Below are 251,998 nucleotides of genomic sequence, written 5' to 3'. Positions count from 1 at the left end.
GGGTCGGTGGAAGAAAGGGCCCACTATATTGCACCACCGCACAATAAACCGATAGTCAAAAAAATTGTGGGTTTGCTCCTCCAGGGGCCTCGCTTGGAGGGGTGGCGTGGTGAGGGAGGGGTTTGACAAAGGGGATCGCATCTCTCCTGCCTTCAAAAGTGTGTGTGTGTGTCGTTTTAACAAGGCACTTTTTAAAAATGCTGATTTTTTTTTAAAAAAATCTTGTTTAAGGGGGGGGGGTGGAGGAAGGAGACAACAGCCTCAGTAAACCGTGCAATTGGAAAGCATGCATCAAAACAGATTCTGAGCATGCTTCATCAAATGTAGACACACTGATTCCTCCCCCCCACTCAGAATTGAGCCCCACTGATTTCACTGGGGTTCACTACCAAATGCAATAGTTACCCAGTTATAATAAATAAGTACCTCTGCATAGGATTGTGCCTGAGCTCGTAAATGTGCTTGCCAGGATATGAGCCCAAGGAATTCACAAGGCCACCCCTTTATTTCTTTTTTTCTACATAAAAATGTAAGATGGAAGAAATGCTAACTATAGTTTGGGAGATATTGGATAAGGATATGCTTGTTTTGCTTTTTGTTTGGTAAATTTGTTTATTTAAAAAGCAAGGCACATAAGCAAACTTTTGGGATCCAGCCCTTAAGAAACTGAGCCACTGCAATCCTAACTATATCTATTCAGAAGTAAGGCCTATTGAATTCAGCTGGGCTTACTCCCAAGTAAGTGGAGTTAGGGTTGCAGTCTTAGACTCTGGATAATATCAACATGGAAAGTGTAATGTAAACTGTGAAGAACCCAATCCTATCCCAGCAATAAATCATATTCAGCACTAGCCTTATGCTGTATTAAGAAAACATTGCAGCCATTGCTGTAGATGCTGGTGTTGAATTTAGGGACTTAGAGATGCAAATCTTGTGCTCTATTACTGAGCTGCTCAATAACAACTAACTTTAGTTTATTCATGTGTGTGTGTGTGTGTGTGTTCTGCTCTTCATCTATGAACAATCCCAGAGCATGCACAATTTATGGTAGTGATGCTCAGTGCAGCTCCGTTGTAAATTTATTATTATTACTCATCAATAAACCACCCCTTTCTGACACATGCATCCTATTCATCCCATTCAATGAAACACAGGTGCTGTAATCTAGCCCTACAGTTAGTCACGGCATCATTCATTTTATGCATATTTTCATGGTAGATATATTTCAAATGGTAAAAAAAAATATGAAAAGTAATTAGGCATCAGCTTAGACTGTTACAGTGATTTCTTCTTTAAGCCAGAGGCGTGTGACAAGATGGCTTGGCACACTCTCCTGTTTGCTCTGAAGCAAAACATATACTGTTCTAGTTGAAGGTATATACAGACTACAGTGTCCTCATTACTTTCATTTGAGCTACAACACTTAAGCCCAGCAGTGAATACTCAGGCTAGGCAAGGACCTATGTCAAAAGTGGGCAGCGCTAGAAATCATTTCACCCCAAATTTGAAGGGGCCTTTAATGAGTCTTCAAATGAGATCTGTGTGGTTATGGAGGTAAGAGCAGGAATTTGCATACACGTCAATCTTGCTCCTTCCTTCTAATTCCAGAGTTTTCATATTGACAATACAGTACATGACTGAATGTGCTCGCTGGCCACAAGTTGAATGTTTCACTTCCAACTTGGGGGGGCCTCAGTTCTGCACTCCCTGCAATGGGCAGCATCCCCAGCAACTCGCCACCAGGGGCAGTAGGGCCAAACAGAGTTGTAGTATTTGCTGGAGATAATAGGGAGAACCAGTGGGAATCGATAGAGTCAGATTGCCTGAAGGCACCCTGAGTTTTGAACAGGGGCATTATTGCTCAGCTCTTTCCAATCTAAATCTAAGCTTGAGCATGTGTGTGACTGCCATTGCATATATCCATCCTTTATTACTCTGGTCTTTTCTTTTCCTCCCACCCTTTCATCCGTTACCTCCTGTTCTGTCAACATTTGGATTGTAGGCTTTTAGGGAAAGTAATGTTTTGTTGCTTATATTATCCCCCATAAAGCAGCATGTACACTGATGGTACATCAATGCCCATCTCCCTGTTCCCTTCTTTGTGTTAGCTTGTGTCCTGAAGGGCAGAGAATTGTCCTCTTATACCAGAGGTGCTATGTACATGATTACAGTAATAAATGGTAACAGTGCTGTGGAAATGGTAAACGACAAGCTAAAACTGCATCAAAAAGTGGATGTAAACAATGGGTTGTTATTTATTTGTTGTTATTGTTGTGAAGGCATTTCTGCTTCAGAACCCAGTAGCTTGGCTTGTTTTCCATGCAAGATACGTCTTGTAAGCTAAAACAATGTCCATGAATCAAGCAAAGAGTTTGCAGAATTATTTGTTTCAGACAGGAAAATCTGTCAACACAGGTAAAATAGAATTATCTGGCTCAAACCTGGAGATGGAGAAAAGGGCCTTCTGAATGCACTTTCAAGGATAATTAAGTGGCAGCGCTGGATGTTGTTATCCTTTCCAGCACACTGGAGCTCCGAACTTTATGTGGCGTCTGCCATGCATCACTGAAAGACAAAGCATGGCTTCCAGTTAATGGTTGCTTATTTCCCAAGAGGCTGTCAGAACATGTAAAGTGCCAGGAGGAGATATCATTTTAATATGAGAAACCTCATTTTTAAGTGGTACTTTTATACATTAAAAAGGCATGCTTCGGAACTGTTCTTTTCGCATGAGTAGCCTAAGGCATGGAACGAATATTCAGGGCTCGCAACTGCTAAGGGCCCACATTCCAGCAGGCAGAGGGGCCACTGACAAGAGCCCCCTGGACCTGCTCTTATTCTTCACCATTGTAGCCTGCTTTTGCTTGATCACCCATGTGGAGAGTTGTGGAGAGAAGGTGATGCCAGCCTGCTTGCTGGCTTTCTGCCTGGCAAGCAAATAGGTGGTAGCAGTGATGGGAAAGAGGAAGAGCAATTGGTGGTAGAATCATGGAGTTGGAAGGAACCACAAGGGTCACCCAGTCCGACCCCCTGCAATGCAAGAATCTTTAGTCCGACATGGGACTCAAACCCATAACCCTGAGATTAAGAGTCTCATGCTTTACTGAGTGAGCTACAGAAATGGAGGTAGACTCACTGAGAGAAGTGTCTTGCCCAAAAGCTTTTCCGAAGCAAGAGCTCATGCAGCAAGGCCTCTTTAAAATATGGCCCCATCTGCACTGTACATATAAAGCAGTATCGTATCACTTTAAATATGGATGGCTTAACCCAAAAGATCCTGGAAACCGTACTTGGTTAAATATGCTGAGTGTTGTTAGAAAACACAGATCCTCCTTAGAAAACTACACTTTCCAGAGTTCCCTGGGGAGAGGGGCTGATTGTTTAACCACTCTGGAAATTGTGGCTCTGTGAAGGGGCCTCCTAATAACTCCCTACATCCTTAAACTAATTCCAAGGATTCTTTGCCCTGTCTGCTCTAAAAGGATAGTGCAGACATGGCCTCTGTATATTTGTGGATGAACACTCCTTGGAATCTCTCACTTTGTTCTGAGCTAAGCAAGATCACCCATAAAGCAGGTCTGCCAAGGATTTGGCATCGCGAACTGTCCTCACACCACAAGCAGATGTAAAGTATCAAAACGTTCAATGAGGGACTCCTTCGTTCCATTGAGGAAAGACACTGTTTTGTCTGTGCTGAGGAGTTTGGAATCCTGCAAGCCTTTTATTCCATTGAAATGTCTCCTCTGCCCCACCCCAGTCGCTGCTTGAGTCCCAGGAGAGGTTAACGTGCCCAGCGGCCATTGCTTGCAAGGAGTGGGAAAACGCCATGTGCAGCCGCAGCTTCTTTTCAATGCACTCGAGGCTTTTTAAACACTCTGTAAATGTCAGGGTTCCTCTAAGAATGCTGGCACCTCCCTCTTGAGAAGGGATGGTACCTCTCTGGCTACATAAGCAACTGAATAAGAATAAGAAATAAAGGGAAAGATAATACACAGGCTCAGATTCAGCTAAAGTTCAGTTGCACATGCGCAATGGCTTTAAAGCACATGGCTTCTCCCAAAGCATCCTAAGAACTGTGGTTTGCTAAGAGTGCTGGGAATTGTAGCTCTGCGAGGGGTAAACTACAATTCTATCGATTCTTTGAGGAAAGAATACGGTGCGTGCCTTAATTTACAGTGGAAACCTAAGAATGTTTGTGCTGAGCAACCCTAAGCATTCGGACAGTAACTTCAGATGAGAAAGAAAATGTCAGTATCATGTGTCTCAATAAGGCATTTTCAGCATTACATTTCAGCACCTGTATTAGACAATGCCTATATTGTTTTAATTAATATGCAATTTACCTATTACTATTTTATTTATAGTGTCTGTTCTGAAACTGTTGGGTCTGTTATGCCTAATAAAGGTTATTGAAATTTGAAATTAGACAATGCCTTCCTACAAATGCGTTGTATTTTTTTGTAATTTTTTTCCCTGAATCAGTCTCAGGTTTAATCTAATTTTCTTTGTAGCTTGCTGCCACTGAATAAGTTGGTCCTTTTCTATATAAGAAGTTCCATAGCTCTTCCAATATACATTTTTTTATCCCACATAATCTGAAAGCAAGTTTCCACACACACACACACACACACACACACACACACACACACACACCACCGCCTCTCGCCTCTCTGCTTTCAGCATTGCAAAGACTTGCTTTTATTCAAATGGAGATGATGAAGGCATCTGAGCAGTCAAAGAAAGGAAGGGAAAGTGGGGGGCTATGCTGGGGAATCTGTTAATTAATTATTGTGGAGATGGGCAACAGAAATGTGTCAGCATAAACAACATATGTGTTCCGTGTCCCTATTCCTCCCAGGAACATTTTGAGTTTCCCCTCTTCCTGTCACTAGGCTTCCATAAGCTTCCAAAATATCATCTGAAATTTAAAAAAAAGTTTCCCACACACACAAATACACCTTAAAGTTTTGCCATTGCTCCATGTAAAGTTGATAGCAGCGGCAGCAACTCAGTTTGCCTGTTCCTTGCAACAAGCTAAAGGCAGTCAGCAAAGCTATGCTTTGGGAATTGGTTACACGGGACCTAAAATGCATATCATAAGGACAAAAGGCTAGGAGGGGTTGTCAAGAACAGGGACCTGCAGTGTATGAGCTGAGATGACACATGATATCATGAGTAGCTCTTTACAAGTCTGCTGAGTAAGAAATGCCTGCCCCTTTTCAGACCCTCTGCACTTAACAAAAGATTTGCAGGGGTAGGCATATGGGGTAACAAAAAATTGTGCAGGCCAGAAATTTTTGTGGGCTTCTTTGAATGCTCTGATCACATATGTCCAAAGGTGTAACTAGAGATGGGCAAGCTTCAATGAGTTCAGTTTCGGAATGGGCTCGCCCAAAATGAGCTTGATATGGAACCAGTCTGAATGGAAAATGGAAAGAAGAGATACACATGAAGGAAATTTGGCAGAACAAATTAATAGAATAGAATTAGTAAACATGACCGCAAAACTAAGGAAAAGCATGAGTTAAAGATAAGAGGAGAGTGGAGGTGTTTTGGAGATTATTTTAGAGGGTACAATATGCAATTTAACCTACAAAGGAGGGACACGGGATGAGCTGTGGTCTATACCACTGAGCCTCTTGGGCTTGCTGATCGGAAGATCGGCAGTTCGAATCCCCACAATGGGGTGAGCTCCTGTTGCTCTGTCCCAGCTCCTGCCAACCTAGCAGTTCAAAAGCATGCAAGTAGATAAATAGGTACCACTGTGGCGGGAAGGTAAATGGCGTTTCTGCGCGCTCTAGCACTCGTCACAGTCATCCGTGCGCCAGTAGCGGTTTAGTTATGCTGGCCACATGACCCAGAAAACTGTCTATGGACAAACGCCGGCTCCCTCGGCCTGAAAGCGAGATGAACAACTCCATAGTCTCCTTTGACTGGACTTAACCGTCCAGGGGTTCTTTACCTTTACCTAACATATGAGCAGCAGATAACATCAAAAAAGGAAGACTTGAAATGATAATGGGTGAAATATCAGGATATGCAGCAGATCAAGATTTCCCTAGAATGCCACAGAGAGCTGGATTGGGAAGTTTTAGGAAAATAGATGAGTGGTGGATACTGTACGATGTGTGTATAAAAGCTGTTAAAATTTCACAAATAAAGGTTTTTTTTAAAAAAATAAAAAAATTCCTTCAGTAGCACCTTTTTTTTTGAATTTTTTGAATTTTCTTATTTTACTTCGACCCAGACCAACACGGCTACCTACCTGTAACCAAAAAAAAAATAATTAGCTTGGTTTCAGCTGAGGCCCATTCTGAGCTCTATGTCTCATGGGGCATCTGATGATATAATCAGGAACATGGCAATGCCGCAAACCCTTCAGTGTCCCTATTTTCCAGGGCCAGTCCTGGATTTACAGAAGCCATCCCAGCTTCTGAGCTGATCCTGGAACGTCCCACTTTTCCTTAAGACATCCCTATTTTCAATGGAGAAATATTGGAGGTTATGATGCCTTGTTATGAACCAAGAAGCCCTGGGAGGATACAGGGCACTGATTCAGGTTTAAGTTGCCACCAGCTGGGGAGGTGGTCCATGCTGCCAGCCCTGAGCATGATGCAGGTGATCAGCGGAATGTTAAACTGGAGACTGGCAGACAAGGGCCATCTGACCCGAATCTCACAGCCCCAGGGCCTCCTAGGGTCCTTCCTCTCACACTGGAGAGCCAGTGTGGTGTAGTGGTTAAGAGTGGTAGACTCGTAATCTGGGGAACCGGGTTCGCTTCCCCGCTGCTCCACATGCAACTGCTGGGTGACCTTGGGCTAGTCACACTTCTTTGAAGTCTCTCAGCCCCACTCACCTCACAGAGTGTTTGTTGTGGGGGAGGAAGGGAAAGGAGAATGTTAGCCGCTTTGAGACTCCTTCAGGTAGTGATAAAGCGGGATATCAAATCCAAACTCTTCTTCTTCTTCTTCTTCTTCTTCTTCTTCTTCTTCTTCTTCTTCTTCTTCTTCTTCTTCTTCTTCTTCTTCTTCTTCTTCTTCTTCTTCTTTCGCCCCAAGGAATTGAATACCTTTCATACCTCCTTCACCGTCCAATGGTAGAGGAAGCACATGAAGCAGGAGTCAATGGAAATCAGGAGAGAAAGCTGTCCAGACTCCAGTTGTTCAAAAGGATGGATGGGAGGCAGAGGCTGATAAGTTTACCTCCAGCCTTTGAGCAGTTATGCTCACTAGGAGGTATCCTTAATCGTGTGACAAGAGGACCTGCCTTCCTTCTTTTCTCTGTGAAAACAAAACATTTGGTGGCGTACAGTGTGGTGCAGTGGTTAGAGTGTTACATGAGGACCTGGGAGAGCGAGCGGAGATTCAAATCCCCACTCAGGCACAAAGGTCACTGGGTGACCTTGGGCCAGTCACTAACCCTTGGCCTAACTTACCTCACAGAGTTATTTCGAGGTTAAAATGTGTGGGAGAAGAACCATATGCCACCGCCTTCAGCTTTGTGGAGGAAAGGTGAGGTGCAATATACATGGAAATAACAGCAACATAAATAAATAGCATAATATGTTGACCAGGTTTTTCAGTTCATCTTTTTTTTTATCACCACTGTGTCACATTAAGCCCAGTCTTGGTGAGCTTTGCGCAGTGCACTAATTATCTTACTCTCAAAATCTCCTGACCTGCTAGCTATGAGCCAGAAATAGAGAGGCAATCAGCATAACTGCGGCAGTCATTCAAGTTGCCAGCATTTTCTGGCTTCCTATTATGACAGGGTGTGTATCTAGGGGTATAGAGACATATACTTTGGCCTTCAAAGAGGTCACATAAAAGCCTCATTTCAGCCCACAGGGAAGGTGAAAATGTAGCATGCATACAAAGGGGGAATGTGTTTCAGCTGCCAGGACCGGAACTAATGACAGTCAAACAAAAGTTCATAGCTCAGTTCAATCAACGAGCTTGACAGGCAATGGCTCCTCTCAGTTCATTTGCGTTGGCAAAGTGCAGGCAGTTCCTTAGAAATATTGTCTTCGACGGGCTTCAATGAGCAGCTAAACGTTGTGTCTTGTGATTCTCCACCTCCCATTTTATCCTCACAACAACCCTGCGAGGTAGAGAGAAAGTGACTGCGCAAGGTCACCCTCACCCAGTGAGCTTTTTGGCAGACTGGAGCTTTGAACGTAGGTCTCCCCATTCCTAGTGTGGCATCTTAACAATTACACCCTGCAGGATTATGCAGGACTGGAATACAGTTTTTGGACTGAGCAGGGAATGTTCAGTTGTTCAGTTCAGTTGGGTAGGGTGGAGGGCAAGGAGACCGACAGTAGGTGGCGCCAGAGCCAAAGACAGGCAGAGCTAACCAGCTATGTACACACTCCTGCATCCACTGTCTTCCTGCTGCTGGTTCAAGAAGCTGTATACTATACTCATGGCATTAGCCACAATGCATATCTATCTGTATCTATGCTGATGTTTCTTATGAAATGCTGCAATTTGGTGATGGACTCCCCTTCATTGGAGGTTTTGAAACAGAGGCTGGATGGCCACCTGTCAAGGACTCTTTAGCTGTGATCCCTGTATTGCAAGGGGTTGGACTAGATGACCCTTGGTATCCCCAAAATTCTGTGATTCTGTGATGTATTTTCTCCAAAACCACCTTCAATCCAAATTCAGAAAAAGAACAACCTAGCTTTGTTTTAAGCCAGTAACGTGCACACAGCCTAATTCCAGTTTTGTCCCCCCCATCCTCCTTCCTGCTGAGTTCCACATGGACAAAACTGAGGCTAAAGAGGAGGGAACCAACCAGCTGGTGACTGGCAAGGTTGTGCCCCCCCCCCCCGCATCCCATACATTACTGCTTCCACACTACAGATGTGCTTGAGCAAAAATGCAAACAAAACCCGGTTTGCCAACCATGTGCAGTTTTGCATTTTAAACTCACTGCATTTTAGCTACAGCAATAAAATGGCAGTTCACTCCTGCTATCCTGACGCTGAATATATTTCCTTGGGCACATAAGCACCATTTTGCTGTAGGAAATGGATAATACATTTGTAATGTGCAAATAATAAAATGGGCATCAGTAACCATGTTCATGCCCAGTCAGCCACACGATGACTATAAAACCAGGCATCCCCAAACCTGGCCCTCCAAAACGTTTTGGGACTACAACTCCCATCATCCCTAGCTAACAGGACCAGTGGTCAGGGATGGTGGGAAGCGTAGTCCCAAAACAGCTGGAGGGCCAAGTTTGGGGGTGCCTGCTATAAAACATTTTAAAAAAATAAGAAAGGAAGGATGCTGTGGTGACTTGACTCAGCACTGGTGGGCTCATGCTGGCCAAGGTGCTGATACAGAGCCTGTTAGTTCTTTCCACTGTCATCTATTGCAGGAGGCAGACATTATATACTAGAATCTTATAATTCTAGTAGACTTGTAGAGTTGAAAGGGGCCACGAGGGTCATCTAGACCAACCTCTTGCTATGAAGGAATCTTTTGCCCCATGTAGGGCTCAAACCCACGACCCTGAGATCAAGAGTCTCATGCTCTACCAACTGAGCTATACCAGGCCCTTTAAGCAGTAGTACAGAAATTGTAAGAGAAAGTTGCCCCAGACTTTCCTTGCTTTTTAGGCCATGGTGGCAGAAGGTACCCTGCAAAGATTTCCCATATTTTTTTTGTTGAGATCCTATACAAAGGATTGCTCGAAGCAATTAAAATAAAATAAAGATGTGAACATTTGAGTATCACAGGCACATGCAACATGTCTCTGAATTCTAGTTGCTGGGAAAAAGAGGCAAGAGTTGTGGGTTTCTCATGCTGCACTAGATATGTCTTTGGCCTGATCCAGCAGGCCTCTTCTTAACGCACATTTTTAACTAATGCAACGTCAGCATGTAATCTTGGAAGCAAAAGTCTACACCTCTGCAAGGAAACATGATATGAATGTGTTCAGGAGTCACCAATTCCAGAACGGTAGCAGTCAGATTTCTAAAAGCTGGTCAGGAGAGGGATAAAGGTGGTTGAAATGGGAGCTGCGTATTTCAACCGGCTATAATCTACTGCAATTGCTTTTATTCTGCTGCCACCTGGTGGAAATAACATTAGTTTTGCTTTGAGCAATAGCACATGCAACAGATACCTGGAATCCAGGCATTCTGGGTCACATAGGTCACAACTGTTGTCCTGAAACTGATCTTAGGTCTTAAGGCTGGTCTCTCCCATATAGCAGTTTATAACCATTGCACTTCACGATGATGATGATTTATTAAATTTGTATACCGCCCTACATCCATAGATCTCAGCGTGGTTGACAACATAAAATTGTAATATAAAAAACATAAAATACGTAATAAAAATAAGAACAAAACAAAAATCCTTCCTCCCACAATACATTTAAAAGGGCATCAGATGTCAATCAGCCAAAGGCCTGGTTGGAGTGGAACGTTTTCGCCTAGTGCCTAAAGGTGCTGTTAAAGGTGGCCCAAGGGCTCCTAGATTTTCATAGTGGGTCCTGATCTCCTCCCCACCCTTTCTTAACCCCCCCCCCATCAAAAACACTTTGCTTATATGGATGAGGATCCAGTGGCCCCCTAGATGTTGTTGGGCTCCGACTCCCAAAATCCCTGACCATTAGCCAGGCTGGCTGAGGCTGAAGGTGTTGTTGTAGTTCAACAACATCTGGAGGGCCACAGATTCCCCACTACTGGCTTACAAGGTACGTAGTTGGATTCACTGCAAAGTGCACTGCTAGTAGAACTCAACAGCAAGTAGGAGAGAGGAGAAACTAGAATTGGTGGGCTCTGCCTGCTATTGTCTGTGGCGCCATCTACAGTTGGGCTCCCCACTTTCCACCCTACCGGTCCCTATACGCACCAGCTGCCACTGCTTTTAAGTACCTAGCAGCACCTTAGTTGAGAAAAGGCCTCTTATTGGCCACAGCAGGCCTGGCCATCTTTGCTTCTGGTTACCTCGCAAATGACTTCTCTATAATCCATCTGCAATGGTGAAATATACTCAGAGTCGAGTGTGAATTTCATGCTCTTTATTCAGCTCGTAGTAGCAATGAATGAAACTTCCCCCAAAACGTCTGTTGTTGTTGTTTAGTCGTTTAGTCGTGTCTGACTCTTCGTGACCCCATGGACCATAGCACACCAGGCACTCCTGTCTTGCACTGCCTCCCGCAGTTTGGTCAAACTCATGTTCGTAGCTTCGAGAACACTGTCCAGCCATCTTGTCCTCTGACGTCCCCTTCTCCTAGTGCCCTCCATCTTTCCCAACATCAAGGTCTTTTCCAAGGATTCTTCTCTTCTCATGAGGTGGCCAAAGTATTGGAGCCTCAGCTTCACGATCTGTCCTTCCAGGGAGCACTCAGGGCTGATTTCCTTAAGAATGGATAGGTTTGATCTTCTAATATATACATTATTTACACAATGGGCCCCACGTGATTGGCTAATTCCAGGCTGCTCTTGTAGGCCAATCAGGTTGCTGATTCACTTCATCCAGGAGCCTGGTTGGCTGCTCCTGCAGGCCAATCAGGTCACTAATTCACTTCCACCAGGAGCTGGATTGGGTGGCTCCTGCGGACCAATCAGACTGCTGCATTCTGGATCCTACTGTTCTAGGATTCAGCTCAGTACATAACAGATGGGCTGGTTGGATGCAGAAGAATGGTGGGAGGAACCAGTTGAGGAACCACCAGGGGAAGAAGGTGCAGAGCCTGGGGAGTGGTGGTGGGGCAATGATGAGTGGTCACAGGGAGAAGGCGGGGAAGAGGAGGTGTCAGAAACTGAAGAGGTAGCAGGGCTTAGTGAGCTGGGAGAGTGTGTGGCAGAAAGAAGTCCAGAATCAGAGGCAGAAGCTGAAACAAGAGGGAGGCCAAGAGGCAGAGATGTCAGGCTGGTGAAGAGTCCTGGGCATCTCCCCCTCCTGCTATGACAAGCTCCCCACTCCACTGACTGCCAGAACCAGAAGAGGTATGAAACAGGAGGAGCAAAGAGAGGTACACAGGTACAGTCTCTGAATGATTGGGGAAAGCCCTCAAGAGGAGGATACATAGATGGCTTGGGGGGTACCTTTAGTCTTGGCAACTGATTTCATGGAGTAAGACCTACCAGGGATGAGCTGCTTTGCTCCACTAGGCCCGCACCCACTCAAGTATGTGAAGATCATCTTTTTGCTACTAAAAAGTTAACTCCAACTTTTAACTGTGTGATTTACTGGCCAGTTTGCTCTCTGACACCCTAGGTCAGTGTTTTTCAACCTTTTTTGGGCAAAGGCACCCTTCATTCATGAAACAAATAACGAGGCACACCACCATTAGAAAATGTTAAAAAATTTAACTCTGTGCCTATATTGACTATATATAAAGTAATTCTCCCACGGCACACCAGGCAACATCTCGTGGCACACTAGTGTGCCGCGGAACAGTGGTTGAAAAACACTGCCCTAGGTCAGGGATCCCCAAACTAAGGCCCAGGGGCCGGATGTGGCCCAATCGCCTTCTCAATCCGGCCCGTGGACGGTCCAGGAATCAGCGTGTTTTTACATAAGTAAAATGTGTCCTTTTATTTAAAATGCATCTCTGGGTTATTTGTGGGGCATAGGAATTCATTCATATTTTTTTCCAAAATATAGTCCGGCCCCCCACAAGGTCTGAGGGACAGTGGACTGGCCCCCTGCGGAAAAAGTTTGCTGACCCCTGCCCTAGGTGGTGGTGGTGGAGAGAATTACTTAATCTCACATCATTTTATAATAGTTTGATAGTGTTCAGGTCTTGGTCCATTTAAAATTGTTGTGTAAATAAAAATGGGTGGTGGTGGGGACTTGCATGCTATCCTGTACTCCTCCTAGAAACGGGTGGGACAGCAATGTGCTTACTGTAGTAATGGCACTGAAAAGTATGATGTGTCATTGGGGATATACAACATTGGGTGTTGCAGTCTTCAAGCAACGGCTGAGACTGTGCGAACAGGGCCTTTTTCTCTACAGCCTTTTAGGTGGAAGGAAAGTAACGGGGCCTCTAAGAGTAATTACCAGACTCCCTCGAGGTCTCATGCAATGCCGTCGGTGGTCCCCTGCATTGTCCGAGCGCCACTTGTCTCACTGATACGGCTTCCCTTAATGTTCCTCCTCAGCGAAGGCTTCTGCACTGTTGCTTCGGATAGAGCTGCCTTTTGTTTGCAATTTCACCAGCTGAGAGAGTCTTTTAGGAACAAAGGGAGCGAGCAAGCTGCAGAGGCCGCTGGAAAGATCTAATCTGTGGCTAAGACCACCCCTTGACTGACAGCGTACACCACCATCAGCTCAGCTGTATGCCCCATGAACGCTTTCTCATTTCAGTCAGCTGTCTTTGCCTTCTCCCTCATTAGCGCTGATGAAAAGCGACAGGCTGCAGCAGACGCAGAGCATTCCTCAGCATACCATCTGCAGCTCCGGCCGAAGGCTTCCAATGGGCTTTCTCATAATTTATTAGTTCTGTCAGTCTCTGCCTCTCACACACCCATACAAAGATGGCTGCCATCATGACATAAACCAACTCCTGCAAGGAGTTTCGAAGCAGTGCCCTGACGCTGAAGTTTCCCATAAATTGCTGTGCTCAACTATACTTTAGCTTTCTCATTCTTAATTCCAAATGAAATTACCGGTATTTTCCCTTTGCTGCAATCCAGGGAGGGGAGCTGTAGGAAATGTTACAGGCTCCCAGAAGCAATGTTTATGGTACCGAATATGAAATGGAGGCCAACAACCTATATCAATTTCACAAGAAACATTCCATGCTTCTATTGAAAGGTTGACATTTCAGGTTTTCCTCCTCTCAAATCCACTTTCTCACATAACAAAACAAACAAACCACATTCTCACTACCCACCAACAATATGAAAACTTTTGAAAATCGAAGGGATGACTGCTTCCCTGAAGGATGGGAGGGTGCATATCCCAATTTTCCCCATCCTGGAACTCCTCCTTCGTGCCCTTGCCCCTTCCTACACTCCCCACCTGCATCCACCCTAGATTTGGTCTGCCTCATTTCTTTTTCTGTGTTGCTCATATCCGTTGCCAAGAAGAGAGCTCTTGAAGCACTTTACGGGCTGTTACTGTTTCCCTTCATGTGTTGGCGTGTTGCTAGTTTCTGCTGCTTGTTTCGCCTAGCTCTGTAACTCTGCAGATCTGTTATTATGATTTTATTTTTTAGCGTAGACGTGAACAACTGTAAATATAGGTGCTGGGTTCCAGCATACCATGGTGTTCCACAGCCTCTTTTTCCCAGCTGCTGATATGGCTGCCAGACATAGGAGCCAACTCTTAGGGGCTGTGGGGGCTTCAGCGCCCACAATAAAAATATTTGATGGGACCGGGCCCCTACAAAGTTGATGGGCATTCCCATTCAAATGGTGTCTCTGCACTGCATCATGTGATCAATTATGCGGGACAGGGCTTACCTGGGCCCCCACAGTATTTTATTTAAGTTGGCACCCCTACTGCCATAGAAACCTTTTTACTACCTGTGCCAGGGGCAGGCAACCTAAGGCCCGTGGGTCGGATGCGGCCCAATCGCCTTCTCAATCCGGTCCATGGATGGTCCGGGAATCGACGTGTTTTTACATGAGTAGAATGTGTGCTTTTATTTAAAATGCATCTCTGGGTTATTTGTGGGGCATAGGAATTCGTTCATTCCCCCCCCCCCCCAAAAAATATAGTCTGATAGTCCAACCCACCACATGGTCTGAGGGATGGTGGACCGGCCCACGGCTGAAAAAGGTTGCTGACCCCTGACCTATGCCATGCAATAACTACCAGCCCTTGCTGGTGAGGTGAGGGGAGAGACTCCATCAGGCAAGGCCTCTTTCCACCTGCCTTGCCTTGCCCCCTCCAGTCTCTATTTTTCAATTTGCATTGTATTGTTTTATGCACTGTGGCTTGCTGTTGTTTTATTGATTATTGTTTGATATTATTTATTGTAAATGTTAAGAGTGGGTTTCTGTTTAATTTTCATATGCTGATATTATTCTATACTATTGTAATGATTGTTGAATGTTACATTATTTGATTGCTTATTTTAAAGCTATGTTTTATTATCACATTTTGTACTGCATTAGATTGTTATAAGGTTGTTTTTGTATTTCATTAGATTCTGTTTCTTCAGCTTGTAAACCGCCTTGAGTATTGTATGATAGAAAGGCGGTATACAAATTAAAAGTGATGATGATGATGATGCCACAATAACCCCTCCCTTCCTCCCAGTGCCTGTAAGGAAAGGAAAAAAGCCTGTGCAGAACCAAAATGCATTCTGGTTTTCTGGAAATGCAGCACTGGAGTATTGTTGAAGGAAGGATTGAAGGTGCTTGCTCTGTCTTCCTCTCTTCCACTAATGCACATGCGCCGGAAAATATGCAAGGGAGGGTAGATTCAGGGGCCGTCTATGGGCAGACAATGGGAGGGCTAAGCAAAATGCGGCACGTGAAACAAAATGCACTATATAAAACAAAGGAAGTGTGAACCCGTTTAATTGATAAACACTGAGATATGTGAATCATTAATAAATCAGATGGGCATAGGAGTACAGAGGTTTGGGGAATGGATTTTCCATTGCGGTGTGGGTGAGCCATAGAATGCTCTCCGTAAGTCTGTGAGATATGCAGAACGCTTCAGTCTTCTTCACTGAAGTCTATTAGTAGCGTTCAGTAGAGAAAGTAAAACACTAGGTATAAGAAAATAGAGACGGGTTCTCAAAGTGCCCAGTGAAAGTTTACTGTGGTTAATTGCACAGTGCATTTGTGACTCCTCTTGCAAGATGCCACAAGGCATATAAGTAAGGTATACATTTCCTTAATATACACAAAACAGTTTGGGACTATTTGTACATAACACCCTAATAAGCAATGCACTAGCAGAAGCTAGCGCAATGAGCCCTGCTAGCGCAACCAACTCCCTACCCTCTCCCACCCTGTGCCCTCCCTCAATCTGTTTGGGTGAGTCAGGAAAAGCCCAGGACAACACAGAGAGGGGAGATTTTGTGCTGTCTGGAAGCAGAAATCCTGGCACAATCTCCTTAGCGTGACATTGAATTTCACCCCTAGAGTCTAATATGTTCTGATGCACATATTAAGGGGCGTATTTCCACTAAGCTTTCCTCAGAGTCAGCCCATTGAAATTAATGGACCTAACTTGTGTTCATTAATTTCAGTGGGTCTCCTATGACTAATGCTTCATTGAATACCACCCATAATCTGGGAAATGCATGTCGGGTTGCAGAAATCTAATTCCACAAACATCCCTAGTGAGACCTTAAAAAAAAAAAATCCACACAGGAGCAAGCATGTCTTGGGGAAGAAGCAAGTCTCATGGGAATGAAAGGGTGGGTGTGTCCCCCCCCATCCTGGTGACGGATAAAGAATGTTTGGCTTTGTCTTGATCATAGCACAGGAAAGGGAAATGTCTGATTTCTAGCCTTTCTGAAAGCTGTTCTGGACCCCTGGTTGACACAGGATAACAGGAAAGAAGCCACATTGACCCCCCCGGTTGCTGCAGGACCCTGTGGGTTGCAAAACAGGAACACAGATACAAGAAAAACAAACAAATTATTCTTAACGTGAGTTACTAGGTTTTCGTTCTCTGCGTGCTTGAGTTCTTCTCTTTCCTTCTTTGTAGTGCAACTCAGGAACTACTAGGAATCACAGTCATACAAATTTTCCAATCTCTCAAATGTTAATGGATCTATGCAGCTCCCCTGGCCCTCATCGCGCTAACCTCCTATCCTGCTTTCTCTCCACTTGTGGCATGGTGGGAAAGCATCATCAGAGGCAACATGGTGCTCCTTTCAGTGCATTTGCACCTTGCTGACCTCCACGCGCCCCTCCCAGTAAACAACAGCCACCTACCTGCTAGGATGCCAGCATAGCAGTTCTGCCTTACCTGGGAAGCCACTTTTGTTCATGTCCAAAGGCAAACATTTTGACAAAGCTACTAAGTGACACGAAAAAAGATAGAACATCCGGCTTCGTCTCTGCTCCTGCTGCTCTGTGTTCCAATGACCAGCCTCTGCACCAGGGTAACATTCCCACTAATAGCAGGCTCAGGTTGTATAGGCTGAGAAGAATGGAACCCCAACAGGACCACTGAAAAACAAGAGGGAGGAATCAGCATGTTCAGGGAAGTTGTCCCCCCCCCCGAAAAACCCTTTTCGAATAAACTTAAGAGAACAACCCTAGAATAAAAATAAAAGCATAGTCCCTTAAAGAATGAGCATGCTCAGTAGCCACAGAATGTCAAGTGTCAATCAAGGAGGAGAATGGAGAACCAGAAAGGGGTGCAAAAATAGAATGGGCAGCTAAAGAAGGGCATGATGGCTGGTTACTTTAAGATGAGGACTCCTGCTAGGAGGAGAGACTATACTGCACCATATTGTTGTAGGTCCCTCTTGGAATCTTGGATCTGCATTGGAATTGTTATGAACACCAGTTTGTATCCCAGGATCCCAGAAGCTGCACCAGAACAAGCAGTGACTTCTGCCAGCTGGCACACATGTGTACCTCCATACAGTAGGTAATGAATCCTTCTTGAGTGGATCCAGCTGCCCATGAATCACATACAGTCCACAAAAGTCAAAGTGCATGGATAGACCTGTTGAAATAAAGGTCAAAAGAAAACAATGGCCCACAAGATGACTTGGCTGTATAGGCTTTCAGTATATACACAGTCAGCTGTAATGTATACATTGTAAACCCTGGAGAAACGATTGACTTCCCCTGCACATAATAGATCTGATGACTGTGCAGGAAATCTCTCTGCCCTGTCCTTTCCTATGTTATAATTTTTAGAATTTTAATCTTTTTTTCTTTCTCTTTTTAGCAGAACATTCTCAAAAAGAACAATACATGGACACAGTGACAGGTTGGAGGTTTATTTGTTTGGTGCTTGTGATTAATGTTTTCCAGTGAGATAAAAGTCTATTCAGAGAGGCTGTGATTGAACTAATCTAGTAGTGGCATGGGAAGATTTAAATGGAATAGCACTGGTCAGTCTTGTACACAGACGAAATCTTCTGGGCTCTATGCAAAGGAAACAAGAAGAATTTGCACATGGGATGCATGGGAAAGAAAATATTCTAGTTTAACCACATGCAATTTAAGAAGATTCATTTCCTGGTAACTAATTAGGAACATGCACAGCTGCATCACATCAGTTCAGACTATTTCTCTGTCTAGAATAATACTGATATCCTCCAGGCCTCTTCCTGGTCCTCAGAACTCTTCCCAGGCCACATCCAGTATGCCCAGGTCATACCTCATCCCCTGGCCCTGCTACACACACGCGCACACACACGCACACGTTTTTGCCTGGCTGGAACGTGTCCTTGATTGTCTACTACATGGAGGTTAGAAAGGGTCATGAAAGTATGTGTAGAAACTAGCCTACTGTACCCCTCCCATCCGTCAGTATTCCATGCAAACTGAGCATGTTCAGAATACATTGTGCTGGGTTTTTAGGAGGAGGAACCTCTTCTTAGGATTTCTTTCTATATATATATATATATATATATATATATGGAAAGATCTGATCCCTCCCTCTTGTTTCCCTCTGAATCTAGATTATAAGATGTAATACACAGACGTGGCCAGTAGAGGGAACCTGATCAGTAGCGGATGCTTCCCTACATTCCACGAGGAAACGTGAGTATAAACTGAAATTAGCAAACCTGAAAGAGGGCCAATATCTCAGGGCATACCGGAAACAGCTGGTTCAGTCCATATCTGGCCTTTGGCAGTATTCCTGATTAGAGCACCTCTGGTTTTGCCCTGGAAAAGTCAGCAGTACAGTAGGCCTGCAACTTATTGTGGGGGTTACGTTCCAGGGAATCACGCCTAAAGCCAATATCTAGTCAAGACTATACGTATGTGATTTTAAAACTATATGTGATTTTAAATGGTGGGTGAGATTATAAAAGTCATTTCCCCCAGAACCTCGACCCTTTCCCACCCGCTTCTAATTTTTTGTTTGAAATTTCCACGTGTGTAAAGCTAAATGTGCAGAAGTTGTGGACTTGCTGTATCTCATCACCACTACCATTTGGGTTTCTCAAAACTCTTGCAAAGCCAGCTTACACAAAATTAATTAATTACATGCAACTATCCATAATAAAGAAATAGTGCAAATGTGTCATTCCAAAAAGCTCAAGAAGAAACCCGCTAAGCTTTCCCATAAATAAGCCATTCAGCATTTTGTCTCCCTCTGATTCATTAAAAAAAAAGTTATTATGGTTATAACAGCAATGTGCCATATCTTAAAATACTATTCTGAAACTGGGACTTGGCATTGTAAGATGTCATTGGAATTCTTTTTTTTATAGAAATCTTCCTTTGATACTACTGACATCAATGGGGGGGAGGATACTCCTTCGGATCCAAGCCCATTCCTCTTTTAGGACAGATTGACCAATTTAATTTCCCAATTTATCTAGAAAATGAAAGTTTTCTTCTGGGTTTGTTCAGCCAAGGCAACAGAGCACTTCCATACACTTTAATTGTGCAAACTTATATGCCTGGTATGCAAATGAATCCCTCCTGCAAAATACAGTCAGTCTGGAGGCAGCCTCAAATGTTTGTTTGCACTGTGGGGCATGCAGGTAACTAGGACTGCTTTACAAAAACACGTGTCGCCCATCCTAGCCTTCTTAAAACAATCGATAAGTTGCTACAGTTAACTGGAAACTTAGAGGTGCTATTTTGCCCACCTCTGAGAAGCCTTTTATTGAGCTCTGTTACACTCACATCTTTGCAATAAAATAAAACCAAGTTCTGTCTCACTTCATTTAAGACAGGTTAGCGGATGACACATTGACTCAGAGCTTTATCTTCTGTCACCAGTGCTCAGTGTCCTTGGAAATCTGCTGTCAACAACTCCAGAAATTGGGGAGGGGGCCCGGGGAGGAGAATTTGCACCGTAAAGTCTGGCAGGATGCCAGTTAGGAAGTGTTAAACGAGTTTGCTGTGAGCACTTTCTGCAACCGCATGCATTTGGGTCGCCTTTGCTATCTAAGGTCAGGTTTCACATGCTCTCCATTCATTCCCTGCTTTGGGAGAAGGTAAAAAGGATATATTTTGAATGGCACTTACTTTTGTCTAATAATGTGGATGAACTGAGCACAGCAGAATTTTGTAAAATTGTGTTGCTACGACATCAGCATTTACGAGCAACTATTTTTCATCATGGCGAAACACTTGGCATTTTTATTTCTCATATTGTCTTTAATTGCAAATACCATCACTTTAATGAAAACAGCTGAACAGGTAAGAAGTGTGCTTTGGTTTTAGATGACGATACCAGAGATTTGCATAAGGATCCATACTGAATGCCTATAGAGAAGGGAGGAGTAGTTATGGATAAACCTATTGGCTGGTACAGTATTCAGCTAACTTTTACTCACAGTAGGCTCTCTGAAATGAATGAACATGATGAAGTTAGGTCCATTAATTTCAATAGGTTTTCTCTGCTTACTTGACTATCTCCCATAAACACACCTACAGGTGAGAAACTAAGTTTGAACACAGCAGAGTAAAACAGCAGAGCCTGATATTTAAGATAGATTTTAGAGCTAATCTTGGAATCTCTTAGCTATCAAGCTCTGAAATGTTGGTGTATCCGTTGTTCTCTCCATGAAAGAGATTTGGGTAACTAAGGCTACACACTTCTTTTGAAGTAAGTGCTGTTGTACATAATGGGGCTAGGATTTACTGAGAAGTAGTGCTTTTTTTCTGGAGGGACACAGGGGATGCATACCCCTAAACATTTTGTGAATCTAAGTTTGGCCTCATTGAGGGGCAGTATTTTAAAAAAAAACACTGCTGAGAAGTAACGTGTTCAAGGAACTGGGGTGGAAGGCTCTATGTCAATTTGGGTTCTCTCATCTTCTTCTTTTTCCTGTCTTAAGTCCAGCTCTCCACATCTCTGCAGCAATTTGCCATTTTTAAAAGAATTAATCATCATGAAAATTCCTTAGCAGATTCCTCCTAACGAACAAATTTTTGCATGCAGTTTTGAATAAAGTATACATTTTGCAAGTTTTACGGTCTGCCCATGAGCATCTGGCTGGCCACCGTGAGGAAAAGATGCTGGACTCAGTGGACCTGTGGCCTCATCCAGCACAGGGCTCTTTCTCAGGTTCTTAGTTTTAATTCTGGAGCCAGTGGCTTCATGGGCACACTTTATTATTTTTTATTTGGTCAGGAAAGCAGCACAGAAAGATTGTTAAAAACCTCTCCTCCCCTGCACCACATTCCCAGTCCGAGGTCTATTCTTTAGCCAATGCTATTCTTTTTGTGAAAAAATCAAAAGGCACATGCATTTATCATGCCGCTTAGTTTGGCTCTCAGAGGCCTTTGGGCACAATGGGCAGGTAAAATGCTGCTGTTCTATTAAGCTCAGCATTTAAGGCATTGTTATTATTCTACCTCCTCCACTGACTCTAAACTTCTATGACTTCATACATATTATTTGACTCTCTCCACTAACTCTGAGCCTCTACTAAATGATTGCCTGGAATAGGCCAGAACCACTGTTAAGGTCAACACACCCAACTGCTGCTAAAAAGCTCCATTATGACAATAGGTGCGAATGTGGGCAGCTCTAATTGCCTTAATTCTGTTTCCCCCCACTTCGCTCTCAGGCAAAGAACAAATGTGACGAGAAGGCACTTGTTACCACAAAAACCAAATGCAGGTCTTGTTCCCTCAACTATGAAATCAATTGTCCTGAAGGTTATACCAAAATCACCAATAACTCTGGGATACGTGACTGCAGGTAATTCTTTTGTTAACTACCTATTGATATTGCCAATCAGTGTAAGCCCCATTCGCACAGTAGATCTATGGATACTATATGAGATGTAAAAGGCACTGTATTCTAAAGCACAGCCTCTTGGGCTTGCCAATCAGAAGGTCGGCAGTTCGAATCTCCACAACGGAGTGAACTCTGTCCCAGCTTCTGCCTATCTAGCAGTTTGAAAGCACATCAGTGCAAGTAGAAAGTAAACAGTGTTTCCATGCACTCTGGTTTCCGTCACTGTGTTCCGTTGTGCCAGAAGTGGTTTAGTCATGCTGGCCACATGACCCAGAAAGCTGTCTGTGGACAAACGCTGGCTCCCTTGGCTTGAAAGCGAGATGAGCGCCGCAGCCCCATAGTCGCCTTTCACTGGACTTAGCAGTCCAGGGGTTCTTTACCTTTTACCTTTACTATATGGGATGGCACCTGCTTGCCCTGCTCCTCAGCTTCAAATCCGGAGAGACCCTAAAGCTGTTTCTCTTCAGGTGTCTTCTGCATATACAACAAACATGTGTCACAGACTGGGGCACCACAGTGGCAGGATCTGCATGTGTTTGTTGCACAGATTGAAAGATCCTCGTGCATACAACTTCATGCACAGACCAGGTCTCCAATATGCAATAGGGAACATTAGTATGTGCTTTTCAAGGCTCTGGAAGGTGTAGAGAAGAGGCCCCACTACACAGGTGCAGCTGAGTGCAGGATGTTTGTGTGTGTGTGCGTGCATTTAAATATCATAATGGAAAAACCTATGTTGATAGCTGAGCCAGTCACGCTGCCCCCCTGCTTGGTTGTTGCATACAGTGGTACCTCATGTTGCGAACGGGATCCGTTCCGGTGGCCTGTTCGCAACATGAAAAGGCCGCAACATGAAGCGCTGCATCTGCGCACGCGTATGACGCAGTGCGGCGCTTCTGCACATGCGCAAAGCACGATTTAGCGCTTCTGCGCATGCGCGCGGGTCATAGATGCGCCGAACCCGGAGGTAACCTGTTCTGGGACTTCCTGGTTCGGTGTGTCCGTAACCTGAAAAGATGCAACATGAAGCAGACGTATCATGAGGTATGACTGTAAATGCAAAACATTAAAAGAGCCCCTGAAAATGTAGTTAGCTAAAGTATGGAATGTCTGAAGGATGACTAAGCTATTAAGAGATGTTAAGGAAAAGGTAAACGGCGTTTCCATGTGCTGCTCTGGTTCGCCAGAAGTGGCTTTGTCATGCTGGCCACATGACCTGGAAGCTATACGCCGGCTCCCACGGCCAATAATGCGAGATGAGCGCGCAACCCCAGAGTCGGTCACGACTGGACCTAATGGTCAGGGGCCCCTTTACCTTTACCTTAAGGAAAAGACAGAATGTTTCTATGAGAACTGCAGGCCCTTTATTAAATTATTGGGAGCAGGGTCTGCCTGTGTGGCATTGTGAGGCAGTCACCTCAGGGTGGCAGGCTCTGAACAGGACCGCTGCCCACCCACTGTGTTTCCACCGCCCACCCCTGCCGCCTGGTCCCGTTCATGCCTGGGATATTTTTCTTGGCCATTAGAGCTTTGAGGGGGAGGACCGCAAGTTCCAGGGGTGCAGTTTCTCCCATCAAGGTGATGGGAAAAATTGCACCTGCCAAATGTTGCACTCTGTCATGGTCACAGATTTTAAATGGCCAAAAGGCCTGGCATCTTACACAACAGCAATGGCCGCCTTGTATAGGAGTGAGAACCTTGGTAAGAATCTAGCGAGAGAGAAGAGCTGAAAGGAGGTTAAGACAAGACTTAAGACAAGCCCTAAATGGCCTTGGCCCAGTATTGTATACCTGAAGGAGCATCTCCAGGCTCATTCAGCCTGGACACTGAGGTCCAGCTCCGAGGGCCTTCTGGCGCTTCCCTCACTGCAAGGTTACAAGGAACCAGGCAGAGGGCCTTCTCGGTAGTGGCACCTGCCCTGTGGAACACCCTTCCACCAGATGTCAAGGAAATAAACAACTATCTGATTTTTAGAAGATGTCTGAAGGCAGCCCTGTTTAGGGAAGTTTTTAATGTTTGATGTTTTATTGTGCTTTTAATTCCATTGGGAGCCGTCCAGAGTGGCTGGGGAAACCCAGCTAGATGGGCGGCGTATAAATAATAAGTTGTTGTTGTTGTTGTTGTTGTTGTTTTCAAGAAGGAAAACATTTCAATGACCATTTTCAAGGCTGGTCTAATAAATAAACATGTTAAATGTTTTAAAAACAAAAAACAAAACCCAAGCCAGATGGGGTATAAGTAATAAATTATTATTATTATTATTATTATTATTATTATTATTATTATTATTATTAGACCACTTTGAAAATAAGGGCAGAGAGTTTGTGTAAAGAGGCCAGTGAAGGGATTTGAGTGGCAGCTTAATAGTCACATGTAGGCAACTAACTTTTACCCAGAGTAGGTGTTTGAAAGAAGGCAGGGGTGATTCCTGCCAAACCTCTACAGGCAGGGAGTTCCACAGGGCAGGGCTGCCATGCTAAAGGCTCGGTCTCTAGTAAAGGCCAACAAAACCTCAGGAATGTGGGAAACCAGCAGAAGCGGCCTATGAGAGGCACTTTTAAAAGGCGGAAGCCTTTTTAGGGATTCAGCTGTTAACTGTGTAACTTTAACAAAACCCCAAATCCTTTTCTTCCAGGTACTACCTTGAAATCAGGAGTTTTACTCTCTCTCTCCCTGGATGCCGGCACTTATGCATGAGGGAATTCCAGCAGTCTCAATGTTGCCAAGGATATTGGGGGCCCGAATGCCTAGGTAAAAACATCTTATCGGCATACATCTGCCTTCTCCAACCTGTAGCCCTCCAGATGTTCTTCGGCTGCAGTTCCCATCAGCCCCAGTCAGACTGGCTACTGGTCAGGTCCACATTCCTGTTGTTAGTGGTAGAGGATATTGCACTTTAATGAAATGTAAATAAAAAGAGGAAGCCCTTTTCTTGCCAAGGTTCAGCTGTAGAAAAATAATGATAATAATGGTAGTTCTGTGAACTGATACAGAGGACTGGCTAGCACTCTGCTGTAGCTTCAAAACAAGAGAGGCAGCCAGGAAATGGAATAAAGTTGTCAGCAGTTTTCAGGTGACTGCTTTACGTGCGCACACACTTCCTTCATTGAGAGCAGTCCAGTGCATGAACCTAAGCACTTTTCTGGATCTTGCTCTCAGAGTCTGGATGCCATTTGGTTAGTAGCCTATTGCTTCAGGCCAACCTGAAATATTTTGCTGTCTTAGGCAGATCGTTGCCTGCTACCGGTATCTGATCCTTTTTAACTACAGACGCCAAGAATTGAATAGGGTGCATTCTCCTTACAGAGTTCTTGGACTAATGTCAATGGTCTTCTGTAGCCCATTCTGCAATATGGCACTCCATATTGCCTCTCCAGCAGTGAAAGGTTATTTATTACTATTGCATAGGATTGCTTCCCATGTGTCACCCCAAACCAGTGTACAATGACATATATAAAACAGTGACAAACATAAAAGTAATTTAAAAAAACATTTTAAAAACAGCAGCAGCACATACTCAAAATCTGCTCAAAATCAGAGAGAGATACCAAGTGGAATAAAGATTTTAGAGATAGGCAGTGAGTAGGTGCCACCACACTAAAGGCCCAATTCCAACAGTGTGTGGAGTAGACCTCCCAAGGGGATGATCTCCCAAGAGGCCATCTTTTGGGTGTCCTGGTCCCAAGTGGTGTACCAAAACCAGCCCCTTGAACTTTGCCCGTTGGCTAATTGGCAGGCAGTGCAATTCTTGCAGCAGCAGGGGTAATATGATGGCAGTATGCCACCCCAGTGAGCAGTCAAGCCGCTGCATTTTGCATTAGCTTCATATTCCAGGTCAGCCTCAAGGGCAGCACTACATGGAGCGCATCATAGCAGTCCAATCTTCAGGTTCTTAGCGTAGGTTATGAACTATTGTCCTTTTCCACCTTTTTCTGACTTCCTTTCCATTTCCACATCTGGTGGTCCTCCAGATGTTGCCTGACTGCAGCTGCTATGATTCCTGACCATTGGCTGCTATGCTGGATGGGAGTTGGAGCTGAACAACACCTGGAGGGACACAGGTTCTCCACCCCTTATCTAGGGTGTGCAGTGGTGGCGATGGGGGTGGAGAATTAACCTTAACACTTGCTCTCCCTTTTTGGCAACTGGGAAAAAAACCTGTCTGGTGTTTTATATGGTCAGCTGGCAAGCACAACTCCCGTACTGACCCAAAATGCCTATCTGAACAGATTTTAACAAGCTCTCTGCTCTATTGTAAAACTCGTCACCATTAAACTTTTGTTGATGGCTTGTTTTCAGAATGTCCTGGTGGAGCGACATTGCCCTGTAATAACAAGGGGCATTGTTTTCAAGGTGTTATCGGAAACGGGACCTGCACCTGCAAGGTATGTGCTTTTTGTTATTACAGCTGAGAAATGGCACAGAATTAATGACTACAGTGTGGCTTCTTAATTTTTAGGAAAAACCTGAGTTCTGAATTCTGAAGTCTCTGTTTAAATCTCACTTCTGCCATATGCTTAGTAGGGGACCTGCCCAATTACACTATGGTCACATTTACACATCACAATAAATCACACAGCTGGGAGGTGGGTTAGGAAACAGCTGCTTTTGATTATTCACAGCTTGCTATATCAGCTTGGAAAAGCAAAGAAGAAAGAAAGAAAGAAAGAAAGAAAGAAAGAAAAAGAAAGAAAGAAAGAAAGAAAGAAAGAAAGGAAAGAAAGAAAGAAAGAAAGAAAGAAAGAAAGAAAGAAGGCTCTTAAGTAAACACACACACACACACACATATGAGAATGGAAGCAAATAAATGAGATGGTTCACTTTACCAGTTTACCTGTGATTAATCTTAGCTGTGGTTTGTTTAAACAAGCCAGCTTCATTAGTTATAGAAGTTGGCTCGTTTGGTGCTAATCATAGTTAACGTTCTCCACACTTTGTTGGACTGGATGGCATGACAAACTATGGTTAAGTAAAAGCCAAAGCACAAGGTTGGAGGAGGAGGAGGAGGAGGAGGAGAAAGGGGGGGAGCACACAAAGCTGGAGACTTGCTGTGCCTTGTTCCTGCATGTTTACATCACACTAAACCATAGTTTAGCATGGCTTGCAAACGCAGTCATAATGTAGTTATGTTATGAGTTTGCAGCCTGAGTCTTGTATCAGCTGTTATACTTTTGTAACCACCCTTATTTTTAAATGCTGCTTCTTGCAGAAAGGCTTTGGTGGAACTGCCTGCGAAAAATGTGCAGAAGACAATCTCTATGGACCTAATTGTACCTCAGGTATGTCTAGTTTGGGTAAGGTGTTAGGCTCCTTTAAAAATAGAATGTACTAACTCATAAATGAAAGTTCCATTACCGCACAATAGTTTGCAGAGATAATGTCCTATTTTGGCATTAGGAAAACATAATCCTTCACTCAAAGCAAATGTTTTGTTCCTATCAAAGTATGCTTCTTAAATGCCACTTATGAGGAGCATCAATAATCTGGGAAATCCTCTGTGCTATCCAAAGGGTTTATCTTGGTATGTAAGGCAAGCCACCATGCTGTTCATGGGTTGTTGTTTTTTGCCAGAAGATATACCTGAGAAATATATCTATGCATCCAGATTATCCCCCAAATTCATGTTCATCTGCAGCTACATGTGTGAAATTGCAGTCATGTAGCCATGTTATTCTCCATGTTCCCAGGTTTTTTATTCATGTCACTTAGCAGTTGCTATGCTTAAAGCAGTTGTGTATGATTATAGATTCTCTATGCACAATTAGATTGTTCAAATTACTATTTTGTGCAGCAAAATTGTTATCAGCTAGGATCCTCCTTGTAGAGTGATGATGAAGAGGTTGTTATTTGATTAATGATGTAACCAGCCCTGGGACCCTTCTTAAGAATAAGAATGAGAAATAATTCTCAGGCACTAAGCACTCTATGCAGAAACGATACATTGCAGGTGTGTGCACCCTGTCACCCCACCTAACTCCACTGCCAATGCCCCCTAAGCCTTTGTGCAACTCTGTGGAAGCTCAAACTTCATCTGTGAGAGATTGCAACACTTCAATAATTAGCATCCAGGGAGTTTTTACTGAACTTTGAGTTGGGGATTTTAAGCTGGTTCTCCTCAATTCCAGCCCAGTGCTTTATCCCCTATTGCATTGCACACTGGCTCTCTGCCAGCTACCTGGAAAGACCAAGGAGTGTACCTGAGACTTTCTGCATGCAAAGCATGTGCTCGACCACTGAGATGCAGCCCCATCTAACCACATGAGAAGGTTTTGCAGGAATTGAGCTACTGCTGTCTTGCACACTAGCATTTTCTCAGACAGGAATGTTTCCTGTAGATAGCTTCTGTTGTAAGTATAGAGGGAAACTGCAGCAATCAGGATATAGGTTAGTAGGTGCTGACATGCTGAGAATGTATTGAAGACATTTCCTATGGATATTTCCTATGCAGCACAGCTGAGTTGTTCTGCAAGGCACTTCTAACTAGAAAACAAGTACATGGAACACACTGAAGGTCAGGGGACAAAATGAAATGGGGGGAAAAATCCACTTCTGCCCAGAGGTCTTGGACAAACAACTATCTCTTAATTCTTCCATGCCTTCACCTGTATAAAAGTAACCTACCTCCCAGAGTTCGTCTGAGGATAAATTATATAAGCATTCTGGGAAAGTAATGATGTCAAAATTATTCATAACAATGATCTAGGAGTGTTGCTGACACCGCTGAAAAGTATATAATGAACAGTAGAACATTCAGGATATGCCTTTATGCTCCTTTCTGGCAGCCTCTGCTTCCTGCCATTGGGCTTGAAGGTTTCTAGGGACATTGCCAAATAATTTTAACAATGGGCAAGCAGTTGCGTATTTAACCACTACTGTATCTGGACAATGGCGGGCCTTCACACAACCTGTGTACCATGAGCAAATCACAGTGAGGCTGAGGTGGGAAGTAGCGAGCCGTATTCTGTGGTCATGCAAATTGGGTCCTCCACACAGAGCCCCATGATCCTATTACCTTTTGCATTGAAATATCTGTAGTCCTAAATGTGTAGCTGAAATATTGTCGACTGCTCTAAAGACTTCATTCCTACTCCTAGTATGCAGCTGCATTCACGGAATATGCAACAGTGGGATAACTGGAGATGGAAAATGCACATGTTTGTCTGGATACAAAGGTCCTAGCTGTGACCAACGTAAGTGACACACTTCTGTTCCTGAGCATACAAGTTGAGCATACGTAGATGGGAGTCTAATCACGGCAGCTGGGGTGGCCCAAGTTAATGAACTGTTCGACTTGTATAGTGTCAGGCTTCAGGGAATCTGATCCCTTCCCCCGTGGGCAACCAAGAATTACATGTAGATAACAAGAAGAGTTCTTACCAAGTCCTTTAATCAATATTCACAGAGAGAAGCTTTGAAAAGTGTCTCTCCATTTCAATAATGGCGTTGCTCTGAGTAAAGTCCCACCCCTCCATCTCTCCTATCATACGTCATCCCTGTGCCGGCTGATCTGCCCTTTCTGCCTCTGAGCCTTCTGTTCTCCTACTCTCAATGCTCACCGGGACCTAGGAGGGAGGGGGGGTCTGGTATGCTTTCCAAAGACACTGAGTCTGTCAGCTGTCTCTCCCCTGGTGCTTCTTCTTCCTCCTGCTCCTCCCCCAGTATTTCCCAGCTTCCATCCTCTGCAGCCTCTGAACTGTTACTTTCTGCAAACTGTTCTAAATCCATACTGTCTCCCTGTTCTCTGGGAAGTGTAGGAGGAAGGTGGCAGCCCCCACCATTCCTCTTCAGTCTAGCCCCTGACATATAGTGGCAACGAATGGTAAACCATTCAAAGGATCAGATTACAGCAAGCGCATCGTGAGCTTTTGTGGCAGGTGGGCTGTGCTTCTCAAAGGTCTGCACATGCCAACAGTTTTTCGCCACTATTGCCACTAGTATGACAATTGTAGCAGCAGCATGCGGCAGGTGAGAAAGTTACGGAGTAGGTAGAGATGTGACACAGTGCAGAGCGCTCTGTATCGGTTGTACGTCGTCTCGCTTCCCGGTTTTTGCCACAGCGTAATTAACACTGCTGTATATAACTTGAGAAGATGTTTGAGCCCATATAATTAATGGGCCTCTTCCTGTCCCAGCAATCCCTGAATGTCAAGCCTTGCGCTGCCCAGAAAACTCTAGGTGCTCTGTCTCCAGTCCAGATGAAAGCCAAATGGAATGCAAATGCCTTCCCAACTATGAAGGAGATGGCAAGCAGTGTGAACGTAAGTAACTGGGCAGGTTTGAAACATTTGAAACATGGCAAATGCAGGCAGGTGAGGTCATTTTGATTTCAGCCCATATGAAGCTGCATTTTCATACACTTTAGTAATGCACGTTGTTTCATGGTGTTGGTGAATCGGCCAACTCCTGCGTAATTTTAAGAGGAAAGAGAATGAATATGGATGATGGCCAGTTACCAAATGATAACTCCTTGTGTTGTGAGTGTAGCCTGCAGTGGCTGAAGGGGAGGTGGCTCTCTGGTGTATCGTCTGGTTTGTCCGTCAGTACTGGTAATGGTTAAGAGAGAGTGGTGGAGTACGGGGCATCGCAGTCAAACCTGAGTAAGTAATTGGGTATTGACTGCTTACATCACTTGGGGAAGGCTTCCTCAAACTCGGCCCTCCAGAGGTTTTGAAACTTCAATTCCCATCATCCCTGACCACTGGTCCTGCTAGCTAGGGATCATGGGAGTTGTAGGCCAAAAACTTCTGGAGGGCTGAGTTTGAGAAAGCCTGACTTGGGGTTTCTAGCCAGTCAGCAACAGTGCTGAATGAGATGGCTCTGTGGCCAACCTCTGTTGTTCTGTGGCAAGGGGGGAGCCTTTGCTCTCCACCCTCAATTGCTCCCCACCCAAAACGGAGGGCATCCTTCCTTCTTGGTTAGGCATTGTTGATGTGGAAAAATGAAAACAATCCGTGTTTGTTATTCATTTCTGGTTTTAATATACTTCACTGTTTCCCCCACCCCCCCAAGCCATCAACCCATGCTCAAAGCAGGTTTGTGATCCTCATGCCGATTGCCTATACCTTGGACCCAATCATCACAAATGTACATGCCAATATGGTTACACGGGAGATGGCGAAGTTTGCATACCAATAGATCCTTGCCAGACAAACTTTGGGGATTGCCCTACCGAGTCTACTGTCTGCAAATATGATGGCCCTGGAAAGGTAAGTGAGGTTCCATTCTACCACCACAGTATTCTACCACCTCATGCCCACATCATTCTGCTTTATGTATTCCATATATTTATATACTGCTTATAAGACAGTCTCCAGGCAGTTTACAGAATAATTCAATGTGTACGTATGTATTGATGAAAATGAAAAACTACAATGAAATATAAAACAATAAGATCCCAGAAAAATGGCAAACATAGCAGCACATTATGAAAAGGCTTTAAGCACCATGAAAGGACTTTAAACATTCCCTTTTCAGCCTTTCTCTTGCAAAGACTTTACATCCACAAAATATTCATAGGGTCAGGTTTTCTGACTGGGCCACAACCTTCACAGTTCATTCCAGCAATGCCATCTAGGTTTTGCACACATGACATTTTATTCTCAAATCAATGGAAACCAAGTACTTGTTTTTCCTACGTAGTCTAAATATATTGTATATATTTTTTGCCCCTGAAAAGCGGATCTTAAGAAACTCGTTTCACCCAAAATCTTTGTGATATTGCCTGAAATTGGAACTGGTGTTCCTCTGAATCTGGTGGTAACAGTAACTTCCATCAGTTCAGGTCAGTGGAGAGGCTGCAGAATCCAGGGCAGGGACCTGTTCTTCAGAAGTACTGAGAAGTGAGAATGAATCCTCCTTGGAATAGTTGCTGCCTGAGAACTTTTCTCCAAAGCCTCGCAGTCCAGACAGTGAGAAGCTTGCTGTTTACATTTCAACACGGGCAGCACAATGGATGTAGGAGAGGAAATACAACAAAGAACAAAAGAGGAGGAATGGGAAAGGCAGTGGTAACAAGAGAGATAATTAAAAAGAAATGCTTTTTAAAAAGAAAAGACTGGTAAAACATTCTTTGTTTCTCCCAATTTAGTCCCACTGCGAATGCAAAGAACATTTCAGAAAGTTCATACCTGGGCTTGGGTGCAGTATAACGGATATCTGTGCAACTCGCAACCCCTGCCATAAATATGCTGAATGCACAATGGCTGCACCAGGACAAACTCAGTAAGTTGTTTATCTTCCGGTGTCTTTCTGAGATACGTCTGCTGTTCTCTCATTGGGCTGTTTATCAAGGTTGAAACTGCAAAAGTGAGGTTTTATGCAAAAATAAATTCCAGGTGGAATGGATGAGAGAGCAAGATGCTTATATGCTTCATGTGGCAAAGCGTTCTGTGTCTGCATTTCCTCTGTATTATTTACATACCAAACAAAATCTAGCCAAAGCTCGGCATTTATTATTATTATTATTATTATTATTATTATTATTATTATTATTATTATTACATTATGTACTTGGATGTCCTACCTCTTAGCAGGGCTGTCGCCTGCTCAGGGCAAACACTGATCAGATCCTGATATGCTAGCTGGTAAACCACCTTTAAGTTCCTTGTTCATTCCATATACTTTGGTTAACAGAGCTAGATATGTTACATCCAAACTGACTCACTGCTTTTTGTTGTTGATGTGCCCTTTATTTCGAAGACTGTTGAGACCCAGCTGTTGAACCGCATTGTGTGTCTGCTGCTTTGTGTTGCCAGATTCCACTTTGAATGATTTTCTGTGCATTTCTGAAGCAGGTAGATTGCTGGCAAGAGTTTCTCTTCCAATGAAAGCGTGACAACAGACCTTTGAAACCAAAGAGAGGAGAAAAAGCAGTTTGTGATTCCGTACGCACCATACATTTAAAGCACATTACTTCACCCGTAGAATCCTGGGAACTATTGTTTAACTCTCATAGACCTACAGCTTCCAGCATCCATAAGAAACTACAGTTCCCAGAATTATTTGGGGGAAGTCATTTGCTTTCAATATGCTTTACATGTGTGGTGCATAAGCAGCCTGTGGTGTTTTATGGGTCTGTTAGAAAAATCAGCAACCCACCTGTGTTTGCACAAGCTATTACACTGGCCCAAAACAGCTCTTTGCATTTACCTATGTAAATAATAATAATAATAATACCGTAATAATAATAATAATAATAATTAATAATAATTCAGTATGATATTGTTTAGTTAAAAACACTATTACTCAAGTTTCTTTCTTCTTCTGCTAAACGGCAATACCTGTTGCTTTTTTTGCTCAGATGTACATGCAAAAAGGGTTATGAAGGTGATGGATATATTTGCCACGGAAACATCATGGACCAGATTAGAGACATGAACACCAAACCTGGAGGACAGTGGCAAGGAAAACTATTGTCTGCTATAGAACTCTTTGGTATGTAGATACATTCAACCAAGAAGGCTGGATTTCAAAACTTAGCTAGTAGGGGTGTGTTACAACTGTCCGAAGACTCACAGATGAGAAATATTTGAGACCCAGATGGGCTCAAGTGATCTTGAAGAGTTCTCCCTAGCTATTCCCTCCTGGTCTTTTGAAAGAACGCCAGTTCTAAATCAAGATCAGTATTCATGTGATACAAGGATATGCTCTTATCCTTATATTTGTCTCCAGATCCATAAAATTGGGGTGGATCCTTTAACGCCCGTCTACTCTGTGAGCCTATCCATCAGCCCCTCAACCTATGAAATCCAGAGATACAACCACACCATCTATTTAAAGCACACCCAGTGCACATTTGAAACATATTACTTCTCCCAAAGAGTCCTGAGAACTGTGGGTTCCCCCTCCGAACCAGGAAATACCAGGGAATGCAAAACATACATTCTACCACTGAGTTTCAGAACATAAAGTACCTGAATGGGATGCTTAGAGCTTGCATCATGCCACTGCTGGAAAGTACATGCATTATCTTAGCATAAAGGACTGTTAACGACACACACGCGCACACACACACACACACACACACACACACACACACACACACACGGAATGGGAGGAAGAAGATTGTAAACTTGTGGAGGAAACAGGATGGAGAAGGACAGTAGAGGAAACTGCTGATGGGAGATAACAAGAGATCCATCCTCTATAATTAGCTGTTGTGTTTACACAGTTTCCAAAGTTGTAGTATCAACTCTTCCAAAATTCAGATGGTCAAAAATGAACATTTTAGCTGTTTCAGAATAAACACAATTACCCCTTGGAGGCCCATGAGCAAAGTTTGCCTCAGATGGCAAAACAGGATGAGCTGACTCTGGCTATAGGTCTCTATTTTTTTAATGTTAATAATAGGTTGTACTCTTCTGATACATTACTTAAAGTTTTCTCCGTTTATTCTATGCAATTTTAAAAAATCCATAAAAAATACTTATACGGCATTCATTTTACAGTATTCATTCTTTTGTTCCATTTTTCTATTTTCCTCTTAAGAAAATGCCTACGAATGGCCGCTAAATACTTTGGGACCGTTTACAGTTCTTGTTCCAACAAACAAGGGGTTCAAAGGAGTAAACGTAAGTGCCATGCTCAAAAATGGCATATTTTTAAAATGAAAAATATTTGTTGAGTTCTATGGCACCTTTCATCAGCCACTGTTGCCATGTCAGCAAATTGTATTTTATTGTGGATATGCACAGGACTTAAAGTATTATGTCATATCATTTCTTCACCAACCTGGTGCCCTCCAGGCATTTTGGATAACAACTTTCATCGTTATCAAAATTGCCTGGAGGGCACCAGGTTGGTGAAGAAATTATATGACATAATATTTCAAGTTCTGTGCATATCCACAATAAAATACAATTTGTTCTTGGCCCTATTGGGTAGCAATTATATGCAGCCTTCAGTGTGGTACTTAATAGTTGTAGTCAAGCCAAAGGATCGTGCCCAACTAAGTTATATTCGGAATGGGCGTGCTGAAATTAATGTACCTAAATTAGTCATGTCCATTAATTTTCATGGGTCTTCTCCGAGTATGATTAATATTATGGCTGCAATCCAAAATCTGTTGCTCAGCTTGCATATCCTTTTGGGTGAAGCACATTATTTTGTGATCGGGCAGCACAATTTTCTACCTAGCTTGAGCTGTAGCTCTTGTTATTGTGCTCTGTATTATACTCACCTATTGGTTAGTGCCAATGACATCCCCTGCTAACCTGTCAGCTTTGTTCCCACCCTAAACCTCATTTTGAAAACTTTTAGATTATTTTTTTTACTACTGTAGAACAGAATGCTTTTCTGTTTTGTACAAGAACCTAGGAGTAGAAGAATGCTTCCTTGGGCCTCTGTCATTAGAAAAAAAAATGTTACCTTTTTTTAAAAAAATCTGTTTTCACTGCTTTGGGCCCAGACTAAGACTGCAAGCCTAATCATGTGTAGTCACAGAAGTAAATCCCACTGAATTCAATGGGGTTTACTCCCAGGCAAGCTACGGTTGCAGCCTAAATTCGTTACTTTTGGTCCTGTTGAAATCAGTAGGACTTGGAAACCCTGTCACCATGACTAACTTTTCACATTGATTTCAATCAGCCTATGTGTTACTAACCCATAGTTTGGACTCTCCAACACTTGGAAATCACATGTTCTCTAGATGCAGTCTTTTACCTCCCTTTCAATTTTTTAGGGTGCCTTTCCCACATTATTGAGAATTCTTTGTATTAGAAGCCTATACTGTATAATATCATTTCTCTTCATTTTGCTAATCTTCCAGATTAAAGACATTCTTTCTAATAAAGAGAGTGCCCAATATTTTGTGAAGCTCCACATACTTGCTGGTCAGCTGGATCTGAATGGGTTGAATAGTACAAGTACAGTTTATACACTCACTGGCAAACCCGGGGTCATATTAAATGATGAAAAGGTAAGGTATGGTTTTCACTTTATTACCGCTGTTTCACAAGCAAGTGCAAAATTGATATTGGGTTTGTTTGGCAGAGTTTTAACTGGTTTTTTTTTGTGTGTGGCCTACTTTGGCTTATTGCTGTTGTTTTTTAAAGTTGTGCTTTAACCTTTTATTTTAGTTTCGCTGTGCTGTTATTGGAAGGTACTTTGTGGACATTGTAGTGGAAAACAGGATATACAACTGATACATATAAATTTTATGCTCCATTTTTCTGCTACTATGCCCCCCCCAATGGCTTGCAGCAAGCCTTAATACAGCAACAGCAAAACCAATATCAAATGCAAATAAAAATCCATTTAAAACGGTGAAACAACAGATTTAGAATACAGCAATGTTTTATAAGACAGCTAAAGCTAGTTATTCAGCTCCCAGAGGTGCTAGCTGTTCTGCATCAATACATGGCTTATCAACAAGAGGTTTTATTATTATTATTATTATTATTATTATTACTTCTATACTGCCCCATACTCAAAGGTCTTAAGGTGGTTCTTTTGCTCATTGTGTAAGTTTATTAAATGTTCTCAAAGATCTGGGTGTTGTTGGGGATTTTTTTAAGGATCAAAAAGAGTGGGCATAGAACCATGGCAACAATTCAAAGTCATGGCATGTTGAACTGATGCTATAACACAGTACAGTATGAGGCAAATGCAGAGTAGGTTTCAGGTATAATATAGGAAGTTGCCTTATACCAAGTCAGACCAATGGTCTAGCTAGCTCAGTATTGTCTACCCCAACCGACAGTAGCTCTCCAGTGTTTCAGAAGTTTTACATGCAAAGCAGATGCTCTTCTGCTGAGCCACAGTCCTTGCCATAAAGGGGCCTTGGGCAATGACCGCTCCACACATCAATGGGTCGCGCGCAGCCCCCTGATCCCGGAGGTGACTCCCTGGTAGTTCGGGGCTGGCACCGCCTTCCCAGGTAGGATGCCAGGGGTCTCTGCCTACCCAAGCCTAGCGTCCAATTCTGCCTGGGGAGGTGTTGCCAGGGGATGGCCAGGTAAAGGGAGGGACTGTCCAGCTCACACAATAGAATTTGAATCTTGCCTCCAAGCACCAGTCGGTTCCAGAGCTCCTCCCACCCTCCACACCCTCATTCAAGTTCTTTTGCGGGTTAACCTTTTCTCTACAGGTTCACAGGCACTGCTACGTCAAGGCCGCTGTTGAAGGGTTGGAAAGGAATTTTCCTGCATTGGCAGGTTTTGCCTTTCCCATAGCAATACGTCACAACTTTGGCAGTGTCAGGCCTTGGGCGGAATTCTTTGGCGATTTTCCTAGAGGGAGGGGCGTGAGGCAGAGACCTCACCCCCTTTGCAGCAACAAGATCGGGGTATTGGGGAAGCCTTGACCATGCCAATAAGCGTCATCACTTCCCCCTTCCAGCGGCGGCGAACAGGGGGCGGGCTCTCTCTGCTTGAACATAGGTTCTCCAGAGCCAGACGCAACCCCCATACCTGTGGATAACCCCGCAGCCTCCCAGAACCCCGGTTGGGGACTGGGAAGGATAACGCCCAATGCCTGAGCCAAGGTCTCCCTACATCTGAATCTTAACAAAGTTGTGGCCAATTTGAATCCCATAGCACGTTGTCCTGCGTCTTTATTCCGCCTGGGGGCTTGGGGGACTCCGCCTGTCCATGCAAAGTATCCTCTGGTGGGCTTCCCTGGCTGCAGTGACGGTGACCCATGCAGTGCTGGGGAGCTGCGTCTATCTGCCCTTCTAATTTCTCACAATTTCTAGTCCATTGGCAGCTGCCCATGGATGCCTAGTGCTGACATCAGCCCTGCAGAAATGCAGTACAGTGGAACCTCGGTTTACAACTACCTCTGTTTATGAACGCCTCCGTTTACGAACGCCGCGGACCCGGAAGTGTTTACATCCGGGTTCTGCGGAGTCGGATGCGCCGCAGCAATCTGGCACAGAAGTGCTTCGCGCAAGTGCAAAAGCGTGCCTTCGGGGAGCGAACACCTCCGTTTACGAACCCCTCCGTGGAACGGGTTGCGTTCGTAAACCGAGGTTCCACTGTAGTCGGAGTGGATGTAGCAACCAAGTAATTTCGTTGTTCCCGCAAGGGGACAATGACAATAAAGATATCTTATCTTAGTCCAAAGTCATTTGAAACCCAGTTCCTATGGGTTGTACAACTAGTATATTGACTGTAGCTCTTCTTGAACACTGTGTGCTTGTACCTCTTCTAGAATGCTGGCAAGCCAATGTGGTGCTCTCCAGATGTTGGCAGACTACAGCTTCCATCACTGTTGACCACTGGCCATACTGGTTGGGGCTGATGGGGCTTGCAGTCCACCAGCATCTGGACAGCAGCATATTGGCTACCCTATTCTAGATTTTATTTCAGATGCCTGCCTGATGTCGAATGAGATTTGAGTGCTGAATATCATACAATTTATATAGCAGCTCCTGTTTTTTACTACTACTACTATTATTACATAAACAGTGTGTGCCTTGCTAGATAAAATATCCTATATTTATTTTCTGGGCCTTTCTAGGACAATCTACTTAGAATAAGATTACAGGGAGGGAAGAAGAAAGTGAAAATCTTACAAGCAGATATTTTCGCTTCCAATGGAATTGTGCACATTGTTGATAGAGCCCTGGACAATATGGAACCGAGTTTTGAAAGCGAGAAAGAGGTGAGGTCAAATACAGGCACTATAAGAGTTCTGAACCATGATTTTACATGTGAGTTTAAACATTTCTTGCGACAGATGCCTACTGTGCAATAAAGCTGGAGAATAATAGTAGTATTTATGTTGTTGTTGTTTAGTCGTTTAGTCGTGTCCGACTCTTCGTGACCCCATGGACCATAGCACGCCAGGCACTCCTGTCTTGCACTGCCTCCCGCAGTTTGGTCAAACTCATGTTCGTAGCTTCGAGAACACTGTCCAACCATCTCGTCCTCTGTCGTCCCCTTCTCCTAGTGCCCTCCATCTTTCCCAACATCAGGGTCTTTTCCAAGGATTCTTCTCTTCTCATGAGGTGGCCAAAGTATTGGAGCCTCAGCTTCAGGATCTGTCCTTCCAGTGAGCACTCAGGGCTGATTTCCTTAAGAATGGATAGGTTTGATCTTCTTGCAGTCCATGGGACTCTCAAGAGTCTCCTCCAGCACCATAATTCAAAAGCATCAATTCTTCGACGATCAGCCTTCTTTATGGTCCAGCTCTCACTTCCATACATCACTACTGGGAAAACCATAGCTTTAACTATACGGACCTTTGTCGGCAAGGTGATGTCTCTGCTTTTTAAGATGCTGTCTAGGTTTGTCATTGCTTTTCTCCCAAGAAGCAGGCGTCTTAATTTCGTGACTGCTGTCACCATCTGCAGTGATCAAGGAGCCCAAGAAAGTAAAATCTCTCACTGCCTCCATTTCTTCCCCTTCTATTTGCCAGGAGGTGATGGGACCAGTGGCCATGATCTTGGTTTTTTTGATGTTGAGCTTCAGACCATATTTTGCGCTCTCCTCTTTCACCCTCATTAAAAGGTTCTTTAATTCCTCCTCGCTTTCTGCCATCAAGGTTGTGTCATCTGCATATCTGAGGTTGTTGATATTTCTATAGTACTTATATTTATATAGTACTTTAAATGCTCTGAGAGGGTTTTTTCCATGCATAAAACTTTGAAACAACCCTATAAAACTAGGCCTATACCGCCCCATACCCCAAGGTCTCAGGGCGGTTCTTTTGCTAAGCTGTGGTTCAGCATTATGTGGTTCAGCAGCAGCAGTCCTTAGACTTCTGCACTCCCTTCCCCTGTTCTCTGTTGTTGTCATGGCAAAATTGGAAGCTCCTGCTTCTGTTTTGTGGATTAACCACAATTGGGGATTAATTTCGTGCTCCACCCAGGCATGCATCATTTTCATACCTCTCTGGAAAAGCCAGGGATTGAATTGGGAACTTGATGCATGCAGAGTACATCCTCTACCACTCCTTCCAGCTGAGCCCTGTTGTGCAGTGATATAAAGCCATGCCAAAGACAAATCTAGGCGAGCGTTACCAGTGCAGTTGCACCGGGCACTGAGCTGCTGGGGCACAGGAAATATGACATCCAATGGAAAGTGAAAGGCTGTGGGGGGCACTGGGTTTTGGTGTTGCACAGGGCACCACTGGAATTTTTGGTGCCAACATCCACCACTGGCCTTGCAAAGGTCTCTACATTCCTTTTAATACAAATAATAATTTGTATTATATACAACAGGGGTGGCCAACTTCCAAGAGACTGCAATCTACTCACAGAGTTAGAAACTGGCAGTGATCTACCCCCTTTTGGGGGTTCACATAAAAGTTGTTGAGCTTCTTTAGGGAGGAGGAAAGCGACATTGAGCTTTTTTTAAGGAAGGAAAGCCCTGTTTTTGGTGGTTCAGGTCATTTTAGGGGTGCAGGGCAAAGATGTTGAGTTATTTTTAGGGGAGCCAAAGTTTTTAAGCTTTGGGGGGAGCCACTAATCTTCTGGTGATCTACCACAGACGTCCAGTGATCTACTGGTAGATCACGATCTACCTGTTGGACATGCCTGATATACAATAATAATTGATACACTCAATTACCGTTGGTATTCAAAGTAGGATGAATCTTTTTCTGTCTTCTTAGAGATCTATAATGGCATTGCTTCAGGGCAAAGTGAGATACAGCAGATTTAGATCCATACTAGAGGTAAGGCTTAAACAACAACAACAAAAAAACCACAAATTTACAGATTTTCTTTTTGCAAAAAAAAATGCATATAAACTGCTGCTCCCTTCTGCTCATTCTTTCTAAAATAGAACAGTGTTGTGGGACCAATGTTAGATATACATCCAGGACCTAATACAATTTTCGTTCCAACCAACGATGCTTGGAAGAGCTTGGAAGATGGAGAACTGGACTACCTGTTGTCAAGTAAGGTATAAGTCTTTAAATAACACATACGGGCATTCGTTCTTGTGTAGTAACAGTATCCCCTTGGACACAACCAATGGTCAGCTTGAATATAGAAAATGTATACATCCCCCACCCAGAATGACTTTACTGGCTATTTGCATGCCATTGTTCAATCAGCTTCTGGATCTCTCCTTACCACTAGCATAACTTGTCTGCCACAAGTTGATTTAATCAGGAAAAGGATACCCAATGCAGTACTCTTCAGATGTTGTTGGACACCAACTCACAGCAGCTCCGGATTGCATAGTAAGGGATGATGGGAAGTGGTGGGAAGTTCAACAACTTATGGGGGTGCCACAATAGCTGTATAGAACACCTTATATTTAGTTGTAATAGCTACATCTGTAAGGATGTGAATAGGACTCAAGAGGCCATGAAACACCTATTGAATATCATGCTTTGATTAAAAGCATTGTCTTAATAAAAGCAAATTTTCAGAAGAATCTAAGCATATTTACTTAGAGGGAAATTTACTCTCTGGTCAGTTGCTTTGTTTTGCCACAAAATATCAGAAAAAAATGTATATTTTTTTTCCTTTTTTCATAATTACCCTTTTGCTTATGTGAATGGTCTTGGCCTAATATACATACTGGTTTGGATTTCTGTGGTGGATGCCATGCCAGGCTTTGTGGGGTCACCAGACAAGTGTACCTACCCCAGCAACCAAACCAGTGGTGGGCTTTGGGCTCTCAAATTTCAGTGGCACCCTGAAATTTGGCATTAAGATTTGGTGGCCTCCTCTGCCTCTTGGGCTCCGTTTTTGAATATTGTTTCTGCGCTCCCTGCAGCCTTGTGTGACCTCAAGGGTCACACCACACTCTGACAAACTGAGCCAGTGAACAGTGGCTGCTATTTCTCTTCTCTGGAAGCTGCAGCACCTCCACTGGGGTCAGAGGGGGGGGGAGCAAATGAGCAAAGAAGCCCAGTGGCTTGAGAATGCCATTGTGCTTTGCATCTTCTCACAGCTCAAATTAGATTTTGCTTCTTTGGTCGGCATGAAAAAGAAGATCTTGCACAATGACATGGGTGTACCTGGGGGGGTGGGCAGGGGACAGCTGCCCCCTCCCCTTCATCAAGTAAAACAGGCATCCCCAAACTTCGGCCCTCCAGATGTTTTGGACTACAATTCCCATCTTCCCCAACCACTGGTCCTGTTAGCTAGGGATCATGGGAGTTGTAGGCCAAAACATCTGGAGGGCCGCAATTTGGGGATGCCTGAAGTAAAACAATAGAAATACTTAACTGACCAAGCATGTTGGTTATGCCCCCCTCCAACAAAAGTCCTGGCTATGCCCACGCAGGATGCTTATTCAGATAAATGTGGCTCATTCTTTATTTGTACAGGGTTCACGAAAGCTTCGCGAGCTAGTTCAGTATCACATTATTCCTCACACCCAGGTTAGTGCAATTGACGTCTGTGCTAGATTTGATATTACCTTATTATAGTACAGTGGTACTTCTACTTACGAATTTAATGCGTTCTGAATGCACATTTGTAAGTCGAAAAAATTTGTAAGCCGAATCTCATAGGAATGCACTGGGAGAAAAAATTCGTAAGTAGAAGCAACCCTATCTAAAAATTCGTAAGTAGAAAAAATCCTATCTAAACTGCATCCAAGATGGCGGATGGAGCTCCGTTCGTAAGTAGAAACATTCGTAAGTAGAGGTACCACTGTACACTTATTACTTCTCACTACTGAAATCTTCGATGCCTCTCATAACTTAACTGAAATCCTTATGCCGCAGTACCCACAAAAGAAGTGTGTGTGTGTGGGGGGGGGGGTGTTCTATAATGATTTGGAGCAGGGCCGGCCCACTCATGAGGCAAGGTGAGATGACTGCCTCAGGTGGCAGAATCCACAGGGGTAGCTGATCCCGATGTAGTTCTTTATTTCCCACCTTGTTCCTGATTTAGATCTTCACTCACCCATTCTTCCTCGTTGGGGAGGGCAGGCACCATTTTGTGGTTCACCTCAGGCACCAAAATGTCTCGCACTAGTGAGTGCACCCCTTTAAGTGTCATTATACTTTCATGGACTCCTTTTTGAATACTATTCGCTTATTATTTTCTATTCAGTTTTTAAAAAAAGATTCGTATTGTAATATTTGGCTTTGAAAACAAATTGAATTATTGATTCTTCCCTATAGCTGGAGGTAGCCAGCCTTATCTCAATAGGGCACATCAAGACTATGGCTCAACAGTTCATCTATTTTAACATCACCAATAGTGTAAGTACAAGAAAGACCAGCTCTTATTTATTTATTCATTTTGTTTTCCTGTTTAATCCAGACAAATTTTGTTTTCTGAATTCTGAAAGGTGTGGACTTTTTAACACACAGTTAACAGCAGCTAAGTCCTAAAGCCTTCAACTGTCAAATTTCAGGCCTCCAACTGTCAAATTAAACTGTCCTCTTCACTGACAACTAACTCCCAGCTGACTAAAACCTCAAGCCGTTCAGAGTCTACTGCCACTCAAACCAATAACAGAAGTAACCCCTCAAGTCACTTTCTGAACAAGACCTGTTCTCTGTCCTTTCACATTGCTTCTTCAGCTCATGAGTTGAACCCATTTGCCTGATTCTGTTGAAAATGGTTGTGTTTAAGAGGAGGTGAGGTGATATGAAAGTTCTGTCTGTGATGTTTGATGTCAGATGGTTTATTTACACTTGCAACTCATCACTTGATAACTGCAGCAATCAAGTGATGAGTGTACATGTATGAGCCGAAACAGATTTTGCAGCCATTACATAAAACTGAAACATCAAAGCAAACTTTCCACACACCCTGCTGATATCACCATTGTAATGCTTAATACCTCGTGGATATTAGCCATTGTGTTGTGAGTACAAGCATTAACTGTTGTTAATGTGGAGCAGTGGCAGCAATACTCACAATATTCGAGGTACACACTGCTGCTAAATGTACATTAACGTACATTGTTCTTTGGTGTGGCTTTGGCTAAGGAAACTCACTCTGTCTGCAGTATGTCTCTCTAGGCATACTGCAAGGATAATTAAATATATTTGCAAAAATGTGTTATTGATAATACTCGATATGGAAGATAAATTCACACACACACACACAAAAAGATTCTGAACTGGAGCACTGCTGAGTTGTGGCTCAGATTAAACCTTCACACAGATTTGCAAATTATCATTAATTTTTTCTTATTTTCATTTAAGCAATCAAAACAAATGTGTACAGCAACAATGTTTGATACCTGTAAAGAATAAAGAAAAACATACACATGTATACACATCTGAAATAAAATTAATATGCAAAACGAAACTTGTGTCGTATCCTATTTATCTCTCTGTTCTTTTCTCTAAATTTCTTCTTGTTCACTTGTTCTTTCGAACTAGACTTCCTCCTATTTCTCTCTTGGTTTTGTTTTTCTTGTTACCATTTTTGGTGCCAATACTATTTCTTGCCTGTCATTATCCTACATCAGTTTTCATCTGTTTTTACATTTATTTTTCATATTTTTTACATATAATTTTACATATATTTACAGATTTGCAAATTAAGCCTTTTTATTCTACTTATTCATGTAACTGCTTTGAAACACCAATAAACTGTTTAAAAGTAAAGGTAAAGGTACCCCTGACCGTTAGGTCCAGTCACGGACGATTCTGGGGTTGCGTGCTCATCTCGCTCTATAAGCTGAGGGAGCCGTTGTTTGTCCGCAGACAGCTTCCAGGTCATGTGGCCAGCATGACTAAGCCGCTTCTGGCGAACCAGAGCAGCGCACAGAAACGCCGTTTACCTTCCCTCCAGAGCTGTACCTATTTATCTACTTGAACTTTGATTTGCTTTCGAACTGCTAGGTGGGCAGGAGCTGGGACCGAACAACGGGAGCTCACCCTGTCACGGGTTTTCGAACCGCCAACCTTCTGATCAGCAAGCCCTAGGCTCTGTGGTTTAGACCACAGCACCACCCGCTCCCCTGCTAAGAAACTGTTTAGTTGGATTTTAAAAGGTCCTGATTATGAAGAATGCAAACAAATACAGAAGCAAGGATGCATGATATTGTCAAATAATACAATGAAAACATTTTGAAGTACTGGCATCTAATTTCAAAATAAATAACTCTTATTTATGCAGGGACAAATCCTGGCAAATGGTGAACCTATAGAAGAAGCAGACATTGCTGCAAAAAATGGCCGAATTTACACACTTTCTGGTGTTCTTATACCACCTTCCATAATCCCAATTCTGCCACACAGATGTGATGAAGAGAGAATTGAGATTAAGATGGTAAGGCTCTTCATAACAAAACAGTAAACGGCAGTATCCAATAACTGCTCTAGCAGAGGTAGTCAACAGATGTTGTTCCACTCCATCTCCCATCCGCCCCAGCCAGCGTAGCCAATGGAGAGGGATGATGGGAGTTGTAGTCCAGCAATATATGGAGGGCACCATGTTGGCAACCCCTGATGTTTAGAATTCCTTTGCACCTAATTCCCAGTCCATGCCAGCCCAACCGAGGGAGCTAATTGGCCTACACGTTCCTTTCTGCAAACACAGGAGCCCTTTGTGATCATTAGAACTTACAAGAAACCTAATTCTGCTTGACACTATGTTTGTGAGGCAAAACTGTACCTTCATAAACTATAATTGTTCTGTTTGTTTCAGGGTACCTGTGGAAAATGCCCAGCACTACACAGGAATAGTTGTCCAGAAAATTCAAAACCTGTTGTAAGTAAACTTATTATCTGTCCAATCAACAAATCAATTTATAAACGACAAGAGATTTCCTTCTACATGCATTTCGGTAAAATGTATTAACAGCATTAGTGTTATAATAAAAAGAGTAAAAACAAGCAGCATATTATGAATGCAATCTGCTCTCCAGCAAAATTAACATCATTGTTTGCTTTCCAACAGTGTTGGTTATGGGTGGTTTGTTTTAATGTGTGGATATTTTTTTAATACTCTAGGCTTTCACAAGGAATCGGTGCATTTACCATGAACAGACTTTTCTCAGATATGGGTGTGCTAAATACTGCAATGTAACAAAAAAGGTGAGAGATGCAAATGACATTTCTGTTGTTAGCTTCCTATAAAACTTCTGATAGCACCAGCAATTACTTGCTACTGTCTACAACGGTGGTCTACATGACCTTTTGCTACAGCTAATAGCATAGCTGCCAAGTTTTCCCTTTTCTCGCGAGGAAGCCTATTCAGCATAATGGAATTTCCCTTAAAAAAAGGGAGAACTTGGCAGCTATGGCTAATAGAGCTTCTTCTCCCTCTCTTTCTCTTTTGTATTTACTTCTTGAAGACTTAGGTAATAAAGCACATAAAATAAACCAGACACCATGCATACAAAAACTTTATGAGTATATATGGTATCTATTTTCGCAAATGCATCTAGTGATCACAACAGCAGCCCTGATCCAGGGGCCATTATGGAGCCATTAAGGAGACGCAAGAGCAGTAGCAAAAAGCATTAGGGAGGACCATAGCAAAGACTGTTGCTCAGTTGTAGGACATCTGGCTTGCATGCAGAATGTCCCAGGTTCAATCCCCAGCAGCTCCAGGTAGGGCTGTCCCCATCTTCAACCTTGGAGAGCTGCTGCCAGCCAGTGTAGGCAATGCTGAGGTAGATGGACCATTGGCCTGACACAGCAGCTGGCTGTGTTCCTTTGCAGTAGGCAACAGCAAGAGAAAGCTAACAGAGCACAAGAAAGGTATAGCAGATATTACAAACAGTGCTACAACCTTCTTGTACTCCTAAGGAATGCCCAGGCCTGTGCAAAGCTTGTCTGGAGCCCAGGGTGGCTCGGAGACACAGAACGTTCTTGACATGACAGCATGAATCTGGCTTGCGGAATCTGGTGGTGGCCCCCAACTGGCTGAGCCCTCCAATGCCTGGGGCAAGTGTACCCAGCTCCCCGCCGCCACCCACCCCCAATCTGCATGGGCCTGCTCTTAACAAATTTGCATGCTGCTCCTTTTTTCTTTTGTCATGACGAAAGGTTTGCTTATTTTGCAGGAGCCAAAGTGTTGCAAAGGATTCTTTGGCCCAGATTGCAGTCAGTGCCCTGGTGGCTTTTCCAATCCTTGCTCAGGAAATGGACAGGTAAAAGAAACAAAATATTTTCAGTGTCAACTGAAAAAGTGTCCATTTCCTTTGTTGAAGTTTCTCCTCTGTATGTTTGGTTGACTGTCTCCCTGCTATGTGCAAGGCATGAACTGAGAAATACAAAGCATCTCTGTTCCTTTCTTCTCAAATGATACACTGCTTCGTTTTGTTTTTATCAGTAAAGATTGCTTTTCTCTTTGGACTCCATCTGGGTGTTTAAGGTGGCTCTGGAAATGACAGAGGGAACTGGCGTCTTGTAGGAAGGTGTAAGACGCATTTTCCCAACAGAAATACCATTTACATGTGAATTTCAGTGTATAATTTCAAATATGTTTGTTCCACTTTGCAGTGTATGGATGGCATGAAAGGGAATGGAACTTGTGTTTGTGATAAGAAATTTGAAGGATCACATTGCCAGTTCTGTTCAAACCCAAACAAATATGGACCACACTGTGACAAAAGTAAGCACCGCAGTTTCTCTCTTCCCTGGATATTTTAAGCCTTAGTCAAATTTCCTGGCAAAGAAAGCTTCTGACCTGAAGACGAGCACTTCTCCCGAGTTCCATAAACTCCTGCCTGATGTGCTCCCTGTGCAGCTGAACTGGGAGGTCCTTAGTTCTTTGTGCCCAGGGGAAAGCATCAGTTTCTATGGGCCAGGTGCTGTGGGATCTTGTTCAGTGGGCTCTTGCCTGCCAGCCTCTAGTTCACAGATAGGGATGAATGGATCTGTCATTTTCATTTCTCTCAGTTTCTCATCTCTCCAATCTTAGATTCAGTTGTCCCATTAAAAAAAAGATTCTCATGACATTTCATCAGCATTTTAGCATGATTTTCTGTTAATAAACAAATTTTTAATGCAATTTTGCCTAATGTACACATTTTTGCAAAACAGTTTTCCTTAATATAATATCTGAAGAAGTGTGCATGCACACGAAAGCTCATACCAAAATAAAAACTTAGTTGGTCTTTAAGGTGCTACTGAAGGAATTTTTTTATTTTACTTCGATCCAGACCAACACGGCTACCTACCTGTAACCACATTTTTGTCTGTTATCTTCATTAATATACGCGTTCCATGCACACTTCACTATGTGCATTTTTGTACACATTACTTGGCTGGAAAACTGCATCACGAAGTTCAAAGAAATGTGGATTTTGAAGGGCACCTGAGTTTCAGTTTGCATGTGGTTTCAGAAAGTGTGGATTTGTAGATTCACCTTTAAATGTTAACAATCTAATTTTGGCTCCATCGCTGCCCACGATCACCAGCGTCAGAGCCAGGTCCAGGTACCCAGTCCAGCTTCTTAACTGATAACACAGCAGCCTCTGACTTGGTGTCCTGTTCACTCCTGGATTTTGAGGTCGGGACAATTAGAATATTCTAATTCTAATTCTGGTTGATGGGGTCACGAAGAGTCGGACACGACTAAATGACTAAACAACAACAACAACAACAGTCTCTTCTAATTTGTATTTCATTGTTTATTGCTAAAAAAATTAAAAAATGAAAGACCAGCAGAGATTTTATTTGCAACAAAAACACATATATTACCTTTTGAAAATGTACATGACCTCTCTCTCTATATATATAGATATATATATTCCTCTCATTGACATTTATTTTCCCCCTCCTTCTACAGAATGTATGTGTGTTTATGGTAAGTGTGACAACCAAATTGACAGTGATGGGATCTGCCTTGCTGGTTCATGCAAAAGTGGATACGCTGGAAAACTATGTGACACACAGGTGTTTCCATGCGGGACTTTTCTTCAGTTCTGCCATGCACATGCCGATTGCCAGTTTACCAATGGTGCTATGAGGTAGGCCCATTATACTGATCATTTTTATACCACTTGGGGAACTATAAGGAGTATGTGTCAGCACACATCTCCCCACCTGTCATCCTCTATGTGAGTGAACGTGGTCCATTCTGCATCTTCCTGGCCTCGACCGTCCCAATTGGTTTGCAATGTTCTGAGTAAAATGAACTTGAATACCACCTGCCCCTTCCCAGTTGTGCTACTTAAGATTTTTACCTGGAGAATTGAGCAAGGGCCGTCGTTGGTGACAGAGCATGTGCTTCGCACATACAGACAGGTCAGGATTCAACTGGAACCTGCAGTTAAAGAATCTTAGGCAGCAGTGGCAAAGCATTTGCCTTGTATGCAGAAGGTACCAGGTTCAATCCCTGGTGTATCCAATCTCCAACTTTAGAGATACCTGAAGGAGCGTCTCCACCCCCATCGTTCTGAGGTCCAGCTCCGAGGGCCTTCTGGTGGTTCCCTCCCTGCGAGAAGTGAGGTTACAGGGAGCCAGGCAGAGGGCCTTCTCAGTAGTGGCACCCTCCCTGTGGAACACCCTCCCATCAGGTGTCAAGGAAATAAACAACTATCTGACTTTTAGAAGACATCTGAAGTCAGCCTTGTTTAAGGAAGTTTTTAATGTTTGATGTTTTATCATGTTTTTAATATTTTTTTGGGAGCCGCCCAGAGTGGCTGGGGAAACCCAGTCAGATGGACAGGGTATAAATAAAATTATTATTATTATTATTATTATTATTATTATTATTATTATGAGAGCCACTGTCTGTCAGTGTAGGCAATACTGAGCTAGATGGGCCACTGCTCTGACTCGATATAAGGCAGCTTCCAATGTTTTTAGGGTTAGGAAAGATCTCTGACTGTGGTCATACAGATCTGCTTTCCGTTGTGATATAAACAGACCATAATTTTGGCTTTGTTTTACAACTGTCATGACTATTAATTTCACATGCTTTGATGCAAATTTTAGCTGCATTTGTAAGCCGGGATACGAAGGAGATGGAATAATTTGCAGCGAAGTCGATCCTTGTGCTAATTTAATTCCACACAGCTGCAATGCTAATGTAAGTACAAAATTCCTTGGCATATCTTGATAGACACATATTTAAATTCTGAGTTTAATTATCCAAATTAAGAACATCTCTCATAACTAAATAACTCTGTAACTCTGGTATGCCCTTTCCATATACCTGCAGGCAGAATGTGTTAAGACTGGGCCTGGGACCCATGAGTGTGTGTGCCAGCCAGGATGGACAGGAAATGGCAAAGACTGTTCAGAAATCAACAACTGCCTGTTGCCAAATTTTGGAGGGTGTCATAGTAATGCTACTTGCCTATATATAGGTCCTGGTCAGGTGAGTTAAAACTGCCTCTTCCTTAACTTCTGCACTATGCGAATCTTCTGTAATCTTTCTCTATGTGGTAGCAGCAGCAGCAGCAGCCAATGATCTCAATAGTTAATAAACTGGTTCTTGAGTTTTGCAGTAATAATGCAATCCATTGACATGCAGTTATTAGCTCATTCCTTAGCGCATATATTCAATGCCGTCCTGCCACTGCTTCCACCACCACCCCACCTGCCACTGCCGTCACCACCACTGCCTCCACTAGTCACTCTGCTGCTGCCGCCATGCCCCCTGCTGCATCTGGTGCTGACGGAGAAGCAGTGACGCTATTGGCACCAGCTTCAGGCAAGATTGCACCAATTTGGAGGGAGATCTTGCACAGATCTTGCCCCAAATCAGGGCCAATGTTGGTGCTACTTCTCCAGCACTAGAGGAAGTGGTGGAGCAGGTGGGGCACCCGCAGGGTGCTGCCTCAGGAGCTTCTGCTACCTAAGGCAGAGGCCTCGCCCTGCCTAATGGCTGGGTTGGCCCTGATATTTTTATTACAGTGGAATCTCGGTTTTCAAACGTAATCCATTCTGGAAGTCCGTTTGACTTCCGAAACGTTCAAAAACCAAGGATCAAAGGGCTGTCAGCAAGTTTGATGGGGAAAATTGAGAAACGCGCCTCTGAAGCCGTTTGACTTCTGAGGCGTATTCAAAAACAGAAACACCTCTGGGTTTTCAGCATTCAGCTTCCAAAATGTTCTGCAGTCGAGACGTTCGAAAACCAAGGTTTGACTGTACAGTGGTGCCTCGCTTAACTAATGCCCTGCTTAACGACATTTCCGCTTAACGAAAGGATTTTTCTAGTGGAGGTTGCCTCGCTAGACGAATTCATTTTATGAAAAATTCGTCTAGCGAATCGCGGTTTCCCATAGGAATGCATTGAAATTCAATTAATGCGTTCCTATGGGCAAAAAAAAAAAATAAAAAAAAATTCAATGCATTCCTATGGGATTCGCTAGACGAATTTTTCATTATAAGAAAAGACCCGTGGAACGAATTAAATTCGTCTAGCAAGGCACCACTGTATAGGGGACTCCTGGCTATTATTGATTCCCCAAGCTTCCGGTTGTCAAATTGTTTACTGAGCCTGTCCTTAACATCAGATTCGTTGTTAAAAGCAATCTTAAACCATCAAGTGTATTTGAACACACAATCCAGAAATCAACCAAGCCCATAGATTCATTGACAATAAATAATTTGAAAACACCATAATCGAGGGGACCAGGTGGAACTCTTGGGGAAGGGTGTTCCAGAATCGGTGAGTTACTATGCCCTGATTATCACATACTCACCAACCTGGCATCTGACAGTGGCCAAACAGAGACAAGGAGCTGCCCTGATTGCCTGAGTGCACAAAAGGTTCACGGGGGATGTGGTGGTTGTTTAGGTACCCTGGTTCTAAACTGTCTAGGATTTTAAAGGTGATGCCCAGAGTTGACTCCAAGCATCATCCATTGAACAGGCACTATTGCACTTTATGTTAGGTTAGGTTATTTATTAAATTTATATCCCACCCTTCCACCCAAAGGAGCCTAGCATGGCTTCAGTTTAAACTTTTATTGACAGAGGTTGCAACCCATAGGAGCGAACAGTTCAAGGGAATAATTTTATTTCATATTCCCCCTACAATACAGAATGATTGTGAATGTAAGGAAGGATTTCGAGGAAATGGATATGAATGTGAACTGATAAACTCTTGTTCAGAACAAAATGGAAAGTGCCATCCACTGGTGAGTTATTCACTTTACAAAATATTCCAAGCTCTGCAAAGGTTTTTTATAATAAAGATATACTAAAATAAACATCATATTATGTTTCAGAGAATCACTAACATCTAACTCTCAATGGGTCTAACTTTGAGGCTCTCTAGTCCTTACAACTTAATTAAATTTTCTATTTTAGTATCGGTATAGTAGATTTTGGGATGCTAATTATTGCCAAGCAATTCACTCTCAGCTCCAGCCGATTAGTAATATGGTGCTGTATCCTCAAGAACACACTTACTGTGTCCTGTGGGATCACAGTAATGAGGCCCCCATCCTGAAAGGCTGCCAGTGGCTGTCGCTTTACCCCTGGAGAACTTGGGATCAATTTAGGACTAACAAATTCTCCATGGTTTGATATCAAATTGGGCTTGGTCAAAGCAAGCTATATTCTAAACAAAAACATTCAGGAGCCTGATGTGGTCTAGATTGCCTCCCGCCAACTCTGCAAACCACACAAGTCCTTGAACTCAGCCTCACCACCTTCCCTTCTTGTTTATCAAGTGGCAATAGAAAAGTCTCACTTAAAATTTATCTGACAGGTCACCTCCCTCTCTTGCACTTTGTACAGAGGTATTACCAATATATGATGAATGCCACACTTGCAGTAGCCCTAAATTAACCACTGTTATCCAAAGAGCAGGGCAAACGAATAATAATTCACTGAGTACTTCTGTGCAGACTCTGTTGAGACAAAACAGAACAGTGGCTTTCACAACAGAGGCTGATTATTCCTCCCCTCCCAATCTTATAATAGAGCTCTAAGCATTAGCTGAATAATTCTTGCAACTAACACCTTAATTAGTGTATTTGAATTAAAAGGATTTACTTTACAGTGGCTTTGCTTCCCATGTAGATAACTGTACACTAGATGTTAATTAGTTGATTTCACTGGCACGTAAGCCATAGCTGCCAAGTTTTCCCTTTTCTCGCGAGGAAGCCTATTCAGCATAAGGGAATTTCCCTTAAAAAAAGGGAGAACTTGGCAGCTATGACGTAAGCAAAGGTCACCTCTAAATATCTTCTTTTTTTAAAGTATTCATCTTGATTTTCTTCCACAAAGCTTATGCAGAGGTTATAATGTTTACTGAACATTTGTTCCAACTTGTTTGTGGGCAGTTACACAACAATGAACATTAGTTTGCATTTATTCTGATTTGTTTGTTGGGTGTTGGTCTTCCTGGTATTAATTTGTTTACCACACACTTTTCAATGCATTTCCTTGTCACTTTCCAAACTGCAAAATGCCAGGTTCTTCTTTAAAGTGAGCCTGTTGCACTAGGGTGACAGAATCGTTTAGCCCACTGTAACAATGCAAAACTAAAGTTCCAGTATGCACTTGAATCCTTCCTGCAAAACAGTCTGGAAGCACCCAAAAGTGTACTTGAAGTATTTGTTCAGAAGAAATTTGTTCAGAACTACAACTAACCCAGAATGCGGCAGCTAGACTGGTGACTGGGAGCAGCCGCCGAGACCACATAACACCGGTCCTGAAAGACCTACATTGGCTCCCAGTACGTTTCTGAGCACAATTCAAAGTGTTGGTGCTGACCTTTAAAGCCCTAAACGGCCTCGGTCCAGTATACCTGAAGGAGCATCTCCACCCTCATCATTCTGCCCGGACACTGAGGTCCAGTGCCGAGGGTCTTCTGGCGGTTCCCTTGCTACGAGAAGCCAAGTTACAGGGAACCAGGCAGAGGGCCTTCTCGGTAGTGGCACCCACCCTTTGGAATGCCCTCCCACCAGAGGTCAAAGAGAACAACAATTATCAGACCTTTAGAAGGCATCTCAAGGCAGCCCTGTTTAGGGAAGCTTTTAATGTTTGATTTCTGTATTTTAATGTTTTATTGGAAGCCACCCAGAGTGGCTGGGGAAAATAATATATTATTATTATTATTATTATTATTATTATTATTATTATTATTATTTTATAGCAATTAGGGCCCCACCTTTAATGCTGCAAAACCATATTGCATTGGAAAGAATACACAGGTGGCTAGGTGTTTGATTATTTATTTTCCTGTTCTAACAGGCTGTTTGTCAGCTCACATCTTCTGGAGTCTGGGAATGTGTGTGTTCGAAGGGCTATGAGGGGGACGGCAGCATATGCTATGGAAATGCTGCAGAGGTGCGTAGGAACCTAACACTTGCCTAAATGATTGTGACCAATATCTCAGCTTCCACATTGCAAATGCCACCATGTAACAGAGGCACCTGGCACAAATACCCCTTCTTAGAGGAAGTTTATACTCACTGTTTTTATGCTTTATTTGCCAGGAAACAGTATCATGTCAATTAAGAGCAAGGTGATAATATTAAATTTAATTGCCTTTATCAGATCTTAAGTACATGCAATACATCCTAAAAATGAATACAACGAGCACCACAACAGGTATAGCTATTTTCAATAACTACCATGTTAACTCACATATACGGTATATAAAATCTGGGAGAAGAACTGCAAAAGCGAATTTACAGTACCAATAGGGTTCCACCTACCATCACAAAATGTTTGTATACATGAAACGAGGGTATGGCTCAGGTTAATTCACAGCAACTATTAACTACAGTGGTACCTCTACTTACGAATTTAATGCATTCCGAACGCACATTCGTAAGTCGAAAAAAATTGTAAGTCGAATCCCATAGGAATGCATTGGGAGGAAAAATTCATAAGTCGAAGCAACCCTATCGAAAAATTCTTAAGTAGAAAAAATCCTATCTAAACCTCATCCAAGATGGCGGACGGAGCTCCATTCGTAAGTAGAGTTATTCGTAAGTAGAGTTATTCGTAAGTAGAGGTACCACTGTATAGAAAAACATATTGCAGATGAAGCATTAGCAATATACCAGCTGCCATCTTACATCTTCATACAAATGAGATGCAATATATTCCATTGTTGCAGAACAGGAGATGCCAGGGACTTGAAAGTAAGACTATGTGCTTGGAAAGCATGGGCTCATCCACTAAACTGTGGGCCATCTGTACATGTCATTTATCTTTCTTTCTCTCTCTGCTCAGGAATTGTCTTCTCTCTCGGAAGCAGCTGGATTTAATGAGTGGGTTGGTGTGAGTACCTCTTCTAAAAATATATCGAAAGACATGACCAGAGCAATTCCTGTGGAGGGTGGGCGGTGAGAGAATCTGTGGCACAGCTGCTGCCACTTCCTATACCCTACTGGCACGAGGTGCAGTCAGGACAGGAGGGGGTCGCTTCACACACACCCCTCCCCAGGCAAACATTAATTTCCCCATTTGGCCCCTATTAACACCAGTGAGGGGGAAATTTACTATGCCAGCTATAGGGCCATGTCAGGGAAACAAGGAGATTTTGCATCTTAGAGATACAAATGTTGTCCTCCCATTACGCGTAGTATATCTGCATCAGTAGAGCTTTCCTCAGTGATGTCCCACCGATGGGACAGCAATTATGCGCATTTCAAAGGCCCCCTCAGCCAGCCTCTGGGTTGCAACTGTTTGTTTGCTCATGAACAATGGAAGAGCCTTATGGATCAGGTCATCTACGTAGTTCAGCATCCTGTTCTCTGAGTGTCCAAGCAGATACGAATGGGAAGCCCGAAATCAGGACCTGAGCACAACAGCCCTCTCCCCACTTGTGGTTCCTAGCAACTGGCATTCAGAGGCCTACTGCCTCAGACAGTGGAGGTAGATCATTGCCACAATGGCTAGCCCAGTAGCGACTGATAGCCTTATTTTCCATGAATCTTGTTTAATCCTCTTTAGAAGCCGTCCAAGTCGGTGGCCATCACTACTTTTTGTGGGTGTGAAGGAGCTCTTCCTTTTGCCTGTCCTCTTGATTCTTCCAACATTCAGCTTAACTGGATGTCCATGAGTCCTAGTATCATAAGAGAGGGAGGAAAATGTATTTCTGCTTTCTCCACACACCATGCATAATTTTATACACCTCAATCATGTCCCTTCTTACCTTTTTCAAAATTAAAACAAAAATCTAACATTCCTCATAGGGAAGTTACTCCATCCCACGGTTGATTTTGCATGCCCTTTTCTGAACCTGATAACTAGACTCCTTTTCAGAAGATGAAGTCCTTCCACTGTTGGCAACAGCCAAAGACTGATGCTGGTCTATAGAAGAGCGTACAGTATTAACAAACTAATGGCAATGTGTTTTGTCTTGTGATTTAGGCAGCTGCAGTGAAGACATTACTGGCAGACACAGCAAATCTAACCCTCCTTGTGCCTTCTCAGCAAGCAATTCGAAACATGGACCAAGAGGAGAGAAATTTCTGGATGTCAAAAAACAACATCCAAACTCTAATAAAGTATGTCAAACATTTTTTTCATCCTTGCCATTCCATTTAAATGCTTTTATAAAGTACTTTATCCTTTACCGGAATTGTCTCCTTAATTATTGTGTGATAGCCTTTTGTACCAAGGGGCATGATCAGAGCTAGTGCTAAAAAAATATTAATTCCCCTAAGAAAACTACCCAAAATACCCACAACCCCTTCTGTACCAGTCTTCCAGCCCCTAATACCTGTCCTGGATCCTGTGATTTTTTTGTGGTTGAGGCAAGGGCCTCCTTCTTCAAATGAGTTTTCACTGGTGTCTTGATTTGAATCCAGGACACAACTCCTTCTACATCCATAATGACAATGCAACCGCCATATATCCACTGGTTATGCAATAGCTGCTCCATCTTCTCCACAATCAGAGAAGTGAGTCTGGTTTCCAATGCTGAAATAAACATAGCAACTATCTTCTACACAACTATGAAAGTTGGAGGAGTATTGTTCAGCTTTCAGCTTTGTTAGCCTCCTGACTGAAAAGCAATCTATATATTAACAGCAATGGCAAGGAAGCCGCTCACCTGCATTGTTTATACCAAAGATGGGGCCCCTCTGATTCAGTTGGACTCCATTTCCCATCAGCCCCAGCCAATGTAGCCAATAGGCAGGTGAGAGTCACTGAACTCCCAACGGCATGTGGAGGACCAGCAGAGTCTCCATCTCTCAGGTGGCATGGAGAAAGATTGGGAACTATGTAATTGGCCCCTCCCAAATAGTTCCAGGAAACAACTTGCCAGCAGCTGTGTAGGAAAGGGAAGCACCTCTGAACCTATTAACATATTAATTGCTCCTGGCTCAAATGGTGTTTGGAAGAGATTCGTGTTTCTGTTGTAAGGAAATCTGAGCAGCCATAACTTTCATGTCTTTTGAACCTATTTTGCGTTTCTGTTAGGCACCACGTATTACAGGGAGCATACACAGTCTCTGACCTCCAAACCTTGTCATCATCCGATGGACTGGCAACATCTCTGCTTGGAAACTTCCTGGCTTTGTCCAAAGAAAGTGGAGTAAGTTCACCGGTACTCTCAACTCACAGGCTGTTCTTGTGTGTGCCAAGAGAAATATGCTAATCAGATATCATCTTGTATTTAAATATACCAGTTATGAGCAAGGGAATAAGAACTCATTAGTATGGGCCTCAAACAGTAGGAGTGTAATTTTTATCTAGTCGTAGGTTTGGAAGGGGCTGTCAGTTCCTGTTCTCTGTTTCTCATTTTTCCAATCTGAATTTCAGTTCTCCACATTTCTGCAGCGATCTGCTTTTTTTAAAAAAATAAAAAATAAAAAAGAATCTTCATTGAAGAATTTCAATGTGAATTTTTCTCAATAAATGCATTTTTGTATGTAATTCTGACTAGTCACACACTTTTGCAGGCAATTTCTCCTAGTAGAATGCATTTCTGCACAGTATTTTCACTACTGTATGTGTATTCATCTGAATACACAATTTCCCCTAATATGTGAATGTTTGTAAACACTGATTGGAGAACTACATCACAAAATATGGAGACGTGAGAATTTCAATTGTGTTTCATGTCTCATATCGTTTTGGAAAATGCTTGGCAAAGGCTCTGTGGGCGGGAGGAGGGGTAAAATCCAGGGAGTTTTCCAAGAGCAATGGGAGCTCACCCCGTTGCGGGGATTCGAACCGCCGACCTTCTGATCGGCAAGCCCTACGCTCTGAAGTTTAACCCACAGCGCTACCCGTGTCCCTTATTCGAAAGCTGGTTGTTTTGTTTAAATGGTTTCCCCTCCCCCCCTTGCTTTCCAGAATTTTTCTGTTGATGGAGCCAACATCGTAGCAGGTGATATTGCAGCAACAAATGGGATTATACATGTAATTGACAAGGTATTTGCTTCCTTATTATTAATAGTTAGAAAACTGAGGTAAAAAAATATTAATTTTTTTAAATATTGAGTTGGTGTTTTTCTCCCTCCCTCCCTCTAGATTTGCCACTTAACATCACGTAAAATGGAAAGAATACAATAATAAAGAAATTCCTTCCAGTAGCACCTTAGAGACCAACTAAGTTTGCCATTGGCATGAGCTTTCATGTGCATGCACACTTCTTCAGATACCTCTGAAGAAAGCTCATACCAATGACAAACTTAGTTGGTCTCTAAGGTGCTACTGGAAGGTATTTTTTTATTTTGTTTCGACTACATCAGACCAACACGGCTACCTACCTGTAACTGGGGGGGAAATACAGTTTCTCTAAATTATTTTGTTTTTATATTGTTGATATTGTTTTAAATGCTTTGCGTTACTGTGCCTGCTGTTTAAAATTGGCCTTGTGTTTTTTGTTTGCAGGTTCTGACACCCCTTCGGGGAGTCAGTGGCACATTGCCCAAACTGCTTGCCCGCTTAGAACAGATGCCAGATTACTCCATTTTCAGGGGTTACGTTATTGTAAGTATTCATGCCTTTTTGAGAAGTGCCATGCATTGCTGTATGTATCCATGCTTTTGTTTGAACTGCCATGCAGATCATAATAGGTAACAACACATTTCTCTCTTTACAACAGCAATATAATCTGGCAAGTGAAATAGAAGCTGCTACCACTTATACCATTTTTGCCCCAAGCAACAGTGCCATTGAAACCTACCTCAAGAATAAACAGTTAACCACCTTGGTATGTATTGGTTTCCAAACTTTTTATTGGGGCGTATCTTCAACAGTTTCTCTTGCTGCGTGGTTGGTGCTTTAAGAAAAAACTGAAAATGCAAAAAGGCTGCTCACTTAAAGGAAGTGCTGTGGTGTAATATACATTCTTCTATGTCAGGCATCCCCAAACTCAGCCCTCCAGATGTTTTGGGACTACAACTCCCATCATCCCTAGCTAACAAGACCAGTCAGGGATGATGGGAATTGTAGTCCCAAACACCTGGAGTTTGGGGGTGCCTATTTTATGTGAACCTTTGCTGATTCTTCTACACTTTTATCTCTGCATAACAGGGGCTGTGAGCAGAGCCTGCCTATGCCATTATTATTATTATTATTATTATTATTATTATTATTAATTATCCATTGTGTGCGCACTCATTCCCCTAGTGCAGATAGTCAAATGGGGTTTGCAGGTTTAAGAAGCAGAATTTGTTGTTTTGTTGTTTAGTCATTTAGTCGTGTCCGACTCTTCATGACCCCATGGACCATAGCACGCCAGGCACTCCTGTCTTCCACTGCCTCCCGCAGTTTGGTCAGACTCATGTTGGTGGCTTTGAGAACACTGTCCAACCATCTTGTCCTCTGTCGTCCCCTTCTCCTTGTGCCCTCAGTCTTTCCCAACATCAGGGTCTTTTCCAGGGAGTCTTCTCTTCTCATGAGGTGGCCAAAGTATTGGAGCCTCAGCTTCAGGATCTGTTCTTCCAGTGAGCACTCAGGGCTGATTTCCTTAAGAATGGATAGGTTTGATCTTCTTGCAGTCCATTGGACTCTCAAGAGTCTCCTCCAGCACCATAATTCAAAAGCATCAATTCTTCGGCGATCAGCCTTCTTTATGGTCCAGCGCTCACTTCCATACATCACTACTGTACTGGGAAAACGATAGCTTTAACTATACGGACCTTTGTCGGGAAGGTGATGTCTCTGCTTTTTAAGGTGCTGTCTAGGTTTGTCATTGCTTTTCTCCCAAGAAGCAGGCGTCTTTTAATTCCGTGACTGTTGTCACCATCTGCAGTGATCATGTAACCCAGGAAAGTAAAATCTCTCACTGTCTCCATTTCTTCCCCTTCTATTTGCCAGGAGGCGATGGGACCAGTGGCCATGATCTTAGATTTTTTGATGTTGAGCTTCAGACCATATTTTGCGCTCTCCTCTTTCACCCTTATTAAAAGGTTCTTTAATTCCTCCTCACTTTCTGCCCTACAAATTTACCGTACACTGATGGGATACACGTTCATACCATTCGAAATCATACCTGTTTCATGCCACTGTTAATAATTTTAATAATAATAGTAATTTTTCATATATATATCCTGCCCATCTAGCTGGCTTTCCCCAGACACTCTCGGCAGCTTTCAACATATCTAAAAACATAATAAAAACATCAAGCATTAAAAACCTCCAGATAAAGGGCTGACTTCATATGTCTTCTAAAAGTCAGATAGTTGTTTATTTCCTTGACATCTAAAGGGAGGGCGTTCCACAGGGAGGGCGCCACTACCAAGACAGCTCTCTGCCTGATTCCCTGTAACTTCACTTACCTCAGTGAGGGAACCAGCAGAAGACTCTCAGAGGAGGACCTCAATGCCCGGGCTTGAATGATGGGGGTGGAGATGCTCTTTCAGGTATACGGGACTGGGGCCATTCAGGGCTTTAAAGGTCAGCACCAACACTTTGAATTGTGCTAGGAAACATACTGGGAGCCAGAGAAGACCCTTTAGGACCAGTGTTATATGGTCCCGGCAGCCACTGTCTAAAACATATATCGTCTGGCTCCAACCTACAGCTAATCCTATATAATAATGTCCAAGTTGTCCCTGCGTCCAAGCTGTCCCGTGTGTCCCTGGGTCACTGCGCATGTCCCCCAGAGACACAGGGATTGGACGGAGAGACTGCACCCGCGCGCACACACACACACGCTCCCCCCCCCGCCAACCGCCGCTTGCCCTCGCCCTCGCCTCTCGCATTGCCGTTAGAGAAGCCGCAGCCCCTTAGCCCACACAGCCAACGAACACGAGGGAGGACATAAGCAGCCACCACGGAGCTCGCTGACGGCACCTTGCCTCCGCTCCCACCTTAGTGAGGGGGAGTGAGGCGCTCAGCACAGCACAGTTTGCAACATAGCAAGATACATTAAAATCAACTGCTGCAGATGTAAGAAATACAGTTGACAGTCAGGGAAAGACTCAATAGTCTCTCTCTTTCTCTCGGCCCTCTCTGCACCCCGCCGGGCAGGTCTACTCGGGAGGAAGCGGGCTTCAGAAGGCTGCCCTCCCCTTCTCCTCCCAGACGCAGCAGCCGAGCGCAGAGAGGGAGGTTAGGAGGAGCAGTGGCGGCAGCAGCAGCAGCCTGGCTGCACCAGGCAGCTCATAGAAAGGCTTTTCCGCTTTCTACCCACCCCTGCCCCTCCCCCAGCCCAGCCTCCCCTGGAGAATGAGAGAGAGAGACCGGGAGAGAGAGAGCTCTAGGCGCTCGCTGCTTTTTGCCTTGCAGCCTCCCATGGAGAGCTTTCCCGCGCGCGCCGGCTTCCCTTCGCAGAAACAAGCTCCTCCAGAAAGCCTGCGTTTCCACAAGCCCCTACCACCTTGCGCAGAAAGGGGTGCTTTCCTCTCCCTCTCTCGCCTTGCCTGCTTTGCCTGAAGGCCCCCCTCCCCACCACACTATAGGTAGGCATTGTTTGAGGCGCAAATACGGTGCCTGAGGTGGCTCTCCCAGCAAGCACCCTCTCCAGCTCTTGCCTGCAGCGCTCTTTGAATCCTGTCTCCATGCTACCCATGGCATTTCCCCTGCGCTAACACCAGCCCTTACCTATAACTCTCTGGGGCATGAACTCGACCCTTCCTGCACTCAGCCCCAAGGGATAAGAATCTACAGCTCTTAAGCACCTCTCTATTCCCCCCATTTCACCCCCAGCATATTCTTGCACTCTAGCTCAGGTTTTAGACTGTGTGAGATTGCTGTGTGTGTGTGTGTGTTTGTGTGTGTGTGTGTGAGAGAGAGAGAGAGAGAGAGAGAGAGAATCAGAATTATAGAGCTGGAAGGGACCTGGAGAGCCCTGTAGTACCCTTCCATGCAGTGCAGGAATCTTTTGTCCAACGTGGGGATCGAACCCAAAACCCTGAGAGGAAGAGTATCATGTTCTACCTATGGAGCTCAGGGCTAAGAGAGAGGTGTGTGTGTGTGTGTGTGTGTGTGTGTGTGTGTGTGTGTGTGTGTGTAAGAAGGGGGAATGGTTTGGCCCTGCCCACCTTTCCCCCCAGAGAACGTATTTGTCAGGTTCCCCACCCCTACCTTCAAGGGATTGTTGTGGGTCCCTAACCCCAGGCATTCCTGTTTAGGGCCTCCAGCTCAAAGACGGCTAGCTGGCAGGCTGCATCAGCCCCCCCCCCCCATGACTCTCCTCCCTTGCAAAAAAAAGTTGTCATCCTTTCACTGCTCCTGTGCTTCCCTGCTGTGAAGCCATCATGCCAAAAGGGCTTTTTTGTGGTGCCTCAAGGCTACCCACTTCCCCAGTTCAGTCATACCTACCTACATATGTTCCACAACATATGTTTCACCACATATGTTCTAGCACCCGTTATTTTTAACGGGCTTCAAGATACTAGTTGATAATAAAATCCTTTGTCTACTGGTTGCTGCTGGCCTCTGTTTTTGTCACAGAAAGCTTGGAAGTCCATACCTTGCTCAAGTTTGTAACATAAATTATCAATTTAATCTGCAGGATGAAAACCAGATCCGATACCATGTTATTTTAGAGGAGAAGCTGCTGAAGAATGAAATGCATAATGGGATGTTCAAGGAAACCATGCTTGGATTGTCCTTTAGGGTGGGATTCATCATTCATGATGGCCAGGTACTTTGTATAAACCCTGTTGATAATTATTATGGCTTTTGGTACTGCCTGCTTATCTGAATACCTCATCCGGAAAAAGATTTGCATCTGGATAACTGAATGTAGAAGCTCCATTGCTTTCAATGATCTGGATCATAAATTTACATTAGTGAAGCTTACTCATTGGTATAATGGTATTTACATTCCTAGCTAATGAGGCCTTTCACCATATGTAAACATTAATCATATGCATTAAGTGCTGAACTAAGAACTTGAGTTAAAGTTCAGAAATTGGGATTAAGAGCAAATGAATCAACATTAACTTCTGGCGTTGACTAGAGTCAACTGTTTTAAGGTCTCTGTTGTTGCAAGTATGAAGCTGCATTTTTCTTGGGATGCTGACTTTTCTGGATAGTATTCAGGGTTTCCCAAACTTGGGTCTCCAGCTATTTGAGGGCTACAGTTCCCATCATGCCTGACTGCTGATCCTGCTAGTTAGAGGAGACCCAGGTTTGGGAAACTCTGGTAGATAAATGCCTTCTTAAAGTGAAATGAACAGTTTATTCAAGCTACTTACAATTTTCCTTTGCTTTATTCAGTTGTACAAATCAGAATTAGCCACTTAGGCTGCAATTCTGTATAAACTTACTGGGGAACACAATTGGGATTACTTCTGAGTAGGCAGGTATAGGATTGCACTGCTTAGTTTTGAGAAAGAAATAATGGGAAAGGGGCAAAGGTAAGAGTAGAATCAATAGCAGCAGGTGTGTTCAGCTGCTGTCACTCACCTGACCTTTAATCAGTCACATCACTGCCACTTTCCAGGAGGTAAGTGCCCCTTCACTGTATTTCCCAATGAGCAGCAGCAGCAATGTAACCAACTGGAGGTCAGGAGACCAGTAGCACCCCAATCTGCTGCTGAGTAGTATGGACAGTCCGGCAAACAGTTGCACACCCACAGCCAGCCAGTGCAGATTGATGTACAGTGATATGCACGAAACTAGAGTCATATGTTTAAAGATAACAGAGTTGGAAGGTCTTTGGGAAACAAGATGAATTGGGTACATAGGAAGCTGCCTTATACGAGTTAGACAATTGGTCCATCTAGCTCAATATTTTCTACAGTGACTGGCAGTGGCTCTCCAGATTTCAGACAAGGGTCTCTTCCAGCCCTATTTGGAGATGTTGCAGACTGGTCCTGGGGCCCTCTGCATGCTCTCTCTGAGCTACAGCCCTTAATGTGCAACGTGAGACCTTTTTCAACTGCACACTTCAATTCTTTCCTCTGCAGTGCCTTTTATTACAGTTACTGGAATAGCAAGATAATATTTGCTGTGTAAAAGTTAATGCAACAAATTATCCTTTAAGTATGTCCGCCTGGTGTGTACTGAACTGATAACCTATTGTGTGCAGCTCTACATAAATGAGGCGCCCTTAAGTTACCCAAATGTTGCAACTGATAAAGGAATAATTCATGGACTGGAAAGGGTAATGGAAATCCAGAAGAACAGATGTGATACCAACAATACTGTGCTAGTACCTGTAAGTGCCTTTCTGTGTATGGTATATATTATGTGTTTGTGTACATTAGACATTAGATACATTTATATACATTAGATGTGTTTGCACTTTTTTAAAAAAGAAGAATAATTAATATCTAGAACATATCTTTATTCAACGAGTCCTCCAGGAAAATAAGTCTTCACTTGGCAGTTTGTTAGAATGCAATACAGTCCATTAACATACATTGACTAATTTAACCCTACAACCTTTGATCTGGTTTTATACATCTTTAGTGATCTGACAAGTAGAAATATCTATATGGTACTATGTGAAGCTGGCTTTTGCTAAATCAGGCCATTGATCAATCCATCCCAGTGTTGTTCAGGGTCTCGGACAAAGATCTTCCCTAAAAAAAAAGTAAAGGTAAAGCACCCCTGACAGTTAAGTCCAGTCGCAGGCGACTCTGGGGTTGCGGCGGTCATCTCACTTTATTGGCCGAGGGGGCCAGCGTTGGTCCACAGACAGTTTTTCTGTTTACCTTCCTACCGGAGCAGTACCTATTTATCTACTTGCACTTTTTGGTGTGCTTTCGAACTGCTAGGTTGGGACCGAGCAACAGGAGCTCAACCTGTCGCAGAGATTCAAACCGCTGACCTTCTGATCAGCAAGCCCAAGAGGCTCAGTGGTTTAGACCACAGTGCCACCCGAGTCCCTAAGATCTTCCCTACTTTCCCCCTATTTCTACTGGATGTAGGAGATGGTGCCTAGGCATAGATACTTGCTTTTACTAGTAGTTGTGGCTGCTGCAGCAGGGTTTGAACATAGAAGGCTGCTTCCAACATAAACTCAAGATGGCATACAAAAGAAACGTTTGCCCCCTTCAAGTTTGCAAGTTAAAAGTCAAGCTAGTATAGTTACTTGCAAGTAGGGTCTCTAGTTTGCCATTTCAAACTACTTGCAAGTGAATCAACCAATGAGTCAATTTCATTGCAAGTAAACTCCCAAGTTTGCAGCTCTTTGTTTAAATATATTTGCTGTGCCATTTTTATTCCACCTTTTTTGCAAGGTGCTCAGGGCAGCTTATATAACTCCTGCCTCCAAAGTTTATCCTTAGAACAACCCTGTGAGGAATATTAGGTTTATAGGCAGTGCACCAGGTGAGTTTCATGGCCGATCAAGGATTGAAATGGCACATTTGGGCTCTCGATATCCTTCATTTTCCCTCTTCTGGTTTTTACCCAAATGGTCGATGATTAGAGATGAATAAATTAAATGGTGCCAGGCTACCATTGTTATAACATGCAACATGTAACTGTAGGGAACAATTGTGGAAGCACTAATGAAATCGGGGGAAATTGTCAATGTACACCCAAAGGTTCATTTGGATAAAAATAGACGGTGCCAACCCTCTGCACTCTTAAGGCATTTGTGACGTGCCTAGGCCTGCACAAGTATATATCATGGTCTCTTCCTCTGAGAAAAAATGTGTTTGCTTTGTTTTCAAGGGAAAGTGTTTGTCGTGCTTGGCCATACCTAGCTGTCCTATTGGAACTACACCACTGGTAAATATTTTAGAATTAAATTGCTATAAATAAGTAGTAAGGAACTTATGCTCCTCCAGATGTTGGTGGATTGCAATCAGCAGTGGATGACGGCACTTGCCTGACCTCCCATCACTGTTGCCACTACGGCTTCCCGGGAGGGAGAGATGTGTGACGGTGAGGTTAGCACAGCACAAGCGCAGTGGCAAACCCAATCTGGCCCTTGACCTTGCTGCCACCTCACCCCTCTCCCTCACAGTAAGCCACAATCAGTGACAGGACGTCAGCTGAGTGCCCCCACCCCACGGAACTGTTACTGACTACAACACACATGGCCTTGTCGATTTGTTCATGCTAGGACTCACAGGAATCTGGCAGCATATAGAGGGTACAGGTTCTCTACCCCTGCTGTGGGGGGGGGGTCGGGGTCTACTCCTTAGTATGACTAGCATAGGATATAACCTGTAGAACACAATCCACCCCCTCCTGTGGTTGCAGAATCCATAGGACATAATAAACAAACTTCATTGTGACCTCTGAATTTACAGGAGGAGCTGGATTTTCTCCCAAATTTCTAAACTTTGTATATGTATTCAGTTCAAGAGAAATAATTCCAACATTCATTTGTTAATGCCTTATTGTGAAGTCAGGTTATTTTGCCCGTTTGTGCTAATTGACCATTGGTTTTTAATAGGATTTGGGCATGTTCAATTAGCATTTTTCATTGAAAAATGTTTCAGGGGATATTCACTAGCTGAATTTGATGCAGTGTTTTAAGTGTAAATCTGTCCACTTCTTCTGTACAGAAATACCAGAAAGTGAGCTGCTTGTATCTCCATTCCGCTAGAATGTCCCTCCGCTACGGATGCCAGCCAAAATGCAGTAAAAGCACAATTGTGGGTATTATTTACCATCCAAAGTATATCTGTCATACTATCACGACAGTGATAGAATGTAAGGGGGTTGAGGTGTGGGAGAGAAACAGAACATTGAGAACTGACTATCGTATTTATAGGGAGAAATTGTTTTATTAAAGTGATTTCTTAGGAGCATGGTCCTTTCAAAGAAGCTTGGTATGAAAAAACAAAACAAAAACAAAGTGCCATAGGGTAGCCAATGTGAAACCCTCCAAGGGTTGTTGAAAAAACAATATCCAACAATATCTGCAGGGCATCATATTGGCTGCTTGTGCCATAAAGCAACAACATCACCAATCCAATAATTAAAACCACATACAAATCAGACATTTTCCAAATCTAAAAGCCACCAGAGCTGCAAAAAACAAACAAATATGTATCATAATCAAAACTAGCCTGCGTCATCAGATTAACAATACGAATGCAGGTTGTTTGGCTGCCCTAACCAAAGGGGGGGGCAGTTGTTAGGTCCTGCCTAAAAGAAAATGGACCAAACCTATCTCCTTGGAGAGTTCCATATGTGAGGGGCCACCACTGAAGAAGCCCTGTCTCATATTCCCACCTGTCTCATATTACCGTACTTATCGGTCTGGACGCCCCCATGTATAAGGACACACACACACCATTTTTAGGGACTCGATTTTAAGAAAATGAGGGGAGATGGCCCAAAGTTGTTGAATCTCTCCCCCCATGCAGCTGCAGGCAGGAAACACCGCCCAGATCACTCCCCGTTCACTGTGGCATCGGGGGGAGCTGCGCTCCCACCAAACGGCCAGCTGGCAGTGCCCTGCTTCTCCCCCTGCCCCCATGGCACTATCCGTGTATTGGACAACCCCAGTTTTTTGACGTGATTTTTGAGTCAATAAACCTCGCCCAATACACGGAAAATATGGTACCCACTTGTGGGTCTGTGAGGAGGGCCTCTGTGGCTGATTTTAGACTGTAGCACACTATAAATAAGGCAGCTCAAGAGTTCCAGCCTTAATTCATAGTCCCTTTATGGCACCTCTTCTATTTTATTCTCTTACATGCAATTGCATTTGCCTTGCCTTGTTTGTTTCTTTTTCAGTTCAGGGAGTGTTGTGCGGGCTTCTATGGCCCTCAGTGCGAGCCTTGTCCAGGACTGGCTGGAAACACTTGCTTTGGAAATGGGATTTGCTTAGATGGCCTCAATGGCAATGGTACTTGTGAGTGTGAAGCAGGATTCGAGGGAGTAGCCTGTGAAAAGTGTATCAAGGGCAAATATGGCACCGGCTGTGATCAAGGTATTTCAGGTTTCAGACCACTGAGACAACTAGTTAAGTTGCTTGGCTCTCTTTGACTTGGAATAGACACATTTAGGTCTGTTTTGTTGTTGTTCCAAGAACCATGTCACAAAATTCAAGAGTAGTATAAAATGCGAGTGATCATTACATTCCAACCTGCATGTTAGCCTGGGGACTTCAGATCAGGTCACTTTGCATCAGAGGCCACTGAAATGCAAAAAGTGGCCATAATGCGAACCTCTGTGGTTCTTCAAAGCTTACTGTGGCTTTGAAGAAAAGAGGCAGCCCTTGATCACACAAATCTTAACGTGGTACACTTGAGATGCTATATTGGTACAGTAGTGTTTTCTGCTTTATGGGAAAGATTCTTGCATCTGCAAAATATAATATATGAGCCAAATATGCCTGTTTGAGTATGTTAAGGCAAGAAAGGAAGTCGGAATAATACGTTAAGGCCGACCTCCCTTCATAGTCCAGTTGTTGTTACTGCTGGGGCAGTCCTTACAACATCACCTCTCTGCACTTAGAGTGTCCTTGCATCCATGGGAAATGCAACGATGATATTAAAGGCGATGGCTCTTGCGAATGCGAAGTTGGCTGGAGAGGTGTGAAATGCGACGAAGGTAAGTGTGATTGCTCTCCATCGCTCTGAGCTACCATTTGCGGCTGCAAATTTAAAACTCAAGAACTCAAGGCAGTGAAGGCACCATCACTGAAGCTGCTCAGGTTCACTTTTCTTTCGGTCCAGCTGAATGTGACCCTGAAATTCGGCCTTCACTCTTTCTGGTCCCATTGTCTGCAGTTCATCAAAATTCCTTCCAAGACACTGTCTACAAGTTTAGAGTTTCAGGTCTCTCAGTGCTTTAGTCTTCTGGTTGGGTAGATAATTTTTGTTTTTATTTTTTTAATGAAATATACACTGTCCTTAAGAACTCAGTGCAGTTCTGAGAAAGAGTATGGCATGTGTTCTGAATTGATCTGCGCATCAGGCCATTGCTGCGGTCTGTGCATCAGCCATTCTGCAAGCATAGATCAACCTCTTTGATGAGCAGGGTAAATTGGGATTGTATACTGTTGACTAACAAAGTCACTTTCCTCCTGCAGAAATCAAAGGTGATAAATGCAACAGTACCTGCCACACCAGTGCCAAGTATGTATGACAGCAATTTATCTAATAATATTTAGGCTGCATTCAGACAACACCTTTCTCCAGCAGCTATAGCACAAACATTGAAACAGAGGGTGGGGGCTTGGCAAAAATAGGCACCAACCAGCATAGGAGATTTGCAGTAGTCATTCACAGGAACAGTATCCAAATTTATGCTGTTAATGCATATGGACTACCAACAATTGGCATAGAAATTGTCATAATTCCACTGCAACATATAAGTTTCAGGCACTCTAATTTGACATACCTAACCCTTTTAAAAAAAACTCAACTAGAAATTGATTGTCCTAGTTTAATGTTCTCTAAGAGGTTAGATTACATAAAATTTCAAGCTACTGGCCTGCTTATAATTTAACTTGCCACTTAGAGATTTTTGAAATATTAAGCAGTATATAAATGCTTTTGAACAAAGTAAAAGAAATAAAATGATATGCTTGGTATGCATTGGAGAATATTGTACCAAAAATTGTGTTAAACATTCTACAATGTGTATGAAGTTAGGGTTGGACTTTTGGCCCCACGTGCTACGTTTTTAGAAAATACAGCTTTCTAAAGATTGTTGTAGAGATTTTACATCTGCTTTCATGGGTCTGTCAACCTTTTGGGAAAAAATTATTGTGTGAAATAAGCAGTGGTGATGCTGCAAAATAAGTGGTTCAATGTTTTACTTTCCTTTTTCCATCTTAGCTGCCTTCTCAATTCCTATGGCAGAGCATACTGCAAGTGTGCAGCAGGGTTTAAAGGGAACGGGACATATTGTACAGGCAAGTGGACTTTGTCCTTTTCCATTTGACATACCATATTCACTGTGCCTCCCATTCACAAGAAACTGGTGGGGCAGGAGGCTGGGAAAATACCGGAACCTCTGGATCCCACCACCATTTGTTTCAGTGAATAGGACTGTTCCACTCACAAGTGGTCATGTGTGGTGTCTGCTCCCCTTTCCCTTGAGGGGTGAGGAGTTTCTGAAGCAGAATGGCACTCCTTTCAGAGGGGAGAGCACTGAAGGTTACAATGGTTTTTTTTAGAGAAGAAGAAGAAGAAGAAGAAGAAGAAGAAGAAGAAGAAGAAGAAGAAGAAGAAGAAGAAGAAGAAGAAGAAGAGTTTGGATTTGATATCCCGCTTTATCACTACCCGAAGGAGTCTCAAAGCAGCTAACAATCTCCTTTCCCCTCCTCCCCCACAACAGACATCCTGTGAGGTGGGTGGGGCTGAGAGATTTCAAAGAAGTGTGACTAGGGTTGCCAGACTCAATAGAGGACAGGACTTCTGTGCCTTTAATTGCCCTGCTCTCTTTTGAGTCTGGAAACCTTAAAGAGAAACCAGCAGACCCTTTGTTTAACTTCTTTATTTGCAAATATGCAAATAGTGTTGCTATATAAGGGTCTATGCATGCAGAGGGGGGAAAGACAGGAAAGGGTTAAGTTGGGTGTGCTGGCTAATTTGTCTTGCACCTGAAACTAGTTAAGCATGTGAGAGTAACTCAGCACAATCTAAAGTATAAATCCACTTGTGTTGGAAGCAAGTTTGCTCTTGGCCAGCCTAGTCTGTACTACTACAACAGTACGTAACCTAAAAGCTGTGGGAACTGTCAGTAAAGAGACTGGCCCTACCTAAAACTGTCTGGTGCTTTTTGGTTCCATTGGAGCACTCCGCTGCCGTGTTGAATGGGCACTCTGCACATGCCCTGACAAATAGTAGGACGTCAATAGAGGCAAAGAGCAAGGCAGCTAATGTTCTATCCAACATCAGGTTCCCACAGAGGGGGCCTGCACCCAGCGGTGCTGCTCTCTTTCCCAGCATCTTTCCCAAACTGCAAACACAGCATACATCAACCACTGTATGGTTGTATTTTTCTGGCAAACCCGTGTGTGTTACTGCATGCTATTTGAAGTCACCCAAAGTGGCTTGAGGATTGCAGCCAAAGTGGCTTGAGGATTGCATACCTTATAGTCTTTTTTAAAACTTTATTGAAATTACAAATCAAATAGAACTAATCAAACAACTCAGAACCTGAAGGAGCATCTCCACCCCCATCGTTCTGCCTGGACACTGAGGTCCAGTACCGAGGGCCTTCTGGCGGTTCCCTCGTTGCGAGAAGCCAAGTTGCAGGGAACCAGGCAGAGGGCCTTCTCGGTGGTGGCGCCTGCCCTGTGGAAAGCCCTCCCATCAGATGTCAAAGAGAAAAACAGCTACCAGATTTTTAGAAGACATCTGAAGGCAGCCCTGTTTAGGGAGGCTTTTAATGTTTAATTGTTTTATTTCATTTTTCTGTTGTAAGCCGCCCAGAGTGGCTGGGGAAACCCAGCCAGATGGGTGGGGTATAAATAAATTATTATTATTATTATTATTATTATTATTATTATTATTTAGAACATATTTTCTGACATAAACAAAAGTCAAGCAGAAATCAAAAGCAAAGAAATGGAACAAATAGAATTTCCTCCAAATACAAAATAATCACGTTTGAAAACCAGAAAGCGAACAACAGAAAAAAGGAAACACACATACAAAAATAACACCTCCACCCTACCCCCACCCCCTCCATCTCATGTGACTTCCAGCCCTCCCCTGTATTTCTGTTTATATACCTTTGTTACAATGCATACTCTTTACTAAGTTTTTCTTTCCTTTAGATATTTTTTGGGCCCTTCACACATCTGCTATGAGATTGACTCTACCTGTTTCATTAAATATTGTTTTAACATTTCCCAATCTTTTCCCATTCTCTCCCCATTTAACCCCTTTATTTCTCCGGCTTTTATTGCTAAATTTTGATGTGTTATCCATTTGATTAGCCAATCCTCTTTACTAGGTACTTTGTCGCTCTTCCAATTTTTCGCCATAAGGAGTCTACCAGCTACCATTGCATACTTCACATACATTTCTTAGGAAGAAATTTATAAAGAATTGAAAAAAAAATAGTTAAATATTCTTTCAAGAAAGAACCAGAAATATTTCTATTAGGAATGTTAGGCAAAGAAATTAAGGCTAGAGATAGGTGCATACCTTATATTTTTGTTCTTTTACAGCTATCAATGCATGTGAAACCAGCAATGGAGGTTGTTCTCTCAAAGCAGAATGCAAACGCACCACTCCAGGAAACAGAGTGTGTGTTTGCAATGCAGGTTACACTGGAGATGGGATAGTCTGCTTTGGTAAGTGCTTGTTTTGTGACATATAGATCTTAAGAGACTGATAAATAGGCAGCATGACTACATAATGTAAGTATTGATACATTCTCATGTAAACCATAAATGTTTTTTGTTTTTTAAGACAGTTAGCTGCTTGGAGATTAGGGTGATTGCTGATTTTCTGGACTGGGCCTAGGAGTCACGAGTCACAACCTTACCTCTTGGGAATATTTTTTGTATATTCATGCAGACATGGTTTCACGTGTTCAGAGAGTGAAGGTGTTAACAGGGCAGAACCACTTCATAATTCACATGCAGGGTGGTTTGATTCAAAGTGGCCCCAGGTAAAAATAAAAATAAAATCTCCATGCATAAGAAAATCTTTGCACATTTGACAAAACTTGTAGATTTTTGATTTGGCTACAAGTCCTTTAGCTCCTTCAAGGAAAGGAGTACAGTGGTACCTCGGTTTAAGTACACAATTGGTTTCGGAAGTCTGTACTTAACCTGAAGCATACTTAACCTGAAGTGAACTTTCCCATTGAAAGTAATGGAAAGTGGATTAATCCGTTCCAGACGGTCCGTGGAGTACTCAACCTGAAGCGTACTTAACCCGAGGTATGAGTGTGATTGGTTCTGGAAGTCCGTACTTAACCTGAAGCGAACTTTCCCATTGAAAGTAATGGAAAGTGGATTAATCCGTTCCAGGCGGGTCCGCGGAGTAGTTAAACTGAAAGTACTCAAACCGAAGCGTACTTAAACTGAGGTATGCCTGTATAGCATTGCCATCACAAACTGCTACAAATACCATAATCTTATTTTACACTTGTAGCCAAACCAAGGGGGATCCTAGCGGGCAACAGCAAGCAAAGAATTATTGGAAACTAGTAACTTTCGTTTGGCAGTGCCCCTCAGAATCAGAATAGTACTCACATTTTTTTCCTCTGTTGTGTTTGTCACATAAAGAAATCAATCCCTGTGTGGAGAATAATGGTGGGTGTGATAAAAATGCAGAGTGCACTCACACTGGACCCAATCAGGTAAGCAATGCTCCTATCTCATTTTGATGCATATGGCAGGCATTAATTTGTTGATGCTGCTGCTGTTATACAGATTGATTACTAGCACTTACAATGCACCTAAAATTTCCTGGGCACTTAAGCGCATGTATTAGAAGATAAGCCAATTCCTGCCCACAGGCTCGCAATCTAATACACAAGGTACAAATGAATAGGGAATGATGAAGAAAGAGAAAAGCAAGTACCAGAACAGTTGGCTGAGGGGATGGGGCCAAGCTGATCTCTACCCATGCCAATATGTTCTTCCTGGAAGGCAAAAGGTACTATCTGACTGTGGCCCTCCAGAGTCCCCTGGCCAGTGTTAGAGGCCAGAGAACACTTCCCTTCAGCTCTGCAGTCCAGCTGGCAGCTGGAGATATTTGTGGCGTGGAAGCAAGAAGGAAATTCCCCGCACCGGCTTCTTCTCCTACCTATGGATGGGGTCAGGCTCACCTCCCATGAATCATAGGTTATAGAATGGCAACATATGATCCTATGAAGGTGCCTTAAACTGAGACAGGTCATTGGTCCATTTAGCCATGTACTTTGGCATCTTGGGCAGGGTGAGGAACTTCAGGCCCAGAGGTCAAAAGTGGCCCTCCGGGCCCCTCTGGCCAGCCCTGAGACTTTCCTCAGGCCACACACCCTTCTCCCCAGGTAACACCCCTTACAGGCCTTCCTCGAGTGCTTTTGCCTGACTAGAATATGCCCTTGAAGTGTGTAGAAACTTCAGGTTTTTGGTTGTGACTGTAATGTAGCCTACTGAACAATGGTAAGATTGCTGCTGTCCATCGCCTTTTGGCTCTCTCCCAGCACTACCACTGGCTCGTGGCCCGCAGAATGTGGTCCTCTGGCTGAAAAAGATTCCCACCAGTATTTCCCACCATGTGCTGCCTGAGATCATTTTTAACTAAAAATGCCAGGGATTGAAACTTGAGGTCTCTTTGCACCCAAAGTTCTTGTTCGGTTGCTGACTGTGGTATGGGAATGGGAGGAGAGGGGTGTCCTTTCCCATATCCTGTTTCAACTGCAACATTTTAGTGGAGTAGATGTCAGTTCACACCTTGGCTCTGCAACAAGTTATCTCAGTGCTCTTAAGTAAGTCTGAACCTCACTCCATATCTGTAATATGGGGATGGTAATAATAATAATAATGTGGTCCTCCCTTGCAAGGATTACTGAAATAATGGACTCAGCTACATTAGTAAAGAAAAAGCTTTTTATATGCGTCATAACACTGTGACACCAGGTGGCGCTGTGGAACCCTGTCTTTCACCAATGTGATTTCCCATAATGAAGTTTACAACGCGTTTTCCTGAAATGTATTTTTGATGTGTCTAGATCCAGCCAATGTGTGTGCAGTACTTTGAGCACTTGGCATTTATGTAGTGCTTTCCCCATGCACTGTTTTATTATACTTCAAACACAGTGAGGAAACTTTCTATACACAATGTGATGTCCAAAGACAAAGAAAAGGAACAGACTTATGAAGTCTAAAATATTAGGTTTGGGGTTTTTTTAAAAGAGAGCTCATATTTTGAGGATTCTAGAAAGCAACTTTATGGACTAAATAAAAGTAAGTTGCCTAGATAACAAAGTCTCTGGCTACAGTAATACCTCCATGAATGTCCGCCTTGTCTAGCGTCCATTCCGGAGAACATCCGTGGCAAACCTGGAAGTACCGGAACTGGTTACTTCCGGGTTTGCCGCTTGCGCAGAAGCTCAAACCACTTCGCACGCGCGTGCAGACGCAGCGCTTTGCCCTGTGTCCTTTTCGGCTAGCAGCTGGGGCTCCGGAACGGATCCTGACCACCAAACAAGGTACGACTGTATGTTTATTCCATTGAGCTATGTAAGATAAATTGGAATGACAAAGACCTACCATATTTTTCGCTCCATAGGATGCACCTGACCATAGGACACACCTGGTTTTTAGAGGAGGAAAACAAGAAAAAAATGTTTTGCTTTCTTGAATTGTCCTAGGCGTGGCTCTGGCTCTGGCTTTTACATGGGCTCTGGCTCACACATTCGCTCCATAGGACGCATGGACTTTTCCCCTTCCTTTTTAGGAGGGAAAAAGTGTGTCTTATGGGGCAAAAAATACGGTAACTTGTTATACTGTACTCTAATTGCAACACACACACACACACACCGCTTTTCTTAAAAACAACAACATTAAGCCTCAAATAGCTTATCGTATTGGGCTCTTTCAACTGATGAAATGCGTTGGCAGAAATAATGAGAAAATGTAACTTAGGCTATGTGCTTTGCCTATGAAAAAAGGAATGTTAGAAAAGAGATGTGAGCCCAGAATGGGATACTGTTTATTATTCTGTGCCTTATTTATTTTCCATGCACATAAGCAGAGCTAATTATACTCTCCTTGCAGAACTTGACATGGTTTCTCTCTCTCTCCCCCCCCCACCCCCTTTCTCCTGGCAGGCAGCGTGTAATTGTTTAAAAGGATATTCTGGCAATGGCAGATCATGTACCTACATCAGTCTCTGTTCATTTGTGAGTAGGTTTCATATCAGCCTGGTTTTTCGTTGAGACTGTGCTTTGAGGTGTGTCTCTTACCAAACAAAGGTCCATTCAAGGCGGGAATCCCAAACAAGAACTTTTTAACATCTCCTGCAGATTGATGAAAAACTGGCATCTACTGGCCCTGCACACGGCTGCCATTTGCTCGTATTTCAGCTACACATGAAAGTACAACCAGCCTGCTTTGTTTGCTCTGAACTTAAACCTGAGGCAGGAGTGAACTCACCTGGATCAGCCTGGTGCATTTCTTCCGCCACTGGGTTGCTGCAGCCCATGCAAGATAGGATGAGGGAGAAAAAGTTTCAAGGAAGACTTGAGACTCAGTGCAAAAGTCAGTCCGCAGGATTCACATTCTAGACTTGCTTCACCGTCTCAGGATGCTTAGTTACCACTGCAGCAAAATCTCTGGGTCCATCTCTCCCACAGTGCCTCACTCTGAGAAAGTATCCCTTCCTCAGAGCACAGCATGGATGGCCCTGGGGAGGGACTGAGTGAGTGTCAGTTGATGGAGGAGAGGAGGAAGCAACAGAAAAGGAGAAAGGGCCATGGCAGAAGGTGCGGGCAGACTGCTTTAGGTAGAGAAAGGGAGGTCACCGTCAACAACAGAGAACCTTTGAGCAAAATTCAGGGCATTTCACCATTTTTACGGAGCTCTTACAGAGCAGCTGTGGTGCAGAGCAGACATAATCAAAGACTTATTGACCCATTTTTTGCCTGATCTGAGGATTGAGAGCATTGACATTTGAATCCCGAGTGAAAGACAAATGGGCTTTGTATTCCCAGTTTATTGCTTTCTTCAGTTAACTGTAAAGCTCTTTTAAAAATGGATTTTAACATTTATTTATTTTTTTACAGCTAATCTTGTATTACTGTCATTCAGCATGCAATCTAGCTCTGTAACACAGCTGATCCCTCTGAGGCTTAGTATAGTTTCCAATTTAAAAGTTATGTTTTCCAAATAATGCATATCAATGATCCTAGATAGACAGTTGGGGCACTGCCCCATCTAAAGCAGTGCTCTGCCCCACCTAGGATTTGCAGGGCAAAGGGAAGGAAATGGTCTTTTTAAATTATGGCATGACAACAACAGCCTCCATGTAAAGAATTGTAGTATGTAGACCATGGAAGAGTCACATATAAGAGTGGTCTGTTGGACTCATTTGCTCTGCTTTTCAGTTTCCATTTCGGTTGTGTTCTCAATATGAAATTTGCTGCTTCTTAAATCCTTATGATTATGAATCTCTGCTGACTATGGAAGGGCCACATCCTATTGAAATGAGTGAAGTGTAAAAGTTATTCAATTTATCCATAGATTTATTCTTTTTCTTAAAGTAGAACTGAGATGTATCTTCACAGGAGATTTTGTTTAATATTGGGTTCCCTTCCTAACAGAATAATGGTGGCTGTTCGCTAAATGCCATCTGCAATGATACTGAATACTCAGAAAGGACCTGTACCTGTCGACCCAGTTACGTTGGAGATGGATTTACTTGCAGAAGCAGTATATTTGTGGTAAATCTTCATTTTTTTATTGTAGAATGTTGTGCTACAGCTTTCATTATCCCTGGCCATTGGGCATTCATGCTGGGGCTGATGGGAGTTGTAGCTCATCAACATCTGAAGGGCCAAAGGTTCCCCACACTCGGCCTACATAGTTTCTATTTTGTCATTGCTGCCTCCTGTAATCTATCTATCTATTTATCTATTTATATAGGAACTTGCAGCAGATTACAACACTACTCGGTTTAAGGGATATCTAACGGTAAGATAGACTTGCCCTCCCAAGTCCTGATCTCTTTCAGTGATCACTTTCACTCACACATTTTGAAAGCTTTGCCAAAGTTGTTATTTATAGGCAAAGCACACGTGATAAACATGGTCAGCCATATTTTGGATGAGCCCTCAAGTTACTTGTTTTTTTCCAGACTGAAGTTCAGCTTGCCACATTTCTGCATTGGTTTGTGATTTTCTTTTTTTAAGGTCCTCATGTAAATTCACCAGCACTTTAGCGCACATTTTTCCTGACGAACACCTTTGTATGCACTTTGTATGCAAGCAAATTTTTTAAAATGTTTTTTTAATGTTATTTGCACCTATATATGCGCTTTATAACACTTTACCCCAATATATACATTTTTAGCCTGAAATGTTTAACATTTTGCCTTCCTTTCTTGTAGGACTCTAACATCAATGACATTGCCGGAGTAGGTCCATTCACTGTTTTTGCACCAACCAACCAAGCATATCTAACCACACCAAAAGTAAGCAAATCAAACTTAATAATGCAAATCGGCCTTATACTTAAGCACTATCCTGGTAGACATAGCCAAGAATGAACTATATGCCGGGTAGCATCTGACATTCCTTACAGATGGGTGAGACGGGTGGAGATGGAGGGATAAAGTGTTCCGTTCTTTCTCTGTGCCAAGCATAGAAATGCAGGAAGTCCACCTCTCCCAGCCCCCAGTAAATATTTATTCAGTCTAGTAACTTACATGCATGGTGGCAAGAAGTTCTAGGGACAAGGCTCCTGAGCTTAATTTCAGAGCATCAGTAGAAGCAAACAGACGGTCCTAACAAGGCAGCAGATCCATTACCCTGGAATAGATCCCTACAGTGAGGCGACTCCTCCCTCCCAAGGTAGTGCTGTAGGAAAGCATTGTTACACCAACCCAAACTCAGAACGGTGCCAGATTCCAGCGTTTCCAGGCACTTAAAGAGTAAAGGGACCCCTGGCCACTAGGTCAAGTCGCGGATGACTCTGGGGTTGCGGCGCATACAGCTTCCGGGTCATGTGGCCAGCATGACAAAGCCACTTCTGGCAAACCAGAGCAGCGCACAGAAATGCCGTTTACCTTCCCGCCGGAGCGGTACCTATTTATCTACTTGCACTTTGATGTGCTTTCGAACTGCTAGGTGGGCAGGAGCTGGGGCCGAGCAACAGGAGCTCACCCCGTCGCAGGGATTCAAACCGCCGACCTTCTGATTGGCAAGCCCTAGGCTCTTTTGCCCTTTGGAATGTGGTACAGCATATACACTGCCGTCTTTATCATATATGGGTTACTTACACAAATATACAACCTGAGTTTACAATGGACATGTTCACAGCATCAATGCCCCAAAAGGGTCTTGCTTCTCCAATATCTTTCCGCAGGGCCTGCAAGATGGAGCTGTTCCTCCAGGCCTTTGGTCGGGGTTCAGTCTGATTCTTTTCTTTCTGTATAAGAACAAGCATTAAAGAGGCCTCCTAGCCTGCTCACAGGTCCTTTATAAGACCACTGGTAACAGCTGGCCCTGGAGAATATTAACCACACTCAGTTTTTCCCGTGGACTGCCATCTGTCCAGATTTTAATTTGCTCCGATCTAATTTTAAGATGTATTTTAATTAATTGATTGCCTGTTTTTATATTCTTACGTTCTTTGTATACTGTGTTAGTTTTATGATGTTAGCCACCCTGAGCCCAGCTCTGGCAAGTTGAGGAAGGCAGCTCCCCAGCCATTTTTTCCCTGGCGCAGAACCACTTCCTTTGTTACCTTAACCCATATTTAGGGCCATTACCTCACCGGGAGGGAAACCAGCCTGGCTGTTCCAGGAATTGGATCCATGCTGGATCCATGAATTCAATGGGTATCAGCATGCAGACCTCCCCACCCTCAACTCATAACAGTATATTACTATTTCCAGCCCTTGACACACTGTGGAGTCAACCCCATTGAACACAGTTGACTTGCTTCCAAGTAAACATGTACCAGAGTAGGCTGCACCATTTATATGTGCCTCCGATCCCAGACTCCACCTAGTAATGAGGCATCAAAAACGGCAGCAGTGTTTTGGGTGCATTTGCAGCAGTGCCATTTGCTTCCCCCTCCTTACCTATTATGTTTTCTGACTCTTATCTAAGGTTCAAGACTGGAATCTCAAAGGCTTGATGCCCCAGATGCTTCGCTATCATATAGTAGGCTGCGCAGGGCTGCTCTATAGTGATATGACATCTGATAAAACTGTCACCACTCTCCATGGAGATCAGCTCAAGCTCACATTCTCACAGGTAACTAAGCCTTGGGCAGCATATGTGTAATGTCACCTCCTTAGAAAACAGAGATGCAGTCTTCTTCAGGTGTTGGGATGGATCAGCATCAGCAATGAGACTCAATGCTAATCTAATGGGTCAATGGTTGCAACCCACCAAATGGGCTCTTCTGCAGCATTGCATTAACAACTCGCTGGGTCACCACAGGTGACAGGGAATGCTTTGCAGGTGAGTAGGTGAACTGGTGGGCAGATCCCACTACACTTGGCTTCCATGCTAGCTATGGAGGAAAGAAAGCCCATTCCTCCTCTGCCAACCCACTTGGTGTGGAATAAATAAGCCGCATATAACCAACATGCTTAACTCTAATTCATGCATGAAGGGGTTAAGACCATAGAGTAAGCTGTCCTGCCAGGCTTAGCTAGGTCACACCCCCTCACATTGGGAGCAAGGGATACCAAACTCTGTTCTCTCTCTCTTCCACCCTGTAACCCTACCAGGAAAGACATCTAGTCTGGTTGTTCCCAGCTCAGAACGTGTGGCTTTAGGAAGCCATCTCTGTGTTTCTATACAAATAATTTAGAAACTCTTATCAATTTATAACCCAAGTTTAACTGGCTGTGTTTTGTTGCTGCTATATGGAAAAACACATGAACCTGACCTTTGAAGAGTTTGTAGATAAATGATTTTTAATTTACCAAACATGTGGTCTCTTTCTATGCTACGATGAAACTTTGGAAAGGACTTAGAAGGGAATGTTTTAAAGGTGTAGCAGCCTATATTTCCATGCTTTACTTTACTGCATGTTTTGTAATTTTAATTCTCTATGGCCATGTGGATTCAATGGCCTCTCATAGGAGTTTGCATTATACTGAGTTAGATCATTGGTCCATCTAACTCAGTATTGCCTGTGTTGACAGTTACTCTATAGGGTTTTAAGCAGGGAGTATCTTTCAGATTCCCACCTGGAAATGCCACAGATTGAAGATGGCGCCTTCTGCATGTAATGTAGTTTGCTCTCCCACTGAGCTATGGCCAGTCTGAGTGGGCAGAGTCATTCCAGGTTTGAAGGTACTTCATTAAGAGACTTCCACCTGAGGGTTGATGGCACAACGGAGAGGGAAGCTGCACACAGATCCAGCTACTGCTGAAATGCATTTAAGTCCCTGGAGCTTTATCCCATTGCCTAATTTCCTGGTTCATTTATTCTATTTTAAAAAATAAGTGAGACCACACACTAGTAGAATCCATACCTTGTTTTTTTGTGTTTTCAGAATTCAGTTTTTTTGAATGGAGACGCTAAGATTTTAACCAGTGATTTAATCAGCACAAATGGGGTAATACACCTCATAGACAAGGTATTGTTTCCACAGAGGATTCAAGAGTTCCCTCCTGGACAACCAAAAACTCTAAGGGTGTGTAAAATTTATATTGGTATTTTCAACTAATTAAAAGTTGTTCAGTCACATTTTACTACTTTGCTTCTAGCTGATTAGTTGCTTAACTAGTTGAAATAAAAATTACAGTGTGTCACTTAGGTGATAATTAATTGTCATAGTTGTTTGTTCTTACTAAAACAAAGATAAATCATAATTGATGCCAAAAAAAGACTGCATTGTTTTGTTAAGTAATTCAATTAGATTATTTGCATCAATACTTTCAATAGTAACCACACTTTGCTAACCTGTACTTCTGGCATGATTTTATTGATTTAATTATTTGCTACATTTCTATCCCACCTTTCCTCCAAGGAAAGCACATTTGGTTCTCCTCCCCATTTTTATCCTCAGAACCCTGTGAGGTTGGTCAGGCTGAGAGGCTGTGGCCGGCCTTGGTAGCTGAGTGAGGATTTGAACCTTGGTCTCCCAAGTCCTAGTCCAGCTCTCTAACCACTAGATGTCACTGTCTCTTGCTTTTCTTATGTTTCAAAAACATGTGGAAGAAGACTTTTTAAAGGGCTGAAAAGTAGAAGAGAGAGCCTGTAACTCTTCTAGCTGCTGCCACTATAGAGCAGCCTTGGAAAACCTGGGCCCCTCCCAATGTTTTGCACTAGACCTCCCATCAGCTGACTGGATGTAGTCCATGGTATGTCTCTTCTCCTCCAAGAGAGAACAATAAAAGCAAAAGCTATACAGAGCGGAAACAGTGTATCTCCCTTTCCACTCACAAGACTCCAATAATCAGTGCTGGAATGTAAACAGACATGTGACATGTAACAATCCCACACGCATCTGCAGCACGGGAGGAATGGAATTCTCAACAGTCCAAAACACCTGGAGGGTTCCAGGTTGATGAAGGCTGCCCTACAGAGCAACATGGGGCTTAGCCCAATGCTTCTCTTCTCTTAGGACCAAACTAGATAATGTTGCTAAATGTGCCGCTTGGGTCCTAGGGTTCTATTTTGGATTGTTAATAGCCACCATAGGTGGGGAGGCATGGTTAACCCTTCCTCTCTTACTATTTCCCAGACAAAAATGGGGGCACAGCAGTTTTTAAAAACAACCACAGCACTTGACATGTTTCGTATCATGCCTACTTTGGTTGTAATTTGTGAATTAGACTACAGCTAATTGGAACTAGCAAAGCACTTGTGAAATGGAATGGCTGCAAAGACCATAGGCAGGTATTCAGTGCTAGCCATGCTCAGAGTAAAGCCTCAGAATATATATGAGAGATACAGTTTATCTCTTGTTTTGCTGCCCTGGACTGCTTTGGGAGGAATGGCAGGATGCACATTTAATAAATAAAGGACATTACTAACTTAGGTTCATTTATTTCAATGGGTTTACTCTGAGTAGGACTTAGTTGACTTAAATTCATATTCCCCCCCCCACACACACCAGTGTCACATTGATGCTATGCCGGCACTGAAAATACCTAGTGAGCTGACTATTGCTTCATTAGCAGCAGTAGTTGGGTTTTAGCACCTTCGTGATCACACTTACCATAGTTACAAGGATTTAATAGGCTTCTGTTATGCAGAAACTTCTGTTACGAGATGTTGCAGAAAGCAGCAACCATTTTCATATATTGTATGTAAAAATAACCAACAGTATGTTATTGCTTCTTGAAAACACCCTGCTGTTACATTTACTAAATGAGCAAATAAGATTGGCAAATAATTTATCTTCCTAGGAAAACCTCAAAGTGATTGCAGCAAAAAATGGGTACATCATGTTCTACAATTTGCTAGAGGTAAGAGTACTTGATTTTGTAACCCATTTTGTAAGGCCTTTGGATGCAGGGTTTTGCAGCATGTTTTGTGCACTCCCGTGTGTTGCAGCTATACCACGTTTCATAGAAAATCCCACCTACATGCAGACCTCTTACATCTTACAGGTGAAGGAACAGCTGTACTTACCATGAATGGTATTTCACTATGGATGTAAAGAGTGCTCCAAGACCCACCCTGCTAGCTTCCTATGATGATTAAATTTGCATCAAGGGGCATGGGACAATAATACATGCTCAATTTTTCTTATTCCTTGTGGGTTTTGTTTATTTCCAGGATGTTTTTTCTTCCACTCTTTGTGGTGGTTTTCCTATTTTGTCTATATTTTATCACTTTTTGCCCTGTTGAATTCCATTTTCTCTTAAGCCGTTCCAAGAAATGGGATTGAGACTCAACAGGAAGAGAGCCGAAAAGTCTTCTGTATAAGTTTTGGGCATTTCTTGTCTCCGAGCTGCAGAGTAGGCAACACAACCTGCCTGGAGCTCTCTTTACATGCACAGTGAAATATCATTTATATTTTTTTAAAAAAAACAACTGTATTTTCCCTTTTGCTTTATTTCAGAGTTCAGGACTGATGGGTCTCATTAATGATCCTCTTCATCAACCAGTCACCTTGTTTTGGCCCTCTGACAAAGTAATCAGGGCTCTGCCAAAGGACCAGCAGGATTCATTGTTTAAAATGTCAAACAAGGAGAAACTGCTTCAGTATTTGAAATTCCACATTATTGGAAGTGCTAAGGTAGGAGTGCACAACATTTCAGTGCAACATTTTTAGATGATTTATAATTTTTTAAAAACAACAACACCAATGCAGTCTCTTCCTTTTTCTCTTGTTTTTCTTGATCTCTTCCACAGATTTTAGCCTATGCCCTCCCTAGTTCTACTTCACTGAAGACTCTTCAAGGTTCTGATCTCAGTGTGATATGTGGCAATGATGACAGCAATACTGTGAGTGTTTGGCTAATCCATGGTGTTTTGACCACTCCAGCCCTATAACCCCATCATCATACTTTGGGGGAAGGGACATAGCTCTGTGGCAGAACGTATGGCTTCACATACAAGTCCTAGGTTCAATCCCTCCAGGTGGAGCTGGGAAAGACTCCATTCTGAAACTTAGAAGGCGGCTTGCCCAAACAGTGTAGACCGGGGTGGGAGAGAGCCCTGCAGAATACTGTAGGGCAACATCCATAGGGAGGGAACGATAGTCTTCCATCTTCAAACCGTGGAAAAGTGAAGCTTTCCACAGGAACTGAATGGTGAAAGGAATGGAACCACTGTACAGCCCCCAGAAGGCAGTCCAGAAGAATAACCAAGATCAATATCCAGAGAATCAACAGAGCTACATTGCCCCTATCTCTTCATCAGCACAGACTGCCAACTCAGGTGACCAAGAGGGTGACCAAACTCCCATCAGAAATCAGATTGAGATGGATCAGGGGTATCCAATGTGGCGCCTTCCAGATGTTGTTGGATTCCATCCCCCATCAGCCCTGGCCAGCATGATCAGTGTTCCGTGATGAGCTGTAGTCCAGCAACATATGCATTGCCTACCCCAGATCTTCCAATACTTTGGCCACCTCATGAGAAGAGAAGAATCCTTGGAAAAGACCCTGATGTTGGGAAAGATGGAGGGCACAAGGAGAAGGGGACAACAGAGGACAGGAGGACAGTGTTCTCGAAGCTACGAACATGAGTTTGACCAAACTGCAGGAGGCAGTGCAAGACAGGAGTGCCTGGCGTGCTATGGTCCATGGGGTCACGAAGAGTCGGACACGACTAAACGACTAAACAACAACAACAACAACCCCAGATCTAGATCTTAGACTTTCTCCAAAAGCACCCATAGTTGTTTCGCATTAATGAAACAACTAATTGCATAAAAATAGTTACAGGTACGTAGCCGTGTTGGTCTGATGTAGTTGAAACAAAAAATGGAAAAAAAAATTCCTTCCAGTAGCACCTTAGAGACCAACTAAGTTTGTCATTGGTATGAGCTTTCGTGTGCATGCACACTTCTTCAGTTGCACACGAAAGCTCACACCTATGACAAACTTAGTTGGTCTCTAAGGTGCTACTGGAAGGAATTTTTTTATTTTTTTGTTTCGACTGCATAAAAATTGTGCTTTTTAAGGATTCTATGCTGCTCAATATCCGTGTTCTCTGGGCAGCTTAAAGCGACGAAGCATTAAAATACAATATCCATAAAACAATAAAAAAGCAACATTAAAATGTCAGTGGCAGCAAACAAAATGGTATAATAAGATACATAGCATCTCTGAAAGCATTGGTATTGAACCATGTTGTCATATAAATAGATAAGCAGATATTACACAAGAGATGTTGGCTTTAGGATTCTTTGTAAATATGTTCGGTATACTCTTACTTTAAAAAACAAACCGACAATCTGACTCCAAGTAATTATATTTATTCTTCCTGTTTTCACTATCTAACAGACCTCCTGCTAAAGCAGTGATGACTTTATTATAACTTTCTCCTTCAGGGTGAACTGTTCCTCAATGAAAGAAGGTGTAAGATTGTACAAAGGCATATTGAGTTTGACGGTGGCATCGCTTATGGTATTGACTGCATGTTAACAGACCCTGTCCTTGGAGGTCGATGTGACACCTTTATCTCTTCTGAGATTCCGGTCAGTCCTCCTATGGATTTTTGTTGCCTTCTGAATTTCAGACCTAATCCAGTGCCCTTACATCTGTGAGTGCTCCAATATGTATACACAGCTCCTGCGTGTACAAAGGAATCCTACATGTGCAGGACCTTTGGCCGTACACTGGAGCTCTAGATCAGAGCCTAAATAATGCAGCTCGGTATTTGCCTACTCAGAAGTCTTATTCAGTTCAACTGGATTTAGTTCAATTAAACTCAGTGGATTTAATCTACTTCTTATTGCCTGCTTTTGAATGTTGCTTAATTTAGATAGTGAAATGCATTTGCTGTTTTGCCGTTTTAGTTATTGTCCTTGACTAGGAATAATAATAGAGAGATTTTTAAGAATTTTCTCTGCCTACTTCTCCATTTTATTGCACAAATGAAAAAGTTCTACTGGGCTAGATTTCATTTCTCAGTTACTCCCTGTTCTATATTTCCAGGATTTTATAAATGTTTAAGTATTGGGGGGAACCCGATATGATGCATATGGGATTTTTTTCTCTGTTCTGTCATTTAAGGTGTGTTCAAGGAATGTATGTGCCTGGGAGAAAAGTGGCAATACACTGAAACTTATTTATTAAATTTCAATACCACTCCAGCTGAGGATCACAGGGTAGTGTGTGTGTGTGTAATACACAAAAAAGTAACAAATAAAACAAGACTCCCATCCCACAGTTTAAAAGTCCATAGATTGTTTAAGATTGTTTTTGCTTGGCACCCCCATCCCAGTGACCTATACACAGGTCCTACCCTTAGGCAGAATGATACAGCCACCGCAAGCCAGAATGTCTGTGAGTGGACAGCAAAGGGTACTAGTGGGATTCTCTGCCTGTGTTGCCAAAATACCTTGACTGGTATCTGAGTACTATGCACCTTGATTTGGTCCATCTGGTTTATTTGCTGGTCCACCTCAGCCAACAAAATGTCTTGAACCATCTTATTCACTGAGCTGCCTGAAGACAGACACAAACATGCATTCAACTGTACATGCACAAGCTCTGTGCAGTTCAGTGGGAGGATGAATGCCAGGCCGGAAGGAAACATGCAGGACCTTGGACAGTTCCATGGAGTTCTACCAAAGGTGGAGCCCCTGCAGCTTTATGTAGATTGACCAGGCTTAGAATGTAGCATGCTCCTCTAACCTGAAGGAGCTGGTTGGCTGGTTAAAGTGTCTTCACCTTGTTTTGTTGTCTTTGGATTCTGTGAAGCTTAGGAGACAGACGTACCCCTCTGAGTCTTAAGAATGGTGGCAGGATTGTGTCCTTTTGCAGTCTGGCTCTGTATGAGGTACTGGCAGTTCTACCACCAAGGAAGTAGCCTGAACCTCATCCGAGTACTCCATTGCACACTGCAAAGTCCTCAGGTTGTGGGCCACAACAGTGGCATTCAAATTAATGTGTGCAGCTTGTGGGCAAAGTCTTACCACTGCAATGACAATCTTCTCTCCCTCCACCCCCATGCATTCATTAGACACTCTTTGTGCTCCTGAAGAGGACTGTTGTTGAATCAGAAAGGTATTTTCTTTTACCGAAGTGACTGAGAAAATGGGAATTGAGAAGCTGTGTTTTAGGCCTCCGGGGTCCCTTTACCTTTACCTTTACCAACAGATCATAAGTTATGTAAACCAGTTTTCATATTAACACTTGTACAAATAGGGACACGGGTGGCACTGTGGTCTAAACCACTGAGCCTCTTGGGCTTTCTGATCAGGTCAGTGGTTCGAATCCCCACAATGGGGTGAGCTCCTGTTGCTCTGTCCCAGCTCCTGCCAACCTAGCAGTTTGAAAGCACGCCAGTACAAGTAGATAAATAAGTGCTGCTGCGGTGGGAAGGTAAACAGTGTTTCTCTGTGCTCTGGTTTCCATCACGGTGTTCGTTGTGGGCCACAAGCAGTTTAGTCATGCTGGCCACATAACCCAGAAAGCTGTCAGTAGACAAATGTCGGCTCCCTTGGCCTGAAAGCGAGTGCCGCACCCCACAGTCGCCTTTGACTGGACTTAATCATCCAGGGGTCCTTTACCTTTTTTTTAACCTATTCACTAATGTTTGATTTATTGGGCTTGCTTTCTGCTTGGTTCCAATTGTGCACATATAAATTTTGGGCATATAAGCTCTATAAGCATAGGCTCTGCACAGAGGTTCAACTGAATTCATGGGGACCCTTCAGCTGTGGAACTTACCGATTCACTCATTCATTCACTCAGGTATATATTTGTAACCTTTGGTAAGAGACTTGTTAAAAATTGTAGGAAACGGTGTTTACAATGTCAGTTCATAGTGATACACACAAACACACAAACACACACACACTGCATTTGCATAGTTATTTTAATAATTAAGTGTGATTTTTAATGCTAGCAAGATTTGGGGATTTTTAGTCTTCTGATACATTTCTCTTTCTCTTCAGGGAGACTGCACTGCTTGTTACAGAGCTCCTCGGTGCCCTGCTGGAACTAAAGCGACGGTAATTACAGTTCTACCCTTATGAGTCAAAATTAAACTGACAAGTTGCAATAAAATGTTTTGGAAAATAGCTACATTTTAAACAAACAAGCTTACACAGCAAAGGAAGTATCAAAAGGACTTGGAAGCTCTGTAACCTACATATGAATTATAAAATAGTTTGGTGGTTCCTTTCCTCACTCCCTCAATCATAAGATTTCAACATACATTTGAAGCACATTTCCCCACACCACAGAATCCTGGGAACTGTAGTTTGTTATGAGTGCTGGTAACTGTAGTTCTATAAGGGGTAAACTACAGTTCCCAGGATTCCTTTTTCAGGGAGTTGGATTTAGATGACCTTTGAGATTCCTTCCAACACTATGATTCTAAGCCATTCTGAACATGGGGGCTGGGAATACCTTGACCTATGGTGCATTTGTTGAATTTCTTGATTTCTTTGTTTTGTCCATTCCTCTTTTTTTCCCCATTTCTAAATATGAAACCGTAAGGGAGAGGTGAAGAGATGTACTTACACTCTCAACCACAGGATCTTGAACGGCTGTCAGAAGGATTGCTCTATGATGGTCAGGATACCACAGTGTTGCAAGGGCTACTTTGGGAATGAATGCCAAGGTAAGATTTCCTGGGATCAAACACTTAAGAAGCTTCTGGGAAGGGCTGCTGGAGGTGCTTGTACTTATACCTGTATATCTTTCTCAGTGATGCCATTAGCAGCGTGGGAAAGGGAGCAATTTAGGTCTCGATAACAACATGAGGGGGGAAAGGTTAAACATCCCCTTTCCCAGCACAACTTTTACAGTCAACATCTCGATAACAACATGAGGGGGGAAAGGTTAAACATCCCCTTTCCCAGCACAACTTTTACAGTCAACATTGGATCCCTTGATCCCTTTATGGCTGCCTAAAAAGGAAAACTGGGAGACCTGATCACAGGCTTCCTACATATCGTCTGTTCTGACTCTTGAACAGGAGAGTTGGCTTAGCAACCAGCAGGCAGCATGTGGCAAAAACATATGGCAGAGGGGCTGTCCAGAGTGTTTAACGTGATGTGGAAACGTTTTTCACAGAATCATAGAATTACAGAGTTGGAAGGTATCTTGAGGGTCATGTTGTCCAACCCCCTGCAATGCAGAAATCTCACTTAAAGCATCCATGACAGATGGCCATCCAAACCCTGCTTAAACACCTGCAATGAAGGAAAGTCAACCACCTTCTGAGTCTGTTCTACTGTTGAACAGCATTCACTGTCCAAAAGTTTTGCCTGGTGTTTAGTTGCAATGGCCTTTCTTGTACCTGTAACTTGAACCCATTGGTTTGCTCCATCTTCCGTATGAAAGCCCTTAAGATATTTAAAGATGACTGTCATATCTCCATTCAGTCTCCTCTTCTTATTCAAGCTAAGCATACACCAGCTCTCTCAACCACTCCTCATAAGGCTTTGTTTCCAGACCCTTGATCATTTTGGTTGCCCTGCTCTGCACATGTTCCAGCTTGCCCATATTCTTCTTAAACTGTGGTGCCCAGAGCTGGACACAATATTCCGAGTGTGGTCTGACCAAGGCAGACCTTGAGCGAGGCACTAAGCTTCTTCTGATGCAGCCTAGAATACCTGCTGCTGGTATACTTTTCCCATTATTGCCTCTCGTAAATAGATTTTAAAGGGTTTTGTTACCAAAAGCCTTCTGTACAGTTAAATAACAGGTCTATAAAAATCACCACAACCATCAAACAGTACTGATGCAAAGGTGCATAGGAGACAAAACTTCAGACAAAAGCCTGGGTGAAAAATAAGTTTTAAGTTGCTGTCATAAACTATAAAGAGGAACAGGTAGGTAGCCGTGTTGGTCTGACGCAGTCAAAATAAAATAAAAAATCCTTCCAGTAGCACCTTAGTGACCAACTAAGTTTGTCATAGGTATGCACACGAAAGCTCATACCTATGACAAACTTAGTTGGTCTCTAAGGTGCTAATGGAAGGATTTTTTATTTTTATATAAAGAGGAAGGACAATTTCCATAACTTGAGTACCTGCATTGAGAATGCTCTTTCATAGCTTGCCAAAATAAATGCAAGCAGCACTACAAGAGGACGTGTCCATGTATTCTTAACATCCACCCTATTATTTTGAATGTAAATTGTTATAATTTATTTTAATTTTGTATTGTTACATCGCTGCAGCCCACACTGGGACCTTATGATGAAGGGTAGTAAGAAATCAAGTAATAATGATGAATTAATATAAAGGTAAAGGGACCCCTGACCGTTAGGTCCAGTTGCGGACGACTCTAGGGTTGCAGCACTCATCTCGCTTTATTGGCCGAGGGAGCCGGCGTATAGTTTCCAGGTCATGACTAAGCCGCTTCTGGCGAACCAGAGCAGCACACTGAAACCCCGTTTACCTTCCCGCCGGAGTGGTACCTATTTATCTATTTGCACTTTGACGTGCTTTCAAACTGCTAGGTTGGCAGGAGTTGGGACCAAACAACCATCGCAGGGATTCGAACTGCCGACCTTCTGATTGGCAAGCCCTAGGCTCTGTGGTTTAGACCACAGCGCCACCCGCATCCCTTATTAATTAATATATTTGGAACCTAAGCCATAATATTCTTTCAGAGAAGATTATCACCTTAGCTCTGTATGGCTCCCTGTGACCAGTGGGGTCCTAACCCAATAAGTAATAAAATAGCCACCTTGGGGATAGTTCTTACAAGGACTGACTCGTTGCCATTTTCTGCTTCCCAGCTTGCCCTGGAGGGTCAGAAACGCCATGTAATAACCGTGGCTCATGTGATGAAGAATATGCTGGCACGGGAGAATGTACATGCAATGCTGGCTTCAATGGGACTTCTTGTGAGCTCTGTATGCCGGGAAGATACGGCTTGGATTGCAAATGTAGGTTTCACGTGGCTGTTGTTCCATTAAGTCCTTTACTTGTGTAACCTTTTGCCGGACTATAAGGGGTAGTGTGGTTTAGTTTCAGGGGTGGAGAACTTGTACTCCCATCATCCTTCACTGTTGGCCATGCTGCCTGGAGCTGATAGAAGATGGAGTGCAACAACATCTGCAGGGTCAGAGGTTCCCATCCTATGTTAGTGGTTGCAGAGTGTGTCTTAGCTGAACTTGGGAGACCTGACTTCAAACTTTCTAGGCTCAGCCTAACCTAGGCTGCTTATTTGTGGCAGGAGTGAAAAATGTGGTATGGACCCCTTTCACATGCCCCATCTTCAAGGGCTGCAACTTCTCTAATTATAAGGGACAGTGGGAAAATGCTTTTGCTAGGACCAGCTAGTGTTCATAATATAGGTTTTGGGGTTGCATCAAGCTCCTCCTTATAATCAGTCTCCTAATCATCCAACGACTTTCTGTTTACAGCCTGTGAGTGCACTTCACATGGACAGTGCGATGAAGGAATTTATGGATCAGGACAGTGCTTCTGTGAAACTGGATGGACCGGACAGCTCTGTGAAACCAAAATCGGTCTGACTCTTTAACAGTAGGAGAATGTTGTAACCTGCAAAGTAGATTTCATCTTGCCATTACTTTTTAGAGCCGTCAGCTAATTAAAATAGTCTTCACCATATTTTCCATAAGAATAATTCATAAAACTTAAAGAAATCAATATTCTTTGCATACTCTCATTCATGGTGTGGTTCTATAAGAGAGGTAGCCCACTCAGAATTAATTCCCTCATTTTAGTGGCTCTTGGTTTCGGGTAAATGTGCTTGAGATGTTATGACCAACATTTAATGGAGTAAAATAATTACTCCTCATCAACCATTTAGGATGCATCTACCCTTTGAACGGTTATTAGTTGAATGACCTGCCTCATAGGCCTGTTGTGAAGGCAAGGGAAATACAATGAAAGTTATAAAACAAATAGAAAAACTAAAGCTGATATATAAATATAAACAATGTTAGCAACATATTTGCTATCATCACTCCTCTATCATAACCCTCAAAACAATTGTAGATTTGTTTAAGAGGGATAAGGATGTGGGTGGCGCTGTGGGTTAAACTACAGAGCCTAGGGCTTGCCAATCAGAAGGTCAGCGGTTCGAATCCCTGCGACGGGGTGAGCTCCCGTTGCTCGGTCCCTGCTCCTGCCAACCTAGCAATTCGAAAGCACGTCAAAGTGCAAGTAGATAAATTGGTACCGCTACAGCGGGAAGGTAAACGGCATTTCCGTGTGCTGCTCTGGTTCGCCAGAAGCGGCTTTGTCATGCTGGCCAATAACGTGAGATGAGCATTGCAACCCCAGAGTCAGTCACAACTGGACCTAATGGTCAGGGGTCCCTTTACCTTTCTTTAAGAGTCTTTTTTGGGAGTCATTTTAGACTCGCAGCTGTCTATGGAGGCGCAGTCAATTCTGTGTCCAGGGCAGCTGTTTACCAGCTCCATCTTGTACGCAGGCTGAGACCCTATCTACCTGTGGGCTATCGCCAGAGTGGTGTATGCTCTGGTTATCTCTCACTTGGACTACTGCAATGCGCTCTATGTGGGACTACCTTTGAAGGTGACCCAGAAACTACAACTAATCCAGAATGCGGCAGCTAGACTGGTGACTGGGAGTGACTGCCAAGACCACATAACACTGGTCTTGGCTCCCAGTACGTTTCCGAGCACAATTCAAAGTGTTGGTGCTGACCTTTAAAGCCCTAAATGGCCTCAGTCCAGTATACCTGAAGGAGCATCTCTACCCCCATCGTTCTGCCCGGACACTGAGGTCCAGCACCGAGGGCCTTCTGGCAGTTCCCTCACTGTGAGAAGCCAGGTTACAGGGAACCAAGCAGAGGGCCTACTTGGTAGTGGCACCCGCCCTGTGGAACGCCCTCTCACCAGATGTCAAAGAGAACAACAACTACCAGACTTTTAGAAGACATCTGAAGGCAGCCCTGTTTAGGGAAGTTTTTAATGTTTGACGGACTACTGTATTTTAATATTTTGTTGGAAGCCGCCCAGAGTGGCTGGGGAAACCCAGCCAGATGGGTGGGGCATAAATAATAAATTACAGTATTACTATTATTATTCTAATTTCCTTCACAGCCTTAGCTCCTGAGTGTTCACCCAACTGTTCCATTAATGCTGTTTGCCAAGAGCAAAACATCTGCCAGTGCAAACCATACTATAATGGAGATGGAATCACCTGTACAGGTAAAATCACATTGAGAGTCAGCTAGAAAGATCAGCCGCTAATAAAATTGAAAGAATGTGTTTTAATTGAAATCTTTCAGCATGTTTAAACCCCACCCCCACCCCTATTTTCCAGCCCTCATGCAGTTCCTATGTGATGTGATAAAATATGAAAGTATCTGTAAACTCCACCAATACGTGCATTTTAGTGTGGCATTAAGGGGGCCTGGATTAACCCTGCACAAAGCAAGCCAATATTTTGTGCTTACAACAAATTATTCATAATGACAGCCTACTTACTTTAGCCTAATTGCCCATGATATTCCAAGGCTGGTCTCCACAGCCAAAAGGTAAGGTTACACTTATAGATCCCGTTCCTGGAATATTAAAGGGGAGGGGGACCCACTTCTGTGCTTCTGGGTGTTCCAGTCAGGTGATTATTAGCTCTGAAGCACTTATCACCTGTTAGGGAAGAGTGTTTAGTCTCCCTCGCACACCTACCTGATGATCATGACTGTCAGATCTGGCAGCCCAGATCATCTGTTTGCAAGTGGAAAGGAAAGGAAAAGGAGAGAATCTTCAAGCACAAGCTCAGACTAGCAGACTTCTCTAGCTTTGTAGCATTTGAAGGGATTTCTCTCTTTTTAAGTTTGTTTCTTTGTTGCAATGGCTGCAAGCGTTGATGTGCTATTTAACTCAACAAATTGAGCCAAGTTCAGCGGTTCGTTTTAGCTCTGACCTTTCCTTCCTAGCCTTTAACTTTTAGAGAGGAACCTGATCACTAAAGTTCTTCCCATTCCAAAGCTGGTCCAATAAGAGCAGGGGAAGAGCACACCAAGGGCATAGATCTATCCCAATGTAGAGGACAGACTGAACACTTGCTTCTCCCTAGGGTAAATTCAGGCATTTGGTGTCACAATGGTAGACACAAGGTAACATAACATTCAGATACTGCCAGAAATATTCTGTATTTTCTCATTCTTTGGGGGGCCAAAAAATCGCACTTCATCAATATAAAGGAATAGAATAATGCCTGGAGGACTGCTCTATCAGTCACTTGCAATAATAGCTAACACATAGAACTTCCATTTTCAAAAGCAATATAAATACACATATGTCTTTTGCTTTGCAGCTGAGGACCTTTGTAAGAAAACCGACGGTGGCTGTCATAAGAATGCAAAATGTGTACAAACTGGTGTGAAAGTCAATTGCACATGTCAGAGAGGATACAAAGGAGACGGCCACACCTGCCTGGCTATCAACCCTTGCACCGATGGGTTTAATGGAGGTTGCCATGAACATGCAACTTGCACCACGACGGGACCTGTAAGTGTTAAGAGTCTTTCACCTTGTCCTAGGCCAGGCATCTCCAAACTTCGGCCCTCCAGATGTTTTGGACTACAATTCCTAACCACTGGTCCTCTTAGCTAGGGATCATGGGAGTTGTAGGCCAAAACATCTGGAGGGCCGCAGTTTGGGGGTGCCTGTCCTAGGCAATGTATGACCTTTGAAACGTTGCTGGACTCCCATCACCATTGACCATGCTGTCTGGGGATGATGGGAGTGAAACAACATCTGGAAGGCTGCAGATTCCAAACCCCTGTCCGAGAGGCTGTTTCTCTCATTGGTATTCAGGGAACTGTTCAGATAGCATCATTTGCCCACATTTGCAATTGTGCACTCTTAGCCCCTAACAAAACTTTGGAAGTGTCCCAGGAAAAGCTAAATGTATCCCCCCACCCTCCTAGCTATTCCGGTCAGTCATACATACTGCAGATTGTAAACCACATTTTAGCCCATTGGGTCTGCAAAGTAGCTTACAGAATGTAATCATAAAATAATCATAACATGTAATAAACCACAGCCAGCATTTCCCTGTGCTCCAGGTTGGGCCAAGGGGAGATGGAAGCAGTGTGTGCATGAAATGAAAACTCTGCGGATGTGTGTGAGCCTGCCCTCCTGTGTTTGAGGGCCCTTCTGCCTATTCTGCGGAGTGGGGCACTAGACCTTCTGCCCCAAAGATCTTCCTTCTGGTGGCAGCACTATAAGTATTTTTACCCTGAAAGAGAACTGCATGGCTGGTCTGAAAATATCATGTTCAGTTCCAGCTGCTGAGAGAACTTAATACAGTCTGCAAAACATTAATCAGTTTCCCTCCTGAACTTCAACGCAATCCATTCCGGAAGACCGTTTGACTTTCGACACATTCGAAAACCGAGGCACAAAGGGTGGTCTGCAAATTTCATTGAGAAAAATTGGGAAATATGCAACGAAATATCTTGAAACGTTCAGCTTCCGAGATGCTCATAAACAGTGGTAGATACAAAGGATCTTACACACACATTTCCCCCTTCTTCTTGAATGAACAGTATGCCATAAGATATGTGCTGAAGTGTTTACCATCTAGGGGGAAAGGCTATAGCTCAGTGGTAGAGCATCTGCCTTGCATGCAGTCCCAAGTTCAGTCTCCAGTGGCATCTCCAAGTAGGGCTGGGTTCCTCTGCCGGAAACCGTGGAGAGCCAGTCAGTGTAGGCAATACTGATTTAGAAGGACCCAGTGGTCTGACTCTTGTAAGGCAGCTTCCAATGTTTATGCAGTTTCATTGCAAATTTCTCTCCCAGGATAAGCGCAAGTGTCAATGCAAAGATAACTACATTGGCGATGGAATTGATTGTGAGGTGAAACAGCTACCGGTAGACAGATGTTTGCAAGATAATGGGCAATGCCATGCTGATGCTGACTGTGCCGATCTCCATTTCCAAGGTCAGTACACCACAAGCAGGCACACAATTATAGTGATTGTGAATATATAAAAAAAGTAAGACTGTTCCATGACTCTCATGGGCCTAGGCTTCTCAGAATTACATAGTCCTAAAATTCTTTTAAATCTTGCCATAGCTACCCAAAGCAACTTAAATGGGGAAATTTGCTACATTATAGATGGTCACTTTCTGTAGTCTTGGTGAACGTGCTTTTCTCTAGACCAAAGGAAGGGAACTATGGTCCTTCATCCAACTGTTAGTCTGCAACTCCCGTCAGGCAGAATTGCCAATAGTGAGCGTTTCAGTCCAATAACAGCTGGAAGGTACCAGCTAAGAGAGAACATCTCTAGACCAGCTTTGGTTCCACAAATGTTATAGGACTAAATCACCCTATTTTAGATATAAACAGCTAGATGTTATGTTTTTGTTTTGCTTATGTATTGACTGATTTATTGCATACAATCAATATTCCTTGCCTAACTAGCAATAGATTGACTTGACAAAAGAGGGGTGTGTCTTTGGAGCACTGAATCTTCTTATTGCTGCTAGAAGTCATTTTTGGTAGGACCATGAGGGGCCAGTTCATGATCCAAGACATAATTATCCACAAGACATCTAGAAAACCAAACCCTATATATTCAGGATACACTGTGAAATGGAAATGTGGGATATAAAACTGTATAATGGAAAGGGTTGATTTTGGGGTTTGCTCCATTCTTCCTTTCAGATACTACTGTTGGAGTTTTTCATGTACGTTCTCCAAAGGGTCAGTATAAAATGACTTACGACACAGCAAATAAGACCTGTGCAAACGAAGGAGCAACAATGGCTACTTACACTCAGCTTGTCTATTCACAACAGGTAACAATGCTTATTTCCACTTGCAGGCAAAGCAGATAACTAACATATGCTTGAACTGAACAGTGAGACTTAGCTGCCAGGAGAATAAGTTGTTAAGGACACGTGCCATCAGGAATACATGTATTTTGTTTTGAAGAAAAAAGAAGTACGTAGGAAAACTTTCAAATAAATACAATATTGACTGTTGCTGCAACCTGCTTTAAAAAAAAAAGCACCAGAGACTGGTTCACACAAAAAACTCCTTTTCGTATTTTTGCTTCTTTGTTCAAATAACAAACACAAGTCCTGTGCATTCCCAAGTCAGTGCTATAATAAACACAGTGCGCTTTTACCAATCCAGATCAGAACTGGGTCAGTACAGTGGTACCTTGTTTCCCAAACGCCTCTGTTGTCGTACATTTCTGTTCTCAAACACCGAAAAACCGAAAGTAAATGCTTCTGTTTTCGAACGTTTTTCGGAACCTGAACATGCGATGCGGCTTCCGCTGAGTACAAGAAGCTCTTGCAACCAATGGGAAGCCAAGCCTCGGTTTTTGAACATTTCGGAAGTCAAACAGGCCTCCAGAACGGATTACGTTCAAGAACCGAGGTACCACTGTAGTATCCTGCGCAAGCGAATGCACGAGCCTGCTTTGATAGAACTTGTAAGTGAATGAGGTCCTTGAGCCTTTCGGGATGTGGCAAGTCTTGGCTGGATGTGTGCAAGCACCTGTACTGATGCACAGAGACTGGTAGCGAGTGTGTGCCATCCTAATTGCCATGGGACCTTTTGCTTGGCAAATGAGGCAACGTATAGCAAGTCCGCCTCTCAGACTGCATGCGAAGCGCTCCGCTTTACCTCTCTCTCCCAACTCAGGCTGAAAGAACGTGCATATGATTCTAGAAAGGCCAGAGATCTCTGTCCCAGATGGCAAGTTTCCTTATGCAGCATCACAGTGCCAAATCTGGAGCATGGGGCATCGACCAATGCCGGCTACTTTGCTAGGGTTTTCCCCGATGCTAACTCAAGGGCACCAGTTGCAGTTCTGTCCCAGCATGGAAATGTTTAAAGCCCACCCAGTCTTAAGCTTCTTGGCAATGGAATGCCCAGTCATGTGACTGGGCCATGAGAGAGAGAGAGAACCGGGAAGAGGCCAGCGCTTAAGTCACAGCCTTCAAAGTAAGGCTTCGTTGGGCTTTGGCAGCCTAAAGCCAGTCGTAGCATTAGGTTAACATCATTTCCCATTTTCCTTTGTTTCATGATTATGTGCTAACGGCAGGCAAAGTATCATCTATGTGCTGCTGGCTGGCTGGCAAATGGAAGAGTAGCCTATCCGACTGCCTTCTCTGCCCCCAAATGCGGTGGAGGAGTTGTCGGGATTATTGACTACGGGTACAGAGTCAACATGAGTGAAACATGGGATGTCTACTGTTACAGAGTCAAAGGTAAGGGGGGGGAAGTGCCTTTGCCTAGTGTCATTTGCCAGAAATATAGTTCATTTCCAGAACTACTACTAAGACCGAATTGTCAATGTATATTAGCTTGGCAGCAGACGCAAAGCCATTTCTGAGGTACTGTGAAGAGTTTTTAGCCAGGGGTAGGCAACCTAATGCCCATGGGCCAATTGCCTTCTCAATCCGGCCCGCAGACGGTCTGGGAATCGGTGTTTTTTTACATGAGTAGAATGTTTAATTATTTAAAATGCATCTCTGGGTTATTTGTGGGGCGTAGGAATTCATTCATATTTTTTTTCCAAAATATACTCCGGCCCCCCACATGGTCTGAGGGATGGTGGACCGGCCCATGGCTGAAAAAGGTTGCTGACCCCTGATAACACTGGAAATAGGGGGGGGGGACCTCGTGGTTTCCTACAGTTTGACACATTCATATTGTCTGCTCTGACATTCAAATTGGGGTCTGAATAATGTCTACAGACAATGAGGCAGTTGCTGAGGGTGGGGCATCATGAAGAAGGGCTCCCTAATTGTCTAGCCACTAGTAGCTTGGGGGGGGATTCCTTTGGTTTACATTTTAATGCAAATTTACCTAATTGAAGCCATACGGGAACCAAAACACACCTATCCAAATTTTGCGATGCAGCTCTCCAACCATATAACACATACTAAAATGTATATATTAGGGGAACGTGCAAAAAAAGTGCATGTATTAATCCAAATAATGTACAAATATATATACAGTAATTATTTTTACCAACATGAATGTATAAGGCAGAATTGCATGCAAATATTGTATTGTGTAGTGGGATGGATAAGGATATCTCTCTCTCTCTCTCTCTCTCTCACACACACACACATATATATATATCTTTTTGCAATTGTAGATAGTTCTCTAGATATGGAAGCTTCATCTCTGCTTGCTGTCTAAAATTGTGTTGTTTTGTGTTTTATAGATGTCAACTGCACCTGTAAAATTGGTTATGTGGGTGATGGATTTACATGCAGTGGGAATCTGCTTCAAGTCCTCATTTCTTTGTCAAAATTTACAAACTTCGTCTCAGTAAGTACAGACCACTTCGCCCCAAAAAGTGAAATTAAATAAAATATGCCTCAAAATTTCAAAAATGAACCAACATCTTTATTTCTGTGTATCTGAAGAAGTGTGCATGCACACGAAAGCTCATACCAAAATATAAACTTAGTTGGTCTTTAAGGTGCTACTGAAGGAATTTTCTTATTTTGCTTCGACTCAGACCAACACGGCTACCTACCTGTAACTATCTTTATTCCTGTTACACTTCTGTTTTTAGTAAATCATATTAGCTTAAAGTGGAACAATAAATAGGCTATAAGCAGACAATGAATAAATTGTAACATGTTATGGCTATCAGATGTGATCCTTTGGCAATTAAGGTCAAGAAGCAATTGTTTGCAATCCCAGGCTTCTTGTGTTTGTTTTTCTTTGTTCTCATAAGTATGAAAATTGTCTAAGAACAACTATAAGATGTCATCACACCAGAAATAACGCTTTCTCTTGAGAAGGCATAGCAAAGTTGTTTTTGTTGTTTAGTCGTTTAGTCGTGTCCGACTCTTCGTGACCCCATGGACCATAGCACGCCAGGCACTCCTGTCGTCCACTGCCTCCCGCAGTTCACTTTGGTCAACTATTCACTATTGTTCAGCCTAATCTCTTAGACAGTTGTATGTATAAAGGAAATGTTATATTGTAGGATCATTTGCATATGTTTGCCAGACTCATATTACCAAAAAAATGTTCCATTTGCTTTGTGAGTTACGTTACTCAGATTATTACTTTTTCTTTCTTCTTTCATCTCAATAAAATTCTTCATAAAACTATATTCTATTTGAGGATTTCATCTCACCAGAATAAATTCTGTCCATTCACAGAGAATACTGACTTACTCAAACACATCAAAGCAAGGCCAAGAGTTCCTGAAATACATCACAAATTTATCCACTCACGCAACACTGTTTGTACCGGGCAATGACGGGCTGAAGGAAAATGAGGTAAATGACTTAATTCTACTGTTATTATATGCCAGCTCTGGGAGTTAAAATGCCAACATACGCTGATCCAAGAAAGTGCCTCTTTCAACTGACAGCAAGTCCTACAACCTAGAAGTGAATGGCTGCCATTCACTCCTATGGGGAAAACTTGTGCTGCACTTAGGGATGGAGGACACAAAACTATCCATAAGTAGTCAGACCTCTTGCATAGGGGTGCAATACATCTCTCTGTATAAAGACTCTCACCTGGCTAACCCATAAGTCCTTATGTGTGCTCTCTCTTCAAGACCTGACCATTTCTAATGAAAGAACCATTACTTTAGAAGAGGGGGAGCCAACATGATACCCTCCCCATGCTCTTGGGCAGGCTTCCTCAAACCTGGCCCTCCAGGTGTTTTTGGCCTACAACTCCCATGATCCCTAGCTAGCAGGACCTGTGGTCAGGGGTGATGGGAATTGTAGTCTCAAAACATCTGGAGCGCCGAAGTTGAGGAAGCCTGCTCTTGGGCTACAGTTCCCACCATCCCTGATCGTTGGCCATGGTGGCTGGGACTGATGGGAGATGGAGTCCAGCAACCTCTGGCTTACCCCTGCATTAGGTTGTTTTAGAGCTAAAGATTTTTAGATATAGATTGTCTACATACCACGGCCCCCACTAGGAAATGTTGCTCTCCAAACTACAAATGCCATATTCTTCATTTCTCATTCCCAGCACCTTATTTATTAAGCTGCATGGTGGTAAGATTTAGGCAAGCCTTTTCACTTACCAGATTTAATGCCCTTCCACTAGATTAGCCATGTCCAGAGTCCGGCCCCTCTGGCAGTTTATTTCCTGTGGAAAATTCCTTTAGAAAGCTGTACAACTTTGGTGAAAAATCCTTTAAAAAACTCAACAACTAAAAAAAGCTCAGCAACTTTGGTCGGCCCTCATGCATGTTCACTTCATCAAATCTGGCCCTCTTTGAAAAAAGTTTGTGCACCCCTGCACTAGATCTATTGATGGACCATAGGACAGGAATTCCTGCTGCAGAACATAAATATCTGTGTGGGTCTGAGGAAATAGAAAATCTGATCCATTTTTAAAATGCATTTTTTGCATTTTTACCCATGCAAGTCTCTTGGTTTTTATGTTGGCTTTCTATTAGCAGATACCAGGTCTTACATTACAGAAAAAGCAACTACGTTTTTGGCTGCCATTATTAAAACACATAGCAAACTGACAGAGTGATATATCTGTATCTACATATATTATCCTGAGTCAATAGCAAATTATCTAAAGCATGAATGTTGCTCTGGATAACTCTGAAGACTTTGTGTAATTGCTCTGCTATGTACTTATATAAAAATAATGAAGTTGAATTGAAAATGTCTCTGTCAACAAAAACCCATTCCTTGCTGCACACATCACCCATGAGAATGATGGAATGGGCCAGGATTTTCCAGGGTGGCCATTTTCCTAGTTTTAAATAATAGGCATTCCAAGGTAGGCTTTTATTTTCTTTAGCCTAGGCAGGGATGATAAACCTGTGGCCCTCCAGACACAGTTGGACTCCAAACTCCCCTCAGCCCCAGCCAGGATGATGGGAGTCCAACAACATAGAGGATGACAGCTTCTTCATTTGTGGACTAGGCAATGATGGTTCTCGTTTAAGAATAGTAGCATGTGATTTTAATTTTATTTTTCTGCATTTTGACACAATTGTATTCTGTGGAAAGTCCTGCCATCAAACAACGCTTTAAGATTAATGTTTAAAAGCTGGGTCATGGCATGTGAATTGAGGAAGTTCTAGAAAATCCATTGAGTGTTTCTGTTCATTGATATTACTGTATGTTGGGTTGCTGCCTTCAGACACTTTCTGGAAGAGACATTGAATATCATTTATCCAACGCTGGTGCATTCTATTATGAAGATTTGACCAATGGAAGTACCCTTCAAACCAGAATAGGGAAAAAATTGTTAATTACACACACAGGAGGCCAGATTTCTGCAGCTAACAAGGTGGGTGCTTTGTACACAAGTGTGTGTGTGTGTGTGTGTGTGTGTGTGTTTTCATAGGAGCGTGTCTGGTTCATACATTTCCTTTACCGTGTTGTTTTAATAGAATTGTTCTGTGGCATGTTTATATTTTAATGTTTAAACAACTGGTTTTTATACCTTGTAAACCTGCCTAGAAGCCTATTTTGACTGTAAGCAATATATATATAATAATAATAATAATAATAATAATAATAATAATAATAATAATAAATACCCCACCCATCTGGTTGGGTTTCCCTAGCCGCTCTGGGCGGCTTCCAACAGAATATTAAAATACAATTACCTATTCAACATTAAAAGCTTCCCTAAACCGGGCTGCCTTCAGATGTCTTCTAAAATATTAATAAACTGCACTTTGTTAAAAAATACAATGTTCCAGGAAAACATCGAGGGGGGGGGATCCATAAATTCTGCTTGGTTGTGGTTTCAAAACCTTGTCTAAATAACATTGTTTCTAGGCAATGTCTAAAAGAAGGAAGGGGTGATTCCTGCCAAACTTACAATTAATATTATTTTCCCCAGTGAGGTATAGAAGTGCTGCAGTCCTCTTCCTTCCACCCGGAATATAGTGCTTTATTCACATCAACCTCCCCACTCAAATCAAACAGGCTGAGTTTTTCATTCCTACATGAATAACTCAGCCTGTTTCCTGTTTTGATTTGAGTGGGGAGGATATGAATAAAGCAATGTTGATTGTCATAGACAGGGAACTGCAAAGGCCAGGAATGGCTAATGATTCACAAGTAGGTGGGTTGTAGGTCAGGGGTCATTTCCAGACCCTCTTTGTTATGTGTGAACCAGGTTATGGATGCACAACATGTAGGTTGAACAAAAGAATACGTCCTTGGCTACTATGAAATCCATGTCATAGGGTTGAAATGCCTCCAGGCCAGATTTTAGGAGAGCGGTTTTGAAGAGTGGGATGACCCTGCCGTAAGCGTAGAAGCAGATGCGGATTGTGGATGGACAGTACTGGATATCACCCATACTTTTAGCAAGACATTAATTAGAATCAGAATATTATTTCAGAAATATTGTTTTGCCTGGAAATATATATGAAATCAATCCAAAGGTGGTGGCTTCAGTCTTCAGTAGTACAGTGGTACCTCGGTTTAAGTACACAATTGGTTCCGGAAGTCTGTACTTGACCTGAAGCGTACTTAACCTGAAGCGAACTTTCCCATTGAAAGTAATGGAAAGTGGATTAATCCGTTCCAGACGGGTCCGTGGAGTACTTAAACTGAAAGTACTCAAACAGAAGCATACTTAAACCGAGGTATGACTGTATCTAGTATTGGGTAGACATGAAGGGGAGCCAAAGGTTAACACATATTCCTAGGAAACTTGGTAATTACAATCTAGTAATTTGTAAGTACCATAGTTGTCATATTGTAATAACATACCATATCAGGATTGAGCAAGTAAAGTTACCCAGTGAGATGGAAAGAATGTGACATTAGTTCAGCAACAGATTATATCTGCCTAAAACTAAAATGTAGCTGAAGCAAATTCCCTGTTAAGAGAGGCTAGATTCCACCTCCTCCAGCCAGCTGCTTCCAGTAACTCCCGCCAGAGAAGAATTGAAGTTTCCTTGGGCTGATGTCCAATAACATATTAAAATAAGGGGCTGAGTTCTTCAGCCATGAGCGGGATTGTATGAAAAGGCTGTACGCACTAAGAAATAAGCTCCAGCTGTGTTTTGGAGAAACTTAGAAAGGTCAGATAAGTATTTGTCAAGTTGCCGTTTTGTTTGCTTTTTCTTTTTAGGTGGAAAAAAGGTATGTGGCTGGGCAAGCTATCCTCGAATGGGACATTGTTGCTTCCAATGGGGTCATCCATGTCATCACAGCACCTCTGAAGGCTCCTCCTGTGCCCCATGTAAGTCTTGTGCAACTGGTCTCTTTTGTTTCTTCACTTGCTGGTCAACTGGAAAACTGAACAAATAGTCCCACGTCTTCTTTGGAAACAGATATGAGCTTTGAGAAGAGTGCATACAGATGTCCGTAGCCTTAGCAGGGAGCCTGCTGCAGAAGTGCACTCACTTTATTTGGTGCACGTAATGGTTTCTCTCCAAGACGTATCTCAGAGAAAATGGTCCCGCACCCTGCAACTCGCCTGGGTAATTTGCAACAGAATATGGATTTCCACTGCACTTTGGCTGGCAGTCATATCATTCATAGAGCAATTCCTCTCCTTTTTGAAGCAGGACAGCTTACTATGGTCTTGACCCCGTCATGCATTAATTAGACTTAAGCACGTTGACTGTACCCACTGATGATGCAGCCCCCCAAGTACCTGCCCATTGCCTCATGTGGCCTTGGGGGAGTAAGGAAGGTTGCCCACCTCAAAAGGCATAGGCGCACCAATTGAGGATACTAATTGAATCTGACAAAGTGGGCTCTAGTTCATAAAAGCTTATGCCACGATAAATTTGGGAAACTCTGAAGTAATACATGCTGTTGTGTTCTTTACAACTAACAGGATTATCCATATTCCAGTACTTTAGACGTAACAAGATTACTTAAACAACATGTAGCATCCAATAACAGGGAGTTTCACCTTAGTCGCAGCTTCTTATCAGGCTTCCAAGGGGAGGGGAGGTGGAAACTCCCTTCCTAAAGCATTGGTTTTCCTTTGTTGTCTTAACTTAGGCATCTCTACATCCTGGAATTGGAATATTCTTTGCAGTCCTCCTGGTCATAGGAATCATTGCTCTAATCGGATATTCATACTTCAGATTTAAGCAGGGAACCATTCGTTTCCCATATTTCAAGGTAAGAAACCAATGCAAATGTAAGTTGACCTTCATAGCTGCCACCTTTTCCCATTATGAACAGAATTTGAGCATCTTCATTTTGTTACCACCTTGGCCTGGTTCAGACATTATAGGCAAGCCATTGTTATGAACATTATGAACAGCCTTTGGGGTTTGGGAGCTGAAGGCCGCTATTGAAGCATCCTGGTCTTCCAATAATACCTCAGCAGTGCCACAGGCTGATAGCATCCATGCCACACCGCATTGAGGCAGTAATTACTGCAAAAGGGGCCCAAACCATATACTGGGTACATATGCATGCTTCTACTTTTCAGAGGTCCAATATTGTTTTATTTGCAATTCTTGTTTTATTGATTTCATTTAATATTCTAATTTTCGGAGATTGTGAATTTGAGGTTTTCTTCAGCTATATGCCATAATCATCACAATTACAGCAAATAAAGGCTTGACATAGCTCACTTTGCATGCCATGAGTCTATCTCCTATATTGGTTTCACCTTTTAAGTTGCATTACCGAAATAAATGAACTTTTCGATGATATTCTAATTTTTCGAGTTTCACTTGTATTGTCCAAACTGGGGAAACCAGGCTTAATGCCAAAGTGCAATTTGCCTCTAAACCAGAACTGGAAATGGTATCAACTAGGTTTCCAGTTCTAATTTGGAGGAATGCTATGCCTTGTGGTAAGCATGGCTAGCCAAATTTCAGAAGTCATGGCAAAATAGAGGTATCAGGAGAGAGGGAGGCAAGAAAAAAGCAGATGAGCCCAATGTCCATTAACGATGTTAATAACGTCCATTAACGATGTTGCTAGAAGCACTTGTAAAAATATCCTATGACTTCTGAATTGCTCAGTTATGAAACATAAACTTGTTTACTTACTTATTTAAAACAGCAAAAGGATGATATTGATGTAACCACACTGGACAGAGCACCGTCTTCAAACATCTCAAACCCTAACTATGAAAGCTCCACAACTTCAGCACCAGACTCTTCTTATGATCCATTTTCTGTAAGTTTTCATTTTGATTTTGATAAGATATCAGCAGAACTATACGCTTGAGCTTTTTCTGAAAAAGCGAGAGCATGTAATACGTTGCAGCACCAGTTGGTGGGAGCTGTGTCAATTTACCATGATTTATTTTTAATGTCTCTTGCTACATCAGTGTCTCTGTATGCACGCATGCAAGTCTTAGCTGAACGAAGGGAGTATGTGAAGCAGGGATTCCACTTTCTCTCTGGGAACACCAGACACAGACTTCACCATTGTGATACCCTCCAGGAGCAGGGCTTTTTTCCAGCTGGAATTGAATTTTGCATCAATGAGATACTACTACACAGCCAGCTCCCACTCACTGGATAACCAAACACTATCTCTCTGCCTAATCCTACCTCACAAGATTGCTGTGAGCTGGAGAGCAGTGTTTGCCACCACAAGCTCTTTGGAGAAATCACAAAATGAAAATGACATTCATAAACAAATGCTTTGTTGTACTGATTTTACAGGATGTCAGTAGCAAAATTTATGCCAAAAATGAACACTGTATTGTAACCCATTCTTTTTTTGTATTTTATATAGTGAATTACTTTGTATATTAAAATTAAATTCATATAGAACTACAGCATATAAATTGTAGGTTGTTTTTTCAGGTTTCTGATGAACAACAACTGGTGAGCAGTGGTCCCCAGGATGAGATCTGATGCCTGAATGTGGAGATAAAATACGCAACTTTTCAGCTGAATAAATGTGAAGATACAAGGAAATGCCAAGAATTGTCTGGCTTTTAGGGAGGGACGTTTGAAGACTATGGTAAATTCTCAGCAAAGTTGCTGAAAGCAGTTCGGTTTCTTTAAATGGTGTTTTACTATTATATTGTACAGTTCCTCCTTTTCTGACATCCAGTTGTTTTTCGGGGTTTTCTACTGTTCTGCTTTTAACTCATAATTTTCATGGGGAAAGGAGTGCTCCTTATATGCTGCAGATATAGTTATACATTTAAAAAACAAAAATAATGCATAATAGTGAACATGGGATTGCTGACTTTGCTTGACTGAAATTTGCTCTTGTAGGGGGGCCCTTCGTAAGAATTTTCTCCTTTTAAAAAAGTTTATTCAGATACATTTCATTGCAAAAAGTGGCTTCTCATTTCAGTACCATTCTGTCCAGGCAAAGAGTTACTGGGAGCTTATGTGCCTTTTATTTAACATAATTGGGGGGGAGGGGCAGGTTCTGGTGATTTTATTACTTCCTGATGGATCAGCATAGCTGCCAAGTACCCCGTTTTCCCCGGGAAACCCCCGTTTTTACTTACCTTTTCCCGGTGGTCCCCCGTATCACTTCGTCTCCCGTTTTTCTCCGTTAATTTCTCCTGCCGATGGCCTTTTTTTTTCTGATTTGCCCTTCTATGGGCACAAAAAATGGCCGCCGGCAGCTTCAAAAGTCGCATCTATGCATGACTGGAAGTGCGTAGACACGACTTCCAGTGTCGGCGGTGGCCATTTTTGGTGCCCATAGATGGGTGGCCTGACACCAGAAGTTGCGTCGACGCACTTCCAGTCATGCGTAGAAGCTACTTTTGAAGCTGGTGGCGGCCATTTTTTGTGCCCATAGAAGGGCAAAGAGACACCGGAAGTTACGTCGACGCAACTCCCGGTGTCACACGGCTGCTGGTCCCGGATTCTGCAGTCCGGGACTTGGAAGGTAGGGATCAGTGAAATTATTAAGTCTTATTGCCCCACTGTCAGTTTTTGTTTCCATGGAAGTGGGCTTTAATTAAGCTTCCTTCTTCTAAGAAGGACTATTTTGTTAAAAAAGTAAATAGAGAATGCAAGAAAATTGGCAATTAAGACCATACATTGGGGTAACAGAGATAGGACAGTGGTGCCTTCTCCCTTTGCAACCCATGCTCAGGAGGCAGCAATACAGGCTAAATCTAGGAGTAAACTTAAGATTGTTGCAAAGGCTTCATGAATGGGTGGCCTATGTACATAAGAGATTTTCCCTATGGTTGAAGCAATTGCTGGATAATGTACAGCAACAGCAAGTGCAGAACCTCTTTAACTGTAGAGAGGCGATACGAGGGTAGAAGTAACCATACTAAGTATCCTAATACATTCAGAAGCGAATGAAAGGATTGAATAAATCCAGCCCTTACCTATGGCTGTTAAGAGAGAGTGGGACATTTATATGAACTGAGAACTGATTCTCTTTTAAAGTCACAAGTGATTGAGGAAGGCTACTGTAAATGTGAACGTTAGCATTCTATTTGCAAGACTGCACACAGTAAATCCAAAGCTTAGCAAGAGCTACTTCCACTTTTGTTCAGATCCCACCCAATTATGTAGCGTACTGAATGGCATTTTGTGACTCTGCTATCTCTTAAGAGCTGTTGGGAAGCTTAAAAAGAGGAACGAAGACCCTTGTACTCATTGAAAGAAGTGTAGGATATATAATTGCAATAAATAAATTGTAAAATAATGTACGTATGCTATTGTGACTGATGCCTCTGATTTCGGAGAATAATTCAGGTGAAACTTTCTGCTAGTGGAAAGCAGTGCTATAAAAAGAATACAGGCGTCTCCCCACTTACATGCATTTGACTCATGTGCGGCACCAGGAAATAATTCAAACTAAACTTCAAAAAAGGGCAAAAACAGCCTGGAAAACAGTGGGTAAATGGCTAGTGGTCCACCTCTGAATTACAGCCACTTGTTTCCACATCGTCCTCCAGTGGTGAAAAAAACAGAGAGCCACCGTTGCCACCATTCATGGCAGTCTGGTAAGTACTGCTGGTGTTTTGAAGGTTTTTTCCAAGGGTTTCGAGAAGGTGTTTAGGTGGTGCTCCTCGCTATATGTGATTTCATGTATACATGTGGTACCTGGGAACAGGACCCCCCACATAAGTGGGCAAACACCTGTACTGAACAGGGTGGATAAGGATCTTAAGCAGGTTCCCTGTGGATGTAATATCACATCTTGTAGACTTCTAGTTTAAAATTCAGAGCGTTGTGTGTAATTGCCACCCTTTCTCTTCAAATACAGTTTCATGCTGCTGGAGGCTTTTCTATTTCAGATAAATTTCTAAAACCAACAATGACAACTTCCAGACTAATTGTAATCTTAATGAATGTGACAAGACATTTATTGCATGGTGTTGTACCAGAGACATTTTGGGATACAAAAAGGAAAAGTTAGCTGGCAGATTCTATTTTTGGGAGGTCAGTTTGTCAAGAAGTAAACTACTGACTTCCTTTTTGGTATTCAGATACTGACAAAATTCCACATGGCTACAATATCAGGAGTTGTGGGTGCTACAATAAGTGATTACAGTGCTTTTAAATAACAGCAGTAACAGAAATGAGCAAATGTTAGTTTGTAGCTGATTAGGCCCCAATCACTTCACATGCAAGAACATTTTACAATATATGACATTATGTAGCAGCAAATAAGCACCAGTTAATATACTTTGTATACAAAGAAATAAAAGTAATCTGCAATAGAAGTACCGGTAGTTTTCTACAAAGCGGTTTTGTACAAAAATTCTGTGTGTTGAAGGAGTGTTCTCATAAACCTGTCAAACACTTTACTTTATGCCATAATTTTCTAGAATACAAACTAATTCTATTCTTTAACATCTTCTCCAAATACAGTCTTTTAAAGGGGCTTTGGAAGCCTAGAATATTAGATGCATTTCAAGTGACACCAAGTCTTGGTTACGCTTTAACAATCAAGTCCAAACCCTTGGATTTTCTGTTTAAAGGGCTTTCCCCTCTTTTTTAAAAAGCAATAAAACAGAGGTAACTTGACCAATGACACAGCAGTGTTTCATCCACTCTAGTACAGAGCATTGGCAGTTATGCATACCAAGTATAGCATTTATAGGCAGAAAAACATCACCAAACCAGCATCACCAAAAGACAAGCTCAAGCCCCCCCTCTGCATAAGATGGCAATTGGGCTACATGGCCAGCACATCATAGGAAACTGCCCAATACCAAGTCTGATCAGTGGTGTTGGCAGTGGCTAGCGGTGGCTCTTCAGTGTCCCAGGTAGGGGCCTTTCTCGAACCCCTAACTGGGATTGGCAGGGCTTGAACCTGGGGGTTGTACACCTGCACACAAAGTAGATGCTCTGCCACTAAGCCACCGCCTCTCCACTCCTCAGAAAACTAAGTACGGTAAGTCTCTCAATGCAAAAGCAATTATAAAAAGTAGGGGAAATACTTAATGCCAGAAAGGGAGCTCCTTGGTGCTTTAGGGGATCACTGCAAAGGGACACCAAAAACAAAGTTTGATATCTGATCGTCCATGTGAACATAGCTCTCAGACAAAATGGGCTTCCAATCTCCCTTCAAGATGCCAGCACATCATCCAAGCCAATTGGTTTAATTCGCATTGCACTGCATTCACGTGATCCAGCCATTCAGGGATCATGTCAGTGCAACTGAAAACAGGGGGAAATGATGCCAAAGCAATAAAGGGAGGAGAAGAGCTCCACACCCCACCCCAAAGCCATAGCTTTCAAGGCAAAGAGGAAAATTAAAAACTTCAGCTTGGCATTGCTTAGAAGTCTATTTCAATGAACTGAAATGCCGGACCATATTGAGTCATGCAAGCAGGCAGTTCTTAAGCAACACAGAGAATTAGAACAATGCAATTAAAAGCCTCTCACGTACGGTACATACAAAATGTATACAAACTAGTAACACACAAACTTTACCTGACCAGCATTGGGGGGACCGAATTATTTCCTAAAAATAAAGAGAACAATTCTTTCTGAATTTTGAAGAACTTCAGCAAACAAAATACATGACTTCTAAAAATTTAAAAAAGGGAATTGTTTCAAGGCACCCTTCCACAACCTGGTGCTCTAGAATCCAGATGGTGATGGACCTCAAACTCCTATCATACTTAACTACCGGCTCTGCTAATGGGAGTTGGGAGTAAAACAATGTCTGGTACCAGGTTGGGAAAGGCTGTTTTAAGCTGCCAGCATGGCCAATGGTCAAGGATGATGGGAGTTGCATTCCAACGATAGCACTTTGGAAGGGAACCTAAGTTGTACATTTGGACTCCAATCTAGCTTGCACACAATTTGTTACATAGCAACTACTGGCTCCAGGTAGAGAGGGTTTGTCCTCCATCTGAATCAGCCCAGCCAAGTCCAGTAGGACTCAGATGAGCATTCAGATGCACATCTGCATACAGAAACCTAATTCTGCATGCAGATGATCTCTGCAAACACATTCTGAAAGTTGTAAATTAAATTTAGGTTTGTAAGTATGGCACACGTTTAAACTTTCCCCCTGCTTGGAAGCAGCTGTGGGGAGAACACAAGATTTATTACCGCCTCATAGCTTCAAAACTTATTGAAATGTTCTATTTCTTTCTCCAACTAGAAGAAAACTAGCTGTAATTTAAGATAAATCCAGATTCAAAACACGTCCAGAATCCAAAGTGATGCTCATCTGGTTAAACCACACCAGAGTGATATATCGGGCTGCATGTCATACAACTAGAAATATCTTAAATTGTTGTTTTATGTGCAAATAATTTTCTTTTCCAGCAAATATTCAGCTGGGGGAAGGGATCTATTTTCTATTAGTGCAACATGACCTATCAGCTCTCACTAAAACCGAGAAAAGAGACCTAAATAGAAATATTTGCACTAATAGTTACTACAGCTATTATAGAAGAGATCATTGCTTTTAAAGATACATTCATGTCACGATAAATATACTTTGCTCTACTGAGTCAGTGGAAGAGGGGAGGAAGGTGGTCAATGTTTGTCATTATAAAAACCAAGGGGGAGAAAAGAAAACTTATTTGATTTGAATCATCTCTTGCAGAAATGGTATTCTGAATGTACCAGTGCACAGTTGGTCTGACCATGTCGGGAGTTCATGCTGCAAAGGAGTCCTCCTTGGATAAAATGTGTAGTCATGGTCATAGTTCAAAAGGCAACTCAATGATGCCATGTAAATATCAGCAAAGCGAGACAAGCGTCTTAAAAAATAGGTTGGGTTCTGGTCAGTCCTGAATAAGCTTCCAAACTGAGAATTGAAGAAGTTCCTCGTTGTTTCTCTGGGAGTGGTAAAAAAAGATACACATTCTTAGAATTGTCAACCACTTAAGGGAAACCAAGCCTTACATTGTGCTTAACAGTTAAACCAAAGATACTTTCTTTCCCCAGTTAAAACCAGTTTATTTATATATTTAAACAAGGTACCACACTATTTTGTTAATTGAAAGTCACCTTCAGAAAGCATCAGTTTCATCTTGCTTCACAGATATCAAAGAATCACAGAGTTGGAAGGGATCCTGGGGGGTCAATCTTGTCCAACCCCCTGCAATGCAGGAGGAATATGCAGCTGTCCCATATGGGGGTCGAACCTGCAACCTTGGCATTATCAACACCATACTCGAACCCAGTGGTCCTCAACCTTGGGCCTCCAGATGTTTTTGGCCTACAACTCCCATGATCTCTAGCTAGCAGGACCAGTGGTCAGGGATGATGGGAATTGTAGTCTCAAAACATCTGGAGGCCCAAGGTTGAGGACCACTGCTCTAACCAACTGAGCTGACTTCTAAGACAGAAAATCCAGAGGTGGAAACTTCGCCAACTCTTTCCCCTCTGCGTTTTGCAATGTCTTTAAAATGTGCTCCTGACAAAGATTGCAGACAGCGTAGATATACGTTGCATTTATTTGATAGTTCAACTTATGTACTGCCCATTCAGTACAGCTCTCAAGATGGTTTGCAAACCCATTTCCAATAATAAAAGAACATTCAAACAATTAAGCCAACTATAAATAATGCAAACAGCTAAAAAAAAACTAAACCAACACAGGCATAGCTAGTAAAACTATCTGAAACCAATAGGGAGATAATTTGGTGCAAGTATCTAAAAGCACCCATCGTAGTGAAAAGGAAAGTAAAATAGGAGGTGGGAAGATCAGGGAAAACTACAAATGGCTCAATGTCATATATAGTTTGGCCCCTGGAATCACAGTCACAGGGGTAAGAAGAAACATCAAAAGCTTAAGTTCATCGATTCACAGCAAGACTTCGAAGACATATGCAGTGTCCTGATATTGTACCTCTGACCCACATACTTCTCTTGTAACCCATATTAATTTGGTCATTCCTTCTGCTTATCCCACTCCTAGTTACACCCCTGCTGACAGTGTCAGTCAATGCTGGGGTTTAAGTTAGTGTCAGTTTTAAGTACTGCCAGTTTTTTTTAAAAAAAGGTATTAAGTTTCAAGGTCTGTGTTCTGAGAAATAATCATTTCCATTATGCTTAAAGTTCTGATGGCCTGGAATGACGAATAATCCTTTCACATATAAAGAACATCCAAGGCAAAAGTTTAGACCAGTTTTTCACCTCAAGTGGTTGGAGGAGAAAAGGGAAGTATTTGGTGGAAATAGTTTGTGAAAAGACAACAAAGAACTCAAAGTGTGCGCTACAATATTGCGTCAGGGCTCCTGTGACTTCCCAGAGCAAGCATGTGATTATTTTGGGGAGGAGAGAAGCAGCAATAGGTGCATTCTCTAGTTTTGTGTTATGTCACACCCCATGGCAGCCATTCTGTGATTGGTACCTATAGCACTCTCTCAAAATTCGGTATGCCCACTGGTTCAAAATGGCTACCAACCACATCCTGGACATATTCAGCTAATTAGAGGAGTCCCATCTCCCCATGTCACCTATTGCTTCATAACCTTGATCACAAAATGATGCTCCTGGTTATACTGTATTTTGCAAGACAGTACAAAAAAGGAAACCTTCAGCCAATTAAATTGTTTCCCCAACAGCCAGATTTGGTATCCAATGGTGTTGAATACTCTACTGTATCTACTACTATTAAGAAAAGTAATGGGAAAACACAGCAAACTGGGCACTGTCGTACATTGCTAAAAGCTCGTATCTGGATTTGCATTTTCAAATCTTGAAACACACTCCCAATGTTAATGCTTACCTCATTTCCTTTCTTTCCTTTTTCCACTCGTGTAAAATCAGCTGAGAGTCTGGATCCTTGTGAACCTGAAATGATAACAGGCAACCTTGTATGTTCTTAACACAGACTCCTTAACAGGAAAAGGACATGAGTATATTGTAGTGTAATCATGTCTGCACACCATTAAGAAATTTGACACGGATAAACGTGAACAAGATAAGAGCTGTGGCTTTTTAACTTGTCAGCACTAAGCTAATGTACTGTGTAGGAGCAGGGGATTGTATCCGCCAGTGGAACAGGGAGGAAAGCTGTTTTCAACCACCACCCCCTAACCTGACAGCACCCCATGCCTCCCCCCTAAACCAGCTCTGCAAGGTCCCCCATCCCTGGGGGTGGGGGGAAGAATTGCCAGAAATTGTTTCCCTTATCCGACTGTTAGAAGCCTTGCTGTCAGCTGTGTGACACCAACTGATAAAACCCATTACTGTGGCTTTTAACAATGCCACAGAATTTTTACATGGGTGTAGGGGAAGAATACAATTGCTTTGGGTGCAAGAATATTTGCATGAAGAGGTCCATGTGTCTACAAGAGACGGCAGGAGAAACAGACTTAAATATAATTCCTGATGAAAAGCTGTTTTCATGCTTAACTTCTGATGGCCCATATTTCTGCCCATTTTTAAATTACATTGGCAATACCGGAAACCCTAGAGGAATTTGTAGAAAGGGCTGAAGGCAGCTAGAATGAGCACAACAAACCTGCATGTGTTCCAGTAATCCAGTGAGAGTCTGAAGCCAGGTCATGGTCTGAATGTATTGCTCTGTGTTCATGATCTTAATCTCTGTCCGTAACTCCGGAATAATTGCACCTGTTCGCCAGCCGTGCTTTAAGGTCAAATCCTATTTTGCCAGCCAGGATTACAAGACACAAAAGTGTTAGTGTTAAAAACAATTCAATGTGTACTTTCTACTCTTTCACCCTAAAGGCCATTTGTAAGATAATTCTTGCTTATACATAAGCAGCAGTTACAAGCTAAGTGGATCAGCTGGGCCACTGTACAAATAATTAAGAGGAACAAACCAAGTGGGAATCCATCTGATACCAGGTAGCCAGGCTGGAGAGCCCAGGGAGTAAACAAGACACAGCTGACCAGGAAGAACATTTCTGTCAGGAGAACAGGGAGGCAAACTAATTGGGGGGAAGTATTGTAACATGTGAAATATTAACCGAACCTGCGTTAAGCTGCTTAAACGGGATAAGAAAATTTATCCTCCTGTTGTAATAAGGAGCCTGGGGCCAAAAGAAGAAAAAAGGCCCACTGCATTCCTCTGCAAACTTGGAAGTAATCCCCAAAGAGCAAGCATGCAAAGGATCTAGCTCAGTATTGCCAAAAATGACTGGAAGTGGTTCTCCAGGGTTATTCTCAGTTCTAATGTTGATGTTTTATCCTATATATTATGCACAACACACCCTGGAATCTGCTAGTGCTGCCTTGCAGGATAAAAGTGAGATGAGCAGCACTCCATCATTGCATTTTTACACACATGATATCCAAGGGACCACACAGACCCTTTCACTGTCACTGCAGGGGGGAAAGCCTGTCTTAAAAAATAAACCCAGCGAAAGACTGGCATTTTTATACTTTGCTATTACAAAACAATCTCTAACAAAAAAAATAGAATAGCTTGCTTTACTTTAAAGTTACTCTGAAATACATTTAATTCTCCTAGCCCTCTGTATACAGAGTCAATTTTGGGCTAGCCCTGATGTGATAAGCATCCTTCCCAGACAGAAAAAAGGAGGCTTCGGAAATTAAAAACTCAGTGCTAAAACAGCACTTGCAACCGCAAGTCCCTTACTAGCTTCTGTGCTGCAGCTTCCATCATTAGAAGGAAGTACTCAGATCACTGGGCTCCACTTCTACTATCAATGGATGTACTATCAATGGATGTAAAAGCTTCTCAATGCGTAGTTTAGCTGTAGCCTGATGAAACACATCGCATGGGCCCTCCAGACAAGTCATTGGTCACATTCCTGGGAACTGCTGGGGCTGGCAGGGAGATTTCCTATGCAATCAGGCCCTTCTGGGCATTAGAGCAGATTTCATATGTTACAACTACCAAGAAAAGTGGTTCTTCTTTCCCCTTCTGCACCTTCCATGTGATTGGCAGGTGGAAGGATAACTTAACTGCTGAATGTCAGCCCAACGACTGTGATGTAGTAGTCACAAGGTGTTTCAATTAATCCCTGTTTTAGCACAAACTATGACAGGTCTCTTTGCAACAGGCACAGCCCTCCATCCATGTGTCAATAACAGGCACACTCAAGGACTTTACCAATTGCAGCTGCAAAGCTACCACTCTGTATATCACCTTGGCTACCTAGTGGATAACTGAGTTAAAATGAGCACCCATAAAAATATCAAACAGTCTGGTGCTGAGGTTCTTATAGAGGCCCACCACACATGGTCAGCTGCTAAAATGTGGAGTTCTCAAAGCTGGGAACATCCCCAAACCTAAATCCAATTTCTATTGCACAAACTGCTTTGTAATTCCTAACCCATCATCTTATTTATTGCTATTTTTGGCCTGAGCATTAGTCTGCAAAGCTGTCCTTATCTCTTCCTCAGCCTCATTATTGAGATACATTAAGTAATATTTTACCCAGCTTACATTTATAGACATGGAAAAGATGTTGTCCTGTTAAGTTTTGAAGTTAGAGTGTGTGTGTGAGAGAGAGAGAGCACATACAAGAGTCCACTGCAAAGTGTAAGAGATCTGAAATACTCAAAAAGGCAAAGTACAATTCTCCACTTAAATATAACAGTAACTCGTTTTGAACTGCAATTATTCCTGTTTTAGGCCACTGTGCAGAGCCAAACGGTATGAATGTCCCAGAAGACCTGTAAATGCCCTCTTAGTAGTCATAATAACCCCAGAACTAATTGGTATGTACTGTGAGAATGAACTCATATGTGCTTATCTGCTTGCACTGAAGCTTGGAAGCCTTAGTTTTTATATTTAGCTAGTTGGGAAAGGAGAGGCTAACCCTAACCCTTATCCAAGCGATGGATGGGAGTCAGGAATGGACTTCTATCCCAGGGGTGGTTATAACTGGGTTATTGCTGCCAGCTTACGTAGCTTGCTTTTTGATGAAGTAACCCATACACTATTAGCCCCTCACAGACAAAGCCATTATGCTTGCCACTTCGGCATGTGTCCCGAGGTGTAGCGGCGAGGAATCCTGCATTGCACTGCTGTATCTAAGTCTCCTGATATATCTCTATGATAAAGCACTAGAACTGATCACTCTGGGGTTTTGTTCATCTTCCTTTGGGATCCCTGCCACTGCGTCTTTCAGAACATCAGTCAATCCTTCGCCCCGGTCTGTATTTGAACCCACAGGAAATGACAGCCATCCATATCTAGCCTTTTCATTTTCATTTTTATTTTAGAAAAACTTTATTGAGAGAAAAGAAAAAAAATAAGAGATACATCCAATTTTCAGAACCAAAAAGAAAGATTATATGTATCTATATAAAGTGTAGAAATTAAAATATAAGTTACATAACACAACAGAAATATCCTGCGATTCACACGCGATTGTACAAATGAATAAACTCAAAATTTCTCTAAAATTTCAATGTACCAAATGTGATCTAAAATAAATTCTTATTTCAACATTTGTCAATGCTTCCAATCCTTTCCATTATACCTAATTTCCAAACTGATCTTTCTCACAGGTTTGATGTTATTTGGTTTTCTTCTTCTATCTTCTCTTTTTTATTTTATACTTTTTATCTCTCTGTTTGTCTCTACATTACAAATACCGTTCTATGTCTGTCAATATTGAGTTGTTATTACTATGTGTTATTAAATATTCTCTGAAACTGGTCCACTCTTTTGATATCTTTTGAATACCTGTTCCTCGCACCCATCCCGTCATTTTCGCTAGCTGTAAGTATTCAATCATTAAAACCTGCCATTCGGTGACTGTTGGGGTTATTTCACCTTTCCACTTCCTAGCTACGAGAACTCTGGCAGCCGTCAGGCAGTACATCAGAAGTGTTCTGGATTCCTTCTTAAATTCAGGTGGTAAGATACTCAGTAGGAATAATTCTGGCTTTTTTTTAATGTTTTCCTAAATAGTTTTTTGATTTCGTTATAGATGTTATTCCAGTATGTCTTTATTGCATCACAAGTCCACCACATGTGGAAATAGGATCCTGACTCTTTTTTACATCTCCAGCATGGTGGATTCCTCCCTTTGTACATTTTAGCTAACTTTTGTGGGGAGAGGTGCCACCTATAAAACATTTTCATGTTATGTTCACTTAGGGTGTAGCACGCCGTAAATTTTATATCCCTCATCCAGAGTTGTTCCCACTGCTCCATGGTGATATTATGCCCACAATCCTGTGCCCACTTAATCATTACAGTTTTGGTTAGCTCTTCTTTGGTTTCCCACTCTAACAAATAGTCATATAATCCTGCTATATATTTTTTCTTCTTTGTTAAGAATTCCTTTTCAAACCTTGATGTTTCTGTGGATAACCCATTTTTTATGTCTATATTTAGTTTTTGACGTAGCTGAAAATATTGCAGCCAGTCAGTTAATAATCCTTTTATGTCTTCATATTTCTTTAATTTTATCTCTCCATTTTCGATATCTATGACTGCTCTGTATGTGGGCCAGCTCCCTTCCATATTTCTTCTTTTAACTGCAAAAGCCTCGGTTGGGCAAGTCCAAAGTGGGACTTTGGGCTCCAGTATTCCTTTGTGTTTGTTCCAGATGTTGTACAGTGATCTAACAATGTGGTCTAAGGATCCTCTGTGGGATTTTATTTTACCATATAGCAGATAAGCGTGCCATCCAAATCTTGAATTGTGGCCCTCTAAATCCAACATTTCTTTATCCTGTAGTGTGATCCATTCTCTCATCCATAGTAACCCCGCCACTGTATGATACAGTTCTAAATCAGGGAGGGCGAAACCTCCTCTCTCCTTCCTGTCAATCAGTAGCTGATGTTTGATCCTCGGTTTTTTTCCGTTCCAGACAAATCTAGAAATATCTTTTTTCCAGTCTTTAAACCAGTTTTTGCCCCCTAATATGGGCATTGTCTGGAACAGGAACATCATCTTTGAAAGGATGTTCATTTTCACAACCGAGATCCGGCCCCACAGGGATAGATGGAGCTTATTCCAGATTTCCATATTTTTTCTAATTTCTTTCCAGACCTTATTGTAGTTGTCCTCGATCAAATTTAGATTATTGTTCAAGATCCAAATTCCTAGATACTTTACCTTCTTTTTTATTTCCAATTTTGTTTCATTCCGAAGTTTATCTTTTTCTTCTTTGGTTAAATTTTTGGTTAACAATTTGGTCTTGGAAAAATTTATTTTAAGCCCCATCGATCCGCCGAATTTTTTGATTATGTCTAAGGCTACTGGTACTCCAATTTCTGGCTCTTGAGTGGTTATAATTAGGTCATCTGCGTAGGCTCTGACCTTATATGTATTTTTCCCCAGTTTGATTCCTTTTACTTTCTCCTCATTTCTAATATGGTGGAGAAGTGGTTCTAACGCCAGAATGAATAATAACGGCGAGAGATGGCATCCTTGCCTTGTTCCTTTATTTATTGTAATTCTGTCTGTTAGGTTACCATTTATTAAGAGCCTAGCTGTCTGTCGTTCATATCTAGCCTTTTCATACAGCCCAAAAACTTAGCCAAGCACCCTGCAGCCTTGCTTCCAACCATTAAATAAAACTCAGAACTACGTAGAAGGTGCAATAAGAAGCTTATGTTTCCCCGAACAGAAACAAGTAATCCCATCAGTGCTTTACTCACTTTTGTGGCAGAAACTTGGCGCTTTGGTCTACTTTTTTCATAAGTCTCCCTGTTTTACAAATTATTTTCACAGTACGCAGGTCATTTCTGTAGACATGACCAGCTTTTATCAAACAAACAGGTAGGGGGGCAAGTTACTTACTGCTAAATCGCTATAAATGTGATCGCCGAAATACAAGACTTTGGAACCTCTCCAGCCAGTCAGCTTTAGAAACTCATATAAGTTGCCCTACGAGAGAAGGAAGGAAAGACAAAGTTATGGGTCATAAACAGAACCTGCCGACTGTCATGCTGGGCAGCTTGCCCTCTCCGAGGAAGAGTAAAATCTTTGCTTTTCACATGAAAAGCAGATGCTAATATTGTCAAGGAGAAACACACAGGTGGCCTGATACTGAGTTAGATAGAGCAATGGTCTGAATCTGTATTATTTAGAATGACTGGCAGCAGTTTTCTGAGCCTTCCTTGGAAGATGCCAGGGATGGAACCTGGAATGCTCTATATGCAAAGCAAGCATCTTCCCACCAGGCTATGGTCCTTTCCCTAGAATAAAATGCATTTTTGCTCTCACATAGCAGCCCCGTGACAAGCTAGGAGGTTTATGCTCTCAACCGTTGCCTATGCTGAATACCGTCTTGCTCACCTCTTTCTAAATAAATTACCAAAATCTACAGGGGAAAAATGGCTGCCCACTAGGGAACTCCCTAGAGGGGTCAGTCCCCACAGGGCTGATGATCAGCTGATACAGACAATGAGCATGCACGCGCGCACACACACACACACACACACACACACTTTTCAATGCTGCTGACTACGGTTGCTCTGGATTTTGTGTATGTTCACCATGATTGTCAGGAAGGTCCAGTTTGAATGGGAAAAGGTGAGGGGTATAAATATTTAAACAAACAAAAACATACCTGTTTGTATATCTGGCCTTTCTGCAGTTGATGGATTTTGTCCCATAGCAAAACACCTCTCTCATTCACCTTACGGAAAGGTCTATTTAAAAAACGAGAGAGGGAGTGCACAAAGATCAATGACCCAATAGTACTACTGCCATCACCACTCAATTGAAACAGATACGACCAGAATATTAGAAGAAGAAATTAGAAGATACTCCTGCAGAGTATCCCTGCCGCCGCCCTGCCCCCCCCAAAAAAAAACCAGCTTCAGAAGAGTAGGAATAGTCTTCATTCAGTAAATCCTGTTGAGGCACAACAACTTACATTTGGATGATCCTGGAAGTCCCTTCCAGTTGTAAATATTGATCATCACTGAGGGAACTGGGTGACCAACCCTTTTGGTAAAAACCAGCAGTAGCCCTGGTGAAGGACTTCAGAAAGCCTCTTCACTGAAACCCTGGCTGCTCACCATAGATCTTTAAGTCACACAGTGTGACCATAGTAAATTATAAAGCAGCCTAATTTGCAAAGAGGTCAGCTCTTAATCAGATGCCATCAGCTTTTATTACCTGAGTCTTTAAGATAAACTCTCAACCCTTTTTGGATATTAACCACCCATTACATTTACCTGGCCTCCTGCATCAGCACAGTTCTGTTTGTTTGTTTGTTTGTTTGTTTTTAACTTCTTCTTCAACCAGAAGTCCAAAGCATGAGATTAATGCACATTCTAGTGCAACTTTTCTCAAATGGTGGGACAGTAACCAGCCATGGACCTCCATTCACTTTCAGGTGGGCCTCAGTGCTACAGCCCACCAGGGGCCTTCTCACTTGCTTACCCTGCCCCTTGGCCCTTCCATGGCCTTTTGGTTTGACCAATGTCATCAACCACTGCTCCTTGCCATGCATATTGTGTAGGAACATGCAGGAGATGGTTAGAGGCTCACAAGGTTGGAAGGTGAGGGAGGATAAAGACAGGAAAACATGATGGGTGGACATAGGGACTGGCTGAGTGTGAGAAAGAGAAAGGGGGGAGCGGGGAAGAGGCAAAAGTGGTGGTCTGAGAGGAAAAGGAGAAGAAGTGTCCAAGATCACTTTTGCATCCTCTGTCGCCTTTGCTTCACACATGCATGTACACTCATATCCCCACTCCACCAGAGTTCCTGTCAAGCCAGAAAGGCTCTCTTGGCTAATTCTACAGTGATGCCCACCTGCTCTGCCTCAGAACCACAAATCTGGCCTCAGGCAGCAGGAACTGAAGAGCCAGCTATGTGTCTGCAGGGGTGGAAGGGGAAAGAAAGGGCTCCCTCCACTGAGGGGAAAGAACAAGCAAAGGTATTAGGAAACCGTGAGAAAGAGGTTAAATGGTTAATGGTTTTAATCATCATCATCATCATCATCATAACTGAGGAACACTGGGGTGAGGGATTTGTTAAATAAGTGAATGTAAAAGGAGAGGATGCACTCACCTTCTCTTGTCATTGAAAAAGTTTGGCTTGTCAGCCTGGACAATGACAACATCGAAAAGTTCCCTCCAGTCTTTCCCAACAATGTACTTCATGCCTCTGTCCCTGAAAAGAGCAAACCAACTTTTACTGACACAAATATTACGAGCCTGTTGTTGTTGTTGTTGTTGTTTTTAAGCAACTACCGGCACCCATTGTTTTAGATAAACACTTTTGGTTTTGTACTTATGAAGAAATCCACCTACACGAAACTGCTAGGGCTGTTTGTGACAAGGAACATCTTCTTGCCTTGATCCGCAAGCTTTGCAAGCACTGCACGCGTTTGCTCAGCATAACAAATGTATTTCTCTACAGAGAGAAAGGGGTGGGGAGAGAAGGGGGAGAAAGACACAAGTTACAGAACCCCAGATTATATTATGTATATATCAAAGGAATGCCTTCAAGCTTGTGTAAATTCTAAGCCTACTCATGTTCAAGCCGTCTGAGAAATGCAATGTAAAAAGATTCGCAATGTAAAGAGCAACAAGAATCCACAGGGTAAATTGGGGATGTGGAACCTTTGGCCATACACACATGCCCCATATGAACTCAGACATAAGGATAGAAACCTATCTTTGGAAGGTGCCCCCATTTCACACAGAAGGCAACATGATTTGTGTCTCTACTCCTGTGAATGTCCTGTTCTGTTCTGTTTAAAATAAAATAAAAAGGCAAAGGTTAAAATTCTTAAGAAGAGAAAATGCAGCTTGAGCTAATCATCTGGAATCCATGCCCTGTAATTTGAATGCACTTCCCACAATCCCAGAGTAGTGTATATGCTGTGGCCAACGGTTGCTGGAAAATGTTGTTCACATCAAAGTGTTTCTGGGGACCCGCCGAAAGTTCCAAGGATTTGACCTGGCATAAAAAACTACTTCTAAGAAAAAGCCTTCACTCAAACCCTAAGCTCCTAAATTTGTGAAGAGGTGTTATCCCTGGAAACCAAAGGTTTATAGTTACACCAGACTGTAAATCCAGACTCCCAAACACCCTGGCATTTTGAAGCCTTTAAAAGGCACATAACATTTCTGAATTGTCTAAACATTTTTAGGAACGCCTCGTGCACCAAGACTTTAAAACTCTAAAGCATCTAAAAGAATATTCCTCATTAAATAAATCTAGCTACCGTGCAAGGTTTGCCACATTTGCATCTCGAGAGTTAGCAATTTGTTCCAGTTCCTGCCTACATCATGAGGAAAATACAGAGTCTTGCAGAAATCAAGTGCGACTCACGACTCTGGGTGCAAGAGGTCTTACGGCCAGCATGCTCTGGAGAAACAGCACAATCTAGCTTGCTTAGAACAGCAGTAGGCATAGAATCCCTACAAAATTTTACTGAACCCTATTTCTCTTAGATTTGGAGAAGGAAGAGGCAGAAAATGACAGAAGTAGCAAAAAGCTGGTGCAAGGGCAAGTTGTGTATCCTTATTCTATACTTCCAATTCAAAATCTCAGTGCAATATTCAAAGTGGCAACATCTGTACTTTAACCCCATTTTCTTGTCTCTCAAGAAACCTGTTCTCTGGTGGCTTACAGGATCTGTAAAATAAATAAATAAAAGACAACCGCAGCCAGAGTTTCACATCTCTTGCTGGGGAGCACCTTCGAGGAAAGATGCACGAGTCCTTCAGAAACTTGCACTTTTCCTCGTGAGGCAGGTGTAAATTACTAAAAGGCAAGCTCTGCAGCAAAAGTGTGAAAAGATGTTGTACAAGTGACTGAAATGACTTTTTTGAGGCTTTCTGGAACATCCAGGCAAGCTCTTAGAAGCCACACACCATTACGATGCCCACATCCTTGCACATACAGCCACCTTGCCTCACTGAAGTTATGGTGCCCACAACACCTGTTGCAGTTCATGCCCAGATAAAGGGAGTTGCCATTACCCCTGACTAATACAGGAATGAGCAATGTGTGTTTGGGAGGAGATGTCCTTACGTGATGGATGTGGAACCTGTAGCCCTCCAGATGTTGCTGGACCTCCCTGACATTAAGCCATGTTGGCCAGAGCTGATGGAACTTGCGTCCCAACAACACCTGGAGGGGACCAATGGCTTTGCCACCGCTGCCCTACATTACTTCAACAATTCACACCGCACCATGTGTGTGCAAAAGCACGAAGGACACCATCTGTTAGAACAAAGAACTGTAAAACATTAACAGTAAGAGGAAAACAAGTTGTTCCTTCATAAAAGCTCTCTTAACACTTACCAATATCTGCTTCAATTGCACTGTACATTATTCCTTTGATGTGGACATCTCTGATCGAGTCCTGTCAAGGAAATGTAATGTAAATGCACAGTGAGACCTTTCTCCGAATTTAAATTTATTCAATTGAAAATGGAATATTAGTGAGTGGGACACCTTCCCCCCCCCAACTTAGAGCACAGCCTTTAATAAGTATTTTGGCTGGCTGCTAGACTACCAAAAGCAGGTGTCAGGAAGTGCAATATATCCAGACACTAGGAATGGGGGTAGAAGGAAAAACAAGACTAAGGAAATATTTTTTTTATTGAATTTATATACCGCCCTATACCCTATATACTGCCCTATATCTCAGGACAGTTCACAGAATAAAATCAAAATACACAAACTACATAATCAAAATAAAAACAACAATCCAGTAGCGCCCCCCCCAAAAAAACCCACTTGATATAGGATCCCACTCGAACATTTCCTCAAATAGTAAAGCTACACACTTTGACACTGGTGTCATCAGGTAGAACTCCTAATTTTGTCTAAGACAAGCCAAATTTTGCATAAAAGGGAAGCTGGATTATGTAGTATACAGCAAACTGTATAAATTGCGCAATTTATTTAATTCCATTTATGAATCGCTTCTCGTAAAATATCTCAGAGTAATTTCACAACAGCATATAGCTGTATAGCTGGCTCTCTCTCCAGAATCACTCTCCTAATCACATGGAGCAGTCAAGGCATGGAATGTGGGGGTGCTGGGGGGACTCTGGCCATTGATACTTAGAAATCCTACTCGCTACCTTTCCACCACTCCTCAGTTTTTAAGATTTCAGGTGTTTCCAACAGGAAAAAGAAAAGTTGAATTTTGCACTTCAATCCACACTTTTTTAAAAAGTAGCTTCTCATACATATTGGGCAATATCTAAAGTTAGACCCATATAAGCCTGTTTTTTTTTCAATGAGTCTACGCTGAGTATGACCTTATTGTCAATTAGATCCAATAGCCAGAAGAACATTTATAGAAGACTATAAATTGTTCTGTGGACCGTATAGTTTAGCATAGTGTGCAGTCCTTATTATAATGAATTTACTGTTTCGGAACTGAAGGAATGTGGTAGTTGGCAAAGAAGGAAATCGGCATTTGCATCTGGCAGCATGAGGAAATATTCTCAAACAGAAGTGCAAAAGTCACACGGGTGACTGTTAAAAGGGGACAAACTCAATACCTTTACATCTTTGTAGAGATGAACTGGCTCGTAGTCTATATTGTTTTTCAGAAAATACTCATTCACACAACACAGGAGTGTCATTTCAGGCAAGGAGAAGATATCCATGAACTGCTTCATGGCATTACCTTGTGAACTCTGCAAACAAGCAAACATGTCATAAACCAGTTTGGTAAAGCTTTAGTTTATGCTACTTGCATTAAGTCTACAGGAAACAGACATGACAAGCCTGCCTCTTAGCTTGGAATGAGTCACATGAGAACATCAGAGAATGGTTTTGCAACACGCAACATGTGCGTTTTAAGTGTCTTGTGAAAACAGGTTCTGTGCTAGAAAATAAACAATTCTTATACAATTTCAGCTTCATGACAAAACACTGGTGAGGATACAATAACATATCCTTTTTCACATCAGTTTATAGACAGAACACCATCCGGCACTACCGGTACATTAGCAAACAAAATCCTTATACATACATGGAATCTAGATATCCACAAGCATTTAAGTTTAGTACAAAAATAAACTTTGGAAGTCTTGAAATGCATGGCAATTTTTAGAATTTCTAGGCCAGTCAGAATATTATCTCCACTACCATTTAGTTATTGCCCCATTAGCTTGATGATACTCCACTGAACTACCCTCTAAAGATGTAGCCAGAAAAAAATGGAAGGGGGGGGGAAGGTGTCCTAATCACCGGTTACCTACCCACGACATAGTGAGTGGTGAGCCCTAAACAAAAACAAAACAAAACAAGCTATCCTAAATTGGCTACATTTCAAGTAATCTTCTATGTTTCTATTTTACATTGGCATTCCCACGAACCATCTATATGTTAAGGAGGATGTAATAAGATTGTATTTCGAAAGCACCATCCAATTTGATAAGCAACACATTTCAGAATGAGCATTCAACTACATGCACTTCCTTGCGATGCAACGGGTTTTAAAAAATATTGTTTCTCCACTCTCGATTTCTGCGTGAACAATAATAAAAAGCAGCAGCCATCTCTCAATAAAGAAAAATGCTAGTTCGAAAGAGGCAGGCCACTCTTTCCATCGGCTTCCATAACTTCATGACCCAAGTTATGAACTCTTGGCTGACAAGAAACAATCTGTTAGTTATAATAAAGTTACTGAGGCATCATTATATATGCCATGGTAATAAGAACACGTAATTCTATTATGCCATCATATGGAATTTTTAGTTAAGAGATGTAGTGGCTTGTACTTTTACCTTCCCATAGAAGTCGCTCATTTGTTCCAAGGGGACATGGGACCCATCGTACATGGCAATGACTTCCTCATCCGGGACGACACTCAAACCTCTGGAAACAGCAAGAATAGCTTTAGTGCCAAAGCCAACCAGGTTTCATATGGCAGTACAGTGGTACCTTGGTTTATGAACTTAATCTGTTCCGGAAATCCGTTCTTAAACCAAGGTGTGCTTTCCCATAGCAGCAGGGGACTCAATTTACAAATGGAACACACTCAACAGGAAGTGGAACATGTTCTGCTTCCAAGGCAAAGTTCACAAACCAAAACACCTACTTCTGGGTTTGCAGCGTTCTTAATCCAAGTTGTTCATAAACTAAGCTGTTCTTAAACCAAGGTACCACTGTATCGATATTCTAAAACCCACATCTTCTCTAGTCTCACGTAAGCAATGGGTCAGCCTTAACTATTATGAATACTTCTTCCCTTATTTGATGTCACAGATTCTACAAGGAACACCATGCACTGCCAACTGAGACAGACCGACAGTCTTCTTAAGTCAACGAAGGAAGCCAAGTTTTACCACACTGACACATTGTGGATCTTAGGCTCTCATTTCTTTCCTAAAAGTTAATTAGACTCTAATTATTTAAGGCCCTAAGGGTAAAGTTAAAAGAAGGCATAGCCCCCCTCTTTTAAACATTACATGAAGCACAGATTAGAAGATGGTATTTAAAAAAAAGATTATAGCCAATTCATTTCTAATCTTAACGCGGCTCAGCCTCAATGACTTTCAAAGTACAGCAGAAGTGCGTGTTACAATCAAAGGCTGCCATGTTTCAAGCAAAGCAGGTACTATCTGTGCAGCTTTTTCCAGATGAGTTCAGTTAGAAAGGATGGGTTTCAATTAGAATCACAATGGACAAAATGAACTTTCCCAAGAATATTGCAACCTGCAGGATGCAAAGCAAAGGGTGATTACACACACACACTCCTCTGCATTCTGTTTTAATGATTCCTTATATTCAAATCCTTGCTAGAGAAGATGAGTCATTAGCAGAAGCCTAAATACCATGCAATCCTGCAGTCTTCTAGCACCATTTGGCAGCTGAAAGCAAGGACATTAGTCAGCAGCAGGTGGTTGGCCAACCCTCCCCAGACCACACAAGCTAAAGAACAGACTATTTCACTCAACCATTTCTTCAAGCAGAGAACACCACAACACGGGAGCTCATTTCATCCTATATAGTAGGGACGTCCAACCCCACCAAGAGACTGAAATCTACTCAGGGGTTTCAGGTCAAAGTTGCTGAGTTTTTTTAGGGAGGAAAGTCAAAGTTGTTGACCTTTTTGGGGTTCAGGTCTATAAGGGGGAAAGGAAAATGTCACTCGGGAAACAATCAGCCTCACAGCGAAAACTCCGCCTTCCATTCTTGCGATCATGCACGACTGTAGGATGGGGTGAGGGGGCGGGGCTGGATGCTCTTTTTTCTCCCGCAAAGGAAAAAGAGCCCGTGATCAACCACGATCGACTGAAACCTCCTGGGGATTGACCAGTTGATTGCAGTCGACTGGTTGGACATCCCTGCTATACAGTATAGTACAGTGGTACCTAGGTTTATGAACACAATTGGTTCTGGAAGTCTGTTCATGAACTGAAGCGTTCATAAACTGAAGCAAACTTTCCCATTGAAAGTAATGGAAAGTGGATTAATCCATTCCAGACGGGTCCGCGGAGTACTCAACCTGAAGCATACTTAACCCGAAGCATGGGTGTAATTGGTTCCGAAAGTCTGTTCATAAACTGAAGCGTTCATAAACTGAAGCGAACTTTCCCATTGAAAGTAATGGAAAGTGAATTAATCCGTTCCAGATGGGTCCGCGGAGTTCATAAACCGAAAATTCGTAAACCGAGGTGTTCATAAACCGAGGTTCCACTGTAATAGCGAACTCATTCTTCACGAGACAATTCTTAAGTAGCCAAAACAACATTAATGAGGCATATGAGGGAGATCTCAGCCAGATTGTGGGGACCCCAAATATTTGCAGAAATAATCATTTTTAAAAGAATGTGAAGGGAGTTTGGTCCACAAAACAGCGCAATGAGGACTGAGCACAGTATGCTCCCTGGCCATGAATCTCTGAATGGATTGAGGGAAATAGGATGGAGTATCCTGAAAGCTGTCACGATTGGCTGGCTGGCTAAACAGAAGCACCACCTGCTGCAATGTCCCGCTTGCTGTATCGGAATGTTTAGACTTTTGAATGTTTAGAGTCCCCTGGAAAAAACAACAACCTCAAAGCAACATTTTGCTGTGAACTATGCAGGTTAAGACTTACCTGTACACTGTTCCCAACTGAATATAATGAAAAGCATCAATCTTCATCAATAACGCCTTTTAAAAAAAGAGAAAGGTTTTACGTGAAACCTATCAAGTCTTCACAGCAGTATTTTGATGAAGTTACAGGCAAATACAGTTGTCCATGATTACTACAAGATTTAGAGTTATATTAGAACTTAAGAAGAATCCTGCTGGATCTGGCTGAAGGCTCATCAAGTTCAGAACTCTGTTCTAACAATGACTAGCCCACAAGCAGAAACAGAGCACATTTCCCAATGAATGAGCATCTCCAGTTAAATATCCCAAACAAAGGTTTTATTAGGAGAGCAACAAAGTGGGACCTACATAGATGTGCATTGTGCAAGATATAGCCACTGTGGCCAAAACTTCGTTTACTTCCAGCTGAGTCCAAAAGGGGCGTCGCACAAGCTAGAGAGAAGCAGGACTCAAGTTTCCCCAATAATACAATATCTGATAACATTTGATCAAGCGCTAGGGAATACATCTCACAGAACAATGATATCAAAGAATAATGTATACCTACCCGATGTACATCATAATGAAGACCTCTTATTGCAAAATTTGGATCGTAGTCATACTTCCGGATTTCTGCAGGATACTAGCAGGATAAGGGAGGGGGGGAAACTATATTACCACAACCTATTTAAACAATGTGATCTATCATGGCCAATGGAAGGTTCAACACTGATAAGGGCAAACAGTGTGACTATGTGTTCAGAAAACAGCTTCTGTCCTCAGCCTGGCTACCTCTTCAATTTCTAGCTTTGTTTCCCTACAACTGAAAATCGTACATGTTAATTAAAAGCAACACTTCTATATATTCTGCATAATTTAATACAAAAGGTTTTCTCTTTGAGCAGCACATGAACCCCGCAAATATCTTTTCCACACTTTTTTCAAAACACTACAACAGTGACAGAACTCTCAGGGAAATTGATCTGCTTAATATTTTTATTTTGCTAGGGAAGTTTAATTTACAGTATTCAAGCATTTCTCATGTATTTGGAGAGGTGTGTGCGTGTCATTTTACCCGAATGTACTTCTTAGTCAGGATCATCTGTTGCCAAATTATAGTCTCCAACTGAAAGCAACCATGGCATTTTTACAGAAAACTATTGGCTTAAACTAACACCTACCCACAACAGGAGGCAATGATATTGCCCTCAGAAATTTGAAAGCAAGAGATGTAGGAAGTAGCATGTCTAACATGCTTCATTTACATCAAGTAAAACTTTGGCCCTCCAGGTATGCTGAACTGCAACTTCCATCATACCTGGGCACGCTTGCTGAGGCTGACAGGAGCTGTAGTTCAACAACATCTGGAGGACCAAAGTTTCCCCACACTTGATTTAAATAATATTGTAAAACGTTCTTTATTGCAAGAGTGGAAGCTCAGGTTAAGTTCATAGAAAAGTTCATTATGAATTCAGACTTGCCTTCCTCACACCTTTTCACTCAGATCCACTATCACCCACGCTGAAATGTTCTACTTAACTTTCCTCTAGTCATTAAGACTGGGGTGCAAACAGAATGGCATCCAACCCTTTTGCTCAGAGTTCACCCTTCAGAATTTAGGAAATTTGAACTTCCCATTACACTGCAACATAGCAACCTTTATTTCAATCCTTCTCTGCAGCTGAAAAGTCTCCTAGTCCTCAGGTTTATGATCCAAAGGATGCAACACAAAAGGAAAATGGGATGCGATGGGATGGGAAGGGAAGGGAAGAGAAAGGAAAGGAAAGGAAAGGAAAGAGGAAGGAATCATACTCAGGAAACAGTTCAGAGAGAAGAAAAACCAAAAGCAGCTGGTCTCTTAGCAGAGCAAATGGAATGTCCAAGCTTCTTTTCTCTCCCCCTGCCCTGCACCTGATGAAATAGGGGAAACTCTTTGTTCCAGGTGTGAGAAACCATAGGCCTTGGGGGGGGTTCTATGTCCTAAAATGGAGTGCACACAGATATTCCAGGTGGTAGTCAACTAGGTTTTACTCAACCTGCTGCAATTAATGGGCCTAACTTTGTCATGTTCATTCATTTCAATTGATCAACTCCACGTAAAACGTAGTTGAATACCACCCTTCATGTTCGAGAATAGGACTAGCTTTGTTCTACACCTGAACGAAACATTGCCACCAATATTTTGCAGAATCGCAACACTGTATACCATAGATATAGATATATAGTGATCAAATTTCTTAGTTACTTCTGCAGGGATATTTATAGATGTATATATTTAGCCAATGACCTTTGGACTGAAATGCAGAATTGGAAGTGTCACTCTAACGTATTCATTTGGGAGCTCAATTCAGACAGTGGAAAGGAATACTCCAGATGCAGCAGCACAGAGAGGGTTAAGCATGGGCATTTCTTCCAGCGCAATAAAGCAACTTTGACTCAGAGGGCGTTATAAACAGCAGGGCTTCTACCTTCAAAGATAATTTTGTGCTTTGTCGCAAAAAGTATGTTAATTGAGATAGTGTTAAAAACCAATTTCCTCGTCTCATCTTCATTCAATAATATCTTCTAGTCAGGCAAAAACCCTCAAGGAGGCATAACCAGCAAGGAGTGCAGTTCAAGAGGGTGTACGGACTGGGGAGAGTCCTGAGGGCCAGATACAATGAGTCATTTGGCCCCGGAGACTTAGGTTCCCCACTCCTGAAGCAGAGGATTACACACATGAACTGATACTGAGAAAGCTAAGTAGAGATCTTATTCCTACCTATGTATACATAATTCAGTAGTGCTGAAATTCAAGGGAGTTGTATTACCAAACATTTCGGACTGAGTTGCGAGGTTTGCATGAAGACTCTATTTTAGCTGTAGATGGATATCGTTTTAATTGCAATAGCAACCAACTAGTATCCAAGCCTGTTCATGAAATATATGCATTTCAGAAATGGGCAACCTGATTTACAACTGGATCTTGTGCCCACGGGCAAACCATTAACAGGCGAGGTTTGGAAGCAAACCACACACGTAACTCACAAAGTGGGGGTTGCCGACAGCAGCTTCAACAACAAGCACCCTTGCCTGCACTCGGGGGTTCCTGATGGGGAGTGCCACCTTGCAGCCAATCACAGCAGGGTTCACTCTCAGCAAGCCCTACTTGCAAAGAAGCAATTACAACCAAGAGTTCACTTTAAACTTCTGGTGATCTTCCTTTGTAGTCATGTTCTTCCCTGGCCCACACCTGGGTGAGGGATAGCTCAGTTGGTAGAGCATGAGACCCTTAATCGCAAGGTGGTGTGTTTGAGCCCCAAAAGATTCTTGTACTGCAGGGGGTTGGACTAGATGACCCTCGTGGTCCCTTCCAACTCTACAATTCTATTATTTTAAGTCAATCCACACTGACAAATAAGCACTAGGAAAGGAAGACAGAAGAAGATCAAGCCCCTGGGGTAACATTCCTGCACACTACTTTTACAGGTATTCATACTGCATGCATTTAAACATGTACTTCCACCCACCCCCGAAATATCTTACCCGGTGTTCATTTATCAAAAGATCCCGAGCAGCATTGAAGATCAAAGTGTGCAAATGCTTGGAATAGAAGACAAGTGTGTAGTCATAATCAAAGCCATAGATTTCTATGTCCGATAGACTCATTTCATTGTTTGAAAAGATAGCATCTGGATTCAGCAAGTTACTCATAATGGAAGGAACCAGGTCTGTGGTAAGAGAGAGACAAACACAGAGAGATTTTCTAGATTTTTCAGAAATAAGACGTCACAGCAAAATGACAACAAAAATGTAATCCGAAAAGGGAGGGATCTTGCAAGATACACACATTACTGCAATAGTCTTCATTAACAATGCACTTAATAAAATAAAATAAAAATTATTATTATTATTATTTATTTATATCCCGCCCATCTGGCTGGTTTCCCCAACCACTCTGGGCATCTCCTATCTGAATATTATAAACATGATACAGCACTAAACATTAAAAAGTCCCTAAATAGGGCTGCCTTCAGATGTCTTATAAAAGTCTGGTAGTTGTTTTTCTATTTGACATCTGGTGGGAGGGCATTCCACAGGCCAGGCACCACTACCAAGAAGGCCCTCTGCCTGGTTCCCTGTAACCTCACTTCTCGCAGTGAGGGAACTGCCAGAACGCCCTCGGCACTGGACCTCAGTGTTTGGGCGGAATGGTGGGGGTGGAGACGCACCTTCAGATATACAGGGCCAACACTTTGAATTGTGCTTGGAAACGCACTGGGAGCCAATGAGACCGGTGTTATATGGTCTCAGCAGCCACTCCCAGTCACCAGTTTAGCTGCTGCATTCTGGATTAATTGCAGTTTCCCAGTCACCTTCAAAGGTAGTCCCACCTAGAGCGCATTGCAGTAGTCCAAGTGGGAGATAACTAGAGCATGTACCACTCTGGTGAGACAGTCCACGGGCAGGTAGGGTCTCAGCCTGCGTACCAGATAGAGCTGGTAGGCAGCTGCCCTGGACAGCTAAGAGTCCAAAATGACTCCCAGGCTGCACACCTGGTCCTTCAGGGGCACAGTTACCCCATTCAGGACCAGGGCGTCCTCCACACCAGCCCACCCCCTGTCCCCCAAGAACAGTACTTCTGTCTTGTCAGGATTCAACCTCAATCTGTTAGTCGCCATCCATCCTCTAATTGCCTCCAGACACTCACACAGGACCTTCACTGCCCTCACTGGTTCTAATTTAAAAGAGAGGTAGAGCTGGGTATCATCTGCATATTGATGAACACCCAGCTCAAAAGGATAAGGCAATGGACTTGCAGTCCATAAACCATGTATTTCAAAAGGGGCATCATCCAGGGACTGCTACAGAACCAGTCATATGTGAATTAGAGGCACACTACACCGCACACAGCCGCGGATCAGGGCTCCCACAGACCCTAAAAGAATGCAGTAAGATGGCAATTCTTACAGATAACCAAAGCTGTCTTAGAGGAACTTCACAAAGTATTCCCTTTATGCTAACCCATTGGATATTTTCACTTACCTGTATGTTTCCTTTCCTACCTCTCATCCTCATTTTTGTTCAATTGCTTTTTAAAAAGAAAAATCCCCTCGTACTAACTCTGAGGATAACAAAGGCAGCACTTCATCACTCACTTACCTGAGAGTAAATCCATTGAACTCATCTATATTTATCTATTTCTTAGCCCTCTGCCCTTCACAAAGAAATCCCAGGATGGGTTTACATCACAATAAAGCTGTAAATACAATACAGATAGTGAACAGAGCAGCAGTTAATGAATTTAGGCTTGCGGTCCATTCTACTTTCAGAATAATGTAAACTGGTATTTATTAGTAAGATACAAAGTTTATATATGCTTGCTTGTTATATAAACACCAAAAATTGTTTAGAAAAGAATCTATGGTAGCTTTGAATCAATTAACGCAACAGAAAATATTCTGATCCAATCTCAGACACAAGCCAGAGAGGTTCAATGAAACTGAATTTCAGTTAAAAGGACCCTCCTACTATCACCTAGAACTGGGATAGGGAACAGTGTGACCCTTAAGATGTTGTTGGAATAAAACTCACATAGCTAATGGACTGACATGATGGGAGTTGATATATTTTTTATTAAAAATAAATGCATCCAGAGGGCTACTCATCCCCCATCCCTGAGTTAGAATCATCGCAATGTGGGACTTTTAAAAAGGAAAGCAAAAAATGTTGCAGTCATTTCCCCTTTGCTCTCTTCCACTGCATTTCCCACTCTGCCCTCCCAGGTTTTCTTCCATTCTCCCTCTAATCACTCAGCATCCTGTGGCTTCTGAGTCCACCAAGTCCTCCCTGATCTGTTTTTGGGGTGCCCGCCTCTCTGAGTCCCCCCCCAAAAAACCCGTATTTTGTACTTCTGCAAACGTTTGCCATTGATCCTCACTCAAGAGGCAGAATTTGCTATTTGTGCATAGGGTAGTTAATATTTGCAGAATGCCTTCCAAATGCTTTGGCATGCAATCCTTACAACAATGCAAAATCAGAATTGTTATCTCCTCCATTGCAAAAAAAAAAGGGGGGGGAATGAGGTTGAGAAAGAAAGGCTTGCCTAAGACAACCTTGCATGTCCATGGAAAATGTTGAGTTTTAATAGGATGCTTTCTGGTTTATTGCTCAGTCTTAACCGCTATGTCAGCCCTTAAATCCTTTTCTTCAAACTGTTTGAGAGAGACTAGCAACGATCTAGGTCAAACAAAATAATTGCTTGGAAATCCTTACCTAATTAGGCAGATGGGAGAATATATTTTAAAGTAGCACCCCAAACCTGGAACTGCATGACGCAATCGGCAATAAAAAAAAATGCATACCAGAAAAGCAGCGTTTTGAAACAACCATAACTTCGCCCAGGAACATTATGCATCTACCTCACTTAGACAAAGCAAGAACAATTTGTGTACTTCTGGCTGCAAATAAAGCACAGAGCCACGACAGAAGGCTCCACTAATCTTAAAAGCTGTAACCAAACTGCAGCCAGCCTGAAAATCCTGCTTAGACAATCTGCGTGAAAAAGTTTTCACCCATCCTAATACATATGGGACTGTATGTTGAACAGGCACATTACTGCGTGTATTCACAGCGATTACACACGTTCAGGAAAGTTACGTTTCTTGGTCTTGTGGTGCACTAAGACTCATGGCACAAGAACCTCTGGACCTTTCTAGCATGGGGAGTTACTGAACAGATGGAGAGCCAATACTGGAATAATCAAACAGATGTTTTATTACAGAGACCGAAAGAATAGGTGACAACAAGGCAGCATTCAGACCAGTCCAGCAACTATTTGGTTAAATGTATGGAAGATTAGTTATAAAGTAAATGAATGTATGTATTTCCAAAAGACAGGCATGGGAGAAGCTCAATTGGGTTAGGAGGAGATTCTTGGTGGTAAACAACACTTTGTTAGGGGACAGCATGGGTAACTTGCTTGAAAGTTGAGAGAGAGGGGGGAGAGAGAGAGATCTTTAATGAAAGCAATTGTTAAAAAAAGAATTAGAAAAAGAAGAGAACCCAAAATGCAGAATGATACCTACCCAATGCAGGAAAGAAAAATGGTTTCTTCTTCAGAAAAAAAGAGCCAAGAAATATGTGGGTCAGAAGGCTATTCTCTGGGACCAGTCCATTGGACTTGCTTTTTCAAGTCTGTGGTACAGACGTACCTTGGTTCTCGAACAACCTTTGTACAGTACTTGTATGATTTGGCTCCCAAACGCCACAAACCCTGAAGTAAGTGTTCCAGTTTGCTAACGTTTTTCGGAAGCTGAATGTTCACGCAGCTTCCGCTTGAGTGCAGGAAGCTCCTGCAGCCAATTGGAAGCTATGCCTTAGTTTTCGAACAGTTTTGGGAGTTGAATGGACTGCCGGAATGGATTAAGTTCGAGAACCAAGGTACCACTGTAGTGGGAACTGAGGAGCAAGGGAAGCCCTTTCAGGTCCTTTTAACCTTGTGCTTTGTGTGGATTTCTTGGATAGAGGCTTGGAATGACAACATAAAGCAACACATTCCCCAGAGCCCTGACTCAACTAGAGTACAAAATAAAGTTAGCAGTGGTGAACAAGACAGGAGAAGCATAGAAGGATGTGTGAAGCTAACTGAATCTGGGCCAACTTCAAACAAAATGGGCCAAATTGGAACAGTGATTTGTGGGCGCCTTTAAAAAACAGTAACAGATTAAGGCAGGGGTAGGCAACCTAAGGCCCATGAGCCACAAGCAGCCCACGGGGGTTGTTTAACCGGCCCAGGAGCTGCCCCCGAACAGAGCCGCCCGCTCCGTGAGTCCCCACGTGCTGTGCTAAACCGGCACATGCAGATACCGAAAATTGTGTCTGCACAGACGCAGGTGCCAGAAATCTTGTCTGCGCAGATGCAGATGCTAGAAATTCCAGGTGATGGTCCCCCCCCCCCCAGGCTTGATTATTGTAACTCGCTCTACGCGGGGCTGCCCCTGAAGCTGCCCCAGAAACTCCAGCGGGTGCAGAATGCCGCAGCGAGGCTCCTCACGGGGTCCTTGCCGTGGGAACACATTCATCCAGCGCTTTACCAGCTGCACTGGCTCCCGGTGGAGTACAGGATCAGGTTTAAGGTGGTGGTTTTGACCTTTAAAGCCCTATGCGGCTTAGGACCCTTGTACCATGGGACCGCCTCTCCTGGTATGGCCCACGGAGGACCTTAAGGTCCATAAATAACAACATTCTGGAGATTCCAAGCCATAAGGTGGTTAGATTGGTCTTGACTAGGGCCAGGGCCTTTTCAGTACTGGCCCCGACTTGGTGGAACGCTCTTTCACAGGAGACCAGGGCCCTGCAGGATTTGTCATCTTTCCGCAGGGCCTGCAAGACAGAGCTGTTCCGCCTGGCCTTTGGGTTGGATTCAGTCTGACCCCTGTGTTTTCCTCCCTCGTGGTTTGGATTTATGGACTACTTAAAATGAGGCTACATTTTAAATTTTAATATTGTATTTTAGTCTGCATTTTAATTAATTGTTTTCTTTTCTTTTATGTCTTATTGTAATTTTATTGGTATTAGCCTCCCTGAGCCCGGTTTTGACTGGGGAGGGCGGGGTATAAATAAAAATTTATTATTATTATTAATGCATGTGTGCAATCTGACCCACAAAGGGATCGCAGCTGGAGTGAACTGGCCCAGGCGAGGTAAACCTTGCCCACCCCTGGATTAAGCTATATTGGGGGGGATTCTGCTTCCCATTGTAATTGAGAGACTGGTCCCAAGTTGCAGGAAGTTTTCTTAAAATAAAAAATCTCAGAGCACGATGTTGTTCATTGCATTAAATTGAAAGAGCAGCTGTATTCGTCTTATCACAACTCTGTGCTGATGAATAATTTAACTTGTGGGAGGGGGACCTTTCTCCCTTCGTCATCTGTATAACAAAAATAGGCAAAGAGACATAAGGGGGCTAATACACAACTGTCCTTTCGGGCCAGGCATCTGCAAGTGTTACATGAAATGCCTTGGTGACAGCAGAATAATTTTCCACAAATCATGTCACTGAAAAGATAAAACAGTAGTTGCCAGTCACAAGCTATACAGTACTATAAAATCAATTGCAGTAGAATAACCTTCAGACTCTCGGTTGCTTTAATGTTTCAGTTGTTATGCAATAAAAAAGTTACTGAATGCACCTTTCGTTCTCTTACTCAAGTACCCCAAGGCTATTTTACTAGGAAGAAGGAAAGAAACTCCAGTGACATACGGTATTCTCAAGGTTACAGAGTAGAAATTTGTCAAACTCTTAAGGATGCATTTATAGCTACAGCACACACACAAAGCATTTGGGGGAGGGAATGCAACAGGAGAAAGCAACTGTTTAAATTTTCTGTGAAGGTGATCCACACCCAAAACAATAAAATAATTTTATTTCCTGAGTGAACAGCACTGTTTTAAGATAATATCCTTCAAATGCTGTTTTAATTAAAACTGTGTTCTACTTAAACCAAAGAGTGATTAAATTACCTGAATGCAAATTAAAGGGCTGATGCCTAGGAAATTGGTTTCCAGGAGCCCTGCTCTATTTTAGGAGTTTATTAGGGGGTTTTTTAACATGCAAATGGATAACAGCATCAAAGGAAATGATAATAAAAGCAAAATGCTGATGTTTGTCTGAAGATGAAATAATCCATATCAAAAGTTATTCAAATTAAGAACCACTACTTGAGATAAGCTTGCTTGAAGCTATTGGCCTCATCTGCACTATACAATTAAAGCAGTATTGTACCACTTTAAACATTCCCCCAAAGAATCCTGGGAACTTCAGTTGGTTTAGGGTACTGAAAATTGTTAGAGATGTCTATTCTGCTCCCAGAACTATAATACCCAGAGCACTTTAAGAATCATTCACCCCAGGGTACTCTGGAAAGTATATCTCTGTGAGGGGAGTAAAATTTTCAGACATCTTCAAAATAAGACAATGAAAATGAATGTTGCACTCTGGTTAGAACTCACTGGGAGTGGGAAATCGAAACATTTTGCTGATCACAGCATCTTGTAAAAGTGAATGCCACAGATTTTTTTCCCCTACAGCATCAAATTACAGTGGTACCTCGGGTTATGAACTTAATTCATTACGAAGTTCCTTTCTTAACCCGAAGCGTTCTTAACCCAAGGCACACATTCCCTACATAGGCCTCCCACGACCCCAGAGGCGGTCCCGTAAGTACGAGGGTCCTAGGCTGCATAGAGCTTTAAAAGTCAAAACCAGCACCTTAAACCTGACCCGGTGCAGTACTGTCTACACAGACTAGCAGCAATTCTTCAGGGTTTCTGACTGGGAACATTCCCAGCCCTACGTAGAGGTGCCAGTATTTGAACCTAGGACCTTGTGCGACCAAGCAGCTGCTTCGCCACAGAGCTACCACCCTTTCTGGAGCACATAGTAGACTAGCTGGTTCAGAGCAACCAAGAAGAACGAACAAGAACTACAGGCACATGCTTATTGGTTTCTATTTCATAGAAAATAGTAAACCCTGAAACAGCCAAGATTGCTAGAAACAACATCTTAACAAACATTGCTTAACAAACTAGTTAACAAACTAGGTAAAATTGCAACGAGTAATTCATGGAAGTTCGCTGCCACCACTATATGCACGGCTACATGCAGTATCAGCTTACCATATTTTACTTTCTATAATAAGGGTTGATCTGTCTTGCTGGCATGTTTCAAGCAACCCACACTTCATATGTCTGTGAAAACCAGCTTGATCCAAAACTGAGAAACCACTGCTCCTCCTATAAATTGTTAGCCTTGGTTTTGAGCTCAGAAGCAACGTACAGTATTTGACACATTTCAATTTCGTTATTACTCTGGCCATGGCGCCCCGCTGAAGTGATGCTTTCACTTTTCACCTTGTATATTTGCCACTAGATAAATTCATGCATAACGTTTTCCGAATAGATTTATTACAGATCTGCTGGGAAGTACTATGTGTACCATTGAACAATTTGCAGCATGGAGGAAAACCGATTCAACTGCAGGACTATCCTTTCCATTTCATTAGTTTTAATGACTGGCGCTAAATAAGTTGCAACCAACTCTTCTATTTCACACCTTCAAACCACCAACCGGTTCTGATTACATAAAAAGAAATATTAAGTCAAAATTAGGAAGAACTCTCTGGTGTTAGGAGCTGTTCCAACAGTGAAACAGAGTATCTTGGAAGGTGGTGAATTCTCCCTAGAGGCTTTTAAGCAGAAGCTGGATAACCACCTATCAAGGATGCTGTAGATTAGAAGCAGATTTCCTGTACCAGAAGGCAACTACAACAGAGGACTTTTCAGGTGCCTTCAAATTCTGATGCTATGAAAGCACAAAATTAAGTATCTTTTTGAATAGCTACTAAACTATACTTTAAACATTTTAGGGGTATAAAGATGGGTATTTTAAAAGAAGCCTAAAAGCAGTTTAGGAAAATCAAGGATGCCTGGGGAGGGGAAACAGTGAGAATGGAGACAGAGATTTGGTTCAGACATAAACAATCTCAGTTTACCAGTCTGAGAATAAGCACTATGTGTACATTCCTCCTCCCTTCTCTTATGCACTTTAATGCAATTAAACTGCAGTTTTCCATTACACCCAGGAAGCTGTGACTATAATCCTGGCTTGCCAACTACAAACAAAGTATTGCATTAAGTCCCAAAGGGAAGGGGGAGGAGACAATGTGTATGCACATGACTTATCAGCCAAATAAACCATTGCCCATGGTTTATTGGATTAGGATTTTTATATATGAACCAGCAAGACTGAAAAATAACCAGGGTTGTGTTTTTTTCAGCCAGAACTCACTGGAACTCAGTTCCAGCACCTCTCAGGTGGGTGCCATTGCCAAATGAATAAGATAACAAGGGAGGCATGCATGGTAAGTTCCGGCACCTGTTTCTGGAAAAACAAAAAACTTTCAATCCTCCATGTTCTGCCCCTGGAAATCCATGCATGAAAATCATGTGACTGCTGCATCACTTAGCTTTTTATATAATTTCTACATAACCATAAGCAGAGCCCTGCTGGATCAGACCTAAGGGATATATAGCCCAGTGCCCTGTTTTGCACCGTGGCCAACCAGTTGCACATGGAAAGCCCAGAAGCAGCACATGAGCACAGCAGCACTCTGTCCACAGGGACCAATATAAAGACGTACAGTGCCTCTGATACTGGAGACAGCGTATTGTCATCATGACCAGTAGCAACTGACAATCTTATTTTCCATGCATTTGCTTAGTGACCTTTTAAGTTGGTTGGTGCAACCAACTATTTGCAGCAAATTCCAAAGTTTAACCGGGTATGTGTTGTTGTTCCTTCTGCCTGCCCTGACTCTCCCCTCATTCAATTTCATTGGATGATCCCAGGTTCTTGCATTATAAGGTGGGGCAGAGGCAGCCAGTCTTGTGCCACTTTCTCCACACCATGAATTTTATAAACCTCTCTCATGTCTCCCTTACTCACTACAATGCTTCTCAAAAGGAATCAATTCACACATTCAAAAGAAAAATCAAGTGTCAAGCACAAGTGTTGCACACTGATGTGTGAAATGGTCAATGGGAGACTATATCTACAGTAAACATTTGTTGGTTACTCAACAGGACGGGAATAAGCACAGATGCAAATTATCAAAGAGATGGAAATTCATCATTTCCCAATACAATTTAGACTTATTTACATCTCTCGTAATGAAGTTTTTCAAAGCCTGTTAGTTTCTTAAATTGAGCTTCCCCTCCATATTTCCAAATGAGAGCTCACCGATTACCACACTATTCCATTAATTTCATTTAACATTAAAAAGCCTCCAAGGAATCTGCCATTTGGATCACACGGTTCAGAGGACCAGCCCAAACAGAATAGTCCCCCCCCCCCGTTTTATTCAGTGTCTAGGGCCTACGTCATTCAATGCAAGACATCTGGTTGGACACTGTGAGGACAGCATGCTGGCCTAGAATCCTGCAGGCTGTTATGTTCTGATGATGTTGCACAACAACTCCCATTGTATCTAACCACTGCTTATGCTGGCTGGGACTCATCCCTGCTCTAGAAGCATGTATGTAGAGGACTTTTTGTAACATTTGCAACCCACCATTCATTAGAAATTGAAGGGCTGTTTACAAAAGTACAATCAAACCAGAAAATATACAATGTCACAGTAGATAACACAAATACTAAAAGCTAGGTAGCAACAATAGCCAATGTTTGAGTAAATAAATAGGCCTTCACCAAGTGCCTAAAACCAGTCAAGGTCTAGGGCTCTCTCTAACATCCAGAGAAAGCAGATTTAATAGAATGGATGGGCTACCACAGAAGACTTTCCTGCAGTTGATCCAACCACTCAGAGCCCCTTAAGACCATGGTACTTGGCAAATACTGACCTCAACAGTCCACACAGCAGAGGCTGACAATTTGTGCTGTGGGTTAAACCACAGAGCCTAGGGCTTGCTGATCAGAAGGTTGGCTGTTTGAATCCCTGCAACGGGGTGAGCTCCCGTTGCTCGGTCCCAGCTCCTGCCAACCTAGCAGTTCGAAAGCACATCAAAGTGCAAGTAGATAAATGGGTACCGCTCCAAGCGGGAAGGTAAACGGTGTTTCCGTGCACTGCTCTGGTTCGCCAGAAACGGCTTTGTCATGCTGGCCACATGACCTGGAAGCTGTACGCCGGCTCCCTCGGCCAATAATGCGAGATGAGCGCCGCAACCCCAGAGTCGGTCACAACTGGACCTAATGGCCAGGGGTCCCTTTACCTTTACCAAACTAGTTGTGTAGAAATAGTGCCCTACAGATAAGCACACATAACTTGTTATCTGACATTTTGCTAGCACCTCAACTCAGACCTGGAAGGGGAAAATAGTTACTGCATATTCAAAAAGGAAATTGGTTGCCCATTTAATCTAAAGTAATACATTACTCATTACTTCTCACAATTATTTCCCACCTTTTTCCATCATGGAACCCAAGGCAGTATACAGTGTATGTCTAAACCCAGGCCTGCTTAGTTTCAGCAAAGTGGTGGTCTCATGTACCTAGTTTAGATGACACATAAAGGTAAAGGGTAAAGGGACCCCTGACCATTAGGTCCAGTCGTGACCGACTCTGGGGTTGCACGCTCATCTCACATTATTGGCCGAGGGAGCCGGCGTATAGCTTCCAGGTCATGTGGCCAGCATGACAAAGCCGCTTCTGGCAAACCAGAGCAGCACATGGAAACTCCGTTTACCTTCCCGCTGTAGCGGTTCCTATTTATCTACTTGCATAATGAGCACCATTTGACAGATGAAACTGCAACAAACCCAGGTTTGCCCTCAAGTGGACTTTCAACAGAAGTAAAAACAAATCCCACTACCCTGACAAGCTGGTTGATATTATTTGCTTAATTCAGTCCTTGTTTTCTTGAGGTGCTTGGCTGGAAGCCACCCCAATTTCCCAGTCTCGACTGCATTTATTACACTAAAACAAAATAATCTTCATGTCTTGCAACTTTCTCTGAAATAAAAAGAAGAAATAAAAAAGGACACCCCATGTGTCATTTCTTTCCTGTTGATTATATGACTCCAAGCACTACTCACTCATGATCCCTCAAATTTGAGTCTGGAGTGGACCCTTCAACAGAGCCCCTATTTTATTTGGCTGGAAGTGACTGCAGCCATGCCTAATGCTTAACAGAAACCATTATGCTGCCCCCCCCCCCGCAACAAAACACCTTATGATATCTTCTGACAGGACTGGGGAAGCTTTAATCATCTAGATCAGTGTTCCTCAACCTTGGGCCTCCAGCTGTTTTGGGACTACAACTCCCATCATCCTGAGCTAGCAGGACCAGTGGCTGGGGATGATGGGAGTTGTAGTCCCAAAACAGCTGGAGGCCCAAGGTTGAGGAACACTGATCTAGATGTTGCTGAACTGCTACTTCCATCTGCCGTAGTAACCATGGCCAATAACTGGGGATGAGGGCATAGCTGCCAAGTTATCCCTTTTTTACAGGGATTTTCCCTTATGCTGAATAGGCTTCCTCGCGAGAAAAGGGAAAACTTAGCTATGGATGAGGGAGATGTAGTTCAGCAACATCTGGAGGGCCAAAGCTTCCCCACACCTGTGTTAGGAGTACCAAAACAAGAAACAATTTGCATATACCAATATTATTATTTTTAACGAAACTATAAAGCAGCCACTAGAGCCCTGACTTTTACCAGAACAGCAGCACACCACTCTCATAAACACAGTTTTCATTGTCTATCACACAAAAAGCTATGGTATTAGCTCTACAAACGTCAAGGAGGCGATGTCATCACAGATCTCCCACATCACATCTGTTTTGGCCTTCAATCAGAGAACCTATTCAGACAATCATGCGGTGGTTTGCCAAAATCTAGTTCCTGTACTGAGTGCCAACTAATCTCTCCCTGCTCCCTTGAAAAAACAATATGGAAATTTGTATACACCAATGGTATACAAATTGGTGTATACACCAATGGTGTATACAAATTTCCATATTGTCTTTTCAAGGGAGCAGGGAGAGATTAGTTGACACTCAGTACAGGAACTAGATTTTGGCAAACCACCGCATTCATCAGTGTCCAAGCACACAGAGATAGAGATGCACCACAGACTAGGAGCCAACATATGCCCCACACTGGAAGCCAAAATCTGGGCTGGCAAGCCGAAGCCACCCCTCTTCCACTTCTGCACCCTACTGCCCCACCAGGAAGCTCCCACCTGCCTGGCTACTATCCTATTTAGTTCTCGGAGCGGCCCTCCATGCAGATCCGTTAGGATGAGAAACTGCGTCTCAGCCAAGGTCACCTGGGAGAACTCCGGCGATTCGAACCCAGAGCTTGCCAACCCAAAACGCTTTCCACCCGTCCCCACGCGCTGGCTCTGGGTTCAAACCTCCGCGTGGCTGCGAAGCTCACGTTGGTGACCTTGGCCAAGGAGGGCTCGTACCCCACGCTTAAAGTAGGAGAGTCCCCCTCCCCTCCCCTCTCCACCCACCTCGTGCGCTTTAAAGACACCTGGAGTCCGCTTGAGAAACGGGAGGGGGGGCAAAAAAAACCCAAAATGAGAATGAAAAGGGCGGGAGATGAGAGAGAGAGAGAGGAATGTCAGCAACCGCTTTCTGCAAGCCTAGAGGACCCGCGCGGCGAGGCTGTGGGGCGCCTTCTCCCTCCAGCCCCAAAACTGCTGAGACACACGCACAACCCAACCCCCCTCCCCAATGCACCCCTCATTTAAAAAAAACTCTCACCTTTCGTCACTTTCTTGGCTTCGTTATAGCGCTTCCACAGGTAGTTCTTCATGTCCGGGGACGGGGCGGAGGGCTGCTGCTGCTGCCGAGGGGCCAGCGTGCAATAGGGATTTGCCTTTAAGCCGCCGCCGCCGAAGGAGCAGCAGAGCCCGGCTAAGGAGGCAGGAGAGGCGGCGGCAGCACCAGCAGCACTTGCCCGCTTCGCGCCGCCCTTCCCCACTGACCCCAGCAAGACCCTCGCGGTAGAAGCGGCCGTGGCTGCCATGGCCGGCGCAGAAGCAGAAGCAGAAGTAGCAGCTTCTAGCGGACTCCCCAGAACCCGTTCAGGAAAAGAAACACGCGCCAGCCACAGCCTCGCCTGCCTCCGCTGGCTCTGCGCTCCACTGGCGGCCGCCGACAGCTGAAGTCACTTCCTCAAGCCCCGCCTCAAGCTCCCTCTCCGGGAGGCTCCGGAGGCAGGCGGCGAAGGGGCGGGCAAGGTGCCCGCGGCACGTGGCTTGGCGGGAAGACCCGCCCGCCTCCTTCTCCCTTTGGGGCAGAGTGAGGGTGGGTGGCAGGCAGAGCTCAAGGAAAATGTCAGAGCCGAACCCATTGGCTCCTTTCTCTCTCTCTGCCAAACCCATTGCAGGCCCCTGCTTGCCGGTACCGCCTTCGTGCCACTATTGCGAACTTGCCTTGGTCGGGCTAGGGTGGGGCCAAGGCATTTTGGCAATGGCACCTCCCTCCCCGCCAGGGAAGAAGGGGTGAAGGAAGAGCTGCCTCGGGAACAAGGGAGGGAGGGAGGGTAAATATCTGCACTGGGATCTGTGGATCCCCTGTGGATCTTGCCTCACCTTACCTCATGGTTAAGGCAGGCGACTGAGGAAAGAGGGCACGCTGCAGCAACCCTGCTGCTCCTTTTATTGAGTCAGTTCCATCTGGCCTAGCTCAGCAGCAGCTGGCCGGGGACAAGAGGCTTTTCCCAGAGTCACTGTGCATGTTGGGGATTGGACCCAATACCTTTCTGCATACAAAACATGTGTTCTGCCAATTTGCATGAGGCAAGGTGAGGGTGGCAGGATCCACAGGGGCAGCAGAGCCAGCCTCCAAAGAATGCAGTCGCCCTCTGATGCCACCACTTTGTAGATTCCCCCCCCCCCGCCACCGCCTGTTCCTGTTGACGATTTCCACTCCCCACTTCTTCCCTGGTGGTGGTGGGGAGGGAGGGGACACAGTTTTTTTGTTTCAAAATGACTTGCCATTGAGTTGTGGTCCTTTTGCTGTTAGAGACTTCTTTCATTCATTCATTTCTTCTCCAACCCTTGGAGTCTTTTCCATCCTCTTGTGCATGGACTGTTCCCTTTTTTGCAGCGTAGGGAATTCCCATCACTATAGGACAAAACCATCTAGCAATTTTCAAATCAAATCAAACTTTATTTGCACAGCCGACGGGCCATCAAACACCAACAAAAATACATTACAAATTTGGTTACCAATAAAACCTATTAAACCTACTGTATTAAAACCCAAGGTAAAAGCTGGGTTGTCATTCGGTCGATATCTAGCAATTTTGTATAAAGTTTTTTTAGCTTTTTGGTACAGGTGTTGACCATCAACGCGAATGGGCGGCTTGGCAAAGGTCTCGCCCAGAGGGCTGCTCCATATATGGCAAAAGAAAACAGTTCCAGAAACCCTTGTGTTATTTACTTACTTACTTACTTCCATTTAGGAATTGCTTCCTATAAAACATCTCAAAGCAATTTCATAATGTGTGGGACAATCCATGCATGTCATAGAATAGTCCTCACCAGGAAAAAAAAAAGGTTGCCCAACTTTGCTTTACAGTGTGACCCACATAATACTTTAACTCACCTCCTTTTAAGGCTACCGGTAGCTAGTCCTATGGCAGAGATGGGGAACCTCCAGGTGCTATGGAACTCCCACCTCCCATCAGCCCCAGCCAGCATGGCCAAAGGTCAGGGATGGTGGAAGCTGTGGACCAACAATATCTGGTGGACATCAGATATTTATTCCATCCCTGCCTTATGAAATTAGACTGGCAGGGAGAGAGTTATCTGATGCAGGCTCACTAAAAGGTGATGTCCCACTGTGTTCAGGGGGTCTTCCAGGTAAATATGTGCAAGATTTCTGCCTTCAATTGAGCTGTTGGAGTCTTCATTCTTTGCCTAGAATCATTTATAAAAGTTCAGTGGAAAAGAGCGTGGGAAGTAGAGGGCCATAATGTGAGACAATCCCTCACTTTCGTTGCTGAAAGACCTCCTATGGAGCCATGTACTAGCTGAAGTCTATTTTAGTCACAAAAAGTGCCGTGCCAACAAATTTGCAGGTCTCCAAGCTTCTAAGAATACCTTACACACATTAAATGATTAAACTCCACTGCAAGGCAAATAATGTACTTGGATCAATTTTACAAATACTCATTAATTACCCAGTAGGACTTTTATGCTCTATGTGCTTCTGGAAGTACAAAACCATTACCTTGTGTATAATGTGATCATAATATGATAATTTTTTGCTGGGCAACTATGCATTTGTCCTGCTGCTGGCTATTTCTATACTATTATAGTTTTATTGTTCGTTATTATAGAATCAAAACATTGCAGAGTTGGAAGAGACCACAAGGGTCATCTAGTCCAACTTCCTGTCCTGCAATGCAGGAATCCTGCTCATAGCCATCCCTGGCTGGGCTCAAACCACCAACCTTCTGGTTAAAAGCAAGATGCACTGATCTATTGCACTGTGATTCTTTCTGTATTTTAATATAAACTAGACACCCCCAGGGAACTTCACACCCGGAGGCGCACTCAATTATCTCTTAAGACAGACAGATGCCAACAAAAGAACTGTAATCTTTAAGGGTCTGATGCCCAAACTACATATTACATTATAGTTCTGTGCAGTTTTTCTTTAAGGATGCAATCAGGAGTGGGTGAAAGTTTTCAAAACTTCAGAAGAGAAGCAAATTTGTCTCTTTCTCCTTTTTCTTAAAGCTGTCTCAAGTTCTCTTTTAACGTCATTAGCAACAAGCATGTAAATTGTCCATTGTCTTTCCACTGCACAAAGTAAATGGCTCTGGGACATTGCGTGAGCTCTAAATAGATGTACACATTCCGAACAACCTGATCATGGTTATTCAATGTAGCTTCAGACAGCAAAGTGGAAGATACACAAAAGCCTATGTAAACCTACCTGCTCAGATCCGTTCCTCAGAGAAAGGAGGATACAGATTAAGAAAGATAAGGCCTAAGCGCTCCTCCTACCCTCACAGAGTACATTAGTCACCATTTGTGCCAGAGCATCAAAAAATGCAGGAACAGTACAAGTGCTATTTGTACTGTACATTTGTTGTGCTAAAACGACAGAGCAGTTTTACCCTCTTTAACTAAGCAAACCTAAATTCCCAGTATGTTCTTGAATGCCTCCTACAAAATGCTGACTGTCTGGAGGAATCTTGGAGGTACTGTACAGCAGAGTTCTGGATACAATATGTCAAGAGGGGTGCAGTTTCCCACAACAGAAGGACAGAAAGGAGAAGGGATTGCACAGAAGGGATGTGAGAACCCGTGTGGTGCAATACTTAAAGAGTATTGGACTATGACTTGGGAGTAGAGGCATAGCTGGGGGGGGGGGTGCGCTGCTGCTTGGGAGACCAGGATCCAAATCTTCACTCGGTCACGGAGTTCATTTGGTAACTTTGTGCCAGTTATTGTCTCTACCTCATCTATCTCACAGGATTGAGCTGCTTGAGAAAAGTTGGGATATAAATTGTAATAAGTAAATAAATGTAAAGTAGAAAGGAAAGGAAGGATAGTGGTCAGCCTAGATACTCCAGAAAGTGTAGGTTGCACAATAGGCTCGTTTTGTGTTCTGTTCCCCAACTCCTGAATTAAATGGGGCAAATACATTTAGCAAGCTCCTGTCTCCCTAGCTCATTACTAGGGTTGCCAGACTCAATAGAGGACAGGACTTCTGTGCCTTTAATTGCCCTGCTCTCTTTTGAGTCTGGAAACCTTAAAGAGAAACCAGCAGACCCTTTGTTTAATTTCCAAGCAAAGGGTCTGCTGGTTTCTCTTTAAGGTTTCCAGACTCAGAAGAGAGCAGGGCAATGAAAGGCACAGAGGTCCTGTCCTCTATTGCGCCTGGCAACCCAATTCATTACTTTGCCTATAGCAGTGGAGTTCTGAAGGGTGAAAACACCTAGGGGTCAAGAGAAACAGTAGAGAGCAGAGAAGGGCTTTATTATTTCCAGCGACCTTCTCACAGTCTACATATTTTGCAAACTCTGAACCCCCTGCTTACACAGGCATAGCAGAGCTAAACAGAATGTATAGTTGCCACCTGCTGGATAAGGAACTAATACAGCAATCAGAATCTTCTATAAATGCTATACACTAGGGGTGTGTGTGTGTTTGTTTGTTTTTCAACATAAATCTGCCTCTATTTCTCCTGCTTTCCTTCAAGGAAAAATATGTGACGTCGGGCTCTTGAAGTTTCAGAATACAGATCTTCCTCTTTACTTTGTACTGAATACAATATCAAAGTACATGATCTTATTGGGGGTGGGGGGTTGGCTCAGGTCCAGGGGCCAAAAGCAACCCTCTAGACTTCTCAATCATACCTGAGAAAGCTACCCAGAAGGTAATGCAGTCCTTAGGCTGCAAAACATTTCTTGCCCTGAAAAGCAATGAACCTTACCACACCCTTTGTGATCAGTGATCCCAAAGGCTAATCCAAGGGTACCGGTATATATATGAGAGTGGTCATGTGGCATGCCAAATGGAACTGTGGTTTGTTTGAAAGTGGAAACCTTCAATCTTTTTGCATGCACAAATGAAAAGCAAAAAGATGTGGGGCGTCTATGAGCCTTGGGCTCATGCAGACTTGCTCCAATAATGCTTTTGTTGTTGTTTAGTCGTTTAGTCGTGTCCGACTCTTCGTGACCCCATGGACCATAGCACGCCAGGCACTCCTGTCTTCCACTGCCTCCCGCAGTTTGGTCAAACTCATGTTCGTAGCTTCGAGAACACTGTCCAACCATCTCGTCCTCTGTCGTCCCCTTCTCCTTGTGCCCTCCATCTTTCCCAACATCAGGGTCTTTTCCAAGGATAATTCTCTTCTCATGAGGTGGCCAAAGTATTGGAGCCTCAGCTTCAGGATCTGTGCTTCCAGTGAGCACTCAGGGCTGATTTCCTTCAGAATGGATAGGTTTGATCTTCTTGCAGTCCATGGGACTCTCAAGAGTCTCCTCCAGCACCATAATTCAAAAGCATCAATTCTTCGGCGATCAGCCTTCTTTATGGTCCAGCTCTCACTTCCATACATCACTACTGGGAAAACCATAGCTTTAACTATACGGACCTTTGTCGGCAAGGTGATGTCTCTGCTTTTTAAGATGCTGTCTAGGTTTGTCATTGCTTTTCTCCCAAGAAGCAGGCGTCTTTTAATTTCGTGACTGCTGTCACCATCTGCAGCCCAAGAAAGTGAAATCTCTCACTAATAATGCTAAGCTATGATTTAGTGTAATATCTGAAGTGTCTGTGATGGCACTTATTAAAATTGGCTCCACTCTGTTAATGGCAGCCAGAGACCCTTCTGTGACATAATGGCGGTTCAGCTACTGGTTACCAAACAGGCAGTGCCATCCTCTGCGCATTTATTAAGTGTTCCTCCCAGCTTAGTGTATTTCTAGATTGCAGTCTTCACCACCGTAACAGCTTCTCATTTTTTCTGATGATTCTGCTGTGGCTACTGTTCCAATCACTCCTCTTAATGCTATGTGCTTTATATTGTTTATTTCATTCTTGTGTTAAACAGCCATCGGTATAGTTTGTGGGGAAAGGTGGGGTAAAAATGGAAATAATAAAATCCAATTGTTTATGTCAAAAATCATGGGTGTGTTCCTAAAGCAAGATTTCTTAACAATTGTGTAAGAGTGTTATGCAGTAAAAGCTACATTAGCAACTATTATTTTGCATATTTTCCAAATGATTTTATAGTCATATAGTAAAGGTAAAGGGACCCCTGACTGTTAAGTCCATTCGCGGACGACTCTGGGGTTGCGGCGCCCATCTCGCTTTACGAGCGAGCCGGCTTCCAGGTGATGTGGCCAGCATGACTAAGCCGCTTCTGGTGAACCAGAGCAGCGCACGGAAACACTGTTTAGTATATGTGCTGCCAAAGCGAGCACACGGAAACACTGTTTACCTTCCTGCCGGAGCGGTACCTATTTATCTACTTTCACTGCGTGCTTTCAAAGAGCTAGGTTGGCAGGAGCAGGGACCAAGCAACGGGAGCTCACCCCGTCATGGGGATTCGAACCACAGAGCTTCTGATCGGCAAGCCCTAGGCTCTGTGGTTTAACTCACAGTGCCATAGGTACTCAAAAATACTTCATTTTTTCCCCAGGGAAAAACAAATGTGTATTCCACTAGGGGGTGCTGTGACCCAGTGAATGTTTTCAAGTTAGTATAGTAAACCACCGTAAATATCCTGGTGTTTCTTTGGCAATATCAGCTATTATCTTTCCTAAAACAAACAAGGGTCACTTTAAATCAGCTTCTATATGGGCCCTCAAGTTAAAGAGGAGAAATTGTCATGGGACTGGCTTTACCATGAATTAGTTATACAGTATAGGGACTTTTTTCCTTTTGCATTTACACATAACAATAAATCTCCCTTTGAAACTGCTGTTTGTGGCAGGAGATAGAGAGGGGGAGGGGATAATACCTACAACTACCCTCTCTTTCCTGCTAGCCTGATAAGATAGAAAGATTGAGCTCGGCCATGTCCCTGCAAAGGGAGAGAAGAACAGCAAAGAAAAGCTTGTTCCTGACCTGTGCAAGTCTTATTGGTGCATCTGACAACTTCGCTGCTACAATGGTTTTATATGTTTTTAATCAGCGGGGATTCTTTTGTTGTTTTAATGAGGGAAGGGTGATCTGTCTGGGAGGAAAGGAGATGAGGAGAGCAGGGGTTCCCAGTCGCAGTGGTTCAAATTAACAGGAATGAACTCTGATGGGATAGATGAGAAGGACAACTCTAGGTAATGAGACTGCAACCTTAGCCCAATAATCTGATAATTTCAGGCTGCATACATACTATATCTTCACATTCTTTCCCTCAAAGAATTCTGGGCAATGTAGTTTGAGGGTTGCTGGGAATTGTAACCCTGTGAGGGGTAAACTGCAGTGATCAGAATTATTTGAGGGAAATAATGTATTTTGAATGTGTTTTAAATGTATAGTGTAAACTGTGGAGAGTATTAGTATTGTAATTGAAATAGCGAACTATTCCCACCTGCACTTAATATTCATTTGCATAAAGCAAATGGCCCGAATACGCATTTGGGAATCCACTTCTTGTTTTTGTTTACTGTTTACTGTACTGTTTCTGAAGAACCCTTAAGTGACTTGATTTTCACTTAAAAGAGTTAGTTTATAAAACATTATGCTATCCAGTGTTTTTAGCTTCTGCCACTCCAGTAAATAATTAGTAAGAAGAGTAAAAGGGAGAGAACTTCTGTTTACAAATGTTCAATGGAGAAAAACAATAGAGAAGATATATACGTAGCAGATAAGGAAAGCCACCTTGAAAATGAGTGAGACACACAATGCTATGTCAGTTTTTCTGGGTGACAAATTGTGTACCGTAACATTCTGAACTTTCAAGTTACTTCCATGTATATGAAGCAGGAAGCAGGTGTTGTATCATTTATTCTAAGACTATGACATTAATATTTTGTAATCCATGAGACACTTGCTGGCACAATTTGTGAACTTCCTTTTTAATGGGACATCAAATGCTTTTAATAAGTCATATCAGTACTTGGTATATATACTGTTGTACAGGCACTTCATTAAATGGAACTATATATATATATATATACCAGGCCAACACGTTCCATGACAACTAAGGGTTGGTTCACGTGTTGCAGTTCAGGATCCAGTATTTGTATTCTACACACACACAAAATCAATTAATCATTTGCAATGAAACACTTAAGACAATTTCCACTTTTCAGATATCTCTAGTGAAGGCAAATTGTGGGCCTTGAGGTTCAGTAGCCCAGATTTATAAACACGGGAGGCAAATCTGGACAGAAAGGCAGTATATATGGATGGTTTCTAAGTCACACTCAATATATCGCTTCAGTTCATTGATTCAAATGGGCCTATTCTGAGTTTGATTAACATTGCATATCACACTTTTTAAGTGTCTTGTGACAATAGTTATGCCCTATTTTATAGGTTGCTGTAACAACCTTACTCTGGTAGCTAAAACCTCAAGTGTCAGAAAATAGGGCTGTAGCTTTGAGACTGCGGCTTACCAGTTGTGTGAAGGAGCAAGCAGGTGTTTTTGTTGCTCCTATGGTGGTTAACTGGAACATGTCTAAAGAGTGCTCTACAGTTGATAAAACACACTACATAATTTGGTGGTAGAACACATACTTTGCATGCACAAGGTCCCAGGTTCAGTTCCTGGCATATCTGGGTAAAATAATTTTGAGTAGCAAGACTGAAAACTCCAGAAGGGAAAGGAAGATCCCTTCCAAGGATCCTAGTGACCTGTTGACTGCCTTGAATAGACAACAGTGGCCTAGATAGAACTTCTGACAGCTTCAAATGGCAGGCATTAAATAAGTTTCTCAAACACTGTGTGCTATCAGTGGTGCTAATGAGCTTGGCTGCGGGGTGGGAGGGCAATATGTGCAGGCTGAAGGTGATTCTCCCAGAAACTATGGAATGGAATAAAACTTTGGTCAAGACTGAGACTCTGGCTCTTAATGGAAATAGCCCTGGATGCCTGTCTTAAGCTAGGGGTAGATACGTTTTTTCTGGAGTGTACAAGAAGCAGAAATGCTGACAATGCCCTCGTCACACTAAGACAATGCACTAGTGTGAAAGAGGCAGAATACTTTTTGCTCCATGAGGCACTGGGTGAGACCTTGAGACTCTCTATACCCTGATAAGACTTGGATCACGATAACTCCTAAAACAATGGAAAACTGTTTGTGCAGGTCACCTTCTATTCACCAGTACAGAAACAAATTTTGTTGTGAGCAAGGGTAGAGTGGGGTGGGGTATTAAAATGGAATCAGGAAAGGGTTTCTAGGATGTTGGGGAACAGAGAGAAGTGACTGTTTCTTTTCTGAACTTCACCTTGACTTCATCTCTTTTATACTCAAGCAGCTTTTTCTAATGTCTTTTTGTGCTGTAACTTATCTCTTCTCTGGGACACACAACCAAGAAGGAAAACTTTGCTTTTAGATTTAATTATTGCTACCTGTAATAATTTTACACTGGGCTGGTTTATTCTCTTCTGAGTGTTCCACATACTTTTTGTATAGCTCTCGTTATCTTAGATTCAGACATTTTATTTTGAAATGTTTTTATTTCATTTTTACCTAGGTTCAGTTTCTGTTTGGATTTTTCCAGGATCCCGAATCCTGGATACCAGATTGATTCAATCAAAACAAGCATTCCTAAAACAAATATATTTATTTCATTATCTTAAGGAGAGCACTTAATAAATACTTTTAATACATACCTGCAAATAGTAAAAACCAGTTTGTAAATTAACAGAGTCCATGCCGTTCTTGGCCAGATCAGAAGTCAGCCCAACCAGAAATACTACATACTGAGCATGCTCCAACAAGTGGCTCTAGGAAAAGAAGCGTAATTGCCAGATCTTCTGCTGTTACAAGCAGATATGCTTCTGCTCAGTGCTACTAAATCCAGGCAATTGCAACAAAACTTAAATGTCAATAAATAAAACAAATGCTACAAAGCCACTACTGCAAACTTCAGCTCTCTCCTCCCATGGACAAGTCCAACAGTGTAGCCTCTGCAACTTCTCAATGATTAGAAGTGTGGAGTGCACAACAGTTGTGCACCCTTGTGCACCAAGAAAATACTGATACAGTACAGTCAATCTTTGAATGGGATTGTACTGTTTCACAGTGCATGTAGGGGCTCACAGGATAGGAATTGTTCTCCCTCATACCACACACAAATTAAAAACAAAATCCCTCCACATGGAAAACTAGATGGCTGGGAGAAAGTTTCTAACCTAGCCTTCTCCTCCTTGTGCAAGTTTTCTATGTATAGGAGTATTTTTACATGGAATACATTAGGTTCAGCATTGTGTACACTGACTAGGAGTGACTTTCTCCAGGGCTTCAGGCAGAACCAATTCCCAGCCCTCCCTGTAGATGCCAGGGAGCGAATCAGAGACCTTCAGCTTTCTTCTTTAGGTGAGGTTCCCTCGCAGTACTGGTGATGAAGTTTATGAAACTTAAGGAAATCTTTACAGTGGTTTGTCCTAATGTGTGAATCAAATTGAAGCTGTTTCAAATTAAAAGTCAGCGGTCCGCCTACTGAGGTGTCCCATGCCTTTAAGAACCTCGAAAAGTCTAGTCTAGTCAATGTATTTTATTTAAAGGACTACAACTTTCACCAGGCAATGTAAGAGGACAGTCCCAGCACGCAAAGCAGGAATGACGTAAGCAAGAATGACACCAATCGTGGGCCTGCACCTATAGACGGCGACCCTATGGACCATTGCATGATGGGACCATCCTTGAATACTTTATTTTAGACCTTTTTTTACAACAACTTTTTACTTTTTTACAACTAGCTCTAGAAATGCATTTCTGAGAGGAAAACTGATGCTGAAGAACAGCTGTCCTGTTAATTCATTCCCGATTATCTACTTTAATCACATCTGTTTGATGTGAGGCGTAGGAAAGCGGAAGTGAAAGTTGTCATAGTAACGTGTAATTTGGTCCAACCTGCCCCGGAACTACATGGTCGGGTCCCTAAAACGTGCATCTGTACAATTTTTAAAGAAAAAAAGAATACGTCAAATCTCCTACTTAGTTGTCAGAGATACAGTCAGAGACAGAAAGCCGGCAAATAAACTTTTAAAAAACATAATTTGAAAAACCAGACAGTAACTAAGGCCTGCTGCTCCCGCCCTTGACACCCATTGGCTCACCAGCATAGCAACAGCCAATCGCACCCAGCCACGCTCTGGCGCCGGGAAACCTCACCTGGAAGGCTCCGATTGGCAGGGGGCAAACACCGCCCCTCCCTTCCAACTTTCCCATTGGCTGCATGTTTGGCGTGGTGCGCTGCCATTGGCGAGGGCGAAGGGCCTCTTTCCCCCCCACCCCGCGGCGTTTGCTGGTGATAAGCTTGAGAGGAGGGAGGCGGGTTGACGTTGATTAGTCGCTTTGGCCATCCAAGGGGCACGAGTGGAAGGAAGTCTCTGAGCGAGTGGGGAGGTCTTTTAATTCCTTTCCCTCGACGGTTCCCGGTCCCTTTCCTTGTGGGAGCGCGTGGGAAGCAGGTGTGCCGCCGTAGCCGCTCCAGGGTAGCACCGCTACGATGAAGCCGCTTTGGGGTCTCGGCCTCCTCTGCGTTCTCCTCCTGGCTGGTGAGCGACGGTGGAGGATTGAGGCGTTTCTGGAAGGTTCGGCGGGTGGGCTAGCGGGACCGTTGAGGGAGCGACCTCCCTCCTTCCCCTCAGCCGCCCTGTCCTTGGGCTTAATTACTTCAGGACATAAGTTTCTTTTGTGTGTTTTTTTGGGGGGCGGACCTCCTCGCTTCATACTCCCCCCCCCTCGTGAGGAGGAAGGTACATACTTAAATTGTGGGCGGTGGTTGCGAGACTTGACTTCGTGTGTGGCAACGGTCTTCCCTCAGGGAGGCTTAACTTTCTGAGGATCCCCCGCTGAGTCTAAGGCCTAAGGCCTTCACCACGCAGCCAGTCCCGATGGGCGCTTAACTTCTGAGGAAACGGGGGTACGAAAGTGCGTGGCATGTACTTGGGTGTTGGAAGATCCGTTGTTACCGAGCTTGTTAATTCAGTCTCTGTATATCAAAAAGTGATTATTGGGGCGGGGGGGGGGAGTGTTGAAAGGATTTTAAATGGCGATTAGGGGAGAGGCAATATTCCCCCCCCCCCCGTTGAGTAATCTTTAAGAACACTTCAATATCTGCCCTAGCAGGAGACCTTTGTGGTGGGTTGTCATCATTGTGGGTGAAGATCGAAGTAAAAGTGGTCCGCAGGAGGAGTGTAATGTTAACTTAGTTTCCTAATAGACAGCATTGGACTGGGGCATTGGATGGGAATAGCAGCCATGTTTGGTGCTTCCCAGCACGTTTGTCCTATGGCTCCATCTACTATGCTAACTAAGCAAGGAGGGCTGAGCAGAGAGATGACTTCACTGTTCTCTCTTGGGACCATCATTTGCTGCCTGCTTGTGCAGCAGCTTCTCTTTACCATCCATCTGAAATTTGATAGAACTTTCTAGCTGGTCCACGGTGCTGCCCCTTTCAGTTGGCTGTCTTGGCCAATCGCACTTAATGCTGGTGGGTGGCTTGAAAGATTGCTTCATCAGCTTTGCTTTTTCATTCAAAACGGTTTTCACTTCCCATATACCCTGCTATGCATTTATTTGAGAGAGACTCCACATCGATGGTGCAACAAATATCTGGAGCTGTGCAAACCTGTATCATACAAGGAATTGCGGGCTTGGTGGGCCCCACTTCCTACTTGAACCTAAGATGTTTCCCTGTTACTGGTGTACAGATCAGCAAGTTTCCTTTGAGCGACTGACTTGATACTAATGTGTCCAAATTATTCATTTTCAGGCTCAGTCCAAGCTGATGAGGTAGATGTAGATGGCACAGTGGAAGATGACCTTGGTAAAAGCAGGGAAGGATCTCGAACCGATGATGAAGTTGTTCAGAGGTTTGTTTTTAGAAATTTCTTTTAAAATTCATTCTTTCAACACTTTCCCCTCAAATCGCTTTAAATGAAACAATCCTTCAAATAGAAGTAGTTGGGATTGCGGTGCAAATTTAATACCTTGTTTTAAAATGATTGACTTCATTAGGTTGCACACTGACATACTACTGACATACTTGTGGAATGTTTGCCAGCTTCTTAACTGGCAATTTGGAAAAATGCTACCTTATCAAACACAAAGTAACTTGCACTAAGTGTTCTAGGTCATAATCTAATTGTGAGTACTGGTGCTTTGTTAAATAAACTATTGTTAAAATGAAGTCTTAATCCAATAGGCATATTTACTTTTCCAACAGAGGACTAGCGTACCTAAGACATTGAATGATTATTTAACACTGACTCGCTTGCAGTGAAAACTGCAATTGGGTAAAACAAGAAGCAACGGTTTCTATTGTGTGGGTATTTTGGGACTTTGTAACCTAGTGATGTCATGAAGAAAACTACCTTGGAAAATAGACAGCAACTAAAATAGAAACTGATAATACATGAGGGGCGGGGGGATAAACCTGTCAAGTGCTGTTTCTGTAGCATTTGGCATGTGTGGCCACAGGGAGAGTCATATTTTACAAGCTTCTTGGCTTTATGTTGTGAGACCAATTGATCATGTCAGGAAACTTGGTGACATTTAGTTATGTCCTTCTGCTTGCACAAAAGAAACACTGCTAGTGTAGTGGGCCATCTGGTTTCACCTGTGTATTGGAGGTATTCTAATTGCATCAAGGAACATAATTTATGTTTGCAGAAAAATCAGTTTACTGGTACTTGGAAAAAATAAAGTCTTAATGGATAACCTGGTATTTCTGTCTACAGGGAAGAGGAGTCTATTCAGTTAGATGGTTTAAATGCATCCCAAATAAAGCAAATTAGAGAGAAGTCAGAAAAGTTTGCATTCCAGGCTGAAGTAAACAGAATGATGAAGCTTATTATCAACTCTCTTTACAAAAACAAAGAGGTAAGCCATATATATATAATATGAGACAGAGTTAATATAAGTGTTTGTATGTACCTGACTGTTCTTAAAATTTCACTACAGATCTTCTTGAGGGAATTGATTTCAAATGCATCTGATGCTCTAGACAAAATACGACTGCTTTCACTAACTGATGAAAAAGCTCTTTTTGGTAATGAAGAACTCACAATAAAAATCAAGGTAAGATGCCACTTTGATTCCTTCAGCAGTTTTGGAGGATGTGTGTTACTATTAAAAATAATTGTAAGCTACTTTTTGAGAAGATATTTTAAAAAGAGTGGGAAACCTGTAGTCCTCCAGATACTGTTGGATTCCCATTCCCACCAGCATGACCTGTGGTCCAGGGTGTGGGAGCTGTAGTCCAGCAACACCTGGTTGTGTATGAATCCATAAATTAGGAAGTGACATCATGCTATTTTCTTACTGCATATAAAGGAAAAGACTGACTGTAGGAAATAATTTGTCTTGCAATGTAATCAGTGTACATTGATGACCATTCAAACAGTGATATGTTAAACTGATAAATCACTCAGACTGGGTTTGTTTGTTTGTTTTACAGTGTGATAAAGAGAAGAATATGCTTCATGTTACAGACACTGGCATTGGCATGACTAAAGAAGAACTGATAAAAAACCTGGGTACCATTGCCAAGTCTGGTACAAGTGAATTTCTAAGTAAGATAACTGAGATGCAGGACGAGAACCAGTCAACTTCTGAGTTGATTGGTCAGTTTGGTGTTGGCTTCTACTCAGCTTTCCTTGTGGCAGACAGGGTTATTGTCACATCAAAGCACAACAATGACACTCAACACATCTGGGAATCTGATTCAAATGAATTCTCTGTAATTGATGATCCTCGAGGAAACAGCTTGGGACGAGGCACTACTATAACGTAAGTGTTGCAAGTACTTACACTCATGAGTGGAAGAAAGTATACCGGTAGATGTTTGACTTCTGTTGCACCAGATTCTCAAAAATAAAGGCTGAAGGCACAGTTGTTACCTGTCCAGGCATTCTCTGCTTCAGGCTGCCTAGGATTAGGATTGGCCTCCCTTCACTGGGATGATCTCAGTGGGATTTGCTTCTATAGGTCATTGGCGTCATGGCTGTTCTGTGTTGAGAAAAGCAAGAACTTCAGATGACATCTTTTTGCTAATAAGTTGCAGGACTCTGTACTGTTATTATGTGTGGTGGTTTGTTTTGAAAGTAGTGCATAGTGTTTCCCAAGTATAATATGCTGTAGCATCTGCAGCATAAACTCCTAATTATACTGTGCTGCTGGAGAACAAAAAAGCATTTAGTTATTGGTCTATTGAAATAATGTGCAGTGCTTAAATTTATTTTGTAATGTACATTTATTTAAAGAATAGCTTGGTTAATATTAATTTGATTAATGCAGATAGCCAGCAAGTTGTGTATTCTGTAAAAATCTTATGATCTGTTATTTATTACTTTAGGTATTTCTTTGTACAGTGAAAATAATGCAAACTTTAGTTGTAAAATAATGGTTTAGTTACTGGATTTTCCATCCTTTAGGATATATTTGAAGTTGCAGTGCAAAATTTGATTTTAATCAATTAGGTGTTAATCCTATGTGACAATGGGTAACAATTGGCTTTGGGGCTAGATGCCTAGCATCTGTAATCAATGTTGCATATAAAGCTAAAACTTTTCGGGGTAAGGTACAGAAAGTATACTCTTTTTCTAACTGTCTTTATCATTAAAATAATTAAGATGAAGTCATTAGAATTGCCTAGAAAGTAACTTTGTAGCTGATTGTATTTTATCAGATGCAGAGTCATATTAAAATTGAGTCTGTATAGGAAGCTGCAAGTTTTGCTGCTTAGAATTCTTGTTGGTCTCACGGTACCAAAAATAGGTCCATCTAAAACTTAATTTTAACAGTGTGGCTTCATACTTGCTTCAGCCTTGGTTTGCATCTCTAGTTCAAACTTAATTTAATAATGGCCCGTGTGGATTGGAGAGATTGAGATTAATGAAAAAAACATCTTTTTGCACAAGTTCCTGCAGGGGCTGTGTAAAATCTAATCTGTTCCTTATGCAGCTTGGTGTATTTCTTGAATCTCACAACAAAAAGCCACAGTTGCAACTTGTGATAAGGAAGTGAGGATTCTAAAGAAAAAGGGCCTTATTGTGATGAAAATATTGGTGCCAAAACCTGCTTGGTGATCTAAGGACATTCTATCCTCCCTCATCAAGAGGTGGCCAACTTTTTGCCTCTTTCACAGGGAAGGGAAGAATTTCTAATTTTTTATTGAGAGCAAATATTTGCCATTTATCTTAAAAGTTCACAGCTGTCTCACAACTGTAACATTTAATGTACACGCATATAACTGCCATGTCCTGAAATTTCTTAGAAAATTTTCCCTTCGCTCTCTTTCCTGCCCATGGCAAATGGCTAAAAATCGGATTCTGCCAAATTATCAGAACAGCCTCACGAAAGATAAGCAATCACATTTTAAAGTTGCAGAACTTCTCTAGCAATGGAACTCCTAGAAGCCTATTACTCTAGAATAGGCATCCCCAAACTTCGGCCCTCCAGATGTTTTGGACTACAATTCCCATCTTCCCCAACCACTGGTCCTGTTAGCTAGGGATCATGGGAGTTGTAGGCCAAAACATCTGGAGGGCCACAGTTTGGGGGTGCCTGCTCTAGAACATGCTCATTAGCAAAAGCTAGTGTAATTGTTATATCTAGTGTAAATTAGCATTAAGAGAGGTTGCTAATACTCAAATCAGGCAAAATTGTTTTTGAAAAGAGAAATGCATAGTAATTGAAGTACCGAGTATCCAGACAGAGCTGCCAACGTGCTGGTAGCACGTACCAGTTGTATCGTACATAGTAAAAGAGCTGGTCTGGTAATATTTTTATTGGTGTTCCAGTTCAGATAACTTGGTTTAGAAGCTTGTAGGTAAAATAGTTCAGTTTTTAAATGAGAAGCAAATTGATGTAAAATATGTTGCTTTGAACTACAGTAAATGTAACAATGCATTTTCCCTTCTATTTCTCAGTCTTGTTCTGAAGGAAGAAGCTTCAGACTATCTTGAGCTGGATACAGTTAAAAACTTGGTCAGGAAATATTCACAGTTCATAAACTTCCCTATATATGTGTGGAGTAGCAAGGTAAACTTTTAAAAATATTGCTGACTTGTGTAAAATACTAAGAACATAAGTTATATAAAAGTTTAAAGTTTGTTTGTGGAAACAAAGCTTTAAGTGTTGCTATTATCTATGATAATATCTATGATAATTATCTATGATAGGGACCCAGGTGGCGCTGTGGGTTAAACCACAGAGCCTAGGGCTTGCCGATCAGAAGGTCGGCGGTTCGAATCCCTGCAACGGGGTGAGCTCCTGTTGCTCGGTCCCAGCTCCTGCCAACCTAGCAGTTCGAAAGCACGTCAAAGTGCAAGTAGATAAATAGGTACCGCTACAGCGGGAAGGTAAACGGCGTTTCCATGTGCTGCTCTGGTTTGCCAGAAGCGGCTGTCATGCTGGCCACATGACCTGGAAACTGCATGCCGGCTCCCTCGGCCAATAAACATTGTAATTGATGTGGAAATGTACTCCCAGTAGCCAGAGGGCTTCTTATTGGATCAGTTCATAGAGTAGTATCTCCAAGGCACTTTTTAACCATAAGCTGTTAAGGATGCCTCTGATTTACTGAAGACTCAAAAAGCTGAAGCACCATTAACTTTCAATATTGTGGCTGCTAGACAATTGGAAACTTAAGACTTAGTCCTAATACACTTAAGAATTATATGTAGTAGGGAATAGTATGATTCAGCATGTGGTTCTTCTGCTGGATATCTGTAGAATACTTACAGCCATACTTGCTAAAGTTCAATTCTCACTTTTCAGTGCTCATGATGGACTTTACACCCCTAGCAAATATTCCCCTATTTAATTAAACATTTCTCACCAAATATATGAATGCAACATTAACTTTCTGCAGACTGAAACTGTAGAAGAACCTCTTGAGGAAGAAGAAATGAAGGAGAAAGAGGAGACAGATGAAGAAGCTGCAGTGGAAGAAGAAGAGGAAGACAAAAAGCCCAAAACTAAGATGGTAATATTTCTTCAAGTTATACATGCCTTTAATGTTAAAAGAGCTGCCAACTGGAATTGGCTGAGTTAGTAAGGCTATCCAAACAAGATGTGTGTACATAGGTTTAGGGTTGCATATCTCCAGATGGAAAATCTATTTGCTACAATTCTTTGGAGAGTGGTTTCAGAACATTTGAAATAAAATCAGATACCTATTGGGTTTTAACTCTCAAAGTGCTTCCCCTTTAGCCAAAATGTCACTAGCCTCCCACTAGAGGGAGGTACACAAAGGTTTGAAGAAGTACCTTTTTTTTCTTTTTTGGAAGAACAAGAGTTGCATGGGTGGTGACCCCAAAACTGTCCCATGAAGCCTGGGCATCCTCGGTGGTTAGAGAATGTTGGGGATACGGTAAAATGGAATCAAGTATCTGGAATCCTGAACATTAGCATTCTACTCTGCAGCATTTTGTTTTGGGTCCCACATATTTTTCAAATTATTTGCCCCATTAATACAAATAGCGTGGACAGAGGCAGTACATCTATAGGTAGAGTGATAATTACTAATTGTTGTCAACAGTCTCAACCACTTTATCTTCCTTTTTCCTTTGTCATTTCCAAATTCATAAATTACTGACATGACAGGAAAAGCAATTATTATGTTTGTGTGATGCATATTTAGTTGAGTAGTGTAGACAACTTACATCCCATGTAAAAACTTGAGTTCTGCAAATAATGCTAAAATACTTTACAGGTTGAAAAAACTGTATGGGATTGGGAGCTTATGAATGACATCAAGCCCATTTGGCAGAGACCATATAAAGAAGTTGAAGAAGATGAATACAAGGCTTTCTACAAATCATTTTCTAAGGTGTGCTTGCTTTAGCATATTGGGATTAGAAAATTAAATTGCAGTGTTAAATGTCAAAACTTGCTTTAATGGGGTTGGGGGCATGAGTGTCTAGATTGGCCTCAACTAGGGCCAGGGCCTTTTCAGTATTGGACCCGACTTGGTGGAACGCACTCTCACAGGAGACCAGGGCCCTGCGGGATTTGACATCTTTTCGCAGGGCCTGCAAGACGGAGCTGTTCCGCCTGGCCTTTGGGCTGGACTCGGTCTGCCCACTATGTTTTTCCTCCCCTATGGTTTTGATTTGGGCCATTTTAAAATGAGGCTGCATTTTTTAAAAAAAAAATCTAAATTGTATTTTAATCCGCATTTTAATCAATTGATTTTTTCTTTTACGTTTTATTGTAATTGTACTTTTATTGATGTCAGCTGCCCTGAGCCCGGCTCTCACTGGGGAGGGTGGGTTATAAATAAAATTTTTATTATTGTTAAAAAAAAATAGATCCTGTCTTGAATCAAGAAAGCACCAACTTTATGTAACTTTCCTGCAGGAGACTGATGAACCTATGGCTTACATTCACTTTACTGCTGAGGGAGAGGTGACATTCAAGTCCATCTTGTTTGTTCCGACGACTGCTCCACGTGGCTTATTTGATGAATATGGATCCAAAAAGAGTGATTTTATAAAGGTAAAAACGTTGTAAATTTCTTCCTAGAATCATAGAATTGTAGAGTTGGAATGCAGGAATCTCAACATGCAGCCCCCTATCCAATTTGAAACCACATTGGACCCTGCTTAGCTTTGCAAATGTGCAAGCAGTTTTATTGCTTCCCGAAAAGACAGTTGCAGAAACTGTCGTTAATAATTTTGTTGTCTTACAGCTGTATGTCCGGAGAGTTTTCATCACAGATGACTTCCATGACATGATGCCCAAGTACCTTAACTTCGTCAAGGGTGTTGTAAGTATCTTCAGGAATAATGTGCAGTAACAGCTTTCAACTCCAATTTTACTGCTAAGCCTCTCTATAAAATGTTCTTTTTAACTGCAGGTAGATTCAGATGATCTTCCTCTAAATGTATCTCGTGAGACTCTCCAGCAACACAAACTACTAAAGGTACGTCAGTTACAGCAAGAGCTTTATGGGGATGTCTTAATGTAGCTTAAGAGCCTGAGTTGTAGAACTTAAAAGTATCTAAACAATTGGTTTGACTCTGAAGCATCTTCCTTTTGTCTAGAGGCAAAGCTGGAGTTTTCTCCTTTATTCAAGGGTTAAGCCATAATCAACATGCAGATGGGTCTGTATCAGCAGATAACCGGAGGGTGGTTTTAATAGGAATATTTAATAAGAATGCATCATAATGCATCTTGACCTAACAACTTTTTTAAAAAAAATTTTATTAATGGTTGCAGAGTTTCAAAACTCTTTATGTTCTTGAAAGCTGTCATATGCAAGTCCTTTTTCAATCATTTTTAGGTTATCAGGAAGAAACTTGTCCGCAAAACACTTGATATGATTAAAAAGATTGCTGATGAAAAATACAATGAAACATTCTGGAAAGAATTTGGAACAAACATCAAACTTGGAGTTATTGAGGATCATTCAAATCGCACTCGTCTAGCAAAATTGCTTCGCTTCCAAACTTCTCACCATGAGACCGAATTGACTAGTCTAGACCAATATGTAGAAAGAATGAAGGAGAAACAGGATAAAATCTATTTCATGGCTGGATCAAGCAGAAAGGAGGTCAGTCATTTTTCATCACTGAATCCTACTGTGATTGTAACTTCCATTGCAGAAAGATGTTGCTATATCTCTATAAAAGTAAGACTAATGCCTTATTCAGGCTGGATAAATGTAGGATAGTAATGATAAAATACCTCTTTCTGCATTTTGCATCTTGCAGTACTGTGTGCTTATACTAGTATTTTATACACCTGCTCCGTAGGCCGAATCTTCACCATTTGTAGAACGACTTTTGAAAAAAGGCTATGAAGTAATCTATCTGACTGAGCCTGTAGATGAATATTGCATTCAGGCTCTCCCAGAGTTTGATAACAAAAGGTTCCAGAACGTAGCTAAAGAAGGAGTAAAGTTTGAGGAGAGTGAAAAATCAAAGGAAGCCCGTGAAGCTTTAGAAAAAGAATATGAACCCCTTCTAACTTGGATGAAAGATAAAGCTCTGAAGGATAAGGTATGTACGTACTAAAGAAACTCATATTCTTCTACTGATGCATTTCTGTGCTATGTTTGAACTCACAACAATATTTCTTTTTCAGATTGAAAAAGCTGTGTTGTCACAGCGATTAACTCAATCTCCATGTGCTCTTGTGGCTAGTCAGTATGGATGGTCAGGCAATATGGAAAGAATTATGAAGGCTCAGGCTTACCAGACAGGCAAAGACATTTCTACAAAGTATGTATTTAGAAGTTTTCCTAAGTGCTTTCTAGTTAAAGAATTTATAAGTCAAACATAACATCTGCCAGTAGTCTTCTGGATAAAGGACTCCCATCTAAAAGTTATAGGCTGTATTACCGGGCTGATCATAAAGCTGTCTCGCGGTTATCCCAGCTTCAAGGTATCATAGGCCTTGTAGCATAGAAATCAATTTGCTTACTTGCTAGCTGAGGGAGATTTTAGCATTGCAACTGGTAACTATCCCGTAAGCGGTCTGAATACAGTTCAGAATTCAAATTCAACCACTCGTGGTCTTCAATCTATTCTGTTTAGGCTAGGGCTAACATGTCTTCCAGTACAATGCCATTCATTTCTACTCATAAATGCCTTACTCCTGCCTAAGAGTAAGATTGATCTCTCTTGCACTTTATTGAACCTCTATGCTGGTTGAGAACTTTTATTGAGCCCAGTTTACCCTAGTTATATTGTGTATGATAATATGCGAGAAAATAATAGGCAGGAGCTAGGTCATTCCTGTTTGCCCCCAAGACTGTGGAGGCAAAGGTCAGAATCGGCACCAGTGTATTTGCCCTCCAAAAGGGCTCTAAGACTGATCTGAATGCTGGGTGCTATGGAATTAATCTGTTATGTGTGCTTAGGATGTTATGTTACATTTTTATGTAAACTGCTTTGACCCTGGAAAAGGCTACATACAAAAACAAATACAAAGTACGGTTCTGAGTTATTTGTATGACAAATTTATTCATACTAAGATAAAACGGGGGGGGGGGGAATGAACTGATCTTCAGATTTCCAAAGTATATGGGATGGGGGAGATGGAAAGGAAGAGTTGGCCACAAATGTTGACTTGATTGGTTGTAGCTGCAACCAATTCTTTAAATCCTCCTTACTGTTTCAAAGATCTATGGGCTAGTAGTCAATACACATTATTACCGTACATATTAATCTGTGTTGGGTGTAGTAAGAGTAAACTTTTGATTACAAATGTTCATGCCACAGCAAAACCTTTCAAGTCAGATTCTAAAGCATTCTCAAATGTTGCATTGTAGTAGTCTTTTTTAATCTGTTGAGAGCAGCTGAGAGTGGCTGGGAAAACCCAGCCAGATGGGCGGGGTATATAATAATAATAATATAATATTTTATTATTATTACTTATAATCATACATTTCCTCACCTGCCTGAATAGCACCAATTCCTATGTTTGGGGCACTTTTTTTTTTAGTCAAAAGACATAACTAATTTGGGGGTGTAGTTGGTAAATGCAAATCAGCATTTCAAAAATGCCTTTTGGAACATTTCATATTAAACATTTTGCAGTTTGATACAGAGGCTTTGAAGTGAATTTTCTATGCAAGTTTGGTATGCATGCCACAACATTGTGGTATTTTCTTACACTTAGGCTGCAATCCTAGGCACAGTCATGTGTGAGTGAAACCATTGAAGGTGGGACTTACTTCTGAATAAACATAGACAATTCACTGCACAACACTTAGTCTTAACAACTCAAGGTCACCTCTTTTAGTACAGTATCCTTTAAGTATCTTTACTAGTTAGCAAGTTTCTTTTTGAAAGTTTCATACAAATTACTCTATTTAGTTAACCTTAAATATTCTTTCTTTATAGTTACTATGCAAGCCAAAAGAAGACATTTGAAATAAACCCTAGACATCCCCTCATAAAAGACATGCTCAGACGTATTCAGGTAAGAAAGTTCCAGGACACTGGGCATCTGTAGAGTTGGGTCCTGCTGGAGCTACAATTCTACCTTTTGAAGCTATATTAAAGTAACTTGTTACTTCTACCTGTAACAAAATACCAAATGTTGGGTAACTCATGCTGCAGCCTATTTGGCTACATCTATGACAGCCCAGTGACCACAAGCTTATTTTGTCATGCTAATTTTTCGCTTTTTTCTCAGGAAAATGAAGAAGATCAAACAGTTGCTGATCTTGCTGTGGTTTTATTTGAGACTGCTACCCTAAGATCAGGGTATCTGCTACCCGATACAAAGGAATATGGAGAAAGGGTAGAAAGAATGCTTCGTCTGAGCCTGAACATTGACCCAGAAGAAAAGGTTGGTTAAAATGTCGAGGCAATTGGCATAAGCCTTCAATTCAGTTTAATTGGCTCAAGAAGCACAGTGGTATTCAGTATAGAATCGGAACATACTAATCTAGTCAAATGCTAACAGAACTGTAACCAGCTATTACTTAAAAGCAAGGCTGAAAATTTCCTATTAGCTAGCTATTTGGCCACTTACATAATTATAGAAACGTAAGAATTAGGAAAACAGTTGTCTGAGCAGAAAAGGAACATAATTGAAATTAAGACTCAGCTGCTGTACATCACATAATGTGCTTCTGTGGTATGGTTCCTTCATCTTATACCTACTTTGGTGTAAATTTAACTAGAGAGAATACACTTTTTGGGGGGTGGGGATTCAAGGAACCAAATTGGAGCTTGTGCCCATGAGCCAGAGGTTCCCTATGCCAAATATCCAGTTGAACAGACTTAAATTTTATACTACTTCCCCAAAATGAAATCCCATGCTCAATAACGTACCATGACTGCAAATGTTCCAATGGAAGTCTTGGGTGCTAATCATGCATTGTCCACAGTGCCTCAACAACAAAAATTACACTTGGTATTGATTGAAAGTATTTTGGAGGATTTTTGGTTGGTTGGTTGGTTTTTTGTTCACTAAATAAAATGATTTCTGCAAGGTGGAAGAAGAACCAGAAGAACCAGAAGATGCAGCTGAAGAGGTAGAACAGGAAGAGGAAATAGAAGCTGAAGAAGATGCTGAAGACAGTGAATCAAAGGTTAGTGCTATTGTGTGGGATGGTGCAAAACTTTACATAATTGAAATTGGAATTCCAATACTGTATGTGTTTTTCAAAAGGACATCATATTCCCTTTATCCAAATAATACAATCTTGTGTTTCTGGTTGATTAGAGCAGGCCTAATGTAGAGACAAACTGTTTGGACTCATTTAAAGTTGCTAATAATTGGAGTGCTGGTTTTGCTCTGGAACAGTGTAGTGTCCTAGATGTTATTGGATTCTACGTCTTATCAGTCCCAGCCAGTATGGCCAGTGGTCAGGAATGATGGAAGTTGGGAATCAATCGGTATCTGAGTGCACCACATTGGCTATTCCTGCTCTAAAGTTGAGTAATGTAAACATTGCAAATAGGAATAAAAAATGGCATATTGCCTAATAGCAGGCCTAGAAATAATGTTGAGACGCTTGTCCATCCTTTTATATGCAAGTGTTTGTGCCTTGAAACATTTGACTTAGTCTTTTCTTTGTCTCTCTTCCAGGAGCCCACAGATGTAAAGGATGAATTGTAAAGTGCACTCTCACAAATAGTATCCTGTGTCTGGGATGAAGCAGGAATGTGAACTAAATTTGTTTTGGTTTGTTTTTTTTCACTGTAAAATGTTGGGGGGAGGCTTAGGGTTATGGGCAGGAGAGAATTTTTTAAGTTGCATTTTTTAAACATTCCTCACAATGTAAATTTGTACTATTTAACTGACTACTTGGTGTAAAATCTTGTCATGTGTACAAAATTAAAATGTTCACACCATTTGCTGTATGGGGCAGCGGAGGTGCTTATTTACTTAATTTGAAATTAAGCAAAGTTAGTCTGTTAGTACAACCTTGTTGAAAGAGAAACAATGGAAGAAAAGTGGAAAAGGAAAACCTGTTAACTATTTTACAGGAGATGCTTAATAATCAGAACTGATAAAAGTATGGAGCACCATTGTGTTTTAGAAAGTGTACACTATTCAGAAGCCTGAACATAATTACTTAAAAATATAGGGGATTGGAAATAGGAATCCATTCTATTCTGTCAATTCTGCTATTACAACAGCAGTTGTTCACAGCTATAATAGGCAGGTTCTAAATTACTTGCGCTTCCTCAAACAAGTAGAATGCCCAATTTATTTCCAGGTTCTGTATGTTTTTAAAAGAGGTTAAATTAAATTACTTCCCTGATTTTTGTATGAAAATAGTGGACCTCATTTATTAACAATACCTGACTAGTTGCGGTTTCAGAACAAACACAAAAAAACCCTGAACACTCATTTATTGCATAATTAAGATGTCTGTGAGTGATATGCAAAAACGGGAAATTCACAGATGGAAAATTGTGGTGCTGGAAGATGTAGCAAGGTGGAACTACAGCCTACGTGATGCATTGTATCGAGGAGCTAGGCAGCAAAAAAATGAAAACTATAGCAGACATGTGGTCACATGACACGTTGAGCTTTGTATCAGTTGTCAATTCTGAACTCATATACAAGGTCTTCCTAAGTATAGAATGTACATGTCCATCTATAAGGTGGTAAATCCTGAACAGCAGCAGTGATACCTTCCACTGCGGTAAAAAAAAGTCTATTTAGTACAACAGATAACTATAGACACCTTATATTAAACTGTCTGCTCTTAACATAGATTTAAAGGACAATCACAACCATTTCTACTCAAGAAATACTAGTGAACTCAATGAGGTAGATACATTAGGATTGTAGCCTACAGAAAGCACACTTCACACAGTTTGTGAAACATGAGTTTATTACACCACCACTTTTAGGGAGTGAAAACCCAAGGAGGCAACCATCCATCTCCAATCCCTGTTGTTTTCATCAACTGGGTTACCCTCCCACGACTGGAACTAGCTGTTCTTTAGTGGGTGTCATTTTGCTGCCTTTAGTACAGAGGCTGCAGTGCTAGAACAGTCCTCACCCTGCAAATCCACCTCCATTACAGCCACTTTAAGATAGGCTGACACCCTTGCTTTTGGAAGCCCATTATAGAATTGTGAGCAGCCTACAACAATGGATGTATCTGCTCTGGTGAGGGGCTGATGAGATGCTGGCAGAGTTCTTCCTATGCCCCAAATAGGCAGTCTGTAAGGTCCGTTGCAAGTGCATTGCAACTCTTTCCGAGGAGGTGTTTTGAGAGCTGCATATTTCTGCATTGCAGGGGGTTAATGATCCTCAGTGTCCCTATTCTATGAGATATCTTGTGTCACATCTTAGTCCCTGCCCTTGGCCTGACAACCTGGCTCATTGATCTTTGGAAGTCACTCTGCAGACCTTTTTCAGCAAAAAGGTAGAAAAGCTTAACACCATCAAAAACCTACAGAAACCATTTTAAGGAAAAGGGGAAATAATCAGTACTGGCATATTGTGCCATGTGTAGAGAGCAATGCTACAGGTACATATTGAGGCAAACCAGACAGCTAAGTAAAAGACTCCAGAAAATGGGCATACACTAGATTACTTGTATAGCTCATGTTGCCAGAAAACACTGAAATTGTACAGGTTCAATTATAAATACTAAAGAGCCGTACATGGAGGAACATAATCCTTGCATCATCACTGTTGTGAAGGCTGAACTTTCTGATTTCTTTCTTTGAGCCCCAATAGTTCTGTTCTGAGTTCTCCAGGCTTGGGAGGAACTTCCGGTATCGTCTAAAAAAAGAAAAAAAAGGCAAGTCATACTAATATCAAGCAGGGACCCAGGTGGCGCTGTGGTTAAAACCACTGAGCCTAGGGCTTGCTGATCAGAAGGTCGGCGGTTCGAATCCCTGTGACGGGGTGAGCTCCCGTTGCTCGGTCCCAGCTCCTGCCAACCTAGCAGTTCGAAAGCACGTCAAAATGCAAGTAGATAAATAGGAACCGCTACAGCGGGAAGGTAAACGGCGTTTCCATGTGCTGCTCTGGTTTGCCAGAAGCGGCTTTGTCATGCTGGCCACATGACCTGGAAGCTATACGCCGGCTCCCTCGGCCAATAATGCGAGATGAGCGCGCAACCCCAGAGTCGGTCACGACTGGACCTAATGGTCAGGGGTCCCTTACCTTTACTAATATCAAGAGCCACAAGTTCAGTTTTTAAATTTATAGCTTTGATTATATGTACGGACTTGTTGTTAAAAGCATGTTTATGGAAGACAATCTTACTCGGCTAAGAGTGATCACCAAAAAATAAGACTTAGTGGAAACTTCTAGGTAGATGAACCATGGTAAGGTACCTCTAGCCCAGGTGTGAGCCTCTGGGTATTGCTGAACTACGACTCCCATCAGCCCCAGCAAGCACAACCAATGGGCAGGGATAATGGGTTCCCGACACTCCCATTTCAAAATGCACATTAGGACAAAAGGCAAAAACAATAAAGGAATATTTTGAATTGCCTTTGGACACAGATCTGCAGGCTTGGGGAAAATAGTAAGGTGTTCAAAGCCATCCAGGGAATGGAAGATCCAACTATTATTGCTCAGCAGCTCATCAAAGACCTAGGCTACTGTCTGTCATGGGAAGGACAGTAAAGAAAAAACAACAACCTACAGTCTTGGGAGATATACAGTATTACCTCAGAGCTGTGTTGGGGAATAGGTGTATGCCCAGTGTTATTGTGTTGTTTTATGTAAGCTATCCTGGGGGTCCTTCTGAAGTTGAAAGGTGGAACTATTTCAAACAAACCAATACATAAATGGTGGGGGGAGGGGAGAAGCCACTTACAAGATCAGGCCTGTAATATCGATGGACAACTTCTGCACCAGCAAGCATGGCCAACATGCTTGCACTGAACATTTTCAGGTAGCGAGGCCAAGGTACTCCTGCAGGCATAGCCAAGAGCTACTAGCAGCAACTGGAAGACAAGTAAAAGAGGAAGACAAGGACATTGACTAGTGAAGAAATGGCATGAACTCTGATGACATAAAAGGAAAACGATGAAGTCCAGGATAGAAATACAAGATGCTGGACGTCTTGGCAGTGCCTATTGCTGGCTGTATCCAACTAATAATGCTCAAAATAATCAATTGAAATCCATGGACTTGACTAACTTAAGCTCGTTGATTACAATGGATCTACTACACTAGTATGACTTGCATACAACCCTCATTCCTGAAACAAAGTGACATCTTACGCTTGAAAAGCTTTTTTACTATCATCCTTCCTATGCTTTTTCTTGCTCAAAGCCACACAGAAAATCCCCAACACAGAGATGGAAAAACAGCCGTGCCCATTCCTGGAGATGTCAGATTTGGCTCCGGTGATACATTAAGGTTACCAGATGTCCCCGTTTCCAGGGGACAGTCCCCAGATTTACAAATCAGTCCCCATACAAAATCCATTGAAGTTGAAAAGTGTCCCCGGATTAATTGAAAAAAATCTGTTAACCTTATGATACATACCTTATTAATTAATGAAACACACCCTAGATGGGACTGTCTTTATTGCAGTAATCTAACCTTGAGGTTACCAGCAAAATAAAAAAATTCCTTCAGTAGCACCTTAAAGACCAACTAAGTTTATATTTTGGTATGAGCTTTCGTGTGCATGCACACTTCTTCAGATACACTAGAAACAGAAGTGTCAGACCCTATATATATACAGAGGGTGGTGGGGGTGGGTGGGAATGGGTGGTGGGCTGATGGGAGTGGTAAACCTGGAGATGGCTGTTAATGGCTGCTGATGGCTGCAATTAGTCCTGGGCTGAGGTGCTAAAGAGAGCTTGATCATGCATAATGAGATAAGAATCCGATGTCTCTATAACCTGTAACTTGAGGTTACCATTGCATAGAGAGCTTTCCCTCTCCAGATAAAGGGCCCCCAGCCAAAGCTGATGGAAAGCACTCTGCGAATAATTGTATTGTAAATTGGTAGTGTTATAATGAGCCTATTGGAATCTAATTGAAAACTAATAAAATTATTATCGAAAAGAAAGCACTCTGTGACACAGGCCACCTGCGCCTCAAGTAACAGTTGCAAACAATCCAGCAAAGGCTCATGAACGGCAGTCTCCACGGTGGGAGAAGTGGGTTGCCTGCGGGTCTCTTAAACGGTTCTCCCAGACCTGGGGTCGGCAACCCGCGGCTCCGGAGCCGCATGCAGCTCCTTTACAGCTTTGCCGTGGCTCCGGGGGTGCTGCGCTGGCCAGCTCGCCCGCCCGGTGCGCGCCCGCCGCCCGGTGCTCTGTCCGCCTCGCGCTCCGGCTTTTCTCGAGCGCGAGGCTAACTGGCAGTATGCTAACTGGCTGACAGCATGCGCAAAGGACTCCCGAACGTCGGGAGCGTCAGCGCCTGCCCCCTCCCATACAGCGCGGCTGTGGTGGCGGCACTCCCGACGTTCGGGAGTCCTTTGCGCATGCGCACAGCACGGCTGCTCAAAGGACTCCGGCGGCCGCACAGCGCGGCTGCTCAAAGGTCTCTCCCGAACGTTGGGAGTCGTCTGGTGCCTGCCAGACGGCCGCGAGGCGCCCGCCGGAGCCCGGAGTCCACCACAGTCAGCCGCGCTGTGTGGGAGGAGGCAGGGGCTATGACAGAGCGTGGTGCAATTGTCTGTGCTACATGCAGGTTTTCCCCAATGTAATAATTTGATTCCAGTAAAGCTGTCTCTTCCTGCTTGTGCAGCAATCTACCCTACCGAAGGCCTTATGATTATAGCAATTGCTATATTAGTCCTGCAGCCTATATCATTACAGTATTTGCCTCTTCTGCCCCAACCATGCTGCCTTTGTTTTCTGTTCATTTGTGGTTGCTATTTTTCAGTCCCGGTTGTGGCTCTGCTTTATGCTGAGTAAGTTACTCAATCACTCGGCGTACAGCTGAGAGAGACTAGAAAGCTGAGTGTTAAAATTCACTAATTAGGATACAAATCTCTAATGTAAAGCAAAAATAAAAATAAATCCTGATTAGCATTCTCAGACAACAACTAAAATCTAAACTGCAGCCAATAGGCTCACGGGGGGGGGGGGGGCGGAGTTAAAAAATTTTTTTAAACGGGCGCTCTTCTTCCCGCCCAGCAGCTGAAATGGCTGGCGGAATCGGAGCGCCTGTTTGCTGCTGCTGCTGCTGCTGCTGCCTGCCTGCGGCCTCTTGCCGGCCTGGTCAGGAGATTGAGGTAGATGTATGGACAGTACAGTGTGGACAGTACTGAGCAAGATGCTGATAGTCTGACTCAGTATAAAGCAGCTTCCTATGTTCCTGTAATTTCTACCTTTTATCCAATGATCTCAAGGTGGCAAAAAATATTGAAAGGACCACTGAAAACAGTTGAGAACAAAAATATTTAAAACAGGTGCTGGAAAGGGTACAGCGAAGGCACTTGCCTGATGTAAATAAGTGGGGAGTGTAGGTGGGGGAAGTGTAGGATCCCCCTTTTTAAAAAAAAGGCCCAATTTCGCCCATGGGGGTGGAGGATCCCCTTTTTTAAAAAAGGAAGAAGCCCAATTTCACTCCTGTGGAGGCCTTCCCACCCTCCAGCAGCAGCGTGGGGGGGGGAAGTGTAGGATCCCTTTTTTAAAAAAAGAGGCCCAATTTCGCCCATGGGGGTGGAGGATCCCCTTTAAAAAAAAGGAAGAAGCCCAATTTCGCCCCTGTGGAGGCCTTCCCACCCTCCACAATGAAGGTGACGTCTTACAGCCCTGATGTGCAGACACTGAGCACTGAGGTTCAGGAGCAAAAGTCCCATTAACCATGTAAATTAAATATTTTAATTAGCTATTAATTTGCAAAAATATATTTTACATTGTTAAGTGAAAGTCCTTTTTTTCTTCAGATTGACAGCTGACTGCACGATCCTGTATATATAGCATTAAGTTAAGAAACAATATATGCAGTGTTATATTTGTTTTAAATGTCGCAATGGTTTTGCGGCTCCCAGTTTTTTTTCTTCCTTCAGAAGTGGGTCCAAGTGGCTCTTTTTGTCTTAAAGGTTGCAGACCCCTGTCCCAGACCCAAGAAACCGAGCAAATTCGCCATGTGACAAACACACATCTTGCCGAACGGACACACTTGTCCTTCCACAACGCCAAAAGGCAAGCCAGGTTCTTCCCCACGGAAAGGGGGAGGTGGGGGAGTTTTCCATGAAGCTCCCTGGTTGCTAGCACCGCCCAGAGGTAGCCACTTACCTGCATCAGCCCTGACCGCTAGCTCGTCGGTGGCGGAGGTTGATCTCACGAAAGACGAGCAAAAAGAAGGTTCTCTTTGGCCGGACCAGGAGCCAATAGAGGACGCGGAAGTCGAGAGCAACGCACAGGTCAAGAAGTCACGTGTACACCAAGCTGTTACGTCCCATCTCTCCTTCCCCCCTCCCCCTCTCCTGGAACTTGAAAGCACCCTAGATATAGAAATGTGGAATAGCGTGTAGCCTTTTCATTCAAGGAAAGATTTGAAAGACGCCCATGGCTGTAGTTGTCGCCCTAGGTGCTCCACGCCTGCTCTAAAGTGTAACGTATATATTGGGGGGAAGCCCTAAATATTCCGCATCGGGAGATAAACGAGGAGAGCCGTTCACTTTTAGACCGGAAGTGCTGTAATAAGGCTAATGAACAAAGTTACTCATTTTTAGCAAAAAATAAAAATAAAAAATGAAGTAATAAAATAAAATATTGCCGTAGCTGAGTGCCTCAGCTCCGCCTGCATAAGGTCCCACGTTTGGCCCCACATCCCTCCGGCGCACCCAGGTAGGGCTGCGAGAGAGAACCCAGCCTGAGACCCACGGTCCCGGATCGCTGCTACCGGTACCCTTCAGACCAGGCAACGCCGAGCCACGTCGGCCAACGGTGCAAAGGCAAGCTTCCTATGTCGCTGAAATCGTAGTAGTCCCACGTTTCTCCATCCCGGATTTCTACGGTAGGCCGCGCCGCGTGTCAGTCTATAATTTTCATGCCTCTATCGGCCGGATAGCCCACGCCGGCGTCGCGGAACCAGAGAGAGTCGACGGCAGAAGGTACCTCGCGCGAGCATGGGGAGGGGGAGGCGCGTTGACGGGGGTCGCGGGGTTTTGGAGGTTGGGCTTGGCTGGCGCTGACTAGGCCTCGAGTTCTCACCGGGCCTTCGCTAGCTGGGGAGGTGGGCGTCGGGGAGACGCCAGCGCTCGGAAATGGAAGCCGAGGAGCCCGGTCCCAGGTAGATGGGGCGGAAGGAGGCCGAGGCCGAGCTAGCGGGTGGGCAGGGGGGCTTCCAAGTCCCTCTGGGGCGGAGGGGGCCATGGTCGCCTCCCCTCCTGCCGTGGAGGAGGCTGCGCCGAGTACAAAAGGCTTCCAAGCCAGGGTCTCTTGCCACAGGCAGGACAAGGCCTGAGCCGTAATGGGAAGGTGGAGAGGGGAGTGAGCGAGGCTCTGGGGCGCCTCTGTTATGTTATTTATAATGCGTGTTTATATTATTGATACATAGGCAGATGCACAAAGGATGGAGGGCTGCATCTCTCTCTCTCTCTCTCACACACACACACACACACACTACCGTATATACTTAATAGCACATGTGTAATATTGGAGCAAGATCTGTTAGGTCCGCTCACTGCACACATTTTACTGTCATGACTCCCCTGTGTGTGTGTGGTTGTTTTTTTATTGTTGTTGTTTTTACCTGCTGTTGATAGCAATTTTCAAAAATGGTTCTTGTGCACCATGTCCTGAGATCATTATAGGGTGGGTTATAAATATTTACAAACACACATAAATACGTATTGATTGGTGGCCATCTGTCTCTGGAGACAATGGAGGAGTGAAGGCGAATTGTTGGAAGGCATAAACTGATATGGGAGAGGCATATACATACATACAAAGCTGCTACCAGACTGGGTGGGTGGTTGGGTGGGCTTGGAATGATTCAGATTATCAAAAAGTGCCCATACATAGAAAACTGGCATGTCAGAAAGAGGCTTGAAGCCTCTGGTGTCTAAAGTTCCTACAAGTAAGGGGATGGGACTGTGTAATTGAAGAGTGTGTAGTAAAGTGAGCTTCCACCTGCAGTGTCAAATGGTACAATCCAGAAACAGGTTTACCAATTTGCAGCAGTTCATGTGGAACTAGGCCTCCATGAAATGTGTATTCAAGAAAAAGAAATGTGTATTCAAAACTGTTCCTGTTACCTTGGAAAGCAATTATCCTTTCTATGGGTGTGTATTCAGGATCAAATAATGTGGATGAGTATCTTTGTTGTTGTTGTTGTTGTTGTTTAGTCGTTTAGTCATGTCCGACTCTTCATGACCCCATGGACCATAGCACGCCAGGCACTCCTGTCTTCCACTGCCTCCTGCAGTTTGCTCAGACTCATGTTGGTAGCTTCGAGAACACTCTCCAACCATCTCGTCCCCTTCTTGTGCCCTCCATCTTTCCCAACATCAGGGTCTTTTCCAGGGAGTCTTCTCTTCTCATGAGGTGGCCAAAGTATTGGAGCCTCAACTTCAGGATCTGTCCTTCCAGTGAACACTCAGGGCTGATTTCCTTCAGAATGGATAGGTTTGGTCTTCTTGCAGTCCATGGGACTCTCGAGAGTCTCTTCCAGCACCATAATTCAAAAGCATCAATCCTTCGGTGATCAGCCTTCTTTATGGTCCAGCTCTCACTTCCATGCATTACTACTGGGAAAACCATAGCTTTAACTATACGGACCTTTGTCGGCAAGGTGATGTCTCTGCTTTTTAAGGTGCTGTCTAGGTTTTTCATTGCTTTTCTCCCAAGAAGCAGGCGTCTTTTAATTTCGTGACTGCTGTCACCATCTGCAGTGATCATGGAACCCAAGAAAGTAAAATGCTTCTTTACGAACTTGTAAAGAGTGGCGAAATGATGGTTTTTCCCTGCCCTCTTTCAGTTACACTTAAGGTGGAAACTAACTTGCCTTAATGAGGGTAGAGCTGAGGATGCTAGTTGTTCCTCCTTTTTTATAGTACAACAGCAATGGTCCAATTCAGATTCTCTTAAAATAAACGGCATATGGGGCATGTCTATGAACTCAACTGCGGATAGGAACTAGTACAGTATCTGACCCATGACAGCAAGTTTTCCCAGCAGCAGTTTGCATGAGCATATTGGTACCTTTTTTATTATTATTCGCAGAATAGGAAGTCTCATGGGAAGCTGTGTTATTCTGAGTCAGACCACTGATCCATCTGATGGTCTGTTTTGGCCTGCAGCAGCTCTCTTTGCTTGGGACTTCCCCAACCAAATCTGGAGGTGCTGGGGACTGAGCCCTGTGGCTTTCAGCATGCAAGGCAAATGCAGTACCTCTGCTCTACAGTCTTTTCTTCATTGAATTGTTGTGCCTTTCAGTGTGTGTTGTAACTTCTTTTACTCTGCTTGTAGGGTTTTCCAGTGCTTGAACCAGGTTAGTGTGACCAATCTATGTTGTGTTGGGACTCACTGACCTGATTAGCAATTGACAGTATTTTGTGCTTTCCCAAATCATGCAAACAGGAAACGGAACTCTCCAAATCATTTGTTTGTGTTTAGATGTTGAGAATCAACCCTATTACCACTCTGATCATATATTTAACAAACAAAAAGCAAGCACAACTATTCATGGGTACCTTGGGGTGCTTCCAGAACGGAGGTTAATCTCACAAATTGGCTGTTGGCAACATTTTTTTAATTAATTGGATTTTTTATTGGAAAGGGTAAGTCTGAATTAAATGGGGAAGTATAGAATGGTATTTTTAAACAAACAATGTCCTGTGAAGTGTGAATGCTGCAAAAGATGTGCATGCCTAAGGAGCACCCATTCCACACCAAGCACCTGTCTGGAAGTACCCTTATTGCTGACCTTGGCTGTGATCCTGTGGGAGCAGAAGTATATAATAGATAAGATGAGAATTGTGTGCTCGTGTTGCCAAATATGAAAGAAATCCACCAGACTAGACATGAAATTGCATGTCAAGTACTACTTGAAATTTTGTTCCAGATTTATAATTTGTTCCAGATTTATAATTTGAAACGGTAGTAATTTTAACCTTTTTAATTGTTTTTTTTAAGACATTATACTGCCCTTCAACCAGCATTTTATCCTTTTCCATTCCATCAAATGATGACTGGAGTTCCAAACATGGAGATGATGAATGAAGAGGAAGCTCTTCAGGGGCCTTTGGAATCAGACTTTGTTCCAGAACCTGTTCAAGGTGTCTCAGAGTTTTCCTTGAAATGTTTAAGCAAATATGCAGGAACATATTTCTTTTAGAATATCTGAAAACAGTTGGATACCTTCATTCTTCAGAGTGGTGGTATTGCTGACTGAACCAATGCTTGTTGTGAAAATGTGCCTTTTTCTTTACAGCTTGAGCTTGCACATTTTTTTCTAATAACTGATGAAGCAGCAGTTTACATTAAGATACTTGCATTTCTGTTGTATACAGTAAATGGTAAATGTGGAAGTTATGGGAATAAGTTGCATAACCTGTCCATATCATGGTATTCATACATGCACTACATCAGGGGTCACAAACGTTTTCAGCAGGGGGCCGGTGCATTGTCCCTCAGACCTTGTGAAGGGCCGGACTACATTTTTTGGGGGGAAATGAATGAATTCCTATGCCCCCAAAATAACCCAGAGATGCATTTTAAATAAAAGCACACATTCTACTCATGTAAAAACACCAGGCAGGCCCCACAAATAATCCAAAGATGCATTTTAAATAAAACCACACATTCTACTAATGTAAAAACATGCTGATTCCTGGGACTGTCAGTGGGCCAGATTTAGAAGGTGATTGGGCCGGATCCGGCCCCCTGGCCTTAGTTTGCCTACCCATGCATTACATTGATCTCAAATTGGCAATGTAACCCTTTTTATTCAGTTTTGTTGTTCAGAAAATGATCCCATTTTTTTCTGGTTGGCCAGCATATTGTATTAATGATTACAAATTTAGTCTTACTTGTTTATTCTACATCAATATTTAAAATAGTAGATTACCAGTCCCCTTACAATTCTTGGATATTGTTACATATTTCCAGATAACATTTAATAATGCAACTTCTTAGTTTGCAACATAACTACAGTATATGATTGTTTGCCATGTAGTAAGGCATTTCATAGGCTAATGCACAAAAAGTTTTGATGCAATCAAACTTTCCTTGCAGCCTTGTGATTTATATAGCAAATTTAATTTATTTGTAAAAGCAACCTCTAGAACTAAACTTGGATAACGTTAAGATTCCTCAAGTAATTTTTTATTGTGTACTTTCTCCAGAAATGGGTACTGGGGGTCAGTTTTGATGCTCAGAGCTCATTTGCAAGGCATTTTTTAAAAAATTCTTTCATGTACCAGCAGGTATCTAGTAATATTTATCTATCCAAAGATAAATATTATCAGCAAGCGCAATCTCATGCTCTTTTCATGGCAGTAACAGGATGGATAAGTTAGAAAAATTTGGAGTTCTTCCAACTTTCGCTGAGATTATTTGGTAGATGGCATGTTTAGCTGATAGATATTTTATAAGTTAGAAATAGATTTTTTAATGTAACAGTTCACATAATCTCTGATTATAATATAAATAGATATAAATAGTAGAATTTTGCCATATCCAAAGACATAATAAAAAGTCATTTCCTTTTGTTTTTCAGCAACTGTTAAAGGAAGAAAGAGAAAAAACAAAACTTCTGAACCCAAGAAACCTGCTGCTAAAGTTGCCAAATCAAAAGGCAAACAAGAAAAAATCACAGATACTTTTAAAGTCAAAAGGAAAGTAGATCGTTTTAATGGCGTATCTGAAGCTGAATTGTTAACCAAAACTCTTCCTGATATACTGACCTTCAATTTGGATATTGTAATTGTAAGTCAAATGTAAGAAAGTTATATCTGTGTAGATAACTGTTTTGCAGCCGTTTCAGTTAGCAACTTTGTAGTAAACCCCAAAGGGATTTCTGTGTTAGTCTGTTGCAACAATAGCATTCTGTTCTTCCTTTGTATAGATTTGGGCTCTGTATAGAAATGTTACACACCTCCTCCTCTTCTATGACCTTTTGGCTCTACAGTTTAATGTTTTTTTCCCTGGGAGTTTCTCTATGAGGATAATTTATCACCCCCCTTCCTTTTTAAATGATAAGAAAAGGATCATTTGTTGTTTCAAGTGATCATTTTACTAGATTGGCTGGGAACAAAAAGTGATCACTTTCTGATATTTCCTCATTCCCAATAAATAATTGAGGTCTATTTCCACTTTTGCTTTTTCCTTAGCTGTTTTCAAGTATTTTCCTCTGTTTTAGCACAGTGGTTTCCCATTGTCATAAACATTTCAAGTATATACAACAGATCTGTAAGAGCTGATGAGATAAGTCATTAACTTTATATTTTCTGGAAAGTGAAAGTCGTCTCTGAGATATTTCACATTTTAGTTAAAAATACCCTGCTTTGCTCCAGCAATTTATAGTGATAAACAGGTCTTTATTTATTTAAATCATTTGTATCTTGTCATTCCTCAAAAAAAAAGCTCACGGTAGCTAACAGAACAAAATCACAACTTAACCATTTTTAAGTGTCAGTTGCCAAAAATATGAAAACAGCCAAAACAGAAATGGAAAACAGCAACAATCCTCTCTTACTAATAGCATTAAAATATATTCAAAGAAAATAGAGACAGTTAAAACCAATGCATTAAAACCACGTTATAAAACCAAACACATAGGAGCATAATGTTAATAGGCGGGCAGGCTCATACAGCAAAAGGCAGCCTTGTAGACGACCGAGTCCTAAACCATTCAGGGCATATAAAGTATCCAAAGCACTTTGATTTATTCCAAGGAACAGATTAGAATATTTAATTGTTCCTTTGTTTTCTAGATTGGTATAAATCCAGGTTTAATGGCAGCCTACAAAGGCCATCATTACCCGGGACCTGGAAATCACTTCTGTAAGTTCATCCTCCTATGATCTCTTGAAACTTTTGAGAATGCAGTTTTAATTCTGCATTTTCTGATTGTAGAAGGGCTAAAGAAATGAGCTCATGGGCAAGATTTGGCTTTTGCTAGAAGACGTGTAGTGAATGGCTGCATGGGGGAAACGGTGAGCATGTAAAATAGTGGATATGCAGCATTAATGCTAAAAGGGAAATGCCAAGCGGTGACATACTACAGGAGAAGATCTCAGTTATCTCACTTCCTTCCAAGAACATCAGAGGCAAATTGTGTGGGAAGCATACAATACGAGAGCCAAAAACGACATGATGTTCAAGTACTGGTTGTCTGAGCAGTGATAAGAAGTTGACTGCATTGTAACACAAACTATAAGAATCATGTGTTTTCCGCCTCCACAGGGAAGTGTCTCTTTTTGTCTGGGTTAAGTGAAGAACAGTTGAATCATATGGATGACCACACTTTGCCACATAAATATGGTATTGGGTTTACAAACATGGTGGAAAGGACAACACCAGGGAGCAAGGACCTTTCCAGGTAGGGTCAAGTTAGAATTCCGTAAATAGATCATTTTTATTTCCAGACCTCTTATATAACTTAATATTTTCCTCCCACTTTTTAGCAAAGAGTTTCGGGAAGGAGGACGGATTCTGGTGCAAAAATTGCAGAAGTATCAACCTAAAATAGCAGTTTTTAATGGAAAATGTGAGCCTTTTATATACAAGATTTCTGCATATTGATTTCACTGGTATTGTATTGTGACTAACAGTCAATTTATATTTAATTTGACTAGGCATTTATGACATTTTCAGCAAAGAGGTTTTTGGAGTAAAGGTTAAAAAGTTGGAATTTGGACTCCAGCCACATAAGGTTCCAGACACAGAAACAGTAAGTTCCTGTCATGGTTATGAAATAAAAACACTGAATCTTACAATTTGTGGAAGAATGAATTGATATAAACTTGCACCGATGGAGAAGAAAAACACTCCTATTCAAAACTATTTTCTTAGAATTTAAGATTTCATTACCTGTGAGTGAGATTATGGAAGTTTTTGAAACAAAGTTGGTGTTTTTAAAAATGCTCTATCAGTTTGGAGGCTTCTGATTTAACATTGCCTTCTGTTTTGATATTGTTTCCTTTTTACAGCTTTGCTATGTTATGCCCTCATCCAGTGCAAGATGTGCTCAGTTTCCTCGTGCACAAGATAAAGTTCATTATTACATCAAGCTGAAAGACCTAAGGGATCAGCTGAAGGGTGTCGCGTCAAATACAGAGGTCCAGGAAGTGCAATACACATTTGACTTGCAGCTAGCACAAGGTATAGCTTACAAAGCCAGAATAACCAGGATTTGCTCAAAAGACCTAATCCACATAAGAAAAATAAAGTGGGCCTGGGCAGCTGCTCAGTGCTGTAACCGGAAAGACTGCAGTTCTGACGTAATTTAAACAAAAGTCATAAACTTATGCATGATTTCTTCTGTGAAACTATTCCTTAAACAGTTTAACGAGAGAGCAAATACAAAGATTTTAATACATTTTGGAAGTCTTGTAACTTGTAATTCCTTAAAATTCTACTTTATACTGGATATTACAGTATATAATATACCAGGCATCCCCAAACTTCGGCCCTCCAGATGTTTTGGACTACAATTCCCATCTTCCCTGACCACTGGTCCTGTTAGCTAGGGATCATGGGAGTTGTAGGCCAAAACATCTGGAGGGCCGCAGTTTGGGGATGCCTGTAATATACAATAAGGGTATAATTAGAATATGCCTTCTGAATAGGATAACAGTGTTATCCTGTTGAAAGACTCCTCATATGCTTAAGTCGAGAGTTTAAATCTGATTTATTTTTCTCAGTAAGGTTTTTATTGAGATTTCCCCATAATACCGTACAATAAGGTTACAGTTACCTAAGATACAAAACAAGAAAAAGAAGAAAAAGAGAAAGAGGCAAGAGAGATAAAGAGAGAGGAGAGAGAGAGAAAACAAAGAAAGCAGAAACAGAGAAACATTAGCAAAAATGACAAAAGAGGGACTTCCGATTTTCCATCTACAGTGCGACCTTGGTTCTCGAACTTAATTTGTTCCGGAAGGCCATTCGACTCCCAAAATGTTTGAAAACCAAGGCACGGCTTCCTATTGGTGCAGGCGCCAGAGAAACAATAACCGACAGCCGCATCGGACGTTCAGCTTCCAAAAAACGTTTGAAAACCGGAATACACACTTCTGGGTTTTCAGCACTTGGGAGCCGATTTGTTCATCGACTAAGCCATTCGAGAACCAAGGTTCCACTGTACTGGTCATGTACAGAAAGAATATAAAATTGTTTAAAACCATCAGTCAATATGAACTATCTACTTCACTGTTAAACAATATTTCCTCCAAGTTACAGTGTCTCATAGTCATCATTTGGTTTATTTCATGGAAAGCCCAAGATAGGTCCTCTAAATACTGTAATTATTTATACGTGTTAGCCATATTTCTTCTTTTTATTGATTCTCACCAACATTACTCCATATTGTATCATACTGTTTCCCATCCATGTCCATATTAAGGTCTCTCCACTATGATCATGTATTATATTCCATTTTTGTTTCTCATATATCCACTTGTTCATGTCTGGTTAGAGATTTGATTTAAGCTTTCAATGTGTGTGTGTGTGTATTTCTTCAGAGGATGCTAAGAAAATGGCTGTCAAAGAAGAAAAATATGATCCGGGTTATGAAGCAGCTTACGGGGGTGCTTGTGGTGAGAAAACAGCCAAGGATGGTGAACCATGTACCTTCCCTTCAAATGGAACAGGTAGAGTATAGGGAATATTTTGTTTTCTCTTCATTTTAATCCATGTTGCAGAAGATAATTAGGATTGGTTCTATTAATTTCTTTTGTTAGACAAGTACAACACTGCATTTGGAACTGAATGCAAAAGTATAAACTATTTAGGTGTTATAAAGTAGAAGTCACATTCTGCATTCACATGTAACTCTTTATATCTACTTGTAAAATCCAGTGTTTAGAAGCATGTATAAATCTGTGTAAGTAAAATTCAGTCTTTTCAGTTGCCATATATTTTATTTGTCTTTCACTCTCTCAATTTATCACTTGTAAGATAATGATAATAATGATAAGCAACAGCAGCCACAGCAGCAGCAGTGCTAATGCCAGAGGGTCTAGGGGTACCGTTGGGGGAAATGGTAAATTAGTGAGAAATAGCAAATCCAAAAAGTTTCTCATGGTTATTTGACTTATTTATCACCTTCAGTGAAATAAAATAACAAAATACAAATTTTAAGTGCCAGTTGTGCTTTTTAATTCCATTTATTTTCTGTCTTGCTCTTCAGCCCCAAGTGATTCTCATAATGGCTCACAAATAAAAATGAAACTACAAATACAATAAACAATCATTTATGAAGCAGCAGAGCACTAAACCAGATAGTAGAACCAGAGCTGCATAAGATCAAAACTCTTTGTTAAAATACCATCTAAAAAACAAATAAAAAGTAATGGCACTAACCCAATAATTAATGTCAGCACAAAGTGAGACTCCTTCCAAAGATGGGACATTTGATAGGGAAGTATTTCTCTTCCAGTGGAAAACAGACCAACAGGAATGCCTTGGAGGAAGGCATAGAATTCTTGAAGCACACTTACTTTCTTATAGGAGAATTGGCTAAAATATGGCCATCTTTAGTTTTTTTTTAATTGTTTTCTTAATGAAATGGATTGAGTAAGTCAGTTGCTTTAAGTTGTGTACATGTTTAACTTCTTTTTAAATGGATAGCAGCTGGCTGGCTTTTGTAGCTGAAAATTTCATGGTGGGGAAATGGGTTGGACTCACAGGGGTGCCCAAACTTTTTTCAAAGAGGGTCAGATGTGATGAAGTGAACAACCAAAATTGTTGAGCTTTTTTTAGGATTTAAGTTTCCCCCAAAGTTGTTGAGCTTTTCTTAGGATTTAAGTTTCCCCCAAAGTTGTTGAGCTTTTCTTAGGATTTAACCCCAAAGTTGTTAAGCTTTTTAAAGGATTTTACCCCAGGACATATATTGCCACGTGGGCTGGATTAAATCAACCGGCCCCCAAAACGGACTTTGGACATGCCTGGGTAGAGTTTCCCTGAGGTGGCTACCCTCAGCCACCCCCCAGCTACAGTCAAACAGACGAATAGATGCCCCCTGGTGGGCAAAATCTGTAAGCAGCACATTTGGGAAAATGCCTTTTATTCCTTCAGCCAGAGCACCAACTAAACGATTAAGTCATTTTGGTTTGTTTTCCTGCAGCAACCAGTGCAGAGTACAGCAGTGGATCTTCCTTTGGAGATGTCCCCAATGGACAGTGGATGACACAATCGTTCACAGATCAGATTCCAGATTTCAGGAATTCTAGACCACAAGAGGAAGAAGGAAGCAATGCTTAAAGGCTGCCTTTTAAGCCAAGCGTAACTTCTGCTGGAGTTTTTTAAAATGCACATGTCAAGAATGGTACCTCAGTTCTCCAACTGAAGCATTTTTAAATAGCATTTTACCTCTTAGTTCTCTCTTATGATAACCATTTGTGTTTGTAGATTTAGAACTATGAATCAGGTCACTTAAAAGAAAATGTTTTTTAAGAGATGAGGCTTCCCTGTTTCTCTCTCTCTTTCTTATTTTGTATGAGACTTTTGTATTTAAATTGTTCCATAGTTGCAGTTTTAGAAAACTGACTTCTCATTGGTGAAAACCTTTTTTCTTTTTTCTATTTTGGTTTTGTTTTAAATCTGTATTTTGTAATGTAGTTTGTGAACGTACATTTTTAACTTTTCCTTTCATGTGTTGGGATATTTCATATGTGTGTTAGTCCATCTAAGGAGACTGCTTGCTGATGTCACTAAGAGCAAGTGGATTCCCCTTAGTGTAAGGGCACTGCTTCAGATTCAGATTTTGAGGGTAATCTTGGCCCATAAGGGATTCTAAAATCCAACATTTTAACAGCCTTTCACAGTGATCTCTGAAAAGCAACTGAAAGTTGTGGCACTTCTTTCAGTTGGGGATTTAGAGCTGGGGAACCAGTGGTCATCCAGATGTTTTTGGAATCCAAATCCCATCAGCCCCAGATTGCATGGCCAATAGCCCAGGATGACTGGAGTTGTAGCCCAACAATATATTGAACGGCACATGATCCCCAACCCTGATTTAGTGTTTCAAGATAACTTTTGGCCAGAATAGAGAACCACCTTAAGAAGGATATATGTATGCTCTGTACAGTGGTACCTTGGTTCTCGGACTTAATCCGTTCCGGGAGTGAGTTCGACTCCCGAAACTATTCAAAAACCAAGGTGCGGCTTCTGATTGGCTGCAGGAGCTTCCTGCACTCAAGCGGAAGCCACGTCAGACATTTGGCTTCCGAAAAATGTTTGCAAACCGGAACACTAACCTCCGGGTTTGCGGCATTCGAGAGCCGATTTGTTCGACAACTAAGCCGTTCGAGAACCAAGGTACCACTATATAGGCTTTTAAAATTCATACATGCCACAGGAGGAGGAAAACATTGGAAAGGAACTGGGGGCAAGAGAGGGTTGATCTGAAGAAGCTTCATCAGAATTCAGCATTTTTTATTTTTAGGATACATCACATTCCACATCTTGCTGGCCAAAACGATGGTGGTAGTGTGACATTCAGGCAGCTACAAGCCTACCCTAGGAAATGGACAATTGCCCACCTACAAAACATTTCCTAATGGTTTGGGGCACAATGACATTGCATTGCAGGCACAGCACCTGCATGTGGAAGATTTCAGTAAGCTTGCCCTGTCCTCCCCTCCTACTCATGGGCACTCATACAGGCAGTGCTATGGCATGTTGGGAGAAATGGAAAGTCTCTGTGCATTTCCACAGACCTATTGAGTCCCTTCTCTCCATGCCTTGCAAAAGTTCGGGAAAAAGTGAAGGAGATGTGCTCCTTTCCCCTCTTAACATTCCTTTGCACTGCCTTGTATGCACAGGTGGAGGAGGGAGAAAACAGCCTCCGTTTTAGCTCTATTGGAATTCTTTGCTTGCAAGTTTTGAGCCCACAATGCAAGTGGATCGTGCTCAATGTCTTTGGATATCCTTAAACTGATGTTGGGAGTGTTTGTTCTGTCTGTGCCTAATAATTTGCTTCCATCTCTCTTCCCCACACCTCCTTTTTGTCACAAGTGGGGAAGTGGCTTAAAAGTAAAAGCAATAAGAGGATCAAACTGAAGTTTTGGTCATCTGCTGATTAGGTGCTTCGGATACTTGAATTATGCGCAAGAACTGTGTCTCCATAATGTGTACATAGTCTAGATCACTATTTAAGTATACCACGAAAAGCTGGATTTATTTAAAAATGTCTTGTGTGTGTTTGGATCAAGAACAATGGGTTGAGTGGATCGATTTAAAGTAGATCCATAGCTTGCTAGCAGCTTTGAACCTTACATAGTGTTTTGACTTGCTGCTCATTGAGAGATAAGCATGTTTGTGATCTCCCTCCAAAATCATGTGCTTTAATCCACAAACACAACATTGTTGTTTAAAAAAAAAAAGATTGAGGTGTATATTCTGGTTCTGATCATGTCGTTTAGTTGCTGTGGGAACTTTTCATTATCTGGTCAACTATCTATAAAATGATTCTCTTGCAGCACAGTTCTATGCATGTTTACTCAGAATTAAGCCCTCCTGTGTTCAGTGGGATTTACTCCCTAGTAAGTGTGTTCAGGATTACAGCCTTAGGTTTTTTAAGGGTTGTTTTTTTTAATGTATCGCTGTTTACATGGACACTTTCTTGCAAGTGCTTGAAGTGCCTTGCATCAGGGATCTGAAACAATTTTTTAGTTTTAACAAAGCTATATTGCCACAGGTGGTGGACAGCTCAGTAGTAACTTTAGTTAAGTGTGAAAGGGGAACATCTTACTTAAAAGAGCATCCATTAGATTACCAACAGGGTAATGAAATGTGAATGCACGTCTATTCTCAAACATGGTGCTTTTAAAAATTGTATTGAACACTTCTGATCTGCCAATTTCTTGCAAAAAAACAAACAAACCAGGAATTGTTGCAGTATCTTCTGGTGCTTAATTGTGGCGTTGTTTAATAAAAGTCTTAATGCTGAATTGTTTGTGCTGTTGAAAAGAAGAAATGGATAAATTATTTGAAATAAATAAAAGAACGGATGTTTAATTTTGGTTTTAGTTTGACTTCATAATGTATACTTCAGGGGAACCTTATTTTTATTCAAAAAGTGTTACAAAAAGTCTGCAAGGAACAGTATTTTGTCTCTCAGCAAGAAACAAACTTTATTTACAGAGTATGACTTAAAATGTAGTCCCTGTTTTAATAAAGTACTTCCCCTAAGCCTTGTAGCCCTTGAAGCTTCCCCAAACTGTGATTGTTTCATTAGGGCCTCAATGAACTCTTCCGTTTTGAGCCATGCTTTTAGTTACAGACTTATGCAGCAGCTTTATATGCAACAAAGGAGGTGAACTCGCATCACAAAGTATTGCATAGAATGAAGTATCTTGTGCAGGCTGCAAATGACTGATCCTGAACCTTTAAAAATGTAAATGGCAGCATCAGCTATTGGGACGAATCAATTTAAAAGTTCCTGAAGGGTCAGGAACAAACCACTTTTCCCACAGGTCAGTGTGAACACTAGGGTGATCCCAAGGCTTGTATCTTCCATTCCAGTGAAGTAACTTGGCTTCATGAAGAAAGTGCTCCGAGTACCTGGCATCTGGACTCCAGCCTATGGGAGGGGGGGGGATTAGATAGATTTTTATAGAGCCCTTACTGGAAAACTCTAAACAAAATAGTGCGGCTTTCCTCCATCATAAACACTTGCTTAACGTTCTGTCATTTGCAGCACCATCCCACCCATGTCTACTCAGAAGTAAGTCCCATTGAGTTCAGCAGGACTTGCTCCCATATAAGTGGGCATAGGATTACAGTAAATACTTAACTATGGCTAGTTCGCACTCCGTAGCTATATTTAAATAATTCCAGAAAGCTTGGCTGGGGAGGCCCGGCCAGATGGGTAGGGTGTAAGAAATAAATTGTTATTATCTTTATGGCATACTGGGGGGGGGCAGGGGGATTGGCTTTACAGAACTGCAATTTTGAGACATTTTTAAACAAAATAGATTGAGACGAAGTTGTCCTGTTAGTGTGCACCGGGATTTCATCTCCCTGTGCATGCCCTGCCCCATTTGCACCACAGTCTTGGGAGAACAACAGATCTAATTTGCAAAGAAGAAATCTGATGTATGTGCTATCTCTTGCAGTCTGCCCAGCTCCAAACTATACAGGTGCAGTAGCAAGAAGCAAATACAGTATAATTCTAAGGAACCCTTAAAGACCTTTTGCATTTTTGTTTCAGCTTACACCACAACTCGAGTCTCAAACTTACCTAGATGTCGGATATGCCATAAAGGATTAATATGTGAATATTTCTCATGGAATACAATGAGCATTGGGGAAGTGGCCACACCTCCAGCAAGAGTGCTGCTGTACAGATTTTCTCTGAAAAATATATCGACGGGAATTGAAAGATCTGTTTAGAATCCCTTTTCAATGAATAGCAAGGCACAGCACAATTCATTTAGATGAGAAGAGCTTTTGAAATAGTTGTGCAACTGAAGCTTAGGATTCTTTTTCATTTAAGATTGCAAGTCCAGAATATTACATGATAGTATAAATGCTATCATTGGTAAGCTCTTTGAGCATATTCCTTCCTTCCAAAATAGTGTGCTGAAGTAAAGGAAGCTGATTTAATTTTCTTGCATTTATAACCTCTTCTATCTTGGAACCTGAGGTGTTGCTACAGCCAGCACTGGCCAGACCCAGAGCTGTTTAGCTTCAGGAAGCTGGTGGCCTCATGTACCTTTAGACCAGGCATGGCCAAACTTGGCCCTCCAGCTGTTTTGGGACTACAATTCCCATCTTCCCTGACCACTGGTCCTGTTAGCTAGGGATGATGGGAGTTGTAGTCTCAAAACAGCTGGTGGACCAAGTTTGGCGATGCCTGCTTTAGACAATACTGTGGGGTGGGTTTAGTCTGCTACATCATTGACTTGAAGACTGGGCTTTTTGTGATGATACTGAGATTTTTATTTTATTTTTTAAAAAAAAAACACCATCAGAATCAATCCAGCCCATAACTTGTATGTAGAGTACTATTCTCCTAGGGGGCATATGAGAAAGCTATCACATTGATCACCTTTAATGGTCCATTCAAACGCTGAGTGTATTGCTGGCACAAGCATAACACCCAAGCTAGCGTGCTGTGAACACCAAGCAGAGAATTTGCAGTGTGTATGCTAGTCCACCTCAGATCCAGGGAGGATATGAGAGAGAGAGACAGAGAGAGAGAGAGAACTGTTTATACATACTCTACGTTTTTCTGCATCCATTTTTCTAATTGCTTTGTGATGCGTTGGTGCTTCCATTCCGTCATATTTGCAACAATGACACCAGGATTAAAGGAACACGTGCTGGGACTTATGCCAAGATCTCGAATGGTTTGTTTTCGGTAGTCCAGAAACCCCATATAGGTATTCTAGGGGGAAGAACAAAACGTGATTACTATAAATTAACCTAGATATTCTCAAAAGTTTATATATGTGAGTGGTACTAGCTCATTCCGTGTCCCAGGTTTTCAGTGGAGGAAGAGAACAGAAGACATGTTTGTAGATGGGAAAGGACTTGGGGAGGCAAGTTTATTAGCTTGTATTTATTTTTATTTTACTAGGATTCATATCATGGTGGGTCACAACAGATTGAAAGACAACATTGTGAACATGGAAAATAAAATATAATTGCAGAATCCATTGCTTGATGCAAGTAGTAAAGAGTCACACAGGCTGAAAGTCAATTAAATAGCTCATTCCCATTGTGTTGATAACACCAGTTCCTTGTGACAAGCATCTCTGATTTTCTGCAGGCTTTTTATGGAGCTTTCCCAGAAGGTCTGCAGGTTTCTCAGCCTGCCTTCCTCATACCAGTGCAGCACCAGAAATCCAATTTTTCCAATGCCCCTCCCCCCCCCCGCTCAGGTCCCAGAGATTAATGTGAAGAAGAATTGGGAAGAAATATGAATTCAGAAGAATGAGTCAGGAAATACATGAGTTTTTTTGTCCTGCATGGACTTCTTACCTGCATTCCAATGCTTCTCACAATTTCATGAGTGGAAGGCAAATCACAGTCATCCGAAAAAGCTGCCGCATGCCCATGGGCTAGTTTGGTGTCATACAAATCTTGGATGTCACCTAAAGAAAAGCCAGGCTTATTCAGAAGCCCCATAAGTCTGTACTCATTACCATGTCAGCTGTCTTTACAGCTTACCCGTTTCTGATGCAAAAACCTGCTACCCTCTAAGGATTTTGGTGCATAGCGTTAAAACCTCTGTTTTCAAAATTTGGGGCACAGGGCGGGGCAAAGGAATCCATTCCAGATCTCATTTTTAGTGACTATAGACCTACAGAATATAGGCTTTGGTTGGGATTTTCAACCTTCAAGGGCTTATTTTTCCGGACAACAACTTACCTTGCACAATCACATCATCGTCGAGATATATCACTTTTTCATGTTCATGGATAAGCAGGGGGAGGTAAAACCGCACAAAGTTTAGCTGTTGAATTTAAAAAGGGAGTCAGCAAAGTAGGAGTCATAAGACATTCAACGTTATATTCCATATGTCCAGTTTAAAATATTCACCATTCAAGCAATATCCTGTTGGGGGTAGAGTGCATTCTAACAACACATAATGCATAGGGGGGTGTCTCTGTGTTTTGCTTGTTTAAGTTATAACAAATAATGGTTATTGGACTCAAACTTGCCTGGAAAACATGAACTCTCCAATCCTCAGTGGTGGAGGGAAAGAAGATCTGGGTAACAACCAGCCTTTGTGTTTTCAGAAAGCAGGAGTACCCATTGTTTCTTTGTCCCAGCATCACTCACAGGTGTGTGATCTGATGAAGGCAGTATGCAGCAGAGATTTAGGTCACTCCCAGACAATCTTTTTGATATTTCAGGCTGATTTGTTTGCAGGGAGATTGGAGGGGCTTTTCTGAGATGCATGTGTGTCTGTGGCTTGTATGTGTCCAGGAAGTGTGCGCGCGCACAAGCGCTGTATGTACAAGAGACCATGAATGTGTCTATTTTCCCTGGTACTCCCTGCTCTTATTAGGCAGCAACAGCATTGTTATCTATGTGCAATCAATACTGCATGTTTCCCACTATCGGGACCAGAAGAACACACCACAAACAATGAGTTTGTTGGGAAGGGAGCAGCAACGACTAAACCCCTCTCCTTTCGTGTTATGCTATGTGCCCCAGGGCAGACACTTTGCGACTGGTGCCCACAGACCTTTATTGAAATTTGAAATGTGCCTGCTGGCCCGAAAAGTTTGGAGGCCCCAATTCTACGGGTGTTTGTATACTCACAGGTTGAAGTAACTCGGGCCTCGCTGCATCTGGCCTCATTTTCCCTTTTAGCACCATGGGGTTGAATTCCACAATTTTAAACCTTATATCTTTCAGCTTGGAATTTTCAATCCACTTTCTAGATGCAAAAGAGAAAAAAGGAATATGTGACAGAACGCCTTAAGCAATGAGGGTCATTGTTGCATCCCTTGCCGCCCATTCTACCCCCTTATCCCTGGTCATATTGTCCACTCCATTTCTCTGCATGGTACTGTTTCTGCAATACGGTGGAATATGGAATAGTGGGAGAAAATATGATGGGCAATTTCTAAGCCCTCCCAAACTCTGCACTCCAAATGACATTCTTCAGCCACCTGAAGTGTCCAACGTTTCAGCTTACTGGTGTGACCTTCCATATGGAATTCAAACAGGTACTAGGATGAAGATATTTGATCTCCCACCCCTTGCTCAGCTGGCTCACCAGAATACTAAGCTTTAGACATAGTTTTGCCCTGCACTGTCACACACTAGCACAAAGTGAGCTGAGGAAACAGCTCATTGTCTTTTGACTGCTTAGACCAGTCATGGCGAACCTATGAAACGCATGTCAGACATGACACGCGGAGCACTCACTGCTGCCACGCGCCCCATCGGCCCATTAGCACTGTTGTCATTGCCCCCCCCCAATTTGTTCTCCCGCTCCTGCTATAGCTTGTCTCCACTACAGCTTGTCTCCGCTGTTAGAACCCGGATCCTTTTTTGTTGTTGTTGTTGCTGGTAGCCAGAAATTGTTTTTAACCCTTTCTGTGCTGTTTTTTTCTGGTGCTTTGGCAGACGATGATTGGGTGTAACAGCGTTCGTTTTTAACCCGATCTGTGCTGGGTTTTTTGGCGCTTTGGCAGACTATGTCAGTGCTGCGTGTTAGTTCCAGTGAAGGTATTATTCGTCATTTATTTCTGTTCTCTTCCCCCCCCCAAAAAAGTGCAGCAGCTTTGGGGTACCCCCCCAAAAAGCAAAGCAACCTTTGCACCCCCCCAAAAAACCCTCCAAAACTTTGGTCAGCAGCTCCCCCCAAAAAGTTCAACAACTCTGGGCACTTTGTGATAAATAATGGTTTTTTGGCTTGGTTTGGTTAAATAATTAGTTTTTTGTTTATTAAATACAGTTATATATTACAATTATACATTTTTGTTATTTAAACTATAAATATCACGAAATTATGGTTTTTTTTCTCGAAGTGACACACCACCCGAGTTATGCTCGGTTTTTTGGCGAATTTTGACACACCAAGCTCAAAAGGTTGTCCATCACTGGCTTTGACATCACCCCAGCAGGACTCCTACTGCTCTGCTTCCTCAGCCATTCCCATGTGGGGCATCCATCAGGTTACATGGCTCATCAGCTGCCGGATCCTAAGTATAGAAATGAGCCCTGTATTTCCCCATCACATTATTTTCACCTGATATGTGGAATGCCATTCTTTAGTCCAACTACGTAGAACAAGACATTGGAATCGGTGTTGCTGTAAATGCTGCTGATTGCTGCTATCGCTGCACCCATTCTGCCTGCAGCAGCACATATCACCACAGGGATTTCTTCTTCCATTTCCTCAGGGCTTTCCAAATCATCTGGTAATAATAACAACAAAAAGAGTAACAACCACCACCATATGTGTTGTTACACACAATTTATGTCGTTCTGCTACAACCAGCACTTTATGGAAGTCCCTTAAAGAGTGGGGTAGAGTAGTGTTCACAGAATACCGGTAATAGCATTTTAGGGCTGGGAGGGACCCCAAGAGGCATCTAATCTTCCTGCCTGCAATGCAAGAATCTCAGCTAAGAATCCCTGACAGTGTTGCTGAAAGTCAGTTCTATCTGAGTATCTGTGGAATTCACTGCCCTTGTATATTAGGCAGGCGTCTTCCATGTTTAGTTTTAGGCACCATTTTAAAACATTTTTATTTACACAAGGTTACCTTGCCACATGACCCTGCTTTCTGTTGCTCTGTTCTTTGCCCTTCTTTGTGTTTTTTTTACCTTTAATTTCATATTGATTTTATGTACACCACTTTGAGAATATATTTTTTATTGATTTAGTGGTATAGAATGTATGTGTGCATATGCAGATCAACAAACAAACAAACAAACAATAAGACAGCCTAAATGAAATTGGCATGTTTATCTCCTAATGTGCCACTTAGGTTTGTTACATTTTGCATAACTGATGTTCCTGGCTGCTGTATTTCCTTCTGATATTGTACCTGCGCTCACACCTATGCAGAAGTCACTTTCTTATCCCATGTAAGAACATCAGTATAAGGAAATATGGCAACTAGGCCTGAAATATTGTCAGCCACCAAGAGCTGAAAAAGGTACAGAAACAATATTAACAGAGGGAAAGCGACAGAAGCATGGATTGTATTATCCTGTATTACAAACAGAAATTATTCAGTCTTGGCAATGTATAAAAAGAAACAGATTCTGACTAAGGGGGCCTACCTGGATCATTCCTGAGCATGGTGGATGGCATCTTGTGAACTTTATTATACAGAATGGCACAGAGAGTCAAAACAAGAAGGAACAGTAGGATTTGATTGACTGAAATGGAAAAGAAGCTGGTTAATAATATTATATTCCCAGTAACAATCCTAAGCATGTTTACTCAGAATTTGATGGGGCTTAAGTGTATTTCAGCCTGCAACTTGACAGTGCAATCTTAATTGCTCAGAAGTAGGATCCCGATAGGGTTGCCAGACTCAATAGAGGACAGGACTTCTGTGCCTTTAATTGCCCTGCTCTCTTTTGAGTCTGGAAACCTTAAAGAGAAACCAGCAGACCCTTTGCTTGGAAATTAAACAAAGGGTCTGCTGGTTTCTCTTTAAGGTTTCCAGACTCAAAAGAGAGCAGGGCAATTAAAGGCACAGAAGTCCTGTCCTCTATTGAGTCTGTCAACCCTAGGTCTCGATGAGGTTCACTCCCTCGAGTAATAGATTTCTCACATATAATAAAAACGTAAGAGTATCATCACACTACAGTTTGTTTGTTTGGCTCTGCAAACTACAACATGACAAGAGGCAGTGGATGAGTAGCCCCATAACAGGCTACAGCAGCACCCTAGCAGCCACCTTGCTCTGACTGCTGGCTCCTGGCTCCTCCACCTGCCGGTCTTGGGGCCCCTGCCTCTGAGCATCCCAGACTGGCCAGCGCTGCTACTGGCTACCTCCTTCCTCACCAGCCAGTTTCGACTGCCACCAATTTGGAGCATGGGAAGGCGGCCACAAGTGGCGACTGGCCTGGTAATCTGCTGCTATTGATTAGCGTGAAGAGTCAGCCAGGATGGGGTGGCACCAGCTGATTCCCAGACCAGCAGATGGCCACTTCTGACGTCCTTCCCTTGCTCCTCCTGCTACTAGGCTGACTCATCATCCCAGTTGGAAAAAAAATTCTATCTTTGTTATTCTGACTCTCTTTCTCTCTCTCTCTCTCTCTCTCTCTCTCTCTCTCTCTCTCTCTCTCACACACACACACACACACACACACACACACACAGAGAGAGAGAGAGAGAGAGAGAAAGAAAGAGAAAGAGAGATTCCCATGGGGGTTGTCCAAAACGAAAGGATAGAATTTTGGAGGGTTTGCTCACCACCAGAATAAACAATTAAATAAATCCCCGCCCCATGTGGAACAGTGCTCTCAGAACTGCGTATACAACCAGGTTTCAGTAACACACAAAGAACTAACTCATTTTGATCCAAGAAAATATCATATATCTGAGACCTCTTTTTTGGCACACAAGAAACATGCATTTTCCATTTTCAAGCATGGAAACTGCTACTAGGCTGACTCATCATCCCAGTTGGAAGCAGCAGCATGAGGTGGAAAGGGGAAGGTCTTAGCTCCCTCGGTGTGCTGTCCCAGGTCCTGATACTGAACACCGGGTGCTCCTCACTATTGCCTTGCTGCCAACCTCTGCAACCATCTACGGACAACGCTGCAGATATTCAAAAACTTATTACCCCCCCTACCACTAGCAGGGACTCCTCTACAGACTTCAGTTCCAAACCAGGTATCTAATTATTTAAATCAACTCCCCGCCCCCAAAGGTGTCTTACTTTTTCGTAAGAGAGCCATATGGTCCTTTCTTTTGGTCTCAATCTGTGGTCGAAAGAAGAAATAGGAGACAAAGATGAGAAGGCAAAAATAATCCACTGTACTAAACGTTACAGGCTGAAACCCCGATAACGTTAGGTTTTGCCTTTGACTTGAATAGGAAGCATCTTAAACACGCATCCCCAAACTGCGGTCCTCCAGATGTTTTGGCCTACAACTCCCATGATCCCTAGCTAACAGGACCAGGGGTCGGGGAAGATGGGAATTGTAGTCCAAAACATCTGGAGGGCCGAAGTTTGGGGGTTCCTGAATCTACCCAGCAGAGGTAGAGGTGCATTCCAGGAGCAATCTCAATGCATTTAACCCTCTGCCATTAAAGAAAATAAAATAACATAATAACTTGGTCTTATTCTTCAATGCAGAGCCACAAATGTGAAGTAGTCCTTTTTGAGAAGATGTAGGAAAGACATGGACATCTTTCTGAGTCTTCACTGTGGTGCAATACCTACCACATCTGCTTTTCCCCCATTCATGCTAGGCTAGGATATATGGGTTGAATCCATTATCCTCACCTGCACAATCTTCCTGTTCCTCTGTGATATATAAACCACAGGGCAGGATGGTCCAGCTTATGGCCCGACTATATATACCTGAGCTGTGAGAGTGATACATGCATTTGTTTTGATTTGATATATCTACACTTGAACCAATTTCTATATTGCCTCTGTATACAGCAAAACTTGAGCTTATGTTAGTCTCAGCCTGAGCCTGAGAATGGTACCATAAGGGAAGCTACAGCTCTGAGTGGGGATTATGAGAACCAGCCACCTTTCTTTTGATAGTCATGCACAGTCAGGGAACCCCCATATCTGTCATATATCTAGACATGTAGAGGATCTAACTACAGATGCCCTATAGCTTGAGGACAGCAATGGCACACTGGATTAACATATCTGAGGCCCAGGAGGTGGGAGAGAGAAACAGTCGCTCCTATAAGGCCAAAGTTCCCCAGAGAACAACTTGGTGAGCCCTAAGGCTGGACCCCCACATAAAAAGGTAAAGGTAAAGGACTCCTGACGGTTAAGTCCAGTCACAGGTGGGATCCAGGTGCCGCTGTGGGTTAAACCACAGAGTCTAGGGCTTGCTGATCAGAAGGTCAGCGGTTCAAATCCCTGCAACGGGGTGAGCTCCCGTTGCTCGGTCCCAGCTCCTGCCCACCTAGCAGTTCGAAAGCACATCAAAGTGCAAGTAGATAAATAGGGACCGCTCCGGTGGGAAGGTAAACGGTGTTTCCGTGTGCTGCTCTGGATCACCAGAAGCAGCTTTGTCATGCTGGCCACATTACCCAGGAAGCTGTCTACAGACAAATGCCGACTCCCTCGGCCTATAGAGCGAGATGAGCGCCGCAACCCCAGAGTCGGACACGACAGGACCTGATGGTCAGGGGCCCCTTTACCCTTACCTTTAAGGCTGGACCCCCACATAAAAAGGTAAAGGTAAAGGACTCCTGACAGTCACAGATACTCTGGGGTTGCGGCGCTCATCTCGCTTTACAGGTTCCATTTAATTCTTTAAACTCTTTCCTTTTGCCTCTGGCAACAACTCCCCTCGACTAAGTTGTATAAAGGGGGAAAAGGTGGGGGATCATGAAAGGCCTTCACACGATTGAATAATACCATCTATGCTTATAGAGGCCTGTAGTTGTAAATCTCAGCTTTGTGCTCAGAAAGAACTGTGCTTGGAAATAATTGCTTGGGTCTGTGTTTACGTTGATTTCAGCTATTTAACCAGCATCAGATTCAGCCACCATTTAAAGGAAATAAACAAATTACTCAGAGATGGCATTACTTGCCACAGCTCCAGCCGTAAAATTATGAAATTTTTATAATTCTCATTTGAAACTTTTTTATGATCCTATATTTGATTTTCTATAATAAGATGATATCGTCTCTTATAGTGATTCATCAATACTGTAATTACATGTAGATATTTTTGTTCCTGAAATATTGCAGAAGGAAAAAATAAGCTTTCTGCTACAAGGAACTTGTCAGTTCGCAACATAGAAAGTAGCATTTCCTTTTGCAGTGAATGCCTCCAGCTTTACCAAAAAATATCTGAAATTCATTTCAGACAATTGTGGCGATTCTGAGTTTTAAGGGCATAAATTCATTCCGACATGTATCTCCCTACTTTTAATTTAATCTAATCAATAATGCTTACTTTTTTTAGTTGTTTTAGTAAAAACAAAAACAAGATAGTATTATCTGTATAGTTTTAAACATATGTTAGCTTTATCTGGATTTTAAATCTTTTATTTTGTTCTAATTTAGTAAATTCTATCTTTGTTATTCTGACTCTCTTTCTTTCTCTCTCTCTCTCTCTCTCTCTCTCACACACACACACACACACACACACACACACACACAGAGAGAGAGAGAGAGAGAGAGAGAGAGAGAGAGAGAGAGAGAGAGAGAGAGAGAAAGAAAGAGAAAGAGAGATTCCCATGGGGGTTGTCCAAAACGAAAGGATAGAATTTTGGAGGGTTTGCTCACCACCAGAATAAACAATTAAATAAATCCCCGCCCCATGTGGAACAGTGCTCTCAGAACTGCGTATACAACCAGGTTTCAGTAACACACAAAGAACTAACTCATTTTGATCCAAGAAAATATCATATATCTGAGACCTCTTTTTTGGCACACAAGAAACATGCATTTTCCATTTTCAAGCATGGAAACTCTACTCAGTAATTACTGTAAGTAAATAAAACATCACTGGTGCCCCAAACCATCTGCAGTCATTGAAGCTACAGTACAAGTGTTTTCGCATGAAACAACCTTAATCTGTGTAACTTGCACCAGATTCTAAAATCTAGGATCTGAACTTTAGGAGACACATAGTAAAAAAAACACAGCACTATTTGTTTAATATGTGTAGGGAGGGGGCAGGAGGTTTCATTTTTGGAAAATGAGATCATGTCAGTTCATTGCTTTTAATACATTTATTGGAACACTTGGGAAATGGTTACTGAATATTGACAATCTCCAGACACGATTGCAAGGTCATATAACAAAACTAGAGAGTGCAGCGGGGGCGGGGGGGCAGAAACGGAAACTGTGACTGCCACACTTTCCTGCAGAATTAAATGTTTTACCTTTCAAAGGCAGCTCGGCAATAGGGAATTTTCTCCAGAAAGAAATAACTGCAAGGCAAGTTCCCTAGGTAGCTGGATGGTCCAGTGCCGTCAACATTCACTCCAGAACTTCCCCTTTCGTGGGATCGCCGTTGAAATCCTGCAGCTGAGAGTTTTGAAGGTCCTCTGCGGTTCCTGCAAAAGTACTTTGATGGAGGAGTGTCTTTCAAAATTCTTTTGTGGTTGACTTGGGACTGCTTTTTCTTTTCTTTCTTTGCTGCTACGTAGCTACCCAGAATCTAGACGTTGCCCTGCTGGAGTTTATGTGGAGAGAGACACATAAACTGCTTCCAGATGTGCCGAACGATGCTTGGCTCCAGAAGTGGCGGACTTTTCCTCCTCCCACTCTGGTTGATCCTCATCGGACAGAAAATTCCAGAGAGTGGAAAAGAAGAAACTTCAGCAACAGTCCTGAGCTCAGATTACAGTTGCGTTTAATACTGATCCTTGGTCGTCATGAACAGGGCAGCATCTTACCAGTTGGAAGGAAGCTCAGCTGAAGGACAGGGAACTGTATTTATTGTTTATGAAATAATAATCTATACCTTTAATGCATATCCAAAGCACATCATTTCACTCAAAGAATTCTGGGCACTGTAGTTTACCCACTGTAGCTGCAATTCCCAGCAACCCTTAACAAACTACTGTGTCCAGAATTCTTTGAGGGAAATAATGTGCTTTGAATGTGCACCCAGCCTACATGCATGCTGTTACTGGGGTGGTGGGGAACCACGTATGGGGAGATGGGTATTTCGTTCAATGTACAGCATATATGTTCATAAATAGCTCAGACTAGATCCTTAAATGCAGTGCCGCCCGCCTTGTGGAACACACTCCCCATTGAAGTTAAGTAGACACCAGCACTGTACACAATTTCTCAAAGGCTAACAGCATTATAGGCCCAAGCCTATGGAACTCCTTCCCACCTGAGATAGACAGGCACCTTCCTTGGTGAACTTCAGGTTCATGACAAAGACTTATTCTTATTTTAAGGTAGCGTTTGGGTTTTTGTTTGGTTTTATGATTATTTTTGTTGTTGTTTTATTCTCTGTATGGTTATTTTTATGTTTACTCCTTAGAAATGTTAAAGATTAAGTGGTACACAAATGCCTTAGATAAAAATTAATAAAAATTAATAAACTTTTAAAAAATTGTTTCCCAAGATGAGCTTATACAGATTTTTTTTTGGTTGGGAACTGTTTTATTCATTTATTTTTACTTGCTTTATTTTTTTATTGTTGTCTATCACTTTGTAATGTTTATAAATATTCCAAAATGAACAAACAGCTGTGCATTACAGAATAAAGGAAGCAGGCACAGCATAGTTAATTCTTTGGGCACAGTGAATAGTGCACTGCAGACAAAAGGTAAAACCTGTGAAGATTCAGATAGGATGCACCAGTGGTTAGAGTCAGGGTCAGCTCCAGGCAGTTGCTACCTCAGGCAAAGAACAGGATGGCACACCATCTACAGATAGGGATGGAAATATCTGTCTATTTCAATTCTCACAGCTTCTAATTTTTCCAGTCTTAAACTCTGTTCTCTACATTTTTACAGTGAGTTGCGGATTTCCTTTTTTAAAAAACCTCATGAAAAATCTTCAGCATTTCAGTGTGGATTTCTCCTAATAAACACATTTTTGTATGCAGGTTTGACTAATGTACACATTTTTACAAGCTAGTTTCCCCAATATAATGCATTTTGTGTATTACCAGTAATTTCATTTTTACACACTTTCACATAATACTGTACAGTGGTACCTCGGTTTAAGTACACAATTGGTTCGGAAGTCTGTACTTAACCTGAAGGGTACTTAACCTGAAGTGAACTTTCCCATTGAAAGTAATGGAAAGTGGATTATTCCGTTCCAGACGGTCCGCAGAGAACTCAACCTGAAGCGTACTTAACCCGAAGTATGAGTGTAATTCGTTCTGGAAGTCCGTACTTAACCTGAAACGTGCTTAACCTGAAGCGAACTTTCCCATTGAAAGTAATGGAAAGTGGATTAAACTGTTCCAGACTGGTCCGTGGAGTACTTAAACTGAAAGTACTCAAACCGAGGCATACTTAAAGTGAGGTATGACTGTATATGCATTTTAAAAAACATTGGTTGGTTGGCGAACATGCAACATAAAATTGGGTAAGTGCAAATTTTGAAGGATAGTGATGGTTTGTTTCTCATACTGGTTCGGAAAGTGCAAATTTGATAAATGTGGCTTTAAATGTGAATTGAATAAATCCCCCCTCCATTCCAACTGCTGGTATACAGGCCAGGCCATGGTTAACACAGATAGTGGGAACACAGAGGGGGAAAGCCAGGAAGATGTTGGCACTGTCTCCTTGCAACCAGACTCTGGTTAATGGTAGGGAGCTGGGTGGAAGTCTCTCTTGCTCACTTTGGGTTATTATTCTCCTGGCAGAAAGAGCTCAGCTGAAAGGAAATGGGCATAGGCATGTTTTCCACATCTTCACTGAACCAACATGATCTGTTACCAGGCCACACAAAGCTCTCCTTGCTGCTTGCCAGTGCCAGTGCAGGATCAGTTACAGTAGCTTTAAACATAACAATGTATGCCCTAACCAGCAGCTGTTTATGTCCACCCTTCTGAAAGTGAACAGATAAGACCTGACAGATGCTTCTGGTGGGAAAAAGGATCAGCCCAAAGGATGCATTGACTGAAAGAGGACTGTGGTCAAAGACCAAAAATAAGTCAAGGCTGGCTGCCATCGAAGTCAGAAAGGGAAGGAATTGTGATACTCTCCTTGATAAACCACTCAAATGGCTTCCTAGCTTCCATGATGGGTGTAGGTTTTCCACTTGTGATTCTAACTCATAATATTGCTCTGAATTCCAGGAATAAATTTATGTGCCTTGTTCACATCTAGATTAATTACAATTTTCTCTATACAGGCCTGCCCTTAAAAGTGTTCAGAGTGCATTAGCTAGGGTTTACAGTGACTTCCTGCTTGTTTCCAAGATCAATTCAAGGTACTTTACTATACCTTTAAAGCCCCAGATGGCTTGGATTCGGGATACCAAAGGACCTTCCCAATGTAAAAAACAACAACAGCACACTGAGATCCTTGCAGAAGGTCGGGGTCTTTGTTACCTGTCAGAGGTGCAGTGATGGGAGCACAAGGGAAGGCCTTTTCAGTGATAACACCCAGACTTTGGAACACACTGCCTTAAGTTTAGAATCTCTCCTATCCTGTCCCCCCCACCCCTGTCATTTTCAAAGCTTAAAACTGAGATGCACTTGTTGCAGCATTTTATGCTGAAGGCAGGATTAAAATTTTTTTTTTGAATCAAAATCAGTAAACGGTGGTTAACCCTCCCATGCGGTTTCCTATAGTCACTTTGGTCCCCACAGCAACGGAAAAACTGAATGCAAGACTGTGTTAAATGAAGGTGCTGTCTGAAACGTCATAGCACATGCATGTCCCCTAAATATTCAGCAGTGGCTGCATTATAGCAGTGTGTGTATACACAGGCTGTGAGCAGAGTGTGCTGTGAATGTGTGTTGATATCTGCCCCCTTCATAAAAAGGCATACGGAAGGGATTGGCATAATTTTATATGATGCATTGGGCAAGAGTGCACACATCTGAATCCAGCTGTTATTGTGCAGACAATGCACGCAATCCAGAGCAAAGTCCCAAGTATCTCTCTCTCCATTGTATTACTTCCTGCCAGCTCATCTGACGGATTGCACATGTGAGACAGCTGTTGCCCTAGGCAAGCAGGCACTGAGGACAAGTTATCAGATTCTAGAGAGCACATCTTATCTCCAGACAAACTAGGGCACATTTTCTTCAATCTTCAATTCCTAGGAGAAAAAGGCATACTCTATCTAGAAACACCATTTCCCACAGCTCCTCGTGTGAAAAGGAAAATTGCACTTGCACTTGCTCAGGGGCATTTTCAACAGTTCTCCATGTTATGACCCCTCTTCTGCTCATAAAGCATCCAGGGTGGCCTACTACAACACAGATGAAATAGCAGCAGTTTAAAATAGGATCGCTGTAAAACTATAAAAAAACACCCAGCGACAAATATTCCAGAGTTGGGCGCTGACAGTGGCAGCAGATGCTGAGCACATAAGTTTTGTTGTTGTTTAGTCGTTTAGTCGTGTCCAACTCTTTGTGACCCCATGGACCAGAGCACGCCAGGCACTCCTGTCTTGCACTGCCTCCCGCAGTTTGGTCAAACTCATGTTCGTAGCTTCGAGAACACTGTCCAACTGTGTTTACCTCATTTCAAAAGCAAGGGTTAAGAGCTTTTAGATTTAGAAATCACATTGGTCCCCTTGAGGGGGAAAGGTAATTAAATGAGTAAGGGCCTTGAGGTTTGGGTATCATGCCCCCCAAATAAAGGTGATAACCCTAAAGGGAGAAATGAGAAGTCCTCTTGGTGAGAATTGCATCAGATAAAACTGTGCACAAATAAGTGATTATTATTATTATTATTGACAACAAATTCATAACAGCGATAATAACACAAATGAAAATGAAGCATTATAATTATAAATCGTTTTTCTTCATGCTAACATATCTTTTAAAAAAGTTTTTATTTATACTTATACATTTCATTAGTTTTACAATCAATTTAACATTTCAAAGTTTGACTTCCTTCCCCCTTTCTGCGCTTCCTTAAATTTATTTTTTAATATCGATTGCATATCCAAAATCATTTAATTTGCTCGTTTAACTTAATTAATTTGCTCGTTTGATTTCATTAAGCAATCAAGATAACAAACTTTTTATATAAAAGAACGGAAATGGTTCATTGAATATTTACAGATAAATCGCAAACAGGTAAAAAAAACATTAGCAGGATTATCGTAATAACCTGCAGTCCCGTAAGAGTTTTTATTTAAAGCAGATATAAAGCAGATATAACTCTTTAATGCGATATATTAGTATTAATTAAATGCGGTTCTAATCAAAAGTGACCAAAAAACACCCGTGTTAAGAAAACCGATGTTGTACTGTATATAGTACTATTGCTGCTGTTGCACTATTATATCAGTCATAAAAATCACTCTCTCTGTATTAACACTGAATCCTCATCCTCAATCATGGGTTCTGTACGGTATTTATTTCCTCGAGCGGGCCTCTCACCCCCCCCCGACTCCCGCCTTTTTTCCTCCGCTAACTCCTCGTCCCCAGCGGCCGCTTCGGACCCCGCCGCGGCGCATTGTGGGTAGCGGGGGGACAAGATGGCGGCGGGCGCCGCTGCCCTCAACTGGAGGCGGGTTTCTTCCTTCACGGGGCCGGTGCCCCGGTCCCGGCACGGGCACCGCGCCGTGGCCATCCGAGAGCTAGTCATCATCTTCGGCGGAGGCAACGAAGGCATCGCCGACGAGCTGCACGTGTACAACACCGGTACGGGGTGTGCGGGGAGCGAGATAGAGAGAGACTGAGGGAAAAGCAGGCAGGCGGGCGAGTGGTTGTTTCAGGTATCCGGACTCGCGAGGCACCTGGCGCCGCTTTCGCCTCGGCGTCGTGAAGGCGGCCGTGTGGGGTGTGTCTTGTAGGAGAGGATTTTCCCCAGAGGTGAGCGCGGCCGCATCTTAGCGGCGGGGCAGAGAGAGCCTCTCGCCCAAACAAGCCTTTCCTGCCGCCCCTAAAGCTTAAGCCGCCACGACGACGACGGCAAGGACGACATTTTCCTGGCCCAGGTGCTGCCGGTTCCTGCCGTGTGCCCCCCCCCCCCGTTTTGCATTTGCTCAAGAGCATCCCCGTGGAGAGTGTCTAGAAGAAACAAAAAAAAAATTCCTTCCAGTGGCACCTTAGAGACCAACTAAGTTTGTCATTGGTATGAGCTTTCGTGTGCATCTGAAGAAGTGTGCATGCACACGAAAGCTCATACCAATGACAAACTTAGTTGGTCTCTAAGGTGCCACTGGAAGGATTTTTTTTTAATTTTTAATTTTGTTTCGACTACGGCAGACCAACACGGCTACCTGTAACCAGTCTCTAGAAGGAAAAGGAGCTTGCTCCGGGGCGACCCTGGCTGTTCTCCTGTTTTGTTTCGTCTCTTGCATGTTCATTTTGAGAGGCCTTTGGGGGAGCGCTGGTCGGCCGTTGGGAGGGCGGGGTAGAAATCAAAATAAATGTGAGGCATCCTTTGTTCGCCCGCTTGGATGCAGCAGGAGCTGAGCTTTTCGGCTTTGGGAAAGTGTCCCCGGGGCTGGATGAAGAGAGAGGAAGATGGATGAAGAGAGTGGCTGGGTGTATGTTTCTATGACTTTACCTGTGTTGTGTTGGGTGGAAGGACATTTGTTAATAAGGGAGTTGCTGACAAAGGGAAGCAAGGGCGTTCTTCTTAACTTTTCCTTCTGTGCCAGCTTTGCCCTTTTAATATACTACCACCAGGGATGGAGTTATTTATGTCCTATAGCTTAGTGTGCTGTCGGGGCAGTGCTGATCAGATGTCGGATCATCATAGTGGGAAGGTTTACGGTGGTTGAAGGTTTACCTACCTACATGCATAATAGTACTGTATTGAAAATAGCAACAATGACCTGTGTTTGGGTCTACCAAAGGTGTGTGAGAGAAAGGGTTTTTGTATGGCTGCAGATGAGAAAGGATTGTGTGAGGTAGGTGCAAAGAGAATAATATATGGCTGAATACAGTGTTGAGAAGTGGAATAATATAAAAAAGCATGATGGAGCCCTGCCAAATGTTTCCTAATCAGTTAGCATTCATTGCTAAGCTTGCTTTCAAAAGTGTGGGAGTTCTGCAAAACACTCCACTTTCATCGCCAAAGGGCTGTGTAGTATTTCTGTAGGGCAGGCAAGCTGCCTTTTTAGCAAAAACTGATCAGGTTTGTGGGGGGAGGGGGCAAATAAAAATGTTATGTACAGCAAGTTACAGGTAGGTAGCCGTGTTGGTCTGAGTCGAAGCAAAATAAAAAAATTCCTTCAGTAGCACCTTAAAGACCAACTAAGTTTTTATTTTGGTATGAGCTTTCGTGTGCATGCACACTTCTTCAGATACATACTTCTTCAGTGTATCTGAAGAAGTGTGCATGCACACGAAAGCTCATACCAAAATAAAAACTTAGTTGGTCTTTAAGGTGCTACTGAAGGAATTTTTTTATGTACAGCAATGTTATGTACAGCAATGTTATGTACAGCAAAACAATATGGATGTGGCAAAGTGTGACAGTAGAAGGTTGAATGATGTACTGTATCTGAAAGGGGTATGTGCGTGTATTTGAGGCTGCGTTAGGGACTTATGTGGAGTCTGATGTGAAGATGAAGTTTGTGCACCCTGTGGAGAGGGTGAGCATATATAGTGAGGTGTGTGGAAAGTTATGCTGTGGTGGTGTTTTTCAAACTGAGGAATGGGGTACCAAGCTTTTTGGATGTCTCCTTAGGTCAGTGTTTCTCAACCTTTTTTGGGCCACGGCACACTTGTTCTATGAAAAAAAAATCCCGCGGCACACCAACTCTGTGCCGCCCTATATTTAGTTTAGTTTGGAGGGGAGACGCGTAAAGCATGCCACTGAAGAACTGCTGCGCGGTAGCCAGGCGAACCCACCAGGCGCAGAGCCTGCAGAGCGAGTGGGGACACGTCATAAGCAGCCTGGGGGTGGCTCGCCTCAGGCCGCCCGGCCCAAAACCAGGCCTACAAGCCTGGTCCGCCGCCCGCCTGCCTACCCGCCCTCGCTCGCTCGCTACTCCCGCCTAGCCACCCGCCGGCCTCCTTCTTCGCAAGCGGTACCTGCTGCTCAGGCGGGTGTCGCCGCCTCCGCCGCCATGCCGCTCGGCCTCCCGTCAGAAAGGCGACATCTCTCTCCCTCTGTCGCACCCGCCGCAGCGGTTGGGGAAGGCCGGCAAACGTGCGCACCCCCTCGGGCGGGCTCTCTGCGCCGGGCTTGCTCAGTCGGCGACCTCGCTCGGTGTCTGTCTGCGCAGCAGCAGCAGCCTCTCCGTCGTCGTCCTCTTCCTCCCCCCCACCTGCAATCACTCACCGGCAGGCTGGATGCGAGCGGGGGGGGGGTTGTGGGAGGAGGGAGGGGGAAGGCTGACCTCTCGCGAGAACAAATTACAGCCGTCGTGGGAATTTTCTAATTCTTGAGCTCTTGCTGTTGTTTCTTTTAAATTACGGCACGCACAGACCCCAGGCGGGCAGACGAGAAGGGCGATTTGCATTGTCCTTTCCGGCGGGTCAGCGACGTGACAATGCAAATCGCCCTTCTCGTCGCGGCACAGCAGCCAGTGTCTCGCGGCACAGTAGTGTGCCGCGGAACACCGGTTGAGAAATGCTGCCTTAGGTCTAGGCCAGTGAACAGGTGGAGGATAAAGCTACACAAAGTGTGGGTTGTGATGGTCCAGCTGTTTGGTTGGGGTATGTATTGGCCGGATATGAAATGGATGCTTGTGCTGAGAGAGCAGAAAGGGAATTTTGCTAGAGTTGAGTATATTAGAAGGTGAAAGGTTTGGAGTTATCTGTCTATGAAAAAAGTGTGTGCTTAGACACAAGTGAGGATACAGAACTTGAGTTAAGTTTGTTTTGTTTGTATCCATATTTGGCACGAGATAATGTGATGTTTAAAATCTGCTTTGAGCTAACATCTGCAAATGAGCAGTGGCATCTTTTTTCCCTTATGGTGAAGATAATTGGCCTGTATATGAAAAGTAGGAATATTTAGGAAAAGGAAAGTGGAATCAGATGAGGCAGGAATAGGATGTTTTTTTCAGTTTATTTATTTAATGTGACTGTTTCTCCCTTCTCCTGATACTCAAAATAGTGTTCAAAGCAGAAATACCTTACAAGGAGGAGATAACATGAGGATAATGAGGTGCTGTTAAGATTTATTCTAAGCCTCTTTATCTGACTACAAATCTTTCTGTGATTTGTTTATCAGCCTGTATGTGTTTGGCCCAAGATAGCTGACTTAGGTGAGAAAATACACCTTACTGATTGGTATTCTTTAAGTCTTTCACTTTCTGAATTATATTTTTCCTCTTAGGGGGAAAGTAAGGAATATTCAGTTATGCTATCATTTAGACTTTCTAGGCAAGGAAGAGTTAAACTTTTATTTGAAAATACAGAATCTAAAACACCCAGTTAAAAGTGTTAAGTAACCCTTTGTTAAACAGTGAAGTATCTTCATTGTGATATTTAATATTTAAATCTACCTTTTGGTTTCTTGTTTAGAATAAAAATGCCAAGCTTCAGACCTCAAGCTATCTACTCTGTTTACAAAAATGTTATTTTCTGTGTGTTTTGATCTAGCTACCAACCAATGGTTTCTTCCTGCTGTTAGAGGAGATATCCCACCAGGCTGTGCAGCCCATGGTTTTGTCTGTGATGGTACCAGAATACTAGTATTTGGAGGAATGGTTGAATATGGAAGATATAGTAATGACCTATATGAATTGCAGGTATGGTGTTGTGTAAGATCACTTCCCTAGTTGAGAAGAAACAAATGCAACCTGTTACATTTAACTAATACCAAGGTGGAATCTACACACATATAAAACCGTTCTGAAAATCTCATTGAATTTTCTGTAAGGCTCACCATCGCCATCTAGAGTCACTTTGTATATTGCACTTAAAACACACTTAAAACGTTTTATTTGCAGCTGTATAGCTGAGTCCCAAGAGAATCATAGGGTAATTTATAGCGTAATCCTATAAATCTTTGCTCAGCTCCATTGAGCTTAATGAGACTTACTGTACTTCCAGTGAAGTATAGGATTGCACTGCACATATATTATGCTTTTAGCAGGTACCTGTTTTGCCTATGTTAAAAATGGACACATAGTGCTTAAAAGCATGTTGTTGACAACTGGCACACTACATGGTGCTCCTAATAGCAAGTCTTGATCTGGCACTTCATGTGAAACAGCCATTGCCAAGTGTTTATCCTGCACCCATTTACCTTGGAGTAGGTCTCATTCAACTCAATGGGACTTACCTCTAAGTAGAAATGTAAAGGTTTGCTCTATTAATTATTTAAAACATTTTTAATAGCACCCTTTATCTTTTGGATTTCAGGAACGTGTGCAATAAGTAATCATAGCAAAAATAAAACCATGAAACAATAAGTGATTTTGAATCACCTATGTCTGGTAAACAAAAAATAGGTTTGTCTTGTCCTGAAGACATTGTAAAGTTGCTGTTAAGCAAGCACCTCTAGGGAAGAGCCATAAGCTGGACACAACCACTGAAAAAGCCCCCATTCACAATTCTACTGACGATAAAATAAGCAAAATCTTAGATCACTGGAAAAGGGAGCAGGCCTCTCCATTTGCTTATATAGATCAGGAGAAATCAAAAAAATGCATTAACTGGAGGTTATTCTGTCATGAATTTGTATACATATTTTGCTTTGTTATTGTGTGAACTAGAATATCAAAATATGATGATTCCTCTGTTAAAGATAAGATAACTGGGTAATAAAGTTTTAAGTTGGAAAGGATTTTTGTCTCCATGTCTCTTTAACTGAAGAATTCTGCACACCTGATCCACTTGAGAGCCTTTTCAGAAGGCACCAGGTGGAGGGGGATTGAGACAGTCCCTTTCCGCCAGCATTTTTTTGACCTCTAAGGCACTAAGTGTGACTTGTGAACAGATGTAGGTTAACATGCTCCTGTTCTGTTTTCAAGGCAAGTCGATGGCTATGGAAAAAAATGAGACCTCAGCACCCATCAGCAGGCTTGCCACCTTGCCCTCGCCTTGGCCACAGCTTTTCTCTGTACGGCAACAAGTGTTACTTATTTGGTGGGTTGGCAAATGAAAGTGAAGACACGAACAATAACATTCCCAGGTACACTGATGAAACTGGAACAGAATGTTTGGAATTCTTTGTTTGGGACTTTTAATATTTGAACAGTTTAAAAGGAGGGAAACAGTTCTGTGGCAATAGTGATTAGAATATAGCATACCTGAAGGATGTTAAAAGGGGAAATTTGATCACCCTAACTTCTAGGACTTTGGATTATTAATGTACGTTTGCCATTCAAAAACAAAACAAAGAATGCTAATTTGTCAGTTAGTATTCAGAAACTTTGTTACTGAAAAGTTTTATTAAAAAGAATGGTGTGATAGTGACTTTGGAAGGTTGCATTAATCAAATAAAAGCTTTGATGCTACAGAAACTCTCCAAACTAATCAGTAAAATCTCAAGAAGTATTAGTTTCTCTTTAGTAGTTCTAAATTGTAGCATCTTTGTATGTACTTCAGTTTGGAAGTTAGTTGGTTGGTGGATAAAAATCAATGATTTTTTTAAAAAAATACATAAATAAAATAAAATCGGGTTTTTTTATATAAATCAGATTTTTTTATTTAAATTGGATCTTTTAAATAAAATGCTTTTGGAGGAAAAAATCTTTCTAAATATAGTCTTCTATTTAAGTTACATTATAGTCCAAAGGCTATTCACCAGGAAATAAGGATTTGTTTAGTTTTTCATGCGTGATGAAACTCAGTCTAAGTTTTTTTTAAAAAAATGTTTAACCACGTCAGTTGTCAAACATGGATACATATGCTATAATGTTATTGTTTTAGTTAAATAAATTGTTTAAATGATTATTACAGAAATGATTATTTTTCTCCTTACAATAAAGTACAGCAGAAAAGTTGTCCAAATATAAATAGTTAACTTATTAAACCTCACCATAATTTGATTATTATCTGTCTATGTTTTTATAATAGTATAACCAAATCAGTAATTTTTGATATAACTTTAAAAAATACTCTGAAATTTTATTATTCCAAAATGAAACCTTCATATGGTTGTAAATATTAAGATTATACCAGCAAGAATGAGTCTTTCTATAAAAAAATGATTGAAATCAAGTCTTACTGACTAGTGATTGAAATCAAGCCTTACTAGTGATTTAAATTGATTTGATTTAAATCAAATCCACCCTGATTGGTTAGACTTATTTAAGACAACTTAAATAAGAATAATACTTCAGGAAGGTAGATAGCGTTGTATCACATTCTGTGTCGGCCCACTGAAATCAGTGGTCTTACATTAGTGGTGACTAGCAATGCCATTGCTTTTAATGAATCTATACAGAGTTGGATGCAACCCACAGACTAGCTTTGGCAAGTCTACAGGAAAAGAGAATTCCAAAGTAATGTGATACCTCTTTTGTTCTTTCTCAACTTTAGCCAGCTCTGCAAAAACACATGCAGTTTTGTTAGTGGGCAATGTTGTAAAACTGTATTGATAGGCTACAGTTTCCTTGCAGTAGTTCCATAAAGAGGTCAGTGACCCTTTTGTTTGTTTCTTTTTAATGTATCTAGATATTTAAATGATTTCTATGAACTGGAGCTACAGCATGGTTCAGGCGTCATGGGCTGGAGTATTCCAGTGACTAAAGGAGTGCTGCCTTCACCCCGAGAATCACACACAGCTGTTATATACTGTAGAAAAGACTCTGGAAACCCAAAGATGTTTATTTTTGGAGGGATGTCTGGCTGTCGACTTAATGACCTTTGGGAGCTTGACATAGGTGAGTACAGTGAAGTTACAAGTGTGAAGTTTTGTTGTATTTTTACATGCTGAAAACTGATTTGTTGCTAAGGGTTTGCAACTTTAATTGCAGTGTTGGGAGGCAGCTGTGGAACTGTGACTGCCTTGACTTTGCCTTAGGGCTGTTTCACACAGTACACAGCAACAAATCCAAGTTTGCCATAGTGTATATTCTGAACAAGAAGTTGCAGCTAGTCCTGGGCCTTTGTCGGGTGCATATGTGTGATACCATTCCCCCCCCCCAAAAAAACAGCAACTGACTGCATTGAAACTGAATATTTTAGGCAAGAACTTATAAAAGGTGTGAAAAAAGCCCTTTTTAGCTCAATTTGTAGTATGTTCTGACATACTGCAGCAACGGAAGCTGCATTTGTTTGTCAAGAATGTGATAAAATATTCAGTGCTTATCTGGCAATGGAGAGCCCATGCAGTGCATTTTAAAATCCTTGTTCACGAGCCTGTATAATTAAAAACAAAATTGTTTTAATTGATGTTTTTATGGAGGTTGTAAATCTTTGTCCTAAAACTATTGCTATCCTTGCAAAACGGTGCTTGGAACAAGGTTCATTACTCCAGAATTGTAGGCAGAATCTGGATGGCACAGACATATCATCCCAAGTGTGGTCCTCATATCTTGGAAGCATTTAAATGAGCAGGAGGTCTATGAAAGTCAAAAGAGCCTGTTCCTGAAGATCCTTTTTGAGAGGTGACGAGGCAGTGCAAAATTAACAATATTTTGTTTGTTTTGCTGTCACTCTTCATAAAAATTACTTGAGAGCAAGTGAGCACCAGTCCTGAAAAGTCTGGGAGATCACAGATTTCTGTAACACCTGAAATTGAGAGGAAATTTCATAATTTAAAATGTAATTTTATCAAGTAGGTACAAATACTTTACTTGGTATATCTACAATTCACACATTTTATATATAACCTCTAATACCTGCATTCATATATTCCAAAAGGCTTCTCTAATCTTTCTCAAAACTGTTTATGCTTAGCTCTTATACAGTGTTTCTTGAAATCTAAAAGATGAAATGCACGATAGTTTGTTGGGGTATAGTTCATAAATATTCAAGGAAGTAAACCCTTCTGTATTCTTTTTGGTAATAGCTACTAATAACTAATATACGGGACGTGGGTGGCGCTGTGGGTTAAACCACTGCACCTAGGGCTTGCGGATCAGAAGGTTGGCGGTTCGAATCCCTGCGACGGGGTGAGCTCCCATTGCTCGGTTTCTGCTCCTGCCAACCTAGCAGTTCGAAAGCACATCAAAGTGCAAGTAGATAAATACGTACCGCTCTGGCTGGAAGGTAAATGGCGTTTCCGTGCGCTGCTCTGGTTCACCAGAAGCGGCTTTGTCATCCTGGCCACATGACCTGGAAGCTGTACGCCGGCTCCCTCGGCCAGTAAAGCGAGATGAGTGCCACAACCCCAGAGTTGTCCACGACTGGACCTAACGGTCAGGGGTCCCTTAACCTTTAACTTTACTAATAACATTTTTGTTTAGACAAGCCTACCTAGACATATAGAAAGTTGATGTATGTTTTTTTCTGTTGTTACTTTATTCTGGTTTTTTTAAAAAAATGTTGTTTTTAAATGTTTTTACTGATAATTTTATTGTCTTATTCTCTTTGTAAAGTGTTTTGAGGTGTATACATTTTATGAAATAAATAAACAAAAAATTCTTTTTCTCTGCACCCCTCTGTTTTTCTTAATAGAAACAATGACTTGGTCGAAACCAGAAATTAAAGGGACAGTGCCACTTCCCCGTAGTCTCCATACAGCCAATGTAATAGGAAACAAGTATGTCTGTTGTTAAAAGCTCACCTATAGAAAGGTACACTTAGTAGGAGACTGTTACTGTAGTATTTGTATTTAGGGATCCTGCCTGTGTCCATCTCTGTGAAGTGCAAACAGTGTTAGCCTTTTGAAAAGCTCTGCTACAGGCTGAAAGACTATGGAAATTGAAACATATTGCTTGCATTTTGGTGAATGCCTGGAAACTTTTCACTGTTTTATTTGGGATCATTTAAGTCTCTGCATTAAATTATCTGAAGTTAACAAGAGAACCTGTGACATCTTTTTGGGGGTGGGGTGGGGAAATGCAACCCCTTCTATTAATAGTGAGAGCTGCAGTATTGTAGCTTAACAGAGAAGAGTTGCCTTGAATTGAGCATAGTATAAGTGACTGCATTAGAAAATAATTCTATGATGCATCACAATGTCACTAGAAAAAAAATCTTAAAACAATGCTAATAAATGACATTTCTGGAAGTTGCTATTTGTTAGCTGAAATAAAAGTTTGAGGTATGTAGAAATTAAGGCCTGTTGTAGATAAGAACTTGATATGTTTGGTTGTTTCAGGGGCTATTAATGCAATTTTAACACAGTCAGCCACAGCCATATTTAGATATTTGATCCAATGTACCATGGGAGATTGGGGTTGTGCCAGCTGATCCACCTTCCTTCACTGTACCCATGTGACTCCATCCCCCAAATATTCACATATTGGATGTCCCATTTTTATAGCTTCTTAGGAATGTAGGCCCATCCTATCATGTGTAGGCCTCGAACCGCTTGAGCCATATGATCTGAATGCCACTTATGTATGGATGACATTCAAAATGTAAACATCAGAGCAGTCCAATAACAGAAAGGGCAGGATTCTGACTTTTCTACCACCATCACTTACAATATGTTGGATTTTATATTTTCCTAGGGCTTCTGTTTAGAGCAAGACAGGGGCATATGTCTCTAAACCAAAGTTCGAAAACCTGGTCTCCCAGATGTTAGACAGGACTCCAACTCCTATGATCCCTCCTATGATTAACCATGCTGGCTGAGGTTGATGGGAGTTGGAACTTAGCAACATCTGGACGGCCATAGGTTTTCTACTACTGCGAATAAATCTTACTAGCTTAATTAAAATCTAGCATAAGTAAACTGTGAGATGCTTATGCTTATATGTCTCCTTTGATGACCAGAATTGAGCATCTTCGTATAACACACACACACATACACACACTCATTTGTATGTTTCTATGCAAGGGATTGATTAGTTCTACATCCCCTTCATTTCAGTATTGCTACAGTTGCTCTGATGCCATTCACAGAATCCCTGCATTTTCTCTGTCCTAGCTTCTGTTTCTCTGTCCCAGCTTCTGCCAACCTAGCAGTTCAAAAGCACACCAGTGCAAGTAGATAACACTGTGGCAGGAAGGTAAAAGGTGTTTCCATGCTCTCTGGCACTCACTGTGGTGCTCTGTTGCGCCAGAAGCGGTTTAATCATGCTGGCCACATGACCTGGAAAGCTGTCTGTGGACAAATGCCAGCTCCCTCAGCCTGAAAAGCGAGATGAGTGCTGCACCCCATAGTCACCTTTGACTGGATTTAATAGTCCAGGGGTCCTTTTAGAGTACTTACTAATCCTATACCCCCACTCTATTTTGCAACACCAACAGATTGGTTAAAGGTACTTAATGGTTTTGTTATGCGGGACTGTATTTGGTGAAACATTCCAGTGCTTGATAATAGATAGCTACAAACAGCTCTTTACTTGTGGTTGCTTCTTGCGATATAAGCATGTGGGAAGGCAGTGTATGTAACTTCCAGCTATCTGTTGAGAGAAATTTTACCATACCGTTTCATTGCAGTACATTATTTCCATTCATTAAACAGGATTGGCTTTCCATGTGGTTGCCACCTATAAATTTTCAGTTTCCAAAACCCATTAAATGCACCCCGAAATGGTCAACCATGTGATAAATGATTGTCTGTAGCTGCATGCTGTTCCTGAGACAGTTTTCAGATTGCATTTTGTAAGAACACAGATCATTTTGATAGTTGACAACTGCTATTTTAATTTTGAAAACTAATTATAGGGATCCTATGTTATCTATAGCTTTTTAATTATATGTGGCATGGGGGAAGGTGGTGGAAGGGGAGTCAAGTTCTAATTAGTAAATGCAAAGGAAACATAGCTTTTTATTTAAAAATTGTCTGAGAAATTAATACAGTGGTTGGAGGGATTGTGCTTCTGAATACTGGTTATTGGAAACTGCAAGAGGGCAGAATGCTCTTGTTTTTGGGTTCTGCCTGAGGGCTTCCCATAGCCACCTGGTTGGCCACTGTGAGAACAGGATGCTGGCATAGGTGGACCACTTTTCTCATCAAGCAGGCTCTTCTTATGTTCTTAATATAGGAAAAAAAGCTTTAGAAAATAAATTAGCTTGTCTTTTCCCACAACACTCTTATATTCGCAGAATGTACATTTTTGGTGGATGGATTCCACAGAGCACAGATGATAATGTGTCTTCTCAAGATGGAGAATGGAAATGTACTGGCTCATTTTCTTACCTAAACTTAGGTTAGTATACCTTTGTACTTGTTGTTAATTTACAGAGCAGTCCTCTATACCAAGGGACGTGGGTGGTGCTGTGGGTTAAACCACAGAGCTTGGGCTTGCTGATCAGAAGGTCGGCGGTTCGAATCCCTGAGATAGGATGAGCTCCCGTTGCTCAGTCCCAGCTCCTGCCAACCTAGCAGTTTGAAAGCATGTCAAAGTGCAAGTAGATAAATGGGTACCGCTCCGGTGGGTAGGCAAATGGCGTTTATGTGTGCTGCTTTGGTTCGCCAGAAGTGGCTTAGTCACGCTGGCCACATGACCTGGAAGCTGTACGCCGGCTCCCTCGGCCAATAAAGCGAGATGGGCGCCACAACCCTAGAGTCGGTCACGACTGGACCTAATGGTCAGGGGTCCCTTTACCTTTACCCTCTATACCAAATATTCCGGGGGTGGGATACACTGCTGCTACATGGGCAGAGGGAGAGAGGAAAAGTGGTGGTCCTGGCCAGTTGAGTGCTGGCTGCTTATATGGTGCTTGAGGAAATTTTTTTTCCTAGCCTTCAATAGTCCTTGAAGAAATGTTGCCCTTGACTTCAAAAAAGATTTCCCTCTGCTACACATGCTGAGCCAAAATGGGAAGGGGGGAAATGCACAACCAAAACATACAAGTGTGAAGTAAAAATGGCAAGCCATTCCAGCATCCTTGTAAGTTTCACCAGTGCTCTTCAATTGGGGTGTTACAACAACAAGGGAACATATTAGGAACACACTCAACATCAACAGCAGTGGAGTTCCTTGTGCCATGGTTGGTGTTTGTACCATTGCCAGGAATGTGGCTGTTTATTGATGGATATAGGTGCATGTGCTCCTTCTCCACAACACCACCGTGTTTCAGCAGTTTCACGGATGTAGCTTTGCTAGTAGAACTGTTAGTTCCATTTGCCAGTGTATCTTGTGGCACCTTGCATAGTGGGGCTTCTCCCATATCCTCTGTCTCCTCTGGCAATCAAGTAAATGTTCAGGTTTCAACTGGGAGAAGCAAAATATTTGAAGTTGGAATCAGTTTTAGAACAATGATTGCACTTCAGTCTATTTCTTTATAATAAATGATAGCCTCCTTGGTTTTGTTATACACAACCAGCCAGGAGCACATTTCTTCAACATTCCAGTCTCTATCCAATGAATGATACATTTGATACAAACAAAAATCAGCCAAATGGAATCCTTGATCTAAGGCTGAGAAGCTAAGATTCAGAATTTACAGAAAAGAAATTGACTAATTTTCATATTCTAAAAAAACGTGTTATGTGCAGAGATTTGTCTTTGAATTTTTATATCTGCTCATATCCGTTTTATAGATTGCTAATTTTAGGTGATGTTGTGCATCAGCAAAATAATGTAAGATTTTTAAAAATCCTATCTTTGGACACTGATTTTGATTGTCTGTTTTATTTACTAGATACCACAGAATGGATAGGTCTGATAGGAGATTGCCAGGAAGACAAAAATAACCTGTTGCCAGGCCCAAGGGCTGGCCACTGTGCTGTCATAGTTGGCACTCGCCTGTATATATGGAGTGGCAGAGATGGATACAGAAAAGCTTGGAACAATCAGGTTTGCTGCAAGGATCTTTGGTATCTAGATATTGGTGAGTACCCTCTTAATGCTTTTCAGTAACATTACAGATAGTTGTTATAGCTTGTTTGAGCGTTACATGCATTTGGTTTTTCAAAACTTTGAAAAACACTGTTATTGTGCAATTGAAATTTGTAAGGATCATCCTTATTCTCAACATCCACATTTAGGGTTGATTTAAACATAACATTATCAATTCTCCAACCCAGATTCTGTAAGGCTGGCTGTGACCAAAGGTTTCTTTTCTCACACAAGTAAGTTGTAGGCAACCTGGTGGCTGTCTGTGGACTGGAGTGCTTGATAGGTGGTTAATTGCTTATTCCTTGGGTAAGGAACCGGTGCCATATTTGTCCTGCAAATTTCATTTGTGCATATACTTCCCAAAGGGAGGACCCAGCCCTAAGAAAGAAATGTCTGTAGCCTGATAGACAAAGCCATGATGTGGCTAAAATCCTAATATCCCTGGATTTTTTCAGCTTTTTCAGTCCTCCCAGTTTTAATGAGACACATGCAATCTTAACTGTGTTTTATTGACAAAAAGACTGTTATGGTTGGGGTTACAGATAGAAACAGTTCATTCTTGGCTTTGCTTAACAACCTGTTGGAACATAGGCTTTTTTGGTATCATAGATAAATATTTTGTTGAGAAATCATAGCCCATCCTAAAACACTGCATCCTAATGGTAACTGGAGCTCACTATTCTCCTTTAAGAGAAACCACCAGCACCATCACAAGTACAGCTGATCAGAGCTACTACTAATTCATTCCAAGTTAAATGGGATGAAGTTCCTACTGTTGAAGGTTACCTTCTTCAATTAAATTTGGAGATGCCAACACCTGTTACAGCTGAAATACCTATTAACATGGCACCCGAAGCATCATCACCAAGCGTGCAAGGTAAGATAGTCCATCTTTTTGAAGCAATGTGAAAGTAAAGTCAATTTTCCCCTGCTATAGCCCCAAATGCACTTTGTGGAGAGGATGGGGTAACTGATCACCATGTCACCCTTGCCTTGTGTCATTTCATGTCAGTAGAGCAGGAATCTGACTAATCCTGTTACTTCCATAGTTTCAGTCAGGTATGGGAGCAAGTAGAGAATGCTGATTCTTATTTTTCCTTATACCTTATAAATGTGAAGGAAGAGTGCACTGTGCAGCAATCCCTCCAAAGGAAAAAAATAAGGGTGGGGAAAAATAATACAATATCCTTTAGGCACTGAGCTGACGACTCCTGACTTACATTATATGTTTCACTTTTGAATATGTTGTTATGAGAAATGGAGGTTTTGATTGTAGAGAAAATTCTTGTCTTTCTGACATTGATGAGGAGTGAAACTGCATTTCTGTGATAACTGAAATGGAATAACAGCCCTCAGAGCAGCTAAAAGCTTTATGTAAGATTCTGCTGTTGATCATGTTTACATTTACACAAAAGATGGTTCTTCTCTCCAGCAAAGCCTAAAATTAATGAATATCATCCTTTCTTCAGGAATCAAGCTGGATCTTCACAGCCAAACGCTCAATAAAGTCCCAAACAACGTAAGTATTTACTTTTGAAGGCTATAAATAAGAATAATTACTCTTGCTTGCCTGGATGGACAATGGATGTGTGTGTGTGTGTGTATAGAAGCTAGCCTACTGTTTGCCACTGGCATGTGGAACCCCCAAAGGTTACCCAGAAGGGAATGTGCCGCTTGAGCTGGAAAAGGTTCCCTGTCCCTTCTTGGGAGCCTGCTAGGCTGCATCATTTAACTTGTGCAGGGGCTGAAATGGAAGCAACATTGACTCAATGCACTGATTCATTACTACACAAATCAAAGAGCTGTCCTTCTAGTGTGGGGAGCAACAGAATCTTAGGTAGAGCTCTCCCCGCACACTGCTGCTTCCAGCGTGTGAGACACAGACTAATTGAAGTGTGCAGCAGAGATGCATAAATTGAGAATTCTGCCAAAGTTGCTCTTTCTGTCCAAGGAAGACTTTTGATTGTGTCTTAGATTCAATGGGTGAGATACATAGTATTGAAGAGCTCCCTCAGAATTGAGGGCTATGCTGTGACAGCCTGGTGAAATATAATTATTATCAAATAATTGCTGTTACTGTTCTTCCATGTGTAGGTGCAAATTTCAATTTCAGAAACTAAAGTAAAGGTCCCAGAACCTGAAAATGCAGAGAAAGACCATTCCGCTTCCAAAGAGTCCAGCACCTCTTTATGTTTGCCTGCTAGCACTTTAGGTAAGAAGAACCTATGGGGGCAGCTTATATTTTTTAATTTTTTATTTCATTTATATGCCACCCAGTGATGAACCTTGGTGTCTCAAATTTCAGTGGCACCCTGTGTGACGCCAAAATCCGCCTTCCCGCCTCTTGCCTTCCATTGGGTGTAATAGTGGTGGTACCTGCTGTGAAGTCCCAGAAGCTCCATGCCTTAGAGCTGCTTCTGTACCACCTTTCAATATACATGGAAACACACTGTATTGGCCCAAATATAAGCTGCACTGGAATATAACCTGCAGCCTTTCCCCTTCCCTGCTCTCTTCCTTCCCGGTCTTGGGGGAGAGGATGTGGGACTACACACAGGGCAGGTGCCACTTCACTGTGCTCCTGGCGCTGTTTGCCCCGTGCTCCTGGCTGCATACTTTAAGGTTGTGAATATAAGCTGCACTTTAACTTTTCAAGGTCAAAATTTGGGGGGAAAGTGCAGCTTATATTCAGGCCAATACTGTGAGATGCACTTGATGATATAAGCAGGACAAGAACACATGCTCAGTTTAATAAATGAAGGTCAACTAAAGTTGAGTTGAGTGAAAATAGTCCTTATACAATGGCAAATGCTCTTTTGGAGGATGCAGTTGGGTTTTCCATAGCTGTGAGTAGTAAAAAAGCCTGTCAGTTGAGGCAATAAGAGACATTTCCACACACAGGAAGCAGGTTCAAAAACAAGAGTTTCTGTTTATCGCTCTATACTTTTGCTCGATAATATGAGAAAATGTCAGTGATCATGATAGGAACTGAGTTATTAAAATCTGGCTGGAATAAATGGCTTTGACATGGTATGCAGTAGAGCTTATCTTGTCTGTTCCTGAACAGCATCTTTTCTCCTGCCAGAGCTGTACTGCAAGTTCTTCTTGGTGTACTTTAAAAAAACAGCATTTTTTAAAAGGTGATAAACTGTGATGTGTATCATTGGGCCCATGTGCAAGACCTGCCAGGGATGGTCTTACTGTTAGACAGAGTGAGGCAGCCATGCACTCAGTAATATATATTAATTCCAAACCATCATACCTGTTCCTTCCACTCTGCATAGTTATATACTCTCTGTATACTGTAATTATATATACAGTAGTACCTCAGTTGAAGAACAGTCCTGTTTACGAACGAACTCCGCAAAACTGGAAGTAGTGTCCCGGTTTTAGAACTTTACTTCGGTCTAAGAACAGAATCCAGACAGTGGAAGGGCACCGGCAGTGGGAGGCCTCATTAGGGAAAGCGCGCCTCGGTTTAAGAACGGTCTCTGTTTAAGAACAGACTTCTGGAACAGATTAAGTTCGTAAACCAAGATACCACTGTAGTTGCTATTGATACCGGGTAGTTTTACGGCTTCCTAAATTGAAAGTCAGCATTAAGCTATGAGTGCATCGCACAAAATAGGATTGAACCTTTCTTTTTGAAATACATTTGAACAATAGCTGCTGAATGCTTTATTTGCTGAAGTGTTTTTCCCTGAATTAATAATAGTTCTTAATATCATTTTTTTCTAGTTAAAGAGATTGCTGTTACCCCAACAAGAGTTGCTTCTGTTAGTCCAAATGATTCAGCTATACAATTGCCTGTAAGTACATGACATTTTAAAGTAAAGGATATTGCCAGTATTACACTGGTGTATTGCATTTGTTCACATAAGTTTTGTTACACCTGGACATCATGATTTTAAATATACAGCCCAACAGGATGCACATCGCCATCCTTCCATGCCTGATTCAGCCCTCTGGAAGTGTCTTCTGCATAAACCCTACTGAAAAGAAAAAGAGTGAAGCAACAGCAACAATTTTATTATTTATAAGGCAATTAAAACATAACATAAACAATAAAACCATATGAAAATCATTTTACAACCAATTCCAGCAATTACTGTAAGATATACAGTAGTCTTCAATAGGTGGTAGCATGTGCAGTCAAAAATAACAGCCAATATTGCAATCGGGGGGGGGGGGAGCACCTGAGTAAATGAGGAAGTTTTTCACCTGTGTTGCAAACATAGAAGGTACATGCTGTACGAAGGCTGTTTCGTATGGTAGGTGCTACCACTGTAAAGTCCCTCTTTTAAAAGATTGTGGTACCAGCAAGTAGGCCTCAGTCTGCTGATCTCAGTGTGCAAGTAGCTCTCCAAGGGAGATGGCGTTCCCTCAGGTAGCTTGGTCCCAAGTTGTTTAGGACTTACTAACAGTAGAACCTTAAACTTGGCTTGATAGCAAATGGGTAGTCAATGCAGTTTGTTCAAGACAGATGTTACATACACAATGAATGGTGCTCCCTGGAACTGCAGTTTCTGAACCAGTCTTAAAGGGCAACCCCAATTATAGTGTATTGCAGTAATCCATTTTTAAGGTTACCAATACATGGAATTGGCAAACTAGCTGAAGTTGGTAACAAGTGGTAAATATCAGCAAGGACATTCTCTTGTTTGTGAAATAGCTTAACAAATGATGGCCTCCAATTTTGAAAAATATATGCAAGGAAATAGGATTTAAAAAAAATGTTTATAGTAGTCCAGCCAGCAGAATCCATGGAAGAGAGCAAATGAGTAATTTTTTCTAGCCATCAAAATTGAAAGTCAGGCGTGTTTTTAACTTTATTCTAAAATCTCAAAAATTTATTTTGCATAACTCTTGGTCATTTCAGTGTCTTTCTAGAAACACTGCCCTCTGCAGATGATAGTGCAGGAATGCTGTCAGTAAAGCTATAGCTCAGGGGTCAGCAACCTTTTTCAACCATGGGCCGGTCCACTGTCCCTCAGACCATGTGGTGGGCCGGACTATATATATATTTTTTTTATTAATTTTTTATTGACTTTACATAAGATTTTACATAATAACAAAGACCATACACATACATAACATATTTTTCACATTCTCCTACCCCCCTCCCAGAGCTCTCTCCTCCCACAAGAGAACCCCCCGAGAGGAAGGCAATCAAATGTGGTTCATTTTATAGTTGGGTCTCTATCCACCTCCCCCCTTCCCCCCTGAACCTCCCTCTGCCACCAAGAGGTCCTAGGATGGCAAGGATAGGAACAGGCGAATATCCACCCAGCTGTTGTCTAACTTTAACATTCAAAAACGATAAGAAAAAAGAAAAGATAAAATAAAAATAATAACAAACAAAAAAAAAAAAGAAGAAGAAAAAACAGAAGAAAAAAACCCACAGCGTATGATAAAAATAAAAACAAAACACATAACATCAAAAATTCAAATCTTATCTAATTTCCTAAACATTGTCTATTAGGCTTCCCCAGACCCCCCCCCTTTGTTGATTTTCATTTGCCAACTCCATCTTTACAGTTTTCACTATTTACCAACCATTCTAATCTCATTTAATTTAAAATTGTCCATTTAGCCAATTAATCAAATTATCAATAATTTTTTTTTATTTGTTTACTTATATATCTCCTTCCATTCCCCTCCTTCTCCCCACACCCCAGAACTCTCCCTGCCACTGAGAGCCTCCAGGGTACGGAAGATAGGAAGGGATGGCTCTTTTTCCAGCTGGTTCTCCCCCTCCCCCCCTCCCCCCCACTCCGGGAGTCCCCCTCTGCCACCAGGGAACCCCAGAACGGAGACTATATTTTTTTTGGTGGGGGGGGGGGAATGAACAAATTCCTATTCCCCACAAATAACCCAGAGGTGCCTTTTAAATAAAAGCACTACTCATATAAAAACGCCAGGCAGGCCCCACAAATAACCCAGAGATGCATTTTAAATAAAAGGACACATTCTACTCATATAAAAACATGCTGATTCCTGGACCGGATTGAGAAGGCAATTGGGCCGCATCCGGCCCACAGGCCTGAGGTTGCCTACCCCTGCTGTAGCTGAACAAGGCAATTATGGAGTCAAGTCTTGCCCTGTAGGTCTGGAGAATCTTGCTTTAGGCAACCTCATGCAGCAGAAGGGCAACTTCTAGAGAGAAGGGGGGTAGATGCAATTTCTTGTTGTGCAGACCATCCATACTCTAATGAAACTTGTTCTCCAAACCACAGAAAACTTCACCACCAAAGCAGAAGGCAAGAAAACAAGAACGAAGGTGGTATGATGTTGGCATTTTTCAAAGCAACAGTGCTCTAGTGAACCAGTTCTATTTGTTGCAGGAAGAAAAGGCCATAATTTCCAGCAAGGTAACTGTTAATTTCTTTACCTATGTATTCTAACATATTCTAACATGACTTTCCTCCCTGTTTGAACATTTTTATTATTTTTCTTAGTATCTAGTATTCGTTCATTTATGTCTTTGTTTAATCTGCTTTTTGAGAACTATGCTCTACAAAGCAGCATGTAACATATGTAAAATAAAAACACAAACCTCATCATAATATATAGTAAAATGTTGATTTCATAGGAATTTCAATATCCATTTCAATAGGCAGACTGAATATCCATTGGGTATCTAGTTGGATCACTTTAGAGTCCCACACTCAATAAACTATCAGCCTAGATTTTGTACAGTTCAGTGTTTTTAATTTCATATCTATTGCCCTTTGGCTTTTGCATTATTGCTGTTTTATTCTTGCAATTGTTATCTGTTTTCAGTGGCGGAGCTTCATGCTCTGGCACCGGGGGGCAGAGAGCAGGCGGGGTGGGGCTGCGCGCGTCCTGGGGTGTGTGCCGCCTGCAGGGATGTGGTGCGCGTCCTGGGGGGGGGAGCCGCGATGGCACTCTGCCGGGATCATGCTGCTGGGGGCGGTGCAGTCCCCCCTCACTCCTCTCCCTCCGCCAGTGCCTGTTTTCATGTTCCAACCTGCTGCCCCAACTTCTAGGATCTCCTAGAAAGATTTGTCTGCAAGCACAGCCACAGTTAAACACATTAGAATCCCACTTATCACAATGGGAAAGGTTTAAGTATATGGTCGGTTGCTTCTTTATTATTATTATTTATTATTGAGAAGAAAAGTGGGAAAGAGGTGGAGGAGGCCATGGTGGGTGGGGGTGGGGTCAGTTGCTTCATTGACATCAATGGGCTTTGAAAGCATTCAGGTTTGCCTGAACAGTGCTCCTTACGTCTTTAATATTGCTAATGACTTCTTGTACAAGGAAGCTGAACCTAGCAGGCATTCAGGATTCACCATCTGCAAAGGAATAGCATGCTAGTTTGTTTAGATTATTTTAAGAAATATGGATCAAATTAATGTTTAATTTCTATGTCTTTGTATGCTTTTTTTTTTAAAAATGTAGGTAGATAATGCAGAAATTCCAAACAACAGTTTACTTAAGAAACAGGATCTTGCTCCTGGCACTTTATACAGGTTCAGGGTTGCGGCAATTAATGGCTGTGGCGTTGGGCCATTCAGTAAAGTCAGCGAATTTAAGACCTGTATCCCAGGATTTCCTGGAGCACCTTCCATTGTCAAAATTAGCAAGGTAAGAAATGATAGTCATGCGGATTTGTGTTCCATGCAAAGCTAAAGAGGCCACTCTTAGACCTCACAATTCTTGGTAAACGTCAGTGATGGCAATATAAGGTACACTGAGCAAAGTAAGCAGACTTGGAATTGAAATAAGCAAAAGTCAGGGGAGGAAATCTGGCTCACAGAACTATACCTCAGAATGCATAAACTCTTAACCCATTTTACCATTGTGGCTGACAGCATGAGCTGTCAGCAAGGAGTCTTCATTTAAATTTCAGGTCAGGCATATTAACTCGTTGGTTGGCCTTAGGCAAGATGCTGCGTCTCTGCCTCGGCCCCATATCTGTATTGTGTAATATTCTTTCTAAACTTAATGCCCTTCAAATCTTTTGGACTACTGTTCCCTATCAGCCCCAGCCAGCTTAGCCATACTGGCTAGTGCTGATGGGAGTTGTAGTATAAAGCATCTGGAGAGCACCAGGTTAAAGAAAAGAAGCTTGTTTTATAATATAGGTCTACCACTGAGGAGTGCTAGAGAATTACAGTAGTCAGGAAAATATATATGGAGCAGTTTGTGCATTACAAACAGTAATTGCCCATTCTCCTAGGTTGGGACAGTGGTAATTGCCTATCCAGGGTCTGAATGCAGAATCGAAGCATGTGCTCTGTGCTTCCCCCTCACTACTGAGGAACCTTAACCTGATTTCACATACCTGAAATTAAATTTCACATACCTGAAATTAAACAGCCCTGTGCACAAATGGCTGGGTACCCTAAAAATTCTTTTCTCCCAAATTAAACCTGAAATATAAATCTTATTCTGTATTGATTAACTAATGAAACTTTATATGCTAGTACCTACCCAATGTGAGATTAATTTCCCGTTTCCCCTCAGAGTGCAGATTGTATTCACCTTTCATGGGAACCTCCAGTTTCGCCTTCAGGAAATATCTTGGAATATTCTGCTTACTTGGCTATAAGAACCACCCAGCTGAATGAAAATCCTCATCAGCTTATGTTCATGAAAATATATTGTGGCCTTAAGACCTCATGTACAGTGACTGCTGCCCAACTTGCAAATGCCCACGTTGATCACACATCCAAACCTGCCATAGTTTTTAGGATTTCAGCCAAGAATGAAAGGGGATATGGACCGGCCACGCAAGTTCGATGGCTGCAAGGTAAAGGGGGTGATTTATTCAGACACCCTGACTTTTCTCTATAAATGTGTACAGGTTGTTTGTGGGAACTTGTTCTTTAGTAATACATTTGTATAATTTTCAAGTCAAAATTAGCTACTGGCATATATTTTATGTTTGGAAATCGTGAGACAATAGCTCAACATAGTCAGGGTTGTGCAATGTGGGTTGCATCAGCATTTCATTGGGCAGATGTGCAAAACAGAAGGGCCAAAGGCCACTTCTCTGACTTTATGCAGTCAACTCCCATCTCTTTGTAGGAACATCTGTTTATCAACAGTTCTGGTCGCCTTCTTTAAATTGGGTGTCTTGGCACTGGAAGAGATGCAGCCAATAGCTGCCAAAAGGATCAGAGTGTTGGAACACCACCTCTATGAGGAAGGACTAAAGAGTTGGAAGCTTTTTAGTTGAGAAGAAAGATCTCTGTGGGGGGACTTGATAAGAGATACATACAATCATGCATGGTGTGTGTGTGTGTGTGTGTGTGTGTGTGTGTGTGTGTGTGTGTGTCACCCTCTTCCTGGGGAGAGCATTCCACAACAGGGGAGCCACTACAGAAGAAACTTAGAGATTGCTTTGAGATGAGTATCTGGGGTTGTGGGAGAAAAGGAGGAAGCGGGTAACAATGTATTCGAAAGAAAGCACTGGGCTACATCTGTATAAAAAATGTTTACCCCAGTTAACATAGCAGTGTCCCACGGAGTGATTTGAGGTGTGTACCCCTGACAGAGAGAAATGAAAGGTGGGGTGTCACTATACCATTGCACGTAAAGCTTTGGCCCCTAGAAGACTTTCAGAGCTAGGAAATGGAAAATGAATCTCCTTTTCATGGGCCTTCACTGTTTGTTATGTTTGCAAGCTGGCATTTACAAGGTAGTAAATCCAGACTTTTAAGTTCAAGTACTCTTGATATTAAGTGGTTTATCTGTATCGGATTGAACATGGCTGTTCTGGGTGCTGGAAATCTAAAGCAACTTTTTCCTCTTCCTTTGCAGAAATGAAAACATCAAGTTCAAAGTAGAAATGGCACATTGTGCTGCAAGTTGTGAAATAGCTGTTAGCTCTCATGGCATTTTGTAACTCTGTCAGATATTTCATTTGATATTGTCTTAACTTCACAGCATCAGCGTTGTACAGTCTTGCAGAACTGCACCTGTAGTGGCTGCATTTTTCATACCACTTTATCTAGTAAGGTCACTTTAGAGTCCCATGCTGATAACTCAGAGGATTACATATGCATCTAGATTTTTGGAGTCTTCCTTCCAATAGCTCCCAACACATACATCCCCAGTTGCATTAGCTTCCAATGGATATAGAAGGGCTGTAGCACAGTGGCAGAGGATTTGCTTGCATAAAAAAGGACTCAAGTGCAGTTTGGCATCTCTAGAGAGAATTGGGAAAGACTCCTCTCTGGAGAGTCAGTGTAGACATTATTGAGCTAGATAGAGTAATGGTCAGACTCAGTATAAAGCAGCTTCCTGTGTTCCTAGACAGAGATGCTCAGTTTTATTTTAAAATTTGCAGAATTTAAAAAGCTAGTTTGTGATTTGGCACGAGAATGAGTGGAGTGAGTTTGTCAGTTTGAAAATCAAACGTGTTTCCTTCTTCCCATGTATTCAGATTTACTGGTGGGAATGACAACCAGTGCTATTTTTCTAGAAAAAGAGGTGCCAGAACTCGCCATGAACACCTCCCTTGTTCTCTTATAATGGCAGTGACACCCACTGGAGAGGTGCCGGAACTGAGTTCTGGTGAGTTCCAGCTGAAAAAAAGCCCTCGTATGGGAGAAGTCTCTGAAGAGCTCAGCATTGGTCTCTGTGCTGAGGCAGCAGATCTTGTGCTCTGTTCCCCTGGCATTCTTCTGTCCAAACAAGAATTAAAAGAAGATCTTCACCTAAGCTGATGGCTAGCTGAGGGATGAGTGGACATCTTTCTCAAGGACAGGCTGATTTCAGCTGCCACTTCAGGCTCGACCTGTTATGCCCACTTCAATGCCTTTTAAGACTCTGTGTGTATTACATGGCTTGTACTTTACAACAGAGATGGTGAAAAGATGCCAGAGGGCAAAGGCAAGTCTTCCAAAAAACTGACCAATTGGTTAGACAAAGCGACATCACATAATCAAGTCAGCCCTGAAGACTCGCAAGCGAATGCAAAAGATATAGGTGATCATAAATGAGCAGGAGTTGCTCACTCCCCATCTTGATCTTCATGCAGATCTGTTCTCCTTTGGCTTATATTCCATATTCATCATGTTATCTTAGTGCTGGGCGAGTTATTTCAGTTTACAGTAACTTAAAATGTATAGAATATTTTAATATATTCATTTTTGTAAAGATTTTTCTAGTGTTTGGAAACACATTCTAATCTTGGAAACTATCCCCTGATGATATGCAAATTGCTCAACTGGTCAAATCTGTTATGAAAAACAAACTTAGTGTAAATGCACTACTCTTAGTTTCTCGTGGGCATGGGAACGTTAAATATGTACATATTTTGAATGTTTACAAGAGTCTTTACATGTTAAAGTCCTCCATGATGTATGCTTCATTTTTTTAAAAAAAGAAAAGAAAACTGTATGCTTTGTTTTGGCATATTCATGCTATTTTGCACTAATAAGAATTTAATTTCGTAACATTTTTGTGTTGTTTCCGGAAAATTTCTGTAGTGGTCTAAAGTTAAAGCAAATTTGCACATATTTGCATGCTTCTGTGGCGTACATTTTTCTTTTCCCATTAATTTTCTCCATGGCTTGTTTTTGCCTTAGTTTTTATATCCTAATGGTGTTGTTTCATATACTTTTTACCTTGATCATCTTATCACTAATGTGCCAGCCGCTTCAGGCTCCTTCACTTTTTTCCTACAAGGGAGTAGAGAAAAACAGCATGTGCACTGCAAAAAAAGACACCAGGACAATGTTCATCTATGGCAGAGTACATGGCTATGCATATTCACCCTACACCTTTGTAGCAAAAATGTTGTGCGTGAAGCGATCCTTAATAGGAATGTTAATCTGTTCCTAAACACACAAGTGTACTAAATAGAGGCAGTTGGATGCCGTTTTATAAATAAATAGTTATTTACCAAATTATAGAGTAAAATAGCTGAAATATGCCAGTATGCTTGGTCAGCCTTCTCCAGCCTGGTGCCTCCACAGCTGTGTGGAATCTGATGTGAGTTGTAGTCCAAAACATCTGGAAGTCGCCAAGTTCGTGAATATAGCATAAAGGCACAATCCAACAGGGACATGGCTTTGTGAACAGCTGTGCTATTTACATTCATTTGGATGGGCCCTGTGCAGGTTCCTATGGATTGCATCCTTTGGCATTTAAATAAGATTATTTTGTTTAGAAACTTGGCTAAATGCAAATGTGCAATAAAGTGAAAATTTTGCACTTATTTTTTTTCTATCAATGCCTAATAAATTAAAGATGGGAAGTACTCTATCTACAAGATCATTTTTAAAGTGGATAGGGTAATGCTAGTGGTTTGCAATCATTCCTTGTTCACTCTAACAGGACTTCTTTGAGGAAGGCTGCTAGTAGTCCATTTTGAAATGGGGGAACTGAAGGTGAGAGAATGTGACTTGTCCAAAGTCTGTGCAAAACCCAACTCATGTAGCTTCATCCCCAGTAGCGACTAACATGGTAAGGAAAAGAGACTTGGTCAAATAACCACCAAGAGATTCAGTACATCAGAACTTGTGGCCTTTCCTTTAACAGTAGAATATTATCTTCACAGTAGATATGTTGGCACAGTGTAAATACTGCAGCACAATTGATAATCCCATGAAAGACCAATGGCAAACATTTCTTAAGCATTCTTGAATCGATAAAAAATTAAGTAGCACTTTCTGTTGGCTACTCCCTAAAGAAGGGGGCGGGGTTTACATCAATTAAGTTGTGTCTATGATAATGAGAGATGTCAATTGATTAATATGAGGCTTGGTGTATTTTATATATCAAGATAAACATGCCAGGCCACTTTTATAACTGCACACCCAGTTAAATGGGTTATACATTGAGTTCATCAATAGAACTTACATGTTCAATTTTTATGTTGGAAAGGTATCAGTCATGGAACTTTATAATACTGTGTCAGTTTTGGTTTCCTAAGGTGTGCAGGGTGAAATTAATGAACGTTTCATTCAAGTTACACACACTTTCTAAAATTATACCCAATTCAGAAAAAGTATGTGAAGCTGTCGTCAAGAGTCTGAATATCCTTGGTAATTAAAATTATACAAGCTACACAATGAGTACAGAATATCTTGGGACCTCAGATAAGACTTAGGTTGTTCTTAACTAGTGCTGTGAAATCTAAACTTCAGGAAACGTTTATGGTCAGAGGGTTATATCCAACAGAGTCGTTGCGCTTTTGGAGCAAATTCCACTGGTGCAGCGGAACATTTCCTCCCCTCTCCCTGTGTACCCCTGAATCTGCTCTTGGGTTTCCTTCAGGGCCCCAGAACAGATTTGAGAGGTGCAGGGTCACAGGGATGGGAGAAGTTCCATTGTGTGAGTGGATGTCCTTCCACAGCTGGAGTGACTTCATTGAATTCAACCTACAGTCTTCAAAGCTAAAGTAAGGCCTCTGTAGTGAGATAAATGCTATTGCCAGAACCTTAGTTCTTCCCTGAATTGTCATAGACAAGCAATGTGCTTCCCTTCCCTTTGGTCACCACACACTACTTCCAACTCTGGATTGGATCTAGAGCTGCCATAGAATTGTAAAGAAACTTTTCATATTAAGGGGGGGGCAATCTAAACAATTGTGTATTTTTTTATGAAAAAGAACTGTTTTAAGGGAGGCAAGCTGTGACAGAATGTGAGAAATCTTGTGTGGCTACTTAGCTACGAAACTTTTGATTGTAGATACATTACTTAACAATATGATCTGTTGAGTATATCTGTGAGTATTTTTGCACTTTGAGTTCATGTTTCTGCACTTGTTTTTAAGGGTATGTCATGACTACCAAAGGTAAATTTGTGGCAGTGTTAATCCAGACATGAGTTTCAGTGTAAGTGTGCTTATGCCAATAGGCTCTTACATAATTTGTCATATGTCTACAGTCTTCCCCTATATACATGAGATTAGTAACATGCTTATCAATTTTCTATAGTTACCCCCACCCCAATTGTATAACTATTTTTGTGGCCTGTTTCTGTCAATAACACTTAAAATATATAAATCCCACTTTAAATTTTATATTTGAGGCCTATTCTATGTAGTGTAAATATCTAATCAATATATTTGGATATCTGACCCATTAGAACAAGCATCCCCAAACTTTGGCCCTCCAGATGTTTTGGACTACAATTCCCATCATCCCTGACCACTGCTCCTCTTAGCTAGGGATCATGGGAGTTGTAGGCCAAAACATCTGGAGGGCCACAGTTTGGGGATGCCTGCATTAGAATTTCACTGAAAATATAAATTAAATCAGGCTGTTTGAGAAACTGGTGAATGCTCCTTTTGTTTGCATTTGTTAAAATGTATGTGCAACATCTTGTCTAAATCTGAATCCATCTTATAGCAACTTCAAGGAATAATGTATGAAAATTATAAGTAGAAACATCCATGCTATTTATGACATACTACATCCATTTAACTTAAGATGTTTTGTGACAATGAATATATAGCTATGTGAACAAGTAACTGGCCAGATTTGCATGATTATATCTTGACTTAATAAGCCACAATATGAAAAAGACATTTGGTTGCACATGTAAGCCCTTGGGATTTTAGGTAGTCAGAATCAGAAGCCTCTTATTAACCATAGTTCCCTATTTTGTCTGAACTAGGAAACTATGGTAACCAACTTCAGGAGAAGTCAGAATATTAAACCACTACTTGAAGTTGGTTGTTTATTCTCACTTGTTCCAAAAGAAGCAACAGTCATTTCCCAGTGTGGAAACAACGGGAAACTGTGGTTCAATAGAGGCTTCCTGGTTGGAAAGTGCTGTCAAAAGGCTATCTTTGTTTCTTGAGGCAAGATACATTTACATGAATGCGGCCATTATTATGTATGATTTATAGCAATATTTGACCATAGTTTTGAAGTAGAGCACATCAGCAAGCCATAAACTTTAACAAAAATGGTATCAGTTAACTGGAATGTTGAGGATATGGTTAAAGCCAGCTACCGGAAGTTACTGTCTTATGGCTGAAATAGTCTCTACAAGGAAATCCAGTATTTTGTACAACAAAAGTAGCATTGTTCTTTGTAATAATAAAGTGATTTGTCCTAATAATCATGTTTACTGGTACACTTTTTAAAAAGATGTTTTAAGAACCAAAAGCTCAGGGGACTACTACTGAAAAGGCTGCCTCTTGAGTTTATGCCCTCCAAACATGTGAAGGGGGTACACAAAGATGCTCATGACTGCAGGGTCTGAGTTGGTTCATAACGTGATTAGGTGGCGCCTTAATATATTTCTTATCTTCCATATTAGAACTCAGTGTAGCATATTGGGGCTGCCAGACCAATTTAGTGTTACTGTGATTGGCGTAGCGTGTGCCTTCTGGACTCAAAAACAGTGAAATTCTACTGAATGGTCACTGTGCAAGTATTTCATAGGTGGGGATAGAAATTACTATACTACATCACTTTTACATGTCCCTTCAGTATAGTATTACCCCTCCAGTATCCTGCTACAAATAAGCACTAACAAAACAGCAACACTGATAGTAATGGTGTGTAACGTAAACTGTTTTGAGGTTTTTTACAATCAAGTGGTGTATAAATTTTATGAAATAAGTAATACTCAACTGCACAATTAATAAGTCAGTTGGAATCCATTGATAATGAGATTGGGGAAATGTTTTATAAACATTTAGTTAATTTGTTTCCTTGCTGCATTATTCTCTTTTCAACTAACTTGAATTTCATCTAGTTGGTCAGGATTGAGTCACTTACGAAGATACAATAGCAGTGGCTCAATATGAGTCTCCCATTGTTTGTGAGAATATCCGATGCACAAGATAAAATTACCAAGCTGAAATGCCATTTCCAGGAGAACTCAAGATAGTTTTACACAGTAGCTCAGGAGTCATCTGATAAAAACAGCAAGAGGGCCAGTATATAATGACATATTCCAGGAAAATAAGATGGCAGTTTGCACATCAGGGTTCTAGACATAACAGTTCTTCAGACTGCCATACCTATTTGTTTTAAAGGTGGCGCTGTGGGTTAAACCACAGAGCCTAGGGCTTGCCGATCAGAAGGTCAGTGGTTCGAATCCCTGTGATGGGGTGAGCTCCCATTGCTCGGTCCCTGTTCCTGCCAACCTAGCAGTTCAAAAGCACGTCAAAGTGCAAGTAGATAAATAGGTACTGCTCCGGCGGGAAGGTAAACAGCATTTTCGTGCACTGCTCTGGTTCGCCAGAAGCAGCTAAGTTATGCTGGCCACATGATCCGGAAGCTGTATGCCGGCTCCCTTGGCCAGTAAAGTGAGATGAGCGTCGCAACCCCAGAGTTGTCCGTGACAGGACCTAACGGTCAGGGGTCCCTTTACCTTTACCTTATACTCTATCCACAGGTTCCCGAAAGCAAGTGGTGAATAAAAACAAACACTCGACTTAACTTCCTATTTCCTTTTACTTCCTATTACACAAAGTAGTGTTTTAATAACATTAACTACTACACTGGAATTCTAGACTCACGTTTTGCATATAAAATATCAGACAAGAATTCTAGTTGGATGAAAATTCTGTCCTCCTACAGAAGTCTCCCTATACTTACTATGGGGAGCATTGCAGCATATAGGTATATAATTATCACCATCCCTCATCATACACATAACCTAATTGCTTTGTCCTAGCTTCCATTATGAAAAGGACCATACTGGCTATGGATAGGTCCTACTGAGGCCAACTTCACTTTTTGTTAAGTTCCCATGCCTTGTCAAGTGCACCACCTGCATCCTTGGGCTATGTGAGACCTGAGGCAGCATTTGAGCTTTAAGCTCCAATAAATAATTCATAAAATATGTAATTTTTCCTTACATAAAATATGTAATTAATCCTAGTACAAGGCCTCTGAACAGCAGGACTATAGCTCAAAGCTTCCAGAAAGCCGGGTAAGAGAATGAAGGTTCCCCACCCCTATGCCTTGCAATTGCTTTGAGCTATAGGGTGGCTAACACTAGCAGCTTTTGTCCTAATAGCAACAGTATAATGTTGCATAAGCAAAATATTCACACACCCCCATCTAGACACTAAATGTACCAGAACAGGTGGTCTTCGGCACAATCTGTTCATATACAAAATTAAGTAATATTATTTAGGTATATGGGAGTTTATTGCAAAGACAGGAAACCACCAACCAAGTGGAAGCCTTGCATTTCAGATCCATTCAGACACAAGCATACACCCACACACTCCACAGATGTTATAAACAGTTCAGAATTCCCATCAAGCATGGAAATGGAGAAGTTTAGAGAATAATAATGAATTACCAAAGACTATCAAACTGTTGGAACTGAGTAAAGAGAATTTGGCTTTTATGAAGAGAGATCATAACTTAAAAAGGGTTTATTTCAAAAGCAGTGAGACGAATGCCCCTGTCAATGGAATCAACAAAAGAAACTACTACATACTTCTAGTTGTTGCAAAATAGGGACTGCACTACAATGTACAGTTAACACTGTTATGGGGCACCAGGCAATCCACAGAACTAGCCCTGCAGAAGACAGTTATTGTCTTATGAAAACTTGTGCAAAGCAGTTCTTGGTAGATTATGTCCCAAGCTTCTAATGCTAAGATCTAGAGACTGGATACTTGCGGATTCACATTAATTCAATCATTACATTAAAACACTGGGAGCACTTCTTTTGAACTGCTGGCGCTTGAGGAATTCCCTTTCAAAGTCGAAATATTAATAAATATGTTAACGCAACTTTAGTCATGCAAGACAGTTACAAAACAAAATCTTATTTTTTATAATAAAGGCAACTTGCATTCAAAATGAACTGTACCCTTATGTTTTATTCAAAGGGTAAACTTGAATTAAACCCAGCTGTTTACTTGAATTACAAAAGTAACATGATTCAATATGAAAATAAGAAACTGTCTACAAATCTCTGACAGTAGTAAATTGCAATATACAATGCATACAGGAGTTATACAGAGCAACAAACTCTTGTACAAAACAAAAATACTTTAATACCTTTAAAATCCAATTTCTTTTAAAATCATTTATGAAAAAAGGTTTGAGTCAGAGTTCACACCTCAATTAGTCAAGCCTCAGTCAGCTACATTACAGCTATTATATATACAAAGTGACATTTTTCTTTTCACCAGCCATTTTAAACCAAAGTTTCCCTCTCTTTCAGCATTCCCATTTCCTTGCCCATCTCTTTCAAGTTTCCATATCCAAAGCCATCTTCAAATCATGAGAACTGAATTTGCTGAACACCAGAGATCTAGGGAGTGCAGAACAAAGTAAGATTAATTTCAACAATTTACAATAGCAGCACATGCATTTATCTGGAAGGTCCAACTGTTAAACAAGTGCTGATTTAGAACCATTGGACTTGTTTTTTACCTGTCTGGTTGCTATCAGCTGCAGCTGCAGAAACTGGAAATATTTAAATATAAGTCAAGAGAAAAAGAACCGGAAGCACTGTACCTGTTGATAAGATGTTGTATAAACCATAACATTTTGTTGTTGGCCATCTGCAGTTATTAAGCCTGCTGGCAACTGGTTAGCTAAAAGAAAGAAAGCAGTTTAGTTAATGGACTGAATCCAGAGAGAATGATACGCCAAACCAAATTCAATGCGTTCACCATTAAACAAAAAACGTATTATGGCCAGTATACAGTACTGTATATCAGGACCACCACCTGATATTGCAAATGAAATCTAATCTCTTTCATTGGTGCATATTAAAAACAGAGAAACAAAGGTACCAGATATGATTGAGAAACTCAGGTGAAGACAAGAAATTTAGACTGAAGACAATGAAATGGCAGCAGCAGCATGAAGTTTGGGAGTACACTTAGATCTAGAATGGTCACTGAAGATACAAATAGCATCTTAGGGAAGCCGGAGGAACTTAAGTCTTCCTACAGTTATCCACGGGCTCAGCCTGGTAACCTCCCAGCTGGGTTACTGCAGTGAATACCTTTGAAAAAGGTCCATTTGGTCCCCAAGCTAAATTATTCAATAAGATTGGCTGTTAAGAACAGATTACTTCAGTGTTGTGCCATCTGAACTGGCATCTAGACTATTTCTAGGCCCAATTTAAACAGTTAACTTTACATCCATTAATGTCTTGAAGTCAGATTATCTGAAGAACTGCCTTCTCTCACATATGCCCACCTGAACCTTAAGATTATCTTCTGAAGCTTATTCAGGTGCCCTCATCAAATGAGGCATATAGAGAGAGGGAGAGGGCCTTTTTAGAGGTGGCACCCCAGTTGTGAAACATCCTCCCAGAGACACCTGCTTGGCATGTACTTTGATTTCTTTGGCACCAGGTGAAGACTTCTCTATTTTGTTGTTGTTAGAATGCTGGACTAGGATTTGGAGCCTAGAATTCAGATCCCCAGTCATGAAGCTCACCGAGTGATCTGAGACCAGTAATTCTTTCTCATCTTCATCCACCTTACAGGGTTTTAATGGGAAAATGCTGGAAGTGCTGGTGGGAGGGGCCAGCGTCAGGACAGAGATTAAGAGCCATAGGTTGCACCTTGAGCTCCTTGGGAGGAAAGGTTGTATATAAATGTAGTATTAATAAAATACACAATTTTTTCATGCTTTTATGTTACTCTTTCTAGCTTTACCTCATTTCTGATTTCATGTTACATAACCCACCCAAAGAACCTTTGCTGTTAATATAAATAAATAGAACTCAGGAGATGTATACATGTGCATGAACCAGCCACAAGGTACCAGCCACAAGGTGCCAACCACAAAGCACAGCCTCCAGTGCATTTCAGTGCACCCTTCATGGACTTCTACATAAACCACATGGTAGCAGTACTTGGTAGGTTGCACCCCCTTGGTCCTACTTGACAAGCTTCTTCCAATCTCAAGTGTCAAGTATCAAAAGCAAAATGTGTCCCAGCAACTTCAAGTGTTACTTACTAAATGCTTCCTCTGTGAGCTCCTCACTAAGGCCATCTGCTGTGGTAACTGCTCCAATACCCTTTTCTCCTTTCATGGCCTTGAAAAAGAATAAATAATGTTTTGTATGAGGATACAAGCACTTTCAACCACTTAAATCATTGCACACTTTTTGAAATAGCAGTGTAGTGTATATGCAATAGGTTTTTCAAGCCCTGGATCTCCATTACAGAATTCTATAATTCTACATATTTTGTACAGCAATAATTGTATCTGTATTCTTGGTGTGGATGTTGATAACATTTTAAGATCACACCTAAAGCAGTGTAACCAGCAGAGTAGTGCAGCAGAGCTTCAGGATCTTTCACCTTTATTATTGCTAGCCATTTCAGAGAAAACTCCTTGCTCATTCGGTTAAGTGTTTATATTGCCTCAAACAACAAGACAACTATTTACAATAGTTGAGATGCTGTGCATCAGAAGCTATAAACTATAAACTAAGCAAAGTAAACATGGGTTCAGTCTGTGTCACAGTCTGCATTCAGCCAGGAGGTTTGTAGTCAAAACTGGAAGCTTGGCTCAGTCTGGAGCAAGCATCCCCAAACTGCGGCCCTCCAGATGTTTTGGCCTACAACTCCCATGATCCCTAGCCAACAGGACCAGTGGTTGGGGAAGATGGGAATTGTAGTCCAAAACATCTGGAGGGCCAAAGTTTGGGGATGCCTGGTCTGGAGGCTCGAAGGCTGAATGCAGCAGGCTCTAAATTAGCCAACCCAGAGACTCGCACAGAATTCTTCCCTTGGGTGAGAAGCAAGTGGGAAGAACCCTCCTTAGTCGTGCCAGAAGCCTATGGCCTTGAGCTATTTCCAGGAGGCCCACTACAGCTGGAGTTCTAACCCTGAACAGAAATGAGGCAAGGTGGAAAGGGAGCTCGAAGCACAGTTAATGCAATTAACAGCAATATTTACATTACAGGTGTGTGATATTTCCTTCAGCTTTTATTGCAAGAGGTCTATGGTTATTCAGTAAACACAACCTCTCATTTACCTCTTCCAGTGAGTGGTTGCCAAAAAGAGGAGGGTGAAAGGGTTGTGGGAGCTAGACCTTGTGTCACAAGAAACAACTAGGAAGATTCAAGAGGTTGCATGTCTGTAGCAGCCCAAGTTGCCATTTGTGCATTTGAAACTGCAGCAGCTTCTCCAATTTAACCTGTGCATCGTAGACCGTTATTATAAGAAGGAATTATTGCTGGCACAAATTGCACACACACAGCATTCAATGTGAAAAGGAGTAAAGGGCAGGGATGAGCAATGCTGAGCTACTGCCACAGAAAGCAACTGCAGATTTATTTACACATTAAGTGCTCATTTCAAATGTTTTGCAGTGTAGCTTCTTAACAAAATAAATAGGTAAAATTAAAAATCAGCAACCAGAGCTGCATTAAGCTGCTCAGGAGAAAGAGCAAGTGTGTGGGTAATAGCTGCTGTTCCTCTTGGCCAGAATAAGCACAATAATGTTAAACAGATGCATGGTAAAGAGGACCCAGGTGGCGCTGTGGGTTAAACCACTGAGCCTAGGGCTTGCTGATCAGAAGGTCAGTGGTTCAAATCCCTGTGACGGGGTGAGCTCCCGTTGCTCGGTCCCAGCTCCTGCCAACCTAGCAGTTCAAAAGCACATCAAAAATGCAAGTAGATAAATAGGAACCGCTACAGCGGGAAGGTAAACGGCATTTCCATGTGCTGCTCTGGTTCGCCAGAAGTGGCTTTGTCATGCTGGCCACATGACCTGGAAGCTATACACCGGCTCCCTCGGCCAATAATGCGAGATGAGCGCGCAACCCCAGAGTCGGTCACGACTGGACCTAATGGTCAGGGGTCCCTTTACCTTTACCTAAAGAGGATAGAAAGTCTACCTGTGACATGACAGATCCAGATAGGAAGTAAAACATTGCATAACATATGGGAAGAGGAGAAGACTCAAAGAGGAATGCAAATGCTAGATTATTCAAGCTTCGCATTGAATTTGTGGAGATGCTTGACCATGTACTCTCCTGGACTTTACACATTAAAATAAAGCAATTCTAAATAGTGCACCATGTGATAATAAAAACATGAAGTAAAAGCAGCAAGCTAGTAAACACAAACTTCTTTTTCAGACCAGTGCATGCTTTCTAAGTTGCAACACTAATCTAGCATGGACAGAAAAAGGCCAAATCCTGAAAAGCATATAAACTAGCTGGTTCATAAACAAAAATTACATATATATATATATTTTTTAAAAAGAAACTGACATTCTGAAAATAGGCTTCCTATAAATAAAAATTTCAGTCAACTTCCCTGGTTTATATAAAATATAAAAACAGTAATTAGTCATAATAGACAAAATTCCAAACTGTTGCAAAGTAAAACCACAGAAAGATTACAAACCTCTCTGAACTTCTGAAGGTACAACTTCAAAGGTTCCACGTAGCTGTCAAATCCCAGAGTGGACATGGCAAAGAGAATATCCTCTCCATTTATAGTCTTCCGTTTTTCTTGATGACACCTCTCACTTGCTTCTGATGTTATAAAGCTTATGAATTCACTTACGCACTCCTGAACACATTCCTTTGCATCTTTAGCAATCTAGGATAATCAGCATCAGCATCATCTAGTAATCAAACTATTTCTTGTTTCAATCTGAATTAACCCTAATATATACACCAGTAAAACTGCCAATAGAATAAAATGTTTTGGGCCAGTTAAGCTACCCCAAACAGAATGGTTTAATTGTACACATTACCTCAATTTTGTAATGTTTGACAATTTTGAATTGAGTAGTAGTTTTTTTAAATAATTGACAAACCAAAACTGCCAGTCATTTAGAGTAGCCTTCCCCAACTCTGCGTCCACGGATGTTGCTGAAGTGCAACCACCAGCCAGCAGGCAGAATGGTCAGGGATGATAGATAGGATGTAGCCCAGCAAAAATTGGGGACCTAGGACTGGAATCCCTCCATGAGAGGCAGATGCAAAAGTTGTTTTGGGCAGCTGGAGATGTGGAAGACTAGAAAGGATGCACTTGTACTTCCTGCTCTCATTGTTACATCACATCTGAAGGAGCTCTCAATATTTGGTCTTAAACCCCCACTGAATGCAACCCAACTGTATTTTTAAAAAAAATCTATGATGAATTTAAGATTCTTATAGTACACATGGAATGCGAGCAAATCTCTCTGAGTTATTACCTTTCCGGTCTGAGGTATAGCATTCTTCATTATCCTTGCCACATTTGCAATTGGAAGATATATATCTTGTTCTCTAAAACTCTCTTTGGAGCCATTTGTGTCTTCATGATCATTCATGCTATCCTCCGTATCTAAAAAAAGAGCACAATGCACAAATATTAGCTTCATATGTTATACCCCTTTGAAAACCTCACTTACACCTTGTTTTAGGGTTGCCATATTTTGAAGAGCAAAAAAGAACTTTGCCAACTTTGCTATGATAACTCTCATTTAAAATACTCATCATATATGTAGGCTATAGAAGTTCACATTCCCACCTTAAAAATGTACACAAAAAGTAAACATATACACTTCCTTGTTCTTCGGCCTTCCTGGATGATCCCAGCATGTCAAAATAATCTAGGCTGAAAATTGACATTTTAGGAGCACAAAGGGGGAAAAGGGTTACATAGCTTATCACTGTATGACACACACATACACATCTAGTTCAGCATTGTCTCTACTGACCATCAGTGATTCTTCCAGGTTTCAGAGAGGGTTTGCCCCTACCAGGAGATGCCAGAAATTGAACCTGAGGCTTTCTGCATGCAAAGCATGTACTTTACCACAAAGCTGTGGGTCATCCCCAAAAGAGCAGGTAGATAGGACATGTCCTGCAGAAACCGGGCGTATGACAACCCTACCTTATTTGGAAAACCACCTCCCATTACAACACCTTTGACCATCATCAAAACTGCTGTACAGTAACTGTTAGTAAAGTTTCTCTTGCATCTCCCCCCCCCCAAATGAACTAAATGAAGAGATCATTCTACTGTACTGGTTTGACAGAGCTTATTCTCCGTCTCCCTCACCAAACCCTTCCTCCTTTTAGTTTAGTTCTAATTTTATTTTAATTTTTTTAAAAAAAATTAAACACCCTTTAAGAAAATATCAAATTTGCTATCACAATATGTAATCTTGTCCACTGACTTATGCTGCTTTAAAAGCAAATTAAATAAATTCATGAAGGAAAAGACTACCAACAGAAATTATTCATCATTGCTGTATGCTACCTTCAAGATCAGAGGCATGATGCCTCTGAATCTCAGTTGTTGGGAAACACTTGCTGGAGTGCGACTGTAGTCATCTTCTGCCGTTGGGCTTCCCATAGACGTGGATGACAAGTGTGGGAAACATGATGCTAGACTAGATAGGCTTGTAGTTGAAACCAGCAAGGCTCTTTTTATACTCTTACCAGTATGTGTTTACAAATATTACATTACAAGATCCCAGGAAACTAGATTTTTAGGACATATTGTAGATCCACAAGAGACAGAACTGGTAATCTTAAGGATTGCCACAAAATTTATTTGAAAAACTGTTTAAAACAAAACAAAGGGCAGACAATTAGATTTGTATATGTGTGCATGCCTGCACAAGCAAGCATGGGATGGTGAATGAATGAATGAATGAATGAATGAACAAAGAAACAAATGGCTGTAATATTGAGGTCACAATAAAATAGACAAAAGCTGCTCCCACATCCACTAAAAAATAAAAAGATTGGTTCAGTACCTATATGAGCTTTCCCCCACATTACTTGCAACACAATGCTACTCATTAAATATGTCCCACTGGGTGATACCCAACTACCAGTAAGTCATACTAAAAGCAGAGCCACTGAAATCAATGGACTTAAGTATGACCAACAACTGATATCACCCATTAGGTTCCATGCGGCTTAAGCCCAAGGAAATGTGCACAGGATTGAAGCATATGGCACACTAGTACTACATGGTATATATTAATTTAATCATTGCTGAGCAATGGGCTCACATAAGAGCTATTAATTTAATACAGAACTGTGAATGAGTCTTATGATATAGTCTTCTTTTATAGACTATGATATATTTTCACAGGGCTGCAGTCACATCTCTTCTACACGTCTGCAAGCTGCAATGTGAAAAATGACAGTAAGAATGGACACTGTCTTTGACCAACACAATACTTACCCTCATGAGGCTGTATCACATAGTGACTACCTCCAATATAGTCTCCAGCAATTCCTAACTGAGAAGCATCTGTTGTAGAATTATCACCATCCATCTGGAATAAAAAGATCCGAGTTTAGAACAGTCCACTCCACTTGACCAAGCATATCGTTCTTAAAAATCTGAGTACATATTTCTGATCCAAATACTTGAGATTTGAAAATATAAATAGTATTACATGCCCACTACACATGATCTTTGCTGCCTAACATGCAATAGATCATTATTCAAACTAAGCCTTCTACTGAAGACTTTTAGTATATAGCAGTACTTCTATTATTTAAGAATATTATGAAACTTTTATTGTCCAAAACCACTTTATATCTGTGAAGAAGGCAACTACCCACAGAGAACCAGGGGTTGAGGGAGGCAGATCATATACAAGGGCTGCAAAATACACACTGCTGAAGATTAATCTAAATTACACTTGAACATGTTTTAATTATCTAAATCAGTGTTTCTCAACCTTTTTTGGGCCAAGGCACACTTGTTCCATGAAAAAATCACGAGGCACACCACCATTAAAAAAGTTTAAAAAATTAACTCTGTGCCGCCCTATATTGACTATATAATTATGACTGTAAGAAACACTTGCCAATTGCTGTGTTGGTTGCAATCTCCTGTAATAAGGCTTCACAAGCCGCTGATTTCTCTGCCAGCACAATCCTTTGCTCAGCAAGTTTCAGGTTGAGCTCATCCAGCCAGCTTCTTTAAGTTTGTCTAAAACCACCCTCCCGTGGTGGTGGCTGTTGAGAGCTGCGCTCGCCCCGCGTCGTGACCCGGCCGGCTTCCTTTCCGGCGGGTCAGTGGTGTGTATTGGCGGCCACCAGGCACGTGACAATGCAAATCGCCCTTCTCGTCGCCTAGTGTGCCGCGGAACAGCGGTTGAGAAACGCTGATCTAAATACCGTAATTGAGTACTTCTGAGAGATGTTACCAGTTTTATATTATGTATAATAGGGGACAATGTTTATGAAGACAATGTTTATGAAGTTATCAACAATTTTTCATTAAACAATGCTGAGTTTATTTCTAGTTACAGGTAGGTAGCCGTGTTGGTCTGACGTAGTCGAAACAAAAAATAAATAAAAATCCTTCCAGTAGCATCTTAGAGACCAACTAAGTTTGTCATAGGTATGAGCTTTCGTGTGCATGCACACTTCTTCAGATACACTGAAACAGAAGTCACCAGACTCAGAGGGTGGGGAGGGGTATTACTCAGAAGGGTGGTGGGAATGGGTGATTGGCTGATAGGAATGGTAAACCTGTTGACGACTGTTAACGACTGCAATTGGTCTGCTATTTCTGTTAAATATTAATAAAGATGACCTCTTTAATGCTTTGGCTTTGCTTCAGCATAACCATCAAGTTTAAATAAAAACTCTACAGCTAGTGCTTTCTCTTAAGGATTTACTTATTATAACAGAATGCAACTACAGCATCTATGTTCTCCTCCTGTCTAACATGCCATTATTTTAATTTGATCCAATGTACCACCGTTGGCAAGATGACAACCACTATCCTAGAATCCTTGCTTTAAAACAAGTTTCATTCACCCAACTTTTTCTAACGTAAGAAAGTTAACAGCTGAGGCAAAAGCTGAAGAAAACACCTGAAATAATTTACTTTAAGATTTTGTACAGAACCCAAATTTGATAGGATTTGTCATTTAGCCAAGACTGTTCTTTGGAAGAGGTAACTTAGGACTCCAAATAAGAAGATATTTCATGAGTTTAAAGTGACCCTTCTTAAGTTACATGAAATAGCCCTACTGATGGAAACTGTACAGAGGCCTATAAAAAGGCCACTGCCAGCATGTCTTGTTTATAACAGAATATTAGTTAGTTGTCTACAGGTACAGTATCTTATATCACAATGGTCACTTGGGATGAGAACTTTCAGTATATAATTTTCAAGCATTTGTCACTTTCAAATTATGCAATAAAACACTATGTTGTATTAGTCAGGTAAAATAAAGCAAAATGTTCCTGGTTTTATGGAAATCATTTAGCACAAGAGCAATATGAAAACATCACACTACGAAAATGCAACAATTTCTCTAGAAAAACTCAACAGTCTGAAGATCTGCACTTTAGGGGGTTAATACTGATGGAAGTCACTGATTCAGCTTCTTTCTGAAAAACTACTACCGGTAGTTTTAACCCAGACAAGACAGAGATGCTGTTAAGGGACAATTCTTCTGACCAGATGAGTTGTGTTCAACTGATTCCAAACAGAGTACCACTTCTCCTGAAGAAACAGGTTTGTAGCTTGGGAATTCTATTACTGCCACTTGCTGCATCAGTGATCTCTGTTTAATAAAGTGTCCTTCGCTTCCCAGCTTCAGCTGGTACCCCATCTATATCCTTATCTGGACAAGGATAACCTGACCAGTTCTGGTATCCTCCAGATTAAAATAAGGCAATATGCTATGCATGGGACTGCCTCTGAATACAGTTCAGAAACTGCAGGTAATGAAGAATGCAGTGGCCTGACGGCTGTGGAGAGTAGACTGTCTAATCATATATTAATTCTGGCTAGCTTCACTGGCAGCCAATACATTTCTGAGTTTAGTTCAAAGCATTGGCTTTAACCTATAAAGATTTACATGGCATAGGACCCCAACATCTGATGGAAAATCTCCTCAGACAGCAGCCTACATGGACCCTGCAGTCGTCATCTGAGCCCAGGTGCCCCATCAAAGAGAGGTGAAGAGAGTGGGAACAAGGTTGTACCTCTCCTATTCATGGGACTCTCCCAGTGAGGTGCCCTGGTGCAGATGTTAATATATTTATGGCACCAGGGCAATACCTTCCTCTCCTCTGAGACATTTGATGAGTTGATTATATAATTAATTTTCTACTGATAACTGGCTATTGTACCAGTTATGCTATAGATATTTTGGTGTGGTTTTTTTTAGCATTGTTTTCTTAAATCGTGTTCTATGATTTTGTTTCATTTGTATGTTTTATGGCATGTGTTATACTGTTTATAAGTCACCCTGAGACTATTTCAGTAGGTGTCCAACAAACAGACAAACAGACAAACAAACAAACAAACAAACAGTACTTAAGCCTACTTCAACATTTTCCTGTTTTGGAATTTCCAACCATCAGTTCAATAACCAATCTAACTACAGGACAATTTCATACTAAATATACACAAGGCCATCAGACCAAATTTTCAAGTGAATGTTGCTCTTAAGAAAATTAGACCCAAGTTGGGCACAGTTGCAGCAGGATTTTAATGAGCAAGGTTAATTCTAGTATAGCTACTCAGCATATAGTACTAGAACATATCAGATTGCCTTCAGGCTAGTTAAGGCCATGCTGAAATCAAGAAGACTGCTGCAAGAAGAGGCCTTTAACCTTACACAATAATACTTTTTGATTCAGAAAAGTTTTTGCATTCATTCTATACTATCAACATCTTTCTCTAAGTGGTAATCTTTATGTAGCCAAAAATGGCACCATCCACAAGAGGGACGTGCCAGCAGGCATGGCGGGACAAAAACTGCACTTACGAAAAATCTTTAGGGGGTGGGAAATCCTAACAGGATTTAAAAACAACAACATGATGAGTGTCTGCTGGGGAGAGAAGATGGAAAATGGGGGGGGGGAGAGGGAGAAGCTTGAATAGGTGGTAGAGCGCATGGCTGGCTAGCACCATGACACTATAAACTGTTTGATGTTAGGCATTCCATAAATGAAAAAAAAATTCAATGTACTCTCTTCTATGTATTTTACTGTTTGCTGTATCTGTCATTCTGCTGGTAGAGTTGTGCATACAAGTTCGTACAAGCAGACAAAGGCAACCAATACAAGATCTGTCAACCTGTCTTGTTCCTGCATGAGAATTCCATGTCAGCATGGAATTGTCATACAGCATCTTGTGAGTTACCTAGAGTTTGTTTACAGCAGGCCTAAGCTAATGCTATTCAGTGTTGGTAGGCAACCCCAGGAAAAGCCTTTATATAAAGGAGAAACATAAACTGCCCTAACAAAAGAGGAAGTCTTCAAAATGGGTTAGTTCACATAACTGCAACTTGGGCTTGTTTTTCCACCTTCACAGACTTTTTGACTAGACAAATAAATAGAGATCAGTTATGGTATGCAAAACGGAACAGAGTTCTATGACTGAGTTATGTTTTGAAAAAAAATCACAGAACTCATGCCAACCAGCTAGTTTGTACTCTTAGGATTCACATAAACAATTCAAATCTGATGGGCACATTCACACTAGGCAGGTGGGGCCAGGAACAAGTCTGAGGATTGAACAATTCCAGTAGCTGTGTAAATGAACTCTATAAAACAGTGTTCTCCGATTTCCACAAACACATTCCTAACATGTGTGGTGGCTTGAAGGTAGCTATGATCCAGTGCAGGCATCCCCAGACTTCGGCCCTCCAGATGTTTTGGCCTACAACTCCCATGATTCTTAGCTAAGAGGACCAGTGGTCAGGAATGGTGGGCACTGTAGTCCAAAACATCTGGAGGGCCGAAGTCTGGGGATGCCTGATCCAGTGACAAGGAGACTTCTCAATTAATGGGACTGGGGAGGATGGAAAAAGAAGCTCAAGTGTGTGAGACAAAGGACAAACCTCCCGTAACAAGACAGAAGTACTGTAACTGGTAACGTTTGAACATTTGGAAGCTAGGAAAATAACACCCCCACCCCACCTAAATGGCACCCCAGAGCCAGCATCCCAGAGCCACAAACCCACCCACCTTTGGGGTTCACGCGCGTTGCGACCAGGACTTAGCGAGACAAAAACAGCAGCTTCTCTAGCGTGCAGGGCGCTTTTTGACAGCTTCGTCTCTCCGCCTCCCCAACCAAAGCCACTCTGGAGACCTCGAAAGGCGGCCATGTGCAAGGGCTAGATCGGGGGGGGGGAGATAACCACGGGGGTTATGTGTGTGTAAATAGACTTCCAGACCATCGCCAACGTGGTGGCGAGGGGAGCCATCGCCCCCTTCGCCGCCCCATTCCCCCTTCAGTGAACCTCCAAAAAAATAAATATATAATGGTGAGAGACGGGTGGTGGTGGGGAGTAACAGAAGAGCGAGCAGCAGACAAAAGCCCTTGTGCACCAATAGACCCAACTCCACCCCAGGAGGAGAAAACGAGCAGGGAGAGCGGCGAAAGGGAGGCGGGAGGGAGAGAAAAGAAGGGCGGCCTCCACGAGGGAACAGTAGAAGAGGCTCTCATTAAAAATAAAACAGGCTCGGCCGCGCGCTTGGCCGAGAGGGGGGTGGTTGGTCCTCATCCTTGGGGGTCCCCTCCGACCCCCAGGTTGGGAAAGCGGGAGAGGAGAGGGAAGGCGCCTCGGAAGGGCTATTCACTCAGGCGGCAAACGCGCTCCTTTCGACACACACACACACACACACACACACACACACACACACACCCACCCCGCGAGTGGGACACGCTCCTCCCGCCACCACCGCCGCTCCTCTTCCAGGGGTCAACTCCTGTCACAACAGCCCATCTCCCTTCAGGGGCCTCGGCCAACGGCTCCCTCTCGCTTCCCCCTCTCCAGGCCCCGAGCAACGGCCGCCAGAGCCTGCGCTCCGTGGCGGCGGCGGCAGTACAAAGACGCAGGCGGGCCCGGGCCGCGGTCTTTCTTTCTTCCTCCCCCCCCCCCCGGTTCCTCCTCCTCCTCCTCTCTGCCTCTCTCTCTCTCTCTCTCGCTTTCTCCTTCTCCCCGCACTTCCTGGTCCCCTCAGCGACGGCGCGGCGGCAACGCCGGAGCCCGGGGAGGGAGACGGACATTTCATTCGAGCCTGCAGTGAAACCGGTTACCAATCATTGGCCGGAGCCAGGCACAAACCTCCAGTGCGGCCCTGGTTGGCTCCCTCCGCAAATCGGCTGTTTGGTTGGACAGAAAATGGCTGCGAAGGAACCAGTCCCAGCGCGGAGCACCGCTTCCCGGAGCCGGCCTGCCCTCCCTCCGCGCCGCCTCCTCCTCGACAGCCGCCGCCCCCTCCCTTCGCGGGAGGGCTCTTCCCGTGATGGGGCAGCCCTCCCGCCGCTGTCCGGATCCTTCTCTCCCCCCTCCCTCCCTCCTCCTCCTGCTGCTGCTTTCAAACAGCTGCGCGCCTCGAAATAAATAAATTATCAAACAAACAACCTGACGGTCACAAGCGGCGGCGGCGCGCTCTCTCTCACACGGGGGCGCGCGCGGGCTCTTCTGAAGAGTCCCGTTTTCCTGTCAGCCCTCAAGGCCGGCTCAAGATACTGTACTGTATTTGTTACAGGTAGGTAGCCGTGTTGGTCTGACGTAGTCGAAACAAAAAATAA

The 251,998-nt window shown here is 42.2% G+C and overlaps 8 protein-coding genes across 18 annotated transcripts; 4 read left to right on the top strand and 4 right to left on the bottom strand.

Annotated features, from left to right (window-relative positions):
• The first annotated feature begins 20,007 nt into the window (after positions 1-20,007).
• On the top strand, positions 20,008-108,650 carry STAB2 (stabilin 2). The gene is made up of 69 exons (XM_060279901.2): positions 20,008-20,284; positions 21,661-21,794; positions 24,469-24,584; positions 26,133-26,218; positions 27,043-27,112; positions 28,928-29,023; positions 29,966-30,091; positions 30,843-31,039; positions 31,921-32,054; positions 33,133-33,266; positions 34,320-34,402; positions 35,599-35,748; positions 38,292-38,435; positions 40,389-40,451; positions 40,562-40,681; positions 42,063-42,116; positions 42,867-42,947; positions 44,824-44,976; positions 45,355-45,417; positions 45,660-45,743; positions 46,718-46,804; positions 47,157-47,268; positions 48,448-48,628; positions 49,599-49,692; positions 49,825-49,983; positions 51,656-51,751; positions 53,817-53,912; positions 54,807-54,854; positions 55,950-56,086; positions 57,006-57,120; positions 57,885-57,962; positions 58,425-58,523; positions 58,639-58,746; positions 62,497-62,628; positions 64,021-64,149; positions 65,616-65,672; positions 66,458-66,547; positions 67,638-67,833; positions 68,361-68,456; positions 68,938-68,983; positions 69,689-69,765; positions 72,034-72,159; positions 73,102-73,175; positions 75,636-75,707; positions 77,127-77,246; positions 77,449-77,496; positions 77,912-77,995; positions 79,638-79,784; positions 81,041-81,181; positions 82,902-82,961; positions 83,561-83,737; positions 83,854-83,946; positions 85,499-85,645; positions 88,073-88,129; positions 88,620-88,743; positions 90,874-91,023; positions 91,504-91,608; positions 93,175-93,282; positions 94,394-94,587; positions 95,884-96,025; positions 96,752-96,885; positions 98,145-98,310; positions 99,276-99,382; positions 100,231-100,350; positions 102,200-102,349; positions 104,156-104,266; positions 105,040-105,162; positions 106,060-106,176; positions 106,815-108,650. Exons 1-69 carry the CDS (start codon positions 20,204-20,206, stop codon positions 106,863-106,865), a joined length of 7,650 nt encoding a protein of 2,549 aa, XP_060135884.1. The 5' UTR covers positions 20,008-20,203; the 3' UTR covers positions 106,866-108,650.
• A 626-nt stretch (positions 108,651-109,276) lies between these two features.
• On the bottom strand, positions 109,277-146,357 carry NT5DC3 (5'-nucleotidase domain containing 3). Of its 3 annotated transcripts, none has more exons than XM_035127551.3 (15): positions 145,596-146,357; positions 132,853-133,037; positions 129,896-129,970; positions 129,350-129,405; positions 127,032-127,122; positions 125,799-125,936; positions 124,585-124,645; positions 122,580-122,682; positions 122,338-122,439; positions 120,887-120,968; positions 120,115-120,201; positions 114,883-115,023; positions 114,145-114,209; positions 112,032-112,246; positions 109,277-110,913 (listed from the first exon to the last, which is right to left on the bottom strand). In XM_035127551.3, the coding sequence occupies exons 1-15, from the start codon at positions 145,858-145,860 to the stop codon at positions 110,879-110,881; spliced, it is 1,701 nt and encodes a 566-aa protein (XP_034983442.1). In that variant the 5' UTR covers positions 145,861-146,357; the 3' UTR covers positions 109,277-110,878. The 3 variants fall into 3 exon arrangements, with proteins under 3 accessions (XP_034983442.1, XP_088532882.1, XP_034983441.1); XM_088676756.1 differs by lacking the exon at positions 109,277-110,913 and adding an exon at positions 134,470-134,566 and having other exon boundaries at positions 111,851-112,246; positions 145,596-145,955; XM_035127550.3 differs by lacking the exon at positions 109,277-110,913 and having other exon boundaries at positions 111,851-112,246; positions 145,596-146,023.
• A 10,420-nt stretch (positions 146,358-156,777) lies between these two features.
• Positions 156,778-170,300, top strand: HSP90B1 (heat shock protein 90 beta family member 1). The gene is made up of 18 exons (XM_035127558.3): positions 156,778-157,031; positions 158,252-158,351; positions 159,219-159,360; positions 159,442-159,558; positions 159,938-160,269; positions 162,411-162,522; positions 163,355-163,468; positions 164,198-164,314; positions 164,845-164,982; positions 165,176-165,253; positions 165,344-165,409; positions 165,770-166,039; positions 166,242-166,487; positions 166,573-166,709; positions 168,336-168,414; positions 168,631-168,786; positions 169,436-169,534; positions 170,035-170,300. Exons 1-18 carry the CDS (start codon positions 156,983-156,985, stop codon positions 170,062-170,064), a joined length of 2,382 nt encoding a protein of 793 aa, XP_034983449.1. The 5' UTR covers positions 156,778-156,982; the 3' UTR covers positions 170,065-170,300.
• Positions 170,301-171,274: 974 nt separating this feature from the next.
• Positions 171,275-176,722, bottom strand: UQCC6 (ubiquinol-cytochrome c reductase complex assembly factor 6). Its single transcript, XM_035127559.3, has 3 exons — positions 176,637-176,722; positions 173,243-173,372; positions 171,275-172,194 (listed from the first exon to the last, which is right to left on the bottom strand). The coding sequence occupies exons 2-3, from the start codon at positions 173,348-173,350 to the stop codon at positions 172,099-172,101; spliced, it is 204 nt and encodes a 67-aa protein (XP_034983450.1). The 5' UTR covers positions 173,351-173,372; positions 176,637-176,722; the 3' UTR covers positions 171,275-172,098.
• Positions 176,723-176,896: 174 nt separating this feature from the next.
• On the top strand, positions 176,897-190,529 carry TDG (thymine DNA glycosylase). Of its 3 annotated transcripts, XM_088676755.1 has the most exons (11): positions 177,521-177,636; positions 179,817-179,838; positions 180,483-180,625; positions 182,068-182,276; positions 183,284-183,353; positions 183,756-183,891; positions 183,977-184,059; positions 184,148-184,242; positions 184,502-184,673; positions 186,032-186,160; positions 187,636-190,529. In XM_088676755.1, exons 3-11 carry the CDS (start codon positions 180,532-180,534, stop codon positions 187,770-187,772), a joined length of 1,125 nt encoding a protein of 374 aa, XP_088532881.1. In that variant the 5' UTR covers positions 177,521-177,636; positions 179,817-179,838; positions 180,483-180,531; the 3' UTR covers positions 187,773-190,529. The 3 variants fall into 3 exon arrangements, with proteins under 3 accessions (XP_088532880.1, XP_034982822.1, XP_088532881.1); XM_088676754.1 differs by lacking the exons at positions 177,521-177,636; positions 179,817-179,838 and adding an exon at positions 176,897-177,457; XM_035126931.3 differs by lacking the exon at positions 179,817-179,838 and having other exon boundaries at positions 177,440-177,636.
• Positions 189,888-202,442, bottom strand: GLT8D2 (glycosyltransferase 8 domain containing 2). Its single transcript, XM_035126933.3, has 10 exons — positions 202,035-202,442; positions 198,883-198,925; positions 197,270-197,368; positions 196,228-196,396; positions 194,790-194,907; positions 193,890-193,974; positions 193,500-193,612; positions 192,737-192,903; positions 191,755-191,867; positions 189,888-191,094 (listed from the first exon to the last, which is right to left on the bottom strand). Exons 2-10 carry the CDS (start codon positions 198,899-198,901, stop codon positions 190,922-190,924), a joined length of 1,056 nt encoding a protein of 351 aa, XP_034982824.1. The 5' UTR covers positions 198,902-198,925; positions 202,035-202,442; the 3' UTR covers positions 189,888-190,921.
• Positions 202,443-207,254: 4,812 nt separating this feature from the next.
• Positions 207,255-235,626, top strand: HCFC2 (host cell factor C2). 2 transcript variants are annotated; one of them, XM_088676748.1, is made up of 15 exons: positions 207,255-207,457; positions 211,322-211,470; positions 212,698-212,858; positions 214,346-214,554; positions 216,293-216,377; positions 218,837-218,940; positions 220,379-220,567; positions 221,267-221,452; positions 222,045-222,094; positions 222,670-222,787; positions 224,314-224,384; positions 226,812-226,946; positions 228,001-228,186; positions 229,069-229,354; positions 231,088-235,626. In XM_088676748.1, the coding sequence occupies exons 1-15, from the start codon at positions 207,292-207,294 to the stop codon at positions 231,273-231,275; spliced, it is 2,283 nt and encodes a 760-aa protein (XP_088532874.1). In that variant the 5' UTR covers positions 207,255-207,291; the 3' UTR covers positions 231,276-235,626. The 2 variants fall into 2 exon arrangements, with proteins under 2 accessions (XP_088532874.1, XP_034982821.1); XM_035126930.3 differs by having other exon boundaries at positions 207,258-207,457; positions 230,368-235,626.
• Positions 235,627-237,892: 2,266 nt separating this feature from the next.
• On the bottom strand, positions 237,893-251,639 carry NFYB (nuclear transcription factor Y subunit beta). 6 transcript variants are annotated; one of them, XM_060279899.2, is made up of 8 exons: positions 251,529-251,639; positions 250,426-250,574; positions 245,660-245,753; positions 243,669-243,799; positions 242,870-243,067; positions 240,465-240,543; positions 239,004-239,083; positions 237,893-238,797 (listed from the first exon to the last, which is right to left on the bottom strand). In XM_060279899.2, exons 3-8 carry the CDS (start codon positions 245,751-245,753, stop codon positions 238,765-238,767), a joined length of 615 nt encoding a protein of 204 aa, XP_060135882.1. In that variant the 5' UTR covers positions 250,426-250,574; positions 251,529-251,639; the 3' UTR covers positions 237,893-238,764. The 6 variants fall into 6 exon arrangements, with proteins under 6 accessions (XP_060135882.1, XP_088532877.1, XP_088532878.1 ...); XM_088676751.1 differs by lacking the exon at positions 251,529-251,639 and adding an exon at positions 251,110-251,467; XM_088676752.1 differs by lacking the exon at positions 250,426-250,574 and having other exon boundaries at positions 251,469-251,639.
• Positions 251,640-251,998: the final 359 nt, after the last annotated feature.

The sequence above is a fragment of the Zootoca vivipara genome, chromosome 9 (genome assembly GCF_965207765.1).
Source record: "Zootoca vivipara chromosome 9, rZooViv2.hap1.1, whole genome shotgun sequence".
Lineage (NCBI taxonomy): Eukaryota > Metazoa > Chordata > Lepidosauria > Squamata > Lacertidae > Zootoca > Zootoca vivipara.
The sequence above is the reverse complement of the archived record's forward strand: the minus strand, read 5'-3'. Positions and strand labels throughout refer to the sequence as shown.

Bases quoted from the DNA above. Each gene is read 5' to 3' on its own strand.
- HCFC2 (XM_088676748.1), top strand. From the start codon at position 207,292: ATGGCGGCGGGCGCCGCTGCCCTCAACTGGAGGCGGGTTTCTTCCTTC. The intron at 220,568-221,266 runs GTGAGTACCCTC...TTCTCCTTTAAG, and splicing joins TCTTTGGTATCTAGATATTG to AGAAACCACCAGCACCATCA. The intron at 222,095-222,669 runs GTAAGTATTTAC...TTCCATGTGTAG, and splicing joins TCAATAAAGTCCCAAACAAC to GTGCAAATTTCAATTTCAGA.
- GLT8D2 (XM_035126933.3), bottom strand. The intron at 193,975-194,789 runs GTGAGTATACAA...TAAATTCAACAG, and splicing joins GGCCCGAGTTACTTCAACCT to CTAAACTTTGTGCGGTTTTA. The intron at 192,904-193,499 runs GTAAGAAGTCCA...TCTTCCCCCTAG, and splicing joins TGAGAAGCATTGGAATGCAG to AATACCTATATGGGGTTTCT.
- TDG (XM_035126931.3), top strand. From the start codon at position 177,611: ATGGAAGCCGAGGAGCCCGGTCCCAG. The intron at 180,626-182,067 runs GTGTCTCAGAGT...TTTGTTTTTCAG, and splicing joins TGTTCCAGAACCTGTTCAAG to CAACTGTTAAAGGAAGAAAG. The intron at 184,060-184,147 runs GTGAGCCTTTTA...TAATTTGACTAG, and splicing joins AGCAGTTTTTAATGGAAAAT to GCATTTATGACATTTTCAGC.
- HSP90B1 (XM_035127558.3), top strand. From the start codon at position 156,983: ATGAAGCCGCTTTGGGGTCTCGGCCTCCTCTGCGTTCTCCTCCTGGCT. The intron at 166,488-166,572 runs GTATGTACGTAC...TTTCTTTTTCAG, and splicing joins ATAAAGCTCTGAAGGATAAG to ATTGAAAAAGCTGTGTTGTC. The intron at 168,415-168,630 runs GTAAGAAAGTTC...CTTTTTTCTCAG, and splicing joins ACATGCTCAGACGTATTCAG to GAAAATGAAGAAGATCAAAC.
- UQCC6 (XM_035127559.3), bottom strand. From the start codon at position 173,350: ATGCCTGCAGGAGTACCTTGGCCTCGCTACCTGAAAATGTTCAGTGCA. The intron at 172,195-173,242 runs GTAAGTGGCTTC...TTCTTTTTTTAG, and splicing joins GATATTACAGGCCTGATCTT to ACGATACCGGAAGTTCCTCC.
- NT5DC3 (XM_035127550.3), bottom strand. From the start codon at position 145,860: ATGGCAGCCACGGCCGCTTCTACCGCGAGGGTCTTGCTGGGGTCAGTG. The intron at 125,937-127,031 runs GTAAAAGTACAA...GCTTGTTTGCAG, and splicing joins TGAGCGACTTCTATGGGAAG to AGTTCACAAGGTAATGCCAT. The intron at 120,969-122,337 runs GTGAGTGCATCC...TTTTTTAAATAG, and splicing joins TTTTTCAATGACAAGAGAAG to ACCTTTCCGTAAGGTGAATG.
- STAB2 (XM_060279901.2), top strand. From the start codon at position 20,204: ATGGCGAAACACTTGGCATTTTTATTTCTCATATTGTCTTTAATTGCA. The intron at 42,948-44,823 runs GTAAGTACAAGA...TTATTTATGCAG, and splicing joins ATTTTAACATCACCAATAGT to GGACAAATCCTGGCAAATGG. The intron at 104,267-105,039 runs GTAAGTCTTGTG...GTCTTAACTTAG, and splicing joins AGGCTCCTCCTGTGCCCCAT to GCATCTCTACATCCTGGAAT.
- NFYB (XM_088676752.1), bottom strand. From the start codon at position 245,753: ATGGATGGTGATAATTCTACAACAGATGCTTCTCAGTTAGGAATTGCT. The intron at 240,544-242,869 runs GTTTGTAATCTT...TTCTTTTTCAAG, and splicing joins ACCTTCAGAAGTTCAGAGAG to GCCATGAAAGGAGAAAAGGG. The intron at 239,084-240,464 runs GTAAGTAACACT...TCTTTCTTTTAG, and splicing joins GCTCACAGAGGAAGCATTTA to CTAACCAGTTGCCAGCAGGC.